Source organism: Neoarius graeffei, chromosome 5, assembly GCF_027579695.1.
Source record: "Neoarius graeffei isolate fNeoGra1 chromosome 5, fNeoGra1.pri, whole genome shotgun sequence".
NCBI lineage: Eukaryota > Metazoa > Chordata > Actinopteri > Siluriformes > Ariidae > Neoarius > Neoarius graeffei.
Window position 1 is genome coordinate 52,089,954 of NC_083573.1, and position 238,470 is coordinate 52,328,423.

The 238,470-nt window shown below is 41.8% G+C and overlaps 9 protein-coding genes and 1 non-coding gene across 19 annotated transcripts; 2 read left to right on the forward strand and 8 right to left on the reverse strand.

The window, feature by feature from the left end:
* Positions 1 to 909: 909 nt before the first annotated feature.
* On the reverse strand, positions 910 to 7,195 carry gapdh (glyceraldehyde-3-phosphate dehydrogenase). Its single transcript, XM_060921989.1, has 12 exons — positions 7,131 to 7,195; positions 6,573 to 6,618; positions 3,916 to 4,015; positions 3,644 to 3,750; positions 3,430 to 3,520; positions 3,200 to 3,315; positions 2,939 to 3,020; positions 2,692 to 2,843; positions 2,282 to 2,360; positions 1,917 to 2,000; positions 1,237 to 1,334; positions 910 to 1,153 (listed from the first exon to the last, which is right to left on the reverse strand). Exons 2-12 carry the CDS (start codon positions 6,593 to 6,595, stop codon positions 1,087 to 1,089), a joined length of 999 nt encoding a protein of 332 aa, XP_060777972.1. The 5' UTR covers positions 6,596 to 6,618; positions 7,131 to 7,195; the 3' UTR covers positions 910 to 1,086.
* Positions 7,196 to 11,899: 4,704 nt separating this feature from the next.
* Positions 11,900 to 16,677, reverse strand: nppcl (natriuretic peptide C-like). 2 transcript variants are annotated; one of them, XM_060920590.1, is made up of 3 exons: positions 13,682 to 16,677; positions 13,125 to 13,264; positions 11,900 to 12,926 (listed from the first exon to the last, which is right to left on the reverse strand). In XM_060920590.1, exons 2-3 carry the CDS (start codon positions 13,221 to 13,223, stop codon positions 12,627 to 12,629), a joined length of 399 nt encoding a protein of 132 aa, XP_060776573.1. In that variant the 5' UTR covers positions 13,224 to 13,264; positions 13,682 to 16,677; the 3' UTR covers positions 11,900 to 12,626. The 2 variants fall into 2 exon arrangements, with proteins under 2 accessions (XP_060776573.1, XP_060776572.1); XM_060920589.1 differs by lacking the exon at positions 13,682 to 16,677 and having other exon boundaries at positions 13,125 to 13,427.
* Positions 16,678 to 26,986: 10,309 nt separating this feature from the next.
* nop2 (NOP2 nucleolar protein homolog (yeast)) lies at positions 26,987 to 49,700 on the reverse strand. Its single transcript, XM_060921990.1, has 16 exons — positions 49,551 to 49,700; positions 47,469 to 47,607; positions 41,504 to 41,543; positions 41,337 to 41,395; positions 40,962 to 41,227; positions 40,628 to 40,850; positions 40,339 to 40,538; positions 37,737 to 37,826; positions 37,563 to 37,650; positions 37,276 to 37,416; positions 31,958 to 32,097; positions 31,638 to 31,727; positions 28,640 to 28,762; positions 28,140 to 28,237; positions 27,886 to 28,016; positions 26,987 to 27,795 (listed from the first exon to the last, which is right to left on the reverse strand). Exons 2-16 carry the CDS (start codon positions 47,572 to 47,574, stop codon positions 27,368 to 27,370), a joined length of 2,223 nt encoding a protein of 740 aa, XP_060777973.1. The 5' UTR covers positions 47,575 to 47,607; positions 49,551 to 49,700; the 3' UTR covers positions 26,987 to 27,367.
* On the reverse strand, positions 37,942 to 38,080 carry LOC132887268 (small nucleolar RNA SNORA29). The gene has a single exon (XR_009654804.1). It is a non-coding gene; the product is annotated as a small nucleolar RNA SNORA29 (small nucleolar RNA).
* An 8,570-nt stretch (positions 49,701 to 58,270) lies between the features above and the next one.
* Positions 58,271 to 59,151, forward strand: gtf3c6 (general transcription factor IIIC, polypeptide 6, alpha). Its single transcript, XM_060921995.1, has one exon. The coding sequence runs from the start codon at positions 58,394 to 58,396 to the stop codon at positions 58,937 to 58,939; it is 546 nt and encodes a 181-aa protein (XP_060777978.1). The 5' UTR covers positions 58,271 to 58,393; the 3' UTR covers positions 58,940 to 59,151.
* A 3,750-nt stretch (positions 59,152 to 62,901) lies between these two features.
* On the reverse strand, positions 62,902 to 67,009 carry emg1 (EMG1 N1-specific pseudouridine methyltransferase). The gene is made up of 5 exons (XM_060921994.1): positions 66,742 to 67,009; positions 65,603 to 65,704; positions 65,352 to 65,493; positions 64,620 to 64,828; positions 62,902 to 63,475 (listed from the first exon to the last, which is right to left on the reverse strand). The coding sequence occupies exons 1-5, from the start codon at positions 66,889 to 66,891 to the stop codon at positions 63,362 to 63,364; spliced, it is 717 nt and encodes a 238-aa protein (XP_060777977.1). The 5' UTR covers positions 66,892 to 67,009; the 3' UTR covers positions 62,902 to 63,361.
* A 410-nt stretch (positions 67,010 to 67,419) lies between these two features.
* kel (Kell metallo-endopeptidase (Kell blood group)) lies at positions 67,420 to 86,815 on the reverse strand. 3 transcript variants are annotated; one of them, XM_060921991.1, is made up of 18 exons: positions 86,704 to 86,815; positions 83,361 to 83,523; positions 82,939 to 83,247; positions 80,797 to 80,918; positions 80,350 to 80,493; positions 78,956 to 79,027; positions 78,635 to 78,823; positions 77,385 to 77,545; positions 77,135 to 77,252; positions 76,941 to 77,036; positions 74,800 to 74,898; positions 71,413 to 71,490; positions 71,192 to 71,295; positions 70,825 to 70,914; positions 69,673 to 69,740; positions 69,427 to 69,572; positions 68,447 to 68,536; positions 67,421 to 68,318 (listed from the first exon to the last, which is right to left on the reverse strand). In XM_060921991.1, exons 1-18 carry the CDS (start codon positions 86,734 to 86,736, stop codon positions 68,169 to 68,171), a joined length of 2,232 nt encoding a protein of 743 aa, XP_060777974.1. In that variant the 5' UTR covers positions 86,737 to 86,815; the 3' UTR covers positions 67,421 to 68,168. The 3 variants fall into 3 exon arrangements, with proteins under 3 accessions (XP_060777976.1, XP_060777974.1, XP_060777975.1); XM_060921992.1 differs by having other exon boundaries at positions 67,423 to 68,318; positions 86,710 to 86,815; XM_060921993.1 differs by lacking the exon at positions 70,825 to 70,914 and having other exon boundaries at positions 67,420 to 68,318.
* Positions 86,816 to 87,527: 712 nt separating this feature from the next.
* Positions 87,528 to 125,624, reverse strand: zyx (zyxin). Of its 4 annotated transcripts, none has more exons than XM_060921999.1 (10): positions 125,490 to 125,624; positions 108,491 to 108,713; positions 103,146 to 103,405; positions 97,844 to 97,939; positions 97,058 to 97,621; positions 93,721 to 93,868; positions 93,327 to 93,496; positions 91,791 to 91,969; positions 91,520 to 91,640; positions 87,528 to 89,802 (listed from the first exon to the last, which is right to left on the reverse strand). In XM_060921999.1, the coding sequence occupies exons 2-10, from the start codon at positions 108,705 to 108,707 to the stop codon at positions 89,689 to 89,691; spliced, it is 1,869 nt and encodes a 622-aa protein (XP_060777982.1). In that variant the 5' UTR covers positions 108,708 to 108,713; positions 125,490 to 125,624; the 3' UTR covers positions 87,528 to 89,688. The 4 variants fall into 4 exon arrangements, with proteins under 4 accessions (XP_060777982.1, XP_060777981.1, XP_060777980.1 ...); XM_060921998.1 differs by lacking the exon at positions 125,490 to 125,624 and adding an exon at positions 124,965 to 125,258; XM_060921997.1 differs by lacking the exon at positions 125,490 to 125,624 and adding an exon at positions 124,961 to 125,258.
* Positions 125,625 to 135,716: 10,092 nt separating this feature from the next.
* fam131bb (family with sequence similarity 131 member Bb) lies at positions 135,717 to 183,313 on the forward strand. Of its 4 annotated transcripts, none has more exons than XM_060920593.1 (9): positions 135,717 to 135,795; positions 159,911 to 159,948; positions 165,586 to 165,621; positions 166,113 to 166,218; positions 167,443 to 167,667; positions 168,428 to 168,568; positions 173,333 to 173,661; positions 181,960 to 182,217; positions 182,391 to 183,313. In XM_060920593.1, the coding sequence occupies exons 1-9, from the start codon at positions 135,768 to 135,770 to the stop codon at positions 182,619 to 182,621; spliced, it is 1,392 nt and encodes a 463-aa protein (XP_060776576.1). In that variant the 5' UTR covers positions 135,717 to 135,767; the 3' UTR covers positions 182,622 to 183,313. The 4 variants fall into 4 exon arrangements, with proteins under 4 accessions (XP_060776576.1, XP_060776574.1, XP_060776575.1 ...); XM_060920594.1 differs by having other exon boundaries at positions 135,718 to 135,795; positions 159,914 to 159,948; XM_060920591.1 differs by lacking the exon at positions 165,586 to 165,621 and having other exon boundaries at positions 165,696 to 166,218.
* Positions 183,314 to 187,475: 4,162 nt separating this feature from the next.
* Positions 187,476 to 218,950, reverse strand: clcn1b (chloride channel, voltage-sensitive 1b). Its single transcript, XM_060920595.1, has 22 exons — positions 218,824 to 218,950; positions 218,534 to 218,665; positions 218,308 to 218,436; positions 215,456 to 215,589; positions 212,492 to 212,569; positions 207,702 to 207,780; positions 206,276 to 206,401; positions 206,072 to 206,156; positions 205,835 to 205,936; positions 204,870 to 204,954; positions 204,536 to 204,691; positions 204,254 to 204,323; positions 204,021 to 204,080; positions 203,720 to 203,933; positions 203,462 to 203,595; positions 200,283 to 200,464; positions 199,683 to 199,755; positions 195,406 to 195,482; positions 194,858 to 194,902; positions 194,657 to 194,761; positions 190,439 to 190,525; positions 187,476 to 188,111 (listed from the first exon to the last, which is right to left on the reverse strand). The coding sequence occupies exons 1-22, from the start codon at positions 218,885 to 218,887 to the stop codon at positions 187,734 to 187,736; spliced, it is 2,595 nt and encodes an 864-aa protein (XP_060776578.1). The 5' UTR covers positions 218,888 to 218,950; the 3' UTR covers positions 187,476 to 187,733.
* Between the last annotated feature and the right edge of the window lie 19,520 nt (positions 218,951 to 238,470).

The window sequence follows — 238,470 nt, forward strand, 5'->3', positions numbered from 1 at the left end:
GCTGGACTCCAAATCACACAAATACACCACAGTTATGAGACCCATCTCAGCTAGTCAGCAGTCTAAAAGATGTCTATGGCAGCTAATGGAAGCAATAGCATGAAAGTTTAAGCTTTGGAATTTTATCTGGTGGAGTCTACAGATGCAAGTTACACAAACCAAAATGACCAAAGCCCTGCTTCATTACCCTTTAGGCAGAATGGAAACAAGGGTTAAATTTCACTATGACCACTTTTAGCAGGTTTTCAAATGACATTGTGTAATGTAGGAAACCAGCAACCATCCATCCATCATCTGTAGCTGCTTATCCTGTTCTACAGGGTCGCAGGCAAGCTGGAGCCTATCCCAGCTGACTATGGGTGAGAGGCGGGGTACACCCTGGACAAGTCGCCAGGTCATCGTAGGGCTGACACAGACAACCATTCACATTCACACCTACGGTCAATTTAGAGCCACCAATTAACCTAACCTGCATGCCTTTGGAGGAAACCCATGCAGACACGGGGAGAGCATGCAAACTCCGCACAGAAAGGCCCTCGTCAGCCACTGGGCTCAAACCCAGGACCTTCTTGCTGTGAGGCAACAGTGCTAACCACAACACCACTGTGCCACCTCTTTTAAAAGAAGTTACTTTAAAAAATAAATAACCCACCTATTGGACACCACTGAAGATAAGTAGGCAAGTCCTTCAGGAGGACTTTCCTCCAAGGAAGGGGCAGACTACTGCATTAATTTATTTAAAAAAAAAATTATAAACTTTGGGCTTATTTTCATTTCTTCCCTATGTATCCCAGAGAACATTTCCTACTCTTCTTAGGTTTTATATATATATATATAAATCCACCATCCTCTTAAGAGCTTTAGGGTGATAGTTATTGAATAACATTAATGCACCACAGGAGTCAGCAGTTCTCTCACAGAGGACTTTTATTCCATCACAGGTCTTAGCAGATGGACACCAATATTTTATTCATTTTGAACCTCACACAAACAGAACAGGGGCTTTTCCATATAAAAAAATTGGTCTACAACTTCAGTTTGCATTCAATGGGGAAAATAACCAAGTTGTCAGACAGGTGGCATTTACTACTTAGATGCCATGTAGGCCATCAGGTCACAGACACGGTTGCTGTAGCCAAACTCATTGTCATACCTTGGAGAGAGAAAAAAAAAATGAGTATATACAGTCTTAAAAAAGAAACCCACAACAAGAAGTCGCAAAACAGCAGTACATACCATGTCACCAGCTTAACAAAGTGATCATTAAGGGCAATTCCAGCACCAGCATCAAAGATGGAGGAGTGAGTGTCTCCATTGAAGTCTGTGGACACGACCTGTGAAAAAGCAAGAAAAAGTAAAGGGTGGTGCCTGCAAATCAAGACACTGATTGCATATTGGAGACATGCAATATTTCCACATGAACTAATCACCATATTGACTTTGAATTAGCCAAAAAACTTGGCCAATTTCCTTTTCATTCCTAGAGTCATTCAAGTGGCAATTTGACAAATTCTCATACCAACATCTTGATATGTTGACCAGTGCATGGTCAACATACAGTGCATCACAAGGAGAAGCATGCGAAGCATGTACATGCCTATTAAATGGCCAATGATACAGCATGTACTTATTCTTCATTAATTTGGATAGCACTGCTATGATAAGCAACTAGTCGTGTCTTGCATTATTGGCAACTAGGTTTACCACAGTGCAGGCTTAAATGCCACAGAACACAATATTTACACAAAACCAGCTTTTAGTGAGGACTCCTGCAATCTATTAGTGTTGGTGTTCTACACCAGAATACACAGCTTACATGTTATGTAGTGCTGACCATTTTAAGTGACTTCAGGTAAATGTAGTCCCAGAAGACCATTTAAATTCAAGTTCATCAGGGTGAATTGTGTGCCACCTACCTGGTGTTCTGTGTATCCCAGAATACCCTTCATGGGGCCCTCAGCTGCAGCCTTAACCACTTTCTTGATCTCATCATATTTGGCCTGTAGAACAAAAAGGAAGAGATGAATGTTAACCACTTCCTCGCAAACATTTAAAAAGAAATTAAATTAGCTAAACTTCAGATATTTAAGAGATCAAGTTACAGAAAGTGATTGCCTTCAACTCCACTACAGACTTTAGATTGGATATATATATATATATATATATATATATATATATATATATATATATATATATATATATATATTTTTTTTTTTTTTTTTTTTTTAAATTTATTAATTAATTAATTAATTATCTGGGACAGGAACTCGAATTTACTCACAGGCTTCTCCAAACGGACAGTCAAGTCAACGACAGACACATTGGGAGTTGGGACACGGAAAGCCATACCAGTCAGCTTGCTGAAAAAAAGAGAGAGATTAGACCCTTTGGAGAGGAGGAAAAAAAAACCCACCCCAACTGGAACTTGACTAATGGCTAAATGTTGAGTAGAACCAACTTCACCAAGATGTGCTTTGTCTTGTAGGGGAATTGGAAGAATCAGATTTTTTAAAGACATTCCTCCCCCCAGTTTGTAAAGTTAGACATGAATGAGTTTAATAAAGGCTTCTTGGTATACAAGACTGCATTCAAGAATTTTATATACATCTGAAGACTTGATGTCAAGCACTACATTTAAGGCCAAACATCAGTATCCTGAATTTGGAAAGAAAGTTGTATTGGGGAACTGACCCATTGAGCTCAGGAATGACTTTTCCCACAGCCTTGGCAGCACCAGTAGAGGCTGGGATGATATTCTGGCTGGCACCACGACCATCTCTCCACAGTTTGCCAGAAGGACCATCAACAGTCTTCTGGGTGGCTGTAATGGCATGGACAGTACTCTAGGAGGGGAAGGGAGTTAATTCAGATCAAAATGTGGTAAACATACAAAATGGGATGGAAGAGGGACAAAGGAGGAGTTGCTGAGGTCACTTACCATAAGACCCTCAATGATGACAAAGTTATCATGGATGACCTTGGCAAGAGGAGCCAGGCAGTTGGTAGTGCAAGAGGCATTGCTGTGGAGAGGAAGAAAGGAAAAATGAGCTCCAACCTCAAACATCCCCCCCCCCCCCCCCCAGTTACATCATTTTGAAGATGTTATTCATGTACAGATGCACTGCATTAACCAAGCTGGTGTATTAAACCACACTGCTGATAACAGCATGCCCCCTACTGGCTACACCAGCATCTTTACCTGACTACTGTAAGGGATTTGTCGTATTTCTCATGGTTGACACCCATGACAAACATTGGGGCATCAGCACTGGGAGCAGAGATGATAACCTTCTTAGCACCACCTTTCAAATGAGCCTAAAGGGAGATTCAAGCACATGGATCAACCACAGGAATGGCATCATCTACATTACGGCATGATTCAGGTATAAGAACAGGTTCAAGTTGGAGTTTGAGTACATGTTCACTTACAGAGGCCTTCTCAATGGTGGTGAAGACACCAGTGGATTCCACAACATACTCAGCACCAGCATCACCCCACTTAATGTTGGCTGGGTCCCGCCTGGGAGGATGAGGAGACAAAGGGTTTTTTTTTTAAAGGGGGGGGGGACCCCACACAACAAAACATCCCAGGACAACGTGCAGAATTCTATGCATTTAAAAAAAAATGCAAACCCCGACTCACTCGCTGAAAACCGTGATGACATGTCCATCAATGACCAGTTTGCCTCCCTCAGCCTTGACTTCTCCCTTGTACCTTCCATGGGTGGAGTCATACTTGAACATATACACCTGTTCGGATAAACAGGAGACTAAATATGATTGAGCAGGCCAAGGGATAAAGCGAACTGTAAATGAAACTAGAGATTCCTTTAAGTGGTTAACTTCACAAATGGACTCTGCAAGAAAATTTAACACATTTACAACCTAGAGAATAAAGACTGAACGCAAACTCACCATATAATCCAGATCAATAAAGGGGTCATTAATTGCCACAATCTCCACCTTCTTGGAGTGGAAGGCAGCACGGGTCACCAGACGCCCAATACGGCCAAATCTGAAATGAAATCATAAGCATACTTGGTTTAACACACATGCTCAGTGGAGAGCCTAACTGACTTGCTAAGGATGCAAAGGTCAGGAAAGGGAGGGGAGGGGGAAAAACCCACCCCATTGTGTTCATGTTTGTGCAGTAGAAATGAAAAGCCAGTGCATGCACAATAGATGGGTACATTGTATGAAACCATCCCTTTTATGAATCAAACATGCCCAGACTTCATACTGAAGTCATGGTACATTATACTACTAAAAAGATTTAGGCTGACAAGTGAAGAAACTTGTGGAAATGCAGAATTCAGTCTTTCAGAATTAAATACCTCAACATGATTTACCCTACATTACATCCGGTTAACAGTAGCCACAATACTTTTAAAACACCAAGCATTACTGCAATAACTGGAGACAATCTACAGTTGACATTTGTTCAAAGCTGTCAAATATTTAGATAATTGCAGAGTCGCCACAATGGTGACAGAGGAGCTTTCAAGCCTGTGCCTTCAAGTTCCATTTTAACCATACTATACATGGTCAAGTGACCCACAATGCAACATGGTCAGTTGTAGTTGGCAGTCTCATCACCTCATTAAATACAGTTCAAAACTGCACTGCATCCACTTGCTACAGGGGTTCTGTGGACTTCCTAAGCTTTAAACCAATAAGTTTTATAAGGTGTTTCCTAACAAGGACGCAACAGCCAATGACCAAAACTTCAGATATTCTACAAGCCACTAGATGGCAGAAGCACTCTATCAAGAGCAGTGGCGCAGTACCATCCTTCTCCAAACTAGCCACTAGACCAGCTGGCCAGACCAGACCACTAGACCCTCCTCTTCTTCAGATCCCATACTTAGCTGTGCCTGACATGCTAGATGCCACACAGCTTTAGTAAAGGTCAAGATTAGGCTTAGGATAATAGCACTGCCTCATGGTTTTAAATTGCAGTAGGGAGCTTTACTGCTTCCAGTACCATGTACAAGAAACTTAAGGATAGTCAACAGAGAGCCTTCCTTGCAGACTTTAAGTAATCAATGAAAGAATGAGTCTCTGCTGGGCCCCAGGTAGAGTTAAAAATCAAGAAAACTGAACTAGGGCTTATGAGCAATCAGCAAATCTGATAAGAGGCAACATGTAGCTTGAATAACCTTTGAGAATTGCATTTGCATGAAATCAGCAGTAGTGGACACTGGACTAAAGATTAAAGTCCTGTTCTAGAGTAGCAGTGGGAGGGAAACATTTACTGCACAGCTAGTTACAATTTAACATTGCAATACAGTCAATAATTTGGGGGAGGAAAGTACATGTTGATCTAGACACTAGAAAGAACATAGAACAAAGGCACAAACACTCAAATCAACAGCCACTCAAACACAGAAGTAACTGCAGGCTACAGGAGTCATTGTGCTCAGGTTTGTCCAACACACTTATGGCACCCAACAGCTCTCAAAGGACATCAAGATAATTCGGGTGGCTTGCTGGTCAGGCTGTTCAAGGATGCAGCAGTGACCGCCGAGCTATGTTGAGGGCTCACATTTCTCACCATGCTTGCTGCATTTTAGCACAGAACAGCTGCTGCCTCAGACAGTCCTGTCCCAAGTCTATCGTGCACATCCACACGTTCACCATGGTACATCTTATGGAGGTGCTTACAGGGAGGTTTCAAAGGCAAACTGACTCTCAGCAAACAAAACAAGGGGTTGTGTGCGGTGTGATAAGCGTTGCCATTACCTGACGTCATACCAACATGGTACACACTGCAAACAGATTGCTTAAAAACACCCCACACAACACCAGTAATACACGTCACCTGAAAGCTATTAAAACAGGTCCAATAAGTCAATTTCGGGGACTAAAATCCAAGTTCTGAAAGGCAACTTAAGTGCAGAATTACAGGGCCAATACAAGTAAGCCACATTTGTGATAAGGCGCTTCAGTTGTTCAGATTTTGCAGGATTGCCAGGCAGGAATAGGAGGAGTGCCGGCCTATACGACTACCACCCAGAGCATTTTTTAACATAGTTACTGGGAGACCAAATGGTCTCCCAGTGGCCAGATTTGGTCTCCTAGTCAATGCCAAACCAGCTTCACTGGGAGACCAAATTTTAAACCAAGTTATGTCTTATCATTTGGTTCAATCAGTTGCAATTAATTAACCAAGTACCATGTAAGCATACATTTAACAAGGAAAACTTGGCACTGCATTAACTATGTTGATATTATGCTGGCTGAAACGAGGATTCGTAATGCGGCAATTTGCATCACAGAATATGCTGCAGTGGTGCAGCCGCATGGACTCTGGGGCCTGTGATTGTATTGCCCAGACCAGTTGGTCTCCTAGTGGAAAATCCTTAAAAAATGCTCTGCTACCACCACTTAACAAGATGCAGTTATACAGGTCATAAAAAGCAGAAAAATCATACCCATCAGGCCAACGGCAAATAAGCAAAATTAAACAGCCACAATTAAAAATATTAGCTGCTGATCTTTGGGACAGATTGTTTTCTCCCTCTTGTAACCTGCCATAGGCCTACATGTAAACTGCAAGTCAAATGTCTTACCCGTTGATGCCGACTTTAACCATTTTGTCTGCTTTGGTCTTGTCCTCTGAAAGCAAAAGGGCAAGTTAGAGATCAGAAGTGTAACATGGACGGTTTTGTGTCACATTAACAGGATCTCGAGTGTACAAAGCCGGCTGCAAGTGAAATCTTCTGTGATGAGCCGCTCAGACTCTCTGGTAGGCGGCATTGGGCTAAACTCATTCTCCGTGCAGGAACAGTGATGTGATGGAGGTCGACATTAAAAAGTATAATTCTACAGGGCTTAGAGGAGGCGTGGAGCACAAAGGCATGTTCACCAAGCGGGAAAAAGCAGTAGGAGAATAAACGGAGAAAAAAAAATGTTGATAAAGGTAGCATAACTTTAAGGGCAGAAAGTCTGTTAATTAGATAACTGCATTCAAACATGATTTCAAAAAGCCAGTCTTCTTTCAACTAGGCTACAGGTTATTTCATGTTTCGAAAAGCAACTAACTACATCTATAAACAACTTAAAATTCATGCAGTTTAGATTAATAAACGATTTAGGTTTACTGGCGAGCAGGTGGGAGCTTTAGTTACCGTCTGTGTGAGAGGCCTCTGTCTCTGTCTCAGCACTGGTGTGAGTGGGGAGAAAGTTCACAACCGGCCGAGTTTTATTTCTGGCATGACGGCATTAGCCACGCCCCCTGGCTTTAACAGGCTCGAATCGCCCCGACCCTTCATAATGGCAAGGTCACACTGTGGACCAGAAATACCCATCTCCGGTACTGGAGGGCCAGAGTCCAGGATTATGTCCACTCAGAACTCACACCCTATAATGCATTAATTTAGGAGTTTTATTAATCAAAATTAATGCACATATAATGCACACTGATAAATTCCCATAATGCATTGGGGTAGCTTAGAGTCCAAGTCAATGTGAAGTACAGGATTCTTCTTCTTTAGTGCTCTGCCTGATGGCAGGGCCGACTCTGACATCCATCAGAGTTTCTAGGGAACATTACAGTAGTGGTTTCTGTTGCCTTCTACTAGATTATTATAGAGGTTTTTCTCCTCTCAACCATTCACACCTATGGACAATTTAGAGTAGCCAGTTAACCTAACCATACCGTATGTCTTTGAACTGTGGGGGAAACCGGAGAACCCGGAGGAAACTCAGGCAGACATGGGAAGAACATGCAAACTCTACACAGAAAGGTCCCCCGAACCCAGAACCTTCTTGCTGTGAGGCGACAGTGCTAACCACTACACCACCATGCCGCCCAAAGTGCAGGATGTCAGCACCCAAAAGATACTCTGCACTAGGGAATAGGGAGTAGTGTATCATTTCTCACAGTGCAGCACTGTAAGGTGATTAATCCTTTTTGTTTTATTTTTGTTTTATTTTATTATAAATGAGTTGAATGCAGGGGCGGCACGGTGGTGTAGTGGTTAGTGCTGTCGCCTCACAGCAAGAAGGTCCGGGTTCGAGCCCCGTGGCCGGTGAGGGCCTTTCTGTGTGGAGTTTGCATGTTCTCCCCGTGTCCGCGTGGGTTTCCTCCGGGTGCTCCGGTTTCCCCCACAGTCCAAAGACATGCAGGTTAGGCTAACTGGTGACTCTAAATTGACCGTAGGTGTGAATGGTTGTCTGTGTCTATATGTCAGCCCTGTGATGACCTGGCGACTTGTCCAGGGTGTACCTCGCCTTTCGCTCGTAGTCGGCTGGGATAGGCTCCAGCTTGCCTGCGACCCTGTAGAACAGGATAAAGCGGCTAGAGATAATGAGATGAGATGAGATGAATGCAGTGTGTTTGAGCAGGAACGTCATCAGAACTTGAAGTTCCAAACCGGAATTATGCACTTCTGCTGCAGACATAAAATCACATCTAGGATGCACCTAGGCTTGAATAATTACTGTATAATTAATACAGTCTAAGTAATATAAGGCCAATTTAAATCTCAGTAAATTCTGATATTCATATTTATATTCTGATATAGGGCTACTTAACTTCAAGTCAACATGCTGAAATGAATTTATAGATTTCAGTAGAACATCTAGCAGAGGATAAAGAATTGTGAATCACATGCCTTATAAATAATATCTTTTACCTTTTATGCATTACCTATTCTTATTTTTATGGTGGGGTTTTTTATAACTATATGAAAGGATACCACAAGAATATTAAAAGGAAACAACTCTGATTGGTCCCATCAAATCAGTCTTCGAGAGAGCAATTTGAAATGAGCTTGCTTGTCCAACTTTGACCTTCTCACAAGCCTCAGACAGACTCTGAAAGAGAGCTGGAGCAAGGGATCAAATCACTCTCTTCCTGAGTGGGTGACATTTACCAGAAAGACCATGACCCTTCACTTTTAATCAGCCATCCCTCCTTCACTTGCATGTCTCCATCCCTGCCTTTGACCCTGTGAGTGTATGTGGAGGCTCACACTGTTGTCTCTGAGAGGTCTGCCCTGGTGAGCCGTCTACCAGTGAACATGCAGTGGAGTGTGTGCACGCGCCTACTACATTCAGTTTATGTATCCGATTTATGAATAGAAGAGTCATCTATAGTAATATAATACAATCATTTACAGCCGAAGTAAATTTGACCCTAATTTCTCTGTGCACGTGCTATTATAAAAAAATCATATTAAATCCTTTGTACAACTGAACAGTTGTGCTAGTGGTATGTCTCCTTTATGGAACAAGAGAAGAGACCAACACACTGGCTGGCAAAGTGAATAATTAAATAAATGAGTCATTCATTTCAATAAAATTTATTTAAATTAAAATATTAAAGTCCTGCAATTAACTGTATTTGCATAGGCGCTATAACGTGTCGTCTGAAGTTGCTGTGCTTACACGTTTGTGCTGACAAGGCCTCCACTGTCAACCCTCTGTCTTTTTTTGCTTCACTCAGTGGTCTGAAGGTCACAGATCAAGAAAAGGCCAAACTCAACATGTATAGTGTGTTAAATAGGAGACTAGCCAGTAAGGTCTAGGTTGCACCTAAGCTAATACCACTGGCCATTGAACCGCCTCATCGTTATTTTCACTCATCAGATTAATCACAGGCAAGTTCACAATGAGAGAATTGAATCCGATAGCACTCATCAGACACTCCAGAGGCAAGCCCTGGACGAAATTATCAGATCCTTGTTTACGTGTCACATTTCAATCAATCAACCCTGAAAAATACTATATAGTAAATGTTCACTTTGAGCAACCTTTTTAATGAGCTGACTCTGAAAAATACTGTGTAGAAAACACAAAAATGTGCATTTAAAATGTAATTTCCATTAATACCAATAATGCTCTCGTACTCTATAGATTAGGTACCTAACTGAAACAGCTCTGCATAACAGCATTCATTATTTCCAGAGTTGCAGGGATGGATCACAGTGAGATGTGCCTTCCTACATCTATACTGTGAAAACTTTTTAATGCATTGTTAAAGCACTTAATAAGTCATGGTTTACCAAGGGTTTCAGCTTGAGCCAGCCATACACCTACACATATATTGGAGATCTCAACATATTTTACACAACTATATATATATATGTATATGGAAGAACTATATAGGAGAAACATAACTTTGCATCTAAGACAATAATCCTACAATTTGCTGTGGTTACATATGTTTTCAAATTCGCATTTTAGCTCCAGGACGCAGAATAATTTGAAAAGCTTATATGTAAATTAACCAACACCCACTCGGTTCATACAGATCTACCCTTCTGAAAAATATTAGGCCTACTGCGGCTTGAACAGTGATCTATTTCCAAAACATACAGAGCATTTTTGAAATCTTGAACGCATGCATTAATGAAATACACCTTATGAGTATGCATATTTCATCTGTGGTATGCATTGGGTTTTCTTGGTATAAGCTTTGCCTATGCATGTTAATGTGCATTTTGTATGTTCTCGTTCCCCCTTCCCTCTTCTATGCAGAATGTGCTGGAGAGGGGCCAGGGGCAAGCTAAAAATAATCTAATACCCAAAGGCTGACCCCACACCTTTTATATTTATATATATATACACAGTTATCTGCTCTAGTAGAGTGTTTGGACCCAGACACCTTGCTCACTGACAACTGAAGCAAACGGGTTCAGTGAAATCAGACATGCTCTAAACTTAAGTCCCTCAAATGCATACGTCAGATGAGATCACAAAGGTTTACCCAAATTCTCTTTCAAAAGTAAGCTGCTTTTTAAATAATATTTCACTGATGCAACAACCAATTCTTTATTTCTGCCACGTCGATTTTAAATATCGCTCCAGTCGGTGTATTTGACTGTGTTATAGATTAACTGTTAGTTCTGAAGTCATGGATTTGTTATCTGTGTTCTGTGGATAGGAGCCCAGAGTTCAGTGTCTTGCTGTGGTTAAAGTGCACCGTGAGAACACTAGACAGTTTTGGAGCTGTTTTGAAATGTAGAAATTGTGCCACCTAATGGCAACAGAAACTGCATTTAGGTCTTAATATGATGTGGAAGAGCTTGCTTTTTCAGAAGTGGTTATGAGTAAGTGTTTATACAAGAAGTGAACGACTACAGACAATTCAGTTAAAGAGATCAAACAACAACTGGGAAAAATAAAGTGAGACGTCAGCTTAAATTATAGCAAATCCTAATTGCATTCCTCTTCTGACATGCTAGAGAGTAGAAGTGGTCGAGATAAGGAAATAATCCTTACCCATGTTATGTATTTCATTAAAGAAATAAATAAAGTGAAGAAATATTTGCATATTAATATTTCAGCTAATAATTTATTGAGCAGTGCGGTTATTAGTCAGGTCTCACTCCCCCAGAACCTCCTCACTGCCAAACATAGCAAAAAAAAAGAAAAAAAAGGCATGCTTGGGGGATGGAGAGGGGATTTGACATGACTGGATATTTGATGCAATTTTACACAGACTGACTGAAAAAAAAAAAAAGATCAACAGAAGACGGTTCATGCCATAAACCAGGACTGAGCCTGAGTGACATTTAGTGCTGATATGTAAAGGATTTAACGGAGATGAATACATCCATAATCCTAGTGCCTACACAAACAGGCACAGTGTAAAAAATTACTGGCAAGAAATGAAGAAAAAAAATCTTTCTTATGTGGTATTCAATGAGAAACACAGTGATTGTGGGTATATCAGCAGTAAAAAATATGTGTACCGTGAAATACATCACTGATGCACATTAGTATGGAATGAACAGCTCGTTATGGAAGGATGCGGTCTGAATTCCAGTCTTTTTGGATGAAAGACTAAATTAGTGTGGCTTTTCAGGAAATCTGTGCTAGTTACTGAAAAAATATTTCCATCTTTCTCTCAAAGTTTCGATGGAATCGAAGCATTCGCTGGCATCCCTTAGTAAGTTTATTATTGGAAGAAAAATAAGGCAGAAAAAGGGTGATTAGATACATGCGCACAGATCATCACACTGAGATGGAGGCAGAGTAGCAGAAAACAGAGCTGGTGAATTTTCCCTTTTGGCTACAGCGTGGGCATAGAAATAGCAAAGACAGGACATGTTTACAGCTGCGAAAAGTTTCAGCGCTCTTTCCAGTAGTGCATAAAAACACATTTTGATACAGGGAACAATGCAGATCCTTAACACATTTAACTGTTTTATTCATGCCAAATAATATGCACAAAGTTGAAGTTGAACTGTGTTAGTTTTGCTCATGCATATCCTTCAAAACAGTCTGAAATACAGTTCATAGGTAATCCAATGTACAACATATATATTAGTATGAAATATAGTCCCATGGTTCACTATAATCTAATCTAATACAATGTGTGTATTATCTAGAAACACATACACAAAAGTACACAAAACATATTTTCACTCCTCCACCATCACAATATAGATAGAACTAGAATTACTAAAATGTTACAACACTTTATAATGAACAATTTACAATACATTGACTGTGAAAAGTGACTCAAAGACTGTGAAAAGTGAAAATGTCATGAAAGAAACTGTACCAAAACATCACCATATAGATGAGAGAAACTGACTGTAGACTGTCACTATGAGGAACATCTACTTGACGCTTAGAAACCATCTCTGATTGCTCTGTCCCTCTGTCTGTCATTAGCAGCCGAGGCCACTCATAGATCCGATTCGGTCTAGCTTCAGGCCAAAGCAACCTCGGTTCCAACCTCTCCGAGACCGGTCTGACAAAGCTCGTTTTTGATTGGCCAGAGCTCCCTTGAGGAGACGGACCCAGGAGTTTTCATTCTGTACAGGTATGTCAATCCATTTGGGATTTTCGGCAACTTTTAAGCCAGAATTAAAGACCTGTACCGGTGCTTCTGATTGCTCACTGGTGAGATTATCCAGGTCATCTAGGGTCAAAAGGTCATAGTAACGCTCAAGGAACTGCTTGATGGCCTTTAATAGGAAACAGGGAAAAAAAACAGCTTTTTATGTCATAATTTTAACTGCCGAACTACTAATCAGTGGCCATAGTATTAGTTCCAACATGGCCATCTTCAAATAACATCCATAAGTAGACAGCATATTGGCTCTAATTGTGCTTAAATGCTTCCAGACATCTCATGGCCAGCAGAGATGTGCGAGTTTGCCTACCTGCATGGCCCGGTCGGGGGTGTGAAGGCTTCGGCTGTGGCTGGGTTTCAGTGGTGCCAGCAGGAGCAGCACTGCCAGAACAGCAGAGCACAGCATCATGCAGCAGAGATACACACGAGCCTAAACCCACAAATTATTACCTAAAGAAATACAATACATTTAGATTAATTTTAAACGTTCAGTTGCAGCACCTAATCATCATACACACACTCACAGAATCATCTAAAACTTGAGCAGTTTAGGCAAGGCAAGGCAAGGCAAGTTTATTTATATAGCACATTTCATACACAATGGCAGTTCAATGTGCTTTACAGAAGTAAAAACAAAAACAGTAAACAATAGAGAAATAAAATTACATAAAATAATTTTATCTTTATTCTAAAATAATTAATTAATAGAATTAAAAGAATTAAAAGAAAATAATAAGAATTAAACAATAGTAGAAATAAAATATTAAAGTTTATTATAAACTAATATAAAGTTTAAACTCATGATCAGATTTTAAAACTATTTATAAATGAATTGTTTCAGTATGGTTGCTCCTGTTTTTAACGCACGTTATTTCTTAGGTCCTGCGATTGAATGTTGTTGACTCGTGCTGCCTTCTTGGCTCAGGCTCGCATGAAAAGAGATTTTTTTGTTGAACCAGAAAAATGCTGTGAATTTTAGAAATACAGAAAAGATTTATATACATTTCTAGTAGTGTAATTTAGTAGTTGTGTGTCATTTTTAAGTGCTGCCTTGGCATGGCATTTGTAAACAGATGCACCTGTAGCTTCAGCTATAGTAACATTAAAGAAAAGAAAAGAAAGTTACAATATATAACAATGCATTAGGTTTTTTTTCTATACTAAAGGTAAGTGTTTACAGTGCGAGTAAGATGAAGACATTCTGAAAAACTCCGTCAGAGACAAAATGATTAGTTATTCCAAAGTGTAAAATAATCTTTGATTCTAAGTAAATACCTTGATTGTTATCAGATTTTTTTTTTAATGAATACAATTCCAAAAGAATTACAGAAGAGTTACTCACCAGAGACTGACTGTATGAAAACCTGTGGCTGAATGTTCAGTGAGAGCTCTGCTCCATCCTCACTCTCCGTCTGATTCTCTTGCTCTAATCTCCTTCAATATTTGGCACCTGCTATGAGCATCCTTTTCTCTCCTCCTCCTTTGCTCTCGCGCTCTCACTCAAACCTTGATTTATAGTGTGAGCACGCATGTGTGTGTGTAAGTTATAGAAGTGTGTCAATAGTGTCTCATATATGATGGGATGTGTATTAACAAAGTGACCACTCCCCCAGACACAGACACGCAGGTGATGGAACAGCTACAGAGGAGTTGCATGATATCAGGTCCATCCGTCTGGTGGATGCTGCCTGCATGTGTGTCCACATACTTTTGAAAGAGCACCTTGACGTCTTTATTTGGACCTATGCTTGAATAAACAGACTTGAATACACAATAAGAGCTGATCCCCTTTCTCCGCTTCTCCAAAATGATGTCACCCTTTCCTTTTTCATTCCTCATCTGACCATTGTCGCTTTCTCACTTCCCTCTGTTTGCCAGGCTATGCTCTGGCTGCCAAACATGCTCCATACTGGCACAGGGTTATGACTGCTGAACAAATGCCAGCACGTTGTCAATGCTTTTTACCTCCTCTAGATATTTGAAAATCTAAGCCTTTGTCAATTTTTTCTTTAACCTTTTGTGTTTTAATGCAACATATCTGAAATCATAAGCATTCGTGTTAGTTTCTAATCAACAGAAAATCCAACATTGCTGCAGCTTACAGAAAATGCAGTTTCTCATCTTTCTAGTGAGAGCAAGGTATGTCCAGTTGTAGACAACTTGATGTGACCAAGTGGGCCATGTTTAATCTGCCATCAGTGGTGACTATTCATTATGTTTTCCTTCTCTGTGTCTAACTGAAACCTTTTCTCTACTCATTCTTGTATTTTTTTTTTTTACTCTTTTCTATTGTTCCTATGGCTTTTCTCTCTAAGAGTAACAGTCTGCCAGTGCCATCTGCTTGCAGCTCCCCCTCGGCCTCCGAGAACACGCGGAGAGCCAACACTCGTGCAGCGCAGGCAAACACTTGAGCATGCGCGTGCGTTTCGTGCACGCACACACACACAAAATGTAAAAGATATGGCAACTCGCTCATAAATTAACTATAATATATAAATTAAAGGTCATAAATACCAGCATAACACAATTTTATTAGTGTATATAGACCACCCACCCACACACTTCTGGCTTTGTAAAGCAGGTTGAGTTCAGTGAATGGTTCTGCTGTTTGATCAGGTTGGTGTTTTTATGGTTGTGTACCCTGTCTTCCTCTCTCTCTCTCCCAGTGAAGAATAGCTCTGCTCTGCAGACAGCTGCTGCCACTGCTGGCCAACTGCACAAACCCATTTTCATACCTACACTCTCCTGTCAGATATTACTGCTCTCGACACTATTAACCATGCTTTATTGTTTTCAAGGGAGACGTAAATCAGCATTCCACAGGGCCTGACTTTGGTAAGGACACACAATAGTAGTCATTTTAATCATTTCAAAATCCTGGGAGGAATTTGTAAAAAAAATAAATAAATTAAAATATTATAATGGTGGCTTATTTTCCCCATAACAGCAATTGCCTACACACACACACGTAGATCTCACAGCTTCACTCCCTTCTACAATGACCTTTTGTAAGTGATTGACAGCAGAAGGTACCGGTAATTTACATTAGACCCTCACCAAAACTGCAAAGAAAAGTAATTGGCCTGTGTAGCTCTCTTGGGTTGTCACTTGAGCAAGAGAAAAAGTGAACGTGAAAGACAAAAGAGAAAATGTGAGTGGGAGGACGGGTGGGTGAACAGAGGGATGAGATGAAATAAAAATATGAAGGGATGGCAAGAGGCTGCTGGAATGCACTCGAGCTTCACCTCAGAGCGAGGGAGAGAGAGCAGCGAAGGTGAAGTGTGTATAGATGTGTGCGTGTTCCAGCTCTGTGGGCAGGGACAATAAAAAAAAAAAGAAAAAGTGGAAAGGTGTCATGCATGGATATGTGTGGGCTGGATCATTTCTGTGTTAGTGTGCAGGTGGAGGAGAGGACAAGAGACCTACTGAAGGACAGGAGAGCACAAAGTTGAAAATAAAAATTTGAGTTTAAAAAAAAAACCCTTTGAGTTCCAGGGAAAGAAAGAATAAGTGACAGACAGAATAGAAGAGAGAGATTGAGAGCATCGCAAAGGTGGTGATCTTGTCTGGCCAAGCTGTGGCACAACACTCAGAGTAATGACTTCATCCTACTGTACACACACACACAGTAAAGTGGCCCTCAAACAAATATTTGGTGCCAATAACCAGGGTCCATTTTCGCAAAGAATCCGATCGCTAAGTTCTCGTAAGTGGCACTTCAAGTTCCTAACTAAGAGTTTCACCTTAAAACCTAGCTCCTCAAAACTACGGAGAGGAACTACGACGAAGGAATTTATAAAAATGTGTATTTTACATTTAATTAGGCAATCATGACTATGACCATGACTACAGTGCTGAGCGTAAATGAGTACACCCCCTTTGAAAAGTAACATTTTAAACAATATCTCAATGAACACAAACAATTTCCAAAATAATGACAAGACAAAGTTTATTATAACATCTGTTTAACTTATAACGTGAAAGTAAGGTTAATAATATAACTTAGATTACACATTTTTCAGTTTTACTCAAATTAGGGTGGTGCAAAAATGAGTACACCCCACAACAAAAACTACTACATCTAGTACTTTGTATGGCCTCCATGATTTTTAATGAGGGCGGCACGGTGGTGTAGTGGTTAGCGCTGTCGCCTCACAGCAAGAAGGTCCTGGGTTCGAGCCCCGGGGCCGGCGAGGGCCTTTCTGTGTGGAGTTTGCATGTTCTCCCCGTGTCCACGTGGGTTTCCTCCGGGTGCTCCGGTTTCCCCCACAGTCCAAAGACATGCAGGTTAGGTTAACTGGTGACTCTAAATTGACCGTAGGTGTGAATGTGAGTGTGAATGGTTGTCTGTGTCTATGTGTCAGCCCTGTGATGACCTGGCGACTTGTCCAGGGTGTACCCCGCCTTTCGCCCGTAGTCAGCTGGGATAGGCTCCAGCTTGCCTGCGACCCTGTAGAAGGATAAAGCGGCTTGAGATAATGAGATGAGATGAGATTTTTAATGACAGCACCAAGTCTTCTAGGCATGGAATGAACAAGTTGGCGACATTTTGCAACATCAATCTTTTTCCATTCTTCAACAATGACCTCTTTTAGTGACTGGATGCTGGATGGAGAGTGATGCTCAACTTGTCTCTTCAGAATTCCCCATAGGTGTTCGATTGGGTTCAGATCAGGAGACATACTTGGCCACTGAATCACTTTCACCCTGTTCTTCTTCAGAAATCCAACAGTGGCCTTAGATGTGTGTTTAGTCATGTTGGAAAAATGCACAACGACCAAGGGCACAGAGTGATGGTAGCATCTTCTCTTTCAGTACAGAGCAATACGTCTGTGAATTCATGGTGCCATCAATGAAATGCAGCTCCCCGACACCAGCAGCACTCATGCAGCCCCACATAAGGACGCTGCCACCACCATGTTTCACTGTAGGCACCATGCATTTTTCTTTGTATTCCTCACCTTTGCGACGCCATACAGTTTTGAAGCCATCAGTTCCAAAAACATTTATCTTGGTCTCATCACTCCAGAGTATAGAGTCCCAGTAGTCTTCATCTTTGTCAGCATGGGCCCTGGCAAACTCTAGGCGGGCTTTTTTGTGCCTGGGCTTTAGGAGAAGTTTCTTTCGTGGACGCCATCCATGCATGCCATTCCTCTGCAGTGTACGCCGTATTGTGTCACGGGAAATAGTCACCCCAGTTTGGCTTTCTACTTCTTTAGATAACTGCAGTGAACTTGTATGCCAATTTTCTTCAACCCTTCTCATCAGAAGATGCTCCTGTCGAGGTGTTAACATCCGTGGACGACCTGGACATCTCTGTGAGATGGTTGCAGTTCCATCTTTCTTAAATTTTTGTACCACTATTGCTACAGTATTCTGACTGATAAGTAAAGCTTTGCTGATCTTCTTGTAGCCTTCACCTTTGTGGTGTAACAAAATTATTTTCTTTGGGGAATTCTGAAGAGACAAGTTGAGCGTCACTCTCCATCCAGCATCCAGTCACTAAAAGAGGTCATTGTTGAAGAATGGAAAAAGATTGATGTTGCAAAATGTCGCCAACTTGTTCATTCCATGCCTAGAAGACTTGGTGCTGTCATTAAAAATCATGGAGGCCATACAAAGTACTAGATGTAGTAGTTTTTGTTGTGGGGTGTACTCATTTTTGCACCACCCTAATTTGAGTAAAACTGAAAAATGTGTAATCTAAGTTATATTATTAACCTTACTTTTTCCCCGTTATAAGTTAAACAGATGTTATATTAAACTTTGTCTTGTCAACATTTTGGAAATTGTTTGTGTTCATTGGGATATTGTTTAAAATGTTACTTTTCAAAGGGGGTGTACTCATTTATGCTCAGCACTGTATGTAGTTCTTAAGTTTCTAAAATAAAACATACATATATTGGGAAGCCATAGCGTAATAGTTAGAGAAGTAGCTTTGGGACCAAAACCTCACCAGTTTGATTCCCTAGACCACCAGGAATGGTCGAAGTGCCCCTGAGCAAGGCACCAAATCCCTGACTGCTCCCTGGGCTGCTCCGGGTATGTTGTATGTCTCTCCACCTAAGAGTTTCTGCTAAATACCTGTAATGTAATTTGCTGTGCCTGCACAGATTTTTGCTTGTGTATTTTTTTTTTTTTTTACTGTAATATGATGCCATGCCACGGTGGTGTAGTGGTTAGCACTGTCGCCTCACAGCAAGAAGGTCCGGGTTCGAGCCCCGTGGCCAGCGAGGGCCTTTCTGTGCGGAGTTTGCATGTTCTCCCCGTGTCCGCGTGGGTTTCCTCCGGGTGCTCCGGTTTCCCCCACAGTCCAAAGACATGCAGGTTAGGTTAACTGGTGACTCTAAATTGAGCGTAGGTGTGAATGTGAGTGTGAATGGTTGTCTGTGTCTATGTGTCAGCCCTGTGATGACCTGGTGACTTGTCCAGGGTGTACCCCGCCTTTCACCCGTAGTCAGCTGGGATAGGCTCCAGCTTGCCTGCGACCCTGTAGAACAGGATAAAGCGGCTAGAGATAATGAGATGAGATGAGATGATGCCATGCTGTGGGTTTTCATTTATGACTTTCATGAAGACCAGTCAACCATCATTATTTTCAGTATTCACTACTGACAATGCTGCGTTAGTTAGTTTTATCTGTAACCGCTTATTCCATGCGAGGTCGCAGGGGGCAAGCTAGAGCCTATCCCAGCTGACCCTGGACAAGTCGCCAGCTCATTGCAGGGCTGACACACACACATACAGAGAGACACAAACCACCATTCACACTCACGGTCAATTTACAGCCACCAGTTAACCTAACCTGCATATCTTTGGACCGTGGAAGGAAACCCACGCGGACACAGGGAGAACGCAGAAAGGCCCTCGTTGGCCGCTGGGTTTGAACCCAGACCCTTCTTGCTGTGAGGCAATAGTGCTAACCACTACACCACTGTGCTGCCCCACTGCGTTAGTAGCCATGTTTTAATTGTTAATAGCAGTCAGGAGAGAGAGTACTGATTGATTAATAACAAAACACTTCACTGTATAACTAATTTTTTGTGGCCAAGTAGCAGACCGTTTTGTTAAGGAGAGTCCAAGTAAGTTGAGTAGTTAATTTACGACACCGATAGCCACATAGATATGGTTCAGTACAGGGACCCAGTGCACCTGTGAATAGGTTCAGTTTAAATCAGGTGCATGTGCACTATTTTCATCAGGGAGCACCTAGGTGAGTTACCTGACTGACCTTGGGAAATGTTATATTTCTGTGTACATCACATCTCTATATTATATAAATCGAATAAAATAATACAATTAAAGAACACATCTGTGGGGGAAAAAAACAAAAACAAAACCATCTTTAACTCCAGGAGAACTACCTCTGCAATATGCAGTAATAGTTTAATTATTTCATCATAGAGTAATGAGGCCAATGTTAAACGAATAAAAATGAGCATGAGTCAAAATGGGTTTATTAATATATTAATGTGTGTGAGTGCACATTTGTGATCTGTACAATATGTAGGCTTCAGCCTGCCCACGCACACACACCCCTACACACCTTTTCAATCATATTTCTATGCTGGAGATTGTTGTAATTAGCTACTTATATAGTGCTCAATTGGACTGAGAGGAGGAAAATCTAAACTCCATTAGCTACAGGTCTGAACGCCTTTCGCACGACGCGCCATTATCTCCTCTGCGTGATTCCACAGCACTGTAATTAAAATCAAAGCTTTGCCCACACTCTGTGCTCATGTTGGAACAATGAGCAATGATTAGCATGTTTTCTCCAAAAGAGAAATTTCGCTTCACAGTAGAGACGCCGGACGCATCCATCGCAAGTGGTTGACTGCATTTGTTGCCATGGTGACGGCAATGAATGTCGGGAAAAGTGAGGCTCGTGGCGGGAGCTCATGTGCTAAACGAACCCATCACAAGCCTCTGTTAGTCAATGAATGCGCTGCGGTCAGATGTCAGCAGGGTTAATGCGAAGTCAGCTGCAAAATGCAGGTTACTGCGCATAAAGCACTGACAGTTTGGGCAGAGCCACATAAGACCCCATCAGACCTCACGTGTTCCAGGCAGAAGAAAAGAATAGAATTTTTTCTTTTCTTTTTCCTGTACTGGGTTCAATGGACTGTTCTCATCAGATATGTCACCTAACACCAACAGCATCAGTGGGAGCTTGTGTCTTTTCTGTATGTTCTGTATTCCTGTCCTGTCCCTTTGAGTTATTACCACTTCAACATACAGGGTGCTTCAAAAAAATTGAGATTTCACAATCTTCTAACTGCCAATTCTCATGCAATTGACCTGAAATTTTAACAGCATGTGTGGAAACAGGTCAAATTAAAAAAAAAATCTTTTTAGGTATAGAAATGCCATTCACTGGAAAAGAAAAGGCGTTGTGTGTGTTAGAGTACGCTCGAACACAGTCGAGCAAGACTGTGCAGCGTGCACTTATGAGAGAATTCTCTAAAAATGCACCAACTGCAATGCAGATTTGGACACGGCACAAAAAGTTCAAAGAGGAAGGCTGTGTGTGTGTCTGTCTCGGGCAGCGCGAATATTGAAAATTTGTGAAATCGTTCAAAGGTATGTGGATTCCATGAATTTCTCATTCAAATTTTGAGGAATAAATCTTATATTGGGGGCGGCACGGTGGTGTAGTGGTTAGCGCTGTCGCCTCACAGCAAGAAGGTCCGGGTTCGAGCCCCGGGGCCGGCGAGGGCCTTTCTGTGCGGAGTTTGCATGTTCTCCCCGTGTCCGCGTGGGTTTCCTCCGGGTGCTCCGGTTTCCCCCACAGTCCAAAGACATGCAGGTTAGGTTAACTGGTGACTCTAAATTGACCGTAGGTGTGAATGGTTGTCTGTGTCTATGTGTCAGCCCTGTGATGACCTGGCGACTTGTCCAGGGTGTACCCCGCCTTTCGCCCGTAGTCAGCTGGGATAGGCTCCAGCTTGCCTGCGACCCTGTAGAAAGATAAAGCGGCTAGAGATAATGAGAGATGAGATGAGATCTTATATTGCTCAACATTAAGCCTGTTCAGTTTCACTTGCCTAGACTATGTAGTTTCTGGGATATTTACATCTCAAATATCATCAAATTTTCTGAAACACCCTGTATTTTGACAATATTTTTATAGAGGACCTCTGTAAGCGTAAGGAAGAGTTGATGATTAGGATGATTGTGGATTACACATAAAAGATGAACGAAATTAAGGTCAGTGGCATAGTGACAGGTGGTTTTTAGTTTGTGACAGTATCTGCCGCCTGTACAGTGAAATGTGTATCGGACAAAAAGATTCTGATCAATAGTATGGTTCATTTTCAAACATCAGCCGATTTGTGGGCAGTTTTGTGGGACACATTAAACTTGGCAGGAACGTCAACAATCTATGAAGATTTCTTATATTTTTTAAATTTTGCAAAGAGAACTACCTGGACAAGTGGATATTTCTTTGGTCGGATCTACTGTAAGGATGGTGTCTCTGTAAGAAAGTGTGCGGATGTGGTGGAGGAGCTGAGCCTTCAATACTCCATTGCTGTCTTCTACCGCTTTGTATATAATGTGCACTTTCATTTTAAACATACTTATATTTTTATGGTCCTTTTGGCTTAGATAATGTGAATGAAGGAAGTCACACACTTGTTTTCTCGATGTAGCTGTGCAGACTAGGTTTGGGCTTCAGCACATTTACAAACCCCGTTTTCCAAAAAGTTCAAGTTTGAACTTGGAAAAGAAAAGTTAGGATATTTTCCAAAATGCAGTAAAAACAAAAATCTGCGATTTGTTAATTCATGTGAAACTTTACTTAACTGAAAAGTACAAAGAAAATGTTTTAAATAGTTTTACTGACCAACTAATTGTATTTTGTAAATATAAATGAAGTTAGAATTTGACGCCTGCAAAACACACAAAAAAAAAGTTGGGACAGAGGCATTATTACCATTGTATTACATCACCTTTCATTTTAATAACACTTTTTAAAATCATACAGGAACTGAGGATACTAATTGTTACAGTTGGAGTTTTTGTTCATTCTTGGTTGATACAAGACTTCAGCTGCTCAAGAGTTCGTAATCACCGTTGTCTGTTTCTCCTCTTCATGATGCACCATACATTCTCAATAGGAGAGACAGCTGGACTGGCAGCAGACCAGTCAAGCACATGCACTCTGTGTTTACAAAACCACGCTGTTGTAGCCCGTGTAGAATGAGGCCTGGCATTGTCCTGCTGAAATAAGCATGGCCTTCCCAGGAAGAGATGCCACCTTAATGGCAACATATGCCTCTGCGTCAATGTTACCTTCACACACATGTAACCTCACCCACGCCATGGGCAATGATGCACCCCATACCATCACAAATGCTGGCTTTTGCACCTTTCTCTGATGATAAACTGGATGGTTGTGTTCACCTTTGGCATGAAGAACCTGACGTCCAATTTTCACCAAAACAAGCTGACGTGGACTCATCTGACCACAGTACAATTTTCCACTGTCTTTGGGTCAATTTGCGGTGAGTTTGGGCCCAGAGAAATCAATGGCGTTTCTACATAGAATTGATGAATGACTTCTTCCTTGTATAATACAGTATCAGGTTGCATTTCTGGATGCAGTGGCAGACTCTGTTAAGTGACAGTGGTTTTCTGAAGTATTCCCGAGCCCATGTGGCTATATTTGTCACATTAGCATGACAGTTTCTCAGGCAGTGCCGCCTGAGGGCTCGAAGGTCACACACGTTCAACAGTGGTTTCTGACCTTGCCCTTTACTCACTGAGATGTCTCTGAATTCCCTGAATCTTTTTACAATATTATGTACTGTAGATTTTGAAAAACCTAAATTCTCTGCAATCTTGCATTGAGAAATGTTCTTTTTGAATTGACTAACAATTCTCTCATGAATTTTGGCACAAAGATGTGAGACATGACCCATCCCTGCTTGCAAAGATTGAGCCTTTGGTGCTGCTCCTTTTATACCCAATCATGATACCATGACCTGTTAACCTGCTTATTGTGGAATCTTCCAAAGTGATGTTACTTGAATATTGTATAAACTTTTCAGTCTTATTTTGCCTGTCCCAACTTTTTTAAGGTGTGTTGCAGGCATCAAATTCGAACTTTTTATATTTACAAGCAAGTTGGTTAATAAAATTATTAAAAATCTTTTCTTTGTACTTTCAGTTAAATAAATGTTCACATGAATTAATAAAAACAGATTTTTTTTTTATTACATTTTGGAAAATATCCCAACTTTTCTGGAAATGGATTTGTAAATGGGTTTGTGAATGTAATTTACTGGTGTGTGTTTCACAGTGGTTTGTAGTTCACGAGCGATTCAACTCGGAGTTGGCTGGATATAAGCCAGTTCCACTGATTATATAGTATGTTCAGGAATCTTCTTCAGATTCCATTTTAATGAAAGAGTGCAGACAAAACAGAGACACGTCTGTCTCTCTGTGTTAGAGGATGTCTGTCTTTGTGTTAGCCCATGATAGATTGACGACCTGTCCAGGGCGTACCCTGCCTTTCACCTAAGCTCAGCTGGGATTTGCTCCAGTACACCCATGACCCACAGTGGATAAGCGGTATAGAAAATGAATGAATGGCTACACTACTATTTAACAGGAAAAAGTAACCTACTGAAAATTATCATTTTTATGGAATTGTAGCGCATGCCCAATTGTAAGCAACACAGCATTAAGGGGGCCCTGAAAGCCGACCAGTTTATTCCACAGCAATGTCAAATGTGCCACATTATCATGTTCACTGGTTAGATTCAGGCAGGTAATTAGTTTCTGCTCCCGCTGAGGATGCTAAGATTGTTAACCATAACTGGAAAAGTAGCCCCCCTTGATCTATTGGATTTAAGGAAATTTCAGAAGTGGGCTATCAGCCTGTGGCTAAACACCAAATGACAAACAGAGGAGTCCTTGTCTTGGCATGAGGGGCACAAGCTCCAACTCTCACAAGCTCTGCTATTGATGGAGGCGTACGGTTTCTCTCATTAAAGTCGTCGACCTGGAAACAGTGATCCATTTGAGAGTGACCATCACCACAAACACCCCCCTCAGTGCCAGTGAGGTAGTAAGATGCCACAGAAGCCAGCAGACTGTGGAGCCCTAGTCTGAGAGTAGAACATGTCAACTAGTTGGAACTAAGGACTATCTAACTGTCAAATTCTTATTAGCTTTGAATCACCACCATGTCAATGCAACTGGCAGGATTGCACAATGGTGCCACAGAGAGTCCCATGTGACAGTGTTATCCCAAATCTAGGCAAAAAGTTCAGAAGGGCACAGGTGAACCTTTTTGTTAATGCCAACACACAGTCATTCTCCCTCATGGATTTGGAGAATCTACCAGGATGTACTGGCCCACACCAGGCCTCACTGTCAACTGTGCACATTTCTTCCTCTACCACCAATGCACAGAATTCTGCAGTCAGTCCAAAGTCCTGTTTGTGGCCCATGAAACATTTGTTTCCAATGCTACGCTCACTAGAAGATGGAACACCTTTCTGCATCTATTATCCAAAATAAATGGAAAGACCTGGCACTCTTAGCCAGGTTACGTACAACTGTGAGTTTGGCCCCTCTGAGTGAAGAGCAGCTTGAGGACTGCAACCCAGCAGTCTAAGAGACACTCTTAAACAGAAGAGCCCCTAGTACATCAGCCTTGTATACTGGAAACAGTTCTGTGAATGGGATGCATGCCATCATTTGTGTCCAGTGCACCGCCTGGTCCTGAGAGTAATGTGTATATGGCAGCCATTGCAGCAGGTCACAGCACACAGTGGATAGTGTCCCATTTGGGGTTCACAAACTTGCCCACAGCCTTTCTGAAGAGAGCAAGATTTGTCCTGCATGCTCCCACAAGAGCCCAGGATTGAATCTTATCCTTGTACTGGAATTCCCTTTTGACCTTCCCTTATGTGTACATGCTGGATACCTGGAATTAGTGCCTCTAAAGGCTGCCTCTTTTCCTGCTGATTACTTCAAGAGTGAGGGAACTACCCACATTAGCATTATGCTTGCCTTGCATGCAAAAATGGTTGGATGACTAGTTACCTTGCAGCTGAAACCCAGGGTTCTGCCCAGTCATAAGATCTCTGTTTAACCAACCAGATAACCCTGATGCATTCCATGAAAGGGAATCTGGTAAGTAGTCCTTTATTCCCAGTACACACCCTACAGTACTATTTAAAAATGGACAGTGGTGATTTGATCATCAGATCTGCCATGGAGGGTAGACCAAAAAAAAAATTCCCATCTAAACAGAGACTGGCCCACTGGATGGTGGTGGTCATCACCTTGGCTTGGTCCAGATTCCCAGCTCCTATTGTGACCAGCCACTCTATGAGTAGTCTCCCCTCCTCAGGGACATTACAGAGAGGTGTGCCACTCCAGCAAGTCTACACTGTTGCTACATGGGCAACTTTCATGCATGTTCTTTAGGTTCTGCAAGGTTAACATTGTCCCTCCTGGTGGTGCGAGTGTGGCAATAATTTCAGAACACCTTTCCAGCACCTCCTAAGGTGGGTCAATTCCTCATAGGATTAGATATCCAGGTATGAAGGGGTACAAATTCCCACAGACGCACACCAAATTCTTATAGAAACTATGTCTTATGTTCTGGAGCTGCCACCTGTAATCAAATCAATAAATAAACCAAGACTTGCTTTATGGCAAGTCTAGATATATCAATCTAGACTTGCCATAAAGCAAGAACTATTGTCTCATTTCTATACTTTTAACAATACAGAATGGACTCTTCAGGACAGTCTCTACACAACGATACTGACTGGAATGGCAGACATTTTAAAAGTTTTCTTAACATCACTGGTTAACCAGAGCTGCTATTCCATGCCAGTGAGTATTAGTGGTTTTGTTATTTTTAAAAGATATTCCCATATTACTGCATGGGGCCTGTGATACATTGCCGAGTCATTTGCTTTAAGTACCTAAAATGCTTGTGGTTTGTTCACAGTTATGCAACCTTCACTATGATTTATACCTGATAAATCCAGTCACCAAAGCAAGAGGAAAGGTTAAAACTGAGGTACTCACAGCATGACTAAATTTTCTATTAACAATACCTGTCAACAATGTTCTCGATGATTTTAGATACATTTTAATGTTTAAAAGCAGGACATGATCGACACATCTATAGCTGTTTAACAAATATCCAGCCAAATTTGTATCAAAATTTATTTTGCCAATGTGACATCAATGGCCGCAAAGAGCCCAATACATATTTAAATCCAAAATTAAAATGCATTATTTCATAAAATATTTTTTTCAAGAAGATAAGACAGAACATATTTTTAAACTATTATTCTTACAGGTAAACCAAACGATTTATTCATGTGTTGTTTACAATATACTTTGCTTGGTTTGATAGGAACAGCAAACAAAAGTCCATGTTCTAGCACATCCTAGAAGACGTTAAAGTCTTTTTTTTTTTAAAGTCCACGGTATACACAAATGTCTTAAGGAACTTTTCTTGTTTCATTATAAAAGCTCCATTCTACTGTCCAGCCTCTTGTTGCTTCAGCACATTTTTTAAGTTCTTGGTTTTTTTCCCCCCATTTTATCCTTCCTTCTTTTAAAGAGGCTCTTCTGATTCTTTTTGTTTGTCTTCTTCTTAAGCAAGCTTCCCTCTGCTTTCTCAGTCACAGACTCATTTGTTACGTCTTTGTCCACTTTCAGGACTTTGAGCTTTTCTTTGGTCTTGCCTTCCTTTGAATTCTGCTCATCCATTTTTGCCAATTTCTTTTTGGGACCTTCATCCTTTAATTTTTTACCTTTTACCACTGACTTTTTCTTGGCAGTGGGGCTTTCAGTTTTGCTGTTGCTAGTAGCTTTTGATTGTTGCTTGGTCTCTTTGACTTTTCCCTGTGTACCTTTGCTCTGCTGCTTAGGCTCTGGTTTGGAGGTTTTTTTCTCTGATGTAGCAGCTGTTTCTTTTTTGTTGGCCTTTTCATTATCTTCTGTAGCACAAAAGACAATTAGAATAATGAGAAAAGGCAAATAAACCATTTTGTCTAAAATTCAGCACGAATCATCCTTCTTACTGTTACCTGCAGGTGCAACGGGAATGGTGTTTGAGAACTTTTTCAGCTTTGCCACAAAGAAGCCATCCATGTTGTGGGAATGAGGATAGAACCGCCGAGAAAGCTTAAGTGAAGGGTGGAAACGTCGCTCTTTAAATCTGTGCAGAGGACATTTACAATTTTAAAGATGAAATATGTCAAATTCCTTATTCAATATGTGACTTTTTAGGAACCAGTGTGTGTGTGTTCTTGCTAGGACATCAAATATACAGCTACAGTACCTCGTGAAGCCTTCTTTGCCAAAGTCTAATCCTGTGGGAACCAGTTTTACATTTCTCTTCTTTAGGGCATAATCCACAACCCACTCATTCTCTTCCACCTGTAACACACCACTTATTGTCACAGATTTTTCTCCATGCATGTGCAACTTCAGAGTTACACATTGTGCTATTATGCCCTATAGTTTAGCATGCGACACTGCTTTTAATTTAGTTCCAAGAGTCACAGACTAAATAGTTCATTAAGTCAAGGAGTTTTACAAACAACTGAATTTAAAAGTTGTCTTTTGCTCTTTATTTCACCAAGTATTATAACATAATGCAAGCAATGGGTTAACAAAAAAAAAAAAAAGCAGCAGCACATAACTGGTGTTTCAACCACCTGTTTAGTTCACTCATTATGCCACCACAGTATAACAGCTAACACAATAGCTACAAATGCAAGCAACAAATTGAAGAATTATCACCTTTCAATAGACTGCCTTGTGTATTAAAAAGCTCACCGTAATGGAGCAGGTGCAGTAGACAAGATAACCACCCGTCTGCGAGTCAGCATTCACCGAGTCAATGGCAGCCAGAATCAGCTCCTTCTGTAGATGAGCCGAGCGCAGAATATCGGACTTATCCTATTAGGCACAGGGATAACAAATTATTTAAGGCAAATGTATTTCTTTCATAGTCAAAATGGAAAATGCTGTATATCGTGGGTTCATTGAATGCTCTCTGAACAGCATTAAAACCTAGTATGTAATAGCTGATATAATTTACATTTTAAAAAAAAGATGGAAAATACTGGAAAAGTAAAAGTAACAGCTGTTCCAAAGAGGCAGAAATAATGAGAGGTCCAAAGCAGGGGACATAATTTCTTGTGATACATCAATCCATTGTCATTTTAAATCATAAGCATCAATCAATACCTGGTACTGATTTTTTTTCCATAACATAGACTACGTTCAGACTGCACCCTGAAACGACCCATATCCGATTTTTTTGCCCATATGCGACCTGTATCCAATTTGTTATTGACAATCTGAACGACAAAGATCCGATTTTTTTCACATGCGACCCAGGCCGCTTGGATATGTGGTCCTAATTCCGATGCATATCCGTTATTTTCACATGCGACTGCAGTCTGACCGGACAGGTCGCATTCATGCGACCTACACGTCATCAACAAGAGACAAACGTCACTATTCTGCGTTGGCTAATCCCGCCTCTTTGGTGGAAAACAACAACATTTGTACAGTTTTCAGAATTTAAATAGACTTTTATAGAATTGATCAAGCTAATGGTGGATTTGGTAGGGACCTGGATGTTGATCTGTTAGCCTGATTAAATAAAACAGTTTCTATAACTGATTTATAACTTAAACCATCCTGTATTACAAGATTATAAGATTGTTCTGGAAATTTCCAGTAATTTGACACCTTCGGTCTCATTAGTCTGCTGCCCACATTAATCAGATTATTGTGTGAGTTCCGCCGCCGCCACAAAAACCACATCGCCAGGTCTCGCCTCATCTCCATGCTTTACTTGCAAACTTGAAGAGTGTGCTTTTTTTTTGTTTACATATTACGTAGATGTGCTTATTACGTGTCAATTTGCGCATGCGGGACACTTTTGGGTCGTTTTCCGTTCATATTGGAGATCGCATACAAGTCTCATATAATTGGTAATGTGAACGGCCTAACAAAAAAATCGGATTTCACAACAAATCGGATATGGGTCGTTTCAGGTTGCAGTCTGAACGTAGTGATAGTAAGCAAGCTACGTCACTACGTTACTACTTTTCTTACAAAATTATAAAACAGAAAGCTTTAAAAACTATTTAGGCTACGTTCACATTACCAGGCTGAAGTGACTCAAATCTGATTTTTTTCAAGGCTGTGCGGACACAGAAATCCTATCTTTTAAAATCAGATTTGATTCACTTTCATTTGTGGTCCTAAATTGGATGCATATCTGAACGCGGGGCCATGAGACATGAATGAGAACAGTCAGACAAGAATTCTTATGGCTTTTTGACTATACACACATGCTGAGTGCTGCCTTTAATCAGCCACCACCGACAGAGAGGAGAGCTACAATAGCTAGGAAAACAGTAAAAGCTAGCCATCGGGCTTTTTTTCCCCACTTTCTCCACGTGATCATCTACAGCTGACAAACTGTTTGCTGTCCAGAGCAAACCGTGATGCATAGCATTAGCTACTACTGTGTCCATTTAATCGGTTTGAATACCACGAGTCATCTCACAAATAAGACTTTTTTTTTGGGTGGTGATGCAGAGGACTTGTGCAAAAATGCATCAATGTGCGCATGTGTGCCATTTTGGAGGACAGATGCATTTCACATTACAGTTAGATACAGGTCACTTATTATGAAATGTGAACCGTCAAGATAGACAAATCTACGGTGGCCAGGAAGTGCAAAACAAAATTACAAAATGTGAAAACACTTACATTTTATAAAACAAAATGACATTAGTAAAACACTTACCAAGGACAAAACAAATTTACAACTTGGAAAACAAACTGACAAGACGCGCAACACTTTTACGAGCGCTGAGACAAATTTACAAGTGGCGAAACACTTTTACCAGTCCTGAAACAAATTTACAAACGAAAATCTTCACGGAAGGGGAGTTTACCAAATGCCGCAAGCAATACGGAAGTGATAGAGTGAGCGGTCAATTTGCGTCATCTTCTATGGAGTTTATGGTGACGGAATGTCGACTGTGATCGAATGATGTTTTGCCCATTTTGTGGAAAACACATGAACTGTTTAACGTGGTTTCTGTGGACGGTCTCTAGGAGTTTTTAAAGGACACGGACCAGACAGAAGGACCAAGCGCATTCTGTTGGCTGTGTCCGAAATCACTCACTCATTCACTACTCCCTACTCACTATATAGGGAATCTGATGTGATTTTGGACACGGAACATGAATTGACCGCTCACTCTATCGTTTCCTGGCCACCGTACTTCCGGCATTTGGTACATTCCCCTTCCGTGAATATTTTCATTTATAAATTTGTTTCGGGACTGGTAAAAGTGTTTCGCCACTTGTAAATTTGTCTCAGCGTTCGTAAAAGTGTTTTGCATCTTGTCAATTTGTTTTCCAAGTTGCAAATTTGTTTTGTCCTTGGTAAAAGTGTTTTGCTAATGTAATTTTGTTTTATAAAATGTAAAAAAGTGTTTCACATTTTGTAAATTTGTTTTGCACTTCCCGACCACCGTACAAATCTGATCTGAGGAGCAAAAAAAAAAAAAACTGGAATTGAATAATGAGACTTGTAATGTGAACACAGCCTTTGTGTTGTGTTTCTCATGCAAAATCTTTGTCGCATTAGGCAGCATTACACACACTCATGGCATAAAAGTGTGTTTCAGTGCATCATTCTAACTAATAAAATTATTACGCATAAATAGAACTGAAACAAATGTTCCTGAATACTATACAACTATGAGCTTAACAATAAATAAAAAAATCTCTCTTAGAATACCTTGCTAGTTTTCACTGCTGGATCTTTAGAGATGACCCCTGTACCTGAGCAAGGAGCGTCTAATAACACTCTGTCAAAACCTCCCATCACCTATCATTCGCAAAAAAACCCAACATAATTTAGGTGGACACAACAAGAAACATACAAAACATAGGGTAATGTGCAACAAATATCCTTAATGAACAAAATCAGGAAAGCAAATACAGAAATCTGGAGAAACAATACTATCCACAAGGAAGCCATAACAGCAAGGAAGGAGAGAGTTTACAAAAATGAGTGATGATTAAAAGGTGATGGCTGGACAGGGAGTGGAAGCAAACCTTAGGAAACTGTCTGCCATCATAGTTACAAATGATGGTATTGGTGACTCCCAGGCGATGGATGTTTCCCACAACACTTTTCAGCCTCTCAGCACTGGCATCATTAGCAACTATCACTCCTGTGTTTCTCATCAGTTGGGCTGGAAGGGACACATCACACGAGTCAGGAAAAGAATTCAATCCCAAACTCAGGAAAGCATTTCTCAGGCTTTACAAGCCTCATCGTTAAATATAAATCCTGTAACAATTACTCAGAAATACACAGTCAGATATTTATGGATATGATCCGATATTGATTTCCTCCCAATCATGTAACTAAATGCTTATGAGCAGGTTGAGATTAGGTACCTTGTAAAAAAAAAAAAAAAAATTATATATGAGTGATTCCACGCTTATGGGTACTGAAATGGGGACATGAACTTATTTTTAAAAATTCACCTAAAACCATTTCTTTTTTTACCATCAGGTCACAAAACATGTAATCTTTAATGAATGATATGTTAAAAGATAACTTTAATTTTCTGAGATGTAATAAAAACATATTTATATGCCAAAGTCAGAACATAACAGAAGTGTTGTGGACATATATATTCTCAATTTTAACAATGTAGAATTACTTTTTGAAACATAGGAAGGTGATGTTTTAGCAAATATAATTAATAAACATGTGTAGTAGAATAAACATACACATTCTTTCAATAAGATTAACATGGTATATAGCTAGATTGTAATTAATTTGTAACAGACGCGAGATGGACAATCGTAACAGAAGTAATGTAACAGACATCATTTTGGAACTCATAGGCTTGACTTTGGCATATAAATATGTTTTTATTACATCTCAGAAAATTAAAGTTATCTTTTAACATATCATTCATTAAAGATTACATGTTTTGTGACCTGATGGTAAAAAAAGAAATGGTTTTAGGTGAATTTTTAAAAATAAGTTCATGTCCCCATTTCAGTACCCATAAGCGTGGACTCACTCATGTGTATATATATATATATATATATATATATATATATATATATTAGTGCTGTCAAAATTAACGTGATAACGCGTTAACGCGATCTCAATTTATCGCGATTAAAAAAAACAGTGCCGTTAACGCAAATTCTAATTTGGCCCTGCGAGTCACCCGTAGTTCCTGTTGAGGCTTGTCGCGCACTGCTTCAATAAGAGTACGTGTGAGTGATGGAGAAAGGCATAGACATATAAACATCCTCGCCGCCATATTGGATGGGGCAAAGTGGAGAATAAAGATGCCTCATTCATGTGCTGCGTTTAACTGTACCAACAGGTTTACCGTCCAAACGAGATCACATGGGATTACCTTTCACAGGCGAGACTGGAAAAATACTTTTCAATACTGCTCCTTCAGTCTCCCAGCTCATCTCCACCGGGTAGGTGTAGAGTTATAAGCAGTGAGAATTAGAGAATACAGTGCCACACTATGATGAACGTTTTTGAACGTATGATGAATTTTTTATTTTTATCTGTTTTTTTCTTCTTTTATGGCAAATACTTCTCTTCAAAAGAAACCAATGAAGAGTAAAATAAAACATTTTTTTATTTTCACAGTGATATGCACTTTATTTTTCATCCCTTGGTTTTCTCATCTAATATGGACGTTATGGATGTCAGTGGCTGTGACAAGATGTGTTATGCTCTGCAATAAAAAAAAAAAAAACATTGGTACAAAGCAAGCCCATTCACTTTATGCTGATAAGAGAATTACAATGGTTTTTCATGTGACAAAAATGTGCGATTAAATTGCGATTAATCGCGAGTTAACTATGACAGTCGCGACATTAATCGCAATTAAATATTTTAATCGCTTGACAGCACTAATATATCCCCTCCTAGAACTGCCACCTTATTGTGGTGGAGGGGTTTGTGTGCTTGAATGATCCTAGGAGCTATGTTGTCGGGGGCATCATGCCCCTGTCAGGGTTTCCCAAGGCAGACAGGTCCTAGGTGACAGGCCAGACCAAGAGCAGTTCACCAAAAACCCCTATGGAGAAAAAATCAAGGACCGTGACGTCGCCCGGTATGACGCAGCCGGGGCCCCACCCTGGAGCCAGGCCCGGGGTTGGGGCTCGTATGCGAGCGCTTGGTGGCCGGGCCTTAGCCCATGGGGCCCGGCTGGGCTCAGCCCGAAGAGGTGATGTGGGCCCGACCTCATGTGGGTTCACCACCCACAGAGGTAGCAGTAGGGGATTGGTGCAGTGTGGATTGGGTGGCAGTCGAAGGCAGGGGCCTCGACGACCCGATCCCCGGACACAGCGGCTGGCTGTTGGGACATGGAATGTCACTTCGCTGGGGAGGGAGCCTGAGCTTGTGCGGGAGGTTGAGAGGTACCAGCTAGAGATAGTCGGGCTCACCTCCACGCACAGCTTGGGCTCTGGAACCCAGCTCCTCGAGAGGGGCTGGACTTTCCACTTCTCTGGAGTCGCCCGTGGTGAGCGGCGGCGGCGGGCTGGTGTGGGCTTGCTTATAGCTCCCCAGCTCAGCCGCCATGTGTTGGAGTTTACCCCAGTGAACGAGAGGGTCGCCTCTCTGCGCTTTCGGATTGGGGAGAGGGCTCTTGCTGTTGTTTGTGCCTACGGGCCAAATAGCAGTATAGAGTATCCGGCCTTCTTGGAGTCCCTGGGAGAGGTACTGAGGGGTGCTCAGACTGGGGACTCCATTGTGCTACTGGGGGACTTCAATGCTCACGTGGGCGACGACAGTGACACCTGGAGGGGCGTGGTTGGGAGGAACAGCCTCCCCGATCTGAACCCGAGTGGTGTTTTGTTATTGGACTTCTGTGCTAGTCACGGTTTGTCCATAACGAACACCATGTTCGAGCATAGGGGTGTCCATAAGTGCACGTGGCACCAGGACACCTTAGGTCGGAAGTCGATGATTGACTTTGTAGTCGTTTCATCTGATCTCCGGCCCTATGTCTTGGACACTCGGGTGAAGAGAGGGGCTGAGCTGTCAACTGATCACCACCTGGTGGTGAGTTGGATCCGCTGGCGGAGGAGGAAGCTGGACAGACCTGGCAGGCCCAAACGTATGGTGAGAGTCTGCTGGGAACGTCTGGCCGAGCACTCTGTTGGGGAGGTCTTTAACTCCCACCTCCGGGAGAGCTTTTCCCAGCTTCCGAGGGAGGCGGGGGACATTGAGTCTGAGTGGACCATGTTCTCTACCTTCATTGTGGACGCAGCTGTTCGGAGCTGTGGCCGCAAGGTCTCCGGTGCCTGTCGTGGCGGCAATCCCCGAACCCGGTGGTGGACACCGGAAGTAAGGGATGCCGTCAAGCTGAAGAAGGAGTCCTATCAGGCCATGCTGACCTCCGGGACTCCTGAGGCAGCTGACGGGTATCGGCAGGCCAGGCATGCTGCAGCTCGGGCAGTTGCGGAGGCAAAAACTCGGAACTGGGAGGAGTTCGGGGAGGCCATGGAGAAGGACTATCGGTCGGCCTCGAAGAAATTCTGGCAAACCGTCCGGCGCCTCAAGAGGGGGAAGCAGTACTCTGCCAACACTGTTTACAGTGCGGGTGGGGAGCTGTTGACCTCGACTGGGGACATTGTCGGGCGGTGGAAGGAATACTTTGAGGATCTCCTCAATCCCACCGTCATGTCTTCCACTGAGGAGACTGAGGCTGATGACTCAGAGATGGACTCATCCATTACCCAAGCCAAAGTCACTGAGGTGGTTTGCAAGCTCCTCGGTGGCAAGGCACCGGGGGTGGATGAGATCCATCCTGAGTATCTCAAGTCTCTGGATGTTGTGGGGCTGTCTTGGTTGACACGCCTCTGCAACATCGCGTGGCGGTCGGGGACAATGCCTCTGGAGTGGCAGACTGGGGTGGTGGTCCCTCTTTTTAAGAAAGGGGACCGGAGAGTGTGCTCCAATTATAGGGGAATCACACTTCTCAGCCTCCCAGGGAAGGTTTACTCCAGGGTACTGGAGAGGAGAATTCGACCAATAGTCGAACCTCGGATCCAGGGTGCTCGAGGGTTCATGGGAGTTTGCCCAACCAGTCCACATGTGCTTTGTGGATCTGGAGAAGGCATTCGACCATGTCCCCCGTGGTATTCTGTGGGGGGTGCTTCGGGAGTATGGAGTTCGGGGCTCTTTGCTAAGGGCTGTCCGGTCCCTGTACGAACGGAGCAAGAGTCTGGTTCGCATTGCCAGCAGTAAGTCAGACCTGTTCCCAGTGCATGTTGGACTCCGGCAGGGCTGCCCTTTGTCACCGGTTCTGTTCATAATTTTTATGGACAGAACTTCTAGGCGCAGCCAGGGGCCGGAAGGAATCCTGTTTGGGAACCACAGGATTTCATCTCTGCTTTTTGTGGATGTTGTTGTCCTGTTGGCTTCTTCAAACCAGGACCTTCAGCATGCACTGGGGCGGTTTGCAGTCGAGTGTGAAGCGGCTGGGATGAGAATCAGCACCTCCAAGTCCGAGACCATGGTTCTCAACCGGAAAAGGGTGGCTTGCCCTCTCCAGGTTGGTGGAGAAGTCCTGCCTCAAGTGGAGGAGTTTAAGTATCTCGGGATCTTGTTCACGAGTGAGGGAAGGATGGAGCATGAGATCGACAGGCGGATCAGTGCAGCCTTCGCAGTGATGCGGTCGCTTTACCGGTCCATCGTGGTGAAGAAGGAGCTGAGCCAAAAGGCGAAGCTCTCAATTTACCAGTCGATCTACGTTCCGACTCTCACCTATGGTCATGAGCTTTGGGTAATGACCGAAAGAACAAGATCGCGGATACAAGCGGCCGAAATGAGTTTCCTTCACAGGGTGGCTGGGCGCTCCCTTAGAGATAGGGTGAGAAGCACAGTCACTCGGGAGGAGCTCGGAATAGAGCCGCTGCTCCTCCACATCGAGAGGAATCAGCTGAGGTGGCTCGGGCATCTTTTTCGGATGCCTCCTGGACGCCTCCCTGGGGAGGTGTTCCAGGCATGTCCCCCCGGGAAGAGGCCGCGGGGAAGACCCAGGACACGCTGGAGGGACTATGTCTCTTGGCTGGCCTCGGTGTTCTTCCCGAGGAGCTGGCCGAGGTGTCTGGGGAAAGGGAAGTTTGGGCTTCCATGCTTAGACTGCTGCCTCCGCGACCCGGTCCCAGATAAGCGGAAGAAGACGAGACAAGACGATTTTATATATATATATATATATATATATATATATATATATATATATACACACACACACACACACACACATATACATACATACCTTTAATATAAAACACTAAGTTTTATCGACACAGAGAATTAAACTAAATCTGAAGGCATCTTATGAAGCATGATAAAGCATGAATGTTCTTACCTATATATGTGGTCTTTCCCCCAGGAGCCGCACTCATGTCCAGCACAGACTCCCCCTCCTGAGGAGAGAGCGCCATTACAGGAAGCAGTGACGAAGCTCCCTGCAGCATGTAGTGACCAGCTAGATACTCAGGAGTTGCACCTGAGCAGGGAAGAGGAGGAAAAAAAAAAAAAAAAGGGAAACAAATTACTACATTAAACACTTTCACAACTTTGAACACGTTAGCGACTAAACCCGAGTGGTCTCCCTGTGAACATGTAATTCATCTCAGTCCCTACAGGACTAACCTATGGGAACTGAAGAATCAAAGATGACCAGGCCCACTTTAGACCACTTCCCCAAAGGATCCAGATTTACACCCCTATTGATCAGAGCCTGTGTGAACAGAAAATGTTACACGTTTATTTTCTACATACAGTTTGAGTTAGAAATAGTTATAGCTCACTTTATAGATCCTTTACCTGAGCCAAGTCTCTCCTCCTGGTTTTAAGGGTATTGGTCCTGATGGTGATGGGCCTCTGAACTTCATTGGCCTCCAGAAAATCTAGAAGCTGAATTACAAATATAGACACGACATACCAGAACACACAATCAATATATGTCCTCATTCTTTTAACACTCCAAACGTAAAGCACAAAAAAGGCACACTTCTGAATCACTTGATATTTAGTGATGTGCTGTCAGTACATATAAAGGCAGTGGGTTTGCCCGTGTACCCTTTCAGACTCGGACAGCAGGTTTCTCTATCCTGTTAGCATAGCCACACATGAGAGAGGATGCAGATATGTGGTACTAAAACAGGAAGGTAAAGTCTAAACAATCAAAAACTTAATTCAAACACAATCTCTGTATAAATCACTCAGCGTTTTCATGCTGTACACATAGTTGACACATTATGTTTTGACCTTTATTAAAAATGCTTGCTGCAGGACTTCTGGCTGTGAAATCAGTGCATTAGGTCATCACATGACCAACAGGTATGTAGGCTGTCCCTGTGCTAGGATCTCGATAACAATACATTTTATTGCTCTGCCTTCTGAACTCAACCATCACTGTTCTGTTTTCAAAAGAAGACAGAAGTGAATGCTTCCTGGAATGCAGGAAAAAGTGCAAAACATCTTTTCTTTCACAATATGACGGAATCTTTACCAACAAGTGTATATGTTACCTGGAGTTTTTTCTACAAGATAAAAACACAACATAATTTTTTGCATGCATACACACACAGGATGTAGCTGGAACTAAAATTGCAGTAATGCACGTTATCCCATGTCCGCATGTACAACTAGTCCAATAACTAAGATATTTTTCAGAATTACTTCTCCATGAAATCTCCAACACTATCAGTAATTATCACCTTGTTCACATCAGTAATTCTCACAGATGTGAGAATGGCTTACGAGAAAAGGTGGCACACTGTGCCCCACCCCCCCAAAAAAAAGTACTTTAATCTCCATTTCGAAAAAATTGTCCAATTATATGCCATCACTAAAAATGACATAACAACAACTGTAGTCACCATAGAGACCTCATTATCTGCATGCACAAGTCGACAGCCTCAAATCTCTGACTCAAAGCTCTTTTGTAACAAATGCGTGCACAATTACATATACACAGTACTATGCGAAAGTCTTAGACACATGTAAAGAAATGCTGTAGATCAAAAATGGCTTAAAAATAATTAAATGTTTCAACATTAAAAAAAATAAAAATACTATAAACAGTAGTAAGCCGTAATAAATGAAACAAAGTCAATAATTGGTGTGAGATGACCCTTTGCTTAAAAAAAATAAATAGTAGTCTCAGGTACAGTGAGTGCAGTTTTATAAGGAAATGAGCTGTAGGTTTTACTGAGCATCTTCCAGAAGCAGACACAGTTCTTCTGGACACTTTGTCACACTCACGTCTTCATTTTGCACCAAAACCCAGCAGCCTTCATTATGTTTTCTTTTTTAATCTGAAAAGTGCTGTCTTATGTTATATGCTGCTCAGATAAAAAAAAAAAAGTTTATTATGGAGCGTTTAATTCTGTGTTGGAAAATGAATGTTTGAACTCAAAATTTTTGTACTGACTCGATAATGTAGAAGTCATAAAACAGAAATCTATAGCAAAATTTGTTTGGAAAAAAAAATAGGCTGCCTAAGACTTATATATATATATACATACACACACACACATACACATTTTATTTATTTATAAGCCTTGAAAGCAAAAAGGCAAAGTGAAGCAGCCAAATATTTTACTAAAACTACAGCTGTATATTATTGTAATTTTTCTCAACTTTAAAGGAACAGTCCACCGTATTTCCATAATGAAATAGGCTCTTATCTGAATTGAGACGAGCTGCTCTGTACCTGTCCGAGCTTTGCGCGACCTCCCAGTCAGTCATACGCAGTCAGACGCGCTGTCACTCCTGTTAGCGATGTAGCTAGGCTCAGTATGGCCAATGGTATTTTTTTGGGGCTGTAGTTAGATGCAACCAAACTCTTCCGCGTTTTTACTGTTTACATAGGTTTATATGACCAGTGATATGAAACAAGTTCAGTTACACAAATTGAAATGTAGCGATTTTCTATGCTATGGAAAGTCCGCACTATAATGACAGGCGTACTAACACCTTCTGCGCGCTTCGGCAGCGCATTGATACGGAGCTCAGATATCAATGCGCTGCCGAAGCGCACAGAAGGTGTTAGTACGCCTGTCATTATAGTGCGGACTTTCCATAGCATAGAAAATCGCTACGTTTCAATTTGTGTAACTGAACTTGTTTCATGTCACTGGTCATATAAACCTATGTAAACAGGAAAAACGCGGAAGAGTTTGGTCGCATCTAACTACAGCCCCAAAAAATACCGTTGGCCATACTGAGCCTAGCTACATCGCTAACAGGAGTGACAGCGCGTCTGACTGCGTCTGACTGACTGGGAGGTCGCGCAAAGCTCGGACAGGTACGGAGCAGCTCGTCTCAATTCAGATAAGAGCATATTTCATTATGGAAGTAAGGTGGACTGTTCCTTTAATGCCTAAAGAAGTGGATTTGACTCTCTCTCTCTCACACACACCTCAGCGTAAGGAAACAGTTCCATGAGACAGCCCATGAGGAACTCGTTGTAGCTGTAGTATGTGCAGAGGTCTGATTTCAGCAGTGAGAGATACTCTGCTCGCTCTCTGCCCTCCTCTCTCTTCTCTCTGAAGTGGGAGAGCACATCCATGTTGTCTTTGATCCTCTGGTGCACACTCTGCAGGTCTTGAGGCAAAAGTCCTACGCCACACACAAGAGGAAAGATTAAACTGGTGACTGTGTGCTGTTCTCCCCCCTCAAATATTATGCAGTTAGTACCTATGACTCACCCTCTCTCTCTCTCTCCTTTGCACTAGGCAGTTTAAACTTGTCTATGTGGTCAATATTTGCCTGCACTGTGTCCTCTTCTTCCTCCTCTTGATCATCCATTTTTTCACCTTCTTCTTCCTCCTCCTCCTCCTCCTCGTCGTCATCCTCCTCGTCTTCACTCTCCTGTGCTGCAGCTTCCTGACGTTTTTTCTGTTTCCTGGCAGCTCGTTCGATAGGCAGCAACTGTGGAAACAAAGTGGGGGGGTGGGGGGATATCACACAAAGTTTAAAGTTGCAAATTTTGTTTTGACACTTCAGACTTTTGCTACTTCGCTTTGACAACATTTTACACACCTCCTCTCCATCACTGCCTGCTTCTTCCTCCTCTTCTCCTTCACTGCTATCTTCCATCGCTCCATAGTCATCCACCAAATCGTCGTCGTCGTCATCATCATCATCATTAAGTTGTTCTTTTTCTCCTTCCTCTATAGCCTCTACTTCATCACCATCTTCGTCCTCTTCCTCCCACTGGCTGTCGCTGTCCTCGTCCCCTTCTGAATGGTCAATTTTGCGCTTTCGCTTTGCTGGTGTCAGCCATTCTCTGTTGTCATCCGAGAATCCTGCAAATGATGAACAAGGAACGTTAATTTTGTTCAAACGAATGCATAATTTGTCATTCCTTAAAGAGGAGAAAATTGTTCATGCAATTAACATTTCAGTAATTTGTACCTTTCTTGGGCTGTTTTTCTTGTGTGTGTGTAGTGGCACCCTGTGCTCTCTTCACAGCACTGCACACATTCAGTAAAGCAATAAAGCAATCTGACAGTACAAATAATAACAACTACTAACAGACTAACTTTATAACATAAGAGATGATGAGAAGAAAACCATCTTACCGTTTTCTGGCTCTGCTGGACAGTTTTTTAGGCTTATCCTCTGAAATAATTAGAAACAAATTACAACACAGTTCCACTTCATGCAATTTTCCCAAAGAAATTGAAAACTCACATCTCTGTGTATATTTTCTCCAACGACCCCATGTACAGCTGGTCATTTCATGCATGGTGTATTTGAATAGTATCCCAATTACAATTTTTCCACGTGTAAAATGCAAATCAAATCATAAACACTAATCGGCATTTTTTTCTTTTTTAATTTCTCCAAACTTAGAGGAAGGAGTTAACCTGAGCAGTTGATCTTTAAGCTACAGTCATACTACAGCTCGTGATGCTCTGTGATGGGTTATCGATGAAAATGAGGTGCTTTGGTGACGATGCATGCCAATATACAGGCGAGCTAAAAGTTGTGGTCACACAGCAGGCAAACACTTGACCGTCACACCTTCGCATGCTCAAGTGGCCACGCTCGCTCATAGGACCCAGTCATTATGGGAAACACTTGATGTCGATTTGATCGCAATCAGCACGCACATATAACTTAAGGACGCTGTTTTCACAGAGGCTTTGCGAAGTGTCATCACAGTCATGTTTATGACTTTGGTTAAATACTCTGCTTTATGTTTTGCTTTTGTTTGTTATTGTAAAATGTCACGCCTACTAATAAATCTTCCTGCACTTAGATCTGTCTACCGCCACATACCTGACAAAATGCTTGTAAAGTCTCTATGAAATTCTCTATGTCCTTATATGCACATACTGATTGCGCTCAAATCAGCATCAGGTGTTTCCCATAATGACTGGGTCCCAAGACCACGCACAACGAAGGATCCCCGAATGTAAATGCACTTTTTAAGTCTCAGTGAAGGTTAGGCTATGCCAAGCTGCTGCATTGATGAGGCTCCAGCGAGCATCAGGGACATGGACTCGAGACAAATACATCAAGAGGCTCAATGAAGGTTACCCGAGCTTTGGGAAATATTTTCAAAACAATCTGCGAGTATTTGCCGCCTAGTTTGCCAACAAAAACATCGCCACCAAATTTCAATGCATGCATTAAAAATTTTCGTGACGTTTTTGGCCACTCACAAAGCAGAGACACACCCAAAAAATAAATAAATAAATAAAATAGTAATTTAAAAAAACACTCGCAAAGCTCGGAGAGCATTTGCCATGCATAACATGACTGGTGGCCATTCATCACCAAGTATTCGCAAACCCATCACAAGCTGTCGTGTGACCAGGGCCTTAGAAGGCGGCAATCATCTAACTCTGGTTGCAGAGGTCATACAAGCACAGTCCACATGTTTTTGATAAGGCTGAGGTCAGGACTTGTTTTAAGCTTAATGTTGGTCTGCTTTATCCATTCCACAACCAGCTGTGATGTGTGCTTGGGGTCATTGCTTTTTTGGAACCCAATTGTGTCCATGTTTCTGATGGTTTGAGGTTATGCTGAATTCTAAGGTAGTCTTCCTCCTCCATTATTCCATCCACTCTTTCAGTTCCACTGGCAGCAAAACAGCCCCAGAACATGATGTTACCACCACCATGCTTAATAGCTGGTACAGTGTTCCTCTGTACCTCTGGTCAGTGCAGACAAACAACTCAATCTCTGTCTCATCGGACAATAACTATTTCCTACAGAAAGCTTTTTCTTTATCCATGTGGTCAGCTACAAACTTTAGTCAAGCTTGAAAGTGCTGATTTTGGAGCAGGGGCTTCTTTCTTGAACGGCAGCCGCTCAATCCATGGTGATGTAAAACTTGCTTGACAGTAGACAGTGTTCCAGCAGGTTCCAGTTCAGGGCAGGCCTGTGTCTTCGTGGTTCCTGACTAATTTGCTCTCAGCTGAGGGTGACCATTTGGGTCTTCTTCCAGCCAAGTGGCTACACCTCCCAATAATTAAATTACAGAAATTGTTTAAACTGATGATCTTGGATCCCTATAGTTGCTTCAAAATGACTCCAAAAGACATTCCCGATTTGTGTAAATCTATGATCTTTATCAGATCTGCACTGAGCTGCTTGGACTTTCCCATTGTACTGTATGTTGGTCAATCAACTGAGCACTCTCAAACAAACCCTTTTTATGTTGGCACAGAGAAGCTCCCAGCTGGAATCAATCATGATCACTAACAGGAAGTTAAGAGGCCTTGGCAAGTTAAGTCATTTTGGAACTTTCAGCACCACTGAATTAATAATCTAAGTGGGTGCGTGTACATTTTTGACCCTGTATGTATAATTTTGAACTTGTGTTAATTTCAAAAAACCCAAAATAAATTAAACCTGTGCACTAAATTCTTGCTTTTTTTAATTAAAGATGTATGTATGTTGTACGTTGCTCTGGATAAGAGTGTCTGCTAAATACCATGTAATGTAATGTAATGTAATGTAACACTATCATTCTGCCACAGAAAAAGAACAGTTCCAATAAATCACTGAAAGCCTAATACTGCCATGGCATCAATGTCCGTGTATGTAAACTTCTGACTACAATGTATAGGAGCTCACAGACACTCACAATTTGCTAGCGTCACTGTGACTGACAGTAGAGAGTATGCCATCCCTCCCACCCAGACAGCATGGCCAATTTTGCTCCCTCACTTCTGGGATTCGAACTCCAACTCTCCCAATGACAACTTTTCTGTTGCACCATCAGGAGTGATGTGTACCATTTTTTATGAAGAAAAATCATCATTTAGCCACATGAAAATATAGAATAGTTTTAGTCAGATTTTCATGATTGTGGTTTTTGCTAGTTTTAGCCTAGTTGAATTAAACTGAACTGGTTTGGCCAATGAAAGCTAAACACATTAGCATTTAACCCTCTTCAAATTTTCAATATATTATGTTTTCAGAATAGAAGCACAAATGGCATAATGTAAAGTTTCAACTGCTTCTTCGATGGAATGCCAAATCATTTTAGAAGTGGCCATGCCCATTACAGGCTTACTAAAGCCTGTCTCCTCCTTTGATGCAAGCTGACCAAATGAACATTCTGCGGTGGACGCAGATAGCTTGTATTATATTTGTCAAACAAAATGTACATTACAGAAAAAGCAATTCATTCCTTGTGGATAAATTTTTTTAGCACTAAATAATGGTGCCCTAGTAAAGAAAGGCAAGTAGCTCCTCTTTCTGGCATTTTTGTCTTCCTATTTCTTGAAGAAATTTCATTATTTACATTTAATCATCAGGGAAATGGGGGTATTAATTAGGCCCTGTTGGGTATTCTGTCCCACTACATTGAAAATCCATGGGATTTATTAGCAGCATGTCAGACATTACTACAGATTACTCAGGAGCCAGTCGAAATATTTTGCCGCTTTTCCACTACAAACGCGGCTGAGTCGGGCTGAGCCGTGCCGTGCTGAGTCGAGCTGAGTGGGGCTGTTGGAGTTGCATTTCGACTACAACCGCGCTGAACCGTGCTGGCTGGAAGTGGGTGGACACATTGGGTGGAGTTAGCGAAAGTGGGTGGACGTCACGTGATGTCGTTAAGCAGCGCAAACAGTGACATCAGTGATCTTTTAAGCGGTAGTCTCACGACCCGGATAGTAAACAATAAACATGGAGGACATGGAGTCGTTAGTGTTGCTGGTCTTGGTGCTGTGGCTTGTTGTCACCGACAACGCCAACAGATACTGGCAAGAGCATATAGATGAGGCGAGGCGCATAAGGCTTCATAATTCTCGTAATTCGGAATTATTATTCTTCCGGGTTTACGGTGTTTACAGATCCCAGCGTGCTCGCGGGGCATGTAAGGACACTTCTCCTCACCAATCAGTGCACAGGGGAGTGTCTGCTCACGCCCCCAGCCTCACTCGGCTCGCTTTGGCTCGCTTCAGCCCCACTCCAAAACGGTGCGAGTTTTAGGGGCTAAGCAGGGCTGAAGCGAGCTGAGTCGTGCTGTTTTTTGGTAGTCGAAACGCGAGCCGTGTCGGGCTGAAGTGAGCTGAAGCGAGCTGAAGTGAGCTGAAAAAGGGTAGTGGAAAAGGGCCATATGATAACTGAACCCAGTAAAATGAAACTGAAAGCTGGACTTTTCTGCTGGGGGTTTATTGCCCCACACCTGTAGGGAATCAGCTCCACTGCTTATAATATAAAAAAAAAAAAAGTTGACTTATTGGAAAATTGTTGCACTTTTTAACTGGTGTCAAATCCAGTTATATGTGTAATTGTTTGTCTATTTATTCTATTACACTGTTAATAAAGTTACATTCTTTATACCAGAAAATTTTCTTGAAAAAAAAAAAGTGCAGCTTAAAGTGCATATCACGGGTAAATTCAGGAGCAAGATCAATGTAATTCTATTTTATATTAAACTTTGGTCAAATATCTGTCACATTTTGTGCAATTTTTTTACCTTGCGCAATACCAGAAAAATTCAGTTGAAATCAAGCCATTTGAGGCGAATTCGTCCACCTCTGAAAAAACTTGGCATTTGGATTTCCCGGGAAACACTGATTTTCGTGATGTCGCGCGCGGGACGCCTCCCTCTGAATCCTACATCAGCGCTGGTTTGTTTAAGAGAAAACGACCTGGTGGTTTTCTGCAAATTTCTTCAACGTTATCACGTAATTATTAAAATGGTTATACCTCGGGCTGTGGCTGGACTTACAACACCAATCACTTATACAGGAAGGGACAGAACAGGCTGTACTTCCTGAGGAGGCTGCGGTCCTTTAACATCTGCAGGAAACTCCTGTGGATGTTCTATCAGTCTGTGGTCACCAGTGTCCTGTTTTACACTGTGGTGTGCTGGGGGGGCAGCACATCCAAGAAGGACACATCCAGGCTGGACAAACTGATCAGGCGGGCCGGCTCTGTGGTCGGCATGAAGCTGGACTCTCTGGTGATGGTGGCAGAGAAGAGGTCTATGGACAAACTACTGAACATCATGGACGATGCCAGTCACCCTCTGCACACCGTCATCAGCAACCAGAGGAGTCTGTTCAGTGACAGAATGCTCCTTCCCAAGTGCAGGACTAACAGACTCAAAAACTCCTTTGTCCCTCACGCCATCAGACTGTACAACTCCTCTCTGGGGGGGAGGAGGGGTAACAGGAGGACAGAGGATGGGAAGGAGCAGTAGCCTAGCCTAACAATAAGCAATACCGGACAATGTGCAATATAACGTGCAATATAAAGTGCAATATCTTTCCTGCTTACCCCCCCCCCACACACACACACTTACCCTAACCCCACTTCTCCCCCCTTCCTCTCTTCCCCATATCTTATTCTTTTATATTTGTATATGTAAATACTTAATTTATTTTAATTTATCTAGAAGTTTTTCTCTGTTTCTTTTCTCTGTTTATCTGTAATGATGCTGCTGGAATCTTAATTTCCCTGAGGGAACCCTCCCAAAGGGATCAATAAAGTTTTATCTAATCTAATCTAATGTATCGTAGGAGGGTGTAGCAACACCAATCTTGATGGGATTAGTACTCATCGTTTTCCAAAAGACCGGACAAGGAGAGAGAAATGGGAGCACTTGGTCTACACAGGCTGTGCACTGAAACCGTGCAAGCTCACGCAGCCTGCTGGCGCTTCCGCAGGTAACGTCACGAATCTGGCTCCAGACTCCCTTGGGATTTTTCCAGACGTGTTTTATTATTTTATTTTTTTCTGCTGTAGACAGATGGCCTTGTGCAAAATTACCCTTCTGGATGAGTGTGTAAAGGGACATACTTTCATATAAAAAAAACTAAATTGGTCCAGAATATGCACTTTAATGTGCCCCCCCAATATTTTGACTAAAAGGGAGTGAAGAAAAGTCAGTGAAGAATGGTTTTCATTAACAACCCAACACTAAAAATAATACAATCATAAACCCACCTGCAAAACTGACATGACATCCCAAAGATCTCACTCTTCAAGGTGTTTAGTGGTTGAACAGTATTTGCAAATGTTCTCTACATCTGTGTGCAATGTGTACAATGAGCATTTTTTTTTAAATCATACCATCCACTAAAAGCTTGGATAGCTCGGTCTCCGCGCCTTTCTGCTTCCTGGCTTTCCGTCCAGGTCCACGCTTCACCTTGGTGGTGGGATCAAACTTCCTCCCCATGACTGATCCTGTACAGCTCTACTGAAACAACCCCTGAGGACAAGAAGGCAGCTTCAAGACTATTGGCCATGTTAGAGTACAGTCAAAATGGCATATTATTATTATTATTATTATAGGTTTGTATTCAAAAATGCACAATTAAACTGTGTGCATCTAAATTTAAACCTCTAAAGAGAATAAGTGAACATATCCACCATGGGCGTAGCGGACGCGGGGTGCATGTCCCCCGCACTTCCCGTATTTGCGCCGTCTGTCCCCTGCACTTTTTACAGCCATTACAACCACTCAATTCATTTTTAACATGTGGAAACGTGTTTTTCTGAGCCGCCTCTAAACGCATCATGAGCAGGCGGAGCTGAGGCGGCAAACAAACACCGCTGTCGTGTGTGATCAGAGATGCTTTAGAAAATATTGCATGAGTATCTTTGGTGTGATTCAGATCTGGGCAGTGCTTCTGTATGTTCAGCAAACCAGCCAAGAGGCTAAAGACTTTAGACAGTTTTTTCCAAAGAAACCGTGTAAGTTGAGTAGTGCTGTTGAATGTACATAATGTTTAGCTAAAAGATGACAAATAGATGTCAATTTAGTTAGTTAAGCTAGCTAGCTAACTTAGAGGCAGTAGTTACATTTACTTGAGTAACTTCTTGTATAAATTGTACTCTTAAGCGTTGTTTTGTTGCAAAATACTTTTACTTGAGTAATATTATTCTAAAGTAACAATACTCTTACTTGAGTAACGTTACTATTTTGGCTCCTCTAAGATTACTCACTTCTGGGTAGAAAATAAGAATATAAACGTATTTGTGTTCCTTTGACTGTTACTTTTGTAAAGATTTAATTTATTGTTGTGGTACCTAAAGTTTAAAGTACATGAATTTGCTGATTATTATTACTGTATTCCTAATTCTATTTCAAAATGTTGCTTTCCACATATTTTTTAATCTTTATTGCCACAATAGAAAGAGCAGGGTGAGAGAGGAGACAGTGGACCAGAGGCCAACAGGGATGATTATGCAGGGTCACAGGTGAGAAGAGACTATAACTAGCTATGTCACTACTACTACTCTTAATTCTATTTTTACTTTATAGATGGGCGGCACGGTGGTGTAGTGGTTAGCGCTGTCGCCTCACAGCAAGAAGGTCTGGGTTCGAGCCCGGTGGCCGGCGAGGGCCTTTCTGTGTGGAGTTTGCATGTTCTCCCCGTGTCCGCGTGGGTTTCCTCCGGGTGCTCCGGTTTCCCCCACAGTCCAAAGACATGCAGGTTAGGTTAACTGGTGACTCTAAATTGACCGTAGGTGTGAATGTGAGTGTGAATGGTTGTCTGTGTCTATGTGTCAGCCCTGTGATGACCTGGCGACTTGTCCAGGGTGTACCCCGCCTTTCACCCGTAGTCAGCTGGGATAGGCTCCAGCTTGCCTGCGACCCTGTAGGACAGGATAAAGCGGCTAGAGATAATGAGATGAGATTTATAGATTTTGACTTTAGATTTTGACAGTATATCATTTTTAAAGAACTAAAGTCGGTTCCCTGGTGCTGTACTGTTTGTGGTTCTTTAGCCCCTGATATCCAGCATTGTTTTATTCATCTTTAACGAGGCCAATATGCTAAGATTCAGCACTCATTCTCAGTTAACTCTGTTGAAATACCCCAGACTTATAATCATGTGACAAAGGAATAAATAAAACAAGATGTTTGTTGAATTGGTTAACAGAAACATTGCAGCTAGCTATCCCATGCAGCATGAAAAGCATGCCTTTCAGTCTTATCATAAATAAAGAAAATATCACATTATTTTCTTACACTATCTACAAAACTGCATGTATGTATCTTTGTGACCTGTATCGATCTTTAATCTCAATATGAGCATTAAATCATGGAAAGACTCTCTGAGCTAATCAAGTAACTAGCATTCACTGCCTCAAACTGGCCGTGTGTTATTATTTACTACTTTAAAGTGCAGTACGTGTTTTACTCACCTCTACTGTTCTCCTAATTTATCCCAGCGCCCTTAGACTGCGTTGGAATTAACGATGCTGTTCGGTACTATGAATGAGTATAAACTCCGTCCCCACACCAAGAAACACACGTGAATATTTCTGAAACACGTTGGACTGCAGGAAGCCCAACACGAACAACTTCCGTCGCAGACTTTTTGCGGCTCTGTTAAGCACTCCAATCCAGTAGGTGGCGGTAATGCACCTTAAAGCTGGCTTGCCAAGCGCCATTAAACCCAAAAGAAGAAGAAGAGAAGACTGTTTTGCGACACTTCCAGCGCGTCTTTTTTTTTTTTACACCTATATGTTGCTTGAAAGTTTGTGAACCCTTTAGAATTTTCTATATTTCTGCATAAATATGACCTAAAACATCATCAGATTTTCACACAAGTCCTAAAAGTAGATAAAGAGAACCCAGTTAAACAAATGAGACAAAAATATTATACTTGGTCATTTATTTATTGATGAAAATGATCCAATATTACATATCTGTGAGTGGCAAAAGTATGTGAACCTCTAGGATTAGCAGTTAATTTGAAGGTGAAATTAGAGTCAGGTGTTTTCAATCAATGGGATGACAATCAGGTGTGAGTGGGCACCCTGTTTTATTTAAAGAACAGGGATCTATCAAAGTCTGATCTTCACAACACGTTTGTGGAAGTGTATCATGGCACGAACAAAGGAGATTTCTGAGGACCTCAGAAAAAGCGTTGTTGATGCTCATCAGGCTGGAAAAGGTTACAAAACCATCTCTAAAGAGTTTGGACTCCACCAATCCACAGTCAGACAGACTGTGTACAAATGGAGGAAATTCAAGATCATTGTTACCCTCCCCAGGAGTGGGCGACCAACAAAGATCACTCCAAGAGCAAGGCGTGTAATAGTCGGCGAGGTCACAAAGGACCCCAGGGTAACTTCTAAGCAACTGAAGGCCTCTCTCACATTGGCTAATGTTAATATTCGTGAGTCCACCATCAGGAGAACACTGAACAACAATGGTGTGCATGGCAGGGTTGCAAGGAGAAAGCCACTGCTCTCCAAAAAGAATATTGCTTCTCATCTGCAGTTTGCTCAAGATCACGTGGACAAGCCAGAAGGCTATTGGAAAAATTTTGTGGACGGATGAGAACAAAATAGAACTTTTTGGTTTAAATGAGAAGCGTTATGTTTGGAGAAAGGAAAACACTGCATTCCAGCATAAGAACCTTATCCCATCTGTGAAACATGGTGGTGGTAGTATCATGGTTTGGGCCTGTTTTGCTGCATCTGGGCCAGGACGGCTTGCCATCATTGATGGAACAATGAATTCTGAATTATACCAGCGAATTCTAAAGGAAAATGTCAGGACATCTGTCCATGAACTGAATCTGGGTCATGCAGCAAGACAACGACCCTAAGCACACAAGTCGTTCTACCAAAGAATGGTTAAAGAAGAATAAAGTTAATGTTTTGGAATGGCTAAGTCAAAGTCCTGACCTTAATCCAATGGAAATGTTGTGGAAGGACCCGAAGCGAGCAGTTCATGTGAGGAAACCCACCGACATCCCAGAGTTGAAGCTGTTCTGTACGGAGGAATGGGCTAAAATTCCTCCAAGCCGGTGTGCAGGACTGATCAACAGTTACCGCAAACGTTTAGTTGCAGTTATTGCTGCACAAGGGGGTCACACCAGATACTGAAAGCAAAGGTTCACATACTTTTGCCACTCACAGATATGTAATATTGGATCATTTTCCTCAATAAATAAATGACCAAGTATAATATTTTTGTCTCATTTGTTTAACTGGGTTCTCTTTATCTATTTTTAGGACTTGTGTGAAAATCTGATGATGTTTTAGGTCATATTTATGCAGAAATGTAGAAAATTCTAAAGGGTTCACAAACTTTCAAGCACCACTGTGTATATATATATATATATATATATATATACACACACACACACAGGGGGCTGCAAAAGTAGGATTATACAGTAAGGATTATTCCAGTATTACCAGTATTATAATAGGGGTGCTAGGTTTCATTTAATACTAGAATTTATTTCATTCATTAAAAACATTATTACTATTTTTAATATTTTTATGTTCATTATTTTTTATTATAATACATCTATTATTTGCAGGTAAAGTGGAAATTTAACAATAGCTGGTAATTTAACAGACAAGGAGCGCAAATGGTTTTTGAAACAGTACTGGAAGACAGAGAATAATGAACGTGTGTGAGAGCATTGGCGAGAAACATTTGCATCGCCACCACCAACGAAGCTCACGATTTACTGGATACGTGAAAAATTTGAGCGTACGGGGTCTATCCACAACTTGCCGAAGAGTGGTCGACCAGTCACCGTGACAATGCCAGAGAATGCAATGTGAGTCACCCTAGCATTCACCCAGAGCCCTCAGAAATAAAAAAAACAGGGCGTCATCTGAATTGGGTACTGAACGCAGATTGTTGGGTCGTTTGATGCACCGTGTAGGACTGAAAATGTACGTGCCACGATTGATACATGGTTTATTGGAGGATGACTCAGATCGGCGTTTACAATTTTGCAAAGCCATCCTGAATGAGGAACGAGAGGGTGACAGCATTCTCCACAAAATCGTGTGGTCCGATGAAGCAAACTTTAAGCTATCGGGTGCCGTTAATCGGCACAATTGTGTGTATAACATACCACATATGTTAATTGTTTTAGCTGCTTTTTTGTTTTGTCCAGGGGAAATTGTTGCAATGTACTGCTCCATTTCTGTCTTCAGCACCAAGAAATGAGGCTTCTTGTTTGAGAATTTACATTTATGAATGTGAAATTTGGCAAAAAGTAAAATCAGATTGATGAGGAAAAATGCATGATTGGCCTTATTACTGTTAACCTCACAACCATATATAACATCTATATAGTAAAGAATAAAGTCAGAGAAAACATTATTAACAATAAAGGAGTTAATGTCTCTCCAAAGTTTATGTGTAAATTCACAAGACCAAAATAAATGAGAGACAGTTTCAGAGTGCAGTTCACAAAAAGAACAATTCGCATCAATGTCACACTTAAAATGATGTAAAAACATTTTATAATCTATAATTTTATAATCATTTTAAAATCTATGGAGCAACTTGAATGAGACCTCTTTAGTTTTATTTGTGAGAAAGAACTTTTGGGGTAAGGACCACCAGCGTACATGTTTTTCCCTCCTCACCACTGATCTCTACATAAAATATCTGGAGAGCTCATTGTCCAATCCCACTGAGCGTCCAATCCCACTGAGCGTCCAATCCCACTGAGCGTCCAATCCCACTGAGCATCCAATCCCACTGAGCATCCAATCCCACTGAGCGTCCAATCCCACTGAGCATCCAATCCGCGCTGTAGAGACGAGCGAAGCCATCTGGCTGCCATCTTACCACACCCATCGTGTGTCTTTGGCTTACGTGTTAAAGCGTCGTATCTGATCAAATTTGCCCCAAGAAAAGTATCTCCTGACTTTCCCCCTTTCATACCTCCTCTTATTTTTTCAACTTTACCCACATTCCTTACACATCTTCTTTATAGCGTGTTCCTTCATTGTTATTGTTGTTTTTTCCTTTTCCAGTTCAGTCTCTGATCATTTTTTGAACGGCTCTTTTACTAATATAATTATTTTTTTACATATATTATTTCAGTTTTTCTTTGTACAGGAAATCATATGTCGGACGCCAACCGAGAAATATGACCAACCCTTATTTAAGGGTACTTATCAATATACTTGCATTCAGTTTAAACTAAAATCATGTAGTTCAAACAGATAATCATGTCCATTCTGTCAATTTATGCAAGTGGGTGTGATGTGTGTAGATGATCTACATTGTTGTCAATTGTGCTTAGCCTTCTATTCATCTTGACATATCACTACAGTTACGTTGCCGATCTGATGGCTTCAGCCATCAAAGTCTAGGGAACATTTCAGTAGTGGTTTCCTGTTGCCTTGTACTGGATTATTATAGAGGTTTTCTCTCAACCATTCACATTTACACCTATGGACAATTTAGAGCCACCAATTAGCCTAACCTGCATGTCTTTGGACTGAAACCAGTGCACCCGTAGAAAACCTACACAGACACGGGAAGAACATGCAAACTCCATACAGAAAGGCCCCTGTTGACAATGGGGCTCAAACCTAGAACCTTCTTGCTGTGAGGTAACAGTGCTAACCACTACACCACCGTGCCGCCTGCTTAGCCTTAGGTAAATGAAAATGACTACTGACCAAACTAGAACAATAACATCTCTTTTTATTTGCATCCCTACGCGGTTTCCCCCACAGTCCAAAGACATGCAGGTTAGGTTAACTGGTGACTCTAAATTGACCGTAGGTGTGAATGTGAGTGTGAATGGTTGTCTGTGTCTATGTGTCAGCCCTGTGATGACCTGGCGACTTGTCCAGGGTGTACCCCGCCTCTCGCCCGTAGTCAGCTGGGATAGGCTCCAGCTTGCCTGCGACCCTGTAGAACAGGATAAAGCAGCTAGAGATAATGAGATGAGATGAGATACTAAATATAGAATAAATATTACGGCAGCACCCTTATGAATTATATATTTGTTTGTTTGCCCTCCACCATTATGAAGAGATGCTTCATCTCATCTCATCTCATCTCATTATCTCTAGCCGCTTTATCCTTCTACAGGGTCGCAGGCAAGCTGGAGCCTATCCCAGCTGACTACGGGCGAAAGGCAGGGTACACCCTGGACAAGTCGCCAGGTCATCACAGGGCTGACACATAGACACAGACAACCATTCACACTCACATTCACACCTACGGTCAATTTAGAGTCACCAGTTAACCTAACCTGCATGTCTTTGGACTGTGGGGGAAACCGGAGCACCCGGAGGAAACCCACGCGGACACGGGGAGAACATGCAAACTCCACACAGAAAGGCCCTCGCCGGCCCCGGAGCTCGAACCCGGACCTTCTTGCTGTGAGGCGACAGCGCTAACCACTACACCACCGTGCCGCCCAGAGATGCTTCAATTAATAATAATTTAACACAGGGCTTTTCAAAGAGTAGGGCGCGCCTCCCCTGGGGGGCGCCAGAGTTCTTCGGGGGGGCGCAACGTGAGGAAACATAAACCAGAATAAGTTACTATTGCGGACATTTAGCAAACTTCAGCTAGCCTTTGCCAGAGACAAAATGGATCGATTTTTAGTACCTAAAGCTACAGTGAGTGAGAAGACAGAGTCTGGGCCAAGCAAAAAAACAGAGCCTCCAGGATTTCGCGATGTTGCGATTTGCAAATTCAACCAATCCCCGCGAATTCAGGGTGGTGTTGCAATTATATCCAATCACCGCAACCTTCCCGCAAATTTGACCAATCGTTGGCGTCGTCTTGAGGTGACGTCGACAAACTACCTTCCGCCTTACTTCAAGAGAAGCAGCATGCACGCAGTGTTGCCAGATTGGGCGGTTTTAAGTGCATTTTGGCGGGTTTTGAACATATTTTGGACTGGAAAACGTCAGCAGTATCTGGCAACACTGCATGTGCGAGTCAGTGTTTATGTAGGCTTAAATTCTGTTACTGAAAGTGTGTTATGTTTACAGTGAAGGACTGTGTGCACTTTACATAAATTTTTTTACTTAATACAAGAAATTAATGGATGCCAACATTTTTGCCAAAATAGTATTTTATTTTCCATTGTTTAGGCAGCTTCAGCATCATACTGTGAGATTCTGTTCAAATTGTTTTTTTTCTTCTATGAAGCCTGAGCCATTTATTTTATTAGTTTATAATTATTGTTTAATTTAGTCTTCAGGAGAGACTGCCTGCACACAGTACTAGTATTAATAGTTTTTTTTTCTTACATGAAAGCTGAGGCATTTATATTATATTTTAAGGTAACTTCATGTTGTGCTGTGAGGTTCTACTTTAACTTTTGAACCAACAGGTGCATTTGGATAAGTAAAGCCTATTTTTCTGCATTTTTGTAGTCCTGGTAATCTTTTGTATTGGTAAAGTTGTTTATAGGACCATTTCAGTGTCTTTTGTTTTTTTAATCAATAGTCCCGCAATGTAATCGCAACAAAAACCTAAAAAACACCGCAACTTTCATCGCAATTTTTTGGAAACCACCCCCCGCAACAATCACAAAAAGGGTCTGCGGAATCCTGGGGGGACTGAAAAAAGAAGAAAGTATGACCACAAGTTTGGATTTTCATGGACTGGATCTGAAGATGCTCCACTGCCACAGTGTGTTGTCTGCCAAGAGGTGCTCACTAACGATGCTATGAGATGTTTAAAATGTGTAAAACAAGATGTTTTAAAAAGAAAAGCACAGATGTTTAAAATGTGTAAAAAAAAAAAGATGTTTTAAAAAGCACAGATGTTTAAAATGTGTAAAAGAAAAAAATAAAAATGTGTACAACAACCATTTTTAAAAAAAAAATACGAATGGAACATTAAGTATAGCAACAACAAAAATTGTAAGGGGGGCGCTGTTGTTTATTTGCTCTCTGAGAGGGGGCTGACTCTCCCACACTTTGAAAACCCCTGATTTAACAGATTAGCACTGTGTAGATGCTCTCATTCATTATCCAATATATTAAATAATGATCATTTAATCTGATAAATGTTAATCCAATCACATTGGTGTGTTTTGTCATGTTTCAATAACCAATTGCAATCGTTCAAGAAGATATTCTGTAGTCGGTGTTTAAAAACTTTATATAACTGTTTTGAATCTTTTATCTCAACAACTTTTAAACTGGGCGGCACGGTGGTGTAGTGGTTAGCGCTGTCGCCTCACAGCAAGAAGGTCCGGGTTCGAGCCCCGGGGCTGGCGAGGGCCTTTCTGTGCGGAGTTTGCATGTTCTCCCCGTGTCCGCGTGGGTTTCCTCCGGGTGCTCCGGTTTCCCCCACAGTCCAAAGACATGCAGGTTAGGTTAACTGGTGACTCTAAATTGACCGTAGGTGTGAATGAGAGTGTGAATGGTTGTCTGTGTCTATGTGTCAGCCCTGTGATGACCTGGCGACTTGTCCAGGGTGTACCCCGCCTTTCGCCCGTAGTCAGCTGGGATAGGCTCCAGCTTGCCTGCGACCCTGTAGAACAGGATAAAGCGGCTACAGATAATGAGTGAGACTTTTAAACTGGAGTGCCTGTCACGCCCATTCTGCAAATCCTTGTTTGTGATTGGTTAATAGACTGCTCTATCATACAAACTTGATAACTACAGCAGGCGTCGATTGGACATCCGGGTGTTTGACTCGCGTGAAAAATAATCCGGTAGCCAATCGCAGTGCAGGAGGCAAAAAAGGGTTTGATTGTGCATCTGGCGTTGTAATTCCAATTCTAAACATTCAAAAAGATTATAAAATCTCAAATGGTACTATTTCTAGAGTTGAGTTACTAACAATTACAAAGGCTTTGGAACTTCTTATCGATAAACCTCCCTTTCAGAATGTGATATTTTCTGATTCCTTGTCTGTCTTACAAAAAACTCAAAAGGAAGATAATGACATAGAATTATTAGATTTCCAATATCTTATGTACCAGCTTATCTTATGGGTGGTGAGGTTGGTTTCTGTTGGATTCCAGCTCATGTGGGTATTGAAGGAAATGAAATGGCTGATAAATTGGTCAAAAGATCAGTAAATAAAATCTATTATGACATTCATTGCCGTTTTGCCACTTCTGATATCACAAAACATATCAAAGATGTTATTTTTACAATATGGCAAGACAGATGGGAAAATTCCCAAACTGGTAGATTCTTCTACCAACTTGGACCAAACATTACAACACATACCACATATTCTGACAAACAAACAAACAAAGGATAAATTACAAGACTTAAATTTGGAAAATATCTACTTAATGATACACAATTTCTTTAAAAAAAAACAACCTCCAATCAATGTGCAACTTGTGGTGTAAAAGAAAACGTCAAACACCTGGTTCTAGACTGTATCAAATATCCAAACTTTCATGATAAAATTATTCAAAAAAATGAGAAATAAACAATTAGAAATTTCTATTAAAAATTCTCTTTACATAAATAATTTTATGATGACATAAGTTTATTATTGAAAAATAAATAAAAATTTAATTTAAAAAAAGAAACTCGTATTTAATGTGTGCGCTTGGGCGTGAACTAGTAGTTCCAATCCTTATCGGACGCCAAAACACTTCGAGTGGGAGGAGCGGCCCTCAATGAAGCTCAAGCCTCAAGCGCAGGAGGCGGGAATCGCAGTGCAGGAGGCGGGACTTGCCCCAAGTGCAGGAGGCGGGATTTGACAAGCCTCAAGTGCAGGAGGCGGGACTTGCCTTAAGTGCAGGAGGCGGGATTTAACAAGCCTCAAGTGCAGGAGGCGGGAATCGCAGTGCAGGAGGTGGGACTTGCCTTAAGTGCAGGAGGCGGGATTTGACAAGCCTCAAGTGCAGGAGGCGGGACTTGCCTTAAGTGCAGGAGGCGGGAATCGCAGTGCAGGAGGCGGGACTTTACAAGCCTCAAGTGCAGGAGGCGGGACTTGCCTTAAGCGCAGGAGGCGGGATTTGACAAGCCTCAAGCGCAGGAGGCGGGAATCGCAGTGCAGGAGGCGGGACTTTACAAGCCTCAAGTGCAGGAGGCGGGGAATCGCAGTGCAGGAGGCGGGACTTGCCTTAAGTGCAGGAGGCGGGATTTGACAAGCCTCAAGCGCAGGAGGAGGGACTTGCCCAGCCTCAAGTGCAGGAGGCGGGACTTGAGAGAATACAGGCAGGAAGCAAAACATGCGTAATTACGTTTTAGAGAAACAGGGAAGTGGGAAATTCAACAAGACCAGCACGTGTAGCGTTGCTGAAGGTGAGGGATAGATACATCGATAAATGGAGGACGAGTGGGAGGAGGAGGAGCAGCTGGTTGTGGCCGAGCTGTCCGGAGTGTTAGACTCGGATGTGTTGTGTCAGCGCGGCGGTGTGTGTAAGATGGTGGGCATGAGCAGCGAGCAGCCCATGCTGCAGGTGGGCCGCTATGTGTTCGCTGGGGAATACGAGGACGCCCTGGGGACCTGCGTGATCTTCGAAGAACAGACAAAGGATCAGACGAAACCCGAGTCGAGCCCTGTGCTCAAATACAGGTGCCACACCATGAAGAAGCTGATGCTCCAGAGGACTTTTCTGTCCGAGAGGAAGGAGGGAGAAGCGACTTCCGGGGGCATCGAGGTCCTGTCTCTGAATGAGGGGGAAATGAGTGGCAGATCCAACACAGTGTGTCACTACGCCCTGGACCCTGAAGAGCTGCAGAGACTAAATCCTGGGGAAGACATGAGCGACCAGTCGGACCCTGAACCAGCGGAGACCCAGCAGAGTTCTGTAAAGGAGGACAGTGTCCCAGGAGAGACAAGAGAAAAGCTCACAGAGCAACAGACCTGAACTGGACAGGGGAACAGATCTCACACTGGGATTCAAGGACACATTATGTTTAATAAATAAGATAATGAACATTTTTATACGAAATCTTGCTGCATCAGTGCATGATATATTGTTTCATGATCATGACTGTACTATTGATATTGATGAAGTCTGGAATATGCAAATAATAACTCTAATAAACATAATTTATTATTGACTAAGCCCTATCAAAAGAGTTTCCAGGTATGTTTTAATACATTTAAAGGTAGACGGCCTTTCAGATTTTTCAAGTGTAGGTCATTAAAAGAATTTTCCCTGACACCCAATTATTTTTGTTTAGTGGACCGAAAGCTACTGAATTCGAATCACAGACGAGCAATTTTATCAGTTTTTTTAATAGAACAATTAATGAATTTAAGGCCATGTGGCCCTAAATTTTCCACTATTTTTTCCTGCTTCACCATGACCCAATTCAAGATACTGCGTCATGTGGTGGGCTTTATATCCCACACATTGTGGGATATAAATTTGAAACAGGAAAGAAAAACGGAGGACATTAGTGTGCGAATGAAATGTGGAAGACCGACTACAGTAACGGAAAGCGAGAAGAAAAGATATGTTGCGAAGGAAAGGAAATGCAGGACCAAACTAATAAATATCGGTGGTCAGCGAGCACCTCGGTGTGATCAGCTGTTCGTTTAGCGACAGAATGATGGAACTGTCAGTGCACCGTCAAAGGTAAACCTGCGCACACGGACTTCCTCTGTCTGCTTGACTGCATGAAGCAAGCAATTTCATGCACATTATTTGCTAGTGAATCCCCTCAAATAACTTACCAGCCACAAAATGGCCTGATATATTGTGAGATATTACAGAAATAAACAATCATAATGACCACATTTCAGAAGGAAATAAATTTCACCGATTTTATGAAATTGAAAGGTCATTTAGCTTTAAGGGCATTCATACGAGTCAAAGAAAACAATGGTAGTCAAATTGTAGTAACAAGTCAATCACAACACTGCAAAATTTTACTGTCAATTTTACAGTAAGTTACTGGTGATTATAGTTAATTATTATTCTTCTTTTGGCTGCTCCCGATTAGGGGTCGCCACAGCGGATCTTTCGTCTCCATTGCTCCGTCTTCCGCATCCTTCTCTACCACACCTGCCACTTTCATGTCCTCTCTCACCACATCCATGTAACTCCTCTTTGGCCTTCCTCGTTTTCGTGTGCCTGGCAGCTCCATCCTCAACATTCTCCTTCCAACATGCTCTGCATCTCTTCTCAGGATGTGCCCATACCATCTCAGTCTCATCTCTCTTAGCTTAATTCCCAAGCTCTCCACATGTGCTGTCCCTCTGATGTGCCTAGTAATTATAATTACTATATGTTATAGTTCATTACTAGGCTTAATTCCAGTAGCAGTCAGAAAGTAAGCTTAGGCTGTCAGTGTCCACATTCATAAACTTCTCAGAATAGCAGTGATGAAATGTGATCTGTGCACAATCACAACTCATCTCATCTCATTATCTGTAGCCGCTTTATCCTTCTACAGGGTCGCAGGCAAGCTGGAGCCTATCCCAGCTGACTACAGGCGAAAGGCGAGGTACACCCTGGACAAGTCGCCAGGTCATCACAGGGCTGACACATAGACACAGACAACCATTCACACCTACGGTCAATTTAGAGTCGCCAGTTAACCTAACCTGCATGTCTTTGGACTGTGGGGGAAACCGGAGCACCCGGAGGAAACCCACGCGGACACGGGGAGAACATGCAAACTCCGCACAGAAAGGCCCTCGCCGGCCCCGGGGCTCGAACCCAGGACCTTCTTGCTGTGAGGCGACAGCGCTAACCACTACACCACCATGCCGCCCACAGTCACAACTAAGGGGGAAAAAACATTTGAAGTTACCGCTGCAGATTGAAAGGCTATCAAAGTGTACCTGTACTGTCTTTCGACATTAAAAATGAACATGATTAACACAGATTTATACTCTTCAAAAAGGGTTCTTCAAGAGTGCTTTGGATTGTGTGGTTGAGAACGGAGCTTCATTTGGACCCCTCACTGAAAGGCAAACCCTCTTATAGAGTTCCTCATAAATCTTGCTAACAAAGTGCTAGATGCAAATAGGACAAACAAAATTATAATACCCTACCCAAGTAGCAGAAGTGCACAATTATCTCAAATGTCCTTAGATGCTGTAACTTTACAATTTCCCATCACAGGAACTAAGGGACTCAAAGATGTTCCAGCATGACCATGATCCTGTGCACAAAGCGAGACCCATGAGGACATGGTTTGCCAAGGTTGGTGTGGAAGAACTTGACCTGGACAGAACCTTGACCTCAACTCCACTGAACACCTTTGGGATGAACTGGAACGCTGACTGCAGCCCAGACCTCCTCACCAGACATCAGTACCTGATCTCACTAATGCTCTTGTGGCTAAAAGAGCAAAAATCCCCCACAGCCACACTCCAAAATCTACTGGAAAGCCTTCCCAGATGAGTGGAGGTTGTTATAACAAAGGGGGAATAAACCTAGAATGGGATGCTCAGCATGATTGTTTTGGATGGAAATGTCTGAGGCCACAGTGTGGGGACGCTGTAGTCTTTTAATACACACATTTAACACCAGTCGATGCACCAATCTGTTTTCATTTTCTACAGGATATAACGGTGATCGATAGCGCTGTGCACCGCTGTGCAGCACTTCCACACTCTTCCGGAATTATTCTTTTTCTCAAGCACAAGCTATTTGTATTTATGAACTAATAACCAGCCTACATATGACTGACATCACATTAAAGTTCAGGGTTTTTTTTTTAATGAAATATGCTATCCATAAGCATGGCCAGACACAAATTACCAAAAGCAGGGACAGGAGAGAGAGAGAGAGAAGAGTGAAGTGGACAAAAGCCCAAGCAGGTTGCTGAAGCAGAGTAGCTCCAGTAGCAGCATCCAGACACAAACGCTTCCTAAAAGCAGTGGAAAAAGATGGATGCCAGTTACCAAGTCAGCAGTCAACCATTTTTTTTAAGAAAAACTCAAATCAGGCTAAAGTGGTATGAGATGTGTAACAGCAGTAAATCTTCCCAGCAATTATACAACCTGGTTTCCAAAAAAAAAAAAAAGTTGGGATGCTGTCTAAAACGTAAATTAAAACAGTGTGAGGAGTTGTAAATCATGGAAATCGTATATTTATTTGAAAATAGCATAAAGACAACATATCAGATGTTGAAACTGAGAAAGTGTATTGTTAAAAAAAAAAAATGCTCATTTTGAATTTAATGCCAGGAACACATTTCAAAGAAATTAGGGAAGGGACATGTTTACTGTCAGCATAATTCCAGTGAAGCATGCAGTGAGATGCCTGGTCAGAAAACAGACCATAATTTAAAAAAAAAAAAAAAAAAAACACACTCCACTGGGTGGTGTAATCCTTCGACATTAACAAGAAGTAAATAGAACAAACAAACAAACAAACAGTCTAAACTCAATTGTGCAACAGTGCAATGAAATGTCAGTTTAGCTGGTGCTGCATATTGTTTCATGTTCAGGAAACTGAAGGATGAGGAGTGAAGGGCAAAAGCAGAGAGAGAGAGAGAGAGAGAGAGAAGAAGAAACCAGGATAAGCGTTGCCAAAAGTGACCAGAGCTGCAGCACAGAGCCAAAAGTCTGCGAGCAAAGATAAGCCGACACCAGCGCAGTCCCGTGATGGGAATAATCAGAAAAAGAAAGTTGTCAACAAAACCAAAACACAAATCTCACCACAAACAGCAAGCAATTCATTCTGAAATTTCTCATTAAGCTGCCTGATAAGAGACAATGGCACATGCCTGCATTTGGATTACTTTTACTCAACCTAGTTGAATAAATTGCCTTCATTCTGTTAGTTGTGTTCATAGCTGTCCATTTCCCACGCAAAGCAACACTGGATTCGAGCAATGGTGCACGATATGAAAACAGACGTGGCTCTTTTGTGAGTTGCTGTCTTTTAATGTCAGAAAAAAAAAAAACCCCAAACATTTCTAATTCACATAGCTGTACATTTATTAAAATCTTAGCAGAATGTCCTTATGTCCTACATGCAATCTGTTCTTTGTGTTTCTACTTTCAGCCCTTTAACACACTAAAATCAACAATAGTTACGTTTTAGAGACAAAGAAATTCTGTTTTATCGGTACACAGGCACTGAGATTTTATCATGACATTAAAATATCAAATATTTGTGTGATCACCACAGAAAGCACATGACAGTGACAGGAGTGTTGGGTTATCATCAGTGTGATAAAGAATATTACTACTGCCTACTCATGTGACCACGATAGAAAACTGACCAGTTTCACTTAAAAAGAAGTGAAGATTTAGCATTGCATTGGTCCGCACACACAGATAAGCGCCAAGTTTGACCCAAAGTTTAGCACGTATGTTTTTATCACAACACTCCCCAGGCCTCCTCAAACGCAGAGCATATTTTGGAACATGTAAGAGCTGCAGACAGAGGGTAGTTACTGATGGAAACTGTCTTCTCTGTGTAGTCCACATTTACCTAGAAAAGAAAAGAAACAAGTTTACTTAACATCCAGTACCAGGCAAAAGTTTGGACACACCTCCTAATTCAATGGTGGTTCTTTATTTTTATTCATTAAAAAAAAAAAAAGTCACTTCACATCTTAAAGTAATGATGGATGTCGTTCCTCTTGACTTAATTGAGCAGTTCTTGACAAAATATGGATTACTACAGTTGTGGAATCGGGCTATTTACTGTATTTATTATTTACTCTGATTGCAAACACGTTAAGAAGGCAAAAAACTGCACTAACTTGACAAGGCACAGCTGGTAACTAAAAATCATTCCTCATGAAGCTGGTTAAGATAATGCCAATAGTGTGCAAAGCATCATCAAGGTAAACGGTGGCTACTTTGAGGAATCTTATTTAAAAAAAAAAAAAAAAAATCATATTTGAACACTTTGTTTACCACATACTTCAATACATGTTCCAGATGTTATTTCACAGTTTGAAGTCTTCAGTATTGTTCTACAACATAGAAAATAGTCCAAATACAGAAAAACCTACAAGTAGGTGTGTCCAAACATTTGACTGCTAGCGTGTATAACCCAAAAGCACGGTTAACAGTTGCCAACATTCAGTCTAGAGCATGCTGGCAATAGTAAGTGGGTGGAAATCTCGCCCACACTGATTTTACACCGATTCACGAGGTCAATATTGCTACCATGCAATGGAAGCTTACAGCTTATAACCCTAAACAAAAATCATACATTTGCCTCAAAAGACATTTCAGCCAAGTAATAATACATATGCGCGCACACAAGCATGCTACACTATGGTGACATGCATAAATCAGAAAACACATGTGATCTGATCAAATCCAAGTCCTACATTTTTAACCCTATTCACAATGGTTTGGTCATACAAAATCATATCAAATGAAGCTCAATTATTAATGGTTGTTGACGGACTAAAAGAGTCTTTATATTATTCATGGGAACATTTAAGCATGCTGGTATTTAATAGATCGAGTAAAGTGGTTCTCAAACCAATCCTCAAAGTCTCCCAGGCAGTCGACATTTTTGCTTCACATCTGTGTTATGTGAGAACCACTGGTCTAGTCTGAGAGACTGAGTACTGGTTTGAGAGCCACTGATCAAGTAGGTGTGAGGAGAAACCCACTGTTCCATGTGCAAATGCTCCAACAACCACCACAGCAGGACCATCCTTTGGGACGAGGGTTCTGGAACAGACTGCTTCTCCTGCTTTGAAGGATGTAGCATAGCGTGGGCATCCTGCAGGCAAGTGGTCTGAAACGGGGTTTTTAATCATCCTCAGCAAGCGCTGCGGCCCATCAGCCGCTCTCACACTCAGCTTGTGCAGGAGCTGCACTGAGAGTAAAGATAAGAGAAAACTAAGCAGAGACTTGCTGTCAGTGTAAATCAATCTAGTGTAATAAATCATACTTCAATCCAACATGGCCCTAACTCAAAATTTTCAGGTACAGTAGCAAGTTAAAACAATGCTGTACAATTCTGTGCATGATAGTTAAAGTGTTTAGAGATGCAGGGGTGATAGCGTTCCGGCGCCGCGCCGGATTTCCGGCGTACCGTGGGTGGGGGGAAAAAAAAAAAAAAAATCTAGTTCGCCCATTGTCCTGTGTCATTCTGAGATGCGCAGATAGACAGTAAAGGGAATTCCGAATTCCCTTTACTGTCTATCTGCGCATCTCAGAATGACACAGGACAATGGGCGAACTAGATTTTTTTTCCCCCCAGCCACGGTACGCTGGAAATCCGGCGCGGCGCCGGAACGCCATCACCCCTGGAGATGCCTTTAACTAAATCTTCTAGGGTACAAGTGTACACAGATCTGAGGCTGTTTAAAAAAAAAAAAAAAAAAGAGGTACTTTACCCATGAGTCCACAAAAGCGAGGGAAGGTGCGGGGAATTCGTGTCTGAGGATTGATCTCGATCAGACCATTCTTCTCAGTGTGAACGTACACCTGCAGCAGTCCTGCTCTGTTCAATGGGCTGTCCATCAACATAAGCAGAGACTGTATAAAAGCAAACGATTCATTTTCAAGAACATTGCTATCAAATGTCAGTTGCTCTGTGGTAGAAAGCACAATTAAATGATGTCTTGTCAAGCAACTCTATTGTTACCTGATGAGTGATATCTGGGCGAACATTGCCAGGATCCCTTCCACTCTTTATTATAATATTCTTGTGTTGGTCACAGTTCAGTAGCTCGAATGTCTTCCCAACCTTAAAGAACCAACACAAAATTAAAATACACTTTTCTGAAGCATACAGTGACTCAACATCCCAGTAAATACAGTTAGCATTTAATTTCCCATTTTATAACATAAGGCGGCACGGTGGTGTAATGGTTAGCGCTGTTGCCTCACAGCAAGAAGGTCCGGGTTCGAGCCCCGTGGCCGGCGAGGGCCTTTCTGTGCGGAGTTTGCATGTTCTCCCCGTGTCTGCGTGGGTTTCCTCCGGGTGCTCCGGTTTCCCCCACAGTCCAAAGACATGCAGGTTAGGTTAACTGGTGACTCTAAATTGACCGTAGGTGTGAATGTGAGTGTGAATGGTTGTCTGTGTCTATGTGTCAGCCCTGTGATGACCTGGCGACTTGTCCAGGGTGTACCCCGCCTTTCGCCCGTAGTCAGCTGGGATAGGCTCCAGCTTGCCTGCGACCTTGTAGAACAGGATAAAGCGGCTACAGATAATGAGATGAGATTTTATAACATTATGGTCTTGTTATTAAAATCAGTACTATTCCCAAAACAAGTTGTTAATAACATCTGTCTTGTTTTATGAAATACAAATCATGGGAAACTTATGATAATCAACCAAGTTTGAGTATAGCAACTGATCTGTACAGGAATGGTTCGAATAATGTTTCCCTAACGTTAGGGGAACGTTCTCCGAGCCATACTGCGCAATTAAATGTATTACTGTAAAGATAAGTTTCCTAGAACTAGAAGGGGACCACCTGTTCTCTGAACGTTCCAGGAAACATAAGCAAACGTTCCCAGAACAGACTGGAAACCAATCACCATTAACTGAAGTAAATCAGTCGCTCCGCATTAATTACAAGATTAGCAGCAAGCCATGAAACTGATGTGATGATGAGCAAAACTCAATGGTAATATAAACATGCAAAGTAGTGTCTAATAAAACGTCATACACTTTATTAAGAAGCAGGTCAAAAACGCCAGTTATTACCCGAAGCCTCTAGTTTATCTAAAGTTAACTACAGCATTAGCATTTCTTAACCACGGATAGTTTATACTCACTTTCACGGTTTCCAGCGTCGCTCCTTCCAAAACAACAACAAGTCGAGCCTCTATCATTTTGTCGTGCATATTTCGTGGTCGTTTCGCTGTTTTTGGTTCATATTGGTCTAAGTGTTCGAGACCACGCTTCTCTCCTGTGTGAGCCGCCATCTTGTTTGAGTCGAAGGCGCGTCGCAGCAATTGTGCGTCATATCATAAGCGACTCACTGCTGTGCTTCTTCAAAACACTCCTAGTGGCTTTGTGTCAGAATAAAAGCGACACAAACACCAAGTTCAGATAACTGTATATTTCTTCAATTATAAACACAAACTGAATAGACGTACTTTATCTTACTATATCATAATGCCTAGTACATTTCAAGACTTAATCACTAAATACACTACCGTTCAAAAGTTTGGGGTCACCCAGACAATTTTGTGTTTTCCATGAAAAGTCACACTTTTATTTACCACCATAAGTTGTAAAACGAATAGAAAATATAGTCAAGACATTTTTCTGGCCATTTTGAGCATTTAATCGACCCACAAATGTGATGCTCCAGAAACTCAATCTGCTCAAAGGAAGGTCAGTTTTATAGCTTCTCTAAAGAGCTCAACTGTTTTCAGCTGTGCTAACATGATTGTACAAGGGTTTTCTAATCATCCATTAGCCTTCTGAGGCAATGAGCAAACACATTGTACCATTAGAACACTGGAGTGAGAGTTGCTGGAAATGGGCCTCTATACACCTATGGAGATATTGCACCAAAAACCAGACATTTGCAGCTAGAATAGTCATTTACCACATTAGCAATGTATAGAGTGGATTTCTGATTAGTTTACAGTGATCTTCATTGAAAAGAACAGTGCTTTTCTTTCAAAAATAAGGACATTTTAAAGTCACCCCAAACTTTTGAATGGTAGTGTATGGCCACAGGGGAAGAGAATTCATTCATTCATTCATTCATTCATCTTCAGTAATCTATTTTTCCTGATCACACTCCTAAATCCGGACCTTGTCCACTGGGCGCAAGCTGAGGACGCACCCTGAATGGAACACCAGTCCATCTCAGGGCACCGTGCACACACATATTCATGTATGCATTCAAACCTAGGGGCTATTTATCATTGTTTTGTGAGGTGGGAGGAAACCAAATAACCCTGAGAAAACCCATGCGGTCAGAGAGGAAATAGAAAAAAAGACCCTGAGATCAGCTCAACCCAGGACAGGGATAGATAATGCTGATACTAACACTGACTGTAAAACTTGAGACTCTAAAACTTTCTGATTTATAAAAGTAAGTATATATCCAAAATGTGAAATGCGTAACTCATGTGGTCTCTACTGAAGCCCTTTGTATACATCCAATTTCCGAGCAGCATCATATTGTTTTAGTGTCCACTTTATTGCCCAGCTATGAAAAATGTTCCTCAGCAGACCCACGCATCTAGCACAGTTCAGGAAGATGTCTCTGAGATCTGTTATCCACACAGGTCTGTGGTTTGGGACAGTTCACAGAGTTGGCACACAGTACAGTCACCAGGAAGGAAGGTTCAAAGGGCATGAGTGCTCTATATGGGTCAGGATCACAGCTTGCCTATGAAGAAAGAATTGAAACATATGAAACATTAAGTTTTGTTACATTTGGCTGAAGCAGGTAGGCCAGAATATTCATGTGGTTTTAATTAGTATGACCTGGTAGTGGTATGGTCTCCAGAAGCCTACCTTTGTGAATGAGGCAAGAAACAGATGAATGTGAGAGAGTCCTGACACAGAGGTGTCACCTGGATGCCTCCACAAACTCGTATTATATGACTGAGAGGAAACCAAATGATAAAGAAGGAAAACAGATATGAAGGAAATTGGCAAACAACATCAAATACCATCTCATCTCATCTCATCTCATCTCATCTCATCTCATCTCATCATCTCTAGCCGCTTTATCCTGTTCTACAGGGTCGCAGGCAAGCTGGAGCCTATCCCAGCTGACGATGGGCGAAAGGCGGGGTAGACCCTGGACAAGTCGCCAGGTCATCACAGGGCTGACACATAGACACAGACAACCATTCACACTCACATTCACACCTACGGTCAATTTAGAGTCACCAGTTAACCTAACCTGCATGTCTTTGGACTGTGGGGGAAACCGGAGCACCCGGAGGAAACCCACGCGGCCACGGGGAGAACATGCAAACTCCGCACAGAATGGGGGCGTCGTGGCTCAGGTGGATAAGGTGCCATACCATAAATCCGGGGACCCGGGTTCGATTCCGACCCGAGGTCATTTCCCAATCCCTCCCCGTCTCTCTCTCCCACTCATTTCCTGTCCTGTCTCTACACTGTCCTATCCAATAAAGGTGAAAAAAGCCCAAAAAAAATCTTAAAAAAAAAAAACTCCGCACAGAAAGGCACTCGTCGGCCACAGGGCTCGAACCCAGACCTTCTTGCTGTGAGGCGACAGCTCTAATCACTACACCACCGTGCCGCCCCTGCAGTGATTGTATATGCACTAAAATATGTTGTGATATAGTGCTAGTCCTTCTTGATGAGAATTTGGTATTTAAAGCATAGTCATTCCAAAACAAAGTTGCTGACTTTGTTTAGCCTAAACATGTAGCTGTGGATTAAAAGAAACTGAAAACTCACAGCATGCATCAAGCTTTTACAAATGAAGGTACACACACCAGTAAAGAGCACACACTTACCAGTAGAGCCACCTGAAGGGCTGAGTACTGCACCCACACCTCCTGCTGCTGGGATGGAAAGAGTGAGGAAGTTCCCTTCTGTGCTGTGAGATAGCGTGACCACACACACTCACTCTCCAGCACAGCAGTCTCTGACTGAGATAGGACTAGAGAAGAGACAGCTGTTATCATGGCATAGGCCTACTGTACACACACACACACACACACTCAAGCACACGTATATAGTTATGTAACAGGGTGACATACTATCAGGCAACAGCAGATGCAGGAGGTCTTTTGCAAGTAAGGTTCCCAACATCCCATAGTTGAGAGCTCTAGAAAAAAGAGAAACATGGTTTGTTATCAGTTTTACTCTTATAAACCAATGCTTCATGTTTCACTCATTACACAGCTGTAAAAATGTACAAAATGTGTAGCAACAATTTATAGACATTTTGACAATGAATAACATTGTGTACACTACTTTTGAAAACAGATTCATTCAATGCCACTATTGAACCTGATATAATAAAATATAAGAGAGAACACTCAAAATGCATAGCTTTTTTTTTAATTAAATGGGATTTTATTATCGCACAGGGGCTGATTTCTGATGTTTACAAAAAGGAGCCACACTGCAAAAAATTGAAAACTGAATTTCAGGAGAAAATTACTTAATACTAGTGAAGTTATCTTGCTGCATGGACAGATCATTTTACTTGGCAAGACATCTTAGAATACGTTGGTTGCAATCTAGAACTGGGTTTAATAATCTCAGAGTTGGTGTCTTGTATTTTTCTAATAGGAAATGCTAGATCATTTCAACTATTTTCAAGATATTTTCACTTGCTAAGATATAATTTTTTTTGCAGTGCATTCCATAGTGTCAGACATTCATTCATAATGTCATAATCAGCTAAATTTTGGGGCATTACTTTGGAAATAGTCTTCTTCACAAATTCTATGTCACTTCTCCTTTTGTAAACATCAGAAAACAGCTCTTATGTGATAAATGTCTACAGGCACTGAATGGGGTGCTGCGTCAAAGACCGGAAGAAGAGAAAGGTAAAACAATGAGTGTAGAAACAGTCATCTTCTACAGTTTCTTTACAGTTATTTAGGTAAACAGACATATGTGTATCTCTGTAAAGATGCTTTCCATGTTGTCAGACATTTATAACAATATTATGAGCCTGCCAATGGCAAAAACAAGCAGTTTATTTCGACGCACATGATTGCCCTGTAGCATTACATTGTATAGATGTTCTGCGGTTGCCAGTTATAGCAAACCAGGGAGGACATTCTTATTAATATTATTAATATTATTTGTTGTTGTAGTACTAGTGGTAGATTTATAGTAATTGAATGTTAGTATTGAACTTCTGTGAACCCATCCTGGTTTAACAATGTGATAAATACCTGGGATAGGAGGAATGAAACTGTGGTGAAACAAACATTCCAATTGGGATGATGATGTCATTACCAGAGAAAAATGGATAGATGGACAAACTAGAAGATGTAGAAAAGTGAAGGCTGATCACAGAACAACATTAACATGCTCAACAAACAGGTATTGAAATGAAATAAATCATAAGTAGCCTGAATTTCGAAATACAATTGCAGCGTTCATAATATTTTCATGCTTATGATATTCAGAAACATATACCCCGCCTTTCGCCCGTAGTCAGCTGGGATAGGCTCCAGCTTGCCTGCGACCCTGTAGAAGGATAAAGCGGCTAGAGATAATGAGATGAGATAACAAAGTGATGAAGGGAAAAGCACTCACACATGAGGCTGTGGAGTGTGAGACAGCAGTCTGCTCCTCATCCTCTGCTGAAGAATAAGCATCTGGAGGTAGTTGGAGAAATAGATCTTCTCGCTTATAATCACCTAGTACGAGAGGGAAGTACAGTTCAATATACTGTATACAAAAGTGATTTATTAATATAGTGTTATAGAATAGTGTGAAATTGTAAATTCAAACATGTTTATTTATTTCATTAATACCTCTCTAAAACGCTCATCAAATTTCAGCTGATTGAAGAATTCACTGTTAGTGGAGAGTCTAGGTGTGAAAGACTTAATCTGGAAAAGAAACACTAACTGTGTAACATCTGCAGCTCCATTTACAGTGGTGCTTGAAAGTTTGTGAACCCTTTAGAATTTTCTACATTTCTGCATAAAAATGACCTAAAACATCATCAGATTTTCAGACAAGTCCTAAAAGTAGATCAAGAGAACCCAGTTAAACAAATGAGACAAAAATATTGTACTTGGTCATTTATTTATTGAGGAAAATGATCCAATATTACATATCTGTGAGTGGCAAAAGTATGTGAACCTCTAGGATTAGCAGTTAATTTGAAGGTGAAATTAGTCAGGTGTTTTCAATCAATGGGATGACAATCAGGTGTGAGTGGGCACCCTGTTTTATTTAAAGAACAGGGATCTATCAAAGTCTGACCTTCACAACACATGTTTGTGGAAGTGTATCATGGCACGAACAAAGGAGATTTCTGAGGACCTCAGAAAAAGCGTTGTTGATGCTCATCAGGCTGGAAAAGGTTACAAAACCATCTCTAAAGAGTTTGGACTCCACCAATCCACAGTCAGACAGATTGCGTACAAATGGAGGAAATTCAAGACCATTGTTACCCTCCCTAGGAGTGGTTGACCAACAAAGATCACTCCAAGAGCAAGGCATGTAATAGTCAATGAGGTCACAAAGGACCCCAGGGTAACTTCTAAGCAACTGAAGGCCTCTTTCACATTGGCTAATGTTAATGTTCATGAGTCCACCATCAGGAGAACACTGAACAACAATGGTGTGCATGGCAGGGTTGCAAGGAGAAAGCCACTGCTTTCCAAAAAGAACATTGCTGTTCATCTGCAGTTTGCTAAAGAGCACATGGACAAGCCAGAAGGCTATTGGAAAAATGTTTTGTGGATGGATGAGACCAAAATAGAACTTTTTGGTTTAAATGAGAAGCATTATGTTTGGAGAAAGGAAAACACTGCATTCCAGCTTAAGAACATTATCCCATCTGTGAAACATGGTGGTGGTAGTTTCATGGTTTGGGCCCATTTTGCTGCATCTGGGCCAGGACGGCCTGCCATCATTGATGGAACAATGAATTCTGAATTATACCAGCAAATTCTAAAGGAAAATGTCAGGACATCTGTCCATGAACTGAATCTCAAGAGAAGGTGGGTCATGCAGCAAAACAACGACCCTAAGCACACAAGTCATTCTACCAAAGAATGGTTAAAGAAGAATAAAGTTAATGTTTTGGAATGGCCAAGTCAAAGTCCTGACCTTAATCCAATCAAAATGTTGTGGAAGGACCTGAAGCGAGCAGTTCATGTTAGGAAACCCACCAACATCCCAGAGTTGAAGCAGTTCTGTACAGAGGAATGGGCTAAAATTCCTCCAAGCCGGTGTGCAGGACTGATCAACAGTTACCGGAAACGTTTAGTTGCAGTTATTGCTGCACAAGGGGGTCACACCAGATACTGAAAGCAAAGGTTCACATACTTTTGCCACTCACAGATATGTAATATTGGATCATTTTCCTCAATAAATAAATGACCAAGTACAACCCCGATTCCAAAAAAGTTGGGACAAAGTACAAATTGTAAATAAAAACGGAATGCAATAATTTACAAATCTCAAAAACTGATATTGTATTCACAATAGAACATAATGTAGACAACATATCAAATGTCGAAAGTGAGACATTTTGAAATTTCATGCCAAATATTGGCTCATTTGAAATTTCATGACAGCAACACATCTCAAAACGTTGGGACAGGGGCGATAAGAGGCTGGAAAAGTTAAAGGTACAAAAAAGGAACAGCTGGAGGACCAAATTGCAACTCATTAGGTCAATTGGCAATAGGTCATTAACATGACTGGGTAAAAAAAGAGCATCTTGGAGTGGCAGCAGCTCTCAGAAGTAAAGATGGGAAGAGGATCACCAATCCCCCTAATTCTGCGCCGACAAATAGTGCAGCAATATCAGAAAGGAGTTCAACAGTGTAAAATTGCAAAGAGTTTGAACATATCATCATCTACAGTGCATAATATCATCAAAAGATTCAGAGAATCTGAAAGAATCTCTGTGCGTAAGGGTCAAGGCTGGAAAACCATACCGGGTGCCCGTGATCTTCAGGCCCTTAGACGGCACTGCATCACATACAGGCATGCTTCTGTATTGGAAATGACAAAATGGACTCAGGAATATTTCCAGAGAACATTATCTGTGAACACAATTCACCGTGCCATCCACCGTTGCCAGCTAAAACTCTATAGTTCAAAGAAGAAGCCGTATCTAAACATGATCCAGAAGCGCAGACGTCTTCTCTGGGCCAAGGCTCATTTAAAATGGACTGTGGCAAAGTGGAAAACTGTTCTGTGGTCAGACGAATCAAAATTTGAAGTTCTTTATGGAAATCAGGGATGCCGTGTCATTCGGACTAAAGAGGAGAAGGACAACCCAAGTTGTTATCAGCGCTCAGTTCAGAAGCCTGCATCTCTGATGGTATGGGGTTACATTAATGCGTGTAGCATGGGCAGCTTACACATCTGAAAAGACACCATCAATGCTGAAAGGTATATCCAGGTTCTAGAGCAACATATGCTCCCATCCAGATGACGTCTCTTTCAGGGAAGACCTTGCATTTTCCAACATGACAATGCCAAACCACATACTGCATCAATTACAGCATCATGGCTGCATGGAAGAAGGGTCCGGGTACTGAACTGGCCAGCCTGCAGTCCAGATCTTTCACCCATAGAAAACATTTGGCGCATCATAAAACAGAAGATACGACACAAAAGACCTAAGACAGTTGAGCAACTAGAATCCTACATTAGACAAGAGTGGGTTAACATTCCTATCCCTAAACTTGAGCAACTTGTCTCCTCAGTCCCCAGACGTTTACAGACTGTTGTAAAGAGAAAAGGAGATGTCTCACAGTGGTAAACATGGCCTTGTCTCAACTTTTTTGAGATGTGTTGTTGTCATGAAATTTAAAATCACTTAATTTTTCTCTTTAAATGATACATTTTCTCAGTTTAAACATTTGATATGTCATCTATGTTCTATTCTGAATAAAATATGGAATTTTGAAACTTCCACATCATTGCATTCCTTTTTTATTTACAATTTGTACTTTGTCCCAACTTTTTTGGAATCAGGGTTGTATAATAGTTTTGCCTCATTTGTTTAACTGGGTTCTCTTTATCTACTTTTAGGACTTGTGTGAAAATCTAATGTTGTTTTAGGTCATATTTATGCAGAAATATAGAAAATTCTAAAGGGTTCACAAACTTTCAAGCACCACTGTATGTGTAGATCTCAGAGGAGGTATATGAGTGATTTTACCTTTTACCTTATTTAAAATTAAATCCCGTGTGTCCTCATTCTGCCAGTTTAGGGTGGCTAGTTTGGTCTTGATGGAGTAGTAAATATCACTGATCAGATTTTCAGCCTAGCAAATGAAGATGAATTGTAAGAATAATCATAAATCATTATGAACATTGTACTAAATCTAATAATTTACTGGAAAGTAAACTACCTGTACCTAAGTACAGGAAAGTACCTACATTGGGCTTTCATAACATATATCGAGGATGCAACACGGTGGCGCAAAGATATGAAGTTTACCTTCGAGTGGTGAACATATTTCACAAGTGAGTGAAGCGAACAAATGAAATATTTTTCAAAATGAGAAGATAAACTGAAAATATTCGTGCCACTGTGTAATGTTCTTTATATTATATGGACACATCCACAAAAAATATGCAAGTTAATCAAAAGAATTTTAATTTTGAACCGATTCACCATTCTGACAATGTGCATCTAGTCAGTGGGAAAACACTGGGCATGACGTCATCAGAGTGAAATATCGGTAATTATTATACATACAGGACACTTTTTCCATGGAATAAAAACATGTATTCTATTCCCTTCTTGAGGGTTTCATTCATTTGGTTTGATAGCATGCAATATTGTCATCATATCGCTTATCCTACATGTATTACGCCACTCTACCCAATGGAGAATGAGCATGCGATATTGTTACAATATTGCATGTTGTCAAGACAACATGGCACCACACATCGGAGATGTAAAACTTCCTCGTTAGTGAGAGACAGTTACAATTTGTAAACAAACATGGCCACCAGGTGTGCTTCGTTAAAAACGGGAGATTTTGAGAGAATTTTGGCTGCCAGGTAGCTCCATTGTTGATTTTAAAAGTAACTAAGTAAATTACACAGGGAAATGAATACTTAAGTATGAGTGAAAAATACTGTGGCGAATGTGCATAGAAGAGTCTGGAGACAAAAATCTTAGTTTCTTGGTTGTTAGCCTGTGCTAGTAGCTCTTGGTAGTACTGGCTTGATTGCACTAGCATTGACCTTTGCTAATACTACTGCTGAATGCGACACCAGCTGGAAGTTAACTGGACTTGCCACGCTAACAGCACTGAGTCGTGGGTAAGCTAGTGTTGGCCTTCGAGAATGCTGATATGAAGAGAGTGTGTATGTATAATAATAATAATGGCTTTTTTTTCATGGTCAATCAGATATATTCTGTTCAGCTAGCATGATATTGAACTCGTCTCAACTTGTACAATATCATGCTAGCTGAATGGAATATATCTGTTATACCACTCAACACCAGCCAATATTATATAAATATGTCACTCAGATCTCTGATGTATTTTGTATGAAAAATGTGAGTTTTTCAATACGAGAAGATAAACTTCATATCTTCAAGTCAATCTGTGATGTTCTTTTTATTATATCAACACATTCATAAACAAAAAAGTACCCAAATTTATCAAAACAATTAATTGATTTCCTCACAAGTGATATATATATATATATATATATATATATATATATATATATATATATATATATATATATATATATGTTACAGTTTTGTTTCTCCATGTCCCATATGTAGCTCATATGAAAAATACAAGTGATATATTTCCCAGTAAAACACTTGTGTCCGTATAATAATTAACAATTATTCTCTGAAGGCAAGGTGAATATTGGTGAATAATAACTCTGATGAAGTCGAGGTTATTATTCACCGATATTCACAGAGCCTGAGGCAGATAATTGTTTTAGTATAAATACACAGGTGATTATTTAAAAAAAAATTTTAATTAAAAATCATATTTAAAAAATAATATATTTCAGACTTCAAAAGCGGCATGAAAATGTAATGCAGCATGAAAATGTAATGTCAACTCACATCAAATACTTTGTTTTGAAAGTGACGAAATGATTGGCTGCCATTTTGCCGAGTCGTTCGAGGTGATTATCGAGAAACAGTCAGAATTTCTTGACAAATCAGCATGCACGATTTTCTCTAATCACCTGCATATTTATACTAAATATGTATATCTGTTGGCTCACATGTACATTCATTGCTCCAAATCTCTTTCCAACTATCTCTCCATCCACCCATCAATTATTTGTAATATTCTGACTTAAATATCCTTCTTAGTCGTACCTCTTCACCAGCATAATGGTCTTTGATCAAATGACTGATCACAGTGTCAAAAGCTTTCACTGTCTGCAGTACACAGTGTTTCCATTGTGGCACAACCTTAAGTAGAACAAAAAAGTACAATCACGTTCATACAACAACTTTAAGAAATATTAAAAACTATGAAATTTAAACACACACCTCAATTTAATACACACCTCATTTTCACTGTCAGTTGCTATAAAGAAGTTTTTCATGGTCTGCAGGAATCTGGTATGCAGAGCGGGCATGAGTGTTTGCAGAAGATTCATGATCATGTAAGTGTGGAGAGGATAACTGCAAACATAAAACCCCCCACACATATACAGATGATTAACTGTCACAGCAGGATTGTTATTAAAGCTAATGTGAAAGTGTATGCTAAAGAGTAAAGCAAGTGATATACAGCTAAAATGTAATATGATCTACCTGCCCCTCGGCTCATGTGTATCTCTCCATTTGCTAATTATCTGTGACATGTAGATGATATAAGCACGATTGTGCAATAACACAAAATCTGATTTGTTGACAGGAACAGGATGAAAGATAGCCTGGAGACAGCTGAGCCAATCGATAGCAGGGGCCAGCTCCTACAGAAAAAAGGGATAGAACTTTTCTGAGGGAATAATGTACCTACACACACACACACACACACACACACACACACACACACATGGGCGCCGCCAGGGGGGGAAAGGTTAGAACAATTCTAGGGGCCCAGCACTGCCATGGGGCCCTTTAAGGGGCTGATAATATGCTTTTAATGATTTTAATAAGACTTTTGAAATAACAACAATGCAATATTCCATCTGGTAAAATGCGCTAACTGAACAAGGTTGTCTATTTCTTGAGTTCTTCAACATATTGTCATTTAACCCTCCCCCTTTTGCGAAATGGTACGGTCCAGTTCTGGTAGAAGCGCAATGCGTTAAATCTGTGTGCTGATCAGTGCAACGCTACTTGCTGCTGTGTCGCGGTGCAGCAGCCAGCCAGCAGTGGAGTGCGTACAGTCTATGATCGCTAAATATGAAGAGTGGCTGTCAAAAACGTAAAGAAAGGCAGCTGAAAGCTGAGAGGGACCGGAGAGGCAGGCAACTGGTCACTCAGTTTTTCCCAAAGAAAGGTAGCTACAGTATCGCTCACTTGTGTGTTCAAAATATTAGCGAATGGTAAATGAACAGTGTGAACGTGGTTGGATTAGCCGATCAAGAGAACACTTTTACAGTTTGTACAGTGATATTTTTTCCATTTTAATAACTGAACTGACTTGTGTGATAAACAAGATGAAATATTACATTATGCTGGTGCTAATAACTAGTGCTAATAACCAGTTTCATAACTAATGGGGTGCCCTAAATATGCACAGATTCAGCCTCAGGGGGACCTCCGCCCTACCAAACCACTGAACCCCCCTTTGGAGAAGGAGGTAAGCAGCAATACAACCCATAAATGCTTTAGGATTGAAGTTTTTAATGAGCGAGCGCCATATACAGTTTGCTAGATTAAAGTGTTGCTAATAACGGAAAGTTGGGGGGCCCAAAATTTCTGGCGGCGCCCCTGCACACACACACACACACACACACACACACACACACACACACACACACACACACACACACACACACCTTCTGACTTCCCTGTCACACAGTAACCTATAAGTTGTTTAAGTAATAAAACACCTGTAACTCCTGGATGGTGATTCGATGATACAGGAGATTCTGGCTGAGTCGGTAGGAAAGAGGTGCAGTGTTTGTAACTAGAGTTGAACTCAGAGACATATACCAGGCACAGTGCTGAGTACTGCATTGAAAGGAAATGTTCAACAAGGACAAAAGCTTCTTACAGGATGAGAAGAATGGGCGGAGAAACTGAAAAGAGAGAAGAAGAAAAAGATGACCCATTAACTATAATTATACTATCAAGATTATGCTTATATACACATAGAGGTTACATCATTTTTCTTTGTCAACTTGCAAACTTCAAAGTATGTTCAGTTCTACCTGCGAGTTGAATTTGGATCTGTTTGTTTGGTTGTTCCACTCAATAGGGAACTGAAAGTCTGGTTGATCAATCTGCAATGTTTCACAAAGAAGTCAAGTCAAGTCAAGTTTATTTGTATAGCGCTTTTAACAATAAACATTGTCGCAAAGCAGCTTTACAGAATTTGAATGACTTTAAACATGAGCTAATTTTATCCCTAATCTATCCCCAATGAGCAAGCCTGTGGCGACAGTGGCAAGGAAAAACTCCCTCAGACGACATGAGGAAGAAACCTCGAGAGGAACCAGACTCAAAAGGGAACCCATCCTCATTTGGGTAACAGACAATGTGATTATAACATTTTAACAGTTGACTTGGTAACTTTAGGACTGCAGTTGTCATGAACAGTGGTTTTTTTTTCTTTTTTCTTTTTTTTACACAAAGAAGGGTTCAAATGATTTGGGAACACTTTTGGACACTAATTTTAACATTATGACACTCCATATCTCCAATATACACTACATCATACATTTCTAAGGATATACTGAAGATGATTCCCAAGATTGACCCTGCTGTGATCATACGCATCACCTCAGCTTATTAATTACTGTTCAGTTAATTAAGGATGCTCCATTTGTTTAATAATGCATAATTAGTTATAAGTAAAAGTAGATAGATAGATAGATAGATAGATAGATAGATAGATAGATAGATAGATAGATAGATAGATCTTTACTGATCCCTTTGGGAGGGTTCCCTCAGGGAAATTAAAATTCCAGCAGCATCATTACAGGATAAACAGAGAATAGAAAATAGAAAAAAGTTCTAGATAAATTAAGTATTAACATATACAAATATCATTATCTCTAGCCACTTTATCCTGTTCTACAGGGTCGCAGGCAAGCTGGAGCCTATCCCAGCTGACTACGGGCGAAAGGCGGGGTACACCCTGGACAAGTCGCCAGATCATCACAGGGCTGACACATAGACACAGACAACCATTCACACTCACATTCACACCTACGGTCAATTTAGAGTCACCAGTTAACCTAACCTGCATGTCTTTGGACTGTGGGGGAAACCGGAGAACCCGGAGGAAACCCACGCGGACACGGGGAGAACATGCAAACTCCGCACAGAAAGGCCCTTGTCGGCCATGGGGCTCGAACCCAGACCTTCTTGCTGTGAGGCAACAGCGCTAACCACTACACCACCGTGCCGCCCATATACAATTTTTTTTTTAATAAATAAAGAAAAAAAGTCCAGCAAGAGAGGTATTGCACAAATTAGGTAATGCTAAATTAGTTAAGGAAAGCAGGTGCACATTTAAAACTGCAAGGTTTTTAAAGTTTAGAATTTAAGATGAAAAGTGAGGTCGGATGTTGAGCATGTTTTTGTAATTGTTTGAACATACCTGTATGTAGTTCTGGCTCTCATTGCGGTCAGGTCCTACATACACATTAAAGAAAGGAAAAGTGTTGTATTGTGACATCAGCAGAGCCAGAGTGGAGTTCAACTCAGGCTGAGTCCAGCTCCCAGATACAGGCCAGTCACCCAGCTACACACAAGCACAGATTACTTTATTCAGGTCTATCCAACACATGATCCAACTGGACAGAATGTTCTATATTCACTAAACAACAAGTACTAAATGACTTCCTTCCTTATTAAGTGGTGTTAAAGTTAGCTGGAAGGTTGGAAAGCATACAAGTAAGGAAATGCATAAAATACCAAAAGGCCTTATTAGCCATTTTAAATAATCTTAAATCCACATTGTGGCTCTGTGTGTGTGTGTGTGTGTGTGTGAGAGAGAGAGAGAGAGAGAGAGAGAGAGAGAGAGAGAGAGAATGTGTGTCTATACCTGCTGAATTAGCGTCTGGGCGTGATATATGCTCTCATTCAGTGTAGTGTTAGGCCTCATGCAGGTGTTATAGAACATCTGTGCTTTCTGTGCTGAACTGTTAGCATTCCTTTTGGGAGACTCTAACCATGCAGACATCACAGAGACCAAAGATTCAAATATAAGTTTCAAATATAACCTCATGTATGTATATTTCCAGTTTAGATCGAGTGCATGTGCAAGTAGTTGTCTTTAAATATCTATACATTGATCAGCCATAACATTAAAATCACTGATAGGTGAAGTGAATTACACTGATTATCTCATTACAGTGCCACGTGTCAAGAGGTGGGATATATTCGGCAGCAAGAGAACAGTCAGTTCTTGAAGTTGATGTGTTGGAAGCAGGAAAAATGGTCAACCGTAAGAATCTGAGCGACTTTGATAAGGGCCAAATTGTGATGGCGAGATGACTGGGTCTGAGCATCTCCAAGATGGCACATCTTCTGAGGTGTTCTTGGTATGCAGTGATTAGTACCGTAGCTACCAAAAGTGGTCCAAGGAAAAAGTTAATGTTGACACCTTTCTGTTCGAGCCAGCATTAACTTTTTCAGCAGTTTGTGCTATAGTAGCTCTTCTGTGGGATTGGACCATATGTGAATCAATGAGCCTTTGACACCCATGACCCTGTCACTGGTTCACCAGTTGTCCTTCCTTGGACCACTTTTGGTACCACTGCATACTGGGAACACCCCACAAGATGTGCCATGTTGGAGATGCTCAGACCCAGTAATCTAGCCATCACAATTTGGCCCTTGTCAAAGTCGCTCAGATCAGTACACTTGCTCATTTTTCGTGCTTCCAACACATCAACTTCAAGAACTGACGGGTCTCTTGCTGCCGAATATATTCCACCTCTTGACACGTGCCATTGCCATGAGATAATCAATCAAATGTTATTCACTTCACCTGTCAGTGGTTTTAATGGTATGACTGATTGGTGTATATTACTTACACACAGTACTGTGCAAAAGTCTTAGGCACCCTTTTTTTTTTTTTATACAAACTTTGTCACAGATTTCTATTTTATGACTTCTACATTATCAAGTCAGTACAAAAACATTTCAGAATTTCAAATGTTCATTTTCCAGCACAAAATTAAATGTTACAGGAAAAAAAAGTTTGTATCTGAGCAGCATATTTCATAAGAGAGCACTTTTCAGATTAAAAAAGAAAACATAATGAAGGCTACTGGGATTTGGTGCAAAATGAAGAAGCGAATGTGACAGTCAAAGTGCCCAGAAGAACTGTGGCTAGTTCTGCAAAATGCTCAGTAAAACCTACAGCTCATTTCCTTATAAAACTGCACTCATTGTACCGGAGACTACTATTATTTTTTTAAAGCAAAGGATCGTCTCACACCAAATATTGACTTTGTTTCATTTATTATAGCTTACTGCTGTTTATAGTTTTTTTTTAATGTTGAAACATTTCATTTCATTATTTTAAGCCATTTTTGGTCTACAGCATTTCTTTACATGTGCCCAAGACTTTTGCACAGTACTGTATATGCTTAGTGTATTTTAGATTTCTAAGACTGTAGAACAAAATACTACATACTACATACGAATTATTGCTAAGTACTATTCAAATAAACCCTTCATCATCTCATCTCATTATCTCTAGCCGCTTTATCCTTCTACAGGGTCGCAGGCAAGCTGGAGCCTATCCCAGCTGACTACAGGCAAAAGGCGGGGTACACCCTGGACAAGTCGCCAGGTCATCACAGGGCTGACACATAGACACAGACGACCATTCACACCTACGGTCAATTTAGAGTCACCAGTTAACCTAACCTGCATGTCTTTGGACTGTGGGGGAAACCGGAGCACCCGGAGGAAACCCACGCGGACACGGGGAGAACATGCAAACTCCGCACAGAAAGGCCCTCGCCGGCCACGGGGCTCGAACCCAGGACCTTCTTGCTGTGAGGCGACAGCGCTAACCACTACACCACCGTGCCGCCCACCCTTCATCATTAAAACCATTAATTCATGAAGAACGATTATCATTAATATACATTCATTCCTATTCCAAAGCAACTTTACAATTTTCAACTTGAATGTCTTGTACAGTGTTAGAAAGATATAGTCTGTGTCATACCCAGAATTTCTTTTATTGCTTGGAGCAAAGCTGTCTGTCTGTCAGGTGATCTGTTATCTCTCTCTCTTTCAGTGTCTGACCCACTGTCTGTTCGCATCCCATCACCACTCCCCATTCTCCTTCTCAGTTCATCTCTTCTGGTGACATTATGGGACATTATCTTGCCACGGCGTCTCGCTCTGCTGTTGAGTGACATTTCTGCTTTACAGCTAAACAAGAAGTAATCACAGCGTTGAGAAAAAGGATCCATGGCTGCAGATAAGTGTTCTGCTACTCTCATGCATGCTGGAGAGAGACAGGGAAGAGGGTCTAGAGAGAGAAAGAAATGTGGGGTGAGATGGAAAAAAAATAGATAGAAAGGAAAGAACAATCACCACAGACATTAGACTCGATTTTTGTTGTTTAAAACAGCATCTTGTTACCTTGAGTGGTTTGAGTGTTTTCCTGTGGAAGGTAGTACCCCAACCCTATGAATGTACCAATGATACAGGAGGCAACACAAAACAGACAAAACAGGAGCCCAAACCCCTGGTTCCTGGCCAACGACTGTGACTGAACCCGTTGTTCGGAGAGCTGGAGAAAATCCTAAACAATCAGAAATGAGTATCAAACATTTAGCCTTGTTCTAATTAACAGTTATTCCATGAAATCAAGTCGTACATGAGCTGACAGCAGACAAGGCGTGTAGTACGGAGTTGGCTATAAGCCATGTATGACAAGATTGAGTGGAATAACTGTTTTATTCTATCCACATTCAGTGGATTTTGAGAAACAGAGCATTTTTATTTTTTGCAAAATCAATAAATAAAAACTTTATACAAAACGTCCGACAAAATCATTTCCGCTTAGAATGTAAACAAACTGGCGAAATGACAGTAGCAATTTGTGAAGAATGCTATAATAATAACTCTTGAAAAAAAGATATGTTCTTACCATCAAATAATTTTATTCCAAATTTCGTTGCTTTTTTTAAATAATTTTTTGGGGGTTTGTTTTCGAGTAGAGTTTTTACTTCATCCTCGGTTGGTTCAGCAACACGCTCCGCCATTTTGTTTTTCTCTACTCATGGTATATGAGCTGATAGCCTAGTAGTAGAGTAGCCAATCAGAGCACGCAATTGCTCAAATCCAGTGAATGTGGATAGAATAAACTCTGTTATGCCACAGTGCTCTTGAATTCTTTGCGATTGGTCAGTAGGTGTTGATTAATTTTCTATCACAGCATGGCTTTGACAGTAGTTCCCACGACAAGGCAACTGACAGGTTACTACATTACTGAGCTTGTTTACATTATCACTACTATACTGAGTGCTAATTCACAGGGATTTGCATGGCTGATGTCCACAATAACCTGATTAAAATAATACATGGATTAATATTTATTAGTGTGTTGTAATAAAGATATAGCTGTTGCTTTAAAGTGGATATACCGTGGAAAACTGTTTTTGTTGTTGTTTCTGAAATATGTTGATGTGACTTGGGACATACTGGGCCTTTCAAAGTGGCCTGTTACCTTCCCAGTCTGTAATGCCCATAGAAAGATTACAGGTGGAGAGAACAGGGCAGTTACAAAGTGCATGCTTCTTGCACAGAATCCTCTAAATTTTTTTATGGTACCACCCCTCATTAACATATAACCGCCCATAGCAATCTGAATCAGGACGATGGAGCCATGCCAACTCAGTTGGAGATGATCGCCAATCCGCAAACCATAATTAAAATGTTCAAAATATTTTTTTAAAATCAAGCATTCAATGCAGTATTGGATATTTTAATAGATTTCTCCTTTTGGACTGAACCTTACTTTGCTTGCGTGAGGAGTCAAAGCCGTCAGGTAACATTAGCTGGTCAGGTAACATTAACGTTCTTTCCAAGACGCTAAATTTAGATAAAACATGTACTTTGACAGATGCAGTTACATTATCCGAGTTGACCATAGTATCGGAGTAATAAGCGACTCGCTGTTATATGATTTCGATAAATTTGTTAGCTACCATGCATTAAGGTGAGTTCCTGTAAGCACTAACGTTACCAAGGGTTCTTTTTCACCACTTCAGGTTACTAGTTACTGTTACTATTTTGGGTTAGCTTGGCAAGGTAGCTTACCCATCTCATCTCTAGCCGATTTATCCTGTTCTACAGGGTCGCAGGCAAGCTGGAGCCTATCCCAGCTGACTATGACGAGAAAGGCGGGGTACACCCTGGACAAGTCGCCAGGTCATCACAGGGCTGACACATAGACACAGACAACCATTCACACTCACATTCACACCTACGCTCAATTTAGAGTCACCAGTTAACCTAACCTGCATGTCTTTGGACTGTGGGGGAAACCGGAGCACCCAGAGGAAACCCACGCGGACACGGGGAGAACATGCAAACTCCACACAGAAAGACCCTCGCCGGCCACGGGGCTCGAACCCGGACCTTCTTGCTGTGAGGCGACAGCACTAACCACTACACCACCGTGCCGCACTGGTAGCTTACCCAATGTTAGGAATGTGACAGGGCAAACAAAAATATTTGTTTTATATATTTACAAGCGAGCAGTTAGCACTGTCTCCTCACAGCAAGAAGGTTCTGGGTTTGAACCTGTGTTGGTTTCCTCCCACAGTGCAAAGATAATGCAGGTTAAGTCAATTGGCTACTCTCAACTGCCCATAAGTGTGAATGTGAGTGACTGGCCCAGAGGCCCTGGGTGTACCCTGCTTTTCACCTGAAGTCAGCTGGGATTACCTCCAGCTTCCCTCTCAACCCTGACAGATAAGCGGTATAGATAATGGATGGATGGACGGACGGATGGATGTACACAAATGTCTGGATGTCATCATAAAAACAGCAACATGAAAACTTTAGCAAAACAAGTCTGTGGGTGTGGATGACAGAGTCCTCCTTTAAAGACATTAGCCCACCAGAGCGAAAAGCCCAGCCACAAAATTAATCCGTCTTATTCTATATGGTTTTCATACCAAAAAGTACCAAAGCATTTTTTTTTAATTAAAAAATCTTGCAAACTTTATAAAAGCACCTCAGAGAATAATATAAAATAGTTGAAAAGTGTCAGGCATGTCCCCTTTAAATTTTCCACTATAGGAAAGTCTTCAGTATAGAGGACTTTGTGCTTCCCCCCAGTTTTGCAATCATATGACATGTTATTTTGTATTAATAACTTGAAGAGAGAGGCAAAAAAAAAAAGAGACTGCTGAGGGAATGGGTTTCTAGAAGTTATACCAGTGGTAACAGGAATTAACTTGATTTGCAAAAAAAAAAACGTTCCAAAGATTACACATAATTATAGAGAGATTTAAAACTATCATATGTTAATAAATTAAAAAACTAATTGCTGGCAATTTGCTGAGGTATAAGAGGAACGCAACACTTTTGAACATGCTCTTATCAGAAAATAATCATAGATGATAGCATATTATACCACCACACCATGGTTTTCTGTCTATAAAGAGTCACATGTACATAACAGATGTTTCTTTTTCTTTCTGCAACAATTCAGACAGCGACGATCATAGCATTAGTCACTTTCATACAAAAAGCACAAAGAAAACACTTAAATTTGAAGCGCTTTATGTAATAAACACCTGACAGATTCTAAAGTTCAAGCTGTCTTAAAGATCTCAGCAAGTTCCCAACACACTGCACATTATACTTGCCTGCATCATTATTATTTACAAAAGGAAGTGAAAGTCTATTTGAACTGAACCCATTTCCCTCTTGGTGAGAACATAGTAGCATCATCAATGTTTATTTCTACCTGTACCTGCTGAACTGATGAGCTTTGAGTCATCTTGGTCTTTCCATTTGTTTTCAAAAGGCTTTCACCAGAACTTGTTCCCTGTCAGCATCCTGCTCATATCTGAGCCTCCTCCTGCTTTCATCAGAATCATCCTTTTCTCTATCTCTACCTCCAATCAGTTCAGTCATTCATCACACTTTCTCCTCCCACATTTACAGTCTGATAAAATGCAACGTACAGGCCTCTTTCACAACGTCATACTCACTGGCTGGGTGTAAACCTTCTGGGTCTGAGACATGTTGATGTTACTTGAATTGAGTGTCTGAAATTCACTTCAAAAAAGAAACAATTTAATGTCTCAGATATTATTAGTAAAAATCACATACATTTTATAGGGTTGCTTGAAGTCAGTCACTCAGACTGTATTAAAATAGTCTCTCTCTCACACACACACAAGCACTCTGCTATCAGTGAAGTGTGAGGCTGGTATGAGGTGATAGTGTGAGAAGACGCATCTATGACGTGACCATGTCACACACTGCGTGGGAAGGAGCACGTTTGACAGTCACATGCATACATACACATTTAAGACAGAAAGTGTAAAAGACTGGCAAACATTTAGACAAGAGATTTTTTTTTTTTAAACTATGAATTCTACAAGTTGCATTTCATTACAGGCACAGAAATGAGAACTCCTGTTGCCTGAGGAACACAAAGTAGACTCTGGTCACTGACCTGACGACACTCAGCAGAAAACTGAGAAATTCAAATCAAGGCTTTCAATTTAATCTCATTCTCTTCTTTCCATCCTCTAAATAACACGCTTAGAAATCGAGCAGAAATGTCAGAGGTTTTTATTTTATTTTATAATACAGTACAAATGAGAGCTTGATTGCAAAAAAAAAACAAAACTCAGACCGTAAACATACACACATTCACATATTGCAAAGGAATTTAACTGAAAAAGCATGTATGTATATGTAATAAATGAATTTAAAAAAAAAAAAAGAGAAAAAACAAAATCAAGTGGCACTATAATGGATGTCCATCACATACTGTAAACAGCAGTATCATGGTGACAATGACATGACAAAACATGAGGGAGAAAATGTGAGTGTACACACACACAAAAAAAATCATTGAATACATTAGAAATTAAAGGTGTGTGTGTGTGTGTGTGTGGGGGTATTTAAATGATTGTACAGACAGACAGTGGGAGACTGTTCACCTTTAATCAACCTGTACAACACTGCAGAACTTTCTTGTTCAATTCCAAGTAGGGACACGTACACGTGAAGGAAGGGAGTGTAAAATGTACATTTAAGGAATGTAGCCTTCAAGTGTCAGAATTTCAGCTAAACATTCAGAATTTAGTCCATTTCCAGGGTAGTGTTGTACCATAACCGTCTCGTGAAAAAGACCCATTGATTTGTTCATTACAGCCTAATACTTAACCTTTAAAGCATTTGTGCAAAAAAAAAAAAAAGTCTAGCCATTCTTCCAATAATATCCAAATTTGTTTCCGATCCACTGATGCAATACACGATATGAGCTCAGCTATTTTGAGTTCTCAGTGCACCAATGTACTGTGGACAGTTTAATATATTAATACCCTCTATAAATGCACAATACATAGCTATTTATCTCAACTCCAATTATACTCATCAGTATGAAGATCAGAGCACCCGACATACAATCTCATGTCTATAGAACTGTTGCTTAACAAGCTCTAAAGGCAGTAGGTACTTAGGAGTGGTGTGTTTACAGAGAATCACTTGGGGGTTTTTTTTTAAATACTTCCCTAATCTTGGAGTTCCAGTAATATTAAGATGTTTGTGCAATGGTAAGTCATGTGCTGTTTGTCACACACAGAAGTACAACGTTGTGCGAATCCTGTCAGGCATGTCTTTTTCTACTGCTCCCTACAATATATAACGCTCTATATAGTGGCTGGTAAATGTGTAAGCGAGGGAGTGATAAGTCAGTCAGTTTTAAAACCAGCTGACCAACTAACAAATCTCAACACTTGATTCTAATTGTTAAACATTTCTAACCATTACTTATATACGAGTTGGCAGACACGTAGGATTGTTTTTATACATGATTGTGCCATGGGATGAAAACCATCAGGCTGTCATTGACTGAATACTATGCAGCATTTCCATCCATTCTTAGAATTACATTGGTAAGTGGTGGTCAATTTTTGTGCTTTTTAAAAAATATATTAATCATGCAGTCTTGTTGTATAAATGTCGCATGCAAGACAAACAAAGCGTTCATAGACTAACCCGTTATATAACACACAATTCCCTACCAGCCTTCATATGCATCTATTAAGCTGCAGGTCTATTTGGAAAGCAAATTTTCTAAAAGCATTTTTTATTTCTGCTCGGTTGCTCACTAGTTCAAACAGCTCCTATTTATTTAATACTAGTTAATTTATTTAATAAGCAACACTGACTTTCCTTTAATCCTTGATGTTTTTGTTCAGGAGGCCGTGCTAAGCTTTGAGAGTTGCTGTTTTGCCTGTGCGAAGCACGCTAGGAGCCAAAGAGTTACACTGAACTAGAGTCACAGTTATGCACTCAAATCACATCCTAAAAACCCCAGCTTCATTTGTTAAATTACACAACACATCAAAACACTGTATTCAAGCAACCGCATGCTGAGCTGGTGTACTTGTGATTTTGCAGTCAACACTGATGAAGCTGTTTGAGAAAGGACCTGGAGAAAAGGTGAACAAGGTCTTTCTAAAGGACATGCATTTAAAAAAAAAAAAAAAAGGCACAACAGAGCTGCTGTAGTTAAATTCTGGTCTTACTGAAAGCTATGGAAGAGGACAGACAAAAACAAGGCTCTATGACAAATAGTGGCAAAAGAGAAGGAGGGGAAGGGAAAAAAAAAAAGCTACACACAAACAATGCATAAAATGCCTGGAATCAAAGCAGAGTCAATCTTTGATTTTCGGTTTGGTTTTTAATGAGTGACAGGAGTCTCCACCAATCACTTCATGGTCTGCTTGGCACGCTTTGTGTGGCACTTCATGCATAGAATCATCCCATCCAATGGATAACAGCCATCAGCATCTGCCTCTATAGAGAGCGGGCGGGCACAGTCCTGGGAACAAGACGAGAAACAGGAGGAGTGTACACTGTTCTCTGTAACCCTTTACATTTCTTTAAAACCTTGCTTAAGAGTAACTGGAGCTGAAAAGTACCGTTTTACAAAAAGACAACCATCTAAGCGCCACATTTTTTGTAAATGTATTGTGCAAGACTGGCTTTTTAAATAATTTGCACTTGTAGGATGGGGATTTCTTTTTAATCTTACTTCAGTAAATAAGCAGAGCAGAGAGATCTTACCACTTTACATTCAGCTGTTTTTCCACAGCATTTTCTGACATCAAATACTTTGCATTAGGAAACCTGAAACTTTGGTCTAATGATTTTGAAATTAAAAAAATAAATGTAATAATCTTCCAGTTGGTACTTTTTACAAGTACATTATTTTCCAGCATTTTATTTCGCCAATGTATTTATTGTAATTTTCCACAATGCACTGTTAAATACATAAATGTTATTTACCAGCTGGGAGGTCCGTATCGTGAAATACCGTGACCGAGGTCTCGAAAGTACTGAGCGAGGCCCTCTGGGTCAGTATTCAAGGCCGAGGTCACGGTATTTCACCATACGGACCGACCTTAAGCTGGGAAATAATATATTTATTTTTTTCTTTACCAAATTCTAACAGAAAACGAGAGCGCCTGAAAGGGAAAACCGAGCCAAGCCGCCATTTTGAATCCTCATTCATGGCTGTAATGCAAATCGCTTCCTCCTCGGTATACAAGTGCACTTCCATGGGGGGGGGGGGGGGGGGCAAACAAACCAAAAAAAAAACCCTACATTTTGCCACCTATGTAGTCCCCTATTTATACAAAATTGAGTCATTCAGGATTCAGCCAGGGGCGGCACGGTGGTGTAGTGGTTAGCGCTGTTGCCTCACAGCAAGAAGGTCCGGGTTCGAGCCCCGTGGCCGGCGAGGGCCTTTCTGTGCGGAGTTTGCATGTTCTCCCTGTGTCCGTGTGGGTTTCCTCCGGGTGCTCCGGTTTCCCCCACAGTCCAAAGACATGCAGGTTAGGTTAACTGGTGACTCTAAATTGACCGTAGGTGTGAATGTGAGTGTGAATGGTTGTCTGTGTCTATGTGTCAGCCCTGTGATGACCTGGCGACTTGTCCAGGGTGTACCCCGCCTTTCGCCTGTAGTCAGCTGGGATAGGCTCCAGCTTGCCTGCGACCCTGTAGAAGGATAAAGCGGCTAGAGATAATGAGATGAGATGAGGATTCAGCCATGTTTTTGCTCGGTGTTAGCAATTAGTTAGAGGTTTTTAGCTTTCTCCTGAAATGTTTTTTTTATTTCTTCTTCCTCAGGGTAGTAAAACTCGCTTTCACTGTGAACACTGTCGTTATCGCTATCCATGATGTAAAATTAATGCTATTCTCCTGAGAAATGCTGGCAAAAATTAAGATTTTGATAATCTTATAATAAATAAATAAATAAATAAATAAATAAATAAATGTTGACAAAAAAAAGCTACTATGTTTTTTGTTGTTGTGAACGAGCAAGTCGCCAGAGGTCTGTAACCGGGGTCTGTATCGTAGGATACGAACCCGCTCGCCAGCCAATCAAAGTGCAGGATTTGATGGAAACCGGACCGCGAAAAAAATAATGTACAGTATGTCTGATATGAAGTAGTGGGTGAGTGGATAAATGTCCAAGAGTGAGGAGTATGAAAGAAGGGAGAGATGTTAATTAGGTGCATTTCACATCTTCATACCTCACATCGGTAGCACTTAAGGTGAAAATTCTTCTCCAAGGCTACTACTCTGAGTGTTTCCTCACTGCCAGGGTCAGGAACGATTGGCTCATTGCAGCTCACACACAGAGGAGAAAAACGTCTGTGATCCAGCAGCAGAGCAGAAGCCACAAAAAGACGGATATATTGTTTGTCAATATATTTAATATTTTCTTATATTATTGAAATACTCATCAAATCTACTGAGGAACTAGAGGCGTCTTGCTCGGTTAGGATGTGTGTAGAGGCTCACCGGTGGTAATCAGTGACACAGTAGGGGTTGTTATTGTCATCAGTGATGAATGGAGAGCCCTCCAGTGTGCAGCTACAGGCAGTGCAACAGAAACAGTGAGCATGGAAACACTTGCCCACTGCTTTCAGCACGCGATCCGTGATCCGCTCCCCACAGCGAGAACAAACTGCCAGAGAGTTCTGAACACACGAAGGCAAAAATATTTCATCTGTCCCCACTGATTTGGCACAAAATATAAAATGCATGATTCCTAGCATGCTGTAGAAAATAAAACAGAAGACATGTACACTACCGTTCAAAAGTTTGGGGTCACCCAGACAATTTTGTGTTTTCCATGAAAAGTCACACTTTTATTTACCACCATAAGTTGTAAAATGAATAGAAAATCTAGTCAAGACATTTTTCTGGCCATTTTGAGCATTTAATCAACCCCATAAATGTGATGCTCCAGAAACTCAATCTGCTCAAAGGAAGGTCAGTTTTATAGCTTCTCTAAGGTGGTGTTTACATTAGACCGTATCCGTCTCGGATGCACTGTCCGTTCACATTAAAACACCAGGAAACGACTCCACAGGCGGAACAACTTGAATCCGCCAGGGCCCACGTATTCAATCCATTACGTATCTGATCCGGTGCTGTGTAAACATTGAGGAACGAGGATACGCTGTGCTGAGCTCTAGCTGACGTCGTCATTGGACAACGTCACTGTGACATTCACCTTCCTGATTCGCTGGCGTTGGTCATGCCACGTTGGTCATGTGACGCGACTGCTGAAAAACGGCGCGGACTTCACTTCCTGCTATTTGTCCCGAATCACTGCTCGTGCGCTTCACTCGCGCGATCTGTGAGCTGCGCAGGGCCGGAGTGCGCACCCTCCAGAGGGCACTTGCTGTTCAGGGCAGAGTGATTTGGAGCGCAGGATCCCTGCGGAGCCGAGCGTATCTGTGTATTGGCGTTGCTGTGTGCACGCGAATCGTTTTAAAAACGTTAATCTGATGATCCGCTGATACGGTCTAATGTAAACCCCACCTAAAGAGCTAAACTGTTTTCAGCTGTGCTAACATGATTGTACAAGGGTTTTCTAATCATCCATTAGCCTTCTGAGGCAATGAGCAAACACATTGTACCATTAGAACACTGGAGTGAGAGTTGCTGGAAATGGGCCTCTATACACCTATGGAGATATTGCACCAAAAACCAGACATTTGCAGCTAGAATAGTCATTTACCACATTAGCAATGTACAGAGTGGATTTCTGATTAGTTTAAAGTGATCTTCATTGAAAAGAACAGCGCTTTTCTTTCAAAAATAAGGACATTTCAAAGTCACCCCAAACTTTTGAACGGTAGTGTATAGTCCCTCTGCGCCTAAAGTTTGTGAGAGCTGAGGTAAATGGTGATTTTAAGTTATACAGACCACATTTATTGCAGCCAGCCACAAGAACACCAAAAAAATCCAATATTTAAAAACGCTGTGCTCCATCACCCACTCGCAACTGCAGCATGAATTAGCGCGAGTGCAAATCTACTGACTCACCACATAACACTCCTCACACTCTGGCGTTCCATCACGGTCATAGAACTGCATTCCCTGCAGGGGGCGCTGGCAAGTCATGCAGCAGAAACAGTGCGAGTGGAAAAGTTTGTCCATCGCCCTGACTGCAGGCTGAGACCTGGACAGAGCCTCTCCACACTTTCCACACACCTCTGGACACACAAGCATGGACAGGGTAAAACGAAGGAAAAAGATTAAATCGATCCATTAAAACCATGAATCCACAAAACACTGAAAGCACCATCACTAGAGACACAAACACAGTGGGAGGACACTTCTTATTTGTGCATAAGGTGAGCCATTTCTGTCACCTACGCCCTATTTATATTAAGTGAATATGAAATGGATGTGTGCAAGAGAGAGAGAGAGAGACTACCTGTAGGTGCAGAGGCAACGACTGGTGCACGGTTGTCCATGTCTTTAATAAAATCTTTGGTCATCCTTTCCAACTCTTCAACTTCTCGCATTGTCAGAGGAACACCAGTAGGGGGTGCACCTGCTCCAGGGCCTTTTGGCTGTGCAGCCTAGAGAGAGAAGAAAAAGACTCTACCTCTGCCCATAGATTCTTAACATTTCTATCTGAGGATCATGCATACTTCATAAAACAAATAATCACCACATGCACCTTGTCAATGAAGGTTCTCAGTCACAGGTCTTTCTTAAATGCCCGATAGTACATGCAGCTTCAAATTGTGAAAAATAATATTCTATCCACATTCACTGGATATGAACAATTGTGTGCGCCGATTGGCTACGCTACTACTAGGATATCAACTCGTACACCATGAGTAGAGAAAAACAAAATAACAGAGCATGTTGTTGAACCAACCGAGCACGAAATAAAAACTCTACTCGAAAACACAACCCCAAAAATTATCAAGTATTTAAAAGAAGCAAAGAATATAGTTCCCCTCCCCAAATCTCCTGCTCCACACTCCAGCCCAGTCAGTAATGCACCTTTAAGTTGGTTTGCCAACCGCCAAAACAAAAAACACCCTCAAGAAGAACCCCCCCCCCAAAAAAAAAAAAAAAAAAAAAAAAAACCACACAAAAAAAAAATGGAATAAAAAGTATTTGAGGGCGGCAGGGTGGTGTAGTGGTTAGCGCTATCGCCTCACAGCAAGAAGGTCCGGGTTCGAGCCCCGTGGCCGGCGAGGGCCTTTCTGTGTGGAGTTTGCATGTACTCCCCGTGTCCGTGTGGGTTTCCTCCGGGTGCTCCGGTTTCCCCCACAGTCCAAAGACATGCAGGTTAGGTTAACTGGTGACTCTAAATTGACCGTAGGTGTGAATGTGAGTGTGAATGGTTGTCTGTGTCTATGTGTCAGCCCTGTGATGATCTGGTGACTTGTCCAGGGTGTACCCCGCCTTTCGCCCGTAGTCAGCTGGGATAGGCTCCAGCTTGCCTGCGACCCTGTAGAACAGGATAAAGCGGCTAGAGATAATGAGATGAGATAATGAGAAAAGTATTTGATAAGAATGCATCTTTTTTTTCAAGAATTCATCTCATTCCCATCTCATTATCTGTAGCTGCTTTATCCTGTTCTACAGGGTCACAGGCAAGCTGGAGCCTATCCCAGCTGACTACGGGTGAAAGGCGGGGTACACCCTGGACAAGTCGCCAGGTCATCACAGGGCTGACACATAGACACAGACAACCATTCACACTCACATTCACACCTACGGTCAATTTAGAGTCACCAGTTAACCTAACCTGCATGTCTTTGGACTGTGGGGGAAACCGGAGCACCCGGAGGAAACCCACGCGGACACGGGGAGAACATGCAAACTCCGCACAGAAAGGCCCTCGCCGGCCCCAGGGCTCGAACCCAGACCTTCTTGCTGTGAGGCGACAGCGCTAACCACTACACCACCGTGCTGCCTTTTTCAAGAATTATCATTGCATTTTTCATAAATTTCTAGACATTTTGCAGATTTGTTTATATTCTAATGAAATGACCGTCAGACGTTTTGTATAATGGAATTTGCAAAAAAAAAAAAAAAAAAAAGTTGCATTTCTCAAAATCCAGTGAATGCGGATATAATAAAACAGTTATTCCACTCAGTCTCGTCATACATGACTTATAGCCACTATCAGCTCATGTATGACTCGATTTCATGGGATAACTTAAATAATTTAATTATGTTTTCAATACACACGGAAGTAATAAAATGGTCTCTGGACAAGTCCGCACCTTTACACCATTTTTCCCCAAAATGGCAGGATATAGGAATATGCATGAAAATCCAAGTAGCTCAGTTAGCCAGCTCAGTAACTGCTAGTGTGCACATTTAATCACTCTCATTTGATCAGGATCATTACTTAAGACCGCCATCTAGCTTGGAGTGCATGTTTTGGGGCTATAAGGACTAGAATATGCAAGCTTGTGATGTCATGAAGTGACCTGGCTTTTTCTACAAGGTTTTAAAAGGAAAAATGTGCCTGTCCATTTCAAACACCAATGAAGAGGAGGTAATAATTTAAGCATTTTTGAGTTTAAGAGCTCCCATATTTGGAGTGTAATCTTACGCTACGTTCACACTGCAAGGCTTAATGCTCAATTCCGATTTTTTTGTGAAATCCGATGTTTTTGTGAGGTCGTTCACATTAACAAATATATGCGACTTGTATGTGATCCTCAGTATGAACGAAAAGCAACCTAAAAGTGTTCCGCATGCGCATTGCAGGATACGACGACGTCACACGCAGTGAGCATGGCCAGTGTTTACGGAAGTAAAACCACCCAGTTGCGGTATGACCCATCCAATCTAGCTTGAATAGCTGCATCCCCCCCAAATGGAAATCAGCTCCCTAACCTCTGCGTCCTTCCATTGAGAAGATTCAGAACCTTCACAGCCCGAAGCGTCCCTCGCATTGATGTCATGCGCAGGGGCGCAGATACGTTTTTTTGAACTGGGAGGGACAAAAAACTGGGGGGGGCAAAGCTGCCAGCAAACCAACCCCAATATGCCTGTCAAACTTGTTAGTAACCATAGCAACCAAGCTCGAGCTCGCAACCTGTGCAGTCTGCGCAGCTCAACCAACCGAATATCAGTCTTTGTTTTATGTGAGTTGTTGCAACTATGTATACACTGCTGTGCACCTCAATAAACCGAATGGTAATTAGTCTTTTGATTTTTCCGTGAGGTTTGCCTTATGCAAAGAAAGACAGCATAGACGTTTTTTCCTCCCTATAAGTGGGGGGGACCGAGCGAGGTGAATTTAAATCTGGGTGGGATGAGTCCCACCCTCTATCTGCGCCCGTGATTATGCGCCATGTTGTTGTAACTTTTTTTGAGAGACCCGCCGCCTACTTCAGCGCAGAATAGTGACGTTTGTGGCTTGTTGATGACGTGTAAGTCGGATGAATGCGACCTGGCGGTTCAGACTGAAGTCGCATATGAAAAGAGCGGATAGGGATCGGAATTAGGACCACATATCCAAACAGCCTGGGTCGGATTTGAAAAAATCGGATCTGTGTCGTTCATATTGTCAATAAAAGATCGGATACAGGTCACATATGGGCGAAAAGATCGGATTTGAGTCACTTCAGCCTGCAGTGTGAACGCCTTTATGACCGCTCTGAGTGACTTCATCTCTAATAAAGTGATAAACTGATAAAACCCCTCCAAAGAGATGTAAACCTTCAAATAGGAGCTCATAAATCCACTTTAAAAAAAAAAAAATTATACCATCTACTGCTAAACAGACTCACTTTGGGTGGGGCTGGACTAGCCACTGCATTGCCATATGGTGATGCTGTGGAAGTGGGAGATGGTGCTGGTTTAGGTTGTGGAGAAGCTGGCAGTGGAGAGGTTTTCTCCTGATTGACAGAAAGGGAGGTTTTGGCATTACTGACAGCTGGGACAGGGGCAGGGACACTTGCTGGAGGTGCAGGAGGACCTGGTGGTGCAGCAGGTGGTGGAGGGAAAGAGATGTGAGAGGTGACTTTAGAGGCAAGATTAACCCCACGTGGAGCGGCAGCGCTCACGTTTCCAGGTTTGGGGCTAAAACTGGAAGCAGGCTGGCTGGGAGTGAATGTGGTCTTTGGAGCGGCTGCAGGTCCTTTACCCAGTGGTGGTCCCGATGCAGGAGCAGATGCTGTGCTTGTGCCACCTTGTCTCAGTGTAGTACGAGCACGCAGCTCTTCTGCCCAGGGGGCAGGCGGAGGGCGATCCTGCAACTCTGGTGGGGGCAGGAAAGACAGGGAGGGTTTGGGGGCTGTTGGAGGAGGAGCAGGTGCCTTTGGGGTGGGCACAGATGACAGTTGACTGGACACCTGGACCACAGACATGCAAATATAAGAATTGGGCTCTAGTTACAACAATGGTGTAAGCTTTAATATAGTTTTTTTTGCATTGTGTTACGGCATATTAAAAGTTAACTCAAAAGCTACAAGTGAATGGTAAGATTAAATACAAGTATAAAATTATACTCATACATACATACATACATACATACATACATACATGATCAAAAGGTCATGTACATATCTTTGTACCTTTGGACTGAAAGGTTTTCTTGTTTCCATTTCTGATAACATATCAGTTAGAGAGTCCAGCTGTTGGTCAAAACTAGTCTGCTTCTCCAACGATTTCTGCACAAAAGGAGGGCAAAAAAAAAAAAAAAAAAAAACCCTCGATGAGAAATTGCACAGGAAAGACTAAGAACATCAGAGACACGAAGCATGAAACTATGAGGGAAGAAAATAGGCCTGTTGTGAAATGTCCCTCTAATTAACAACCAATTAAGACACATCTGATCAAATTACCAAAGAAAACAACAATCAAGTGAAAAGAAACTGGTAATGACAAAGCAAAATTAGAGCCTAATGCTGGAGAGGGGAACCCAAACACCACAACAAACCATACTGCTAACTATTTGAGAGTAATTTACTCAATTAGTAAGACCCATTTGGATTGCTATAAGTTTACTTGAATGTAATCTTCTGCATTTCAGCACTTATAAACTACTTCAGCAGCTCCGCCACAATTTATAGCCCGTGCATTGTTCAGTACGAGTGCGTTTACTTTTAGTTTTACTGAGCCAGTACATGCAAACCTGGTGAAGTGTGTTCATAGCGTCAGGGACCACTTTTATAATCTGCTAAAATGTAACACGACTAGTTCAAAAATTCATGTTATCACCAATTCTAGCTAAAATGTCACTTGAAGGAAGATGGCACACTTTACATTTACAGTCAGAGCTTAATACTAGAGCCTACAGTCAACAATCAGATGCGTATTGCAGGATAAAAAGTAGCTCTCTTGTACGTGCAGTCTGTATCGCATAAAGCTTTAGAAAATCTTCCAAAATACAAAAAAAAAAAAAAAAAAGGTAGTTCAAAATACAGCTTAATCAAGTATTGCTTTAACTTCCACATGAGTGGATTCTGAGGCAACAGTAATGAAAATAAAAACAATACATCGGTGCTCATTCTACAACAGAACTCCATTTGCCACCTCTTTTTTTGCACTGTTTTGTATAAACTCAAGAAACTGTTGTGTGCGAAAATCACAGGAGATCAGCAGTTTTTGAAATACCAAAGCCAGCCCATCTGGCATCAACATCCATGCCATGGTTAAAGTCAGATCACACCATTTCCCCATTTTGACGTTGGAAGTGAACATAAACTGAAGCTCTTGACCTGTACCGGAATCATTTTATTACACTGGATAAGGGTATAAACGTGCAGGTGCACTGGTGTTCCTAATAAAGTGGATGGTAAGTGTACAGTACCAGTCAAAAGTTTGGACACACCTACTCACAGGTTTTTCCTGTATTTTGACTTCTACATTGTAGAACAATAAAGACATCAAAACTATGAAATAACATACAGAACATGTATGGTAAACAAAAAATAAATGAGTTTTAGATTTGTTACAGTAGCCACCGTTTATCTTGACGCTTTGCACACTACTGGCATTTTCTTAACCAGCGTCATGAGGTCGTCACCTGGAATGCTTTTCAATTAACAGCTGTGCCTTGTCAAAAAGTTAATTAGTGCAATTTCCTGCCTTCTTAACGTGTTTGAGATTAAACAGTAAATAATAAATTCTCATCTCATTATCTGTAGCCGCTTTATCCTGTTCTACAGGGTCGCAGGCAAGCTGGAGCCTATCCCAGCTGACTACGGGCGAAAGGCGGGGTACACCCCGGACAAGTCACCAGGTCATCACAGGGCTGACACATATGGCCCTTTTCCACTACCCTTTTTCAGCTCACTTCAGCTCGCTTCAGCTCACTTCAGCCCGACACGGCTCGCGTTTCGACTACCAAAGAACAGCACGACTCAGCTCGCTTCAGCCCTGCTTAGCCCCTAAAACTCGCACCGTTTTGGAGTGGGGCTGAAGCGAGCCAAAGCGAGCCGAGTGAGGCTGGGGGCGTGAGCAGACACTCCCCTGTGCACTGATTGGTGAGGAGGAGTGTCCTCACATGCCCACACACGCCCCGCGAGCACGCTGGGATCTGTAAACACTGCAAACCCGGAAGGAGAATAATTACGAATTACGAGAATTTCTGAAGCCTTATGCGCCTCGCCTCATCTATACGCTCTTGCCAGTATCTGTTCGCGTTGTCGGTGACAACAAGCCACAGCACCAAGACCAGCAACACTAATGACTTCATGTTTATTGTTTACTATCCGGGTCATGAGACTACCGCTTAAAAGCTCACTGATGTCACTGTTTGCGCTGCTTAACGACATCACGTGACGTCCACCCACTTTCGCTAACTCCACCCAATGTGTCCACCCACTTCCAGCCAGCACGGTTCAGCGCGGTTGTAGTCGAAATGCAACTCCAACAGCCCCGCTCAGCTCGACTCAGCCGCGTTTGTAGTGGAAAAGCGGCAATAGACACAGACAACCATTCACACTCACGGTCAATTTAGAGTCACCAGTTAACCTAACCTGCATGTCTTTGGACTGTGGGGGAAACCGGAGCACCCGGAGGAAACCCACGCGGACACGGGGAGAACATGCAAACTCCGCACAGAAAGGCCCTCGCCGGCCACAGGGCTCGAACCCGGACCTTCTTGCTGTGAGGCGACAGCGCTAACCACTACACCACCGTGCCGCCTAAATAATAAATTATTTATATATATATATATATATATATATATATATATATATATATATAAAAAAAATTATATATATATATATATATATATATATATATATATATATATATATATATATATATATATATATAGTAAATAGCCCTATTCCACAACTGCAGTAATCTAGGTCAAGAACCGCTCACTTAAGTAAAGAGAAAGGACAGACCAGTATTACTTTAAAACATGAAGTGTCAATTAATAAAAATAAAGAAAAAAAAACGCTGAATGAGAAGATAGTGTTGAAATATTTGATTGGTACTTTCTTATGCACACACAATTTGTGGGTGTGATTGGTTTCCCTCAGTAACTGCCTGCATTTCTGGCATACTTTCATGGACTTAAGGTGCAAATGCCACATCTATGATTAAGACAGGCGTAACCCAGGAAGGAACATATGATGCAGCAATAATTACGCAGACGTATGAATTTTGAATTTGTGAACCCAAATTGTAGTGTTAAATCAGTATTATAATGTAGTAAAGCCCCTGGCAACTTTTCATACTTACCGTATTTTCCGGACTATACGTCGCTCCGGAGTTTAAGTCGCATCAGCCAAAAAATGCATTATGAAGACGAAAAAAACATATATACGTCGCACCGGACTATAAGTCGCACTTTTTTGAAGGGTTATTCTATCCATAGAATCTGTGATTGTATCTGATAAGCGGCGCGTGGTTACTGCGCGACTGCATTGTTTATTTAATAAACGAACAGCTGAGCAGTGATAACGCGCCCTTTGCCCTGTAAGTAGCCTAGTCTGATTATTTTAAATATCTACTACTATCTTTAATACTATCACTATCGTTATTACTAATAGCCTATATTATTATTATAACTAATATTAGTAGCCTATTACTGATGCATTAATCAGTTTGCTTTTAGAATATTTTTACCGGTAGGGCTTATTATCGCCCCATGGCTCTTTCATCTGTGTTATTAAAGCTGTAGTCATCATCGAGGAGTGTCATTCTTCATTTTTGTCGAATTTTATTTCATCAAATCAGAGGTCAAGTAGGCTATAGGTATATCATCTCCAAAGACAGGTACGGTAGTAAAAACAACCGTCTAGTGAAAAAAAAAAAAAAAAAACACAACAACCGCTTTTAAATCCCCTACTTAAATCCTTAAAATGAGTCATTTAACTCATGTCTTGTGTGATCTGATCTCCAATGGTGAAATAAACCGGTTGTGATGAGTACAGTCTGTTATTTTAGAAGATAAATGTAATATATAATTTAATATATAGACTAATAAAAATTAATATTTTATAATATAATATCACGACATATTACTGTCTGTAACTGTTTGTCACTAAAGCGTTTTCTAAGATCATAATGTCTGATATTATTATTATTTTACACACACAATAAGCGCATGTGCTTTAAGTTATAGTAAACCATCCCCCGCCTTTTTTTTTTTTTTTTTTTTGAGTCGCCGGACCCACCCACCTCCTGCGTTCTGGGACCTCCCACTTCACAAATTAAGCACTGCCTAAAATCACTACATAACTTATTTAAATAACTATAGGCCTATCATTAATAATAAAACACAGGTCAATCAAGTTTATCAAGCTGATGATTTCACTCCAAATCAGCAAATCCATTGAATTCCTCATCCTCGGTGTCGCTTCTGAACAACTCTGCCTCCAGCGGCAGACGAAGCGCCGTTTCCTCTTCTTCTGCGTGGCTGTCGTCAGACTCAGCATCAGCTCCAGTTATTCCGCGGTGAAAAAAAAAAAAATATATATATATATATATATATATATATATATATATATATATATATATATATATATATATACACGTCGCACCGGAGTATAAGTCGCATGGCCAGCCGAACCATGAAAAAAAGTGCGACTTATAGTCCGAAAAATACGGTAGTTTTATTTATTTTATTTTTAAATGCTATTATCTATTTGAGGCCAACAGAAAAATAAACAACAGTTATCATTTGAAACCATTCTGAATATCGTGTTTCCTATTGGCCAGTTTGAGTGGGATGCGATTATGGGTCAGATCTACCAAAGTATCAGAATTCGCCATTACAGCAGCTCTTCATTTCGCCCAACTCCAGAAACCAGAAGAACTCCTTTCCTGCTCACTCACTCTCTGTGGGTGACAGTTAGCAAAAGTGCATCTACTGTAGCAGCATTTTACATGCATACATAGCTGTAGAAATGTATACAATGCTAGAAATACACCAACACCTCACACAATGAAAAAAGTGCTGTAGAAGCTCCCCCCATCATTCCTAGCCACTTTACTAGCATTTGCTTGGAGTGATCAATAATAGTTCTGCACACATCCATCAAGTGTTATGAGACTGATGCCTCAGTTTTATTTTTTCCTTCAATCCAGTGTTTCTGGTGGCATAAGGGTAGCGTTCATAAAACCTTCCGGTTTAGATGACATACATAAACAGTGACTTAAATTGTGGCACTGTGTTACACCTACAATCAGTATGTGATCTGAAATGGCCACATAATTTAGATCAAGCAGAAAATAGAAATTTTGGAGCTTTTTAACTTTAATTAAATTGTGGTGAGTGATGTATATTTTTCAAATCCATCACTGGCAATGCTTATTAAATTACATTAAGGATCAAGTAATTTTTACACAGTTGAAAAACACGATACCTGTAGCTTTAAATCTGAAGTCACATTAAGTCTGTGTCTGAATTCTTACCTGAAGACTGATACCGGTGCCAGGCTCAGGGAGTGGAGGTGCGGGAGGGGGAGGGGGAGGAGGAGGAGGAGGAGCAGGAGAAGAATCTGGGGGGACGAAGCTCACGTCTTCAGGAGGTGCTGGAAGGGGCAAGTCTTCTGCAACTGGGGGAGGGGGAGGGAATGCAGGGGGAGGGGCCTCAGATGCAGGGGGTGTGAGATGACATTCTGGGGGAGGGGCTGGCAGTTCTGCGTCCACTGGAGGAGGAGGGGGTGGAAAATCTGGCCAGAAGAGGCAGGGGAATGGTTTAGAAACATGCCAGTCATAGCAATAACCAAGCACCAAATAAATAAATAAGTTGTATTGCAATATCCTATATCCTAAGGGGGGGGACTGCCATTTAGCATAATACTTTAAGAATACTTTTCAAGAATGCAGTGTCCCCTCTCAAAATTAAAAGGAAATGAGCATTAACAGCTAGTTTAATCATATTCATAGCAATGATTTAAGGGGACATGCCATAGATTTTTTTTTCTTCCCGCTTATTTTCGAGATATGAGTGATTCCACGCTTATGGGTACTGAAATGGGGACATGAACTTATTTTTAAAAATTCACCTAAAACCATTTCTTTTTTACCATCAGGTCACAAAACAGGGCGGCACGGTGGTGTAGTGGTTAGCGCTGTTGCCTCACAGCAAGAAGGTCCTGGGTTCGAGCCCCGTGGCCGGCGAGGGCCTTTCTGTGCGGAGTTTGCATGTTCTCCCCGTGTCCGCGTGGGTTTCCTCCGGGTGCTCCGGTTTCCCCCACAGTCCAAAGACATGCAGGTTAGGTTAACTGGTGACTCTAAATTGACCGTAGGTGTGAATGTGAGTGTGAATGGTTGTCTGTGTCTATGTGTCAGCCCTGTGATGACCTGGTGACTTGTCCAGGGTGTACCCCGCCTTTCGCCCGTAGTCAGCTGGGATAGGCTCCAGCTTGCCTGCGACCCTGTAGAAGGATAAAGCGGCTAGAGATAATGAGATGAGATGAGGTCACAAAACATGTAATCTTTAATGAATGATAGGTTAAAAGATAACTTTAATTTTCTGAGATGTAATAAAAACATATTTATATGCCAAAGTCAAGCCTATGAGTTCCAAAATGATGTCTGTTACATTACTTCTGTTACGATTGTCCATCTCGCGTCTGTTACAAATTAATTACAATCTAGCTCTATACCATGTTAATCTTATTGAAAGAATGCGCATGTTTATTCTACTACACATGTTTATTAATTATATTTGCTAAAACATCACCTTCCTATGTTTCAAAAAGTAATTCTACATTGTTAAAATTGAGAATATATATATGTCCACAACACTTCTGTTACATTCTGACTTTGGCATATAAATGTTTTTATTACATCTCAGAAAATTAAAGTTATCTTTTAACATATCATTCATTAAAGATTACATGTTTTGTGACCTGATGGTAAAAAAAAAAAGAAATGGTTTTAGGTGAATTTTTAAAAATAAGTTCATGTCCCCATTTCAGTACCCATAAGCGTTTTTAATCTCTAGCCGCTTTATCCTGTTCTATATATATATAGAACAGGATATATATATATATATATATATATATATATATATATGCAACTTGGGACATACTGGACCTTTAAAAGTGGACTGTTACCTTCACGGTCTATCATAGCCATAGAAAAATGGGTGGAGAGAACAGGCAGTTACAAAGCGCATGCTTCTTAGGCTACGTTTACATTACGTCGAATCAGCGGATTCGCGTTTACACTAAAACCGTTAGCCGTGCACACAGCAACACCAATACACGGATACGCTCGGCTCCGCAGGCATCCTGCGCTCCAAATCACTCCGCCCTGAACAGCGAGTGCCCTCTGGAGGGTGCGCACTCCGGCCCTGCGCAGCTCACAGAGCGCACGAGTGAAGTGCACAAACCACGATTCGGGACTGAGCCGCTGTGTGTGTGATCCCAGCGCACATCACTTACCACTTGCAAGTGGAAGGATGGCAAGCCTAAAGACAATCATAACTACACAATGGGCAGTATTTGCATCAGTATTTGCAGTATTTTCATACTTTTATACTCTTTAATGAAAGGTGATACAAGGCGGAAGTCCGCGCTGTTTTTCAGCAGTCGCGTCACATGACCAACGCCAGCGAATCAGGAAGGTGGATGTCACAGTGACGTTGTCCAATGAGACGCCAGCTAGAGCTCAGCACAGCGTATTCGCGTATTCTGAATGTTTACACAGCACCGGACCAGACACGATCTGGATTGAATACGTGGACGCTGGCGGATTCCCGTTTCCTGGCTTTTCCAGGGGGTTTAATGTAAACGGACAGTGCGTCCGCGAAGAAAACGAGACAGATACGGTCTAATGTAAACGTAGCCTTACACAGAAGCTCCTCATTTTTTTAATGACTGCCCATAGCAATCTGAATCAAGACGAAGGAGCCGTACCAACTCAGCTGTGCCAAATCTGCGTCAACTGCCAGTCCACAAGTAAAATTCTGTACTGGATTTTGGAATAGATTTCTGATTTTGGACTGAACCCTAGTTTGCTTGCATGGCCAGTCAAAGCCCTCAGGTTAACGTTAGCTGACCAGCTAATGTTACATTCTTTCCATAGCTACCGTATATTATCTGAATTGACCATAGTATTGGCATTAAAAGCAGCTTTTAGTTTGATGAATTTGTTAGCTACCATGCACTGAGGTGAGCTCCTGTCAGCACTTAAGTTAAAAAGGGTTCTTTATCACCACTTCAGGCAGTTAGCTGTTGCAAGTTCGGGTTAGCTCGGCAAGGTAGCTTACCTAATGCTAGGAATGTGACCAGGCACACACGTTATGTAAATATTTTATGCATACAATGTTATTTTTAGAAACCCACTTTAGAATATTTGTTTCATATGTCCACAAGCATCTGGATGTCATTATAAAAACAGCAGCACGAAGACCTTAGCAAAACAATTCCATGGGTGTGTTTGACAGCTCTAGTTTAAAATATATTAGCCAATCAGAGTAAATACATTTGCATATTTAATATTTTAAAGCACAGCTACAAAATCAGCCCATTTTATCCTATAGGGTTTTCATATCACGCTAAATAGAACCAACACATTCCCCCCCCCCCATTTATTTAAATAAAAAACAACCTCAAGCTTTACAAAAAGCACCTCAGAGAATAATGTAAAATACTTGAAGTGTACGGCATGTTCCCTTTAAAGTCATGACACACTCACCCTATTAATTAATTTCATACATTTAGTCATCTGCCTTTAATTTGAAAATTAATATTTCATACATCATATTAAAATGTGTTTAGGATAAACTTGTTCTCTTACTCCAAGTGGTTACTTAGATCATTGCAAAATTAATACACAGCACTGTTCTTCGACTTTGTTTTTACACTTTTCGTTCAGGTACATGTGCGAGGTCACGTGGAACAAATGGTTACTGGGGGAGTAGTGATCCTCTATTTTATATGGTGGCTGCCTGAATGCAAATGCTTCAGAGTAAGACACTGTTCTTGAACTGAACTGAGAAATGAACTTGGGATTTTAATATGATATGATCTTTAGTGAAACCAGAGTTGATTTAGGGCATGGTTTAACTTTCCATTCCAACATTGTGTTAACCAATGAACTTCTTTTGAAATTAGTCTTCAAACTAGTTCAAAGTCAAGGAAAAAGTTTGACAAGACTTATCTGATGAACAACGAGCAGACAAGTCTGTTCTCAGGAGATGGTGTCCATTTTCAGCACACTAAGGCCAAGTTTACATTAGACCGTATCTGTCTCGTTTTCTTCACGGATGCACTGTCCGTTTACATTACACCGCCTGGAAACGGGAATCCGCCAGGGTCCACGTATTCAATCTACCGTATTTTCTGGACTATAAGCCGCTACTTTTTTCCTAGGTTTTGAACCATGCGGCTTATACAAAGGTGCGGCTATTCTGTGGATTTTTCTTCCACCGCTAGGGGCGCTCTAACCGGAAGTAGAATCAAAAATAAGATAGACGAAAAATCAATGCAAAGAAGAATTAGCAGATCTTTAGCAGATAGAACACGCACGACAAATTACTAACTGGTAATTATTTTCAAATCCAGTGAAGATGATTAAAGTGACTTGTGGTTTCAAACACAGGAGAAATGAAGGTAAATAAATACCGGTTATTTTCTCTTGGTTCTGTTCCATTTTAATCAGCAAAGTTGCTGCCGTGTTAAAAGGCACTGTTCGGAAAGAATCTGTTCAGGTACATACATGTACATTTGCAGTACAAAATCGTTCTGTACATGCAGTAAATATCTAATTTTTCAACATAGATATCTGCGGCTTATAGCCCGGTGCAGCTTGTGTGTGTGTGTGTGTGTGTGTGTGTGTGTGTGTGTGTATATATATATATATATATATATATATATATATATATATTTTTTTTTTTAAATAGAGCGGATGCGGCTTATATACAGGTGCGCTCTATAGTCCAGAAAATACGGTAGATTGTGTCTGGTCCGGTGCTGTGTAAACATTGAGAATATGCGGATACGCTGTGCTGAGCTCTAGCTGGCGTCGTCATTGGACAACGTCACTGTGACATCCACCTTCCTGATTCGCTGGCGTTGGTCATGTGACGCGACTGCTGAAAAACGGCGCGGACTTCCGCCTTGTATCACCTTTCATTAAAGAGTATAAAAGTATGAAAATACTGCAAATACTGATGCAAATACTGCCCATTGTGTAGTTATGATTGTCTTTAGGCTTGCCATCCTTCCACTTGCAAGTGGTAAGTGATATGCGCTGGGATCACACACACACAGCGGCTCAGTCCCGAATCGTGGCTCGTGCACTTCACTCGCGCGCTGTGTGAGCTGCGCAGGGCCGGAGTGCGCACCCTCCAGAGGGCACTCGCTGTTCAGGGCGGAGTGATTTGGAGCGCAGGATGCCTGCGGAGCCGAGCGTATCCGTGTATTGGTGTTGCTGTGTGCACGCTAATCGTGTATTGGCGTTGCTGTGTGCACACTAATTGTTTTAAAAACGTTAATCTGATGATCCGCTGATACGGTCTAATGTAAACATGGGCTAACTAAAGCCTGTCTACCAATGTCCAAGACCTCTGGCAACTCTTCCTCAGTCATCATTTTAGAGAATAATTCTCTCTCAAACATGCGCCTTGTTACCTCCAGATCCAACCACAGAGCTATGAATTTACAGTATACTCGGTTTCTTGATGTGAATATGGAATTTGCTAATTCTAAACAAACAATCTTGACCAGTTATCCCAAAATATCAGTCACACGCTATTTTCACCCAAAATAATGCAGTCCTCACATTTGAAAAAGCAGTCTTACCATCACTAATGGATGAAGGTGGTGGTGGAATCTCTCCAACTCGACCAATTGTAGCTGTGCTCGCAACTGACGAAGAGAAGGTTGGAGACTGTCCTTTGGGTCGAGGAGGGGCCACAGAGGCAAACTTTTTCGGCTGGTTGTAGAAAGAAGGTGTCGTGACTTGGAAAGACAGGGAAGAAGTTACCATAAAGGGCTTACTTCCATTGGAGTCCTCCATCTTGTTCTGTGTAAAAAGGGAGGGGGGAGGGGAAAAAAAAAAAAAAAAAAGAGCTAAAGAAAATCCATTCGCCCATAGATTTTCATGGCATAAGCACATGCTTCATGAAAATATGCTGCAGTTACATTGTGTTCACTATCATTTCCGGGGTGCCAATAATAGTGGCATAGATTTTTAATTATATGATGAATTTGTTTTTCCTTTTACCTCCTAAGGCCCAAGCTGTTTTTTTTTTTACATGCATTTTTTATTTCTCTTTGCTATTTGGGCTTATTAGAACCTGATTAGAATAAAAACTAAGCATCATCTTTTGATAAGATGTACTTTTAGAGAAAAAGTATGTCCACATATGTGGATTCTTGTTCCGAATTTCCATAAAGTGCTGTCCACGCATGTGACCGCTAAGCCCTAGGAGGTTAAATAAATTTTTCAATTAAAAGGTTGGATTTCTTATTTTTTTTCCCTCCCAGTGTGAGATGGAGCTGCTTCACCAAAAGGTGGATTTTCTCTAACCCCTTTTACTAATTTTTACAAGGACCGACAATAATCGTGGAGGGTGCTGGAACATAACTGCTGCATTTCATTTACTCTTGGCTTTCCCCCTTGTTTATCTTTAGATGTCAAGATGGTTACTTAGTTGCCGGAGTTGTTCAAGTCTGCGGTTTCATTCCCAGCTTGTTTTGGGAATGTAACTCATCCATGAAGTCATTTCTCATCTATTTTATTACAAACCATTACAATAACAGCAAAGAACTGAACCCTGACAAAACAAAAAGACTTGCAAATGTTTAACCCTTAAGCTACATGCATCATATTACTAAAACTTTTGATAGATTATACTCAACTCTGCTGTAAACAAGACACTTGTGATGTTTTATGAAATGTGTGTTCATCTTCAGAGCAGTAGGCCTACATCACAGCCTTGGAGAGTGTAAACCTTTCGAATCACCTTTGTTTCTGAAACTTGGTTAACAATGGTAATGACACTTTGTGCAGCCCTGCACTAGAGGTTTGATACGCGGAACAGAGAAAACAAGTGGTTAAGCATGTTTGCATGTCTGTGCGTTGACACAGGGAGAGAATTTATGGGCAAGTGTAGCACACAAAAGATGCAGACAAACAGAGGCGTGGCTTATACATCTATCATATTTAAGCACGTCACTTGTGCTTTGTGACATGGTGAACTGGGGGGCCATAAAGGGATGCATGTGGTCAGCAACAATATTCAGACAGGCTGTAGCATTCAACAACGTTCAATTTGAATTAAGGGGACCAATTTGCACTAAAGAAACATTCCCCCAATACATTACACTTCTACCACCAACAGCCTGAACTGCTGACTAGAGCCCTGCACTCCCGCGGGAGTCCCGCAGGACCCGCTGCAAAGCAGTGCGGTGCGGGACAAATTTTGAAAGCTCATTGCGGGCGCGGGAGTGCACAATGCGGGCGCGGGCGGGAGCAGTGATAAGCTGCAGTCCCGCTAACTAAAAATAAAATTTATTGTGTTTAAAATAAAATTTATAAATTATTAATTTATGTCTATCATATATAATTTGTGCTGGATATTTTATTTGGCATTAATAAAAACATTTTAAGATGCCTAAATTTGCAGAGAGAGTCAGATTGCCATTGATCACCCTAACGGGCAATCCTTTGATCACTCTAATGACTCGCCGTTCACACCCAGCCTCCAGTGACACACACGAACATGATGCCTCAATGACACCTTAGATGAGCTGGTCATCAGAATTCTGATTCTGATCCAGGAGAGGATAAATATCTCTCGTACGTTTCCGATTCCTTTCCTCTTCCGTGTTTGAGATCTCCGATCATGGCAGAAGAGCAGAGCTCTACACACCACGGGAGAGCGCATACTTAAATGATTAGCCTACTTAAATAATTATTATTAGGTCTACATGTTGCCATTTCAACATTCCGAATTCAGAAACAAGGTAAACAATAACAAACGTGAACGTGAGCTGTAGATATTTATGCTCAAATCCACTAAAAGTAGGGGGCGGGGCACCATCACGCTGTGTCAAGACAAGAACTTTCCTGAGAAATAACGCGAACGTCTGCATCATGCAGGATTTGCGGGCGGGAGCGGGACAAAATATGGCAGATGCGGGCAGGAGCGGGACTGAAAATCATAATTCTTGCAGGAGCGGGCGGGAGCGGGACTGAAAAATCCGACCCGCGCAGACCTCTACTGTTGACTCAGGCAGGTTGGGTCCATGGATTCATGCTCTTGATGGCAAATTCTGACCCATCTGCAGGTCACAGCAGAAACCATGATTCTTCAGACCAGGCAATGTGTTTTCAATCAATACTGACTTCCCCAGCCAAGCTTTGTTGTGTATAACCCAGGCTGTATCACGCTATGAAGCCAACGAGACCTACAAGTTTCAACAATGCTGCAACCATAAGGTAGTGATTGCTTATGTTGTCCTTAAATAGTTCCCTTACATCATCGCTCTTCCTGGATATCTACCAACCCACTGAGTTTACTTCCAACACACCTGGCTCGAATATTCAAATGCTGCTGTGAAAGGCTTTTGATAAACAAGATAAGCTCTGTGGGAGGCCATAAGCCTTTCGATCCAAAGTTTTAAAATTGAGTGACCGTGTCCTCACGCCACAAGTGCAAACTTAAGGTTATAAAACCACCATTTTTTTTGTACAGAGATTCTTTCATTGGTGGGAAAAAAATAAAAACGGGCACAAACGGATCCTTTAACCGTGGTTACACTATTTAAAAAAAAAACCTCATGTTATTCTCTTTTGTATGGGATAGAATAGAATGCCTTTATTGTCACTATACACATGTACAATGAGATTAAAGCATCTCTAATAACAGTGCAAACAGCGTGTAGAGAGAGGGGAAGGGGGGAGAAAGAAAAAAAGGGGGGGTGCACAGTCTGAGGTGTATGTGTTGTGTTACACATTATGGAGTGAGGTATTGCACATATAAACTATTGCACAGAGACAGTCACATTATAAATTATTGCACGAGAGAGTCACATTATAAGATAAAATATTACACATTATGAAGTATTGCAAGGTAAGGTGCACAGTCCTGGGGTGTACGTGCTGTGTGTAAGGTGCACAGTCCTGGGGTGTACGTGCTGTGTGTAAGGTGCACAGTCCTGAGGTGTACGTGCTGTGTGTAAGGTGCACAGTCCTGAGGTGTGTGTGCTGTGTGTAAGGTGCACAGTCCTGAGGTGTATGTGCTGCATTTCACATTATGGAGTGTGGTATTGCACATTATAAAAGTATTAGATAGAGTCATCTTATAGAGTACTGCACATTATAAATTAGTAAAATAGACTATAAAGTGGGCGGCACGGTGGTGTAGTGGTTAGCGCTGTCGCCTCACAGCAAGAAGGTCCTGGGTTCAAGCCCCATGGCTGGTGAGGGCCTTTCTGTGTGGAGTTTGCATGTTCTCCCCGTGTCCGCGTGGGTTTCCTCCGGGTGCTCCGGTTTCCCCCACAGTCCAAAGACATGCAGGTTAGGTTAACTGGTGACTCTAAATTGACCGTAGGTGTGAATGTGAGTGTGAATGGTTGTCTGTGTCTATGTGTCAGCCCTGTGATGACCTGGCGACTTGTCCAGGGTGTACCCCGCCTTTCGCCCGTAGTCAGCTGGGATAGGCTCCAGCTTGCCTGCGACCCTGTAGAAGGATAAAGCTGCTTGAGATAATGAGATGAGATGAGACTATAAAGTCAGAGCATATCTGAGTTCAGGGTGGTTATTAGCCTGGGCCCGCCCATCCTAAGCGTGACGCAACACGAGGGCCTGTTCCGAGCTTAGTCTGGCCAGGCAGGCTATCTACAGCATTTCCAAGCTCCCGAAAAATCGGGAACCAATCAACTTTGAGCATCTCCAACGGCCCTGGGTAGAGGCGTGTTCAAGGCAGTGACGTAGTAGAACTGCGACCGGAAGCCATAGGTTGTTTACAGAATCTATGCCGGAAGCGCTTCATTCACATCACGAACATGGAGCAGCGGCAAGCCTTTAACACAGCGGTAGATGCTGTTGAATGCTTTCAATACGGGAAGTTCTCATTGAAAACGGAGCAAAGAGCAGCCCTGGAGGTATTTATTGAAAGGAAGGACGTTTTCGCCTTGCTCCCGACCGGCTTCGGTAAGAGTTTAATCTACCAGTTAGCCCCGTCGCGTCACATACGTCAGAGGAAAGAGTGATGTGATTGGTTTAAGCTTCGTCACAGCCTTTTCTGGCTTCGACCAGTAGCAAACTGAGGCTTTTCAGGGAGGCGGGTCAACCACGGGCTCGGGGAAACGGTTGGGCTTAATATCTTGGCCAGACCAAATGCTCGCAGAGCTTTGAAGGTCACGTTAGCCAGGCTAGGTGGTTATGGCTTTTTGGAAAATTTTGGATAAATTCACGTTTAAAATTTGTGTCCGGAATGTATACCGGTACATTTCTGTAAATCTGCATTGCAGCAATGCCTATTGTTAAAAGGCTCTGTACAAATAAAATTGATTTGAGTTGTTTTTGTTACATGATCTTCAGTGTCATGCTATGTTCCAGGTCTTCTACAGCTCATTAGATGTGGTCATTTGTCATGGTTTACAGTTATTTAGCCCAAGTCTTTTACCACAACTCTAAGTTCTTTAGAAATTAGCACAAGATCCAAGAACACTTCATTTTTATTATGAATGCTTACTGATCATGTTTAAAGACATTTTATGGATTTTTTTTTTTACGAAAGTGGCAGAGATTCCGATTGAAAAGTCAATTTCCCTGTAAACTAGCCACAGCTTTGAGACTCGTCTTGATCAAACAACCCTTACAGCTTAGCGCAATTTCTCCTTCATCTTGCTTCACAATTGCTATATTATAAACAATTGATATTAATTTTGGTTGTGTTGTCACTCCTAAAGATTTATATTGCACTTTTATTTAATTTCCATTCGTTCTAGGATACTTTAGTGGAAGTTTCTTTCGTTTGTTTACATATCGCAACTGTTGGTTACTTCTTAGGTCGACAAAACACGTCAAGCAGGGCAAGACACACAACCCACTGGTTAATTAATTCAGCAAACGCGTAATCATTGACAGCCAGTCGAATCTGTGATATGATCAGAAGTGACTGGAGTTATCTATGAAGGTACCAACAATTCAAGGTTTAGTACAAATATCCAAAGAATCAGCAGCAGAAATTCCAGCTTCCGGTCCCTAAGCAATCCTGATAAACCTCTTCCTATATCAAGGGGAGTATTTTTTTTTTTTTCGATTAATGTGACCATAATCCGGGCGGCACGGTGGTGTAGTGGTTAGCGCTGTCGCCTCACAGCAAGAAGGTCCTGGGTTCGAGCCCCGTGGCCGGCGAGGGCCTTTCTGTGTGGAGTTTGCATGTTCTCCCCGTGTCCGCGTGGGTTTCCTCCGGGTGCTCCGGTTTCCCCCACAGTCCAAAGACATGCAGGTTAGGTTAACTGGTGACTCTAAATTGAGCGTAGGTGTGAATGTGAGTGTGAATGGTTGTCTGTGTCTATGTGTCAGCCCTGTGATGACCTGGCGACTTGTCCAGGGTGTACCCCGCCTTTCACCCGTAGTCAGCTGGGATAGGCTCCAGCTTGCCTGTGACCCTGTAGAAGGATAAAGCGGCTAGAGATAATGAGATGAGATGAGGTGACCATAATCCAGAGTTGTGCTAGGAGACTTCAGAACTTGTGCTAAGAGACTTTTGCGCTAAATAACCAGATACCTTTGGTCACAACCAAGGTGAAAATCTAAACTAAAAGCAAACTAAATAAATACTGCTGCAGTGGTTGTTGGTTCCCAGCATCAGCATGGCTCCGCGTCAAGCACTTCATGTTCTGGCATGAGAAAAACAGCAAGATTTTCCGAAGGCATTTCTGAAATGCTGAGATCATGAAAACAAGAGGTAGAATTCTGCTCCGTCAGAGCTTAATATAGCAAACTGATATTAAGAGAGACATTTAAGGACAGAGATCAGTACAGCCTTTCAAAGTGCAGTGAGGGAGAAGGGGGGGGGGGTTCATTATTGAAACACTCAGTGTACGAGGAAGCTCTTATTAAATTTCTTGGATAATGTTTATTTAAATCAACCAGCATTGGCCAGCTAATGTTAAATATTTAACACAATGATTTCTTTTCCATGAGAAAACTGGTGAATATACAAGCGACTTGCACCACAGTTTTTCATTTGTAGCTGACTGTCAGACAAGTAGGTTCAACAAGCAGTCCCACTGACTTTTGCAAAACAAGTTTATGTATGCACGTTTAAATGCAATGCATGTCACAGGGAGCTGCGTCTCAATGCTGTAATTATAGTGCGTGCTTCCAAATGCCACAGCCTGCTACGCTACACATTTCAGCCAAGGTACAATCTGGCTGATGGTTGGAGTGTTTGTCACCTCAAGATGCTAGTAAGACTTTTTTTTTTTTTAAACTTTCGATGCAAGAACACAGTTCATTAGATATAATCCCAACTAATTGGTGACTTTTTATAGCGGTCACAAAGTCAACTTGGATTGATGCATCTTTATAAGGAAAGACTAAGGCCGAATCCCATTTCACCCCTTGGACCAACCCCTTGGCCCTTCCCCTCCATTTTGCGCGTTCACGTGAAGGGGTAGGGGTATCCCAATCCCAGTTAACGCGGAGGGGTAGGGGAAGGGGTAGGGCTTCTGTACCCCTCCAAACGGAGATTTTCCTGGAACTGACTCCGAACGAAGGGGTTTGAGTGATTTCCCACAATGCTATGCGGATTTCAGCGAGAGTTCATGTGGATTTCAGAAAGATGGCGGTTCCCGCGGCAAAAGATTGTCATAAATGTATTTTCTCCATTATTTACGTGTTTTAAGTTGTTATCCAGAGGAAACACGCCGCTTGATTCGCTTTCGAGCTGAGAATGAGCAGCGATTTCTGAAATCCAAGCTGCTGCTAAAAAGCTTTGGGAGTGAGTATTGTTTTCGGTTGCTTGACTGCGTACGTTTTGTTCTGTTATTCTCGCTTTTATTGTTTACATGAGTGTTCTGACACCTCATTCTGTCGGATGTGGTGCACGAAGCGCCAAAGATATCCCATTCAGTGGTGTTAGTTAACAAATCACACCCTGCCAGCAGAGATTTCTGGTTCTGCCTCTGGCTCTGACTGTAGCGGCTGGTCGCAGCCAATGACGCATTTGGTCGCGTTTTGCTAACGTAAACGCTGACGGAGGTACGCGATGACGTATGCGATCGTTGAAGGGCTATCCCAATACGTAGGGGTTGAATTTCAAGCCCTATCCCTTGTAGCTCAGTTTCAAGGGGAAGGGCCAAGGGGAAGGGGGAGGGGAAGGGGGAGGGGTAGAAATTAGAATTGGGATCGGGCCTAAAGGCCTCTGCATGCTCTTGCGACAAGGCTTTCGCAGATAGCTTTTCGCAGACAGTTGTAATTTATCGTTGTGCGGGGAGTAATAGGCGTGCGCGATGTTATTCACCGGCACAACGCAAGGGGGCGCGAAGTCGCTAGGAGTAGTTGGTGGGTGTGGTTAGTGGAGTGTTTATCCTCCGGTTACTTATAATGACTAGAACTTTTTTTTTTATAATGACTAGAACTGGAGTCATATAGATGTACGTACTTCCTCAATCAACCGCTCTTCATGCTGCTCCATCTTCGCTCGTGTTTTTAAAAATGCCGGTCATGAAAACAAACCAAACTGGGAAAGTAGGGAAGCGGAAGTGCGTGTACAGCGGATGTAGAGTGGACCAATCAGAGCCCTCTTGTCTGCGAGGCTTCTGCGGTGGTCACAATTTTTGGGAGGTGCGCGCAGAGCGTCTGCGAAGGTGGGGGGGCTACGCAGACACTGTCTGCGACGCTATCTGCGAGGACTGGGTTGTCAGCATAAATTGGCCTTTAAGGCTACCTCTCTTCCCAGGGAAGTCAGAAAACTTTTCCTTGGTCTGTATTAATGAACAGGGATGTAATGATGCAAAACATCTGACTATACGCATCATAGGAATCAGCATTCTATTAATTATGCATCTAAGGCACTTAGACGGTTTGAACACCAAAGGTCCCAAACAAGGCAATTAAAGAATGCACACTGGGCCTGATAGCTCTGGATCACAATGATCAAAATGCATTATATTGCATGTTATATGGTTAAACAACCATGTTAATCAGCATGGGGGGAAAACAAACAAACAAAAGCTCTTCAGTGGCTTTCAAACGACACTAGCCCTGTCCCGCTGTGAGCTACAGCGCCTGAGAAAGAGGTTGAGAGACTCTGGCTTTTTAGCCGACTTTGAAGCTCTATTTCCAGTTAAAATTACACCTCAGGCCCTGCTACGGAGCTCATTAGGTTTTAACCAAATCATTTTCCCTGAGTCACAGACTTTGTTTATTCAAAAAATACTCTGTTTATTCAAGCAAATTTTGGGGAGAACTTACACATTTAAGATACGGTGAATCTCATCTCATTATCTGTAGCCGCTTTATCCTGTTCTACAGGGTCGCAGGCAAGCTGGAGCCTATCCCAGCTGACTATGGGCGAAAGGCGGGGTACACCCTGGACAAGTCGCCAGGTCATCACAGGGCTGACACATAGACACAGACAACCATTCACACTCACATTCACACCTACGGTCAATTTAGAGTCACCAGTTAACCTAACCTGCATGTCTTTGGACTGTGGGGGAAACCCATGTGGACACGGGGAGAACATGCAAACTCCACACAGAAAGGCCCTCGCCAGCCACGGGCCTCGAACTGGGACCTTCTTGCTGTGAGGCGACAGCGCTAACCACTACACCACCGTGCCGACCCTACGGTGAATCTATAGTACATATTGTTTACAATATTAAATCTGCATTCATAGCAAATTTTGCTTTATGTAATTTTCGAAAAGATAAGCAAGTCTCTTCCTCTGCATTCAAATTTTGTTCAAAATATTCTGGAGTTTAAGTGAATGAAGCTTGTATCATGAATCCAAATGTGATGTATTCTTACAACCCTATTAATGAAAAAGCTGGTCATATGTTATTGCATTACATTCCAACATTTTACATTATTCAATAAGGTTTACAGGTAAACAAACCCGGCACTGGAAAAGCATACTGCTCTTCTGTTGGCCACACAGAAGCCATCGTACAAATTTTTAAAACATTTAGATTTTAGACAAACATCAACACCTAATACGATACTCATGTCTGTGCCATGAATTAAAGATAACGTGTCTGAAACTAGTGGTGATTTTTTTTTTTTTGCAAATTATGTAAGCACCCATTGCTGTTCAAATGGCTAAAAGGCAGCCTGCTGGCTTGGACCACAGAGGGTTATTATGAAAATCCCCCGATTGGACTCATGATGACCCTCTTCCCTTTAATCCAGCCATTGCTTTGATGTTTGGAACAATCGTGTCTACACTTCTCTGTACTGCTTTCCAAACAGCCTCTGAATCAAACCATGTGGATGTCAAGATTTATAGTGTAGGTCAGAGACAACGACTCTCTTTATATATAAAAACCACTGCAACACACAGCTTCACGCAGAGAACAACTTTTGTTCTTCAGTTTGGAGGAAAACCCAAATAAGTCAAAGATGATGATTTTGATGAACTATTCACACAGGTCAGCCAATACAAAGTGTGAGCCAGTTCTTGACCACTAGAGAAGTTATTCTGAGGAAATATCCATCATGGGCGAAATAATAGTGCTATAAAGGCTAAATAAGGTTCAGGTCACTAATAAGGAATCTGTGGATAACTCCATGGTTCTTCTGGGCACAGATTCCTTAAGTTTGCCTAACCTCAGCCCAACCTCAAACTCAACGGAAGGCAAAGCAGTATATAGTTAAGGTGTGATTATAGCGGCTCCTTTTTTCTTTTATCCTGTCCGAGACTGAACTATTCTATTTGGCTAAAAATTGCATTAAAGACAGGTGTGAAAGATAACGATTGGAAGTGTAAAACTTAATGCTATACAAAACACGAAACTGGAATTTACAATCTGCAGTTAATTTTCAAAGCAATTTCTTGCCTGACAAATGTAATTAATAAGCCACTGAAATATCTGACATACACTATATTTTGCACTTTATAAAATCAGAAAAAGTTGGGACGGTATGGAAAATGCGCAAAAAAAGACTTCTAAATTTAAATTTTACTCATATTTCATTGCAGACAGTATGAACAAGATTTCATATTTCATCTGGTCAGCTTCATTCCATTTGTTAACATACATCCATTCCTGCATTTCAGGCCTGCAACACATTCCTAAAAAGTTGTGAAGGAGCAATTCAGGGCTAATAATGAAGTAAAGCAACTAATTAATGAGGTGAAACGAAACATGTGTCATCAACAGGTGACTAAATCATGATTTGGTACAAAATCCGTATCCAGGAAAGGCCTAGTCTTTGAGGAGCAAAGATGGGGTAAGGATTACCAGTTTGTCAACAAGTGTGTGAGAAAATAATTGAAATGTTTTTATATTAAAAAAAAAAAAAGTTCCTCAAAGAAAGAACGGAAGGGATTTGGATATTTTACCCCCTACGGTACACAATATTCAACAATTCAAGGAAGCTGAAAGAGCTTCGGTGCATAAAGGGCAAGGGTGCAAGCCTAAGCTGAACACCCATGATCTCTGATGCCTCATATGGAATTGTATCAAGAACTGTTATTCATCTATGGCTGATATAACCACATGGGCTCTTGGATTACTTTAGCAAACCTTTGTCAAGAAATACAATACGGAGTTACAGCCACAAACGCCAATTAAAACTTTACTGTGCAAAAAGGAAGCCTTATGTTAACGGGGTGCAGAAGCACCATCAATTTCTCTGGGTTCTGAGGCGGTCCATCACGTTGTGGAAATGTGTATTGTGGTCAGATGAGTCAGTATTCCAGGTCTCCAGACAAAGGACCATCCAGACTGTTACCAGCAACAAGTCCAAAAGCCAGGGTCTGTCACAGTATGGGGTTGTGTCAGTACCAGTGCTGGGAATAACGGCGTTAGAGTATAACGGCGTTACTAACGGAGCCACATTTTGGGTAACGGAATAATTACTCAGTTACTTAATCCATATTTGTATCGCCGTTACCGTTACTCGGGAAGTAACGTGATGCGTTACAATTTGATATGGGCGCCTTGACAACATGAGCATTGGCAACACGGTACCGCAATATATAATAATAATTATGTACCAATATGGCTTTTACATTCTCCCATTCACCCTTTGAATGCAAGAGAACAAATTGTGATTTGCTAAGATGTTCTAGGTGGGTGGAGTCGATTGTGTTTTCCCGCTACGCACACACAGTGATGGGAATAACGGCGTTAGAAATAAACGGCGTTACTAACGGCGTTACTTTTTTTAGTAACGAGTAATCTAACTAATTACTTTTTACATCGTTATAACGCCGTTCCCGTTACTTACAATAAAATACTATGCGCTACTTTATTAAAGCTGTTTTCATCTGGCACGCTGCTCGTTCAGCCTTTCTTTCCTCTGCTTTAGTGTGGGGCGGGGAGACACGAGACAACGGCACAGTAAGCCAATCAGAGTAGATTTGGACAACATACGTAGGTAGGCCACGCCTACTGCACTACTGCGCACGCTTTCAATCGGAAGAGCCAGCGATGGCGAGCGGTCAGCCCTGCACTGCGCTTTCACACTGGAAATACAGCCAGGACTTTTCATTACTTGAAATAAAAGGCAAGAGTGTTTACGTGCAATGCACATTATGTCGAGGAACAAAGCGTTTGTCCTCGTCAGTGGCCAGTAATTAGTAACATAATTTTAATAACTACAAAAATATATTACATTTGATAGATGTCTTCTCACATTGTCCCACAAAAATATTAATATAGTGTAGATAACGTTACTAATTGGTTCTGTTAAGTGTCCATTTCAGTCATTAAACACATTTAACATTCACTTTTATTATGATTACACTAATTGAATTTGATTTTTTTTTTTTTTGAGGGGGAACAAAATGTAACGGAATAATTACTTTCCCTGGTAATTAGTTACTTTTATGACAAAGTAACTCAGTTACTAACTCAGTTACTAACTCAGTTACTTTTTGGGAAAAGTAACTAGTAACTATAACTAATTACTTTTTGAAAGTAACGTGCCCAACACTGGTCAGTACCCTTGGCAAAGGTAACTTACACTTCTGTGATGGCAGCATGAATGCAGAAAAGTACACTGAGCTTCTGGAGCAACATATGCTGCCTTCAAGACGACATGTTTTCCAGGGATATTTCAATAAGACGATGCAGAACCACATTCTGCACACATTCCAAAGAAATAGATGTGGAAGAAGAGGGTGCCTGTCCCCAATAGAGAATGTGTAGCGAATTTTGAAACACAAAAATAATAACGATCACCCTGCACACTTTAAGACTTGTTTGCAGGAAGAATAGGACAAAAAAAAAAAAAAACCATCTGAAACGCTTCATCACTTGGTGTTTTCAGTCCCTAAACATCTTATGTATTGTGAGAAAGAACGGCAACATTAAAGTGGTAAATGCTTTACCATCCCAAAACATTTTTTTTAGATGTATTGCAAGAATCAAAACATGCTTTTGTTGAAAAAAAAAAAAAAGTGTCATGAGGTAAAACATCAAGCATGCTGTTGTATTGTTTTGAGTGCAATACATGTGAAAGATTATTTACAAATCATCGTTTTCAGTTCAACATACCGTCCCAACTTTTTCTGATTTGGGGGTGCATACGCAGTGCAAAGTGTCACGATGAGTCCTTCATAAACACTGCTTTGAATGAACATGGAGCATTTACACTCTTTAGAGCGATTCTAAGAAGTTGAATGAAAAGGTGCCCTCTGCCCTGTCAGTACAACTTGTGTTATTTTTTTTAAAGCCTTCTTGTGTGTGCATGCTGCACGCAGGCCATTTCAGAGAAATACTGACTTAATTGTAATCCCATTTCTTAAAATGGAAGTGTCAAGTTCCCTTTAACTAACTGCAATGCTCCATTAGGGATGGCATCACACATCTAACTTCTCCATATGTTGCATCTGATCGGCTGTCTGTGGTTTCGCAAATCGCCTCATCTAGGATGAATCTAGCATGTATAACAGTTAGTATAACATGCCAAGATAGCTTTGGATTCATTTGAATGCCAAAGGGATGTCAACACGAAGGCCCGGTCAGTACCACTAAATTGGACGTGTAAATGTGTGTTGGCAGAAAAATCATACACATTTCATCAAGAGTGCATTTGTGCTCATACAAATATGGAAAAGTAGGCTCACTGACCTAATGGAATGTGATTTTGTGTGCGCGTGCACGAGAGTGAATGAAAGATTAGGGTGTGGAAGCAAAAACAGCTGTAATGTTAAAAAAAGTTCCAAAAGACTTGCACTGCCTGATATGAGCCTTTCCTTTCTATAATGTATGTTCCATACTTGCGGCTACTCTAATTACACCATTGTTCTGTACGTTGGTTTGGGATTTGTTTGGGTAATGGTCTACAACATTTCCCCGTTACTACGGATTACTAATACCTGCTACAAACTGTGAAACAGCAGAAATTGTGACATTTAGTATCACTTCCAGGTTGGTCATTACTGAACCTGTTCAGACTTAAGCAATATGGCATTTCTTAAGGTTTTTATTGCAAACATGTCTCAGAATAGGAAGTAAAACATACTCTATCTGCTCACTTATATTGGTACGACATGAGACAAAAGGCCATCTGTGCATTCTCATCTCACTTTGTTTGACAGGTGAGAATCCAAACCAGCTTAGTGTTGCTGCTGATCATGATGCGCACAGTCGCAGTTGGAAACTTTATAGAGCGGACTTGTCCGTCTTTGGGAATGTATGGCATCGCAGCTGCTCGGTTGATGGGACTTTTGATGGAATCGTTCCAGAATATGCCACTTGAAGTCATAAAGACTCAAGTCCAATCTTGTTGCCTAGCACTTGTACTACAAATTGAAAAGGCCAAGAGGAACAGCATCACATCAAGAGAGAAAAAAAAAAAAAAAAGGTCTAACAGGAAAAAGCAGACTAATTCTGGATGAATATTTGTATTGTATTCGGAGATTAACTCTTCCCCTAGCGTCACCCTGCTTCTTGAGCAATAATGACAACATAAGTCTTGCTTTTTTCACCATGACATCATCCTGAACAAACAGAAGATAAAGCTGTTAATCACATCACCGGTTTTTAAGTGACTAATCAGCATACCAGACAGTTTCCTACTCCAGGATATTTAAAATAGTAGATACACCTACCCTACCCTACACTACACATCCTGGGGTCAGCGAGATGCTATGCGCAGAGTTTTCGGTGTGGAGTGGACTGCGTCTGAAATGGGGACCTGTAACAAAAAGCTGTACAGATATTAACGGCACCTCTCTCTTGGCACTCTCTCACACACTGCAGTCATTTAATCTATAGGTTGGAGAAGATTGCTTGCAGTTCCACTCACCATACCACACTGTCCTCAGACCATCTGCAGCCCCTGAGTCAAAGGCTCTAGCTCCAAATTCTGACTGATTTGAGCTAAAGAAAAACTAAAATCAGAGATGTTATCATCAACTCTCCTTATTCAGAAGTCATTCTGTTGAGAAAATCATCAGCTGCCCCCTTCCCTTTCGGTCAGACATCATGCACACTCGTATTCTCATCTCATCTCATTATCTCTAGCTGCTTTATCCTGTTCTACAGGGTCGCAGGCAAGCTGGAGCCTATCCCAGCTGACTACGGGCGAAAGGCGGGGTACACCCTGGACAAGTCGCCAGGTCATCACAGGGCTGACACAGACAACCATTCACACTCACATTCACACCTACGGTCAATTTAGAGTCACCAGTTAACCTAACCTGCATGTCTTTGGACTGTGGGGGAAACCGGAGCACCCGGAGGAAACCCACGCGGACACGGGGAGAACATGCAAACTCCGCACAGAAAGGCCCTCGCCGGCCACGGGGCTCGAACCCGGACCTTCTTGCTGTGAGGCGACAGCGCTAACCACTACACCACCGTGCCGCCGCACGAACTATCATTAAGGACAATTCTCACCCATCTGTTTGAACTGTTGCCCTCTGGCAGGCGTTATAGGGTCCATCAAATCCAGAACCACTAGATTCATAAACAGTTTCTTCCCATATGCCAGAACATACCTAAACAAACAGAAATGACAACTGCCTAAGCCACCCTCTCACTTATGAACTCTTCACGTTGTACTTTTTATTCTTGATTGCATTCTGTTTTATTGTTCTATTTATTGATAGTATTGAGGCGGCACGGTGGTGTAGTGGTTAGCGCTGTCGCCTCACAGCAAGAAGGTCCAGGTTTGAGCCCCGTGGCCGAAAGGCGAGGGCCTTTCTGTGTGGAGTTTGCATGTTCTCCCCGTGTCCGCGTGGGTTTCCCCCGGGTGCTCCGGTTTCCCCCACAGTCCAAAGACATGCAGGTTAGGTTAACTGGTGACTCTAAATTGACCGTAGGTGTGAATGCGAGTGTGAATGGTTGTCTGTGTCTATGTGTCAGCCCTGTGATGACCTGGCGACTTGTCCAGGGTGTACCCCGCCTTTCGCCCGTAGTCAGCTGGGATAGGCTCCAGCTTGCCTGCGACCCTGTACAACAGGATGATGGTATTGAGTACCGAGTTGGAGTAGCAGCATCATTTCGTTGTACTTGACGTATAATGACAACAAAGGCTTGATTTGCTTTGGATTGGATTGGATGACTGACTTCATTTGTTTCCCCTCCCAGATAAGGTGAGCACAAGGTGAAAGCTGAAGCAGAAGTTCAGGAGCACAAACTGGCCTTATATGGAGATCTCACTGTTACTCAACTAAAAGCTAAATTCCAACAGCAAGACAAAAGAAAACAGCAGCTTACTAGCTACACATTAGTGCTAACAAAAGCAATTCTTTGAGCTTCATACTTTTTTTCATCTAGAAAAAGAAAAAAAAATAATACCGTGCTTGGGTAATCGAGCTAATCTAAGACACCAGTCTCTGTCCCTGCCCCACCCTCTTCACTATTGTCCACAGTTTCACTGCTAACAGTAGCTAAATTATCGTTTGACAACAAAACCGTGTTTCTCTCCCAAACAAACCGAATACCTCAGTCAACGCTGGCTGATATCCAGTATCTTTAGAGGTACAGAGTTAGCAAACGATGCTACAAACAGGTTTATTTTCACAGCCAGCTTGCTAATACAGAACAACGCAGACCCGGGTAGCCAGTAAAGTGCTAGAAAGATAACTAGACAGCTTTAACAAACAAACAAAAACACTTACTTACTTACTAAAGTGTTGTTTCGTGGAGCGGTCCAGTCAGTCAGTCAGTCAGTGCTCTGAGCTAAGCAACGGTACCGCAGGTCAAACTACACAAATCCTGAAATACAGCAAGTTACACTTCCCTCTGTTTCCTTCCTAAAGCTAACTAACTCCACCCTTTGGGTCGCCGTGTGGTTAAGTTGAGAGATCAGTTAGCATCCTACAATCCCGGCAATGCGTTTGTTCTGGCTGCTCTTGAAAGCTCCTCCAGCTGGATATGTGTCTGGAGGAACTTTTCCTGAGCAATGTACACTCACTTCCGGTTTAGCTTCCGCATTTCCCACAGAGCTCAGGGTGCACACTGATACCGTGACAGTGCAAGGCTGGGAGGGAGGAACACTGGGGCTAGATCTGTGCTTCATATTGGGTGAAAGAATAAAAATAAAAAAACCATGATAATCCTGTATAATAGCCATATCAGAATGAACCAGATGGGTTTAAGGTTTAAAGCCTGAGATTCTTGACATGGTTCCTAAAAGAAGGTCTAAGCTTACCTCTTTTTCAGAGCAGGCTCTTTGAATGTCTCCTGGCTCAGAGATAAAAAGTTTTCCTTTTTAATTCTCTCTCTCTCACACACACACACACACAGAGTTCCTGTATTACTGTTATACCCTCCCCCTATTTGTGCAAAGGAATGACACCATCCTTCCTTCCAAACAAGTTCTTTCTCGTTCCCGTTCAGCCCAGCCAGGTTTATTACACGCCAAGCATTCTCTCTCTCTCACTGGGCCTCTCTTTTTTTCTCCTTCTTCCTCCCTCTCAGGATTCTTTAAACATTCTTCATTGGATGACATCAGCCCTGCCTGCCTTTCCTTGTAAGGGCAGAGCGAGTGAGAGAGCCAAAGAGAGTGAAAGATAAAGAGAAGGTTGGGGGTTGATTGGACACAGACAGAAGACGGTTTGGCCGAAGAAAAGCTAGGAAGAATCCTGTACTTAAATCAACTCCGAAACAAAGATCCTTCCTTTGAAATAATCACGCTTCATCACTCTGCTGCAGTAGGAAACTTTTGCACAGATCTTGCCAAGCTCAGACTATTCCTCTGCTCATATTTCATGCTCCAGCTCTAATGAGAAACACATGAGGTCATCCAAAACATAATCATATTTTTTCTTCTTAGCCAAACATGGGCATCCAACCGGAACAGTGTGCCGCATTTGATCGGATACACGGAAGATTATACAGTTAAGTTCAATAAAAATTCAGTAGACTATTTTTTCCGCTGTGTATATTATCATGGAACGAGGCCGACACAGATAAGGATGTGACATTACGATTGCCATGATTGTCAAGCCCAATACCACCCATCCTGCAAATCTGCCTCATACGTCTGCCTCACACTTCTTCAGGAGACCTGTTTTCATGTGCATTTTCCTTACAGTTGTCTGGAAAATATCTAACTCTTGATCCTGTGCAAATCCGATCGCCAGACTGATGCAATGACCTACTGCTGTTCAAAATCAACAACCCCTTATGATAACTAAAGTTTGACTTGCTTTATATGCATGAAAAAGCAACAGCAGGGATTAACCACTGGTGAATGCTTCAAATAAGATATTTAATATCTAGCAGTATCACTGTATTCTTCCTTTTTTAGCAAATGAAGATTTAGAGTATCTTCAACAAAAACTGGTTTTGGAAAACAAGGTCAGTGGTCAGGTTTCCCCTGAGATGGAGAGGTGGAGTGTTTGCAGCCAAGCTGAAGATGACGCTCACCAGCAGGAGGCCTTCTGGAGTGTTGCCAAAAACTGGCTCTGGAAAACCAGCCACCCCCTCGAAAACTATGACTCATTGTGTGCGTTTATACTGTATCTCTCAGCTTGATTCCTATTTCCTCATTCAGTTCGTTCTAACTCAGAGGGAGGTGAGTGTGTCGCAGTGGTTCTTTTTCAGATTTCATCTGTCTCTGTCTTTCCCTGCTGGGAGCATTCCTAATGCTCATGAAGTGCCTTGTGTATGTACTGCTCACTTTCGATGTGTTAGATTTGCTAGCTGCAGCATATAGCTACATCTGATACCCCAAAGTCAAATCATACACAGAAAGACCTTATGTTGTCGATATGATGTCTACCTAACTGCTCTCTAACATTCCCAAACTTAGTTTGATTTATGGAGGGCAATGTATCCTTGCAATTCCTAGCTTGTCCACTAGATCTCAGCCCAGAATTCTGCTTTTGTCCGAAACAGATTTAATTAAAACCAGTCTTAGAGGTCAACAGCCCCATATGGTTTAGTGCTTCCCCTCCTCTGGTGCATCTGACAAGTTCCAAGACATGACTTCAGGATGAAGAATGGAAAGAGGCCCCATCCAGAGAATATTTCTGCTTCCCAACCAATGGCCTTGGATTCATTGCGACCCTGACCAGGATTAAGCAGTTAATGAGGATGAATGAATGAATAGAAGTGCAAGCAAAGTGTATATATGTAAAAGCATTGCAGGAAATCGACTGATGTACAGGCAAGTTTCTGGAAGTAATGAACAGATGGCATGGTCTGATACTGGGAGGCAGTCTGGTATGACCAACATGTGGAATGAGCTGACAGGCAATGGAGGTTAACAGGGAGAAGGAGAGAGCATATGAATTATGGAGGAAAGATGGGACCTCCCAAAGCATACTGTTTTTCTAGTCTCTCTCTCTCTCTCTCCACACACACACACGAAAAGAAGAGACGTTGCCTAGAATAGGAAGAGGCTTAAGTATGTCATTCATTCATTCATTCATTCATTCATTCAGTATTAGTCAAACCTTACAAGATTTGTTTTTTTTCTATTGTTTGTAAAAGTCTGGTGATGCCTCCAGAGAACAGAGTATTATTAATGGAGAGGATAGAGTAGGTTCTTAATTTGTGTGTCTGTGTGTTCTGTAATGCAGCTATCAATACTGGTATATCAGCTTTCTTCTTACGAGGAGCAGGTCTAGGATTTTTTTTTTCATGGAGGTGGCTGGTGTGGCAAGGGGATACAAACACAAGCAACAGGAAGTGGCTCAGCTGAGCATATACTAGTACATATGTGGTGGGTTCAGACAAATTTTTAGATTTGTTCATGCAAGACGTGCCCCAGACTGTACCAAAGTGAATGTGCAATAACTCCTTCATTCCGATATGAGAAGCCTCCCAAAAATGCCTAGAATCAAACCTGGTTTGCTTATATTTAATCTCTTCCCATTTAATTGCCATATTTTAGATTGTTGTACTGCTTTAAATCATGTGGGGCTATGATAAATAAATCCCTGTGAATTAGTTATTATTATTACTACTACTGCTGCTACTAATGGTCAAAACAAGGTCTTCTCATCTCATCTCATTATCTCTAGCCGCTTTATCCTGTTCTACAGGGTCGCAGGCAAGCTGGAGCCTATCCCAGCTGACTACGGGCGAAAGGCGGGGTACACCCTGGACAAGTCGCCAGGTCATCACAGGGCTGACACATAGACACAGACAACCATTCACACTCACATTCACACCTACGGTCAATTTAGAGTCACCAGTTAACCTAACCTGCATGTCTTTGGACTGTGGGGGAAACCGGAGCACCCGGAGGAAACCCATGCAGACACGGGGAGAACATGCAAACTCCGCACAGAAAGGCCCTCGCCGGCAACGGGGCTCGAACCCGGACCTTCTTGCTGTGAGGCGACAGCGCTAACCACTACACCACCGTGCTGCCCCAAAACAAGGTCTTTATGATGAAATACATTACAGGGCAATGTAAACCATCTTCCAGGTGATTTCATAATTGCAGTGCCATTTAGCTCTGAAAAACAAACTGAAAGGCCATTTAACCGTTCAGTATACGTGTCCACCTTAATCTCTGACATGTTAATTTTTATTTTATTTTTTTCCCTGCCATTAGCTGCATGTTGCTGTTAAAGAAATAACAGGATTGAAATGTTAGTCTACAACCCCGATTCCAAAAAAGTTGGGACAAAGTACAAATTGTAAATAAAAACGGAATGCAATTATGTGGAAGTTTCAAAATTCCATATTTTATTCAGAATAGAACATAGATGACATATCAAATGTTTAAACTGAGAAAATGTATCATTTAAAGAGAAAAATTAGGTGATTTTAAATTTCATAACAACAACACATCTCAAAAAAGTTGGGACAAGGCCATGTTTACCACTGTGAGACATCCCCTTTTCTCTTTACAACAGTCTGTAAACGTCTGGGGACTGAGGAGACAAGTTGCTCAAGTTTAGGGATAGGAATGTTAACCCATTCTTGTCTAATGTAGGATTCTAGTTGCTCAACTGTCTTAGGTCTTTTTTGTCGTATCTTCCGTTTTATGATGCGCCAAATGTTTTCTATGGGTGAAAGATCTGGACTGCAGGCTGACCAGTTCAGTACCCGGACCCTTCTTCTACGCAGCCATGATGCTGTAATTGATGCAGTATGTGGTTTGGCGTTGTCATGTTGGAAAATGCAAGGTCTTCCCTGAAAGAGACGTCGTCTGGATGGGAGCATATGTTGCTCTAGAACCTGGATATACCTTTCAGCATTGATGGTGTCTTTCCAGATGTGTAAGCTGCCCATGCCACACGCACTAATGCAACCCCATACCATCAGAGATGCAGGCTTCTGAACTGAGCGCTGATAACAACTTGTGTCGTCCTTCTCCTCTTTAGTCCGAATGACACGGCGTCCCTGATTTCCATAAAGAACTTCAAATTTTGATTCGTCTGACCACAGAACAGTTTTCCACTTTGCCACAGTCCATTTTAAATGAGCCTTGGCCCAGAGAAGACGTCTGCGCTTCTGGATCATGTTTAGATACGGCTTCTTCTTTGAACTATAGAGTTTTAGCTGGCAACGGCGGATGGCACGGTGAATTGTGTTCACAGATAATGTTCTCTGGAAATATTCCTGAGCCCATTTTGTGATTTCCAATACAGAAGCATGCCTGTATGTGATGCAGTGCCATCTAAGGGCCCGAAGATCACGGGCACCCGGTATGGTTTTCCGGCCTTGACCCTTACGCACAGAGATTCTTCCAGATTCTCTGAATCTTTTGATGATATTATGCACTGTAGATGATGATATGTTCAAACTCTTTGCAATTTTACACTGTCGAACTCCTTTCTGATATTGCTCCACTATTTGTCGGCGCAGAATTAGGGGGATTGGTGATCCTCTTCCCATCTTTACTTCTGAGAGCCGCTGCCACTCCAAGATGCTCTTTTTATACCCAGTCATGTTAATGACCTATTGCCAATTGACCTAATGAGTTGCAATTTGGTCCTCCAGCTGTTCATTTTTTGTACCTTTAACTTTTCCAGCCTCTTATTGCCCCAGTCCCAACTTTTTTGAGATGTGTTGCTGTCATGAAATTTAAAATGAGCCAATATTTTGCATGAAATTTCAAAATGTCTCACTTTCAACATTTGATATGTTGTCTATGTTCTATTGTGAATACAATATCAGTTTTTGAGATTTGTAAATTATTGCATTCCATTTTTATTTACAGTTTGTACTTTGTCCCAACTTTTTTGGAATTGGGGTTGTAATTGTTTTCTTAATTTATTTAAACTAATAATTGACTTTCGGCTAATAATTTGGGAAATATTGTTACATGTTCCAAGTGGCTTTGTCAGTCAATTTCACAACTGAACTGGCCTGAGTTTCCCAAAAGCATCGCAGCACAAAGATCATTGTTAAATGGTAAAGAGAGCAGCACAATGAACGCTCTCTCTCCCAGTTAAGATGCTCTTAGCATTAAGAGGCTTTTGGGAAACCCACCGCTGTTCAATTTTCCCCACTGAAAATAACGGGGGGAAAAATAAAGGATAACTTGGTTTTCATCATCAAATGGTCTTCAAGAAATTTGGATGATATAATTTCCTGTTGAATATTTGACTTTTGGAATATTCCAAATATTTCATAGAGGTAGTAAATGTGTTCAGGTAACAGGGTTGAGTGAATGAAGTGGGACACAAGTAAAAAGAACATCTGTCATTACCTAAAATGGATGACTCTTAAAAAAAGGTTGTTTGAAGCATGAACTGTTAACAATCATTAATGTATTTTAATGATTGCATTTCAAGGTCAAGTCATAGTGGGCTCAGACAGACAAAATACATTATATACTGTGTGTGAATAATGCACATAGGTTTGTAAAGGACACTTCATCTGTTTTTAAAGTGATTTTTATTTTTATTTTATATTACAACTGTACATTACATAAAGGATATTACATGGCTGTGCGAAGATATGAAGTTTATCTTTGAGTGGTGAATATATACTGTATTTCACGAGTGAGAGAAGCGAATGAGTGAAAATATTTTCAACATGAGAAGATAAACTTCATTGTGCCACCGTGTAATGTTCTTTATATTATATAGACACATCCACACAAAATATACGTGAGTCAATCAAAAGAATTTTAATTTTGAACCAGTTAGCCATTTTGTGAATGCGCATCAAGTCATCGGAGTGAAATATCAGAAATTATTATACATACAGGACACTTTTTCCATGGAATAAAAATATGTATTCTATTCCCTGCTAGCGGGTTTCATTCATTTGGTTTGATAGCATGCAATATTATTAGCACATCACTTATACTACATGTATTACGTCACTCTACCCAATGGAGAATGAGCGTTGAATATGGTTTACGATATTGCATGGATGTCAAGACAACATGATGTTACACGTCGGAACTGATGCTTATATTCAGTGAGAAAGTTTTCTGCTGCGCATGCACAGAAGCATATCTTTGTTCACTGGCGGCGCCCGCAGTAAACTGTTGCAGTGAATTGAAAATGCCATAAGATACGTCTCATCTCATCTCATCTCATCATCTCTAGCCGCGTTATCCTTCTACAGGGTCGCAGGCAAGCTGGAGCCTATCCCAGCTGACTACGGGCGAAAGGCGGGGTACACCCTGGACAAGTCGCCAGGTCATCACAGGGCTGACACATAGACACAGACAACCATTCACACTCACATTCACACCTACGGTCAATTTAGAGTCACCAGTTAACCTAACCTGCATGTCTTTGGACTGTGGGGGAAACCGGAGCACCCGGAGGAAACCCACGCAAACAACATGCAAACTCCGCACAGAAAGGCCCTCGCTGGCCACAGGGCTCGAACCTGGACCTTCTTGCTGTGAGGTGACAGCGCTAACCACTACACCACTGTGCCACCCCATAAGATACGTATTATACGTAAAACTTCCACACTAGCGAGTGACTGTGACAATTTGTAAACAAACATGGCCGCAAGGTTTGTTCCATCAAATGTGTATGTATAATAATAATAATAATAATAATGGCTTTTATTTTTCGTGGTATATCAGATATATCCCATTCAGTTAGCATGATATTGAACTTGTCTTTGACTTGTTCAGTATCATGCTAGCTGAATGGAATATATCTGATATTCCACTCAACGCCAGCCAGTATTATTTAAATATATCACTCAGATCTGCGATGTATTTTGTGTGAAAAATTTGAGTTTTTCAACATGAGAAAATAAACTTCATATCTTCAAGCCAACATGTGATTTTCTTTTTATTATATCGACACATTCACAAACAAAAAGCACCCAAATTTATCAAAACAATTCATTGATTTCCTCACAAGTGACAAATAGAGAAATATGTCACGGTTTTGGTTCTCCATGTCCTGGATGTAGCTCGTATGAAAAATATGGGTGGTGTATTTCCCAGTAAAACACTCATGTCCATATAGATAGATAGATAGATAGATAGATAGATAGATAGATAGATAGATAGATAGATAGATAGATAGTGTGTGTGTGTGTGTGTGTGTGTGTGTGTGTGTGTGTGTGTGTGTGTGTTAAAATGAAAATGTATTCTCGAGTGCATTATATAGTAGAATTTCCTTCTGCTTCGTGCTGGGGCTGTGTCACACCACGTCTTTGATTGCTTTCTTATAACTGCACATCCAACCATACTTTATTCCGTTCTTATTATTTTTATTTACCAAAGAAATATTAGTAAGGCAGCACTTTTTGGGCAGTAAACTGTGATGTCTCTGCAAGGTGCTGTCTCTTTTTCCTCCTCCTCCCTGTTCAATGTGTGTGTGTATGTGGCAATCGCATAGCTGTGTGCTTAATACTATGTGTAAGAAGTGGTGCTCATTATCAAGCCATCCTTGGACACAACTGTGTGCAGACTCATGCAATGAATCAGCAGTATGAACTGTGCTATTTCCTCAACTTGACTGTTTGTAAGCTACATATGACAATAAAGATTGATTTATTTTCCAACAGCGTAATGTATTATTCTTATAATAATAATAATAAGGGCGGCACGGTGGTGTAGTGGTTAGTGCTGTCGCCTCACAGCAAGAAGGTCTGGGTTCGAGCCCCGTGGCCGGCGAGGGCCTTTCTGTGTGGAGTTTGCATGTTCTCCCCGTGTCCACGTGGGTTTCCTCCGGGTGCTCCGGTTTCCCCCACAGCCCAAAGACATGCAGGTTAGGTTAACTGGTGACTCTAAATTGACCGTAGGTGTGAATGTGAGTGTGAATGGTTGTCTGTGTCTATGTGTCAGCCCTGTGATGACCTGGCGACTTGTCCAGGGTGTACCCCGCCTTTCGCCCGTAGTCAGCTGGGATAGGCTCCAGCTTGCCTGCGACCCTGTAGAACAGGATAAAGCAGCTACAGATAATGAGATGAGATAATAATAATAATAATAATAATATATAAATGTGTATGTAATAAAATCATACTCAGTTTGTGTACACCAAGCAAAGATAACAAAGCTATAAAAACACATTAATGTGGTTCATACTATAATCAGAATAGTAACTGAGTTAGCAGTAAATTTTAAAGTCATGTTTGAATCATTTGAATAACGTGAGATTTCTTTACACTGATTTCCTTGTTTGTATATGAGACGTACACTCATGTCCAGATGTGTGTAGGAGGTATGTTATAAATGTAGTATGAGTAATAATCATAAAAAAGTGTTATAAACATGATGATAGAGTGAAAGAACAAGAAGAGGCAAGTAGTGAGTAAAGTGCAAGGTGGCACAAAGGAAAGTCCCTGAACAACACTCCAACACCTACTAATTACTGGATTTATAGTCAGGGAGAGGTGGGTATGCAGCTCTCATCCCAGAGACACACCAGACCTCTGATTCTCTGCCTGCATCTCCTCCTCCGTCACATTCTAGTATATCATCAAGCAATCATGTCCTACCCACACACAATAAAATGATGTGGCAAACAGCATGTTGATCTGTGTAGCAAGGTTTCTGTGTTCTGTGGGTGTCAAGTCCTTTGGTGTCCACCTGTAATCCAGCAGTGTATGTACTGTCTGATGGCTCCTCATTAGACTATATCATGCCCTATAACTTTACATAAAAATTCTGCCCATTCAGCATGATGCACCTTTTGCCCATTACCACATGCTGCAGTGTGAAATAAATGAACACACAAACAGTGAGAGAGCGAAACTGCTATATATAGGCGACACGTAGGGTGCCTCTTCACGACTGGGGAGATTACAGCTCCTCCAGTATGTCAAGCTATCTCTTTGTGTTCATTTGGCATTAACCCTTGCCTTTCCACTCCCCTCTTTCTCTGTCATTTGTCATCTTCCTTTTCTTCTCTATCCCTTTCTCTCTACACCTCTTGCGTTGGCTTTCACTGAATACTAATTTCTCTGCCTCACCTCTGTTTAAAATGGCTCAAGGCCTGTCTGTCCTCTTCCTTTTCTTCATCCCTCCCTTCCTCCCTCCCTCCCTCCCTCCTCCTCATCTCTGTCCATCTGTCCATCTCTGTGTGTGTGTGTGTGTGTGTGTGTGTGAAGGAGGAACGATTACACCTCCTTCCATTCTTTCCTCCTTTCGTCTCATTTTTGTCTGCGTCACTGCACAAATTTATCATACAAGACGAAAGGAGCGTGATGGAGAAAGAGATAAGGAAAACAGGACAGATATGCAGATTACAAATCTACTTGTGTGTGCGAGTGTGTGTTACTAAGAGTGAGGACAAAGAGAGGACTAGAGAACAGAAGCAGCAGGAAGGGGTGGGGTGTTAATAGAGAATAAAAACACAGGAAAGGTCCGCACAGGAATACCCTGTAATGATCTTTCAGTATTGGCTATGAGTGAGTGAGTGTGTGTAAGCAAGAGCCAAAAGAGGAGGGGATTTTGAAGGAGAGACCAAAAAAAAAAAGCTCTGCTGCATTGTAGGTGTGTGTAACGTGAGGGCAGAACGAGAGAGGGAGACAGAGACAGAGAAAAGACTGATAGACAGAATCACTGCATTTCAGCTCAGTCACACAGCAGTGCACACACAGATGTGGTGAAAACAGTGGAAACATAATGCAACACATACGTGCCCGTGTAAGACTGAGTGCACACACACACACACACACACACACAAAGCAATATCACAGCAGCTCCAGCCCCCTGCAAGCTCAAAAGACTCTAATTGCCTGTCATTGATATTAGTTAATATACTAATCCACTTCTAACACATTACACACAGAAACAGAAGTCAGGATTACAGCAGGCAAAATATAAAAATAAAAAAGCATGTCAAGTTACAAAGCGATACGGTATTATCAATAAAATTATATTGTGATATATTCTTATGATGGTCTGACTGCATCAGTGAGAGAGAGAGAGAGAGAGAGAGAGAGAGAGAGGGGAGGAGGAGGAGGAGAAAGGAGGGAGAGCACTATGAGAGCAGAGAGGCAGCAAGAGAATAGACAGGGAGAGAGAAGGAGAGAATGTATGGTGAACGGCAAGCCCTTCCTTGTTCATGTCCTGGGCCTTTGTGAATAAACCATGGGATGTATTGGCTCGAGAACACTCAGTAAGACATATTCTTTTGTATCAATGCTGTAAATTGTTTGTTTGTTTGTTTGTTTGTTTGTTTGTGTGTGTGTGTGGTTATTAGGGAGTTGGGGAGGGGTTGCTGGTGTGGGAAGCAGCACTGAGCTAACATTCTCTGCTTCATGTTTGAGATGTGTCAAATCCATTTGGCTGTGTGGACCGGAACATGTTTGGAGCCGAGTGTCACTGTGTGTGTCTGTCTCTGTGTCTCTGCTTATTCCCTTGTGTATACATGTTTGTGAGTTTATAGTAAGGCTGTTGGAGCCCCACCAACATCTTCTGATTTATGCTACTGCATGACCGGTGTGTGTGTGTGTGTGTGTAGGGGTGGGTGGTGGAGATGTTAATAGAGAGAGATGGGGAGATGGAAGATGGAAATGCAGCAATATCAGCTGTTTGCTTTGATCACTTTGCAGAAATGGACTAATTAAATCAGGATAAGTGAGAAAAGGAATATGTCTGAAATGTTTGCATGACATGAAAGAAAGAGAGCGAGAGAGAGAGAGAGAGAGAGAGAAGAGGAAAGACAGAAAAAGGCATGCTTGAGTTGACTGCAGTCAGAGGAGAGGGGAGATGCAACAAGGATTAAAGGGAAGGGGAACATGAGCAGGAGTTACTAATAGGTGTGTGTGTGTGTGTGTGTGTGTGTGTGTGTGAGGCTATTCCAAATCTGACATTAAAACTCTGAAAAGTGTTCAGCCTGTTTGAGCCACTTTCAGATTCCTGCATATAACATGGAAAGGCAATGCAGCATGAATTTGGTCATGAAGATATATTTATGGAACATGTCGCCTTTTCTGGTCAGCGCTTTGCTGGCTTCTATTGACTTTTGACCTAAAAGGCTATTGATAACACTTTTAAGTGGGCAGTGTGACTGAAATACAAAAAGCCCGTAACCAGAGTAAACCAATACCAACCCTTTTCCTGAATCTTTTATCAGGTTTGATGCAGGTTTTTTTTTTTTTTTACTTTATTTTGTTTTATTTATCGGTTTTATTCTCACTGACCTCAAAAATCAATCAAACCTTATATATTACGTAGCAAATCATACTTTACTTGGGAGTCTTAAAGTTCGTCCCTGTAAAAACAAGGTCATTGGTGCATGTGGTGGACTGGTTCATGTTGACTCGTGTGTGATGGTCAGTGTGTGATTATCCATCACTAGTATAAATGACGATCATATCCGATAACCACCTGCTGCTATTTGCTTTCGATTTGCATGAGGAACAGCATTTGCAAATGGATGTTAATTTGTGTCAGTACGGGTTTTTTGAAAGCATTTTAGAAGAAAAAATTTCTTTCTGTGCAAAACCTACTTGTTTATTTTAACAGGTGTTTTAAAAGCCACTGGAAGCAGCAGTGTGTAGCAGGGAGTGGTTTTGGCTCTGATGAAGGCCATCTTTAGTACAGAAATAAACATAATAAAGGCACAATCGTTTGGTGCGCCACATTAACATGTACTTGTGAATACTGAGGTGTCTAACAGCTTCATGAGTGACAGTCAGTGGCCGTCAGCACAGCTGCCATCTTCTTTCTCGTATAGTACACAATAATGCAGCAGATAGTGAGAGTAAACAAAGGCAGGAACACAGAATGATTTATTTATTACACTGGTGATTGGGAGTACAGGGAGGAATATTTGCATATGGAAATGAATATATTGAGCACGTATAACAATTCCCAGTGTGCTTTTCAAATTTAACCTAACCACTTAAATGTTTGCTTTGTGGTAGAAAACTGACCATGATCATTATTAACTTATGAGAGAACTAATATAAAAACACAATACTTATTTATATTTTACATTATAGTTCTAATGTCGGGCGGCACGGTGGTGTAGTGGTTAGCGCTGTCGCCTCACAGCAAGAAGGTCCTGGGTTCGAGCCCCGTGGCCGGCGAGGGCCTTTCTGTGTGGAGTTTGCATGTTCTCCCCGTGTCTGCGTGGGTTTCCTCCGGGTGCTCCGGTTTCCCCCACAGTCCAAAGACATGCAGGTTAGGTTAACTGGTGACTCTAAATTGACCGTAGGTGTGAATGTGAGTGTGAATGGTTGTCTGTGTCTATGTGTCAGCCCTGTGATGACCTGGCGACTTGTCCAGGGTGTACCCCGCCTTTCGCCTGTAGTCAGCTGGGATAGGCTCCAGCTTGCCTGCGACCCTGTAGAACAGGATAAAGCGGCTAGAGATAATGAGATGAGATGAGTTCTAATGTCTTTCCTTAGAGCAATAGAGAAAAGTGATCCAATATCAGGCACTAGTTAAGAGACATTTAGCCCTGTACGTGTAACAGCATGCACAGTACCACTCAAAAGTTTGGACACCTGGATATCATGTCTCTTTACTTAGTTGAGCGGTTCTTGACTTAATATGGATTACTACAGTTGTGGAATAGGGCTATTTACTGTATTTATATTATTTACTATTTACTGTTTAATTTCAAATGCATTAAGAAGGCAAGAAATTGCACTAATTAACTTTTGACGAGACACACTTGTTAATTGAAAAGTATTCCAGGTGACGACCTCATGAAGCTGGTTAAGTTAATGACAATAGTGTGCAAAGCGTCATCAAGGTAAACGGCGGCTACTGTGAAGAATCTAAAATATGAAAAATATTTTTTAAACACTTTTTTGTTTACCACATAATTAACAGTTATTCCACGAAATCGAGTCGTATACGAGCTGATAGCTGACGAGGCGCGTAACGCCGAGTTGGCTATAAGCCATGTATGATGAGATTGAGTGGAATAACTGTTTTATTCTGTCCACATTCACTGGATTTTGAGAAACAGAGCATTTTTATTTATATTTTTTGCGAATTCGATAAATAAAAACTTTATACAAAACATCTGACAAAATCATTTTCACTTAGAATGTAAACAAACCGGTGAAATGACAGTAGCAATTTGTACAAAAAAAAAGCTATAATAATGATTCTTGAAAAATAAAAAGATAAGTTCTTACCATCAAATACTTTTATTCCATATTTTGTTGCTTTTTTTGTATTTTTGGCAGGGCGGTTGGCAAACCAACTTAAAGGTGCATTGCCACCACCGACTGGGCTGGAGTGTGGAACAGGAGATGAGATGGGAATGACTATATTCTTTTAGCTATTTCTGTTTTAAATACTTGATAATTTTTGGGGTTTTATTTTCAAGTGGAGTTTTTATTTTGTCCTCGGTTGGTTCAGCAAAGGCGGCACGGTGGTGTAGTGGTTAGCGCTGTCGCCTCACAGCAAGAAGGTCCGGGTTCGAGCCCCGTGGCCGGCGAGGGCCTTTCTGTGTGGAGTTTGCATGTTCTCCCCGTGTCCACGTGGGTTTCCTCCGGGTGCTCCGGTTTCCCCCACAGTCCAAAGACATGCAGGTTAGGTTAACTGGTGACTCTAAATTGACCGTAGGTGTGAATGTGAGTGTGAATGGTTGTCTGTGTCTATGTGTCAGCCCTGTGATGACCTGGCGGCTTGTCCAGGGTGTACCCCGCCTTTCGCCTGTAGTTAGCTGGGATAGGCTCCAGCTTGCCTGCGACCCTGTAGAACAGGATAAAGCGGCTAGAGATAATGAGATGAGATGAGATGGTTCAGCAAAACGCTCCGCTGTTTTGTTTTTTTCTACTCACTGTATATGAGTTGATATCCTAGTAGTCGAGTAGCCAATCAGAGCGTGCAGTTGCTCATATCCAGTGAATGTGGATAGAATAATTCTATATATGTTCCATATATTATTTCATAGTTTTGATGTCTTCAGATTTGTTCGACAATGTAGAAAAGAGTCAAAATACACAAAAACCTGTGAAAAACTAGGTGTGTCCAAACTTTTGACTGCTACTGCATGTGTTACTGTTTGAATGAAGTATACTGTCCCAACAAAAAACAAAGCAAATGCTATGCAAAAAAAAAAAAGAACGTTCCAATATATTTATATGCTGTGATTTCTCATATAGCTGTCTCGGTTTTAAATAACTTGTCAACTCTAGTAGACGAGTATGAAGCTCTGTTCTTTGTTCAGTCTGAGAGTTTTTTTTTCCCCTGATTGTGTTTGTGTTTAATACACAAGTCCTTTTTTGGAAAGGAAATAATATCTGCTTGTCAAATGTAAATTGCTGAAGCAGTATTAAATGACAGTGTTATAAAGTCGTGAAGTTTACTGCCGGCGTTATGTGGAGCAGTGTGTGTGGGTGAGCAGTATTGTGTGGCAGCATTATAGATCAGTACGTGTAGCGCAGAGCAAATATAATGGCATGCTTTATAGAGTATTGCTGGATGCTGATGCTTGGTGTGTACTCTGCATTTGGGCAGCTTTGGAGTCAGATATCGATTGGCCAACTTCAGATCAGCTTTCTGAGACAGACTGTGATCTGAGAGCTGGACAGTGCAGTGATGGGATACACACACATATACACAAACACACACACACAAACACACACGTAGGAGGAGGCTTGCTGAAATAACAGATTCTATAAAAACACACAAAAAAGAGCTAGTTTGGCAATACTCATATTAATGCTGCACACTGCCTCTTACACAGACATGCGCACACGCACACGCAGGCAAATACTAATTAATAATAGACAAGTATTTGACTTTCTTATGGTCACGTCATCAATCTTTAAATGGTCGAAGTAAAAGAATACTTGTTATAATCCATGCAAAATTAGTGAAATAAATACTCCATGTTTACATTGTTTTTTAAATTGACTTAGTGTTACTACTGCATAAGACATACAGCAGCAAACATGCTTTCAGACAAGAGGAATGCAATACGTAGTGAGCATTGTGCAAGTGTTCATTCTTTCATCCTCAGTAACTGCTTAATCCTGATCAGGGTCACCGTGGATCCAGAACCTATCCCAGGAATACTGGGTGCAAGGTAAGAATACACCCTAGATTAGACCACCAGTCCATTACAGGCCAGCTTACACACTCAGATTCACACAAAAACAATAACCTAAAACTTCGGCTTGAACTGGGGAACCTGGCACTATGACATCTGCGTCACTGTGTCACACTGTACAAGTGTTTGTTTTTGGTATTTACCCATGTGTGCTGTCGCCTCAGTCCTTTTCCCGCACAGATAAACAGTCATGCTCGCTCCCAGACTTATTATTTTATCTTCTCCAGAATACTGCACATGCTCACTTCTGACCCAGATGTCAGCCAGCGAATCTGTAATTAGAACGAGCGCTACACTACACTCGAAAGCGAATATGGCCTTGAGTGCTGAGTGGAGACGTGCTTCAAGAAACAACTCAATCACCCTGAAAAAGAACGTGTTCCTCTATCAGTGTTTCGGAAATAAGAATAAGACTACGCATTGTGTGATCAAGAAACCATTTTAGACTTTATGTTAAAACACATTACCACCGAGATGAAGATGAGTGACTGCCAAAGAACTATAAAAGCAGCACGCATGTTTAAATCAGCTTTCTCAAAGATTTTACACGCCATATTTTTTTCATGTACTGCAAATTCTAGACTAGTTTTATTCCCCAAACAGTCCAATTATTTATATATCTGGGACAGTACATAGCTTTGGAGAAGGAAATTTTTAGCGTAGCTGTGGCAACACATTTCCATATCTAGTCTCAGTGGACGCTAAAACGTGTAGCCTTTGAAGCGAAATATTTTCATAAAATGGGATGCACTTGCATTTGGAATTCTCCTGAATTAAACACTGTGAAAGAAAGTAACACGGTGGTGCAGTGGTTAGCACTCTCACCTCACAGCAGCCCACTGGGGCCTGTCTGTGTAGAGTTTGCATGTTCTCCCCATACCTACATGGGTTTCTTCCGGGTGCTCTGGTTTCCTCCTACAGTCCAGACATGCAGATTAGCTCAGCTGGGTACTCTAAATTGCCCATAGGTATGAATGTGAGTGGTTGTTTGTCTCTGGCCAAGTTTACATTAGACCGTATCTGTCTCGTTTTCTTCGCGGATGCACTGTCCGTTTACATTAAACCGCCTGGAAACGCCGGGAAACGGGAATCCGCCAGGGTCCACGTGTTCAATCCAGATCGTGTCAGCTCAGGTGCTGTGTAAACATTGAGAATACGCGGATACGCTGTGCTGAGCTCTAGCTGGCGTCGTCATTGGACAACGTCACTGTGACATCCACCTTCCTGATTCGCTGGCGTTGGTCATGTGACGCGACTGCTGAAAAACGGCGCGGACTTCCGCCTTGTATCACCTTTCATTAAAGAGTATAAAAGTATGAAAATACTGCAAATACTGATGCAAATACTGCCCATTGTGTAGTTATGATTGTCTTTAGGCTTGCCATCCTTCCACTTGCAAGTGGTAAGTGATATGCGCTGGGATCACACACACAGCGGTTCAGTCCCGAATCACAGCTTGTGCACTTCACTCGCACGCTCTGTGAGCTGCGCAAGGCCGGAGTGCGCACCCTCCAGAGGGCACTCGCTGTTCAGGGCGGAGTGATTTGGAGCACAGGATGCCTGCGGAGCCGAGCGTATCCGTGTATTGGTGTTGCTGTGTGCACGCAAATCGTGTATTGGTGTTGCTGTGTGCACACTAATCATTTTAAAAACGTTAATCTGATGATCCGCTGATATGGTCTAATGTAAACATGGGCTCTGTGTTAGCCCTGCCATAGATTTTCAACCTGTCCAGGGTGTACCCCGCCTCTCACCCATAGTCAGCTAGGATTGGCTCCAGCTCACCTATGACTCGCAATAGATAAGCGCTATAGGCAATTGTGGCAGCGGGGGCGTGGTCAAGCATCGGTCTGTGACCGGAGGGCGGAGTCATGGAAGGTAAGTGGCAGAATCACTGCACCTGATGTTGGTTAATCTGTGTCTTCCCCAGTGGCCGCGCCCTATATAAGGAGAGAGAGAGCAGAGGAAGGGAGCTCTCTCCCCTACCAGGCAACTGATGTGTGCGTGCGTGTCTGTGTGACTGGGAGTAGTATGTGAAGCTGAAAAGCTGAAAATAAAGAGCTTTTGCAAACTCAGTTCTGGCCTGCCGTACTTCTGTGCTCCACCCACCCGCTCAACTTACTACAGTAATGAATGATTGATTGAATAAATGATAAACACTGTTCCGAGTCTGGTGCATATCCTGTTATATGTGGAGGTATAACCTTGCTGTGCTGAATGAGGTTGAGGAGTTATATTGTGAGTCCAAAGTGTGTTCTGCTTATTCAGCTGTTTTAATTTTCACTGCAGTTTGCAGGTGAGTTTGGCATCGGCCCTGCAACTCACACACGCACGCACACACCTCATTCTCATGAACATATAGGAGCGCAATAAAAGCTCTAGAGAATTTCCCACTGTGCTTTGCGTACGTGTGTGTACGTGCATGCGAGAAGGCTCAGTGTTGGCTGTATTACAGTGTCATGGTAGAGAAAATGCAGTGTATAGTCAGTCCTGTGGAGAAAATACAGCATCTCTGTGCATGACTGCCATTACACCTCAGGGAGCTCTCTGAGCTATTACTTGAGGCTGTGTTAACCTTTAGCGAGGGTGTACATGTGTGCCTCTGAGAAAGTACCCTGTATCAGAAAGCTTTAGTGAGGTTGGTGTGTTCCCCGTTCTTTTGTGTAATAAAGTTACTTTCTGTGTAGTAGGCTGACTTTAACACTTTTTTTTAGTTTCTTGTGTACAGCATGGCTGAGAAATTGCTATATAAAAAGAAATGGTTCACTAATTTTTTCCCCTGAATTTTAAAACACATGAACCCCAAGTGGATACGACTGATGACAGCTGGCCTTGGACTAGAGTGATTCAATATAGGTCTTTTAAAAGAAGCAAAATGAGATTTGGGCCACTGTGTGCTACACTTCTATTATATTTACAGTTTCGGTCTCAGTTTCAGTCTCAGGACACTAACACACACTACTAAATTATTGGCCTTACCCAGGAAGTTAAACTCATGATGAGTACAAACTTCGTATTTCATTATTGCTACAACTCTTTGTGGTTCAAATAGAAAGCTTGACAAAAGCTGTATGTGTCTAGCATGCTCTGTTATTAAATTCTTATATGATGCTTCGGGGGCGGCACGGTGGTGTAGTGGTTAGCGCTGTCGCCTCACAGCAAGAAGGTCCTGGGTTCGAGCCCCGGGGCCGGCGAGGGCCTTTCTGTGTGGAGTTTGCATGTTCTCCCCGTGTCCGCGTGGGTTTCCTCCGGGTGCTCCGGTTTCCCCCACAGTCCAAAGACATGCAGGTTAGGTTAACTGGTGACTCTAAATTGACCGTAGGTGTGAATGTGAGTGTGAATGGTTGTCTGTGTCTATGTGTCAGCCCTGTGATGACCTGGCGACGTGTCCAGGGTGTACCCCGCCTTTCGCCCGTAGTCAGCTGGGATAGGCTCCAGCTTGCCTGCGACCCTGTAGAAGGATAAAGCGGCTAGAGATAATGAGATGAGATGAGATGATGCTTCGGTGCCTGAGGCTCTCTTATAGCTATTTCTGATTGGGCTTTGCTGTGCATGAACTATTAGACACTATAATAGACACTCCTTCCGATTCCTCTTCTAACAGTAATGAGAATGCGATGTTACATCTTGATGACCACATGCTTCAAATGTCTTTGAGTCAGATATTGCTTAATCCAACAGGAGTCTCATCTCATCTCATTATCTCTAGCCGCTTTATCCTGTTCTACAAGGTCCTAGGCAAGCTGGAGCCTATCCCAGCTGACTACGGGCGAAAGGCGGGGTACACCCTGGACAAGTCGCCAGGTCATCACAGGGCTGACACATAGACACAGACAACCATTCACACTCACATTCACACCTACGGTCAATTTAGAGTCACCAGTTAACCTAACCTGCATGCCTTTGGACTGTGGGGGAAACCGGAGCACCCGGAGGAAACCCACGCGGACACGGGGAGAACATGCAAACTCCACACAGAAAGGCCCTCGCCAGCCACGGGGCTCGAACCCAGACCTTCTTGCTGTGAGGCGACAGTGCTAACCACTACACCACCGTGCCGTCCCCGGGTCCGATTCATGCCCTAATTTTAAGGACTCGTGACTCAACTTGGACTTGAACACTGATGACTCAGACTTGGACTCGGACTCGTGCATTAACGGCATTAGGACTCGTAAATTGGAGATGAGGACTCTGATTTTTTTTCTTTATTTTTTGTAGCATGCCATAATAATTTGGCATAAGATATTTAATTTTTATACTAATTTTGTGAAAATGCACATTCACCTGTTCATACGTCATGTTCAGGAACAAACTAATGTTAATGGCGCTAAAACAGCCACCTTCAAATGGTGTGGTTGGAGTCTTGTTCTCGGACTTGACTCAGATCAGTAGTGGACTCGTCTCGGACTTGAACACTGGGGACTCAGTACTGGACTCAGACTCGAGATTTAGAAAGAAAGAAAGCACAACTTTATTCATCACACACTTGTGAAATTTCCTGTCTGCATTTAACCCATCTGAAGCAGTGAACACACACATGCACACACGTGAGCAATGAGCACACACACATACCCAGAGCAGTGGGCAGCCATGCTAACAGCACCCAGGGAGCAGTTGGGAGTTAGGTGCCTCGCTCAAGGACACCTCAGCCCAAAGCCGTCCCATATTAACCTAACCTGCATGTCTTTGGACTGTGGGGGAAACCGGAGCACCCGGAGGAAACCCACGCAGACACGGGGAGAACACGCAAACTCCACACAGAAAGGCCCTCTCCGGCCTCTGGGTTCGAACCCAGAACCTTCTTGCTGTGAGGCGACCGTGCTAACCACTACACCACCGTGCCGCTCACCAGTTAGTGACTCGACTGCAACACTGTGGTGAAGTGAAAAGAAAAAAAAACATACTTTGTTTACATTGGGAAACATTTTGAGAGTAAGAGTAGCTTGCACAGTGGTGCTCTGCAGTCAAGTGCTTGTTTGGCATACTTTAAGTACAATATACAGTTTACCTGCTCTCTGTGTCTTCTGTTAAGAATGATCGAGCTACATTTAAGATATTGTATTACAGAGAGGGACTCCCAGTTATTGATCTGATTACAAAGTGCTCATGTACACACACACACACACACACACACACACACACAAAACCTCGAATGATGGCAGCTGCAATAGTCCACTCTGTAACAAAAATGCTTGACTGGACAAGATATATGCCTGTAAAACATCTCCCCCTTTAAACGCAGTATGTGTGTCCGTCTGTGGAAGGTCAACTTATAGTTCCATGAAGCAACAGATTCAGGTAATATTACAGCGTCGTGACAGATAAGTGATGTGGATGAGGTGTGCTTTCAGATGCGTCATCTAAGCTGTGAAGGAAGGCTGATTTGGCTCTTCTCATACCATGGGCATGATTAATTGCAGTCTGTAGCACTTACATGTTGTTTATCAAAGAGGTCTGACATTGACTCAGAATGCTGCAGCAGGTACTGGCCTCCTCTCTGCAGAAACAGAGCTCTGCAGGGTGACTGATGAGCTGTAATGTAGCGTGTGGGGTGGGTGTGTGCATAACATAGAGATAGGAGACGGAGATGTTCGCAGAGAGACCGCCAGTCATCCATAGCTGTCAGTCTCTGGGCGTCAGAACCAGGTCTCACAGCACGTAACAGTCACAGCCAAGCGGATCCACGGGTTTCCATAAGCTGGCCACACATGCCTTTCCCCTGGATTAATGTTAGTATGGTTCCAGCCTCGACAGTGCAAGGTCAGCTGGACAACCATCCTACAGTGTCATAATTAGTTGGCTTTTTTTGAAGCTGAAAAAGATAGATACTGTTTTTCCTGTGCACACATTTTGCAGTACTTGTTGACCAATGTCACAGATACTAAGTGCAGTTTAAGGCCCGGTCCCACTGGCCGATGGACACAAAACGTATGCAAAAAGGACACAGCGGACGAGCAAAATTTCGGGGGTGGCTCTATCCGTTTTCATCCGCTCCAGAAATGGACAAAATTGGCGAAAATTTGAGAAAACAGAACGGAAAAGAACGGACGTGGGTAGTATATAGCGGGGATGTTAAACGCATGTTCACAGGAAGCCTAGCGGATGGAAGTGGATGACAGCTCCGAAGGGGTTACCGGTGATAACTGAGAAGCGGACGCATAGCAGAAAGAGCGGATGCATAGCGGATGAAGGGGATGCATCATGTACGCCTAACGGAAACAAAGGGGATGTTGCGCGGATGTATATCGGATGCAGACCGTTCACTGCGCTAGGTGTCCTTCTACATACTCTAGACATACTCCAGACATCCTAAATATACGAGATACATCCCAGATATAAACGCTTTGTCCGTTTTGAATACTTTATATACGAGATGCATACGCTTACATCCTTTCTATTTCCGTGCTACTAACGATGAATAGACGTTTCATGTACCTTATCTTTCCTCCCTCTTTCCGTTTTCAGCTGCAGCGGATGTGAGTTGCGAGGATGCCCAGAGGATGCAGAGAGGATACAGCAGATGTTTAACGGATGATAACGGACATAGAACGTTTGTTGCTCGTATATGTCGCGGATTTACATCGTACACGGCGGAAAGTTCATCCGTTCTAAAAGTTTTGTGCAGCTCAAAACTTTTTGCGCGGATGAAATCACAGTGGACGGATGCTCGATGGATAGAGCGTATGAAGCACGTATGCAATGAGTACACAACGGATGCATAGCATTTTCCAACGGATGGCAAAAATTTTTTTACGTTTTACATCCTCTTTGCATCCGTAAGTGCAGTGGGACCGGGCCTTTAAACAAACATACTAACCCCCCCCCCCCCCCCCCCCCCCCCCCAAAAAAAAAAAAAGTCTGTGAAAGGGAAATTAAATGGAGAACACTCACAACAACCATGTGTAGGGTCATTTCAAAATAACGCATTGGCACTCATTGACTCCTAAATGACTTGTATTATTATTTTTTAAAATTGAATTAGCCTTAAACTATTATTTCATTAATTTCAATTCAATAATCAGCAAAGGCTGTATACTGGTGGAGTAGGTAGCACTCCCACATCACATGCTGGGTGGATACCACCTTGCACCCAGTATTCCTGGGATAGGCTCCAGATCCACCACAATCCTAACCAGGATATAGTTTCTGAAAACAAATGAATGAATGACGTAATCCACATTTAAATTACAATTCTCATAATCAGCTTTTACATTATGATGTAGGCTTTGTAAGTGTATGAGTTCCTCAAGTTGCATATTTCCTCTGTTAGAGAACCCCCATTACAAAAAAACTTATAGAACTGTCAAGTCAAGTTGATTTCTTTAGCGCTTTTAACAATAGACATTGTCACAAAGCAGCTTTACAGATATTTAAAGACTTTAAACATGAACTAATTTTATCCCTAATCGATCCCCAATGAGCAAGCCTGTGGCAATAGTGGCAAGGAAAAACTCTCTCAGACGACATGAGGAAGAAACCTCGAGAGGAACCAGACTCAAAAGGAAACCCATTCTCATCTGGGTGATAACAGACACCGCGATTATAAATAACTCACTTCTATAACAGTGTCCTATATAGTCACAAAGTATAACTGTGAAACCAGGAAATTCATTATAGTTTTCACATGAAGTCTGTTTTGTTGAAGTTATCAACTGTTCATTGATCGAAACTTGAGTGTAAAACTGTCCATGACAACTGCAGTCCTAGAGTTAGCAAGTTAACTGTAATCCTCAGCCATAAAAAGCATTACTGTAAGTGTCCAGAGCATCTTCCAAGTGCGACTTTTGACTGTCCATATGGGGCCGTCCTCCACAAGAGCAATGTGATGAGACTCCAGCCAGACGTAGGGCATCAGGATGGATCAGGCAGGTTTGAGGGGCAGAAGAGGTCAGCATCTCGATCTCAGGATTGACATGTAACTCAGGCTACATCCACACGACAATGGCAACGAGATGTTATTTAAAAAAATATCGCATCCACATGGGCAACGATCAGTAAAATATCAGGTCCATATGGCAACGCAACACTTGCTGAAAACGATGCAATACACATGCCACACCTCTAGGGGCGCTGTAAGACGGTCCCTTCGGAAACACCAGAACAATAGAAGAAGTAAGGACGCATGCGCATAAACTATTATGCGCGAGACTTCATATTAGCCACAAAGTCAGAAAAATCTGTTCGTAAAATTACATTATAATGACCAAATACAATGAAAAGTATTTTTCCAGTCTCACCTGTGAAAGGTAATCCCATGTGATCTCGTTTGGACGGTAAACCTGTTGGTACAGTTAAACGCAGCACATGAATGAGGCATCTTTATTCTCCGCTTTGACCCATCCAATATGGCGGCGAGGATGACGTATGATTCTACGCGGAAGGCGGCGTCTTTAATGGTCCGGAATAAATTGAATGCTACACGTTGATGGATTAATTTGTTGTTCTATGCCCTTTTTGAGGAATGTATTGTAGGACTTAAACCAACATCTGAAGAGGTGAGATCGCTCCTTTTTTTCCCTATTTTTGCTGGCGGGATTGACTCTGCCCTAAGGGCTATTTTCTCTCTCTCTCACTCACTTTGCACCATTACACAATAAATATTCACAGTGAAAATATTTTGTAAGCGCGCTTCATGAACCAAGTTATAGGATTTGTTGACAACTCGCATCGAGTTCGTTACACTTCTACCCTGCATGAAGCACTGACAGTCATGTGGTTGTGACGTCATCGTAAACAAATCCGTTCTACTCATCCAGACGACTTCGCAACGGCAACGTTGCCAGATCTTTCCACTCTGGAACCCGTTCTCAAAAGATTGCGTTTTGGGGCACCCAAAATGCCGGTGCCGTGTGGACGCCAGGCCTAAACGATAAACAATTGTATCGGATTCACCTGAATCCATTGCCGTGTGGACAGGGCCTCAGAGGGACAGACAGAGTGGGGGGACAGGTTGTTAGGTATGCCCAAACTGTCACACATACCTGGAATTTCCTTCCCCCCCCCCCCTTTTTTTTTTTACTGTTTTATGAAGTGGGCCAATGTGAAAACAAACAAAAAACAGTTCATTCAGTTTCAGGTCGTTGGTAAGCTGAAGCCAATTCCAGCTAACGATGGGTGATCAAACACCCTGGACAGGTCATCAGTCTATCATGAAGAGAACATAGAAAGACAGACAGCCATTCATACTCACATTCACATCTATGGGCAATTTAGAGCAACCAGCTGACCTAATCTGCATGACTTCGGATGGTGGGAGGAAACTTAGGCTACGTTTACATTACGTCGAATCAGCGGATCATCAGATTAACGTTCTTAAAATGATTCGCGTTTACACTAAAACCGTTAGCCGTGCACACAGCAACACCAATACGCGGATACGCTCGGCTCCGCAGGCATCCTGCGCTCCAAATCACTCCACCCTGAACAGCGAGTGCCCTCTGGAGGGTGCGCACTCCGGCCCTGCGCAGCTCACAGAGTGCGCGAGTGAAGTGAACAAGCCACGATTCGGGACTGAGCCGCTGTGTGTGTGATCCCAGCGCATATCACTTATTACTTGCAAGTGGAAGGATGGCAAGCCTAAAGACAATCATAACTACACAGTGGGCAGTATTTGCATCAGTATTTGCAGTATTTTCATACTTTTATACTCTTTAATGAAAGGTGATACAAGGCGGAAGTCCGCGCCGTTTTTCAGCAGTCGCATCACATGACCAACGCCAGCGAATCAGGAAGGTGGATGTCACAGTGACGTTGTCCAATGAGACGCCAGCTAGAGCTCAGCACAGCGTATTCGCGTATTCTCAATGTTTACACAGCACCGGAGCTGATACGATCTAGATTGAATACGTGGACGCTGGCGGATTCCCGTTTCCCCGCTTTTCCAGGGGGGTTAATGTAAACGGACAGTGCATCCGCGAAGAAAACGAGACAGATACGGTCTAGTGTAAACGTAGCCTTAGGCTACATCCACACGACAACGGCAACGAGATGTTATTTAAAAAAATATCGCGTCCAAATGGGCAACGATCAGTAAAATATCAGGTCCATATGGCAACGCATGCTGAAAATGATGCAATACACATGCCACACCTCTAGGGGCGCTGTAAGACGGTCCCTTCGGAGACACCAGAACAATAGAAGTAGTAAGGACGCATGCGCATAAACTATTATGCGCGAGACTTCATATTAGCCACAAAGTCAGGAAAATCTGTTCGTAAAATTACATTATAATGACCAAATACAATGAAAAGTATTTTTCCAGTCTCACCTGTGAAAGGTAATCCCATGTGATCTCGTTTGGACGACAAACCTGTTGGTACAGTTAAACGCAGCTAATCTTTATTCTCTGCTTTGACCTATCCAATATGGCGGCGAGGATGACGTATGATTCTACACGGAAGGCAGCGTCTTTAATGGTCCGGAATAAATTGAATGATACACGTTGATGGATTAATTTGCTCCTCTACGTCCTTTTTGAGGAATGTATTGTAGGACTTAAATCAACATCTGAAGAGGTGAGATCGCTCCTTTTTTTCCCTATTTTTGCTGGCGGGATTGACTCTGCCCTAAGGGCAGAGTCTCTCTCTCTCTCTCACTTTGCACCATTACACAATAAATATTCACAGTGAAAATATTTTGTAAGCATGTTTCATGAACCAAGTTATAGGATTTGTTGACAACTCGCATTGAGTTCGTTACACTTCTACCCGGCGTGAAGCACTCAGTCATGTGGTTGTGACGTCATCGTAAACAAATCCGTTCTACTCATCCAGACGACTTTGCAACGGCAACGTTGCCAGATCTTTCAACTCTGGAACCCGTTCTCAAAAAGATTGCGTTTTGGGCACCCAAAACGCCGGTGCCGTGTGGACGCCAGGCCTAAACGATAAGCAATTGTATCGGAGTCACCTGAATCCGCTGCCGTGTGGACAGGGCCTTACACGGGTATGGGGAAAGCATACAAACCCCTTTTCAACCAACAAGAAAGGGGTTCTTGAACTGGTTTCATTCAGGATTCTTTGAACCTTGGTGCCAGCTAGTGAACCAGCCCACGTTTTCAGCAGTTTTGAATGGAACTGTTGTGATCAAGGATGCGTCATGAACGGAGGGCACAATTCACAACGGGAGTAAAGAGTAGTCGCAAGATGGTGGTGCACATTGATTACCTGTGAACTTTTGTTCTGTTATTGCAGATATTTGTTTTTGGTCCATTTTTTTCTGAAGATGTATACTATTCCATTGTGTTTCCATTTTGTGTTCTCCATTGCTGCTCTCCACTTCCTCTCCAAACTAATGACACACCCAGTGATGTTGTCATGGTTTGCACAGGAAAAACCAACTATATTTTAGATCCAGCTGGGAATCAACTTTTCAGGCTCCGAAACATTTTATTTTTGGTCGAAATGCTCTGAATGGGGCGGCATGGTGGTGTAGTGGTTAGCACTGTTGCCTCACAGCAAGAAGGTCCTGGGTTCGAACCCAGCAGCCGGCGAGGGCCTTTCTGTGTGGAGTTTGCATGTTCTCCCCATGTCTGTGTGGGTTTCCTCCGGGTGCTCCAGTTTCCCCCAAAGACATGCAGGTTAGGCTAATTGGTGGCTCTAAATTGACCATAGGTGTGAATGGTTGTTTGTCTCTATGATGGGGTTTACATTAGACCGTATCAGCGGATCATCAGATTAACATTTTTAAAACGATTAGTGTGCACATAGCAACACCAATACACGATTTGCGTGCACACAGCAACACCAATACACGGATACGCTCGGCTCCACAGGCATCCTGCGCTCCAAATCACTCCGCCCTGAACAGCGAGTGCCCTCTGGAGGGTGCGCACTCTGGCCCTGCGCAGCTCACAGAGCGCACGAGTGTAGTGCACAAGCAGTGATTCGGGACTGAGCCGCTGTGTGTGTGATCCCAGCGCATATCACTTACCACTTGCAAGTGGAAGGATGGCAAGCCTAAAGACAATCATAACTACACAATGGGCAGTATTTGCATCAGTATTTGCAGTATTTTCATACTTTTATACTCTTTAATGAAAGGTGATACAAGGCGGAAGTCCGCGCCGTTTTTCAGCAGTCGCGTCACATGACCAACGCCAGCGAATCAGGAAGGTGGATGTCACAGTGACGTTGTCCAATGACGACGCCAGCTAGAGCTCAGCACAGCGTATTCGCGTATTCTCAATGTTTACACAGCACCGGAGCTGACACGATCTGGATTGAATACGTGGACCCTGGCGGATTCCCGTTTCCCGGCGTTTCCAGGCGGTTTAATGTAAACGGACAGTGCATCCGCGAAGAAAACAAGACAGATACGGTCTAATGTAAACTTGGCCTATGTGTCAGCCCTGCGATAACCTGGCGACTTGTCCAGGGTGTACCCCGCCTCTTGCCCATAGTCAGCTGGGATAGGCTCCAGCTTGCCTGCGACCCTGTAGAACAGGATAAGTGGCTACAGATAATGGATGGATGGATGCTCTGAATGGTTCAAAATTTGGTGTGCAAACAAGAACAGAACCTGTTCCCTACTGGTTGAGGAGGGGTAATAGAAGGGCCCTGGTCAGCTGCCAGGTTCAAACACAGAACTTTCTTGCTATGAGGTGACAGTGCTAACCACTGTACCTCCCCTCATTTTAATTGTTTTAACTGTAATTTTAATAAATTGTTTTATTTACAACAGAGCTACAGCCTACTGATTAAATTTCATAATTATAATTTATAAGCCACCTTATGGGGCAGCACGGTGGTGTAGTGGTTAGTGCTGTCGCCTCACAGCAAGAAGGTTCTGGGTTCGAGCCCCGTGGCCGGCGAGGGCCTTTCTGTGTGGAGTTTGCATGTTCTCCCCGTGTCCGCATGGGTTTCCTCCGGGTGCTCCGGTTTCCCCCACAGTCCAAAGACATGCAGGTTAGGTTAACTGGTGACTCTAAATTGACCGTAGGTGTGAATGTGAGTGTGAATGGTTGTCTGTGTCTATGTGTCAGCCCTGTGATGACCTGGCGACTTGTCCAGGGTGTACCCCGCCTTTCGCCCGTAGTCAGCTGGGATAGGCTCCAGCTTGCCTGCGACCCTGTAGAACAGGATAAAGCGGCTAGAGATAATGAGATGAGATGAGCCACCTTATCTTATTTGGGTTCTGGGCAACTTCCTGTTTTCATCATGCCCCACCCCATCTGTGACATCACATATATAAAATTCTATGATTTTGTAAGCTGTTGCCTTGTTTCTCTTAAAGGTAAAATAAACAACCTCTAAATCTCCTACATTATTTGAAGGTGATGTGTACCACATGGCTTTTATTTTCAGCTCCTGCAGAGAGAGGCTTTTCCGGTGATAGACGTAGCCTTCGGAGGAAGGAGAGTTTACATCGAATCACTTCAGAAATGAACACAGTGACTAACAAAACCGTTTCATCTAGTTTACTACATGTGGTGGCATCCTGTCTTTCACGTGCTCCAGGCCTGCTATTAAATGTTGTATATGGCCACCTCTCTCTCTCTCTCCCTCTCTTTGGTATTGCCACTGGGGAGTCGCTAATAAGGCAGAAGCGCTTGGCCGTGGTCACGTGATCAGCTGTTATTGTTGCGTGCTGAATCTGCAACACAACACACCGCCATGGTGAGAATCACTGAGCTGTATATTAAGACTGCAGTCTGATCCAGAATTTAAGACAATGTTGGCCAAACTGATAGCTGTAAGGAGGTCTGAGAAGCCTTGAACCGTGAAGTCGTGATGCATTACACTTTTTTGAGCCTCACACAACCACTGTGCTTTATTAGCTAAATGTCTCCTGGTTACAACTGAAATTATGGGCTGACTTGGCCTTGTGTGTCAAGAGGCTCTGGTAACGTAATTACTGTGAGGAACAGCTACTTCACGTTCAAGAGCAGACAGTGATAACACTAGGACATGCAGTTACTCTTCATTTACATCCTTCTGCTAAAAAAGCTTGTATATGTAGCATACAGGAGAAGAAATTACTACAATGATTAATAATGTTTACTAGCAATGCTTAAAACATATTCCACCCTGAAGAGGTGTTGTAAACAGATGATAGAAGTATATGCTTGGCATGCTTGAAACTGGTACAGGCTGTTCTGATTGCTACTTGTTTTGGTTAAGTTGCATCTTTGAGATTTAGCTTCGCTCGCACATTCTGCTCTCTGCTTAATGAAGGTTCTTTTGACCAGTAATGTCTTTCTTCTTTTCATAAGATTATGATCCTAATGGGTGATGTAATGGTACATAATGTCTCTCTTCTTGCATACAATAATGTAGTCTAAACCAGTGATGTAATGCTTCATCACCTATTTACGTTATACATACACTACCGTTCAAAAGTTTGGGGTCACTTTGAAATGTCCTTATTTTTGAAAGAAAAGCACTGTTCTTTTCAATGAAGATCACTTTAAACTAATCAGAAATCCACTCTATACATTGCTAATGTGCTAAATGACTATTCTAGCTGCAAATGTCTGGTTTTTGGTGCAATATCTCCATAGGTGTATAGAGGCCCATTTCCAGCAACTATCACTCCAGTGTTCTAATGGTACAATGTGTTTGCTCATTGCCTCAGAAGGCTAATGGATGATTAGAAAACCCTTGTACAATCATGTTAGCACAGCTGAAAACAGTTGAGCTCTTTAGAGAAGCTATAAAACTGACCTTCCTTTGAACAGATTGAGTTTCTGGAGCATCACATTTGTGGGGTCGATTAAATGCTCAAAATGGCCAGAAAAATGTCTTGACTATATTTTCTATCCATTTTACAACATATGGTGGTAAATAAAAGTGTGACTTTTCATGGAAAACACAAAATTGTCTGGGTGACCCCAAACTTTTGAACGGTAGTGTAGATAACTTAGCTTCATCAATCACATCATCATCATCATCATCATCATCATCATCATCCAATCATATAGCTACAACATATATTTGAATGTGAATATATACTCATGTTTGTCCTGCAATAAACTAAGAAACATCTGTGAGCTGCCATGTCTGCGTCAGTGACTGTTTGCTCCCAGATCGCTCCATGAGGCAGAATCTTCTAGGTGCCAGAGGTCTACATTCCTAGATCATACTTTGTCCTTTGGTACAGACAGATCAAAAGCCATGGCCTAATGGTTAGAGAAGTAGCTTTGGGACCAAAAGGTCACTGGCTTGATTCCCTGGACCAGCAGGACTGACTGAAGTGCCCTTGAGCAAGGCACCTAACCCCCAACTGCTCCAGCAAGAGTGTGGATGGTGTAGCTTGTGCCTGATTAGCCAAAGAAAAACTGATGATGTGATTATCAGTTTGGGTAGTGTCTGGCCAAAATCAACAGATAATGCTAGATCCGCCATTTCCTTGTCCGTTTTAATTTGTCTCTAGGGTCACAGTAGTCCCAATAATCGTTAGAGGCTACCATGTTTTGGACATTAGAGTTTGTGAAACCATAGATTTTAACAAGAGTTTTTTTTAAATCTATTTATGGTCAAAACACCTGTTCTTGCAGAAGTACCAGTGCCTTTTCACCTGGTAGCCCATCCCAACTAGCATGCTAACATTAAAATAACTCTATCTATCTATCTATCTATCTATCTATCTATCTATCTATCTATCTATCTATCTATCTATCTATCTATCTATCTATCTCCTTCACCATTTTCCTCACAGTAACTTTAGTCACAATGAACTGATATATTTCAAGAATCTACTCTAGGTTTTCTATTATTACTTAATAAATATACGTAACAAGAGACACTTGATGACACTTATTCTCTGAATGATGGCAGATCAGTTAAATTGCAATGTTATTAAATCATCGCCCCATATTTTCATGTTAAGATGACTCATGCTTTTTCATACCAGTTTCAGCTGCAGTAGTGCTGAGTGCATCGATAAATGTCAGCTTGCTGTCTCTGTAATTACACATTATTCTCTTTCATGCATTAGAGAGTTACCCGACACTGATTCTGTGCTTTTGTATTATTTAGCCTGATCCTAATACAAGGAATAAGAATAAAGTGCTATAAATTGTTCTGCACTTTCTATAACATTGTTGGGATACCATGCAGTTAACTTCAGGCTGCTCTTGGGTTCTTATTTAGGTAGTTTTGTGCTCACCCTGCTGTGGGCTCCTGCTAAAATGTCACAGACAAGTTTGACAGCCAGAACACACTACATGCAGATAGAAATAATCTGTAGCTTCGTATGGTGTGGGATTGCTCAAACTTTGGATGGACTCCAAAAGAAGGCAAAGACTGCCCAGTTTGATTTTCATATTAGGAAATGAGGTCTCTGCTACTTGCCTGTATTTCCACATTTAGTTCAGATGCAGGGCTTAGTAAAGTGGATTTGTCATTATAGTGATTGTTCATGGACCACCATTCAAAGTGAATTACATTGATTGGCATGTAGCTTCTGTCAGTTTTTTTTATAGGTTTCCAGCACAGGTTTTACAGACTTTTCAGATTTTTTTTTTTCCTGACAAAAATGGCTCCCTTTACACACTGTCACATGATGTTACTGACTATTTAACAGTTATTCCACAAAATCGAGTCGTACATGAGCTGATAGCTGACGAGACGTGTGGCGCCAAGTTGGCTATAAACCATGTACAATGATATTGAGTAGAATAACTGTTTTATTCTATCCACATTCACTGGAGTTTGAGAAACAGAGTATTTTTATTTTTTGCAAATTCGATAAATAAAAACTTTATACAAAACGTCCAACAAAATAATTTCCACTTAGAATGTAAATAAACCGATGAAATGACAGTATCAATTTGTGAAAAATGCTATAATAATATTCCTTGGGGAAAAAAAAGGTATGTTCTATCCATGAAATCCTTTCATTGCATATTTTGTTGCGCTTTTTTTTTGGTATTTTTTGTGGTTTTGTTTTCGAGTAGAGTTTTTATTTTGTCCTTGGTTGGTTCAGTAACAGCCTCTGCCATTTTATTCTTCTTCTTTAGGGTTTTTTGGCGGTTGGCAAACCAACTTAAAGGTGCATTACTACCACCGACTGGGCTGGAGTATGGAACAGGAGCTATTGGGGGGACTATATTCTTTTAGGTATTTCTGTTTCTTTTAAATACTTGATAACAAAGTGATATCTCTGACTTGATGCGCTCCGCCATTTTGTTTTTCTCTACTCACAGTATATGAGCTGATATCCTAGTAGTAAAGTAGCCAATCAGAGCGTGTGATTGCTCATATCCAGTGAATGTGGATAGAATAAAAAAAAGGATATAGCAGAATGTATGGCCATGCAGCGTCAGTCTTGGCAAAACATACATAAAGTACATAGCAGCAGGATTGGGCAGGCTTAGTATTTCTCTTTTTTGTTGCTTAAGATTTTTCTTTCTTTTCCCTTTTAATGCTTTGGCCAATCATTTCAACTTTGAACTTCAAATGGTTCACAAATTAAATATTAAATATGCTGTGAAGGGTTTGGATCAACTTAACCCTGTAGAAGAAATGGTCATTGCAAATAAATGCAAAGTTATTTTGACTGATCTTTTGACATTTGTTGGGAGTGGTGTCTTCTTAGGTGACCGTGTACCTATTCACAGGGTATGAGGGCTCACTGAATGGTTTAATGAGTATGAAAATGATGTAAATCATAATCTATGGTCTTTACGTTCACCAGATCTCGACCCATTTGAAAAACTGTGGGAGATTTTGGACTGGTGTGTTAGACAGCACTCTCCACGACCATCATCAAAACACCAATTGAGGGAATATCTTTTCACAGAATGACACTAGAATCACACTGAAGCTGTTCTGGTGGCTTGTGGTGGCCCAAAATTCAAGACACTTTCTGTTGGTTTATACTGTATTTTAATCGGTCACCCCTGTGTAGACAGCGGGAGATTGGTACAGATGAATAGTCTTCCTTTAATTGGTCACTTTAACCACTTTTGATCATGTGAATATTGACAAGGTTCATAGCCCATACAGTGAGAATAAGGAGTGAGACAGTCAGCTGTAGCGGTGAGTGTGCTTTTAATGGACCCAACCATAAGGCACGGTCATTAAAAATACATCACGGTACGAAGTTACAAACAGAAACAGGGTACTATGAGTACATAGACACCATGCAATCCATCTTAAGAATATTTCAAATGTAAAGGCGTTCATATACAGACACTGATTACACTTTAACAATAACAACATCAACAAGAAAAATCCAGATTGGCATAGAGGCTCTAATGGCCAAGCCTCCCTAACATTTATACACAGTAGTCATATTTATACAGTCCTTGTAGTATATATGTTGATGTGCGCATCTTGTGCTAAGTTAATTTTGGATGCTTTAATTAACTCCAGACTGCCATTAACAAAATCAAGACTATGATCCACCGCTTTAATCCTCTTCAAATAATTCACTCGAATGAATACAATTTTAGGTCACAGACCTGTGTAAGCCTCACGATGCTAAAAGTAATATTATGCTACAATACTAATACCAATTAAATAAAGCAAAGCCGCTCAGACACCAGGGATGTGCGGAAACCTAATTATCAGAGGCCCCTATGTAATTAAGTCAACTTTAATTAGGATTGCACTCTTAGTGAGAAGTGGTGCAAAATGAAATAAATAAATAAATAAATAAAAGGGATAGAATTTGTTGGAGAAATCCTAGTGCAGGTGACCCGTTGCTCCTGTTAGTTATGATCCCATTTTTTGGTGTGATAGGTTACATAATTACGCTGTGGTTGTAATTATGAAGATGGCTTGTCTGTGACAGCGAATGTAATCTATTGTAGTCCTGTAAGTGAGAACCTGAAAACCTGAGAGAGACAGAAAGAGAAAGTAAGACTATATCCTGTTTAATATGTATAGATTTTGCTGCTTTTTTTTTTAGCGAATTCAGTATTCTTTTCTACTTACACATTCCTTTTCCTCTCTCCCTCAGTCTGTTTTTGCTGTTACACTCTTTTTTGCAGGTCAAGCTGAGCTCATGATGAAAGCACAGTGGGTGTGCATTTAGGTGAAAGGTGTTAGGATGTGATTCAATTGCACTGTCAGTCATTTCCCAGGTTCATACTAGGATGCATGTTGACAGGGTGACTATAAGAAACGCACAGCCTATGTGCAGCTATTATTGAGTCAAAGCAACACCTGATGATTCACCTGTTTAATGTCAGAAACAAAAAGGTTGAACTATATTCTGTCAACCCCTTCCCTAATTCGTTTTTATTCTCTCCTTCTTCCTAAAGCAGCAGATGGGGTTCCAGTACAGAAAGATGGGGAACAGGTAAGCATGACAAAATAACAATAAAAATCAATTCCTCTACAGCTGAATCCTACGGAGCTAAGCCGTGTACTGGTCAGTGAAGCAGCCTAAACTAAAAGCAGGCCAAGGAGGCCAGTGTTAAAGTGCCATTCCACCATTGGATGTATTCTTTGGCATAAAATACAATATGACAACATGACTAGACAGAGAAATCTTTTAGCTTCAAAATGATATATCAAACATAGTTTTTTGACAACGACAAGTATATTAATTTTGCGACCAAAGTCACCTACCCTTTTAATTTCCGCGCGGTAGTGAAACGTGATGTCATCGGCAGGTTCCCCTTCTTGTGTACCACGTGTCGGTCTATTTTTAGACCAGGAAAACCCCAAAGTGAAAGAGTCATTTCTCCTCGTATATGGGGGCCAAAAAAATTGCAAAAAATTTTGAGTTAATCTTTCAGTTAGCTAGATTTATTGGTATTAGCTAGATTTATTGGTATTATTTTTATCGCGTTCTATCCGCCATTGCTGATAATATGTGCCACGTCACACGTCACGTGGTACACAAGAAGGGGAACCTGCCGATGACATCACGCGCGGAAATTAAAAGGGTAGGTGACTTTGGTCGCAAAATTAATATACTTGTCGTTGTCAAAAAATTATGTTTGATATATCATTTTGAAGCTAAAAGATTTCTCTATCTAGTGATACCATTTATATATGTTGGCAAAATATATTGTATTTTATGCCAAAGAATACATCCAATGGTGGAATGGCACTTTAAGGAAAAGTGCCAGCCATTCTCTTTGGCTAATATGAACAAGAAATAAATATCTATTTATCTTACACTTACTGCTGGTTATTATTGTAGTTCCTCTAGTGTTCATTCTGGTAATGATGCTAATGCTTCATGCCTCTATGTAATCTGATCGGAGATGTGTTCTATATTAAGACGAATAGTAGGTTCTGTGTTAGGTTCTGTGTCAGACGGTGATTTAGGATGTTATTGGACTGTCCTTGTGGTACAAGCATCACCATTGCTACATTACCTCGCAGCCATCTCTCCTCTTTTTCTCCTTCTCTTTTCCATAGTATAAAGCTGTACAACATACACATGACAGTTCTTAACATAAGAGACTAGAGCCACTTTTCTGATCGAGATAGATGGTTGAAGAATGCCTCATAACATTCTCATTGAGATAGTGTTATCAGATATTAAAGAGATATTTCTCTGTCAGCTCAAGGACTTTCGCACACATGCTCTCTAAATTCCTACTGAAAATGTTACCTAGAAACAATCAGAGCCATGGGACAAGGTTCAACTACATGTTATAAGAAGTCAATAGGTACAAGATGATATCTTTTATGTACAACTGACTGTCACAAACGTGATATTTAGTAATGAAGACAAGGTATCGACACTCCACCTAAAATCCCATATCATTTGAAAAATGAACTGAGCTTAGATGCATGCAAGGTGATCCAACATGTTCCATGATTTTTCATTTTCAAACTATTTCAACACTGATGCAGCTATCTACTTCATTAATATCATCATCATCCAAGATACTTCATCTCTTTCTGTCTCTCTCTGTTTCTCTCTCTCTCTCACACACACACACACACACACACACACACACACACACATACACACACACACACACACAGAGTATATTATGAAACCATCAGATTATGATCCATCAGAGTGTCAGCTAAACACATGAAGAGATAAGGCATGATCTGACCCTTTAGCTATGGCCAGTTCCAAGCTGCATCTTTTCGAACTGCTGCTCATCCAACATCGGGGGCGGCATAACACACACGGAGGAAAGCTCTATCTAGCCCCTTCTGCATGCATGAGCTTATAGACGCACGTCATTTGTTAGTGTTACTGTAATTGATAGGGGGAAGAGTATACTCCACCCCTCCCTCCCTGAGATCACGGGCAATATAGCTCTCTTGGGCTGGTGGTCACCCTATGAAAGGGTGAACGCTTTTCTCTTGTGCCACATGGGAGCCTGAAAATCTGACCTTTTGTACAAAACAGTTAACATGATCAAATTTGCATACATTTAAATAGGGGCCGAGAAATAATGCAGAATCTTGAATATTAAATATTCAAGATATTGAGCAATTACTATATACATATATGTCTCTCTCTCTCTCTCTCTCTCTCTCTCTCTCTCTCTCTCATATATATATATATATATATATATATATATATATATATATATATATATATATATATACACACACACACTAGCAGGTTACCCGGGTGTTGCTTGGGTTTTGCAAAATTCTGGGTTGCCCCCAGACTTCCATGTCAAATTTGGTGAAGATCCATCAAGAAATGGTGATGTTAACCCAAGACAAACAAAAATCCAAACATCCACCACACACGGGCCCACCGGGGAACCCCTGGGGCCCAAATATGGAATTTCTGAGTTCTGCCAAATTGTGGCTATGTCCTGTACCTACGTGCCAAGTTTAGTGAAGATCTGTCGAGAGTTTGTGTTGATAAATGTAACATGGAAGGCATTGAAGGAGGGGGTGGGTGGATATTGTGCCCCCCAGGGACCTCCATGGGGCCCGTACATTAATTTTGTTTATATCTGCAAAATTCCGGGTCATCCCTGGACCTACTTGCCAAATTTGATGAAAATCCGCCGAGAAATGGCAACGTTAGCTCAAGACAAACAAACAAACAAACTTTGCTGCTTATTATACATACATACATACATACATACATACATAAAATATATATATATATATATATATATATATATATATATATATATATATATATATATATATATATATATAAAATCAAAAATAACATCAATACCACCTGCCTACGATTGTGTAGATCCCCCGTGTGCCACCCCAACAGCTTCATGGACACAGCATGGACTCCACAAAACCTCTGAAGGTGTGCTGTGGTATCGGGCACCAATACATTAGCAGCAGATCCTTTAAGTCCTGTAAATTGTGAGATGGGGCCTCCATGGATCAGATTTGTACATCCCACAGATGCTTGATCGGATTTAGATCTGGGGAATTTGGAGGTCAAGTCAACACCTTTAACTCTTTCTTGTGCTCCTCAAACCATTCCTGAACAATTTTTGCAGTGTGGCAAGGTGCATTATCCTGCTGAAAGAGGCCACTGCCATTAGGGAATACCATGAAGGGGTGTACTTGGTCTGCAACAATGTTTAGGTAGGTGGTACGTGTCAAAGTAACATTCACATGAATGCCAGAACCCAAAGTTTTCCAGCAGAACACTGCCCAGAGTATCACACTGCCTTCACCAACATGCCGTCTTCCCATAGTGCATCCTGGTGCCATGTCTTCCCCAGGTAAGTGATGCACATGCACCCAGCCATCCACGTGATCTAAAAGAAAAATGATTCATCAGACCAGGCCACTGTCTTCCGTTGCTCCATGATCCAGTTCTGATGCTCACATGCACATTTGTAGGTGCTTTCTGCAGTGGACAGGGGGTCAGCATGGGCATTCTGACCGGTTTTCAGCTATGCAGCAAGCTGCAATGCACTGTGTGTTCTGACACCTTTCTATCATAACCAGTGTTAATTTTTTCAGCAATTTGTACTAACCTTCACTCCCCACATTCATCACTGAGCCTTGGGTGCCCATGACTCTGTCACTGGTTCACCAGTTGTCCTTCGTTTCACTACTTTTGGTAGGTACTCACCCCTTCATATTGGAAACACCCCACAAGACCTGCTATTTTGGAGATGCTCAGACCCAGTCATCTAGCCATCACAATTTGGCCCTTGCCAAAGTCGCTCAGATCCTTACGCTTGACCATTTTTTCTGCTTCCAGCAAAACTTTGAGAACTAACTGTTCACTTGCTGCCAAATATATCCCACCCTTGACAGGTACCATTGTAATAAGATATTCAGTGCTATTCACTTCAGCCCGTTTTAATGTTATGTCTAACTGGTGTATAAGACCATACAGCTATTGCTACAGCACACAATGCTTACATCCAACAAGCCAGCTTGCTTGCTTATCATCTTGTGCTTGAGTTTCATCTTGGTATTTGGTGCATGTGCATAAAAAAGGTATATGAAACGATGGTTTCAGGACATCAGTGTCTGAATAGCGGTTCAGTGAAATTCCAGAGAGGTTTCATTTCAAACGTTTCAGAAGAATGTGCTTTCACGAAGAATGCAAAATTAAACTAAACAGACAGTTATTTATATATATTTAATGACACACCATTGTAGCATTCCCAGAGTTTTCTCAGTCCTTACATAATCAAGAATTTGTAGAAGAGCAGAAGAGTCACACTGCAAGCAACAGGAAAGTGTCTTCCCTCTTAACCAGATGTACAAATGCTCTGGATGTCTGGAAAACCTTCACACAAGTTATGCCTTGTGTGAACATATAGATAGAGGCGGTGTAATACAAAATCGGGTGTTCTTGAATGAGATATGCCTTCTGAGTAGTGCGCATGACAGAACTAAGAGAAACAGCTGAAAATATGGTTCCACAGATACAATTAATAAAGAATCTATTGTTTTTCTTGAATCTAATGTATCCGTCTTTTGTATGAAGGTCATATGACCCATGACTGCAAACCAGGAGTAAGTAGACCACATGATGCATATGGTGCTGTGATAGCGATGGCAGCTCATCACCCCAGGAAGTCTTAAAATGCCTGCGGTCTCACAGCGCCGGGTCAGGATTCTGCAGTGAAATAGCCTTGTGGAGTGAAAACAATACATGCACGAATGCAATGAGAGAGAGAGAGAGAGAGAGAGAGAGAGAGAATGTCTGTTGTACACACAACAGCTCTCTGAAACTAAACAGATCATTTGCATAACTACTTATTTATTAATCTATATCTTTATACTCAAAATGTTAAATCAAAATCCTTAACACAAAGAAACGGCATGTATCTATACTGTAAAAGCAATGACATGCAATTGGCACAGGCTGTTTTATATGCTCTGTACCGTGCAGGCTCTGGTGTTTTGTCGTGTGTGACAACCATATCAAGTAGGGTCTCTTCTGAATCTGTGCAAAATAGATATGGCCTTATTCACAGCACAGCTTTGCGGAAGGTCTTTTTTCTGTCTGGGCAGTGGGCTTAACAACACTTTATTAAGTTTATAAAAAACTACTTTGACTCAACCTACTCTTCAATTCGTAACTGTCAACTAGCAAGTAATACACACGGGAGTGGCAATCAATAAAGTTATGTTGAAGCAATCAATAATTTTTTTTTGTTTCTTTCATGAACTCTACTATAGTTTTTCCTAACACAGCTTCCTCCCAAAACAGTCTCGATTCCTGCTTTTATGTCTAGATAAGACTGAGCATTTTTGTGATTTTCGTTTTCTTTCTAACACTAATAATTTATAATTGCCATCAGTGACATCAAGGCAATTATACCAATACACACTAACATACAAACACAACATATTTCCACCTCTGTTTTCTGTCTTGAACAAAGATTCCCTCCTTTTCCTTTCCGTCTTCTACTTTGCATATTTTTAAAAACTGCCTTCTTCTGTCACAATCCCTCTTTCCTTCCTCCTGTCTCCTTTCTATTGTTGCCATTCTTGCTGTCTTCTCCTCTTTCCCCATTCCTCCCTTTCCCCATTTTCCTTCCCCTCTTTCCCTCAGCATGGCCGAACCGACTTTTCATGGGATGGAATCAATGTAAGTGTTGTGATTATCAGTCCCTCATTTTATCTTTCTTTCTTCCCTTTGCTTTTCTTCAAAACTCACATTAGATAGTGTTGGCCATTCCTTCACCCCTCATTGCAGAACCTGTGCTCTCTTTCTCTCTCTCTTTCTCCAATGACTTCTTTGCAGTAACTTGTTGCACTATGATAGAGCTTGTTGCTAACCGATATGCCAGAAACTACACTTCCCAAAATGCAAGAGGACAAACACTGACCAGCAGACTGTTGGGAAATGTAGTATTTCACACCCATATTAAAACACTAACTCTGTCTACCACCACCTCTCCCATCACCTCTGCCTTTTCTATCCTTCCAAATATTCATAAAATTTCACACTCAATTTTCCCTATCCTCTCTGCTGAGGTGCACGCCCTGCTCCCTCACTGTTCCTCTTCTGCTGCACTTTCTGTTTTTCTTCCCATTCCCTCTCTTTTTCTCTGTCTCCACTATCTTCTTCCCATCCAGCTCTCCATGGAAGACACGACCTCCATTTTGCCCCAGCTAAAGAAGCGGAATTCCAACGCCTACAGCATCGGTGCTTTGGCTAAGTCCTCACTGTCAGGTGTGTCAGGTGTGTGTCTGTCCTGTAAACTGGTAACTGACCCCATGTTGGCTCCAGTCTGAGTGGGTGGAGATGGAGGCAACATGGCCCCTTGTGGGTGCCCTTTTCACTCCCTGTTTCCATTTACAATGCTCGCCAATGGCATGCGAATCCATTGGTGGAATATCAAATATCAGAAGAGATGCTTACTCAGAGCGAAATACACTACCCACAACACATTTTTTTTTTCTATGGCTTGTTGTTTCGGGAGTGGTGATGGACGGGAATTGCAGTTATTTTTGTGTGTTAAGTGCTTGTGGAGTGCAGTGTGGAGATCAGTCAGTGTTTTGTGATATATTCATGTCTTTCTGTCTCTCAGACTGTCATGTGTGTGTACTGACGTACAGTGCAGTCTGATGATTTTTTTCCCCTTTTTTTCTGACATTTCCTTAATGTTTAGTTTATAATCATCGTTACATTTGAGATTATGCAAGGTAAGGTCAGAAAGTCTCCTAATGTCAGATTTATTATAGAACACTGGCATTACCATTGTAAATAATTGACAAGACCATTTATCCCATGTAAGCGGTCAGAGATGGAGTAAACCTGCAGGATATTATATTATATCATAGGTTAGGCTTCGTATAAATATGGCTTATACAATATAATACAAGCTATTTACAGGAGTAGTGGCCCTAAACCTCGTGCATATTAGTGATAGTGCAGAGAGAGATTATTTCAACAAGCCATAGTGTCATTCCTCAGACTATACCCTCATCTTTCTCCAAATAACCTTCTAAATTCACCTTCATCTGTCAGAGTCATAACCATTTTCTTTCCCAAATCAATTTGCACACACTCTTATTAGATAACAGCTTTACATTCACTTAATCAATTCGCCTCTATTCATTCCACCTCATTTGTCACATCAATCCAACTGTGTATTGGCAGTGTAAACACCCTTTCAACTTTCACATCACTGCATCTCACATATCTGTTTTCTGCAAATTACAAACATTACAAAACTGTGGTGGGTTTCCCAAAAGCCTCTTAATGCTAAGAGCATCTTAACTAGGAGGAGAGCATTCATTGTGTTGCTAGCGCTACCATTTAATGATGATCTTTGTGCTGCGACGCTTTTGGGAAACTCAGACCTGATCTGTTAACCCCGCCATCTCTACAATACTCTTCTTCTCATCTCTTGTTTTCTACCTGACGGCATCTCTTAGTTGTCTTTCCATCTTTCCACTTCAGGAGTGACTCGGTCTATGAAAGACAAGGTGACAAAGCCGACAGCCATGGCACAGGGTCGCGTGGCCCATATGATCGAGTGGCAGAACTGGGGCATGCAGACAGTGGGATCAGGAGGAACCAGTGCTGGTCGAATCTCCACTCGCAATCTTCAGCATGAACGCAAGCTGGAGAACGACGCCTACAGTGACCTTAGTGATGGAGAGAAAGAGGCACGCTTTGCAGCAGGTAAAGAGAAAGAAAGAAAGAAAGAAAGAAAGAAAGAAAGAAAGAAAGAAAGAAAGAAAGAAAGAAAGAAAGAAAGAAAAGGCTTAGGATCAAGCATAAGAGCCAGTACCTATATCAGGAATCTACATGTATGAGCGCCTACAGTGTAGAATCTTGTGTTACATCAGGTGTATGTACCACACACATTACCAATAGACACTTACACCTTCTGCCTGTTGTGCAACTTATTAGAATATAAATCAGTCTGAGTGGATTATGATTTTTATATATAGTGATGTTGGGAATATGGCAGTGCTGTGTAGACTCTTATTATCTCATATTTATAATATTGTGTCTCAGCTGTCTTAGCATTTGTCCTCATTCTTCAAGTTTCAGAGGAAGTTTATGATGATGCCTCATATTATGCTGGGAGTTTAATATGTAGGAAAATGAGCAGAATGAGTAGGAGGGAGAATACTTGTTTTGACTGCATTCAAGAAAATGTAAAAAATGCTCAAACTAATTGTAGGCGATTGACTTTGATACTGAAATCACATGGTTCTTTGACTAGCAACAATGCGATGAAGAATTTTCTGTTCCCAGGCACAGTTTCTTCACCACTCTGCTACCACACCAGTTTTAACGTACCTCAAAGCATGCTTTATCCATTATCAGATGAACCTACACCAATTTTATGCCACAATATAACCCAGGTTCTGATAGTTAAATTGAAGCGATAGAGTGCTTATAACTGCTTACGTCTGCCTCTTTGTTCTTTAAGGTGTTATGCAGCAGTTTGCAATATCTGAGGCCACTTTGCTAGCTTGGAATTCCATGGATGGAGAAAGCACAAGTGCAGGCTCCAACCAAGGCAGTGTTGCCCATCTGAGTGAGACCAATCAAGAGAGCATCACCAGCCGAGGTACTTTAACTCCCAGAGTCATTATGATAAGCCTTAATTGTTTACTGTAAATCTGGGAAACACATCGGGGAACTTTATGGCCCATTTATAGCAGTGCATAGTTTCACAAATGCAAAAAAGAACTCAACAAGTGTTGCCAGGCAAGACAAACCTCGCCCGGCAGTATTTATTTTATACCTATATGTTGATGATGGTAATATTTCTCAATCATCAGCTGTCAGGTTATAGTCCTATGAAAATCCATGACCTTGAGTTTGATGTTTCAAAGTCATTCAAGGCCAAAGGTCATGGTGGCAACTGAAAGCCTATATGGGACTTCTTATATGTTGATAATGGTAAACATCTGGCTATCATGAACCATTTTAAAGTTATAGCCCTTTGAAAACCCATGACCTTCAGTTTGACCTTTCAGGGTCACTCAAGGTCAAAGGTCATGGTGCCAGATGAAAGCCTATATGGCACTTCCTATAAGTTGATTATGGTAAATATCTGTCTACCATCAACCGTTTTCAAGTTACAGCCATCTGAAAATCCGTGACCTTGAGTTTGACCTTTCAGGGTCACTCAAGGTCAAAGATCATGGTGCCAAATGAAAGGTCATAAGAGAGATATGCTCATAATAGTAAACAACTGTCTATCGGGAACCGTTTTTGAGTTATAATGGAAAATATGTTATTTTGACCGAAAGGTTGACCTTTCTGGAGACCTTGACCTTCACCTTGACCCAATTATCCCCAAAATTTAATCAGGTAATCTACGGACCATTGCCCACCTACTCTGAAATTCTGAAGTCAATCGGTGCAACCGTCTAGACATTAGATTGTTAACAGAGAGATGCACAAACAAACAGACAGACAGACAAACAACCAAACAGACAAACAAACCGCACTGATTACAATACCTCACCCTGCTTACTCCATTGCGAGCGAGGTAAAAAGAGATGGAGAGAATGACATCAAAATATATAGTATTTAAATACATAAAGTACAAATATGGATTTTTACTGTAATTGGAAAATAACATAAATTTGGCATTCTACACCAGTTTGGGATTTTCACATCTTTTGCTATTTGCTATCACTGCTAAATGTAACTTGAAGCCAAATGAGTAATACAGCTCAGCATATAAATGAGCAATAGAGAAATCGCACACCAAAACAATCATTTATAGAAACAGAAAATTGGATCGGACCTAAAATTGATCTCTGCAGGACACTTTTTATTTGTTGCCAAACAGTACAATGATAAGTTTTGGAAAGTGAAAAGGGGTTAGCATTCATCACTTTATCTGAAATTCAACAGATACTGAGGCTAAAATACCCAGGGGTCACGAATCAGTGACTCTCTGAACATTTCTCACGTTCATAAAAACCTTTGCCCATGGCTCTTTCCACTCACTCTTGCCTCTCAATCAGGGGCGCTGCCAGAAATTTTGGGCCCCTCAACTTTGCCCACCCTCGTCACAATTGCACTACTGTCATTATTTGACTTTTGATAGCCCATGGACCTTGAGTTTGTGACTTTGTTATTACATTTTATGTATTAACCAATGGTTGAAACCAATGGTTTAGAACGTGTGAACATTCCACACACGTAACCATGTCAAACACTTGACTGGTGTCCGTTATTAGTGTAACGGGTTTATTTTTTTCCACTTGCCATTGTGTGTAGTGGTGGGGAAATTCTGCGCTGGCCATTTAAGAGCGCAGGTAGTTATGGGAACGAGGCGCTGGCCTCTTTCAGTTCGTTTTGGAAATGTAAGCGCCAATGCCACTGGACGTTTGCAGCCCGTCCTCAGCAGTGTATTTGTGTCTCATTTCTTCAGAATAAAAAGACTGGTGAACAACACAACGCAATGTCTGTTACATTAGCAACACTTTAATCTAGTAAACTGTATATGGCGCTCGCTCATTAAAAACTTCAATCCTAAAGCATTTATGGGTTGTATTGCTGCTTACCTCCTTCTCCAAACGGGGGTTCAGTGGTTTGGTAGGGCGGCGGTCCCCCTGAGGCTGAATCTGTGCATATTTAGGGCACCCCATTAGTTATGAAACTGGTTATTAGCACTAGTTATTAGCACCAGCATAACGTAATATTTCATCTTGTTTATCACACAAGTCAGTTCAGTTATTAAAATGGAAAAAATGTCACTGTACAAACTGTAAAAGTGTTCTCTTGATAGGCTAATCCAACCACGTTCATACTGTTCATTTACCATTCGCTAATATTTTGAACACACATGTGAGCGATAGCTACCTTTCTTTGGGAAAAACTGAGTGACCAGTTGCCTGCCTCTCCGGTCCCTCTCAGCTTTCAGCTGCCTTTCTCTACGTTTTTGACAGCCACTCTTCATATTTAGCGATCATAGACTGTACGCACTCCACGGCTGGCTGGCTGGCTGCTGCACCGCGACACAGCAGCAAGTAGCGTTGCACTGATCAGCACACAGATTTAACGCATCGCGCTTCTACCAGAACTGGACCGTACCATTTCGCAAAAGGGGGAGGGTTAAATGACAATATGTTGAAGAACTCAAGAAATAGACAACCTTGTTCAATTAGCTCATTTTACCAGATGGAATATTGCATTGTTGTTATTTCAAGAGTCTTATTAAAATCATTAAAAGCATATTATCAGCCCCTTAAAGGGCCCCATGGCAGTGCTGGGCCCCTAGAATTGTTCTAACCTTTCCCCCCCTGGGCGCCCATGCCAGGCCCGGCGCCAGGAACAGTTTACTAAGGGGGCAATTAGAAATCGCAAGGGGGCAAATATTTTTCATATAGTGTGTAGTAGTGATGGCGGTCTGACAACGTGTTTCAAACAATTAACTGCGTCAACCGCAAAACCACGGCCCCGAAGGTTGCTTTAGTACGGGAAAATCATGACATATTACCAGGGCAGTGGCGCTTTATCAACACCCGTGCCCACCTGTTAACCCTCCCCTCCGATTTTCTCACAGACACGCGTTACAACCGGAAAGATGCCAAACATAAAACAACACACACAAACCTACAGGCAAGTCCTTTACATTTAAAATACATACAAATAGCTCCGCGGCATGAAAACAAAACGTCAGTGCAAGTCTAAGGTACTTGGCTCAGCGGCCAAAATCATCTCATCTCATCTCATTATCTCTAGCCGCTTTATCCTTCTACAGGGTCGCAGGCAAGCTGGAGCCTATCCCAGCTGACTACGGGCGAAAGGCGGGGTACACCCTGGACAAGTTGCCAGGTCATCACAGGGCTGACACATAGACACAGACAACCATTCACACTCACATTCACACCTACGCTCAATTTAGAGTCACCAGTTAACCTAACCTGCATGTCTTTGGACTGTGGGGGAAACCGGAGCACCCGGAGGAAACCCACGCGGACACGGGGAGAACATGCAAACTCCACACAGAAAGGCCCTCGCCGGCCCCGGGGCTTGAACCCAGGACCTTCTTGCTGTGAGGCGACAGCGCTAACCACTACACCACCGTGCCGCCCGGCCAAAATCATAATTTAAAAAAAATCAACAGACCCCACGGCTGCACCAGTAATAGCCTTCCTGACTCGCACCGAGTCAACGCTAACCACTTAATCCGCGATCCCAGTTTAGGCGTGTAGGGGACAAAACACTCTGAAGTGATGAATTTTCACCTCCGCTGCATGGGTGGTGACGTCAACGACACATATTCTTACGCTATTTGCGCACAAAGCGGACCATATATGAACACATACACTAACATAAACGGAGATAAACTTAGCCTACAAAGAAAGAAAATGGATTCACAATATTGTGATTGAATTCATTTAATTCGGTGGGGGAAAGACTACTCCCGTAAACTTGACTGCATATTACAGGATATTGCAGAGACAGTGCACTTGTAAGTGTACATGTAAAACCCCCGCCCGCACGACCCCTCCGTCTATAATACATTATATTTTCATAAGAAAACAATTAAGTGATCTGAGTCTCCGTTGAGGGGGCGGGGCTGTAGCCACGAGGGGGCGACGCCCCCTTTCGCCCCCCCACGGCGCCGGGCCTGGCCCATGCTCTCAATATCATCCCAGGTTTTAGATGATATAGGTGGTTAATGACATTTATATCAATCTGAGCCCTTTTTGAATCCACCTTCAAAGTTCTTTCTGAATTCTATACCTAACTGTGTAAAACATTTCCAGAAAAGTGTTCGTAAATGTTATGACCAGCAGCTATCACTGCGTTTACTGAAGTTGAGCCTCCAGTAATATGATGAAACTGTTGTGAAACATTTCCATGAGATGTGCTTCCACAAATAATCTTCACCATATAAGAACAACGTGATCAGATCATAGCTCTACACTGCAAAAAAAAAAAGAAAACTGAATTTAAGGAGAAAATTACTTAATACGAGTGAAATTATCTTGCTGCATGGACAGATAAGTTTACTTGATAAGACATCTTAGAACAAGTTGGTTGCAATCTAGAACTAGGTTTAATAATCTCAGAATTGGTGTCTTGTATTTTTCTAATAGGAAATGCTAGATCGTTTCAACTATTTTCAAGATATTTTCACTTGCTAAGATATCTTTTTTTTTTTTTTTTTTGCAGTGTGCAGTGTATTCACCGAAACAATAATGACATGAATTTGAAAAGCTGAGAAAATGGGTTGCTCTTATTCAATGTACATTCAGAGATCTCTAATAATACTAATTAGGGTTGTACAATTTAATAGTCCTATGGAGATATGAAGCTGTTATAAAAAGATTTCTTTCTTTCTTTTTTTTTAAATATCCAGACCAGATGTTACACCACTCCTCTGCAGAGGTGTGGCCTCACACATATGTCTCCCAGGGTCTCTACTGCCTCTCATCTTCAGATGCTTGGGAACCAATCAGCAACGAACAGTCAGGAGTGGCCTCTCCAGCCGCAGGCTCCTATGTCATGGCTGGTGGAGCTTCCTGTGACGGCAGTTATGATGGAAACGCTGCGGCTCAATTCATAACACAGCAGCAACAGCAGCAGTTCATCCAACATCACCAGACCCAATTACAACAGATACAGCAACTACAGCAGATACAGCAATACCAGCAACAACAGATACTGCAGTATCAGCAACAGCAACAGGTGATCCTGACTGAAGCAGTGCTAGTGATGTTGATATGGACTTCACTGCAACTAGCCTTCACTGCAGCTATCATCCAGTTATAGTATAATCTTGAAGATGTTTTGCCGCTAATTTGTGGGGCTTCATACAACCCCGATTCCAAAAAAGTTGGGACAAAGTACAAATTGTAAATAAAAACGGAATGCAATGATGTGGAAGTTTCAAAATTCCATATTTTATTCAGAATAGAACATAGATGACATATCAAATGTTTAAACTGAGAAAATGTGTCATTTAAAGAGAAAAATTAGGTGATTTTAAATTTCATGACAACAACACATCTCAAAAAAGTTGGGACAAGGCCATGTTTACCACTGTGAGACATCCCCTTTTCTCTTTACAACAGTCTGTAAACGTCTGGGGACTGAGGAGACAAGTTGCTCAAGTTTAGGGATAGGAATGTTAACCCATTCTTGTCTAACGTAGGATTCTAGTTGCTCAACTGTCTTAGGTCTTTTTTGTCGTATCTTCCGTTTTATGATGCGCCAAATGTTTTCTACGGGTGAAAGATCTGGACTGCAGGCTGGCCAGTTCAGTACCCGGACCCTTCTTCTACGCAGCCATGATGCTGTAATTGATGCAGTATGTGGTTTGGCATTGTCATGTTGGAAAATGCAAGGTCTTCCCTGAAAGAGACGTCATCTGGATGGGAGCATATGTTGCTCTAGAACCTGGATATACCTTTCAGCATTGATGGTGTCTTTCCAGATGTGTAAGCTGCTCATGCCACACGCACTAATGCAACCCCATATCATCAGAGATGCAGGCTTCTGAACTGAGCGCTGATAACAACTTGGGTCGTCCTTCTCCTCTTTAGTCCAAATGACATGGTGTCCCTGATTTCCATAAAGAACTTCAAATTTTGATTCGTCTGACCACAGAACAGTTTTCCACTTTGCCACAGTCCATTTTAAATGAGCCTTGGCCCAGAGAAGACGTCTGCGCTTCTGGATCATGTTTAGATGTGGCTTCTTCTTTGAACTATAGAGTTTTAGCTGGCAACGGCGGATGGCACGGTGAATTGTGTTCACAGATAATGTTCTCTGGAAATATTCCTGAGCCCATTTTGTGATTTCCAATACAGAAGCATGCCTGTATGTGATGCAGCGCCGTCTAAGGGCCCGAAGATCACGGGCACCCAGTATGATTTTCCGGCCTTGACCCTTACGCACAGAGATTCTTCCAGATTCTCTGAATCTTTTGATGATATTATGCACTGTAGATGATGATATGTTCAAACTCTTTGCAATTTTACACTGTCGAACTCCTTTCTGATATTGCTCCACTATTTGTCGGCGCAGAATTAGGGGGATTGGTGATCCTCTTCCCATCTTTACTTCTGAGAGCCGCTGCCACTCCAAGATGCTCTTTTTATACCCAGTCATGTTAATGACCTATTGCCAATTGACCTAATGATTTGCAATTTGATCCTCCAGCTGTTCCTTTTTTGTACCTTTAACTTTTCCAGCCTCTTATTGCCCCTGTCCCAACTTTTTTGAGATGTGTTGCTGTCATGAAATTTCAAATGAGCCAATATTTGGCATGAAATTTCAAAATGTCTCACTTTCGACATTCGATATGTTGTCTATGTTTTATTGTGAATACAATATCGGTTTTTGAGATTTGTAAATTATTGCATTACGTTTTTATTTACAATTTGTACTTTGTCCCAACTTTTTTGGACTCGGGGTTGTATGTTGACGTGGTGAGAACCAAATAACCTCGAAGTTTATTAACTGGTGGAAACTTTTGAAACCTGCCTCAGACACAGGATGCTATTGCAACATTTAAAGACAACCTCAAATCCACATTGCAGTTTTTGTGTTGTTAGCTCATGTCCTCAGCGCATGATCGCTTAAAAACAAATTAATTTTGTCTGTAATCTTCCACTAATAAAAATATACAACCAGCAAAGACATGCCCAGCCAAATATACGGTTTCACTCAGAAATGTGTCAGAAAAAAAATGTTTGATTTTCCATTTTGTATCATCTTTAATAGCTGACACACGACTATCTTTGCCTTCCTTCAACAAAATATTTAGACTACTCACAAGACTTCCCAAATACTATTAACTAACATTAATTTGCCAGCTAGCTACTTAGCTTACTAACAAGCAAACACTAGCAATTATGATTTATTATACTGTATGTTATCAAGTTTCTAGCTAACCCTAATTAGCCAGTTAGCTACCTAGCTATCTACCGTAATAAATGCTAGCAGATAAAGGAGTTTGTTTACATTCTGTAGCTTAGCCTTGTAGGCAGTTTTCTAGTGTAACACCAGGAATAGAAAATAACCATTTACTTTTTGCTAACACTGAAAAACTACATATTTTACTGTACATCAAAATTAAAAGTAAGCTCCACCTATTGGTTCTACCAAGGTAGAGGTGCCTTGAGAGCAATTGGGATTAACAACATTTTTTTTTGCACTAAATTAACTAAATGAAAGCATCTCATGAGGAAATGCACACAAACCACAATCTAGCTTTATTTCCGTCACTTGCCACAAACTCACTGCCCCTAAAAATATGCACAAAATAGTCAAGTCCATTTTATTTCTAGAGCACATTTAACAAACAACAGCAAAGAAATGTTTGTACAAAAATGCTGTACAGTGTACTAGAAAAGTAAAAAGTAGACAGAAAAAGTAACACAGACAACCACAAGATGGAACACAACTGAAAATATCTTTAAATAAGGACACAGTTTACATCAAAACCCCTATGGAGAGAAATCCGAGGACCGTGACGTCGCCCGGGATGACGCAGCCGGGGCCCCACCCTGGAGCCAGGCCCGGGGTTGGGGCTCGTATGCGAGCGCTTGGTGGCCGGGCCTTTGCCCATGGGGCCCGGCCGGGCTCAGCCCGAAGAGCTGACGTGGGCCCGACCTCCTGTGGGTTCACCACCCACAGAGGTAGCAGTAGGGGACTGGTGCAATGTGGATTGGGTGGCAGTCGAAGGCAGGGGCCTCGACGACCTGATCCCTGGACACAGCGGCTGGCTGTTGGGACATGGAATGTCACTTCGCTGGGGGGGAAAGAGCCTGAGCTTGTGCGGGAGGTTGAGAGGTACCGGCTAGAGATAGTCGGGCTCACCTCCACGCACAGCTTGGGCTCTGGAACCCAGCTCCTCGAGAGGGGCTGGACTCTCCACTTCTCTGGAGTCACCCGTGGTGAGCGGCGGCGGGCTGGTGTGGGCTTGCTTATAGCTCCCCAGCTCAGCCGCCATGTGTTGGAGTTTACCCCAGTGAACGAGAGGGTCGCCTCGCTGCGCCTTCGGATTGGGGAGAGGGCTCTTGCTGTTGTTTGTGCCTATGGCCCAAATAGCAGTATAGAGTATCCGGCCTTCTTGGAGTCCCTGGGAGAGGTACTGAGGGGTGCTCAGACTGGGGACTCCATTGTGTTACTGGGGGACTTCAATGCTCACGTGGGAGATGACAGTGACACCTGGAGGGGCGTGGTTGGGAGGAACGGCCTCCCCGATCTGAACCCGAGTGGTGTTTTGTTATTGGACTTCTGTGCTAGTCACGGTTTGTCCATAACGAACACCATGTTCGAGCATAGGGGTGTCCATAAGTGCACGTGGCACCAGGACACCTTAGGTCGGAGGTCGATGATCGACTTTGTAGTCGTTTCATCTGATCTCCGGCCCTATGTCTTGGACACTCGGGTGAAGAGAGGGGCTGAGCTGTCAACTGATCACCACCTGGTGGTGAGTTGGATCCGCTGGCGGAGGAGGAAGCTGGACAGACCTGGCAGGCCCAAACGTATGGTGAGGGTCTGCTGGGAACGTCTGGCCGAGCACTCTGTCGGGGAGGTCTTCAACTCCCACCTCCGGGAGAGCTTTTCCCAGCTTCCGAGGGAGGCGGGGGACATTGAGTCTGAGTGTACCATGTTCTCTACCTCCATTGTGGATGCAGCTGTTCAGAGCTGTGGCCGCAAGGTCTCCGGTGCCTGTCGTGGCGGCAATCCCCGAACCCGGTGGTGGACACCAGAAGTAAGGGATGCCGTCAAGCTGAAGAAGGAGTCCTATCGGGCCATGTTAACCTCCAGGACTCCCGAGGCAGCTGACGGGTATCGGCAGGCCAGGCGTGCTGCAGCTCGGGCAGTTGCGGAGGCAAAAACTCGGAACTGGGAGGAGTTCGGGGAGGCCATGGAGAAGGACTATCGGTCGGCCTCGAAGAAATTCTGGCAAACCGTCCGGCGCCTCAGGAGGGGGAAGCAGTACTCTGCCAACACTGTTTACAGTGCGGGTGGGGAGCTGTTGACCTCGACTGGGGACATTGTCGGGCGGTGGAAGGAATACTTTGAGGATCTCCTCAATCCCACCGTCATGTCTTCCACTGAGGAGACTGAGGCTGATGACTCAGAGGTGGACTCGTCCATTACCCAAGCCGAAGTCACTGAGGTGGTTTGCAAGCTCCTCGGTGGCAAGGCACTGGGGGTGGATGAGATCCGCCCTGAGTATCTCAAGTCTCTGGATGTTGTGGGGCTGTCTTGGTTGACACGCCTCTGCAACATCGCGTGGCGGTCAGGGACAGTGCCTCTGGAGTGGCAGACTGGGGTGGTGGTCCCTCTTTTTAAGAAAGGGGACCGGAGAGTGTGCCCCAATTATAGGGGAATCACACTTCTCAGCCTCCCAGGGAAGGTTTACTCCAGGGTACTGGAGAGGAGAATTCGACCAATAGTCGAACCTCGGATCCAGGAGGAACAATGCGGTTTTCGTCCTGGTCGCGGAACACTGGACCAGCTCTATACCCTTCATAGGGTGCTCGAGGGTTCATGGGAGTTTGCCCAACCAGTCCACATGTGCTTTGTGGATCTGGAGAAGGCATTCAACCGTGTCCCCCGTAGTATTCTGTGGGGGGTGCTTCGGGAGTATGGGGTTCGGGGCTCTTTGCTAAGGGCTGTCCGGTCCCTGTACGAACGGAGCAGGAGTCTGGTTCGCATTGCTGGCAGTAAGTCAGACCTGTTCCCAGTGCATGTTGGACTCCGGCAGGGCTGCCCTTTGTCACCGGTTCTGTTCATAATTTTTATGGACAGAATTTCTAGGCGCAGCCAGGGGCCAGAAGGAATCCTGTTTGGGAACCACAGGATTTCATCTCTGCTTTTTGCGGATGATGTTGTCCTGTTGGCTTCTTCAAACCAGGACCTTCAGCATGCACTGGGGCGGTTTGCAGTCGAGTGTGAAGCGGCTGGGATGAGAATCAGCACCTCCAAGTCCGAGGCCATGGTTCTCGACCGGAAAAGGGTGGCTTGCCCTCTCCAGGTTGGTGGAGAAGTTCTGCCTCAAGTGGAGGAGTTTAAGTATCTCGGGATCTTGTTCACGAGTGAGGGAAGGATGGAGCGTGAGATCGACAGGCGGATCGGTGCAGCCTCCGCAGTGATGCGGTCACTTTACCGGTCCGTTGTGGTGAAGAAGGAGCTGAGCCAAAAGGCGAAGCTCTCAATTTACCGGTCGATCTACGTTCCGACTCTCACCTATGGTCATGAGCTTTGGGTAATGACCGAAAGGACAAGATCACGGATACAAGCGGCCGAAATGAGTTTCCTTCGCAGGGTGGCTGGGCGCTCCCTTAGAGATAGGGTGAGAAGCACAGTCACTCGGGAGGAGCTCGGAGTAGAGCCGCTGCTGCTCCACATCGAGAGGAATCAGCTGAGGTGGCTCGGGCATCTTTTTCGGATGCCTCCTGGACGCCTCCCTGGGGAGGTGTTCCAGGCATGTCCCCCCGGGAGGAGGCCCCGGGGAAGACCCAGGACACGCTGGAGGGACTATGTCTCTCGGCTGGCCTGGGAACGCCTCGGTGTTCTTCCCGAGGAGCTGGCCGAGGTGTCTGGGGAAAGGGAAGTTTGGGCTTCCCTGCTTAGACTGCTGCCTCCGCGACCCGGTCCTGGATAAAGCGGAAGAAGACGAGACGAGACGAGACAGTTTACATCTCGATAACAGAGTGAACTACGTCAGGTCATTATTTACGTACGCTAAAATCCAAAGAGTAAAAATGTTTAAGATGAGATTTTAAAGTATCAAAAGAAGGAGACAACATTATACAGAGAGGGACACGTTCCAGATCTTAGGCCCTGGTCCCACTACAGCTCGTGATGGGTTTGCGAATACTTGGTGATGACAAATTGGTAGCATCGCCACCAATCGTGCAATGCACGAATGTTCTCCAAGCTTCGCAAGTTGTTTTTTGGTGTGTCTCTTCCTTGTGAGTGGCCAAAAATATCTAGAAAATTTTCAGTGCATTTCAATGCATGCATTGAAATATGGTAGCAATTTCGTTGGCAAACTAAGCGGCAAATACTCGCAGATGGGTTTGGGAATACTTCCCAGAGCTCAGGGAAACATTGTCACCAAATGCTTCATTTTCATCAATATCCCATCGCAAAGCAGCATGAGCTGTAGTGTGACCGTAGCCTTACAGGTTGCAACTGAGAAAGCATGATACATCAAATAGAACAGCATAGCTTCTGGTCCTTTGTTCCTAATGTCTTTTCGACCACATGATTATTTATAATTATAGAATTTATGCTAAACAAATTGTTATGAAATGACAAAGTATCACAAATAATACTTTATTATTTAAAATTTTAATGTGGACAGAATCTTTCACACACATATACAACCCCAATTCCAAAAAAGTTGGGACACTGTGTGTAAACTGGAAATTAAAACAGAATGTGAATATTTGCAAATCATGGAAACCCTATATTTCATTGAAAATAGTACAAAGACAACATATCAAATGTTGAAACTGAGAAATTGTATTGTTTTTCGAAAAATATATGCTGATTTTGAATGTGATGTTAGCAACGTGTTTCAAAAAAGTTGGGACGGGGCATGTTTACCAGTGTGTTGCATCACCTCTACTTTTAACAACACTCTGTAACTGTTTGGGAACTGAGGAGACCAATTGCTATAGTTTTGAAAGAGAAATGTTGTCCCATTCTTGCCTGATATACAGTTTCAGTTGCTCAACAGTTCGGGGTCTCCTTTGTCGTATTTTGTGCTTCATAATGCAGCAAATGTTTTAAATGGGAGACAGGTCTGGACTGCAGGCAGGCCAGTTTAGCACCCAGACTCTTTTACTACGGAGCCATGCAGTTTTAATATGTGCAGAAAGCGGTTTGGCATTGTCTTGCTGAAAGAAGGAAGGCCTTCCCTGAAAAAGATTTTGTCTGGATGGCAGCATATTGCTCTGAAACATGTATATATCATTCAGCATTAATGATGCCTTCCCACATGTACAAGCTACCCACGTCATGTGCACTAATACACCCTCATACCATCACAGATGCTGGATTTTTAACTGTGCACTGATAACAAGCCAGATGGTCCCTCTCCTCTTTAGCCTGGAGGACGTGATGTCCATAATTTCTAAAAATAATTTCTACTTTTGATTCGTCAGACCTCAGGACAATTTTGCACTTCGCCTCAGTCCATAATAAAAGAGCTCGGGCCCAGAGAAGGTGGTGGTGTTTCTGGATATTGTTTGTATCTGGTTTTAACTTGCATTTGTGGATGCAGTAATGAACTGTTTTCACAGATGATGGTTTTCTGAAGTGTTCCTGAGCCCATACATTGATTTCCACTACAGACATGTGTCTGCTTTTAATGCCATGTCACCTGAGGGCCTGAAGATCACAGGCATCCAATGCCAGCATTCAGCCTTGTCTCTTGCATAGAGATTTCTCCAGATTCTCTGAATCTTTTAATGATATTATGTACCAGAGATGATGTGATCCTCAGATTCTTTGCAATTTTACATTGAGGAATGTTATTCTTAAATTGTTGCAGTTTGCTCACGCAGTCTTTCACAGAGCGGTGAACCCCTCCCCATCGTTACTTCTGAGAGACTCAGCCTCTCTGGGATGCTCTTTTTATACCCAGTCATCTTACTGACCTGTTGCCAGTTAACTAAATTAGTTTTTTTTTTTTTATCATTATACAACTTTTTTAGCCTTTTGTTGTCCCTGTCCCAACTTTTTTGAAATGTGTTGCAGACATGAAATTCAAAATGAGCATATATTTTTCAAAAAACTATAAAATTTCTCAGTTTCAACATTTGATAATGAAAAATAGGGTTTCCATAATTTGCAAATCTTCACATTCTGTTTTAATTGATGTTTTACACAGTGTCCCAACTCTTTTGGAATTGGGGTTGTAAAATTAGTAATTAGATTCCTGCCTTAGAAAGTCATTGACTAATAGCGAGAGAAATTACTATTTACATGGTTTCCTTCTTCTGTTTCCAGATACTGGAACAAAGACTACAAAGTGCCACTCAGTCTTTACAGGCTACGCCCAACAGCACCATCCACAGTCTACCGCCACTTACTCACCCACCCCTGGTGGATCTGTGGGGGGCAGGGCTTACAGAAACCTACCAGGGAGAAGTAGGTGGGTACATAGGTGTGGCTGCAGCCACTGAGGGAAACCTAACAGCCACATCAGAAGACATGGGAACAGAACACTCACCCTTACTGGAAGCTCAAGAAGAGGAAGAGCTCAAGGTGAGGTCCAAGAAGCCATGGAGGTCTTAGTGCTTAGTAGGCTATAACGAAATCAAAATTCCATATTTCCAAGACTTGTACAAGGTTGTGATATTCAAGAAAACATCACAGTCAAATACCTGACATAACATACGTACACAAAAAGACTAATTAATTTCCCCCCCTCATCTCAGGATGAAGAGGTAACATTATACATGGAACCAGAGCCAGTGACTTTAATTCCTTCTCCAGCTGCACAGAGAGAGGAAGTGACCTCAGCAGGAGGAAGCAGTCCAGGACAGGTCCCTGGGGAGTCAATCACAGAATGGAAACCTTCTGATGTCACATCGTCTGTTAATGAAATGTTGGAGGAAAAAGAGGAGGAGTCAGAATCCTCATCGGCCAGTGCCACGGCAACAAAATGAGTGCTGGGAGCCAGAACGAAACTGATTTTATCGACATTTAATGCTACATAATCAACTATTTGAATTGATCCATCAGTTTTCAGGAATCTCTCCTTTGTGATGGATCTTGTGTGACTTCAAATATAATAAAGAGAAAATGGCCGAATTTTCTAACAAACATTACACTTCTGAAGAGGAGCACAGGAGGGAGAGAGAGCAAGTGAGTGAGTGAGTGAGAGAGAGAGAGAGAGAGAGAGAGAGAGAGAGAGGATAAAGATATACACAAAGGGATTCGGAGAGATGAGTACAGACAAAGGTGAAACAAAGGTTAAACACATGCATGCTATTTACATGGATGCTACTCATTGCTCTGAACGTACAATAAACCAAAACACCAAAAACAATCCAGCAAAAAAGGATAGTTTCTAAAAGAGAAATACGCATAAGTGTAAGGTATAGTGTAAAGTCAGCTGTGTTTCAATCAACATCTTCTTCATTCCTTATAGATATCATGTATCATTATAGAAGTAAAACTGATACCACAGAAAACTAATTATAAAGTGGATCTAAACACCCATGGAGCAAAAAAAACCCAACAACAACCACCTTGTCCCTATTGGATATTCATCACTCAATTCACAGACATCTGCACGCACACACACACACATGTTTTTAAAGTATTAAGCGTCAAAGTACAGTTCTGCGCAAGTCTTAGGCACCCTTTTTTGTACAAACTGTGTTATAGACTTTTATTTTATGACTTCTACATTATCGAGTCAGTAACAAAAACCTTTTACTGTACGTAGATTCACAAATATGAAATGTTACAGAAAAATGCAACATCAAATGGAACATGTACAGTAATATCAGTAAAGAAAGCAGCATATTATCTAAGACGCCACTTTTCAGACAAAACATAATGAAGGCTGCTGGGTTTTTCTACAAAAAGTAAGCATCAAGTGTGACAGTCAAAGTGTCCAGAAGAGCTATGGCCGGTTCTACAAGATGCTCAGTAAAACCTACAGCTCATTTCCTTATAAAACTGCACTCACTGTGCTATTATTTTTTTTTTAAAGCAAAGGGTCATCTCATACCAAATATTGACTTTGTTTCATTTATTACTGTTTACTGTTCTCTATAATATTTTTAATGTAGCAACATTTCATTTCATTTCATTTCATTCTTTTTGAAGGCGTCTTTCTTCTACAGCATTTCATTGCCTGTGCCTAAGACTTCCGCACACAGTACTGTATGTCTTTGAAGCATGTAATCTAGCGTACTTTTACCGTACACGTGCGCTTTGACAGACTCATATGCTCCAGCTCACACCTTATTACATTGGACCGGTTGCTGAGAAATGTAAAACAATTCAAAGTTTGCTTTGTGCATGTAGTTTATTCTACTTTATACGGTCCAAATCTCGCACATCAGTTTGATCTGGACCTGTACCTTTTCCAAGACACATCCATGTGATGCTGTTTAAAAGCAAAAATAGGCACATTTTAAGCAGAACCAAATTAATAACGGAATAACAATCAGTTCTCTTAATACTTTATGAAGTTGTGAAGCTTGTAAAATGCACTCATTTCCCAATCTGGGTTATGTGAGGAAGACTGTTCATTTAAAGTGAGCTAAAGTTTTATGTGCCAGCCCATCTGTTCAGGAAACATCAGAAGTTATAAGCTTATTAATGAACACACAAACAGCATACAGTACATACACACACTGTGCTGTGGAAGATTGTATCATAGTGGGCTTCCTTCTCTGTGTCGCCTTTGGCATGCATGCTCTGTGTCAGTGTAATATGACGTCTCATATACAGCACTGTATAGTTATTTGCACTGAACCTTTCCACTCTGGCCTGGTCACTGATACGAACGCTCAGAGTTACGTAAGGCTTTGCTTGGCACAGAGTTGCACAGCCTTTGGATTTTGGTACCATCCTGAGAGGAAAAAGAAGCTACACTCCCCTGAATGAAGCGTTACAGGATTTTCCTTCACAATAAAGCTGGCAGAACATCAGAACACAGACTGGAAGTTAAAGGATGAGGTTCTTTTGCACTTGAATTCAGTGACTATCCATTTTCGCTCATGAAATGTATTCGGAATCGAACAAAATTAATAACAACAACAACAACAAAAAAAAGTCTGAATTGACCATAACATATTAAGACAAGCAAGTGCGTGAGTGAGATGGATGAAAAATGCTGCATAACTAGCAAAAAAGAAAAAAAAATCACAATAAAAAACATTCATTTAAGAAGTTTTCAGTTACATGTATGTAAATACCGCTAACCCTTTTCAGTTACTTATTTATTTTTATACTGTGTGTCTCGACTTCTGTTTGTAAAACAATACAACTTGATTTACTTACTCCTGGACATTTAACGCCTGTATTGTACACAACAGACATAAAGAATTGTCCTTGGGATTAACATCTGTAAATAAATCAACAGAAATATGGACATATTACCTGGAAACATGTTCGAACCGAATCTGGCTTCAGAATGGATGGGACGTGACCTCGTGAAGAACTCAGGCCAATAAGAATGGACTAGGCGTCTTCCTGTTCGCCATGCTTACTGGTTACCACAGTGGCTATGGCTGGACCACTGCGTGCTGAGTGTGTGATCTGTAATGTGTGTGTATGAGCCGAGTTAGAACTAGTAAAGGAAGACACAGTGGTTATCTTCTTCACTCATTTTTGCTGTATGGTCTATCAAGGAGAACAAAATGACAACAACCAGGACTGCTGCATATCCTGGCCAATTTCATTCATTTCTTTTATTATTATTATTGCAGAACACTTCAGTTGAATTCTGAAGATGACGTGAAAGCCAAATACAATAAGATCAAATTGTTTCTTGACTTGAAAGACTTTATTTATTGATTGATTATTTATGCAATGTTGGGACAATGTTTATTTTTGTACAGAATTAAGAGTCCTTCCTCCAGTATATGATAGAGCACATGTCATTCTGCTGAGCTCCTGAGACAGGCATGGAGACTGGCAACTTTGGAAGTTTTTCTGTGTGTGTGTGTGTGTGTGCGTGCATACCGGTCTGTATATCTCTGTGGCATTTTACTCAATCTTCCTCTAAGTCTCCATACATAACATTATCATTATATGCAGGTACATAATAATACAAATATTAAACACTCATAACAATAGTGACATAAGAGCCAGTGTTTATAAGACTTTCATTTTTGTCAGTGCTTGTTATAATAGAGTTCTTATGAAAGTCAGCTTATGAGCTTTCATTGTTTTCCAGTCTTAGTGCCTGGCAGAAGGGAGCACTAAGTTAATGATATGTGCTCATTTATTTATTTAAGAATCATTTTGGGAGAGGACCTCTTTATCATTTAGTGATATAGACACATTTGGTGGAAATGACATCACTCTTCAGTAAGTCAGGGGTTGATTTGCTCGTAATTCGCTGCAACGTCATCTTTTACCGACCGAGCCGATATTTTATCTACTGAACAGATATTTGTGAAGGAAAGAAGGTCAGTTCAGCTACATGTTTTCAAACCTTTGGCGTGGGAATTTATTTTTAAATTCACAGATCGATATGAGAAATGTGTAAATGTGTCAAAGTGGAATGTAGAGCAATTTGGTGCAATGTTCAGGATTTTCTTGTCTGGGCCATACATTATTCGGCTACATCATGTAGAAAATGTGACTGATTTCATTCTTTGTACTTGAATTCATGCAGTTCGATTTCAGTTCAGCCGAAACAGCATACTGTACATGCTGATTGAATGTTGGTTTGCATAGCAGCGCTTGACTTCATCTGAAGGTTGGAGAGTGCTCAATACAAGCCATTACGAGCTCATTGTTCCAAACAATCAAGACAGATCACATCCTCATAGCCAGAAGAGTAATGCCATTTCCTGCTAGGTATTTTACTGCTTTATATGTAAGATAAGAAATATGGATGAATATAGTAATAATCACAAACCAAATGTATTTCTTTGGTTATCACTGTTCGTGACTGCAAATTATTTGTGATTTTAAAGCATTTTTTTGTATGACTCTACTGCCATCTTTCAATATAACACAGCGTAATGGGTATGACTCTATAAACTGTTCTGTTACTGTTTTCTCTCATTTTTTTTAGCCTCTATCTGTTTTTCTGTTCACTTATCAACTTCTGTCTCTCGAACCCTGGTTTTCCTGTTAATGGAGGAATCACAACACAAAGTGACCATCATCCAAGGGTTTTGTTAAAAAAAAAAAAACAATGTAAAGGTTCAACCATTTGTTTGAAACGTCATCCAAATATGTTCTAAACAGACAGATATGAATTCATATGGATTTTATTTGGATATGGACTTATTTGAATAAGTGTAATTGGGAATTCGATCTGTGATGCCTATATCTATGCATGCTTGTCTGAAGGGTCTAATGACATGGTTCTTCCAGTGTGCTTTCACTTCTCTCTCCCTGTCTCTGTCTCATGCTCTCTCCTCCTTTTTCCTGCACGAGATTAAAAAAATCCCTCCCCAACCATAGACAAATACCCCGTCCTATTCTACACTCCTCCCCAAATGACAATAATGAAAAACGAACAAATAAACAAAGAAGAAGTAATTCTGTATTGTATTTTTTTTCCTGAAACAATGTAATGTTTTCTTTAAGTTCAAAAGGAGTAAAAAATAAATAAGTAAAATAAAAAAAAATCTACAGAAAATATATTAATCACATTTTGAGGACACTGGGAATAGGTAATAATTCCATACTAATCATTTAATGATAATTAATCTGAATCATGATCAAGCAGTGTAATAAGAGAAATAAAATTCTATATCTTAAATTATTTGGAAGGCAAATTAATGGATCATCCAGCTAATGGAAGTATTAAACCTGCTGATTAGATCTGATGTTCAAGCACCTGCTTCTGAATAACAGATGAAAGGACACGCAGGCAGCGAGACAGACTGAGGGAGGGCCGATACACAGCGTCCTGAGACAGGTGGGGAGAGACTTTGCCATGAGGACAAGGGATCTGTGTCAGATGTAGAAAAATGTAGAAAAACTTCACATCACATATTACATCGTTCTCGCCCATCTGCAGCCAACGCTGGAGACCTTCTACAGAGGGTTAAGTTTGTGGAAGAAAAAAATGACAGTCAAACCAGTTCATCATCACTGTCTCTCTCTCCACTTGTGTCCTGTTCAGGCAGACGATGGAGGGATGAAAGAGGGATGGAAGGAGACGATGGGGAGGAAGGGGAGGTTGGTTGCCCCTGAGCTGAACAATCTGAATTTCTGCTGCTGTTGTCTACACTGATTTTGCACTCTGTTTCTTTGGACTCGTCCAGTTTGGGCTCATCTTTTATTTCTTTCTCCTCTTCCTTGCTCCACAGCTCTCTGTCTCGGGTGGGAGAAGAAGGGGCAGAGGGTGGGTGGGGGTGCTCCTTGGCTTTACGGCTGGCGTCTCTGAAACTGGCCAGAGGGGGGCGCAGACGCACGCCACTGCAGGTTGAACCTTCTATGGCCTTCTGAAGCTGTGGCAGAAACACATACATGCGCAGAATCAGATGATTACAATGACATTTCATTTATTCTTATGGCGACACGGTGGTGTAGTGGTTAGCACCATCGTCTCGCAGCAAGAAGGTTCTGGGTTCAAGCCCAGCAGCTGACAGGGGCCTTTCTGTGTGGAGTTTGCATGTTCTCTCCATTGGTTTACTCCGGGTGCTCCAGTTTCCTCCACAGTCCAAAGACATGTGGTTAAGTTAACATGGGGCAGCCTTGGCCTGAAGGTTGGGTTGAAGTGCCTTTGAGCAAGGCACCTAACCCCCAACTGATCCCTGGGCGCTGTAGCATAACTACCCACTGCTCTGGGTATGTATGTGCTCTGATTGCTTGCATGTGTGTGTTCACTGGAAACATTTCACTGTGCTTAAGGCCCTGTCCACACAGCAACGGATTCAGGTGAATCTGATAAAATTGTTTATCGTTTCGGCCTGGCGTCCACACGGCACCGGCGTTGTGGGTGCCCCAAAACGAAATCTTTTGAGAACGCGTTCCAGAGTGGAAAAATCTGGCAACGTCCCCGTTGCGAAGTCGTCTGGATGAGTAGAACGGATTTGTTTACGATGACGTCACAACCACATGACTGTCAGTGCTTCACGCCGGGTAGAAGTGTAACGAACTTGATGCGAGTTGTCAACAAATCCTATAACTTGGTTCATGAAACGTGCTTACAAAATATTTCCACTGTGAATATTTATTGTGTAATGGTGCAAAGAGAGAGAGAGAGAGAGAGAGAGAGAGAATAGCCCTTAGGGCAGAGTCTTTAATCCAAACACTGTGGAAGTACTGAGTATAACCAAACCGCGCACCGCCCGTGCGCTTTCCAAAAACAAAAACAATCCCGCCAGCAAAAATAGGAAAAAAAAGAAGGAGCGATCTCACCTCTTCAGATGTTGGTTTAAGTCCGACAATACATTCCTCAAAAAGGGCGTAGAAGAACAAAGTAATCCATCAACGTGTAGCATTCAATTTATTCCGGACCATTAAAGAATTCTGGAGGATATCAGAATGTTGGCGTACCGGCTTCCATCTACCCCCATTCACTCCTCTTTCCGCGTCTTTCGTTTTACGCTACTGATTAATAAACAAAACTTTGTGGCTGATGCTACAGAAGAAGGGGTTTATGCGCATGCGTCTACTTCTATTGTTCTGGTGTCTCCGATGGGACCGTCTTACAGCGCACGTAGAGGTGTGGCATGTGTATTGCATCGTTTTCAGCAAGCGTTGCGTTGCCATATGAACCTGATATTTTACTGATCCGTTGCCCATGTGGACGCGATATTTAAAAAAAAAATCTCGTTGCCGTTGTCGTGTGGATGTAGCCTAAGTCTGTGCTTGAGTGTACATGTGATAAATAAAGGCTTCTTGTTCTTGTTGAACACAGTGTGGACGGTGGAATAATGCACTGCAGATAGGACACCAGTCCATCACAGGGCATCAAGCATGCACTCATTCACACCTAGGGGCAAGTTAGAGCAGCTGATCCTCCTAGCTGCATGCTTTTGCACAATCAGGGAATCTGGAGGAAACCTACGTGAACATGGTGAGAAAAAAAACAACAACTCTGCACAGACATTAACCTGAGCTCACAATTAAACCAGTTACCCTGGAGCTGTCAGGTGGCAACTCTACCCACTGTGCCACCTATGGCACACTTAAACATCATAATTCTTTTTTAAAGATTTTTTTTGGGCTTTTTGCACAGGACAGTGTAGAGACAGGAAATGAGCGGGAGAGAGAGACGGGGAGGGATTGGGAAATGACCTCGGGCAGGAATCGAACCCGGGTCCCTGAATTAATGGTATGGCGCCTTATCCACCTGAGCCACAACGCCCCCAAACGTCATAATTCTCATCTCATTATCTCTAGCCGCTTTATCCTTCTACAGGGTCGCAGGCAAGCTGGAGCCTATCCCAGCTGACTATGGGCGAAAGGCGGGGTACACCCTGGACAAGTCGCCAGGTCATCACAGGGCTGACACATAGACACAGACAACCATTCACACTCACATTCACACCTACGGTCAATTTAGAATCACCAGTTAACCTAACCTGCATGTCTTTGGACTGTGGGGGAAACCGGAGCACCCGGAGGAAACCCACGCGGACACGGGGAGAACATGCAAACTCCACACAGAAAGGCCCTCGCCGGCCCCGGGGCTCGAACCCAGGACCTTCTTGCTGTGAGGCGACAGCGCTAACCACTACACCACCATGCCGCCCACGTCATAATTCTGATTAGAAAAAAAAAAACAAGGGGGAAGAGACAAAAGATGACAGATATGCAAGTGACTCACCTCTTTAAGTGCTACGACCCCCACTAGTTTACCTATGCTGGTGACATAGGCATGACTGAGACCCAACAGAGAGAAAAGTGTGTGTGTCTGAAAGAGAGAAAGAAAGAAATGGATGTATCCTTGACTTGTAAGTGACATCAAAGCAAAATAGAAACCCGGATGTCAGCCATGTTGGTGGATATACAAATGCAGGGTCAAGCGACATTCCATACAAAACATAGTCACACGTGCGCGATAGGGTGGTCCCGAAATGTATGGGAAAATTTTTTTTTTACCAAAACATTCCAACCACCCTACCATTTTTTTTTACATAGGATAAAAGAAGGCAACAAGCAAAATTTCAGAAAAATTGGTTAATATTTAGAGGTGCCACACGAGGTTGCAAATCGGGTTAAGCCATTAACATTAGTTGGTGCGTAGACTGTTGCAGAGAAGATCTCAGACCCCCAGAAAGTCACAGTTCTAGAGGGAATATGCCACTTCTATGAAAAAGAAGAGGCAGGAAGAGTTTATAGACTGATAGAAGGTTAACTTTCATGCACTAAGGGGTTCTTAAACAATGAGCACTGATCGTAATATGCTGATGAAGTTGTGAATGTTTTTCTTTCTATGTTTTTCAGATGGCCAGCAACAGTAATACAAGTAGTACCGGTGGTGCAAAGCACAAAACCAGAAAGTACAATTATGTTTGGTTAATTGGTCCCACTTCCAAGGAACTGTCTGGGAGAAAGCTTCCTTCTGCTAGGGAAGTCCTTAGTGTGTTCTTTTATCTCCACAAGATACCATAATACCGAAGGGTTTAGAAAATCACAGACAAGTAATAGCTATTGTTACTTTGAACACAGGAAGTTATATTACTGTATTGTTTGTATCAATATGAAACAGTTAATAAGCCACGTTATTTTATATTGTGTCTTGAGTGAAAACTTTAATGGCTTTGTGGCACCTCTAAACATTGTTCAATCTTAACCAAATTTCGCACAATAACTTCTTTTAGGCAATGTAAAAAAAAAAGGTAAGGTGGTCGTAACAAAATCCTAAAAAAAATATTTGGGGACCACCCTAGTGCGCAACTCTCTGTTTTTCCATTGCTTCTTTGAGCTCTGCCATATCTTTGTGCTGTATATGGTTGTGGTCACAACAGTACTCGTGACCAAGGCACGTTCCGATTTTTTAGAATTCCGTCCGTGATTCGGAAAGAGGGCGGGGAAACTCTGAGGCTTAGTACGGAGAGGAGACGAGCACGGCTGAACAACATCGGCAGGGCCGATATAACAGAGGCTAAAACCAAAACAGCGCGTGTTTGCAGTGATCATTTTATCTCAGGTGAGATTCAAAAGCTCTCTCAATAACATCATGGAAGCATTTTATTTCGTGTTGCTAGAATTTTGCTATAAAATGAGCGTTCTCGTGGGCGGCACGGTGGTGTAGTGGTTAGCGCTGTCGCCTCACAGCAAGAAGGTCCGGGTTTGAGCCCCGTGGCCGGCGAGGGCCTTTCTGTGTGGAGTTTGCATGTTCTCCCCGTGTCCGCGTGGGTTTCCTCCGGGTGCTCCGGTTTCCCCCACAGTCCAAAGACATGCAGGTTAGGTTAACTGGTGACTCTAAATTGACCGTAGGTGTGAATGTGAGTGTGAATGGTTGTCTGTGTCTATGTGTCAGCCCTGTGATGACCTGGCGACTTGTCCAGGGTGTACCCCGCCTTTCGCCCATAGTCAGCTGGGATAGGCTCCAGCTTGCCTGCGACCCTGTAGAAGGATAAAGCGGCTAGAGATAATGAGATGAGCGTTCTCGTGTCGTGGTTCACTTGGTCGTTGTTATAATTTTAACACGTGTATTACCATTTAGTTTCTGGGAGCGCCAACAAAATTATACGATAGAAACAATCCAGACTGGGCACCCACTCAGAAAATGGGCTATGTTTCGTCCAAGGTCAGACTTGATTCTTCGGCAGCCAAACCAGATAGAACGCGATATCTGGGCACTCGATGGTTGGTAGAAGTGTCTTATCTTCAGAAAAGTCCATCCATCCATTATCTGTAGCTGCTTATCCTGTACAAGGTCACAGGCAAGCTGGAGCCTATCCCAGCTGACTATGGGCGAGAGGCGGGGTACACCCTGGACAAGTCGCCAGATCATTGCAGGACCTTCAGAAATGTCTGACTTTTTAAAATAATATGGGTCAAAACCCACACATATCTATCTTCTCTTTGTATTGAATCTTCGCTCAACTGTTCAAATCGTGGTAATACTGAGAAAATTCAGCAGTGTTTACAGACACGCTTTCAGCGGCTGCCATCCTAGTTGCTTTGTATATCCACCATCATGGCGGACGCTCATGACGGAGCACATTTTGATCACGTGGTTGCAAGTCATCTACAGTGGTGCTTGAAAGTTTGTGAACCCTTTAGAATTTTCTATATTTCTGCATAAATATGACCTAAAACATCATCAGATTTTCACACAAGTCCTAAAAGTAGATAAAGAGAACCCAGTTAAACAAATGAGACAAAAATATTTTACTTGGTCATTTTTTTATTGAGGAAAATGATCCAATATTACATATCTGTGAGTGGCAAAAGTATGTGAACCTCTAGGATTAGCAGTTAATTTGAAGGTGAAATTAGAGTCAGGTGTTTTCAATCAATGGGATGACAATCAGGTGTGAGTGGGCACCCTGTTTTATTTAAAGAACAGGGATCTATCCAAGTCTGATCTTCACAACACATGTTTGTGGAAGTGTATCATGGCAGGAACCAAGGAGATTTCTGAGGACCTCAGAAAAAGTGTTGTTGATGCTCATCAGGTTGGAAAAGGTTACAAAACCATCTCTAAAGAGTTTGGAGTCCACCAATCCACAGTCAGACAGATTGTGTACAAATGGAGGAAATTCAAGACCATTGTTACCCTCCCCAGGAGTGGTCAATCAACAAAGATCACTCCAAGAGCAAGGCATGTAATAGTCGGCAAGGTCACAAAGGACCACAGGTTAACTTCTAAGCAACTGAAGGCCTCTCTCACATTGGCTAATGTTAATGTTCATGAGTCCACCATCAGGAGAACACTGAACAACAATGGTGTGCATGCCAGGGTTGCAAGAAGAAAGCCACTGCTCTCCAAAATGAACAATGCTGCTCGTCTACAGTTTGCTAAAGATCACATGGACAAGCCAGAAGGCTATTGGAAAAATGTTTTGTGGACGGATGAGACCAAAATAGAACTTTTTGGTTTAAATGAGAAGCGTTATGTTTGGAGAAAGGAAAACACTGCATTCCAGCATAAGAACCTTATCCTATCTGTGAAACATGATGGTGGTAGTATCATGGTTTGGGCCTGTTTTGCTGCAGCTGGGCCAGGACGGCTTGCCATCATTATGCTTGCTGAATTATACCAGTTAATTCTAAAGGAAAATGTCAGGACATCTGTCCATGAACTGAATCTCAAGAGAAGGTTGGTCATGCAGCAAGACAACGACCCTAAGCACACAAGTCGTTCTACCAAAGAATGGTTAAAGAAGAATAAAGTTAATGTTTTGGAATGGTCAAGTCAAAGTCCTGACCTTAATCCAATGGAAATGTTGTGGAAGGACCTGAAGCGAGCAGTTCATGTGAGGAAACCCACCAACATCCCAGAGTTGAAGCTGTTCTGTACGGAGGAATGGGCTAAAATTCCTCCAAGCCAGTGTGCAGGACTGATCAACAGTTACCAGAAACATTAGTTGCAGTTATTGCTGCACAAGGGGGTCACACCAGATACTGAAAGCAAAGGTTCACATACTTTTGCCACGCACAAATATGTTATATTGGATCATTTTCCTCAATAAATAAATGACCAAGTATAATATTTTTGTCTCATTTGTTTACCTGGGTTCTCTTTATTTACTTTTAGGACTTGTGTGAAAATCTGATGATGTTTTAGGTCATTTTTATGCAGAAATATAGAAAATTATGAAGGGTTCACAAACTTTCAAGCACCACTGTATATATTAAAATCTGCAGCATGTGCTAGGTATAATGACAGATACTAATGCTGCTTGCCATCTGTGAAAAAAAAGGCCTTTCTTTCTGCATAGGTCTGGAAAACATATCAACCAGTGTCATGATGTTAAAGCAAGACCAACACAAAATGTGTTATTAGCGTAGCTTTAATCCGCGGTTGGAATTAAAGTTGTGTATGTATCTCAGTATCAGTGTTCCAGCCTGCACATTTACATGAAGCTACCTTATGCAGCGATGTCCTTTCCACCAACTGAAAAGGGGAGGGATCGATGCGAATCTGATCAATATCAATCGGCTTATCCAGCTCAGCATCCTCCCAAGCTTTGATCTGTACAGGCCAATCAGAAGCTGCATCAGCGATGATGTTATAATAACTGAGTTATGCAGAAAAGAGAGGAAGAAATGAAAGAATCGTTTTGTTCACCTCATCTGGAGTCATGCTGTCTGGTACAGGAACGGGCAACATGTCCTGGAAATAGACATAAGATAAAGAGTGATTCATTTCTCATTTTTATGAAACAAATCTGAGAAAGACAGTGAGAATAAGAACATTAAAAAAAGGCTTTCTAATTCATGTTAAAAATAAGAATGCATTTTTTTTCTCATTGTACTACACGGCTATAAATACTGTGCAGCATAACTGATGACAAATATGACAAATGAATTGCTTAGTCAGAGAAACAGTGGTTCAGTGGCCTAGAAAGCTGCAAATGCCTAAATATGGCAAAAGTGCTCCTGAAGATGGAACATAAGAAAATGGGAGAATTTGTCTCCACCTTGTGTCGTAGTGATACAAGATTTTTTTGCTTAACAAGCAAAGTTTAGTTCAAATCTAATTTCCAAACAGGTTTAAAAAAAAAAAAAAATCACCGTCAGTATTTAGATCGTATCACCATTTCAGAGCGCAATCGAGTCATTTTTATGACACAGACTTTCTGTCTTAGTTGCCCTTTATGCATGTGTGAGATGTACCTGTGACTCAGCCTGCTGCGATGAGGATGAGTTTGACAAGAGGCGATGAAGTGCGCTCCTCATGATCCTGAGTACACCTGTGATTAATCATAAGATCAGTCCAGACACGAACCGTTCTACCGAGGCTCTAAAGCAAATCCATATATCCTGTCTGTTTCATACACACTCAAAAGCTAGATAGTAAGGAATACTATATGCAGTGATAATTAATCAAGCCAGTCCCATACATGTCAACCTATACGGAATGTCCGTATTTTATACGGATTTGATTCAATAAACGTAGTACAACCCCGATTCCAAAAAAGTTGGGACAAAGTACAAATTGTAAATAAAAACAGAATGCAATGATGTGGAAGTTTCAAAATTCCATATTTTATTCAGAATAGAACATAGATGACATATCAAATGTTTAAACTGAGAAAATGTATTATTTAAAGAGAAAAATTAGGTGATTTTAAATTTCATGACAACAACACATCTCAAAAAAGTTGGGACAAGGCCATGTTTACCACTGTGAGACATCCCCTTTTCTCTTTGCAACCGTCTGTAAACGTCTGGGGACTGAGGAGACAAGTTGCTCAAGTTTAGGGATAGGAATGTTAACCCATTCTTGTCTAATGTAGGATTCTAGCTGCTCAACTGTTTTAGGTCTTTTTTGTCGTATCTTCCGTTTTATGATGCGCCAAATGTTTTCTACGGGTGAAAGATCTGGACTGCAGGCTGGCCAGTTCAGTACCCGGACCCTTCTTCTACGCAGCCATGATGCTGTAATTGATGCAGTATGTGGTTTGGCGTTGTCATGTTGGAAAATGCAAGGTCTTCCCTGAAAGAGATGTCGTCTGGATGGGAGCATATGTTGCTCTAGAACCTGGATATACCTTTCAGCATTGATGGTGTCTTTCCAGATGTGTAAGCTGTACATGCCACACGCACTAATGCAACCCCGTACCATCAGAGATGCAGGCTTCTGAACTGAGCGCTGATAACAACTTGGGTCGTCCTTCTCCTCTTTAGTCTGAATGACACGGCGTCCCTGATTTCCATAAAGAACTTCAAATTTTGATTCGTCTGACCACAGAACAGTTTTCCACTTTGCCACAGTCCATTTTAAATGAGCCTTGGCCCAGAGAAGATGTCTGCGCTTCTGGATCATGTTTAGATACGGCTTCTTCTTTAAACTATAGAGTTTTAGCTGGCAATGGCAGATGGCACGGTGAATTGTGTTCACAGATAATGTTCTCTGGAAATATTCCTGAGCCCATTTTGTGATTTCCAATACAGAAGCATGCCTGTATGTGATGCAGTGCCGTCTAAGGGCCCGAAGATCACGGGCGCCCAGTATGGTTTAATGGCCTTGACCCTTACGCACAGAGATTCTTCCAGATTCTCTGAATCTTTTGATGATATTATGCACTGTAGATGATGATATGTTCAAACTCTTTGCAATTTTACACTGTCGAACTCCTTTCTGATATTGCTCCACTATTTGTTGGCGCAGAATTAGGGGGATTGGTGATCCTCTTCCCATCTTTACTTCTGAGAGCTGCTGCCACTCCAAGATGCTCTTTTTATACCCAGTCATGTTAATGACCTATTGCCAATTGGCCTAATGAGTTGCAATTTGATCCTCCAGCTGTTCCTTTTTTGTACCTTTAACTTTTCCAGCCTCTTATTGCCCCTGTCCCAACTTTTTTGAGATGTGTTGCTGTCATGAAATTTCAAATGAGCCAATATTTGGCATGAAATTTCAAAATGTCTCACTTTCGACATTTGATATGTTGTCTATGTTCTATTGTGAATACAATATCAGTTTTTGAGATTTGTAAATTATTGCATTCCATTTTTATTTACAATTTGTACTTTGTCCCAACTTTTTTGGAATCAGGGTTGTATACGGGCGTATAAATAAAGTTATACGGATTCTTTAAAAAAACTTCAATATTTATTTAGAGCTATAATCAATTCCCACGATGATAAAAGAGCGCATAACATTTACAAACGTACTGTACACCACAGACAGCCAGTAAAGAGTCTTATGAAATCGCGTGTTATCTCGTGGTAGCGGGACTTCGTTCCACTTTTGATCATGCGCACACCGCATTGCGAGAATCCCGCCAACCGGGAAGTCATAGACATATAAACATAGACGCCGCCTTCTGCGTAGAATCATACGTCATCCTCGTTGCCATATTGGATGTGGCAAAGTGGAGATTCTTCAACCGTCTCTGGTATAGAGGGATTTCACTGATGTCACCCGAAACCGGAAGTAAACAGACCCTGCGCCATATTGGAAGACCAACAAACTTATGATTGGGGGAAATAACGGCAGCGGTATGTGAACCCACGAGAATAAAGTGGAGTGGCAAACGACTTAAACAAACAAATCTGAGCTGTTTTATTTATGATTTATTGGCCCAACAGTAGACTTGAAAGAAACCTGTGTGAGACTTGGCAAAAAACTGTGGATATAATGGATAAGTCTGTGCATGATCTGTGGACACTTTGAGGTAAGCGAACGCAAGAGATTCAGATTTAAAACATGCTAAATTGGCCCCAATTTGATAACTGTATGAGGAGCAAGCCTCCCAGACTTCTACAATATAATAATAATAATAATAATAATAATAATAATAATAATAATAATAATAATTTAGGATGGTTTGGGGCTTGCTCTCCCTCCTATTATATAAATAAAGCATAGTTGTTGTGTAGGCATATATCATAAATACATATGTATAATTTGGATAAATTAACCTAAATTATGGATACCTTAATAGTAACAAAAAGTATTAATTTTTCAACTGAAAAGATATATTATTAAAAGATATCAACAAGATTACCTTGGCCATAACTATGTGTAGGTTATTCTTAACAACAGCTGTAATATCACGAACCAAGCCGCTAACAACATAATTGTAAGCCTGTAGCCCTTTGTAGGCCTTCAAGTCATCAGCAGTGTAGGCACTGGGTGTAAACAACAAATAGTTTACAATGTCTGGGTAGCAAACAGATGGCAGAATTGGTGTCCGGTCCTCCTTATGTTTCCATTCTCCCTTGCCGCGAGTCTTATCATATGGGTCAAACCCATCAATCACAGCCAGTTTCTCCACATACCCTTTCTGCAGCTGGTAATGTACTCACATAACCCGAATTATCAGCCATCGTGTCACTTCACTCTCGCTCGTAGTTTGTTTTATATTGTGAGTATGTATGTATGTATGTATGTACTTGAGGTCTTCCAATATGGCGCCCTAACAAAATCTCACGGTACGGTGACATCACGCGGTAGCCCTCTATAGCGTCTAGACAGTAGCCGAGAATAAAGATGCCTCATTCATGTGCTGCGTTTAACTGTACCAACAGGTTTACCGTCCAAACGACATCACATGGGATTACCTTTCACAGGTGAGACTGGAAAAATACTTTTCATTGTATTTGGTCATTATAACGTAATTTTACGAACAGGTTTTCCTGACTTTGTGGCTAATATGAAGTCTCGTGCATAATAGCCGATCGGTGAAACCTGTCTCCAAACAACGAAGTATTTCCTTCGTAACTACGCTGATAACACTTTGTGTTTTTGTCAAACATTGGAGCTTTGTATTCATTCTGAAGGTTTATTGTTATTAATATTGAATAAAAAGTAATTGGGATATATCATTGTTAATTATCATTCAAATTTTAGGTAAATTATTTTAATTTGCATCTTATAAGGATTTTATAAGGGAAATACGGATTTTGGAGGTTGGTTATACAGGTTCGATTGACCAAAGGTTGACATGTATGCAGTCCGATTGGGAAGAGTAACTAGGAAATAATAGAAAAGGGCCGGTAATGCACTGGGTAGGGAAACTAGAGGAAAAAGCCTGCAGTGTGTTCAGAAGAAGGACAAGGGGACTAGAAGAAAAAGCCTGCAGTGACTTTGAGGATGGGATTAGATTACTAGAGACGTGGGTCTGCGGTGCATTCAGAAAAGGTAATAGTGGCTTGAGGATAGAGCCTGCCATACACTGAGAAGGCAGTCTAGGGGATTAGAGATAAGAGCCTGTGTGGAACAAGGGTACTAGAGAAAACAGCCTGCAGTGTATTGGGGAACTGGATCTAGGACACTTGAGGAAAGAGCATGAAGTGCATTTGGTTTGGATATCACAGGAAATCTCTGATGTATCTAACACTTTCATTTTTTTTTTTTTTTTACCTGGCTTCTGACGATTTTCTACATAATTATTGTAAGTAAAAGAGCAGAGATACAAAACCTACACCTGAGCCCGACTCACCAGGTGCCGTGTGATTGGTGAGATCCCCCACAGTGTCCAACGGGCCGTTCCGCTCCTCAGAGACTGTGTTTTCCTGCAAATTAGTTTAAAGAGCACCAAGTTCATGTAAACTGTAAACAGAGCTCATTTTCATTTTTAAATGTAACAGAACACAAGATTCCTTTCCCTGGTTGACATTTGTAATAACATTTTTATTTCATGTCCTCCGAGATAAAACTCTCGTGTCTGCACGGCAATGGATTTAAAGTGGCACAAACATGCTTCCATGGGGTTATTTTTCATTTATTTCATATTTATAAATATAATCTGGCTTTATATCTGAAGTTATCATTAAAACACCCCTTTTAATTTCTTGATTCACAAAGTGTTTAATATTGATATGCAGTGGTGGCGTGGATGCAACCGTGAAAAACTTCTCTCCCAACACAAGAGGCAGGATCTGCCTGCAAAATACTGTTGATGTGTTGATTACCAAAAACCGTAGGTAATTCAGTAGCACTTGGAAATAGTGGAATTAACCCAGATCCTCATTTAAATGTAATCACATTGAAGTTGAGGTGCAGACCGCATCGCGTGAATCCATTATGGCCCCACTCTCACCTTTTCTTTGCTCTCCTCTCCTCCTTCGTCATCTACCAAACTGAAGGACTCCCAGCTGACCACTGACCCTGGACTGCGCATTGCCTGACCTTGGTTCATAATCCGTCTCTCTGCTGACAGCCACCAGTCACAGGCTGCTTGAAGCTCACACCGCTCAATAGAGCCCAACAAAGTCATTGACTCTAAGGACAGAAATATGATCTTGTGTTTATGCTGCATGTTATGTTCATTTAAAGGTTCTGACTGCAAAGTTGAATTCTGGGCAAAATTTTCCATTTCTATTGCTGGTGGAGTTTCGAGATGTTTCGCTGTTACACACACCATATATCCTACATGTAAACGTTTTATCAAGATAAAATGCGTCCTGCATTTTACGATTCCAAAAATTGCCGAAGTAGGCAAACAACAATATCACATAACCACCGTGGGGCGTGTTTGACCTATTTTTATCCAAAACAAGCCGGCATGGGCAAACATGGCAGACTCCGCTCTCCTACCAACTAAGAGCCAGTGGAAAAGAAAAGGAAAGTCTGACTAGTTAGAGCAAGGTTCGATGATGTCATTTTTTCGGACAGATAACGAAATCATTCTAGCTAGCACTTAGCTATCTTAGCCTGAGAATGCACAGGTTCGACTCCATGGTAGCGAGTACGGAGTTAGTTCTACGCCTAATGTTTGATCTTACAGAGAAAGAAACGATAACGCAAAAGCAGTAACAGAGAAAAGATAGAGTATATTCGTCTTTTGTTTCATGGATCTATTCCCGAATGCCAACCACAAATTACACACCTGAGATTCAAAACTCTCCGAGGTTGATGCAGTCATGATGTTTTCCGCGCGTCACCATCTTGGTGTGACACAATTCCATAGTTATGCTAATTAGTTCAAGCTCCTCGTGTTTGGCTATTTCTGTAGCGTTTGGCTATTTCCTCTGTTTACCACAAGAGGTAGGAAAATGGTCCCAAAATGGAGAAAAGCGACCCTCAGGACATCAAAACGATCACATCTTGTCCACATGATACTGTTCTTGTGAGACATAGGAAAATGCCATGCACGATAAAAAAAATGTGAAAATTTCATATGACTTTGCAGTCAGCACCTTTAAATGCTTTTAATACTATGCATAAGTGTTTTATAAATACATTAAAGGAATGGAAAATGTAAAGTAAATACATGCACGGGTTGGTAGCTTGTAATATTGAGAGCCTGTAAGAAAGGTTTCGGGCATGTTTGACCATTTATGAGAAAGTTGTGAACGTTTTTGTATCGCTGCTCTAATGCCACCAGTAGGCTGCCATGCAGCCTGTTGGAAGGGTGATGCATGACATCACTAGGCTGCAAGGCTGAGTGTCGCTGTTCAGTACTGAAGGGGCAAAGCGTTAAGCAGTAATCAACTTCTGCAGACAAGATAGCGGAAAGTGACTTGGAAGGCTGACACATCACTGCCATCAGTTCAGTTTTAGGGGTCTTGAACGAATATATAAAGGGTCCAATACTATGGAAAGAAATCAGAATTGCTTCTTCAAAAAGGTCATGTGATGTGAGCGATAATAGGGCATCGAGCAATCAGTTAACGCGTTTGGTGTTTCTAACGCGAATAGATCTAAACAGACAGACTGACAAACTTACTATGTTCAAATTCTGTTGGCACAGCATCTTCCTTCAATCGTCTCTGTCTCTTCTGGCCTTCCGCCACACTGACGTATTTGGTGTACAAATCCTCCTTAAAACAGGTATCCAGAAAGTGTGCTACACACAAGCGGGAATTCGTTGTAGGAACGAAGCCCATCCTTTTCATGTTGACTAGCCACTTCCTGAGCAAGTCTGTTTTTTTTTTTCAGCGGAAAGCCATAGAACGTGCGGCCATGCTGCTGACCTGATCCAATCCTGCATGTGCACCCGACCGCTGCACAGCTAGGCATTTTGTTCTCTCTCGGTCGTTGAACAGCCTTCTTGAATAATTTCCCTGCTTAGTAAGGTCTGTTTGAGACTAACAGTGTCCTTTAGCACAGGAAAAGGGTGAAAACTACAGTTGATGTAATGGCCTACAATCCCAATGCTTCAAGTCTTACTCACCATGCGGAGCTTCCATGTGATGTCAGAGCATTGCCGCAAATGATCGGGGGGATTTTTCTGATTGATTAAAATATTTTCAATGGTGGCATTTATGAAATTGTCGATAATGGGGGAATTCTGCATAGAAACTGACTTTCGTAGATGGATATCTTATGGCCCTTTTCCACTACCCTTTTTCAGCTCACTTCAGCTCGCTTCAGCTCACTTCCGCCCGACACGGCTCGCGTTTCGACTACCTCAGAGCAGCACAACTCAGCTCGCTTCAGCCCTACTCAGCTCCCAAAACTCGCACGGTTTTGGAGTGGGGCTGAAGCGAGCCAAAGCGAGCTGAGTGGGGCTAGGGGCGTGAGCAGACACTCCCCTGTGCACTGATTGGTGAGGAGGAGTGTCCTCACATGCCCACACACGCCCCGCGAGCACGCTGGGATCTGTAAACACCGTAAACCCGGAAGAAGAAGAATTACGAATTACGAGAATTTCTGAAGCCTTATGTGCCTCGCCTCATCTATACGCTCTTGCCAGTATCTGTTGGCGTTGTCGGTGACAACAAGCCACAGCACCAAGACCAGCAACACTAACGACTCCATGTCCTCCATGTTTATTGTTTACTATCCGGGTCGTGAGACTACCGCTTAAAAGATCACTGATGTCACTGTTTGCGCCGTCTAACGACATCACGTGACGTCCACCCACTTTCGCTAACTCCACCCAATGTGTCCACCCACTTCCAGCCAGCACGGTTCAGCGCGGTTGTAGTCGAAATGCAACTCCAACAGCCCCACTCAGCTCGACTCAGCCCAACTCAGCACGGCACGGCTCAGCCCAACTCAGCCGCGTTGGTAGTGGAAAAGCGGCATTAGTTGTGTGAGCTCCTTATTTTCAATTATTTGCATGAATCAGTTTATATCATAATCTATCTTCATAACTGTATTTTAACCATGTGCTTTCTTTTCCTTTAAATGTCTCGTTTTTATACAATACATTTCTTTATCGTCTTGTCTTAATAGTATATAAAATTTGCACCCAACTGTGTTCAATACGTTCAACAGATGCACACACACACACACACACACACACACACATGCATGCACATACACATATACCTTTAGAATCAACCACTGGGATGGTTTTGAGGGTAGTGATCTGCAGAAGGTGAAGAAGTTCACGGTAGGTGGTCTGAGGAGACAAAAACTTCACCTTCTTCACCATGATGTCCTCCACACAGATATTATACTTACTGAGTGAAGAGCAAAGGTCAGAAATATCAGGTTAAACGAGGTTCACTAAAAATAAATCTCATGATTGAAAAAGCTGAGAAGAGATCTGTCAGATGTTTTCTGTATGTGTGTGTATGTGAATACCTGATGTGGCCAAAACCAAGCTCTGGGAGATAGGGGAGCTTTTTGATCTGGATTATGGAATCATAGAGGGATGGCTGCAGACCCTGTGCCACCATGTTAGCCAGGATCACTGCCACCATCATGGGTAGAATGTGAGAGATCTGCCCGGTTAGCTCAAAGCAGATCACTGCAGTTGAAACTGTGTGTGTGACTGCACCGGTCATCGCTGCGGCACCTAGACATCCAGGCATTCACACAAATATGACCAATAGGTTGCAGTACTTAAAGTAAACTGAGGAGGTGATGTTGAGCATTTACTAACCGATCACAGCATAGCCTCCAGGTAGGATTTGGTAAATAATACCATCAAAGAGAATACCATTTGGAAAAAGTGTGGCCATGATCTCTCCCACCAACCGGCCAAATGCAGCTCCTAAACATTTAAGCATCACCAGTAAAGGATTCAGTCAGGTCTTACACACATCAAATACATCATTATTGTGCAAAAAAAAAATGGAACTGATCTCAAGCCTAATCTCATTAAGACTTACGGACCGAGTATAAAGACAGGCATGAAGGCACCAGAGGGGATAGGCATCGTTGTTGATACTGCAGACATCCAAAACTGAGTCACAGAGGGATATAAAAACACCAGGAAGGAAAAAGAATAAGCCCTAGGATACCGTTGCAATTTAATGCAAACTCTAACAAAGAGACGAAATAGTCTTCAAGTGAATAAGAGAAGATCCTGTCTTAAATTTTGCTGAGCTCACATTAAGACATACTACAGGGTCACATGTATCATGTTTCATTATTTGCAAGCATGCAATTGTGTACCTTCATGATGAAAAAGAGGAGGAGGATGATGAAGACGCTGACTTTTGAATGGAACCAGGCAGTAGAGCGGCCCAGGCCCGGTACCATGGTGGGGTCCAAGACTTTTGTCCAGGTGAAGTTATCAAACAGAGAGTTAATACACTCTCTCGGCATCAGCTACACAGGGAACAGGGAAGAGAAAGTGGCAGGTTTACTAATGTGGAAAAAACAAACAAACAAACCAAGGTCAAGGACACAACCCACATCTGAACGAGTGTATATCTCATTGAATAGAACTCATAAACCTAGTAAACCCACTAAAGCTTTTGTGTCAGTCACAGACACACCAACCTACCTCACCAGCCATAAATTGTCCGAAGCCTGGTGGAAATGTGAAGGTGGCAATAATGAGAGTCACCACACCAGGGTAAATCAACCGGCTTAAACAAACACACAACAACACTGCTATAAATATGCAGCAATTAAGTCATGATGTGATGGATGTCATATGCAAGTAAACAACAACAATAATAATAATTAGTGCTGTCAAGCGATTAAAATATTTAATCGCGATTAATGTCGCGACTTTCATAGTTAACTCGCGATTAATCGCAATTTAATCGTACATTTTTGTCACATGAAAAACCATTGTAATTCTCTTATCAGCATAAAAAAGTGAATGGGCTTGCTCACCGTTCGAACTACGGGGGTACTCGGGGGATCCGAGATCCCCTGAAACAGACATGAGATCCCTTGAAAACATGACTTGGGAAATGTTGGGGGGTCTCTAAAATATTGGCAAAATGATGTTTATTGACATAGCAATCGTGTGTAACGGGAAGCATTTGCATATCCGAAGTGAGCGCGCGATGGAGAGCCGTGCTCTGAGACAAGTGCAAGCACCCCCCCAAGGGAAAAAAAAGGGACCCCCCGAAAATATCGGCATAGTTCGAACACTGGTTGTACCAAAGTGTTTTTTTTTTTTTTTTTATTGCAGAGCATAACACGTCTTGTCACAGCCACTGCAAAGTGGGGCTGGAGCCGCCGATGGGAAAACGAAACCTAAGCCGAGCACCGTGGCTCTTCGGGGGAGGGCAGAGGACTCTGGCTGTGCGGGGCGTGGCATCATGTCACAGAGCGTTAATCTCGCGATAAAAAAATTATCGCCGTTAAAATTGAGTTAAGTTAACGCGTTAATAACGCGACATTTTTGACAGCACTAATAATAATAAAACACATAGACAGAGAGAGAGAGAGAGAGAGACTTTATATCATAATTTATAATGTAGGAATGCATGCATTTATGAGATGGTCTCTCACTATTTTGTGAGGAAGTGAGTGAGTGCTGTTGGTCTTCTCATGAACAAAACAACCTGTCTGTTCAGATAAACAAAGAACGCTCCCAGAAATCCACATGAGATCCTATAAGAAATACAGGATCATTCAGAGAGACAATAAATTAACCCCCTGCAGCAGAACGAACTCATAAAATACAGAATTAAAGCTACAGATTCTCTGTTAAATTGAACAGCTCTGTGTGTTATATGCCAAACACACCCAATGACGGCGAATGCCGGTAGCTCCTGCAGATCAAATGGAAAGTCCATCCGGAATTTTGTGCGAAACAAAGCTGTAATTGTGACTATGGGAAAAGAGCAAACTGTGAATCTCACAAATCAATAAAAATCATTCATCAGCTCACTGAACTGTGAATTATGCATTTATATTGCTCCATTAAAAAGGTTTTGTGTGCATGCCCACCAGAGTCTTTGTTCCATACAGAGAGCACTCGGAATATAAAGGCACTGAACGTAGCGGCTAAGTATCCTCTCCAATAATTCCTCACTGCAAAATAAGTGGATGTGACCTCAATACTGAACAACACACCTGCGAGAGAGAGAGAGAGAGAGAGAGAGAGAAGTGAAAGAGATGCAGAGATGTGAGAAATATACACAGATAAGAACATGGGAGGAAAAACAGATGAATGAAGGACAAAAAAGGTCAGAGATGACCAGGTAAGAAGGAGGAAATGGATAGATGGGAAGATGATTATGCAGAAACAGAAAACAGGTCAGGAAGAGGAGCGCGAGAAGATATCCTGCTGAAGATGACATGAATAAGAACTGTGGTACAAATGTCAAAGACTCATATACTTAACAATTATTCACCGAAGGCGAAGTGAATATTGGTGAATAATAACTTCAACTTCGTCTCGGTTATTATTCACCGATATTCACCGAGCCTGAGGCGGATAATTGTTTTACTATAAATACACAGGTGATTATTTAAAAAAATAGTATTGAAAATAATCATTTATTTCAAACGTCAAAAGCAGCATGCAAATATAATAAAGTTGCGGCGCAGACTTGTGTCACTTATCTACGCCCACTCACATAAAATACTTGGTTTTGAAATCGATAAAATAAATCACAATTCCACTTTACCTTTGAATAGTTTTAGACCAAACTTCGTCTCATCTCATTAACTGTAGCCGCTTTATCCTGTTCTACAGGGTCGCAGGCAAGCTGGAGCCTATCCCAGCTGACTATGGGCGAAAGGCGGGGTACACCCTGGACAAGTCGCCAGGTCATCACAGGGCTGACACATAGACACAGACAACCATTCACACTCACATTCACACCTACGCTCAATTTAGAGTCACCAGTTAACCTAACCTGCATGTCTTTGGACTGTGGGGGAAACCGGAGCACCCGGAGGAAACCCACGCGGACACGGGGAGAACATGCAAACTCCGCACAGAAAGGCCCTCGCCGGCCACGGGGCTCGAACCCGGACCTTCTTGCTGTGAGGCGACAGCGCTAACCACTACACCACCGTGCCGCCACCAAACTTCGTCGCATCTTTAATGCTTTTAGGAACAGCATTTTCTTTCATGATTCGTAATTCTTCCTCGCTTACGGTGACAAAGCAATCGGCCGCCATTTTGCCGAGTCGCTCGAGGTGATTATCGAGAGATAGTCCGAATTTCTTGACCAATCAGTGCATGAGATTTTCTATCATCACCTGCGTATTTATACTAAAATACATTATATAGTTTGTATGTTAAAGCACCTACTGTGTTACTGATTACTGTAAGTAATGTGATTAGGGGAAATGATTTGTACATTGATGAAGAAAAGAAACTGTGAAGAGAGAAACAGCAAAAGGGGGCAAAAGTGTGTTTTACCTCCAAGAGGAGTGCCGAAACAGCAGCCGACCCCTACAGCACACCCCACTGTCAGAATATCAGTGTAACCATAGGGGTTCTACTGAGAGAGAGACAGATAGAAGAATGCGGGTTATGGAGGACTGAGGGGAGAGAAGGTAAGAGGAGGAAAGTAAAGGAGCAGGTGAGAGAAAATAAGATGGAAAATTTAAATGAAATGAAAAAAGGAGAGTGTACTGGGATGAGAGAATAAAGTGAATCAGAGAGAATAAGTGAACAGGGGAACAGTGGGAAAACAAACGGATAGAGTAATTAAATCATTCCAGAGAGGCCAGTGAGGAATTACAACCAGTCAGGAGCAAATCTGAGACCAAACTCTATACAGTTCTGCACATTCACTCAAAACAAGCACCGACTTTACTTTAGCTGCCCTTAATAACTGTGTCTCTAGTGTAAATAGATAAATAAATCGATACATAAACAGAGAGGTGTGTTGATAGATAGACAGACAGACAGACAGACAGACAGACAGATGAAATTGCTGGTCTTGTCCAAATTTGCAGTATCATTAGATAGATAGATAGATAGATAGATAGATAGATAGATAGATAGATAGATAGATAGATAGATAGAGACAGACAGACAGACAGACAGATAGAGACAGACAGACAGACAGACAGACAGACAGACAGACAGATAGATAGATAGATAGATAGATAGATAGATAGATAGATAGATAGATAGATAGATAGATGAAATTGCTGGTCTTGTCCAAATTTGCAGTATCATCAGATAGATAGATAGATAGATAGACAGACAGACAGACAGACAGATAGATAGATAGATAGATAGATAGATAGATAGATAGATAGATAGATAGATGAAATTGCTGGTTTTGTCCAAATTTGCAGTATCATTAGATAGATAGATAGATAGATAGATAGATAGATAGATAGATAGATAGATAGATAGATAGATAGATGAAATTGCTGGTCTTGTCCAAATTTGCAGTATCATCAGATAGATAGATAGATAGATAGACAGACAGACAGACAGACAGACAGATAGATAGATAGATAGATAGATAGATAGATAGATAGATAGATAGATAGATAGATAGATAGATAGATAGATAGATAGATGAAATTGCTGGTCTTGATAGATAGATAGATAGATAGATAGATAGATAGATAGATAGATAGATAGATAGATAGATAGATAGATAGATGAAATTGCTGGTCTTGTCCAAATTTGCAGTATCATTATTTAGATCATGTCCTGACAGAATTGTAATAGTTATTATGGACAGCTAACCACAAGCTGGAGGATCCGTTGCCCAGAGCAGAGCAGAGCGAGAGGGGAATCACATTTCTCTTGACTCAGAAAACACTGTGTATACTGCACATCTACAGTATAATGCACTGTCCATGAAAGCTGGAGTTACTTGCCTCCCAGGGGGGCACCGAAACAGGTGCCGACTCCCACTGCACACGCACACACCAGCAGGTCCTGAACATGGGTGCTATTCTGGGCGGGGTTAAGAAAACAACACAAAGGCAAACACACACGCGCACACACAGGGCGGTAAAGACAGTTAATACTCACACTATTAATACAAAGACCAGTAGGAAGAGACAAAACGTGAGGCAGAGTAAATAAGATACATGGAGAGAGAGAGAAAGGGAAACAGAGGGACAGCAAGGGAGAAAATGAATTAAAAAATATTACATGACAGATGCAAGCATAGATGTACTTTGCAGATTGTCAAAAATGTTGCGTCACAACATGTACAGTATAATAGCATTATTGCCCTTAATCATTGCTCTGAGGTCAGAGTTGCAGACTGAGCCGAGTCCAGCAGTAATTAACAATTATTCACTGAAGATGAAGTGAATATCGGTGAATGCTAACCGAGATGAGGTCGAGGTGATTTTTCACCGATATTCACTGAGCCTGAGGCAGATAATTGTTTTAGTGTAAATACATAGGTGATTATTTTAAAAAATCGTATTAAAAAATCATTTATTTTAAGCTTCAAAAGCGACATGCAAATGTAATAATGGCATGGCGCAGACTTGCGTCACTTATCTATACCGACTCACATAAAATACTTTGTTTTGAAATCGATAAAATAAATCACAATTCCACCTTACCTTTGAATAGTTTCAGACCAAACTTCGTAGCATCTTTAGTGCTTTTAGGAACAGCATTTTCTTTCATTATTTCCAATTTTTCCTCACTTACAGTGACGAAGCGATTAGCTGCCATTTTGACGAGTCAACCAAGATGATTATCTAAAAATAATCCGAATCTCTCGACCAATCAGCACGCACGATTTTCTATAATCACCTGTGTATTTATACTAAATACTATTAGTACTGAGTGAGCCAGCATTAACATGCTCACATCACAGCTTCACATCTAAAGGTGGGTGATTATTTCTTTATTCACATTCTTATCGGTAATGAACTAAACTATGTTTGTGTTACATGGTATGCACGTGTACTTGCAGTATGATTCCTCATCTCATCTCATCTCATTATCTGTAGCCGCTTTATCCTGTTCTACAGGGTCGCAGGCAAGCTGGAGCCTATCCCAGCTGACTACGGGCGAAAGGCGGGGTACACCCTGGACAAGTCGCCAGGTCATCACAGGGCTGACACATAGACACAGACAACCATTCACACTCACATTCACACCTACGCTCAATTTAGAGTCACCAGTTAACCTAACCTGCATGTCTTTGGACTGTGGGGGAAACCGGAGCACCCGGAGGAAACCCACGCGGACACGGGGAGAACATGCAAACTCCACACAGAAAGGCCCTCGCCGGCCACGGGGCTCGAACCTGGACCTTCTTGCTGTGAGGCGACAGCGCTAACCACTACACCACCGTGCCGCCCATGTATGATTCCTTTCCTACTATTTTGTTCACTACTGCTGTTCGTCTCATCTCATTATCTGTAGCCGCTTTATCCTGTTCTACAGGGTCGCAGGCAAGCTGGAGCCTATCCCAGCTGACTACAGGCGAAAGGCGGGGTACACCCTGGACAAGTCGCCAGGTCATCACAGGGCTACTACTGCTGTTTTGTAACCAAAATCAATCATGTATTTGTATTTTATGGACGGGCGGCACGGTGTTACAGTGGTTAGCACTGTTGCTTCACAGCAAGGAGGGTCCGGGTTCGAACCTCACGGCCGATTGGGGGCCTTTCTGTGTGGAGTTTGCATGTTCTCCCTGTGTCTATGTGGGTTTCCTCCGGGTGCTCCGGTTTTCCCCCACAGTCCAAAGACATGCAGGTTAGGTAAAATACCCAGCCACTGGGATTACACAAGCCAGTGCATTCTTAGTGCTGGTCCCAAGCCTGGATAGTTTGGGGAGAGTTGTGTCAGGAAGGGCATCTGGTGTAAAACCTATGCCAAATCAAATATGCGGAACAGATCCGTGGTGGCGACCCCTAATGGGAGCAGCCAGAAGAAGAAGCAGCTTGTATTTTATGGACATATTTTTGATGCACCTATACTAATTAATTAAATTGGTAATCATTACATGGAAGCTGATTTGCAATTAAATTTTTAATTTTTAAGTGGCTTCTAACTGGTAGATTTGAAGAAATTTGAATTGCATTTTTATGCCTCCGCCACCGTAAGGTGCAGGAGGCATTATGTTTTCGGGTTGTCCGTCTGTCCGTGCGTCCGTCTGTGCGTCCGTGCATGCGTGCGTCCGTCCGTCAGTCCGTCCCAAAACCTTGTGAACACGGTATCTCAAAGGCTAATGAAAGGAATTTCAACAAACTTTCACCATTTGTGCGCTTTGGGACAAAGTTTTATCGCATCGCTCCTGTGGAGGACGGCCCCATGAGGACAGTTGAGGGTTACACCTGGAGGACGCTCTAGACTCTTACAGTAATGCTTTTATGGCTGAGGACTACAGTTTACTTGCTAACTTTAGGACTGCAGTTGTCATGAACAGTTTTGCACTCAAGTTTCCATCAATGAAGAGTTACAACATCAACGAAACTGTCCTCATGTTAAAACTGTTAATGTTATAGTCAGGCTGTCTGTTGTTGCCCAAATGAGGATGGGTTCCCTTTTGAGTCTGGTTCCTCTCGAGGTTTCTTCCTCATGTTTTCTGAGGGAGTTTTTCCTTGCCACCGTCGCCACAGGCTTGCTCATTGGGGATAGATTAGGGGCAAAATTAGCTCATGTTTTAAGTCGTTCAAATTCTGTAAAGCTGCTTTGCGACAATGTTTATTGTTAAAAGTGCTATACAAATAAACTTGACTTGACAAACATGAACTGATTAGATTTTGAGATCAAAAGGTCTAAGGTCAAGGTCACTGTGAGGTCAAATGTCTGTCTGAAAACCTTGGGAACACAATATCTCCAAGGCTAATACTAGTAATTTCACCAGGTCAAGATTACTGTGAGGTCAAATGTTCCTCCCCAGATCACAACTTAATAAGGCGTGTAGTCTACCGGGCGGAGGGATCCCCATCAACGCCGTTGGCGTCGAGTTCTATCTAGTTCCTATAAGAAGCTCATAATCCAAGCCAGTTTAGGGATAATCCAGTGGATTTGTTATTCACCAAGAGCAAATCATGGGCATATCCTAAAACAGGTAACTCCAGCTAATAATGGCATAATCTTAGTGTGTGTGAAATATTTATTGACAACAAGGTTTTAAACGGGTATGTTGTCCCATATTTTCATTCCTAATAAGAATGATAATAAATGGATGAATAACCCACCATACATGCTGGTGCAGTTCAGCACTCAGACACAAACACAGTGCAGATCAGAGGCTTTACCTCATACACTCCTGTGAAGATGGACATGACTCGACTCAGAACAGCAGCACAGATACTTGCAATGTGGACAAAAGGGCCCTGGAGGAAAAAACACAGACAGATATGTGAATTCATTATTCCCTATTTTGGCATGTATTTTGGAGTTAACAGGCAGCTACTGTAACGAATAATTATATGATTCTTAATGTAAACTTTGTTTACCATAATGGCACATTGTGTCGCATTTTTAATTGTGGTTTTTACAAAACAACAAGCCGGTGCCAGCATATTACTGTAAAAATTGGAGTTTTAGTTATAGTGCAATTTTTATCCTGCGATATACTGCAATTTTAGTTATAGTGATGTTTTAATACTTTTACTGACAAATATAAAACTTTCAATAAATTTGAATCAATATGCAAAAGAATCAGATAAAATCATTTCAGTTCATATACAGTGGATATAAAACGCATACACACCTCTGTGAAAATGGCAGGGTTTTGTGATGTATTGTAGAAAGAAAAAAAAAGATATTTGCGATATATTTTACCTTTTAATGTGATACAGCAACCAACAAAATAGAACGAACCCCCCCCCCCCCCCCCCAAACCCTTACAATAACCTGGTTGCGTAAGTCTGCATACCCCGTAAACGAATCCTTTGTTAATAAAGCACCTTCTGCTTCTAACACAGCACTCAGTCTTTTTGAGTAAGAGTGTACCAACATAGCAAATCCTGATTTAGCAGTTTTATTCTACTCTTCACTGCAAAATACTGTAGCTCTCCCAAATAGGAAGGGCTCTCCTGTGCACAGATCTCTTCAAGTCATTCCACAGATGTTCAATAGGATTTAGATTTTCAACAGGACTTAGAGCTCTGTCTAGACCATTCCAAAGCGTTGATCTTCTTCTGAAACCATTCCTTTGTTGACTCAGATTTGTGCGTTGGGTCATTATTGTGCTCGATGGTGAATTTTTTTCTTCTTCTCTTCGGCCGTCTAACAGGCCTGCAGGTTTTGTGCCAAAATAGACTGGTGTTTGGAACTAGCCATAATTCCCTCTACCTTGACTAAAGCCCCAGTCCCAGCTAAAGAAAAGCAGCCGCTGCCATCACCATGCTTCACCGTGGCGATGGTATTCTTTGGGTGATAAGCTGTCTTGCTTTTGTGCCAAATATAATAAAATTTTACCTTGGTCTCATCAGACATTGGACACATTGCCACATGGTTTAGGGTGATTTAAGAGAGCTTAAGAGGCTTTAAAAAAAAAAAGCCAGCCTATTCTTGGTTGCGTTTTATGTCACAAAACCTACAATTTTAACAATGGTGTGTATCTCCATTGTAAGTATAGATTTAATTTCGTCTCAGTTCACAGAATTATAAGTGTAAGTTATACAAATTACACAATAAGGCATAAGAAAGCAGTTAGTACCGAATACCACAGAGACAAAAACAAAAATCCAGTTTCATTGGTTATATATTTAAAACATCATGCGAGCGATCATATTTTACTACCCAGTTAAGCTAAAGGCCCGGTCCCACTGCACTTACGGATGCAAAGAGGATGTAAAACGTAAAAAAATCTTTGCCATCCGTTGGAAAACGCTATGCATCCGTTGTGTACTCATTGCATACGTGCTTCATACGCTCTATCCATCGAGCATCCGTCCACTGTGATTTCATCCGCGCAAAAAGTTTTGAGCTGCACAAAACTTTTAGAACGGATGAACTTTCCGCCGTGTACGATGTAAATCCGCGACATATACGAGCAACAAACGTTCTATGTCCGTTATCATCCGTTAAACGTCTGCTGTATCCTCTCTGCATCCTCTGGGCATCCTCGCAACTCACATCCGCTGCAGCTGAAAACGGAAAGAGGGAGGAAAGATAAGGTACATGAAACGTCTATTCATCGTTAGTAGCACGGAAATAGAAAGGATGTAAGCGTATGCATCTCGTATATAAAGTATTCAAAACGGACAAAGCGTTTATATCTGGGATGTATCTCGTATATTTAGGATGTCTGGAGTATGTCTAGAGTATGTAGAAGGACACCTAGCGGACAATCGATATTTTGTATAAAAAGGGGGAGTAGCCTTCTTCAAAAACGAGATGTAGTAGAGATGTATCGATGTAGCCGCCAGCACGTCTTTCCGCTTTATGCTAACGGCGTGCGTGCTGCATCCCTTTATATCCGCGGAGCAGACGCAATTCATACCCCCCGCATGCGCAGTGAACGGTCTGCATCCGATATACATCCGCGCAACATCCCCTTTGTTTCCGTTAGGCGTACGTGATGCATCCCCTTCATCCGCTATGCATCCGCTCTTTCTGCTATGCGTCCGCTTCTCAGTTATCACCGGTAACCCCTTCGGAGCTGTCATCCACTTCCATCCGCTTTCATCCGCTAGGCTTCCTATGAACATGCGTTTAACATCCCCGCTATATACTACCCACGTCCGTTCTTTTCCGTTCTGTTTTCGCAAATTTTCGCCAATTTTGTCCATTTCTGGAGCGGATGAAAACGGATAGAGCCACCCCCGAAATTTTGCTCGTCCGCTGTGTCCTTTTTGCATACGTTTTGTGTCCATTGGCCAGTGGGACCGGGCCTTAAAGTTGCTGAGCTTTATCTCCAGTTTACACTTGTTCCACCATGATTATAACTGCAAACTTATGAAGACTATACAAATTGAAGCTATTTTTATCAAAACATAGAGGAACAAAAAAGCCAAAAGAGGTTCCTGTGCTGCTTCAACTAAATGCTTCTGACAACCATGCTTTATAGTAAAGTATATTTGATCTGTATATTTTACTGTATTATTCATGTATAATCTACAATAGTAAGGTATAGTAAGTCATTTGATATAATCTGCTCATGACTACTTTCCCAGAATTCAAGGCAGGCTACAGTATTGAAGTGTAAAACAGATTTACAGAGATTTTGTTCGTCTGTTTTTTTTTTTTTGAATGACAGAAATTCAAAAAACCTCTTTTCCCAAAGGCATGCCACTGCCCAGGCTTGCAGTCAGGCCGATGACTTTAGCCACAAAGGCTTTCAGAGTTAAATACTCCTTCAGCACCACACCACGTAGAATGGTCTTCAGCTCTGGGATACCAGAGCCTACGTTTAGAGGAAAGGAAAAAACACAGATGTAAAATGGTGACAAAAACCGTACAAATTGTGACGTGAGTATTATAAAGTTATATAGTATAACTAGTAGTATTATAAGCTATCTGGGAGATAGAAATGTTTGTTACTAATGTCAAGAAATGCATGCATTGCATGATTTCTAAACACAGACACAAATTAAAGAAGAGAGAACAATATAGGAATTGTGCGATGCTGTGCAATCAGTTTTTTCACTCCGTGTTACATTACAGAATTCTCTCCCCCTTCATACATCTGGAAAAGAGGTGCAGGCAGGCAGAAAACTTGTAAATGGGTTTTGGAGAATGTAGATGGGTTTTATTGAAGTTTCTTGCACTGAACTTAGATGTTACCACTTCAGGTCCCAATTACAAAACTCCAGTAAAGCTCTTCCTTTATTCTACCTGAACACCCAAGGTCATATACAGCCTATGAGAGCTTTTTCTTTTTTTTTTCATCCTGATGCCCCTCTTATGAGGCTGTCTGCGTCTATCGAGAGCACACACACACTTAGGCTACATCCACACGACAACGGCAACGAGATTTTTTTTTAGCGGGTAAAAAAAATATCGCGTCCACATGGGTAACGGATCAGTAAAATATCAGGTACATATGGCAACGCAACGCTTGCTGAAAACGATGCAATACACATGCCACACCTCTACGTGCGCTGTAAGACGGCCCCATTGGAGACACCAGAACAATAGAAGAAGTAGGATGCATGCGCATAAACCCCTTCTTCTACCCGGCGTGAAGCACTCACAGGAACAAACACACAACAACAAGAAGAAGATGGCTGCGACTACGCGAGGAAATCGTGCCTTCTGTGTGTACAAATTAGTTTTATTAGTGTGCATAGTTTTATATAACTTAATTTTCTTATTGTGTGTGAACATTTTGAAAAGCATTTTTATATAATTTATATAACTTTTTATATTGTGTGTGAACATTTTGAAAAGCAGTCTTATCCAATAAAAAAAAGAAATTCAAGAAATGGTTCAGTTACTTGTTTATTTAAAAGAAAAGTTGTATACAAAAGTGAATGCAATGCAGTGGTTCATACAAAACAGTCCGTTGAAGGGTCTTCTGACCCTTTTCCCCTCTGCCTCCATTATAGTCAGGTAACTGTTGCTTTGTGTGGAAGGCTGTACTTTCTGTTCAACAAAGCAGGTGTAAATTGTCTGTCTGGCAGGTCAGTCAGGTTAATGTGTAAACAATTTCAAAAGATTCTTATCCAATGATAAAGATTCTTATCCATTGTTGCTGTTTTTGTTACGAATGATGCGTGCGAGAGTGCTGCTTGTTCTAGTCATGTGGTTGTGACGTCATCGTAAACAAATCCGTTCTACTCATCCAGACGACTTCGCAAGGGCGCCGTTGCCAGATTTTTCCACTCTGGAACCCGTTCTCAAAAAATATCGTTTTGGGGCACCCAAAACGCTGGTGCCGTGTGGACGCCAGGCCGAAACGATAAACAATTTTATCAGATTCACCTGAATCCGTTGCCGTGTGGACAGGGCCTTAATCTACTGCTGGTAGCTTCACAACCATTCACACCTACGGTCAATTTAGAGCCACCAATTAGTCTAACCTGCATGTCTTTGGACTGTGGGGGAAACTGGAGCACCCGGAGGAAACCCACACAGACACGGGGAGAACATGCAAACTCCACACAGAAAGGCCCCCATTGGCCGCTGGGCTCAAACCCAGAACTTTCTTGCTGTGAGGCGACAGTGCTAACCATTACAATACCAATGCCGCTGAGCTTTTCCATAACAACCTTATAGCAATAGAATTCCTCTGTTCCTGCACCACCGATATTTACCCAACACATACGGTACAGGGGCCCTCGTCAGAGTTTCAGGTTTGACCATACAGGGGTTTAAAAAAGGTGAAACCATGGCCTAATGGTTAGAGAAGCAGCTTTGGGACTGAAAGTTTGCTGGTTCGATTCCCTGGACCAGCAGGAATGGCTCAAGTGCCCTTGAGCAAGACATCTAACCCCCAACAGGCCGCTCTGGGTATGTTGTATGTTGCTTTGGATAAGAGCGTCTGCTAAATGCCGTTAATGTAATGTAAAATTAAAAACTCATAATATTGTACATCCAATTTGGCCACTGTATTTCGGTCTCACAACAGCAGCCAGTCTGATAGGGTTATGAGCTGAGCAGATGAGGGATAAGGGTATTGTTCAAGGCAGCTTGGTGGTACCTGGATTCAAATTCACGATCTTCCAAGCAGCAGTCCAGAGCTTTAACCACTGAGCCACAACGACCTCATACTCCTACAGTACAATGCATAGAGCTAACTCTGCTCTCATAATGTCATAGTGAAACTTAACAAACTTGGAGAAGAACTTATTCTGTTTATATGAACAAACTGACATCCTTCCCACCCGAACTGCAGGTCCAATTAAGCAATCTTAGGCTAAATGCAGTGGATGGATATGGAATCATCAGGAGATCATGAGTTCAATGTGAAACCATGCTTTCAGGATTAAAGCAACTAAAATGAGTACAGTTACAAAATGGAATGCAGAGAAAGCCAGAAAACAGGACAACGTGGAGGCTGGATTTCATTTAAGGAAAAAAAAATGCAGACAAACAGGAATATTAGGGCATGTTGAGTAAATGCATGCTTGCTTTTGTAATAGAGAAAGGGAAACGGATAAGGAGAGCAAGCAGACCACACCTATAGCTTGTGGGGAGACCAGGTGGCAGAAGAGGGAGGAGAACACAATGAGAATGATGGGATATGTGACCCAGGCCAGGTACTGAAGTGGCACGTTCCCTTTCAGCTTTGCATACATCCATTTGTAAGCTTTGGAAAAGAGGGGAAAAAGGTTAATTTGTGAAAAAATCATAAAGTAAATAGTTTCTCGGAGATTTATAGGAGATATAAGAGTTTGATAGCATACCTTGCAGGCTCTTCGCACTGGCATAGTCCATACTCCAGCTGACCAGAGCCATGGTGAGACCCAGCAGCACCAAGAAGATCCAGTCCTCCCCAAGCTTTGTTATTATATACCTTTGAATCCGTCGCAGGCAGTCTGCAGAGCAACGTCCCCACCAGACATTTTAGACAAAAAAAATCACTATAGGATAACTAAGGTAACAATCTAGTCTAATCTGATCTGCTCAGGTCATCGTTTCTCTTGAGACTGGGATTTGTGGAGAGGGAGAAGATCCTATATCAGATATGCCTCACCTTGGCATTTTGAGTAAGGTTCAGGTTTCTTTATCGATGAAGAGTGGCTAAATCCTGGGGTCATGGGTCCTGTTTCCAAGGCGATACGATGTGTTCGGCCATAGCCTCTCCTGATTGCTCTCGCATTGCCAGCATGTTTATTTGACTGGTTCTCGGTTAGCAGACGTGTGGCCTCCCTTCGGGCAAAATCACCCAGCTGCTCCCTGTACTCCCCATACAGCTGAGGAAAAAAAAGAGAAGCAGATGACAAAGAGATGTGAGAATGTGTGAAAACGAGCAAAGAGAAATGAATGTTCAGTAAAATTAAACTTGGACACACAGGTTAACTGGCGGCACGGTGGTGTAGTGGTTAGCGCTGTCGCCTCACAGCAAGAAGGTCCGGGTTCGAGCCCCGGGGCCGGCGAGGGCCTTTCTGTGTGGAGTTTGCATGTTCTCCCCGTGTCCGCGTGGGTTTCCTCCAGGTGCTCCGGTTTCCCCCACAGTCCAAAGACATGCAGGTTAGGTTAACTGGTGACTCTAAGGATACGTTTACATTACGTCGAATCATCAGATCATCAGATTAACGTTCTTAAAACGATTCGCGTTTACACTAAAACCGTTAGCCGTGCACACAGCAACGCCAATACGCGGATACGCTAATCACATGACTTTAGACGGCGCATAACATGATCCCAGTGCATTTAGGGCATGCGCAAGGCTCACCACTTGCAAGTAGAAGGATAGCAAGCCTAATACACGGATACGCTCGGCTCCGCAGGCATCCTGCGCTCCAAATCACTCCGCCCTGAACAGCGAGTGCCCTCTGGAGGGTGCGCACTCCGGCCCTGCGCAGCTCACACAACGCGCGAGTGAAGTGAACAAGCCACGATTCAGGACTGAGCCGCTGTGTGTGTGATCCCAGCGCATATCACTTACCACTTGCAAGTGGAAGGATGGCAAGCCTAAAGACAATCATAACTACACAATGGGCAGTATTTGCATCAGTATTTGCAGTATTTTCATACATTTATACTCTTTAATGAAAGGTGATACAAGGCGGAAGTCCGCGCCGTTTTTCAGCAGTCGCGTCACATGACCAACGCCAGTGAATCAGGAAGGTGGATGTCACAGTGACGTTGTCCAATGAGATGCCAGCTAGAGCTCAGCACAGCGTATCCGCGTATTCTGAATGTTTACACAGCACCGGAGCTGACACGATCTGGATTGAATACGTGGACGCTGGCGGATTTCCGTTTCCCGGCGTTTCCAGGGGGTTTAATGTAAACGGACAGTGCATCCGCGAAGAAAACGAGACAGATACGGTCTAATGTAAACGTAGCCTAAATTGAGCGTAGGTGTGAATGTGAGTGTGAATGGTTGTCTGTGTCTATGTGTCAGTCCTGTGATGACCTGGCGACTTGTCCAGGGTGTACCCCGCCTTTCGCCCGTAGTCAGCTGGGATAGGCTCCAGCTTGCCTGCGACCCTGTAGAAGGATAAAGCGGCTAGAGATAATGAAATGAGATGAGACACAGGTTAACTGTAATAAATTAATAGTAACTGGGGAAAAATCCCTATGAGCTCTATAATTATAAATGCGCAATGCTCCTTTCTTGTAAACACACCATGAAGAAAATCAGGTTAGAAATCACAGTTATGGCTCTGTGTGTGTGTGTGTTGGTGTAAGGAAGATACAGTTGAGTGCCCTTTAGTGTCACAGTTAAATAGGCTGAGGCTGGTAGAGCTGCATGAATAAGAGATCCTCAGATCAACAGCCTCAACACATGCTTCAGCACAACACACACACACAAGTACATGCATGACCACACCTTAATTATATGCTGACACGCTGTTCTTGACATGTGACAAATATACAAATGAAAGGAAAACGGCCGTGGCAATAAAGAAGGAAATTATTTAACATACAGGACATTCTTCACCTTTTCTCCACTGCACCCAATCTCTCAGTGTTTCACTCACATACTCTCAAGTGTGCTCACTCACACCTCTTTCATACTGAAGAAAAGGGCTAAAAGCACATCTGACCAATGTTCAACCCTTCTTTTGTCAAGTCAAACCAAGAGAGTCAACACTGGTTAACCCCGGTCATGACAGTTCAGATAGAGGGATGGGAGAGATGCATAACTACAGTGCTTTGCAAAAGTATTCATCCCCCTTGGTGTTTGTCCTGTTTTGTTGCATTACAAGCTGGAATTAAAATGGATTTTTGGGGGGTTAGCACCATTTGATTTATGCAGCATGTCGACAACTTTAATGGTGCACATTGTTTTTTGATTGTGACACAAACAATAATTAAGATGAAAAAACAGTAATCTGGAGCGTGCATACCGTAAGTATCCCCCCCCCCCCCAAGTCAATACTTTGTAGAGCCAACTTTTGCTACAATTACAGCTGCAAGTCTCTTATGGCATATCTCTATTAGCTTAGCACATCTAGCCACTGGGATTGTTGCCCATTCCTCAAGGCAAAACTGCTCCAACTCCTTCAAGTTAGATGGGCTGTGTTGGTGTAGAGCAATCTTCAAGTTATGCCACAGATTCTCAATTGGATTGAGGTCTGGGCTTTGACTAGGCCATTCCAAGACATTTAAATGTTTCCCTTTAAACCACTCCAGTGTAGCTTTAGCAGTGTGTTTAGGGTCATTGTCCTGCTGGAACATGAACCTTCGTCCCAGTCTCAAACCTCTGGCTGACTCAAACAGGTTTTCCTCCAGAATTGCCCTGTATTTAGTGCCATCCATCTTTCCTTCAGTCCTGACCAGTTTTCCTGTCCCTGTAGATGAAAAACATCCCCACAGCATGATGCTGCCACCACCATGCTTCACTGTAGGAATGGTGTTCTCAGGGTGTTGGGTTTGCGCCACACATGGCATTTCCCATGATGGCCAGAAAGTTCAATTTTCCTCTCCTTTGACCAGAAAATCTTCTTCCATGTGTTTGGGGAGTCTTTCAGATGCTATTGGAAAAACTCCAAGCGTGATTTTTTAAGCAATTACTTTTTTCTGACCACTCTTCCGTAAAGCCCCACTCTGTGGAGTGTACGGCTTAAAGTGGTCCTATGGACAGATACTCCCATCTCCGCTGTGGATCTTTGCAGCTCTTTCAGTGTTATCTTTGGTGTCTTTGTTGCATCTCTGCTTAATGCCCTCCTTGCCCGGTCTGTGAGTTTTGGTGGGCGGCCTTCTCTTGTCAGCTTTGTAGTGGTCCCATATTCTTTCCATTTTGCTGTAATGGATTTAATGATGCTCCCTGGGATATTCAAAGTTTGGGATATTTTTTATAACCCAACCCTGATCTATACTTCTCCACAACTTTGCCTCTGACCTGTCTGGAGCGCTCCTTGGTTTTCATGTTGCTTGCTTAGTAGTGTTGCAGAGTCAAGGTCCTTCCAGAACAGGTTGATTTATACACGCATCATATGACAGATCATGTGACACTTTGATTGCACACAGGTGGATCTTAATCAACTAATTATGTGACTTATGAAGTGAATTGGTTGGACCAGCTCTTATTTAGGGGTTTCATACAAAAGGGGGTGAATACTTATGCACACTCCAGATTTCTCTCATCTCATCTCATTATCTCTAGCCGCTTTATCCTGTTCTACAGGGTCGCAGGCAAGCTGGAGCCTATCCCAGCTGACTACGGGCGAAAGGCGGGGTACACCCTGGACAAGTTGCCAGGTCATCACAGGGCTGACACATAGACACAGACAACCATTCACACTCACATTCACACCTACGGTCAATTTAGAGTCACCAGTTAACCTAACCTGCATGTCTTTGGACTGTGGGGGAAACCGGAGCACCCGGAGGAAACCCACGCGGACACGGGGAGAACATGCAAACTCCGCACAGAAAGGCCCTCGCCGGCCCCAGGGCTCGAACCCGGACCTTCTTGCTGTGAGGCGACAGCGCTAACCACTACACCACCGTGCCGCCCACTCCAGATTTCTGTTTTTTCATTTTAATTATTAATACACACACACACACACACACACACACACACACACACATATATATACTGTGTCTGGACCTCACACGCTCTTTTCTTCTTGACTGTGCCATCTCTGCATCTGTCATAAATGAGGCTTTCTCAGTGCTGGCTTTCATTGGCACCCCATATGATGAGAACGTGAATAAGGATTTTGATTCGTTTGTGCATCGTTTGTGCAAAGTAAAATAACTTGTGCTCAAACACTTTTAGAGACATTTTAATGACATGATGCCACCCAACACCCCGTTAACATTAATACCTTAAGAAATAATGATGCACATGTTTACTTTGCATGCACAAATGATGCATGGACAAACCAAAATACTTTTAATCCCATAACTACGACTAATAATCAAGGAGAAGCGCAAGAACAGGTGAGTGTTTTATTTCAGCTGCAGTGTTTTCATTTTCACCCAGAGCTCATGCATGTGGCGGCACGGTGGTGTAGTGGTTAGCGCTGTCGCCTCACAGCAAGAAGGTCCGGGTTCGAGCCCCATGGCCGGCGAGGGCCTTTCTGTGTGGAGTTTGCATGCTCTCCCCGTGTCCGCGTGGGTTTCCTCCGGGTGCTCCGGTTTCCCCCACAGTCCAAAGACATGCAGGTTAGGTTAACTGGTGACTCTAAATTGAGCGTAGGTGTGAATGTGAGTGTGAATGGTTGTCTGTGTCTATGTGTCAGCCCTGTGATGACCTGGTGACTTGTCCAGGGTGTACCCCGCCTTTCGCCCGTAGTCAGCTGGGATAGGCTCCAGCTTGCCTGCGACCCTGTAGAACAGGATAAAGCGGCTACAGATAATGAGATGAGCTCATCCATGTGCTGAGTATCTTTAGTGGAGAAAAATGGCCTATGCAGATTGTCTTGTTTAATGCGTTTGAAAATAAACAAAGTTTGCACTGTGTGTGTCTCTGCCTGCAGGAGATTCATTAGTTCTGCCCCTGGCTGTTAGCACCCCGGCTGGTGCAATTCACATTGAAATTGACCCTTGTCCATCCTGAGTCTGACACACCTTGAGGGGTGGGATACAAAGCCGAGTTGGGCAACACAGGTTAACACTTTCAGATGCAAATCAACATGGGTATAACCCGGGCTGGTTACTCGGTATAACGGGGTATCACACACACACACCTATTATCACACTTGCTGAATAATATATAGATATTTTAAGCAGTGCCTAAAAGCAGAGCTCCTGCTGACTGTATGAGCACAATGTTTGCAAGGGCACAAAATCAGCCTGAATATAATAATAATATAGCAAATGAACCGGCGGCACGGTGGTGTAGTGGTTAGCGCTGTTGCCTCACAGCAAGAAGGTCCTGGGTTCGAGCCCCGTGGCCGGCGAGGGCCTTTCTGTGTGGAGTTTGCATGTTCTCCCCGTGTCCGCATGGGTTTCCTCCGGGTGCTCCAGTTTCCCCCACAGTCCAAAGACATGCAGGTTAGGTTAACTGGTGACTCTAAATTGACCGTAGGTGTGAATGTGAGTGTGAATGGTTGTCTGTGTCTATGTGTCAGCCCTGTGATGACCTGGCGACTTGTCCAGGGTGTACCCCGCCTTTCGCCCGTAGTCAGCTGGGATAGACTCCAGCTTGCCTGCGACCCTGTAGAACAGGATAAAGCGGCTAGAGATAATGAGATGAGATGAGATGAGATGAGATGAGATGAGATAAGCATATGAACCACTGAATTGTGTAGTGTAGTGTATTTCGTTTCAGTAAATTGCTGCAGTGTCTTGTGACAGTGATACCAATAATGAGAGACGCATCACAGGTAGGAATACATATTTATTCCTTTCTTTGTCACCATATACCACGCGCCAGAAACAACACCACAACATTAATTATGGTGTGACTCTGCTGGGTGCCTGGTGGACAGCAGTGAACTAGCACTTTCACTTTGCATCATTACTATACAAGTTATGATCAAATATCACACTTGATATGTCAAACAGTTGTCTGGTTACATCTTTCACATCCATGTGCGTTGTGCGCTTGGAGCGCGCAGCACTATTAGGACTAATTACCATGCACCTGTTCCTGATTACTGTGCAATCACAGCGCATACATGTAAGGACTCTGAGTAACACACAGACTTTGCGAAGTAAACGCTCTGTATCCTGCATCTGACATTACCAAGCCTTGTATTATGTATCGCTTTTCTACTTTTGACCCTGTTTGTGTTTTTGGACTGTGAGTATTGTGTTACCTCTGATATCCTCTCTGTGCCTCACTCAACCACTGCCTGTTATTCGACTCTGCCTTTGCCTACATTTTGGATCTGTCTATTAGCGTGCTTTCAATAAATCTCTTTCTGCACTTCCGTCTATTGCCCTTACATGACAGAAACTGTCAACTGTCCAACAAGCTCGTGGACTAATAAAACTGTTTTAAGTAGTTTTATATAAAACTGTTGTGATTATTTTCCATAAAATCTGTTAGTAAATAATCCCACATTATTTTTAAAAAGCAAATTAAAAATAAATGCTGGATAAAACCCATATATCTTATGTAAATAAAGATACAAATTTCATTGTCCGGGGGTCAAGTGTTTATGAGATATGTTGCCTTGCACTTATGATCGGGGTCCCTGTGGTGGTACATGTTCATTGTTTGTACGGACGTTCTATGGTCAAAAGCCATCAGAAATCAGGTTGATGCATTACTATATTCTCTTAAGTATGGGGCTCCACTCTGCGTGCTTTGCACGTGAGGCACGCCGCTATAACAAGGTCTACATCTTAATCTTTGTCCCTCAAACAGCTTGTGATCGGTGACTTCTTTACACATCCACATGAAAAGCAAAGTCACTATAAAAGTAGAATAATTAATTTAAAAAATCCCTCACTACCCATTAAATTAATCATCTAAAAATGTAGAAATTACAAAATTAAGGTGGAATTACAATAACATCCAAAATAATCAAAAGTATCTGTTTTTTTCTGATTTTTCAAGCGCTAGATTCTATACACTAATGGACTTTATTTATTTCTCTCTCTTATTATGAAGGTAAGTAATTTAAACTGTTTTCTTATTTTATAAAGTCATGCTTCTTTTCAACCTTAAATTCAATTAAAACTATCAGTATGCATTTCAATACAAAGTTATATATATATATATATATATATATATATATATATATATATATATATATATATATATATATTTTTTTTTTTTTTCTGCAAAGCATCCTTGGGTTGCTGAAAGGTGCTTTATAAATTAAACGTGTTAAAATCAATGTAACATAAAATGTAATATAAAATGTAAGTGGTAATGAAACCACTGTAAATGATATACTTCAGAATTACTGGCGTGCTTTGTAACGATAGGTAAAAGAAAGTTTGAAAAATGTATGACATTAATTAGCTTAATCTCAATGAAAATATGAAAAAAATCAAATCTTTAACTTATTTCTATGTACACACACACACACACACACACACACACACACACACACACACACACACACACACACAGCACTGCAAAAGTCTTAGGCACATGCAGTGAAATGCTGTCGAGCAAAAACACGTTCAAAAATAATGAAATTAAAAGTTTCTACATTTAAAAAAATATCATGAAGATCAGTAAGCAGTAATGCATGAAAAACGTCAATATTTGGTGCAAGACGACCCTTTGCTTAAAAAAAAAAATCATAGTCTCAGGTACAATGAGTGCAGTTTTATAAGGAAATGAGCTGTAGGTTTTACTGAGCATCTTACAGAAGCAGCCACGGTTCTTCTGGACACTTTGACTGTCACGTTCGCGTCTTCATTTTGCAGCAAAACCCAGCAGCCTTCATTATGTTTTTGTCTGAAAAGTGGTCTGTTATGAAATATGCTGCTTTCTTTTACTGACCCACAAACTTTTCTGTCACATTTAATTTTATCCTGGAAAACTAATGTTTGGAAATCTAAAGTGTTTTTGTACTGGTTCCATAATGTAGAAGTCATAAAATAAAAGTCTATAACAAAATTTGGACTAACAAATAAGAAATAGAAATAAGTCTTATACACAAATATAGATACACTAATTAATCTCTTTAATTTATACTAATATAACCCAATCAGTATGCTGTGTTGTGTAACTGCCCTTTTCATTTAAACATAGCTTAATTTAGCAATAAGTTTCTTAAATGCTGTGCCGTTTAATTAAGAAACTGGATGATAAGAGAGAAAAAATAGCTACAAACATTTTCGGAATATTTGAACCTACCTCCTTTGAAGTAGTTCTCTTGGGCATTCTGTATTTAGACTGTACAAAGTGGCTCCAAACCTGAAACACTGGGAAACTGTCTGTCTGTCTGTCTGTCTGTCTGTCTGTCTGTCCGTCCCTCTTTTCTCTCTCTCACTCAGACACACGAAGAGAACTTTGAATGTAACACACACGTTAATAATAAGGGACATGAATGGATAAGAACAAATACTAATCGTAAAGCAGTATATAAAACACGTATTTTTTCGCTGAAATACAATAATGAATAAATTTGAGGTTCAATAATGTAAATTTGAATGGAACCGTTTCAAAGACAGAAAGTTGTGTAAAAGTGTGTGTGCATGTGTGTATGAGTGTGTGACCAAGGCTGACTTCATCATTCTCTCGTTCATCTTGTCTGTTGACTTGTTTGTATGGTTGGAGGTCAGAAAGGTAATTCATAAACCTTTAGACAGCGTGAGAGAAACTGTGTCTGAGAATGAAATGGTGTTGAATGGCATCTTTCTCTGAATGCCATGTTTTCTTTTTAGTGCTACTGTCCTTTCATTTCAAACTCAACAAGTTACATTGACCTCACATTTTAGCCACAGAACACATCAGGAAAACCAACGAAACTGGCTTTCATGGCTTCAAGAATAGGACTGGGGAAAAAATAAATATGCTATATTTACTGTATGGACATGGTATCAGAAAGCAATTTTATTTATAAACGGTAGCCACATGTACCCATAGGGTACTTATTTTCTCTGAGTGCTACCAAACTAAGTTTTGTCATATAACTACAGTGAAAATAAATTCTTTTATTTTTTTCGCAGTCCGGTTTCCATCAAATCCTGCGCTCTGATTGGCTGGCAAGCGGGTCCGTATCCTACTGTACGGACCCCAGTTACGGACCCCGGGTTATGGACCTCTGGCGACTCGCTGGTTCACAACAACAACAAACATAGTAGCAATTTTTGTCAACATTTATCTTTTTTATAAGATTTATTTATAAGATTTTTTTATCAAAAATCTTATAAATTTTTTGCCAGCATTTCTCAGCATAATAGCATTAATTTTACAGCATGGATAGCGATAACGACAGTCTTCACAGCGAAAGCGAGTTTTACTACCCTGAGGAAGAAGAAATAAAAGAAAACATTTCAGGAGAAAGCTGAAAACCTCTAACTCGCTAACGCCGAGGAAAAACATGGCTGAATCCTGAATGACTCAATTTTGTATAAATAGGGGACTACATAGGCGGCAAAATGTAGTTTTTTCCTGCCATGGAAGTGCACTTGTATACCGAGGAGGAAGCCATTTGCACTACAGCCGTGAATGAGGATTCAAAATGGCGGCTCGCCTCGGCTCGGTTTTCCCTTTCGGGCGCTCTCGTTTTCTGTTAGAATTTGTTAAAGAAAAAAATAAATATATTATTTACCAGCTTAAGGTCGGTCCGTATGGTGAAATACCGTGACCTCGGCCTTGAATACTGACCTCGGCCCAGAGGGCCTCGCTCAGTACTGTCAAGACCTCGGTCACGGTATTTCATGATACGGACCTCCCAGCTGGTAAATAACATTTATATCTTGTGTCCAGAGGATCATGTAACTCGATGCATGATGTGCAGCTTGACATTTCACTGCATTTAAGAACTTAAAGAAACATCAGAGTAATAAACCATGAATTGTTCAGAGATTTTCACAGTTATTCATGACTTTAGACTGCACCGATTCTTGCATTCAGTTTAAGCCTAAAAAGAGAGTGTACTGTAAACGTTTTCTTTCAAAAACATCATAGGACTTTCATGTCATTGTTCTCTAATCCCTGACTGTGAGCTTAAGAACTTAACCCTTTTGTTGTGTTCTGGTCAAATTTGGGGCGATTTGCTTATTTTTTCCCCTCGATTTGCTGTCTGGCATAAAGCTTAAAGGAACAGTCCACTGTATTTCCATAATGAAATATGCTCTTACCTGAATTGAGACGAGCTGCTCCGTACCTCTCCGAGCTTTGCGCGACCTCCCAGTCAGTCAGACGCAGTCAGACGCGCTGTCACTCCTGTTAGCAATGTAGCTAGGCTCAGTATGGCCAATGGTATTTTTTGGGGCTGTAGTTAGATGCGACCAAACTCTTCCGCGTTTTTCCTGTTTACATAGGTTTATATGACCAGTGACATGAAACAAGTTCAGTTACACAAATTGAAACGTAGCGATTTTCTATGCTATGGAAAGTCCGCACTATAATGACAGGCGTACTAACACCTTCTGCGTGCTTTGGCAGCGCATTGATATCTGAGCTCCGTATCAATGTGCTGCCGAAGCGTGCAGAAGGTGTTAGTACGCCTGTCATTATAGTGCGGACTTTCCATAGCATAGAAAATCGCTACGTTTCAATTTGTGTAACTGAACTTGTTTCATGTCACTGGTCATATAAACCTATGTAAACAGGAAAAACGCGGAAGAGTTTGGTCGCATCTAACTACAGCCCCAAAAAATACCATTGGCCATACTGAGCCTAGCTACATTGCTAACAGGAGTGACAGCGCGTCTGACTGCGTCTGACTGACTGGGAGGTCGCGCAAAGCTCGGAGAGGTACGGAGCAGCTCGTCTCAATTCAGGTAAGAGCATATTTCATTAGGCAGCTGGGCCATAGAAGGTTCACGCTGCACGCTGCATGCTGCACGCTACACGCGTGTAAAGAAAAGTGGACAAACGTAGCATGACTTGCTCTGGGCCATAGAACGGCGTTCACGTTGCACGCTGCACACTTCACGCGTGAAGCGAGAAATGAACATGCACACTTTTTTCTCGGCGTGAAGATGGAAATTCCAGTCAATGCATGTGGTCACCGCCGCGCCAGCCAATCAGAACGGGTCTAGGGAGATAACGCTATGCTTTCAGGGGAAAACTTCAGAAAAAATATAATTGAATGGTATAATTGAAAAATAGTTCTTCATCGGGATTGTCAAGCAGATTATAGAATGTTCGGTGAAATTCACCACGGGTTTCTCTCAGAAGGAAGTGTTCTCGGCTCCAAATTCTGTTCCTTTTTCTCTTCCTCTGTCTCAGTAAAAGCAGAATGAGGCAATCGTCGTCATCCGAAGAGTCCATATTGTTGGTTACTCGGTCAAAGTAGAACAGACGCAACACGTGAACATCCAAGCATGAAGTTTAATGGCCCAGGGTCCGGTTCTTCACGTGAACGTGTAGCGTGTAGCGTGCAGCGTGAACCTTCTATGGCCCAGCTGCCTTATGGAAATACGGTGGACTGTTCCTTTAATATCTTTTTCCAGAATGTGTGTCTGAATAATAAGTGGTTTTGTTGACTTTTTGGTAGCTTCTTCAAATGTTCTACATCCGCTGTGTTCCAGTTAAATCCGAATAGCTATATACACAATAAGTAGAGCATAAGAAGATGCAGAATTAAAGTCGTCTCTGTGTCTGTCTCCTTCTGTCCCATACACACCCACACACAAACAGGGGTCATTTCTTATCGCAAATTAGGCAAGGTTTGGAACAAGTCTGAGAGTGAAAAAAGCAAGTTTGTGTGTTTGTGGTTTTTGGGAGACTTTAAAACCAGTCAAATAATCCAAATTAAATCCAACCAATTTAATTTCCAGAAACAGGCTATGGATAGCAAAGCGAACGGAAAAAGTGCAGACAGTAAACCATTCCTGTTCTAAGTATATTGAGTATGGTGTGTCCATATTAGGTGATCAAAAAAGCATATTGAACATACTGCAAATCAAAAAGTTGTGCACAATACAGTAAACAAAAACATTAGTCTCTTTTTTCCAAATGACAGAATTTTGGGCTAGTTTCAGATCTTATGTAGTTCTTCAGATGTATTTGGGCTCAAAAATGAAAACCTGGCAACCCTGCATATAATTTTGGCCCCAGCGCCGCACCCCAAGGGATGTAAAAACCAGCAACATCTGCAAGAAATGCAGCAAATACATTTGCAAGGGACATGCTATTGTGACACACTGTCACTCATGTGCATGAACACATGTATACACACACCTGGGAATCCAGGACGATTCATCTTTAACCAAACATGTAAAATCTGTAGTTTTGAAATGTAATTTTTGGGATTTGTATGTAGGGTTTGAATTCTTTACAACCTGAAATCTTAGTGCTCTTATTTTTTAAATCTTATACAAAACAAAGGGGGAAAAATCAAAATGAATTTCTTTAAATACACCACAGAAAAAAAATTACTTTTATTTAATGTGACATGTGTATAATGCAAATATATACAGAATTCATATATTCCAATATTTTTTGGCAGCTTCCTAGTTCAAGAATAATAAATATTTTAAAATGCTTTTGAAACAGTTTTAAGGGGCATGGTTTATTTTGACCCAAAAAGCAGCTATAAACCTGACTCAACCACAAGACCAGGGTTAAGATGACTTTTAGGAGTTATTTTAGGGTCTGTGACCCAGAAAATAAAAAAGCATCAGAGATTGGTGAGTAGCCAGACAGTTTCATTTAACAGATGAAACCTTTTAGGACCAGGCAACAAAAGTCTGATGATGAGAGTGATACCTTAATCCTACAAACTTACTAATTATATAATGGCATTTAAACATGATGAGCAACAGCAGTAAATGTGCTACATATCGCTATCCACGGTTTTTCAATCACAAAAAATATAATCATTAAAACATGGAGGGAGAGAGAGAGAGAGAGAGAAACAGAGAGAGACACAGACAGAGAGAGAGAGACACACGCACAGAGACACAGACAGACAGAGACACACAGAAAGAGAGACACAGAGAGACAGACAGACAGACACAGACAGAGACAGACAATCAGAAATACAGAGACAGACAGACAGACAGACAATCAGAAACACAGACAGAGACAGACAGACAGAGAGAGAGAGACAGACAGAGAGACAGACAATCAGAAACACAGACAGAAAGTGAGAGGCAGACAGACACAGAGAGAGAGAGAGAAACAGACAGACAGACACAGAGAAAGACAGAGAAAGAGACAGACAGACAAAGAGACAGACACAGACAGAGAGACAGACAGACAGAGACACACACACAGACAGAGAGAGACAGAGAAAGAGACAGACAGACAGACACAGACAGAGAGAGACAGACAGAGAGAGAGAAAGAGAATTGCTCATGTGGACGCAAGACACGAAGGTCACAGTGTCTTTGAGAGTTAATTAAAACTATAATAATCAGGCATTCCTTGACATGACTCCTTTGTGTATATGTGTGCATCAGGATAAAATCTAAAATTTGACCCAGTCACTGACAGATTTTACACACGCACACACACACACTGAATTCTGTCCATCAAATTAAGTTCTCTGTAACAAACTGTCCAATAATATGAGATAGGAGTGACAAAAATATAAATACAGGGTGTTTCAAAAAATTTTTGATATCATTTCACAATCTAATAACTTTGCCAACTCTCGTTCAATTGACCTCAAATTTTAACAGCATGTGTGGAAACAGGTCAAAATTTTATGTTTAATGTTTTTATCTTTATAGGTATAGAAATGCCATTCACTGGAAAAGAAAAGGCGTTGTGTGTGTTAGAGTACGCTCGAACACAGTCGAACGAGACTGTGCAGCGTGCATTTATGAGAGAATTCTCTAAAAACGCACCAACTGCAATGCAGATTTGGACACGGAACAAAAAGTTCAGGGTGGCACGGTGGTGTAGTGGTTAGCGCCGTTGCCTCACAGCAAGAAGGTCCGGGTTCGAGCCCCGTGGCCGGCGAGGGCCTTTCTGTGCGGAGTTTGCATGTTCTCCCCGTGTCCGCGTGGGTTTCCTCCGGGTGCTCCGGTTTCCCCCACAGCCCAAAGACATGCAGGTTAGGTTAACTGGTGACTCTAAATTGACCGTAGGTGTGAATGTGAGTGTGAATGGTTGTCTGTGTCTATGTGTCAGCCCTGTGATGACCTGGCGACTTGTCCAGGGTGTACCCCGCCTTTCGCCCGTAGTCAGCTGGGATAGGCTCCAGCTTGCCTGTGACCCTGTAGAACAGGATAAAGCGGCTAGAGATAATGAGATGAGATGAGACAAAAAGTTCAAAGAGGAAGGCTGTCTGTGCAGGACAAAAGGATCTGGACGATCACCAGCATCGGAAGAGACGGTCGAGCGGGTTCGTGAATATTGAAAGTTTGTGAAATCCTTAATGGAATCCACACACCTTTGAATTTCTCATTCAAGTTTTGAGGAATAAATCTTATATTGCGCAACATTAAGCCTGTTCAGTTTCATTTGCCTAGACTATGTAGTTTCTGGGATATTTACATCTCAAATAATATCAACTTTTTTAAAACACCCTGTATTTTTGGACAGGATACAAGTAAACAATTCTTTCCCACAATCAACGATTAAAAACTGAAAAAGATCTGATTATCTCATAAACAGAATAAGGTCATGCTCATGTACCAGTATCTCTCTTACAGATGCTTCAGCTCTTATTTAATCAGCTGAACATTTCACGACATAGGTCTGATACAGTAAAGAAAGTTTATTTATTAAACAGTATTAAATATTTTTTACATAATCAAAATGTGCAGTGACTCAAATCCTAATGTAAGGAAATTCATATTCCATGACTACAGTAAATCAATGACAAAATTTTCCCTGTAAAAATGACATGGCATCATCCAATTAACAGTTAATATGACTTAAAAATGATGTAACAATTTTTATTTAACATTTCTGTCACTTTATAGCTGTGATAAATTCCTCAAATTGTATTCTGGGTCAATAAATAGTTCATAAATATCTTTCCAGAATTCTTACCGGAATTTGATCTAAATTCATTACTGTCTCAGAGGCCTCAGTGCACTCGTTCATCATGCGCTCCACTCTGCTGCTGTCTGTTCCTATTTCTCCCTCTTTTGCTCAGGCTGCTTTTTATCCCTCTCTTACCTCTCCATCGCTGTCCCTTTAACCTTCAGAAAACATTCAGGTATTAGTAATTGTGCCTTCTATGTGTCTACTGTATACGGTATATGGGGAGGAAACTACATCACCCACAGTGCAGTTGTGATTAATGTCCTGCTTGTGCAGTTGACAAAGTGCTGTCAACAACATTTAATACACAGGGCAGGAGTCCCACATGACCAGTTCATCAATCAGATGAAGAAAAAAAAAACTATAATTGTGTTTTGTTCTGCTTGTTCATGATGCACAACATTTTTTGCATTTGCTGTCATAAATTCTGAAGCTTAAATGCACAGCATTACATTATATCGCATCACATTACATCCGTCACCAAGATTAACGCAGCTCTGAACAGCATAGCATGTGGTTTATAATAAATTATATACAGTATGTGTGTAAAATGTGTTGCAAATTTATTGATTTCCAGTACTGTGCAAAAGTCTTGGGCACACGTAAAGAAATGCTGTCGATCAAAAATGGCTTAAGATAATGAAATGAAATATTTCAACATTAAAACAAATACTATAAACAGCAGTAAGCTATAATAAATGAAACAAAGTCAATATTTGGTGTGAGACGACCCTTTGCTTTAAAAAAAATAGTAGTCTCAGGTATAATGAGTGCAGTTTTATAAGGAAATGAGCTGTAGGTTTTACTGAGCATCTTGCAGAAGCAGCCACAGTTCTTCTGGACACTTTGACTGTCACACTCGCTTCTTCATTTGGCACCAAATCCCAGTAGTCTTCATTATGTTTTCTTTTTTAATCTGAAAAGTGCTCTCTTAGGTAGCTCAGCAACAAACTATTTTTTTCTGTAACATTTAATTTTGTGCTGGAAAACGAACGTTTGGAATCTAAAATGTTTTTGTACTGACCTTTACACAGTACTGTACTTCTCAGCAACTTGTGAATAAGATAAATAAGTGGAATGAATACATTTTATAGGTGCAAGCCTACATTTGCTCAGGTGCAATTTATTACCTTAAAGAGTCTCTGTTAAATTTGCTTTTCGAAGAAACCACAAAATCTATTTTCTCTATGTGCTTTTATCAGCATTTTATAAAAATTATTAATATTTTTTAATTACTAATTCCTACGAGGGCCTTTCGCCCGTAGTCAGCTGGGATAGCCTCCAGCTTGCCTGCAAACCTGTAGAACAGAATAAAGCAGCTAGAGATAATGAGATGAGATTCCTACTTGGCGGCACGGTGGTGTAGTGTTTAGCGCTGTTGCCTCACAGCAAGAAGGTTCTGGGTTCGAGCCCCGTGGCCGGCGAGGGCCTTTCTGTGCAGAGTTTGCTTGTTCTCCCCGTGTCCACGTGGGTTTCCTCCGGGTGCTCCGGTTTCCCCCACAGTCCAAAGACATGCAGGTTAGGTTAACTGGTGACTCTAAATTGAGCGTAGGTGTGAATGTGTGTCAGCCCTGTGATGACCTGGCGACTTGTCCAGGGTGTACCCCGCCTTTCGCCCGTAGTCAGCTGGGATAGGCTCCAGCTTGCCTGCGACCCTGTAGAACAGGATAAAGCGGCTAGAGATGATCTTTTATGATATTTTGAGATTGGGAAGTGTTACAAAGTAATAATAATAATACTTGTTATTGTTGTTAGATAGACAGCTAGCTAGATAAAGTATCTCATCTCATCTCATTATCTCTAGCCGCTTTATCCTGTTCTACAGGGTCGCAGGCAAGCTGGAGCCTATCCCAGCTGACTACGGGCGAAAGGCGGGGTACACCCTGGACAAGTCGCCAGGTCATCACAGGGCTGACACATAAACACAGACAACCATTCACACTCACATTCACACCTACGATCAATTTAGAGTCACCAGTTAACCTAACCTGCATGTCTTTGGACTGTGGGGGAAACCGGAGCACCCGGAGGAAACCCACGCGGACACGGGGAGAACATGCAAACTCCACACAGAAAGGCCCTCGCCGGCCACGGGGCTCGAACCCGGACCTTCTTGCTGTGAGGCGACAGCGCTAACCACTACACCACCGTGCCGCCCTAGATAAAGTATGTTTTGATAAATTAAAAACAATACTGAACATACAGTTGTGGTCAGAAGTTAACATACACAGACATGAATGCTATGGCAGTGTTGGGCTTTCAGTGATTTCTTTGAAATGTTCTTTTTCTGTGGCAGAATGATTGTACAAAATAGTTTAACAGTAAACAAAAAACACAAGAATTTGGCACAAGAGTTTTAATTTCTTTTGGGTTTTCTGAAATTAATATAGGGTTAAAAATTATACATACAGGGTCAAAAATATACATACAACACACCTGGTGAAATGCCCTTAAGCAAGTTTCACCTTGACTTGACCAGATACTTTTGGTTGCCATCAGCAAACTTCTGGCAGAATTCTGGTTGGATATTTGAAAACTCTTATTGGTAGAATTGGTAGAGTTCAATTAAATTAGTTTGTTCCCTGCACAGATCCGACTTTTAAAGACAGTCCACACATATTCAGTAGGGTTGAGGTCAGGTCTTGTTTTAAGCTTAAAGGAGAAACGCAGAGCCATGGCTGGACTTTTTGTTTATAAATGCCTTAAGACCTCAAGAATGGCACAGGAATAGCTTTAAGCATTAATAATAAATCGAATGTAGTAATTTTTATGATTAAAGTGATTCATATAGGTAGCGGTCTGAGTGAATGACCTTGACATCTGTGACATCACAACAGGAAGTCTATCGGTCTCATTGCCATTTCCGCTATACTAAAACACAGAGCTGACTGCAACTCCGATCCTCCATTTTGAGCTAATTTATCGCCATGCCACGTAGATGTGTTGCTGGCGGGTGCAGCAACACGACAGAAGGTGGACTTACGTTGCATTCCTGGCCCAAGAATGTTCAAACTGCAAAGATTTGGATGCATTTTGCGAGAAATTCACGGATTGGGCACCTACGAAGTGGTCTCTCCTCTGCTCTGCACACTTTACTGAGGACTCGTACGAAATCTTTGATCTGTTGAGGAGCATTGGCTATAAGCCCGTATTGAAAGAGGGTGCAGTACCAACAATTAAAGGAAAAGACAACTACAAGAAAAGGAAAGTAAGTTCAGTTGCACCAGTTCTCCCAGAGTGTGAGCCGAGCAGTAATGGCGGAGTACTCAGTATGGAGAAAATGGAGAATGAGTGGAGCAGTCGTCAGCAGCAATATCTCGCCCTTACGTGGAAGAAGCGAATGAATGAAGAACTGAAAGTCAGATTGTTTCAAAACAATCGCCCATAAGCTCAGCCTTCAAGAAGCGAGAACACAGATGGGTAAGCTCCGACTCTCATTTGAATACAAAACAACAAAAACAACAACACTCGTTGTTTACCTGCATTTAGATTAATACATGTAACTTGTATTGTGTGTTTAAGTTAGCGGTATAAGATTATTTAATTTGCTTCAGAATGTGATTGTCTCAGTTCATCTGATTATTTAATTAGCCTTTTACGTTTTATCAGTGAAAATGCATGCATGTACATATATGTTGCATAAGTTATAACACCTATCCTGTTTTAATGAGAGTCACATGATACTGTCAGTTCAATTCCATCCAATTCTCTAGACGGCTTTGTTCTCTGGCTTTATTTCGTAAGGTGGGGGCCTCTGTGGCCAACGTGTTACTATCGGATTCACTTTCCGATGGTTAGAACTGATACGGTTCTACATGTATAGCAGTAGCATGTACACACACTCCAATTTCAGGACTATCACAGTCAGACGTACTATTATCTGAGGAATCCGAAGAATCTCCAATAAATCCGAACGAAGAGGCCATTGTAACCACTCTCGCCTGCCAGGTCTGGCTTTGGTCTATAGCAGCGGTTCCCGCTGTGATGTTACCTACCCAGGGCTGGCTGGCTCAGCGGGGCAGCTCGAATGCCAACTTTGCAGTCGATTTTAACTCTCAAAAATATATGTATTTTTTAATTCCCAATTACGCAGCATACAAGAGTCAAGGATGGAGATACTATCCACTCAGAAATGTATTTAAAAATAAAGGTTCTGCGTCTCTCCTTTAACATTGGCCTGCTTTATCCATTCCACATCCAGCTGTGATGTATTTGGGGTCACTGTCATGTTGGAACACAGAATTGCATCTAAGTTTCTGATGATTTGAGGTTATGGTGAAGAATTCTTACATAGTCCTCCTTCTTTCTTATTCCAGCCACTCTGTTCAATGCACAAGCTCAACTGGGAGCAAAACAACCCCAGAGCATGATGCTACCACCACCATGCTTAATAGCGCTTGTTTGTCAGTTTGGACAAACAACTCAATCTTTGTCTCATGTGACATACAGTTGTGGTCAGAAGTTTACATACACTCATCATGGATGTCATGGTAAGTTTGGGCTGTTAATGATTTCCTTGAACTGTTCTTTTTCCAGGGTGGAATGATTGTACAGCATACATCTTTAATGACTTCAAAAAGCAAGAATTGAGTGCACAAGTTTGAATTTATTTGGGATTTTCTCTAATCCACACAGGGTCAAAATTATACATACAGGCTCAAATATATACAACCCCAATTCCAAAAAAGTTGG

What these genes read in the sequence shown, in the direction of transcription:
- gapdh (XM_060921989.1), bottom strand. Translation starts at nt 6,595, where the DNA reads ATGGTTAAAGTCGGCATCAACGG. An exon ending in GTCATCACGGTTTTCAGCGA is followed by an intron (nt 3,521 to 3,643) that starts GTGAGTCGGGGT and finishes TCATCCTCCCAG; the next exon opens with GCGGGACCCAGCCAACATTA. An exon ending in TCATCATTGAGGGTCTTATG is followed by an intron (nt 2,844 to 2,938) that starts GTAAGTGACCTC and finishes TTCCCCTCCTAG; the next exon opens with AGTACTGTCCATGCCATTAC.
- nppcl (XM_060920590.1), bottom strand. Translation starts at nt 13,223, where the DNA reads ATGATGCTGTGCTCTGCTGTTCTGGCAGTGCTGCTCCTGCTGGCACCA. An exon ending in CCCCCGACCGGGCCATGCAG is followed by an intron (nt 12,927 to 13,124) that starts GTAGGCAAACTC and finishes TTCCTATTAAAG; the next exon opens with GCCATCAAGCAGTTCCTTGA.
- nop2 (XM_060921990.1), bottom strand. Translation starts at nt 47,574, where the DNA reads ATGGGGAGGAAGTTTGATCCCACCACCAAGGTGAAGCGTGGACCTGGA. An exon ending in CAGGCAGTGATGGAGAGGAG is followed by an intron (nt 40,851 to 40,961) that starts GTGTGTAAAATG and finishes TTGTTTCCACAG; the next exon opens with TTGCTGCCTATCGAACGAGC. An exon ending in GGCAAAGAAGGCTTCACGAG is followed by an intron (nt 28,017 to 28,139) that starts GTACTGTAGCTG and finishes TCCTCTGCACAG; the next exon opens with ATTTAAAGAGCGACGTTTCC.
- gtf3c6 (XM_060921995.1), top strand. Translation starts at nt 58,394, where the DNA reads ATGGAGGACGAGTGGGAGGAGGAGGAGCAGCTGGTTGTGGCCGAGCTG.
- emg1 (XM_060921994.1), bottom strand. Translation starts at nt 66,891, where the DNA reads ATGGCGGCTCACACAGGAGAGAAGCGTGGTCTCGAACACTTAGACCAA. An exon ending in CGACGCTGGAAACCGTGAAA is followed by an intron (nt 65,705 to 66,741) that starts GTGAGTATAAAC and finishes TGGTTCTTTAAG; the next exon opens with GTTGGGAAGACATTCGAGCT. An exon ending in GAGCATTTGCACATGGAACA is followed by an intron (nt 63,476 to 64,619) that starts GTGGGTTTCTCC and finishes TTTCTTTTCTAG; the next exon opens with GTAAATGTGGACTACACAGA.
- kel (XM_060921991.1), bottom strand. Translation starts at nt 86,736, where the DNA reads ATGACTCAAAGCTCATCAGTTCAGCAGGTACAG. An exon ending in GGGATTTAATTTTAAATAAG is followed by an intron (nt 71,491 to 74,799) that starts GTAAAAGGTAAA and finishes TTTCTTTTCCAG; the next exon opens with ATTAAGTCTTTCACACCTAG. An exon ending in GCATCTGCTGTTGCCTGATA is followed by an intron (nt 69,573 to 69,672) that starts GTATGTCACCCT and finishes TCTCTTCTCTAG; the next exon opens with TCCTATCTCAGTCAGAGACT.
- zyx (XM_060921999.1), bottom strand. Translation starts at nt 108,707, where the DNA reads ATGGAGGACTCCAATGGAAGTAAGCCCTTTATGGTAACTTCTTCCCTG. An exon ending in ACCTTCATCCATTAGTGATG is followed by an intron (nt 103,406 to 108,490) that starts GTAAGACTGCTT and finishes TCTTCTGGCCAG; the next exon opens with ATTTTCCACCCCCTCCTCCT. An exon ending in CGTTGCCTCTGCACCTACAG is followed by an intron (nt 93,497 to 93,720) that starts GTAGTCTCTCTC and finishes TTGTGTGTCCAG; the next exon opens with AGGTGTGTGGAAAGTGTGGA.
- fam131bb (XM_060920591.1), top strand. Translation starts at nt 135,768, where the DNA reads ATGGGATGTATTGGCTCGAGAACACTCA. An exon ending in TACAGAAAGATGGGGAACAG is followed by an intron (nt 159,949 to 165,695) that starts GTAAGCATGACA and finishes AACTCACATTAG; the next exon opens with ATAGTGTTGGCCATTCCTTC. An exon ending in AGTATCAGCAACAGCAACAG is followed by an intron (nt 173,662 to 181,959) that starts GTGATCCTGACT and finishes TTCTGTTTCCAG; the next exon opens with ATACTGGAACAAAGACTACA.
- clcn1b (XM_060920595.1), bottom strand. Translation starts at nt 218,887, where the DNA reads ATGACCCCAGGATTTAGCCACTCTTCATCGATAAAGAAACCTGAACCT. An exon ending in TCTTCACAGGAGTGTATGAG is followed by an intron (nt 207,781 to 212,491) that starts GTAAAGCCTCTG and finishes CTCTCTCAGTAG; the next exon opens with AACCCCTATGGTTACACTGA. An exon ending in TGTATGGAACAAAGACTCTG is followed by an intron (nt 206,157 to 206,275) that starts GTGGGCATGCAC and finishes CTTTTCCCATAG; the next exon opens with TCACAATTACAGCTTTGTTT.